Raw genomic sequence first — 288358 nt, 5'->3', positions numbered from 1 at the left:
CCCCCATGGTTGACAACATCATCTTGAATCCTATTGGTTCTTATAAAGTTTATTTTGGTTGTACATTTTTCTTAGGAGGCCCATTTTAGACCTCAAAATTCCCCTAATGCACCCCAACCATGTTTGTTGACTACCGCTATCAATATATGACAAAGAAATAGAAGAACAACTAGAGACACAGTCCACAACTTAGGAGGCCAAAAGTTCCAGAAAACACTTAAAACAAGTAAAACACCTATAACCATGCTTAGTCACCACAGGTAATAGAAGCAAGATTGTCCAGAGCAGTCTCTGGAGGAGGAGGAGGACGAAAGGAACACTAGGCATGCTCTCTGAAGTGACCACACCATACCACCATGACCCTCTCCTATACATGACACTGAATGTAATGCATCTTGTTCAACATAGCAATAACCTCTGCATGTTCTTCCTATCGAGCCCTCTCATAATTTTCCAAGCAATCCAATACAGACTGAATTAGATCTCGACAATTTTGCAAACAGCAATGGTTATCCGTAGTCTCCCCATGCCCAGGTTATCACGCTTCACCCCATTTTCCAGTGCCACCTCTATGTGTCACTCCACCTCTCTTCTATGTCTATGTGGTTCATCCCCCACAACTAGATAGTGAGCCGCCTCGACCACCACTAAAGCTGCTCAACTCGAGCTGTTAGCGGTTCAACCACCCTCGACCAGAACTTGGAGGCTCCTCAACTGCCATTGCCACCTGCAGATGTGAACTCCGCCCCCCTGGCTAGGCGAAATTCTCTTTGACGGGGGAAGAGAGGGAGCATTGTGGGGCACAGGGCACATTTTAACATAACAAAAGGCACCAATTAACTGCAAAGCGGGTCAACCATTAACAAAGCACACCAGTGAAATGAATGCAGAGAGACTCATCAAACACACTAGAGGGTCACCTACAAGCTTGAACAAGGGAGCTACAAGAAGTAGAGACACAAGCCCAGCGGCAAAACATTTAACCATCGGCTCACAAACCCTGAACCTCCGCGGATGAATCACTGACTAGAAGTCCTTAGGACAAGAAACCTTCCGCCAACCCAATTATCTAATTGTTCAGCAGTGTTTTGCAGACGACCACAGAAATCCCTTAAGAATACAAAACCTCAAAGGAAATCCACTTGATAGGGTAGATCGACTGCCCCGAAAACACAGAAGAAAACCAAGAGCAAAATTACCCAACCACCCACGACAAGGTTCGCGAGCCAACCCAATAACCATATATAGAGCACTGAGACCACTTAGAAAATCCAAAAACCGCACACGGGAAATGATACCTTCCATTTATGTGACCCTAATGTTGAGTGGGAGGGCGTTGACTGCGGAAACGCAACCATTCCCAGACAGGGAACCAACAAAAGAGGTCAAGAAGGCCACCAAAGCTTAATTGATGCCCATCAGACCACCACAAAACCACAGCTACATACCAAACCGGAAGAGCACCACCCTCCATATACCAATGTCGTTCGCCTGCTCCCACTCCCAACGAGGATGATGGGAATTTCGCATGCCAAACATTTACTCCCTTCATACTTAGAACGCAGTGAGAGGACAGGGAGGCCGACCCCTGCACCAACAGTTAGGTGTTCAACATCATCGACCACGCGTTCGGATACCCTCCGTATTTATCACCCCCATCAGGGAATGCATTTGTGTTACTTTTGAAAATATAAGTTAATATTAATATTTTAATGCTTTGAAAATCATACTTTTAGATTTGATATTTTAATGCTTTAAAATAAGGCGATATGTAATAATGTTTTTTAAGTTTGATGCAATGTGAATTTTAATTGAAAAAATAATATATAGATTAGTTTAAATTTTAAATATATATCAAAATTAATATATAAGATAATTAGATTTAATTTTGATACATTAATTTAAATTTTAATGCTTTCAAATAATGAATGTAGTAGTTTGTAATAATGTGTTTTTCTTTAATGTTTTAATTGTAATGCATTTTAACTCTAGAACATGTGAAAGTTGGCTCACCTCATTTATTATTATGGTTATCGCTATGTGATTAAGCTATCTTCATTTTTTATTATTAAGATTGTGCAAACTGCACAAGTCCACACAAAGAAAGCATGACATCTTCCTCTGCACAATGGACTTCCTCCACAGTTCAGCACGTGCATTTGTGTTAATTTTGAAAAATATATGTTAATATTAATATTTTAATGCTTTGAAATAGTGGCATATATAATAATTCTTTTTAATTTTGATGCAATGTGAATTTCAATTGAAAAAATAATATATAAATTAGTTTAAATTTTAAATATATATCAAAATTAATATATAAGATAATTATATTTAATTTTGATATGTTAATTTAAATTTTAATGCTTTCAAATAATGAATGTGGTAGTTTGTAATAATGTGTTTTCTTTGATGTTTTAATTGTAAAGCATTTTAACTAGTCTCAGTGATTATTATGGTATATTTGTGTAATTAGAATAGCTTCATTTTTTATTAATAATAGAGTGTGCAAAGTGCAGAGGTCCACACAATGGACTTCCTTGGAAATCCTGCACATATGCATTTGTGTTAATTTCGAAAATATATGTTAATATTAATATTTTAATGCTTTGAAAACCATGCTTTTAGTTTTGATATTTTAATGTTTTGAAATAATATCATACTATGTAATAATGCTTTTTAATTCTTATACAATGTGAATTTTAAATGAACATTAATATATAGATTAGTTTAAATTTTAAACATATATCGAAATTAATATATAAGATAATTAGAATTAATTTTGATAAGTTAATTTAAATTTTAATTCTTTCAAATAATGTTTATCTTTGTATCTTTTAATTGTAATTTGTTTTAGCTCTTTTGGAGTTAGTACACATGCAATTTCACTAACTTCATTTATTATTATGGTTATCTTTGTGTAATTAGGCATGCTTCATTTTTTATTATTAATAGATTGTGCAGAGTGCAAAGCTCTGCACAATGAAAACTTGAAAGTTTTGTTCATAGTCTTGCACAATACCAATGATTATTTTATTATTAATAGATTGTCTTGAGAGTGGAGGTTCACATAATGAAAAATTGAAAGCTTCCTCTGCAATCTCACACATAAACATTTGTATTAATTTTGAAAATATAGGTTAATATTAATATTTCAATGCTTTGAAAATCATACTTTTTAGATTTGATATTTAAGCTTTGAAATAATGTCATATATAATAATGTTTTTTAAATTTTGATGCAATATGAATTTTATTTGAAAATTAATATATAGAGGAGTTTAAATTTTAAATATATATTGAAATTAATATATAAAATAATTAGATTTGATTTACATTAATTTAAATCTTAATGTTTTGGTGTTTTTCTATGGGGTTTTAATTGTAATTCATTTTAACTATTTTGGGGTTAGAACATGTGCAATTTGACTCGCCTCATTTATTATTATGGTTATTTTTGTGTAATTAGACTAGCTTCATCTTTTATTATTAATATATTGGACAGAGTGTGGAGGTCCACACAATGAAAGTTTGAAAGCTTCCTCCGCATTTCCACACATATGAATTTGTTTTAATTTTGAAAATATATGTTAAAGAAATGAGAGAGATTTTTTATTCACTGTGGTTAAATTTTTTTTTAAGGAGGTTGGAATTTCTTGCATTTTATAATACTATGTTAAAATTTATAAAACTTTGCCCAGGAAAAGAATACTTAAATATGAAATACCTCTTGTGATTAGGACAATAGTTAAATATATGACCATGCATATTTTCAGGAAAAACATACAGGGATGTAGATACTTATTTCATATCGATATTAGGACATCAATTTTCAAATAGAGCATCCGATGGATATAATCTTTTGCAATAATGATTGAATGCCATAGGAAAACTCTTTAAGGAAGATATGTTGCCACGAGGTATTGTTCTGTACCAAATTCTAAAATCGTCTTCTAAAGAGCACATGAACAATTTCATTTAAGCACCTTCAAAAATAATACCTTGTTGTTCGATGCATTCATGAAAATCCTTAAGGTGTTGGTCCAACCTTCTATCTATGTTTCCACTGAATCTAGGCAAATAGGTCTTCCATTCATGAAATGAAGGGACATGATTGGGATAACCAGCAATAGAAGAAAAATCTAGTGGGGAAAATTCATTGGCCAAGAATGCAGGAAGGGCCATTTTGAAAACCTCCCTAAGTGAGTGATGCTGATTTCAAAAGTAGGGAAATTTTCAACTTCTTTAGCATCAAAGCGAGTATGAGGTTGCTTGAAATCCAAGATGATCAAATAGAGGTATAGACAGTGGAGTCGCCAGTATGTTTAACATAAAATTGAAATAGTGGAGTCGCCAAGGTGGCATGTCTTCAACCCACACTTGCCTTGCTCACCTGACAGAGGGAATGTAAAAATTTGTCGTACCCAGGGAAAAATATTCTGATTCGTTCCCCAGCAACAGCGTCAAAAAGATGTTCTCACTTTTTCTAGCACCTGTAGAACAAGTGCTTCAAAAGATATAGAAATATTCCTAGAGACAGCCCCTGGGTTCATTGTAGACCAGTGCCTAGGACATCTTAGATAGAGGAGTGCATGGAATATTATTAGTGAGGGGCTTTCTGCTACACTCCAATTGTCACGTAGTTTGAGAAGATAATAAAGGGGGCTTGGTTCAATAGGCCTTCATTAAGGTAAACTCAAGCCAATACATGGATCCAAATGCTCAGGGGGTAAAACAATCCAATCTCAAGAAGAAATGTTTGGTTCTGGTGGTCGACACACAACAATAGGCAACTTAATATTGGAGTTGTAGTAAAATTAAAAGGGCGAGGGAAAGAAAGGAATCAGATGCATAGGGCTGGGAATAATACAGAATCCTAAGCAACAATATTCCGGTAGAAGTATGGAAGACTGAAGAGGTGGAATGGCAGAAAAAATGGAACGCTAATTAAGGTCCCAAGATCTATACATCATGAATACATTTGTTACTAATTAGCATATGTAAATTTGTGCTCATACAGGTACTGTAGGCTATCGAATAACATAAGTAAATTTGTAATTACCACAGGTATTGTTACTACTTAGCAGCAAAATATACAACCATGAATAAGAGTGAAACCGGAAGCTTCATTACACTATTTCAGAGGGAGAAAAACATACATGAAGTGATAAACAAAGGGGAAACATACTGCACATTGCTCTGATTGGAATCACCAAAGAGTTTCATTCATCCTTAAAAATGAGTCCAATTCACCAATCCATTTACATTTAGCAATACATAGCTCAAGTCCCTCCTGAACAAGCAGATAGAACCAAAAGTGGAATCACAGAATTTGGACCCCTCAGGTGTAGAATTCTGGAACTTGTATTAAGTGTTTCTCCCCCCTATTTATAAGGAGAGGGGGAGATTTGAATCAATTACAAAATATCTCAGCCAAGGGTCAATTTTCTGATAGACTAGTTGACTCGATGTGAAATAACTCTACTGCCTAAAATGATTACCAAGGATTTGATTCCTTTCTTGAAAATACACAAAAATGACAAAATAAATAGAGATAAGCAAAACTGAAAGATGACTGAGGAAATTATCCTTATGTCATTCCTTTAAAGGTCGTTGATTAGACCACATCTCTGCCACAATGTTTCCCTATCGCTGCTTGGTCAGTTCCCATCGCTTTTGCCTTAACTACCTAACTTCACCACTCTCTGGAGTTGGTAACGATCAACTGTGGTGGCTTGTCACAAAGCAGAAGCAGAGATTGTTCTGACAGCCCTTCATTGTATGACTGGGTGGAGCTTCATGCTGAGCCATTAAGTCTTCCTGGGTCCTCATACCTACATTTACTCCATGAATACGTGTGCGCAAAGCAGTCTAATTCATTTATGTTGCCCATGTAGTCCTTGGTTTCTTGTCCCAAGGGCTTCCACAGGATTAGCCCATATCAATTTCCAACTTCTCCATACCTTCATTCAATACCACAGTTGCCAACCCATATGCCTTTAAAGTTATGTACTTCCTTATCGGAGTGATTCCTTAACGCAAACTTCACAGTGGTGTAGTATTCAAATTTGTCAATTGTCGACCTTCAATATGACAAGCCCCTTTTGCATAGCCCTTCCCACATTTCAAACCATAGGACTGAGGGTTGTGACATGGTGCTTAGCCTTAAGGCACTAAGGCCTTTTGCTCCTATCGAGGGCTATCGTTCCTTTGTAAACTGCTCTTTGCCCCTGGTCCTTTAAGTTCATCTTGACTGTCGGCCAGCCCTTATATCGAAGCCCCCTTATCGGTGGTTTCCAATCGAGGTTTTAACATAGGAGTTGCGACATTCAGGTTTTGCCAGTCGTTGATATGCCAGGACCCGGGATTTTACCCTAAGGCATTTTCTCCTTGACTTTTGGTTTTCAATGGTAACTTCAATCTGCTATAACTTTTGATTTTGGGGTCCAGTTGAAGAGTTCCATATACTATGGGAAAGCTAGTTCTGGGCATTATCCATTGGGGGAGGTCTAATGTAGCTTTGAGTGCTTATGTGGCTTGGGATATGGATGAAAATATTTCTTTTCTTGTGTACTTTGGTCAGTTGAAAACAAATTTTGTAGTGAGTGACAACATGTTTAATGAGTAAATATTAAGTACCACGCAATAAATTAATGATGGTTTCACTATCTATTGAATAGTAAACTATTCCCATCCAATGAACAAGATGAAGAGGTAATGAGCCAATTATTGACTTGTTGCATGGAACTTAATATTTAGAAGCTTAATGCATGTTCAACTTTAGATATTGTTGTGTAAGGTAAGAAATTCCATACTCTTACAATTAAAAGTGGATTTTACTCTTACCATTAAAATAGGATTTTAATGGATATTTCTATAAGTGATACCCTTTCCACCATGTATTACAATTGTAAGAGAGTAGAGGATGGGAACGAGGTGTTTAAAAAAATGCCTAAAAGATGTGGTCATGTTAAGTGCCATGATTGTAGGTCATCCATATAATGGACATGTCAAGAGACCTAAGCACTATTTCCTCAAATGCAAGTGGAATGTGGGAAATCTAAATGGGTCACACATGTAAGTGTTCTCCTAGAATTTGTGAGCTTAGTGGATTTGCATCAGGTAAAGATCATGCATGGCTGCATAATTAGAAATGGATTTGAATCTACATGTTTATGTGCAAAATGGTTTTATAGATGGGTATGTGAAATACAAGAGTGTCAATATAGCTTGCAAACTGTTTGACAAAATCCAAGAAATAGATTTAGTCTCATGGAGTTCGAAGATGGCGAAGTATGTACAAAATGGAAATGTTGGTGAAGCCTTAAAACTAATTCATCATATGCAACAGGTAAATGTGACTCTTAATTGAATTATTGTTTTCATTGTTCTGCAATTGTGTGTGAATTCATCATCTTTGCAATGAGGTAGGAATATCCATCCATATGCTATAAAATAATGGGATCGATTGAGAAATTTTTTATGGAAATACACTCTTTCAGGTATACATGCAAAGTGTGGGCATATAAATAATGCACACAAACTATTTTTCAAAGTGTACACATGGGATGTTGTTGCATGGAGTGGAATGAGTGTTGAATATAATGGATGTGCCAAATAAGCATTAAGACTCTTTGATAAAATAAAATTAAGGTTAAATTGAAACCAGTCACCATGGTGCATGTGCATGAGGCTTGTGCCCATTTAGGATATCAACAACAGAGTGAGGAGATACAAAACTATATAAGTAGAATTGGATTTGAATCATTTTTTTCTTGTTACTACACTCATTGATATGTATTCTAAATGTGGGGGTATTGACATTACACACCAACTATTAGACAACATTCCTATAAGAGATGCAAACTGCGATTAGATCGACTTAAATGATTTTTTGACATGGAATGCATTGTAATGTCATGTAGGCATGGTGTCATGGTGGATAAATGCTAGAAATACTTTGATTTCATGAGACAAGAGTATGGCATCACACTCGATGTACAACATTACGCATGCAAGAATGATCTTCTTGGTTGAGCTGGGCAATTGGATGAAGCACATGAATTTGTTAAAAATATACCAATACATCCATATATTATTTGTGGGGGAACTTTTCTGGCTATATGTAAATTTCCCTCTAATCTTGATCTTAGATTTTATGCAGCAAACAAATAAAAATAATAATAAATAATTTTTTTGAATTAGACACAAAAAAATCCTAAATATTATGTACCATTGGAAAAGATATATGCTAGAGCTAGAAAGTGGGACAATGCAACCTCTTTTAGGATATTAATGAAGGAAAGAGGGTAGAAAAGGGCATCAAGGTGTAGCTTGGTTGAGGTACATAGAATTGTCAATACATTTGTTGTAGGAAACAAATTGTACCCCAAACAAAAGAAATCTATGCAGCATTGGAGATCTTGGTTGGGAAAATGGAGGAGGTAAGGTAATTCCATAACACAGAGTTGGTCCTGCATGGTGTGGATGAAGAAGCAAATGAATTCATGCTAGGCACTCAGTGTGAAAAGATGGAAATTTCTTTTGTTCTTATCACCACACCAAGAGGGATTATGTAATGAATAAAGTTTGTTCTTTGCAATAATTTGCATAACACTTGTAATACGAAGACGTCCATTAAGGATATATATATATATATATGAATGAATATGATTTGGTTACAATTGAGGGTCTCAGATTGTTGGGTGTGGAGCCTGATTGTCTTCCTAATTCAAAGGTCTTGTTTCATCAGGGTGTATACACCAAGAGGACTATACACCCCTCCACGCAGGGGGGCGGGGTGTGTGAGGGGGAATTGCCCAACCCCCCCGGGAGGTCCAGGGGGGACCATCCTCCCCGGATGGGGGTCCGGGAGCTAGCGAGCCCCCAGCAGGGATTCGAGGGCAGCATCCCCGAAACTAAAAATAGATGTAAAATTTCCTTGTAAAATATTGTAATATCATAGTCAATATAGGTCGCTCATTAGGTGAATTATCTGATGGTAAAAGTTATGTTAATTTAAGGTTTTTTTTTTTCCCTAGAAGGCAACCCTCGATTTATATGAGGGAATTGTATTGCGACTTTGTATAATTATTCTAAGCGAGAGAGAGAGAGAGAGAGAAGAAGGTTGTGTGAGAGCAAAGAGGAAATTACAGTGGATTTTTTGTAGGTTGTATCTCTTCATTTTGCTAGATAATATAAAAGGAAGGACTTGTTGTTTCTTCATGAACGTAGCCCAAACTGGGTGAACCATGTATATTTGTGTCTCTCTTTTTTTATGTGTTTATGTATTTGTGTTTCCACAATATTGTATGTGTTTCATTGCTTCATTAATTAATTTCTAACACATATATATATACCTAGTTGGGTACCCCTTCATGAATAGTCATGTCTTTGAGACGTGTCTCCTCAGTATACTAATCATTGTTAATTATTTATGTTCATAACATTGTCTTCCCCTTTAGAAAAGCTTTGTCCTCAAATCTTATTATTGAAAAGATAGGATTAATATATGTTTATGTCTCGTAATGTCTCTTTGTTTCCTCAACATGTGTAACTATTATTTTTTATGATACAAGATTATATGAACTTTTGATTTTGGTACAATATTATCACACAGTAAAATGATCTAGCCATCCCAAATTAATCTTCTGTGGAATCGTGAGGTTACTGGAAACTTGGGATGAATTGTTATCATAGGACTAGATTATGGGACATCAATATTTTTCGAAACATAAGTTTTTTGTTTCTTTTCCAAGTGATACAAATATGTACACTGATTGAGATGTTTACTCTTGTGATTCAGATGTTGATAAGGAGTTCTTGTGATTTTATTTTCCCTTATCATGAGTGTGGAAATTTCACGATTTACTTCAGGTATTGATGTTGTTGACTTGGTTATATAACCTTCACTTGGAATTTTCATTGTTTGAACTGTAACATTTGAATATGTTTTTACTTCAACTAGTTTGTCATTTTCTTGAGTTGTGAATATTGGTTGGATCAATATTCATTCATTTTTTCAACTTGGACTATTACATCTGAAGACTTTGATACTTCTTTCATGATAAGTTCTTTTAATTTGTTTTTCAATGATTTCTTATCATTTTTAAGTTTCTTAATTTGAGTGAGTATACTTTGATTATGATTTTTAAAGCATAATAGTTCTTTAGTTTCTGATTCATCAACCTTATTTTCGATGTTTTGACATTCAAGATTTTCATCTTTTAAACCTTTGATTTGTTCTAGTAACTTTTGATTAAGGTTTTTTAAGCGCAAATTTTCTTCTTCCTATTCAGACAGATTCTTGTCAAATTTCTTCTCAATACATTCATTTTCTTCTTATCATTTTTTCTCTGTAGCTTTGGATTTCTTGACCTTCGCAAGTAATTTTTTAGTACGGTCCTTCAAATGATATTTTTCTTCGTTTTTATTAGATATGACTTCTTCAAGCTCCTTATGCTTCTTTGATATTTTTTTTTTATTCTCTTGAAGCATCAGTTTCAAAATATCCTTAAAGTCTTCTGATGAAAGAATTATCAATTCTAACGTCATTGTCATGTCCTGGAATGTGATCATCTTCTTATATGGAAACATCGGAAATTTGTTCTCCATATTTAAAAATAACGTACCCAATTCTTTAAACCAAGATAACCCGAAAATTATGTCAATCTCTTTGTTTAACATAGTCTCCACCCCAAATTGAGATACATACTCATATTCATCAATTATTACTTGCAAGTTTTCAATTTTGCATTTTGCTTCAAAATAAAAGGCTTATTTATTCTCAACAATGTCTCATTGCGGACTTAATAATTGATTTGCTAAATTAACATTAATGTAATTTTCCTCACGATTCTCATTGATAATGATATTAATATATTTTCCTTGAATATCCCATTTAATCTACATAATCCATAACATGAGATCATACCACCTTTACAAGAGAATTTTCCTTTCATTATTTTTTAGTTTTTCTTTTTTAACTTTATATTTATTTTTATTTTTTGTAAAATAACTATTTTTACCTTTATAAAAATATGTGGCACCTTTTTGTTTTTAATTTTAAAAAGTTAAATAATACTTTAAAACTCCCCACACATATATATATATATACACTATTTATTCTTATTTTTCTTTATTCGCTTTTATCCCTTATAAGATTTAATATATCTTTATTCTATAAGCCCTTTGCTAAAGTCACCCTTTTGAATATCTTTTTTTCCAAGCACAAATAGTTTACCTTTTAAATAAATGTTTGGTCAAACTTTCACTTTGATATGATTCGTTAAATAAAAGGTTATGTTAATGGGCACTCCAATTAATAGTGTATCCCTTTATTACCACATGTTTGTAATACATTTACGCTATACGAATGGTGTGATGGTTAATCTACATGAGTGATTGATATTTGTGTTGGGATCCACCTGTTCACGATTTACACTATTATTTTTTTTTGACTTCGAATCAATTTTAAAATGAAACGATGGTTGGAAAATGACTTCGAATCAATTTTAAAAATGAAACGATGGTTGGAAAATGACTTCGAATCAATTTTAAAAATGAAACGATGGTTGGAACTTTCCAATCAATATGGAAGCCGTGTTTAAAATTGAATACGTTACAACCTATGCAGTGGTTGGAACTTTCCAGTCGGTGTGAAGCCGTGTTTAAAATTGAATACGTTACAACCTATGCAGAGGCTTCTGGTACGTCAGAGAAGTGTTGAGAAAAATTGCCTTAGTATGTCAGCGAAGTGTTGAGAAAAATTTACGTCTTATCAAAAAAAAACTTTAATTTCCATTTTTTAAAATATATATATATATATATATATATATATATATTAAAAATGTTGTATGAAGGGTTGTTGGTTCATTGAATATTTTTTAAAATTTTGGTTATTTGTTACCCCGGACCTTGGTTGCAAGTTGCAATTTGCCTTATTCTCTGACTGGCACATGAACTCTAGAGTCTAGGGTACACAAGTAACAGGAGTTTGTTGCAACATTAAAGAAATCGTAATGGGTAATGGATCCTGGAGGTTGTTGTGCCACTCAGTGCTGTTGATGGTCACTAGTAGGTACATTTCTTTTTACCTGAGATGCACTTGGCACAGTTGATGGTCGGCCAATACAAAAATAAGCGTTCATACTTAAACAATTTTGATGAGCATTTATATATATATGTATCTTTGCATACAATCTGCATGTTTCACATTGCAATTCTGCACAATTTCTCCCTCGTTGCAACAACTCCTCCCTCGAAATCTCAGTATGAATCCAACTCATCCCTTGTCTGTTTCTATTTCTGATTGGGAATAGTTGCATCCTCTTCCGCCGCTACCTTCGCCTCCACATCCGATCATCCTAGCAACTCCAACAATTTCTCCACCTCCACTCATCCCAACAATTCCAGCAACTCCTCCTGTGATGTCTTTATAAATCATAGAGGTCTCGATGTCAAGAAAACATTCGCGAGTTTATTGTACTATCGGCTTATTTTATGTGGATTGAAGGTATTTCAGATCAGGAGTTGTTGGAATGAGGATACTATCTAACCTCTTAAATAGAAAGGGCTATTCAAATAACCACAGTCCATGTGGCCATTTTTCAAGCCATAAATGGGGTTTCGAAATGCACAAAAGAAGTGTTTGGTGAAATATGTTGAGAAATGTAACAAGAAAGTCTCAATTTGAATTCGTCATGGTCAAATTGAGAAAATTTGAATTTCCACATCACCAAACAACTTTGAGGTACTTAAATTGTGTGACATGGATCTTGTCACTCAGTAAGGTTAGTAAATTCAAGTTAGACGACTTGGAGTTCAGTTAAGTATGTGTGATTGTTAATTTGTAGCAATCAAGGTCAATTATTTCCATTGCTATTCAGTTAAACGGGTTCTAATTGTTGATAGAACTAGTGGAAGGTCAATTGTGCAGTGGGATAACAGTCTAACTCAATGACCATCCAGTGAATTGATCAATCAGCTCAAAATAGCTAGTGCATGCAAGGAATCTGAGTTCTTCAACTGTGGTGGAGATTCCAAGCCAATGTAACAAGTTGTTGTAAACTAGTTTGAGTGTACAAGTGTTGCATGCAAGGGCAGATGATCAATCCTTAGGAATTACGCAATCAATTGGAGGAAAATTCTTAAAAAATAGGGGTTAATTTCTCAATATTTGCGCAATGAAATAGGGGCTCAAGTAGAGGCAAAATTTGACTAAGTCTTAGTCATAGCTTCTCATTGAGCAAAGAAAAAGGTTATTCACTTTCAGGTTCAGCTTAGAGTGAGCTAGCAATTGTAATACATTCTCTATTCATCTGATTAATGCAAAAGAGGCTTGAGGGGGTTTTCCAAGTTGGGTTGCCCTAGAAAAATATTGTGCATGTGTGGTTTTTCTTGTTGCGTGTTTGTGAATGTTGTTCTAAATTCTGAATTAAATTTCGCAGTTCAGTAGAGTAGAATTGTGTCTTTTGATTTTAGATTAAACTTCTTGAGCAGTTGCAATTCTATCACCATATTTCTACAAAAGAGGTGGAAGAGCATGATTGGAGGAGGCCTTTTTTGTGTCATCCTCTCCAAGTTTTGAAGATACATATGCATGACCATCCGAGAGACTTGGGAAAATATATTACCTAGTCTTCGTCGACCTATTGCCTTTGGCGGTGGAACGAGAACGACCACATGGTTAGGAAGAAATTGTGTCATCTCGCCCGCTCGGTCGCTCGCCCAGCTCACTGTGTCAGCTCGCCCACCCGATTGACCGCCCAGCTCACCATGTCAACTCACCTACCCAGTGGCCCACCCAGCGCACTATGTCAGCACACCCATGGCCCGTGTAGACCTGCCCTGCACCTCCGTTCACCTGCACCCGACTGTCACCCTATCGTTGCACCCGCGGGCAGACCTACCCCTGCCTGTGACTCGACTCGGCCTGTGATCACCCAATTCTCTTGCGGTTCAATTCTTTGTTCTCCACCATGTTGCTTCGGTCCGCCTGCACCTTGGATTCAACTTATGTTCACCCTTCTCGTGGGTCATCTCTCCACCATGTGGTCATTCCATCCATCGTATAAGTCATCTTTTGTCGCATCTATTGTCGCACTCAACTCGTGCACTCGGCGCACACGACTCATTTCCCTCCAACTCGTCGTGTTTAACCGAGAGTGTGTCTCCCCAAATCGTCACACATCGTAACCGCAACTCATGGGCGTGACATACTCCCCCACTCTAAAAAGTTTTCATCCTCGACAACACCATCCCGACAACCACCATCGCCAAGACTATAAGTCCACATGAATGTGTGTATGGGTAATCCAGATGTGTCCACCTCTTAACCTGTCTCATGCCATAGATATGCCAAACTCTGCAAGAAATCATGTGTTGGTATCCCTCATGTTGGTGATTAGTTGGGTAGCTAATCCAACCATACATCGCCTCCATAAGAATGCATGCCCCTACATCATCATGACTCATCATTGCACATTGCTTGCCAACTGTGTCCATCTCACCCCAGATGTCTACTCAAAATGTTGGAGACTCACTGCCATGAGAAGCTAACAATGAGCCTCATCTCCATGATAATCTAAGAAGATGGGGAGGAAGTGGACCCTGAAGGCTCTCTCTCTTCCTCACATATCAACTCAATCAATAAATATCTAGGTTCAATTTTGTAGTTCTCCATTGTTTTGTTTTGCAAGAACAAACTTGTAATAACTATTATTTTTCGATAACGGACAGGTAATAACTATGTGAAATTAAATTGATTCTTAGTGAATATCATGATGATGATAAATTTGACAACATTCAAATGACGAGGTTACACCTTTTTTATAATAAGGTTCTCTCTTGGAACGCATTATGAATAGCACGAAGTTCCCAAGTAATATATGGCTCCACTAGAAAGAGTGTCCATACTCTTCTTTCCCTCCTCTGATTCCAACAAAGTTAAGATTTCTTCAAGTGTCTGGGGACACATTAAAAGCATTGTGGCAACAAGAATCCCAGGTAAATTGAAATTTGTTTTGTAAACAGGTGTCTAGTGGCTCTTATTATTAAGAGATTGTCTCGAAAGGATTCGAAACGTTAAGCAGATGAGAATCATGTTCCGCATATAAATATATTTTATGTAGTTGCTTGTATCATGTTTGGAGGAGTTGCAAATAGATGGATGTGTGCAGTTGAAGAACATATGGGGTTTCCCTAATTGACAAAACTTCAACAGTTAGATGTTAGTGGGTGCACTCAGTAGCAAACCACATATCCTCCATGTCCTTCCACGCATCTTTGTGTTGCAAAGAAAAAAAATTAAGTTCGTCATCCTCACTTTTGATTTTAATATGAAATTTTATAATATTTGTTTAATTATTTCAATAGGCTTGTCCCTTTTCTTTTTTTTAATTAAAGAGGTTAATATATTTTTCATGGAATTAAAAAAAAAGGTGATTGGATATTTGTTCTTTTGAATTTATTAATATATATATATATATATATATATATATATATATGGTTTATTAATATAATAGATCTTAATGGTCATCATGGATAACACAACCTTTTTTCCTAAACTCGGGTTACACATTTTCAAAAACTTTCATAAATTCATGAGCATATTATAAATATGATTACACCCATAAATGTTGTTCACCATTTTTAGTATAACAATGACCATATATTTTCTTCAGACTATTATAAATATTGAGATGACTTCGATGATATTCAGTCGCACAAATAATCCAGAGTTGCCTAGTTTCACTTAAATTGAATGAAAAATATCACCTAAACTGTAGAAAACAAATGTCAATTTTTTTATGCATCCAATTGAATCAATGCCTTATTAGTTGTTATTTACACTTGTGTTTTCTTAGTATATCTTAGTTAACTACATTTTAGAAATATCTTAGTATTTTCACAAGAATAGGGTTAGTCTTATTTTTAAATTTTCAAGATTTAGGACATTATTTCATTTTTGCATTTTTTTAAGAAGGGTTTATTGAAAATAAACTTGTCAATAGAAGTACAGTTTTTTCTTATAACATTTCATTTTGAAGGGTTAGGTGAACATATGCCCTTCCAAATGAAAATAGGACCAGCCCTTCAAATTTGATCATTGTGTGGAAGTTGTGACTCTTTATAACATTTGTATAATATTTTGATGGATAATCATATTTAGGTGACTAGTACAGAATGGTCACAAGGCTTTGACAATGGTTGTTTTCCATTGATATCTAGTTAAAGGTGTGATTTAATCGCACAATTAACTCTATGGTAAATTCTATGGACAACTAACATTTTAAAGGATGGTTTACAACTTTGCGAGTACATAATTTGGACTTCCACTATACAGTCAGATCTGTATGAAATTTGTCTACATGTGTTTGAATGAAATCATATGTATGGTTTCTCACATAGATTGTGCTATAGGTATGGTTGGTTGTTCTGCTATTCCCAGCAGATACAATGATTTTCCATTCAAACTTTCCTTGTAGTTTAACCTTTATCTCTTCTTTTTTCCACAGAATAACCTTGGCATGCCCACCCAAAGGGGCCTGACACCATCATACCCAAACTGCGTGGCATGATCCTAATGGACGCAAGGAGAATTGAACCCATGCCTCATGAAATTGGGCCAAAGACTTGGCAAGGGGGGATTCAACCAACTGGGCTACCCATCAAGGCTAGTTTAATATTTATCTTGACTAAACATTTTATGATATGTCGCACAACAATTGTAACTATAACATTCAGATATGGCTTCCTTGACACACGAGTCAAAGCATGTCGGGTCATCGAGGCGTGTGGCACTGGTGAGGTTCATTGTAATGGTTGTGACCGACTTATAACTAATTTCTCCCAGACCATGCATACACGCCACTATACTTCTTAACGTGTGGTAGCTACTTAGTTAGCAGAATTTAACTTTTATGCGAGAATACAAATTCTTCCTGTAAACATTATGTGTGTAGCAATTATAATAACAACATAATAAACCATGCAACAATGTGATAACAATAAACAACAAAGGCGTGCAACAAGATTTACACTTATAAACTTCTATTTATATTATATTAAAGAATTATATTAGAAAGGAAGGGTTGGGACGAGTTCCCTAGTAAACTCCTAGCTGCAGCCTTCAAATACTTCACAAAATAGTCAAATAGTTGAAATAGGGCACCCCAAGGCTTCGCTCTTCACAAGCTAACAAAAATCGATAACTTGCATGACTTATTTGCCTTACTCGCTTAGAGCAAGCACATCTCTGTTCTAGACCCTTTTCTTTTGTTCCTTACCTCTTTCGCTACCTCAGACTCTCACTTACTCTCTTATGTTCTATGATTTGCGATGGTTCTTCCCCACTTGCGCGATCCCTTGTTTATACTCATGTAGCATGACATCGGTTGGGGTGATCGCACCCTTAGCCAACGCCCATTCCATATTCTAAGCCGATATGTTTTGTGCTCTCGGTTTCCTTCCTATGCATGGCACGCCCATCGCATGGTCATGTCGCCTAGCAACCCACCTTCGTGCAGGCACGCCTTGGGCACACAACCACTCAGTTTTTCCTTTTGTTGCATGCAATCGCCCCAAGGTACTCTAGCTCAATTACTTGGAATTCACGCCTACACCCGCCCATCGTCTTGCATGACTTGGGCATGCGCAGTCATGTCTCCATCATGGGTGCTCTTGGGCACCTAGTTGGATGCTCAACTCACCATGGGGCTCAGGGTCCCAACATCCACACCCACCTCAATAAATTGCCAATATCGGAAATCCTACGCTTCTGGCAACCTTCGCATCAAACTACATGATTTCCTTCTTCCATCTCCATAGTGAATCGATTGTCTCCCAACTATCTTCCTCTAGTGGATCCTTCCAACGTATAAAGTACTCCCTCTTCATGCCACTTCCGAATACGTCCTGAAATCCAAAATATTCTCCAAATCCAATTCCAAATGGTCTATGATCAATGTTGGTCTAAATGGTGGTGCTCTCTCTCAAGATCACTCGTGTCTAACTAACTCTTCTTCAACTGACTCACGTGGAAAACAGGATACCTAGTGTGCATGTGGTTACGAATTTCCTTCTCGTAAGCAACCTCTCCAATCTTCTTCTTCACCCGATACAGACCCTCGAACTTCCTTGTAAAAGGATTTGATGTCTCCTTCAACGATGGAAACTAATCTCTCGACATCCTCAAAAAAACCATATCTCCAATCTCATATTGTGTGTCGTGTTTATCCTTATCTTCCCACTTCTTCATTTGTCTACAACATTCATCAAGTACACTCATGCTAAGTCCAAGGTCCCCTCCCATGTTTTCAAGAACTTTGTTGCATGAGGATTCTTCCCATATACCCTTGGTAACACCAAGTGTGGTGCAATAGGCATTTTCCCATTGACTAACTCGAATAAACTATACCCCATCAAAAAAATCTTATGTAGTATATAGTTGAATTGTGCTCTATCCAACAACTTCAGCCAATTCTTCTTATTATCCCTCACAAAGTGTCTCAAGTAGTCCTCCAACAAAGAGTTAATGCACTCAATCTATCCGTCTTTATGTGGATGGTAGCTCAAACTATTTTTAAACTATGTCATGGCTAACTTGAACAACATGGTCCAAAACTTCTATGTGAACCTCGTGTCTTTATCTGATAGTATACTCAACGGCATTCCCCAATACTTCACAACATGCTTGAAGAACATCTTTGATGTCCTCTCTACTCCACAAGGTATCTTCATTGGTATGAAGATAGAATATTTGGAAAAATGATCAACAACAACCATGATCCCATTACGCCCTTCCAATTGTGGTAACTAAGTGATTAATTGCATGGAAAGACTCGTCCACGATCTCTCTAGAATAGGTAAAGGATGCAACAAACCTCCATGTTGTCTAGTGCTTGTTTTGTCCTGCTAAAAAATGATGCAAGTCTACATGTTTTCCTCTACATCCTTTCTCATTCTCTCCTAGAAGTAGCCTCTCTCCAGTAACGCCAAAGTCCGATGTTGCCTTGGGTGGCCAGCCCAAGGAGAATCATGGCACTCCTTCAAGATTTGTCTCTTAAGTCATACTGACTTTAGAACATAGAGTCGTTCACCATATAACAAGATTCCATCTCACACAAAGAACTTTCTCATATTTCCTTCCTTTACCTGCTTCATTATGCTCTTCACCTGAATATCAGTCTTTACTCCTGCACAAAGTCTATTATGCATCTCTTTGAACTTGACTCTCACTTGGCTCAACATGGCCTTCTTCCTCTGCAATCATAGCCAATTGTGCCTTCCTGCTAAGGGAATTTTTTACAGCATTGATTCTACCCAGCCTATACTGAAATGCCATGTTGAATTCTGCAAAAAAATATTTCTAACAAACCTGCTTTGCTAACAACCCTGGTTGTGATGCTAAATAACTTGTTGCAATCAACATCTTGCCAATTAAGTAGTATCTCCACACATGAGGGAAATGGATGATCGCAATCATATCATTCTCATGAACCAGATAACATTTCTCTCTTTCCTATAACTTCCTACTTTCGTACGCCATCAGATGTCCATCTTGCATGAGCACACCCCCAAAAGAAAAATTAGAAGCATATGTGTGCACCTCAAATGGTCTCTCAAATTTAGGTAGCATAAGTATTGGTGTAGTCACCATCCTTCACTTCAATTCTTCAAATGGTTCACGACATCTCTCCACCCATATCCACAACGTGTCTTTATTCAACAAGTCTGTCATCGGTGCAGTGATCTTGGAATAGCCCTTGATAAAATTTCGTCAATAGTTCCCATCCACAAGAATACTCTCACATCATAGACACTCTTTGGTTCCTCCCAATCCTCTAGCACAAACCTTCTTTGGATCCATCTGAATGCACCCTTGGCCTACCCAATGTCCAAGGAACAAAATCTCTAATTAAGCAAGCATACACTTTGACCTCTTCAAGTATAGTTGATTCTTCATCAGCACCTCAAATACCATCGTTAAGTGCTTCTTATTGTCCTCCATGTTGTCATTGTACACCACAATATCGTCTAGGTATACCACCTCAAATGAATCTAAGAACAAATGCAATACATCATTCATCAAAGCGCAAAATGTAGCATGGGAATTTCATATCCCAAACAACATGACTCAAGAACTCATGGACTCAATACCTCTTCAGTATCATTATCTTCCTCTCATCACCCACCGCAATTTTCACTTCATAATATACATGCCTCAAATCTAGCTTCGAAAACAATCTAGCATTTGTCAACTTGTCGAAACAATTTGTCGCAAGTGGAAGTAGATATCAATTCTTTATTGTCTTCTTGTTCAAAGCTCGGTAGTCACAGCACATCCTCAACTCACTTGTATCCTTCTTTTTCTTAAATAGCACTGGGGCACCATATGGGGAACGTGAAGGACATATGATCTTGCATCCATCAATTCCTTTAATTGATGCTTCAACTCCTCCAACTCTGGTTGAGACAACTTATAAGGAATAATGTCTCATAATGTCTCTTTGTTTCCTCAACTTGTGCAACTATTATTTTTTATGATACAAGATTAAATGAACTTTTGATTTTGGTAAAATATTGTCACACAGTAAAATGATCTAGCCATCCCAAATTAATCTTCTGTGGAATCTTGTAGTTACTGGAAACTTGGGATGAATTGTTATCATAGGACTAGATTATGGGACATTAGTATTCTTCGAAACATAAGTTTGTTGTTTCTTTTCCAAGTGATACAGATATGTACACTGATTGAGATTTTTACTCTTGTGATTTAGATTTTGATAAGGAGTTCTTGTGATTTGATTTTCCCTTATCATGAGTATGGAAATTTCCTGATTTACTTCAAGTACTGGTGTTGTTCACTTGCTTATATAACCTTCACTCGGAATTTTCATCATTTGAATTGCAACATTTGAATATGTTTTTACTTCAACTAGTTTTCCATCTTCTTGAGTTGTTAATATTGGTTGGATCAATATTCATTCATTTTTCTTCAACTTGGACTATTACATTTGAAGACTTTGATACTTCTTTCATGATAAGTTCTTCTAATTTGTTTTTTAATGATTTATTTTCATTTTTAAGTTTCTTAATTTGAGTGAGCATACTGTCAGGCCAGGTTAACTCCAGAAATTAATGAGCGCAAGAAAGAATTGATAATTTTATTCATTAGCCAACTATTATTTATATACATACATAAAACGGATCAGTTCATCTTCTAGATGACTGTCCAGTTCACCCATCCGTTTCGGATTAGGTGTCAACATTCCCCCCCTTAATCTGAAGGGATGTTGGTGAGTCCAAGCATCGTTCTGAATCTTTCAAGCTTTTCTCTTCCAAGCGCTTTGGTGAAGATGTCTGCAATTTGCTCGTTTGTGGAACAATGACGGAGATGGATTGTTTTGGCCTCAACATGATGTCGGATCAGATGATATTTAGTATTGATGTGCTTAGTACGATCATGGAACTTTGGGTTCTTGGCCAACTTTATTGCAGAGGTGTTATCAATCATGAGTGGAGTTGATTGTATTTGTTTTACCTGCAAATCTTCAAGAATTTTCCTGAGCCACACAATTTCTTTCGTTGCTTCAGTTGCTGCCACATATTCTGCTTCTGTTGTGGAATCTGCTGGTACTGATTGTTTGCGTGATCTCCAGGAGACAGCTCTTGATCCAAGACTCATAGCATATCCTGAAGTAGATACCCCAGTTTCTTTGTCTCCATCGAAGTCTGAATCAGAGTATCCAATCAAGTTGAAGTCGTCCACCTGTGTATACTTGATTCCAAGGTCTTGAGTTCCCTTCAAGTACCTTAGAACTCTTTTTGCAGCAGACCAATGTCCCTCACAAGGCTTTTGCATAAACCTGGAGAGGATTCCAACAGCAAATGAAATGTCTGGTCTGGTAGTAGTGAGGTAGATGAGACTTCCTACAAGCTGTCTATACTTTGTTGCATCCTCAAATTCCTTTCCTTCAATAGATGTGAGCTTCAAGTTTTGTTCCATTGGAGTAGAAAGGGGATTGCACTCTGTCATGCCAAATATGTTTAACAAATCTCCAATGTATTTCTTTTGAGAAAGAAATATGGACTTTGGATGTTGGGTTACTTCAATGCCAAGATAGTAATGAACATAGCCCAAATCAGTCATTTCAAAAAATTTTCCTAATTCTTTCTTTATGGATGCAATATAGCTTTCATTGTTCCCTGTCATTAAAAGATCATCTACATATACCACAAGATATACAACTGTTTTGCCAACTTTCTTGACAAATAAAGTTGCATCATCAAGATCAAAATGTTTGAAGTTGAGTTTCAGAAGATGCTCAGTTAGTTTTTCATACCAGGCTCGTGGTGCTTGTTTGAGGCCATACAAGGACTTCACAAGTTTGCATACTTTGTGTTCATGTCCTTTCACAGCAAATCCTTCAGGCTGGGACATAAAAACATTCTCTTTTAGATCTCCATTCAAGAATGCAGTTTTTACATCCATTTGATGGACTTTCCAACCGTTCTGAGCAGCTAGTGCAAAGAGTGTCCGGATGGTGGCCCATTTTGCTGTGGGAGCAAAAGTTTCCTCATAATCGACCCCTTCCTTCTATGCAAAACCTTTTGCCACAAGCCTAGCTTTGTGCTTGTCAAGTGAGCCATCAGCTTTGTACTTGTTCTTGTAGACCCACTTGCAGCCAATTGGTTTGGTTCCAAATGGAGGATCAACCAGCTTCCAAGTGCCATTCTTTATGAGGGCATCATACTCTTTCTGCATCGCTTCTTTCCATTCATCATGAGAAGCAGCTTCTTTGAAGGAAGTTGGTTCAAAATCTGTAGACAAGTTCAATTCACAATCATAAGTAACATCCATATCAACAGGTGAATTAGAGTTATCTACATCACCTCCATCTTGCCGGTTTGTATTTCTGGTTCCTGTTTTTCCAATTTCATCAGGATGAACACTTTCAAGTGTCTTTGTCAGCCACTTTGGGGGACCTTTCTGAGATGGTCCAGGCTGTTCTGTTGATTGAGTTGGGACTGAATCAAGATTAAGTCTCCCAATTCTATCAATTACATCACTTAAAGCATCATTCGTTGTTGGAGTGTCATGCAGGGGAGATTGTTCTTCAGAAGGAGATTCCACATGTTGATCTAGTATAGGAATCCCCCCTTCAAGATGTGGAATCTGATTATCAAACTCTTGGAATGATTTCGGTTTTGTGAATCTATCCAAGCGATCAAGTTGCCGCTCAACAACACTGTCAGATTTGGATGATTCAAGAAAAATGACATCTCTAGATAAAACAAACTTTTTATTTACTTCATCATAAAGGCGGTATGCTTTAGATGTGTTTGAATACCCAAGGAAGATACACTTACGACTTCTAGCACCAAGTTTGTTTCTATGTACCTTTGGTATTAAAGCATAACAGGTGGAACCAAATATCCTGAGATGTTTTACCGAAGGAACATGTCCATACCACAATTCATAAGGAGTCTTGTTTCTTATAGCACTAGATGGACATCTATTCTTTATATATGCAGCACATAGAACAGCATCAGCCCAAAACATTGTCTTTACATTTTTGAAGAAAAGCATGGATCGTACCATATTCAAAATTGTTCTGTTCATTCTTTCAGCTACACCATTCTGTTGAGGATTATAAGGTACAGTTGTTTGATGTTTAATCCCATGTTGGCGAAGATAGTGTTCAAATTCATTTGATGTATATTCTTTTCCATTATCAGTGCGAATAGATCCAATATGAGATTGTGCATCATTTTCAATCCACTTATGAAAATTCTTGAATGTTTGAAAAGCATCAGATTTGTTCTTCAATAAGTAAACCCAACACATTCTGGTGTAATCATCAATAAATGTCATGATATATTTATTTCCATTTGCAGAAGGAATAGGCATTGGACCACATAAATCTGAATGAATAAGTTCAAGCTTCCTATGTGCTCTTGAATGTGAATCATGAAAAGACTGTTTGCTATGCTTTCCTAGAATGCAAGCATCACATTGTTTATGTTTTCTAGGAATTGTAGGCAAACCAGCAACACCATTTTTCTTCAACAAGCGGAGACTATCATAGTTTAAATGTCCAAATCTAGCATGCCATAATAAACTTGATGGAAGTGTACCTTCATCATGATGAGAAATATATGAAAAATGTTGTGCATGAGCAGAGGTTCCTTGCAGTTTAAGAAGTATTTCTTCTTCTATACCCCTCATGACAAGTGAATGGTCAGATGCCTTTCTTACCTCAAGCTTTCCATCAAACATATGAATGGAGTGACCTTGCTGGCGGATGTGAACTAGGGACGGCAAGTTTCTCTTGAGCTGTGGGAGATATAGAACATGATCCAGAAGAAAGTCTGGAAGACCAGGCAGTTTAAGCCTGATTGTGCCAAGCCCTGATGGCTTGATTTTTGACTGATCTACAAAGTATACTGCTCCATCAACATTGTCAGTGAAATCTTCAAAAAATTCTTTCCTATGAGTCATATGACAGGTTGCTCCTGAATCAAGCAACCAATCATTTTTCGAAGAAGCAAGTGAAGCATTAAACAAGTCTTCATTTACTCCAATGTTACATTGTGCCTCAATATAGTGAGCGGATTCAGGTGCTTTACCTTTGTCTGTGTCATCAGTTTTACCTTTCTGCTGGTTTCTTCTCTGCTCAACCTTGTCCCATGGTAGCTTGCATGTAGAAGCATCATGTGATCCATTTCGTTTGCAGCGAATGCAATGCAGATCTGCCTTTTCTGCTTGAGAATGTCTGCCCCCCCTGCCTCTGAAGTATCTTCCTCTTCCTCTTCGTCCACCTCTTCCTCTTGTAGAATCTTGAGCAGGATGCTTTTCTTTATGAGCAAGGCAAACAGTCTCTTCAGAAGATTCAGGGACTGTTTTCTTTCCAAAGGCTTTCTCTCTTTCAGCAAACTTTTTCACAAGAGAGTCAAAGGTTATATCTTTAAGATTTCCATTTGCTTGTAAAGACTCAAGATAATTGGAGTAGGTAGGATAGAGTGCTTTGAGAAAGGCAATAAGAGAGATATCCAGCTCAACCCTAGTGGATTTAATATCATGCATTATAGACTTTATTTCAGATGCAAGAGCAAGACGATCATTATTTTTCAGTTCAAGAGTGAAGAGTTTAATCATGAGCTGAACAACTTCAAGTGCAGAATGTGTATCATAGAGTTCTTTCAGCTTTTGTAAAGCTTCAAAGGCAGTGGAATAGGATGAAATATGACGAATTACTTCCTCATTTACAGATGCTGCGATCAATGCATAGGCTTTGCTGTTCTTGTTTTCCCAAATGGCGAGTTCTTTGTCTGATGTGGGCTGCACAGGGTCTTTGTCTTCTTCTCCAACACACACTCCTTTCCACAGCTCATTGTAGATGAGGGTGTGTTTTACCATCCGAGACCATTCAGAATAGTTCTCCTTGCCGGTGAGAACTATTCCGACCATAGAAATGATTGAATGCATTCTGTAAAAAAAATATCTCTGCCAAAAACTTCTGTTGGAAAAAAAAATCCTTGTGCCACAGCCTTATGCACTTTTTTTTTTTTTATAAAACACTCTGACTAATATAAACACTCTAACTGATTCAAACTATTTAACAATATAGTCAACCAAGAAGCTGCACATGTGCATGCTTACAGAGTCAATAAGTGAACATTCTTAGAGAAAATTGAACCTCGAAAGATAGCTCAATAACTAAATCAATCGACTCAAGTGTGGCCCCTTCGCTTTTAATACAAAGACAAAATAAAAGTCTGATTCCACACTGTGGACTGAATCCCAAAGCATACAATGAATGGAAAGAAACAAAACATATATCTCGTGGCGGTGAAAAGGGTAGTTACATGGCCACAAAGGTCAAAACAAGATTGCCCAGCTATTTCAGCTACGGGAAAGTATGTAAGAAATTCTTCTCTTCTTCATGAAGTTACTAGAAGACATGAATAACATAATACAAAGGTTTTGCAAAAATCTCCTCTCATTTCCATAGCTCCTCCATTGGAATACCACGGTACGCTGCGACTTCACTGAACTGCCTTATTTGCGAAACAGCATCAATAACTGCCCTAGCATTATTGAGCGGATTATCACTCCCTAGTTGTTTTCCCAAAATGACACCAGTACCAGCAGTAGCCGGTCTACGCATCACCTTAGCAGCACCATAATGTCCATCAGACTTCTGCACAGCAGTAATGAGTTACAAAAGCGCAGTCACCATTACAAAAACGCAGTCGCATTTTCACCATACCAAAAACGCAGTCATCATACCAGAAAACGCAGTCACCACAAGAAAACGCAGTCACCAATAGAACTCAGTCTTCAATACAACGCAGCCATGCTTCAATACAACGCAGGCTTCAATAGAACTCAGCCACCATAATAAAACGCAGTCACCATAATATCAAACGCACTGTAGGTGTGAAACTATAATAAATGCAGTCACCATATCATCAAACTTAATAAAACATAAGCAGCAGTTCAAATGCACCAGGTTCAAACACAAGCAGCGTTTCCAGCGAAAATGAGTTTCAACGCATTGATAATTCAAACATTCATGCAGAGAGAGGGACAGTAGAAACGTAGTAGGTATTCCTGGGCGGAGGCACCAGAAACGCAATCAATTACTTATGATCTGAGGGCGCAGTCTCCAGAGGCGCTCAGGACAGAGGGCGCAGTCTACAGCAGTGGCAGCGCTATATGCTCAGAGAATCGCTCAGGGAATCGCTCAGAATGATGCAGCGCTCAACAGGGGTTACACTATTTTGGGACCTGTGCTCTGATACCATGTCAGGCCAGGTTAACTCCAGAAATTAATGAGCGCAAGAAAGAATTGATAATTTTATTCATTAGCCAACTATTATTTATATACATACATAAAACGGATCAGTTCATCTTCTAGATGACTGTCCAGTTCACCCATCCGTTTCGGATTAGGTGTCAACACATACTTTGATTATGATTTTTAAGACATAATAGTTCTTTAGTTTTTGATTCATCAACCTTATTTTCAATGTTTTGACATTAAATATTTTCATCTTTTAAACCTTTGATTCGTTCTAGTAACTTTTGATTAAGGTTTTTTAAGCGCAAATTTTCTTCTTCCTTTCCGGACAGATTCTTGTTGAATTTCTTCTCGAGACATTCTTTTTCTTCTTATCAATTTTTCTTTGTAGCTTTGGACTTCTTGATCTTCGCAAGTAATTTTTTAGTACGATCCTTCAAATGATAATTTCCTTCGTTTTTATTGATATGACTTCTTCAAGCTCTTTATGATTCTTTGATATTGTTCTTTTATTCTCTTGAAACATTAGTTTCAAAATATCCTTAAAGTCTTATGGTGAAGAAATTATCAATTCTGACTTCATTGTCATGTCATGGAATGTGATCATCTTCTTATATGAAAACATCAGAATTTTTTTTTCCATATTTAAAAATAATGTACCCAATTCTTTGAACCAAGATAACCCAAAAATTATGTCAATCTCTTTGTTTAACATAGTTGCCACCCCAAATTGAGATACATATTCATATTCATCAATTATTACTTGCAGGTTTTTAATTTTGTATTTTGCTTCGAAATAAAAAGCTTATTTATTCTCAACAATATCTCATTACGGACTTATTAATTGATTTGCGAAATTAATGTAAATATAATTTTCCTCACAATTCTCATTGATAATAATATTAATATATTTTCTTTGAATATTCCCCTTTAATCTACATAATCCATAACATGAGATCATACCACCTTTACAAGAGAATTCTTTTTCGTTAATTTTTAATTTTTCTAACCATTTTTACCTTTATAAAAATATGTGGCAATTTTTTATTTTTAATTTTAAAAAGTTACTAATACTTTCAGACATATATATATATATATATATATATATATATATTATTTTTCTTTATTTGCTTTTATTCCTTACAAGATTTAATATATCTTTATTCTATAAGCCCTTTGGTAAAGTCACCCTTTTGAATATCTTTTTTCCAAAGCACAAATAGTTTACCTTTTAAATAAATATTTGGTCAAACCTTCACTTTGATATGATTCGTTAAATAAAAGATTATGTTAACGCCGCACTCCAATTAATAGTGTATCCCTTTATTACCACATGTTTGTAATACATTTATGCTATACGGATCGTGTGATGGTTAATCTACATGAGTGTTTGATATTTGTGTTGGTATTCACCTGTTCACGATTTACACTACTATTTTTTTTACTTCGAATCATTTTTTAAAATGAAACGATGGTTGGAACTTTCCAATCGGTGTGGTAGCCGTGTTTAAAATTGAATACCTTACAACCCATGCAGAGGCCTCCAGTACGTGAAAGAAGTGTTCAGGAAAAATTATTTTTCAAAATAAATTAACTTTGATTTTTACAAGTTTAAAAAAAAAAAATATATATATATATATATAATATAATGTCATTGTCGGTCTATTGGACATGCCCTTCCAATTGTGGTAACTAAGTGATGAATTGTATGGAAAGACTCGTTCACAATCTCTCTAGAATAGGTAAAGGATGCAACAAACTTCCATGTTGTCTAGTGCTTGTTTTGTCCTGCGAAAAAATGATGCAAATCTACATGTATTCCTCTACATCCTCTCTCATCCTCTCTTAGAAGTAGCTTCTCTCTGGTAACGCCAAAGTCCGATGTTTCCTTGGGTGGCCAATGCAAGGAGAATCATGGCACTCCTTCAAGAGTTGTCTCTTAAGTCCTGTTGACTTTAGATCATAGAGTCGTTCACCATATAACAAGATTCCATCTCACACAAAGAACTTTCTCATATTTCCTTCCTTTCCCTGCTTCATTATGCTCTTCGCCTGAGTATCAGTGTTTAACCCTGCACAAAATCTATTCTACATCTCCTCATCCATTTGAACTTGACTCTCACTTGGCTCAACATGGTCTTCTTCCTCTCCAATCATAGCCAATTGTGCCTTCCTGCTAAGGGAATTTTCTACAAGATTGATTCTACCTAGCCTACACTGAATCGCCATGTTGAATTCTACAAAAAAATATTTCCAACAAACTTGCTTCACTCACAACCTTGGTTGTGATGCTAAATAACTTGTTGCAATCAACATCTTGTCAATTAAGTAGTGTCTCCACACATGAAGGAAATGGATGATCGCAGTCATATCATTCTCATGAACCAAATACCATTGCTCTCTTTCCTATAACTTCCTACTTTCATACACCATCAGATGTCCATCTTGCATGAGCACACCCCCAAAAGAAAAATTAGAAGCATATGTGTGCACCTCAATTGGTCTCTCAAATTTAGGTAGCTTAAGTATTGGTGTAATCACCATCCTTCACTTCAATTCTTCAAATGCTTCACGACATCTCTCCACCCATATCGACAACTTGTCTTTATTCAACAAGTTTGTCATCGGTGCAGTGATCTTGGAATAGCCCTTGATAAACTTTCGTCGATAGTTCACCATCCACAAGAATACTCTCACATCATGGACACTCTTTGGTTCCTCCCAATCCTCTAGCACAGACCTTCTTTGGATCCATCTGAATGCACCCTTGGCCTATCCAATGTCCAAGGAACAAAATCTTTGATTAAGCAAACATACACTTCGACCTCTTCAAGTATAGTTGATTCTTCATCAACACCTCAAATACCATTGTTAAGTGCTTCTTATGGTCCTCCATGTTGTCATTGTACACCACAATATCGTCTAGGTATACCACCTCAAATGAATCTAAGAACATATGCAATACATCATTCATCAAAGTGCAAAATGTAGCATCGGAATTGCATATCCCAAATGACGTGACTCAAGAACTCATGGATTTCATACCTCATCAGTATCACTATCTTCCTCTCATCACCCACCGCAATTTGCACTTCATAACATCCATGCCTCAAATCTAGCTTCGAAAACACTCTAGCATTTGCCAACTTGTCGAAACAATCTGTTGCAAGTGGAAGTAGATATCAATTCTTTATTGTCTACTTGTTCAAAGCTTGGTAGTCACAGCGCATCCTCAACTCACTTGTATCCTTCTTTTTCTGAAATAGCACTGGGGCACCATAAGGGGACCGTGAAGGACATATGATCTTGCATCCATCAATTCCTTCAATTGATGCTTCAACTCCTCCAACTCTGGTTCAGACAACTTATAAGGAGGTCTCCCTAGTGGTTTCTTCCCTGGTTCCAACTCGATATGGTGGTCCATTGTACGTCTTGGTGGGAGCACTTTCGGCAATTCATATGGCATCAAATCTGCATACCTGTCCAAAACATCAGAAATCTTGGTTGGAATAGGCATCCCATTCCCATCATCTTCTCCAATCTCCCTGATGACAACCACATGTGCCTCAACATCCGATCTCTACATTTCCCTACTCATACTCAACGCATAAACAAGTTGTATCTTTGCCTCCTTCCTTCGCGGATGTGTAGGCAAGGTCCATGTTTTCTCATCTCCAACCACATATATCTTGTCCATACAAGGCACAACAACAACCTTGTTTCCTCGCTAGAAGTCTTTCCCCAAAATGGCATCAAAATCATTCATCTCCGTGAACATGAAGTCATACATCCCTTCCAATCTTTAATGTGAATTGGTATACTGTTAACAAGTCCCTTCACACTAGTCATAGAGTTCATTGCCTTTACCTCCACATGCTTGGAAGTTAACTGCAACCCAATCTCTTTGCTAGTCCAATCTTCATAAAGTTATGTGTAGCTCCCATGTCCACAATAGCTTGGACAATTCTTCCTTGAATTTCCAAGTCAACAAAACCAAATTTATGCAACCTTCCATCCTTCTTTCCAAGAACATCGATCTGCATAGAATCAAATTAAGAACATACCTCACATTTGTTGCACAACATCTCACCTACATCATCATGAGTACCAACTGCCATGCCCCCATGTTTGGTGTGTGACACCAACGAGGTTCATTGTAATGTTTGTGACCAACTTACAACTACTTTCTCTCAGACTACGCCTACAAGCCACTATACTTCTTAAGATGTGATAGCTACTTACTTAGTGGAATTTAACTTTTTATCTACTACACAAGTATACAACTTCTTCATGTAAACATTATGTGTGCAACAATTATAACAACAACAAGATAAACCATCCAACAATGCGATAACAATAAACGGACACCAATAACCAACAATGGCATGCAACAAGATTTACACTTGTAAACATTTGTTTATATTATATTACAAAGGGATGGTTGGGCCAAGTTCCCTAGCAAACTTCTGGCCACAACCTTCGAATACTTCACAAAATAGTCAAACAGCCAAAATAGGGTAGCCCAAGGATTCACCCTTTACAAGCCAACATAAATCCAAAACTCGCATGACATGTTTGTCGTGCTCACCCATAGCGAGCGCATATTTGATATGTGCCCTTTGCTTTTGCTCCTTGGCTCTTTCGTGTTGATTTTTGGTAGCATCGGATGAGCTATATCCATGAAAATTCGTGCAGAGGCTAAGGCACATGAGATCTCCAAGACCCAGAAATCGTTTGGGGAAATTCCACCCGAATGGAGAGATTAAAATAATTAATATTTTTAATGGAGCTTCTAATTCTAAACTTAGGAAAATTAAAATATTAATTTGTATTAATATAATATGGGTGAGAAAGTTCTAAATAACGAGGATCAAGCCAAATCTAATCTTAGTCATTGATTAGGGACTTAAACTCGACCGTTGAATCGTCAACAAGAAAAGTATAAGAGGAGGCTTGAGGGTCAGTTGGAGACACACCAAGTTGATCAAGAGTTCGATTTTCTGGGGCAGGGTTTGCTAAGAAATCGAGTTAGTGATTTGTTGCAGCGAGGGGCAATTCAGCAGAAGGTCGAGAATACATAGCAGAGAGGTAGACATAGTGTCAGAAAAGATAGCGCAAAGGCAACCTGGGCTGACGCAAAGACATCCAGAGTTGACGCAGAGGTTTGGAGGGCCAGCGCTGAGGACGCAAGAGGCCAAGAAGCTGATGCATGCAAACGCAGAGGCTTGAAGGGCCAGCACTGAGGATGCAGGAGGCCGAGACGCTGATGCAATAAAACGCAGAGGCTAGAAGAGCTAACATTGGGCAGAAAACGCTGTGTTGTGGTGTTTTCGTCGGGCAAACTGAGAGCTGAGAGGCAGACGCAGAGCCATAGAGGGTGACGCAGTCCCTGGAGGGTGATGCAGTTCCAGAAGGAATCTTCGAGCAACTTTTGTTGTCAAGCTAAGGAACAGTCTAAGTCACTGTGGGTCTCATCATCCGATTGCTGATCAGCTGGAATATTTGTCTCCGGAGCAAGGTATTTATGCCAAGGAAAATCTCTGAAGGATTAGCCCTTTCTAGCACCCTAGTTGTATTCAGAAAACTGCATAATAATAAAACCCTCATATTTGTTGCATCGGTTTTTCCGCATTGGGTTTTTCGGGGACATTCGTCCAAAAATAACAGTGTCCCATGTGTTGTCTTAGTTTATTTCAATTTTTTGTCTGTATATTTGTGAAGGTTGTTATTGTGTTTATTCGATGTTTATATGATTAAATAACTTGTTAATGTAAAGAACAAGTAGGAGATAATAAACCAGAAATAGCAGTAGGGATTTATGATGTGTTAGATTCAAAAAATTTCACATATCGTTGCCTTAGAATCACAATTTCTTTCTTATGTTCTACGATCTGCAATGGTTCTTTCCCACTCACACAATTGTTTATACTTGTCTAGCATGACTTTGGTTGGGGTATTCCACCCTTAGTTTATGCTTGTTCCATCTTTTAAGCTGACATGTTTTGTGCTCTTAGTTTGCTTCGTGTGCATGGTGTACCCGTCGCCTAGCGCCCGCATTCATGTGGGTGCGCCTTGGGCACACAACCACTCTGTTTTTCCTTTCGTCACATGCAATCGCCCCAAGGCACTCTAGCTCGGTTACTTGGTGTTCACGCCTTCATGTTTTGTCCATCGCACATGGCCCGTGCGTCTACCGTGCGACACACGTGCCCGCCCATCGCCTTGCACAACTTGGGCATGCATGGTCACCTCTTCGTCATGGGCACTTTTGGGCGCCTAGTTGGGTGCTCAACTCGCCATGGGGATCATAGTCTTAACACTTGGTGATTAAAATTTTGAGGAGAATTGAAAAAAAAAATTAGCAGTGGTTGGATAGCTATCAGTTTTGTAGTCCTGGCAAATCTGTGTGGATAGTGGTGGTGGCCCTAGCTGTGACGGTGGGGACAAATAGCAGTGAATAGCTTGTTGTTGGATGACTGCGGCGGTTGCAGATAGTTGCAAGGATAAATTTATTTATTATTTTTATTTATTTTTATAATTATTTATTTATTTATTTATTATTATTATTTATCCTTAAATTTTTTATACTTACTAATTACAAAGAAGGAAATAAATGTGATAGATAATACATTTTATACACACACACAAATGTATGATAATAATAATAATAGGCAAATACGGTAAGAAGAGTATTTGAAACTTTCGAAAAGTTGAGAGAGCGATGGCGAAGGATGTGGGTGAGAGACTGGTTTTCATTGCATGTTCCTCCAATTTCAATTCCCTTGAACTCTTGCATTGGTCACCTTATTGGGATTTTGCATATCGAGCCCCTAGCCATGTGGAAGGGAGGGTTTTTGCCTTACTCAAACCACTATCTATAGAATGGCAACTTTGACAAATATGTTTTTGGCCGCTATGTCCAAAGAAATTGAAATGTCACATGTGCTCAAATATTGACGGATGTGATGTTCTTATGTAAATTTCCACATGAATTTCCCTCGCTTCCTTTGCATCCTCATCCACTGCCTTTGGGCTAGGGGTGAAGATTTTGGGTGCAAAGGAGAAAACAACCAAATTCTACAATTCCATCCAGTCAGTGTAATCGGAGATAGATGCAGCTCGAGGAGACCATGTAGTAGATCATTATGGTTGGCCTTGATGAGGTATGTGGGGGGCTCTAGAGCTCACAGGAACATACTAGAATAGTGATAGTGAGGGTAGGCAGGGTACCGACAAAGTGTTTGTGGAAATATTTGAACGAGAGGTTTATTGTGGAAGTAAAGATAAAGCATGCAAAATGTTTGACAAAACCATCCAGTTGATTGAGGTATCTCTGCTACTTGGGGATTATGGTCAAGGCTCCCATTGTTGGCCTTTTGAATAGGAAACAAAGTCTTTTGATCTTAATTCAAACACAGTAATACAAGGATTTTTGGATATGGATCCTCAAAGTTTCCCAATCTTTGTTAGGTCCCTTTCTATAGAGTCATTATGCATCAAGCTTAAAGAAATAGATTCAAAATTCATGCTCGTTGACAGCGTTCAAAAGCTTATAAGAATCCCTTGGGGGTTGATGAGGCCCTTGTACTAGGGGAGGAAACTCAAGATGGAAAAAAGCATTAGAGAATATGGCATTAAGTGGGATGCCTCCATCTCTCTCGTTGAAACCCTGAAAGGTGGTGCCAAGGGTGGGGGGCATTTGCGACTTCTAAGCCTAAGTCTTTTAATGATGCCCTCAACCCTATCCCTAGCTCTCAGACTCCAAAATATCTATCAAGTCAAGCTTTTGTGGTATAGAAATCAAAGGATACCCCTAAGCTTGAGGTGAATGATGTAATGGCCAAGATAAAGGCGGAAAATTATAAACAACAAGCGATTATTTTCCGATTTAATGGATTTTGGTCCTCAGTCTTTTCCCTTTAGGATTGGGTTCATCAAAATTGGTCCTAGAATGTAGATCTGCTTTTGTGCTTGAGAGGATATATTTTGGTCTTTTTTAAAGATATGGAAAATTGAAATAAGGTTTTCGACCATGGTACCTAGTTCTAGGGCGAGATGGCCTTTTGTTTCAGCCATGGTTCCCAGATTTTTAATCTTTTAGCCATGAAATCTTTGGCTACTCCAGTATGGGTAAGACTCCCAAACTTACCTCTCCACTAGATCCAACCAGATATCCTTGAAGATATTGGAGATTCAATTGGTTTTTTCATTAAAATATATAGTGACGTATTTGTAAAAGGTATCATCACTTTCGTCTACATATGCTTTGAGGTGGACCTCACTGAAGGATTATCAGACAAACCCATTCTTATGTGCGATGGTAAGGAATATCTACAATCATTGGACTACGAAAATACAACTTTCAAGTGTAGAAGTTGTCGAGGTAGCCCAAAAATATTTAGAATTCATATCCCTCACCTAAAGGGACTTTCTCCACCCAAGAACCAAAGAAAACTAATCATCAATGGCAGGACACGAAGGCAACAAGAAGTCTCAAGACTTTTGCATATCAAAAGAAGGGAGACTCTCAGTAACAAAGGACATCTTCTGACAACTCAGTTTCTCCAGTTCCAGATCATCCCTCAGTGGCACAACCATATCTCTTAACAAAGGAGAACATTTCAGGAAAGGACAATGAAAGATCAGCACCTATGATTGTGCCCGCAATTAGAAGCCAAAAGCACACCCATGAGTCGGATCACTCAGACAGTGAAAAATATATAATGAACTAGACTAAACCGGTGGCTATGGAGCTCTCTCAAAGAGATGGGGATACAGTCCCAATTTTAGTTGTTACGGGTAGCTCTATAGGTTGGACAAATGTAAGAAAGAGAAAGGGGAAAAAAGAGAAACCTATGAAGATACCAGAAATGTAAATCTTGTATGATCATGATGTAATATGTTTTCTTGGAAATAATAGAATTTAGTTTATCAAAAAGAAAAAACAAATATATATGAAAAAAAGGATTAGTTATATTCATTATGGTCATACAGATATCCCTTCTCTTTGGCGATAACACATCGCTCAAAATTCAAGAGTGATAATTATGTACCACAATTCTAAAAGATCCTCTAGATTCCATTTACTTGCTTCTAAAGATTTGAGATTTTAAGGTGACCACATCATTGATGTAGTTTCTATAAGTTCATCAAAGAAAGGATGTACACAAGTTCCAACTAAAGTAAATCCGTTTAGCATGCCCACTATTGAAATTAAACTTAGCTTTAACCTTTTTATTAGTACTTACAAAATTCCTAAAAGGTTGGTTACATATGATAGTGCATGGAAGACTTGGTGAAAAATGAGGTTAGAGATGTGATCTCTAACCTTAGGTGGCATGTACTTGTTGAAAATTTTATGGAACAAGCCATATTAATTAGTATATTCAATTACTTAAAAACATATTGGTTCCATATACTAACATTGTGCCAAGATTGAACCTCTCAGTTATTGTTGGATCATTGTCTAACATAAGTGTCTATGTGTGGCTTTCCAACTAGGCTAGTGCATGACCTTCTAGTTTCAATTGAGCAAATATTTTTTTTTACTCTTCATCTATTTCATGGACACTAAAATGCACCTCTAACTATTGCAACCAAAGATTCAACTTAACAAGAACTAATTTGATCCACCTTCTGAGTTATAGCCACCAACTCCCTCAAAAGTCCAAACTTGTTCACTAAAGTCACTATAAGGAGGGTGGCCATGTTGCAAGAGATAAAAGCAACTTGCTCTTTCAACCTTGAAAATATTTCTTCCACTGCATTCATTGGGTTTTTATGAATAAACTCATCCATTATGGCTACAGTTCCATGACTTCTTTTTTAAGCAAACTCTTAGATCCTACAATTTTCCATAAATATCGTAAAGACAATTGCTCTAATGCCAATATTGTGTAAATTGTGGATATTCCATTGGAACATTTCACCACAAAATATCTTTTAGAATACGTTGAAATCTTATATTATGCAAATTATTTTTGTAAATCCTAGACTAACTATTACAAGTGTATTGCTCAAATTTATGAAAATAACTAAAATATGAAAATAAAAGAACGACCAATTGTACACGCAATCCACACAAATGAACACAATATGTATCCTAGGAAATATGCAATGGAAGAAAACCCAACAAGAAGGCGAGGTTTATGCTCTACTCTCTTTTTCTTCAATTATGATATGCACAAAGAAAGAGGCATTCACTATAGAGTTATTCATGACACTATTGTCTAAATGGTTGCTATAGAATCTACTTCCTCTATCATGCTCTTCAATCCCACTCCTAGATGCTTTTCTCAAATATGGAACAAGTACAATGCTAAAGAATGGAACCTCTTCTCCCCCTTGTGGCATAGTATTTAATATAGCTTGTTAGACATCTAGAGTTAAGATGGTTGCATCTCAATTAGTGGTAAAGTTTGCAACTTCTAGAATCTTCTTGAAGGTCCACATGAAGATAGCCTCACATGTGAGAGTAATGGGGGTTGACATAGCATCCACCCATCTCATGATGGTCAACAAGGTAGGTTAACTTTCAAGAGACATAACTCCTATATATGAACTCCAATTGAGGTGATTTCACATTGTTGGAAAGGTCTCAACGTATAGAAGAACATTGAAGGGTCAAGAGATATACTCCCAAAGTTTTGCCCCAAAAATGTTATTTGATGCTTTAAAATGACTCTAGAAGGTTCAAAACCCTAAATTTTCAAAAGTAGAACCTCCACTAAAATCGACCCTACTAATCAAATCCTTTGATTTTATCTGCCTAACAAGTACAAAAATAGATAATTAAAAAAATTATATATAATGATCAAATCACTTTTTGGGTTTAGTCATCACACGTTATCAAAGGCAGGGGAGGAAGATGCCAATTCTTTTATACCAAGTCTGATTTTTTACTTCAACAATTTATTAAAATCCAGAGAATATTTATCTAAAGTATTTTTGAAAGAATTAATAAAATAAACACACTGGTATATTAACTAAGAAAATAAAATTCAACAAAAGTAGACTAGGGAAATAAATCACACTACAATATAAAATTTGTTCCCAACACAATGTCCCTTCATATTAAATTTCTCAAGAAAATTTGGACCTAGACCTAAGGAGAATACATAGAAAAAGTACAATTGTTGGGAACCTAGAACTCGGCCCCCTAGGAAAAATCAACCTCAAAGAAACTGGCCCCTAGAAATCAGCACTAATGAAGAAACTCAACCTCTGGAAAACTTTGCCTCCCTCAGCAGTGATTCTGTTGGAAAAACTGAGAGGGGGGTGGGTGAATTAATATTCCTTAACAATTAGCACTTTTAAATCTTTTCAAGGCATTAGTTAATCTTAAATTATTATTAATGTTTATGCAGTGATAATAGTAAATAAAAAAACACAGTAGACACAAGAATTTTCGGTGAAAAACCCCCTCCGAGTCAAAAACCACCAAACTATTTTCTAATAAATTCTTTAATCTTCGGCCCCAACTGAAATGAAAGCAACAACTTCCTAGAATTCTAGAAAAGCATTCTTCTCCAACTCCCACTGGAAGGACGCCCCAACACCCTGGTTTCTTCAGTAGTCAACTAAATTCATGACCCCAACATCCTAGACCAAACTTGAAATGTTCACAGGCTCCAACCTGTAGGCGACTTCATGCACCAGCCTAGCACCTCCCTACCACCCTATAATGATTGAAATGAGAGACAAGAGTGTGGATTCTCGTACCAGGGACAACGATCCACGATACAATATGATTTACAATGATTTTGACCGAACACTCAATCACACTATGACCTGCAACCCAACCACGACATCATCCCAACAGAGACTCCTATACCTCTCAATAATGTCTTTTCGAATCTAGGCAAATTGACTCTTTTACAATAATGACTCTTCCAATGATGGCACTTTTACAAATGACTCTTTTACAACTTTACAATGATGACTCTTGGCCTTGACACTTCTTCACAATATACGGATGGTTGTCATGTTTTCAAAGGATGTCCTGCTGCAATGCTTCCTTTGATTTAATACTTCTACTCTTGAATTCTTGCTTGAAGTTGTACTTGAATCTTCTTCTCCCTGCATGCAAAAGTTGCCCAACGAAACCAATCCCAAAACAAAACAAAATACCCTTCAACTTACCTCTGCCTGCAAAACACATGTAAGTTCATAATAGTGAATAAATACAAATTAAAATTACAATGTGTACCTTAAGTGTGTTTGTCATTTTTGTTGTTGACTTGTTGCAGCAATACACAAAGACTCACACTCTTGATATAGGCCTGGACTCTATGCAAGACTATATCCAAAACTGACCTAAAGATATATATACAATAAAAATTGATGACAGACCCTAGACTTGTGATGGACCAAGTTCTAACTACAACAACAGGACCATTCTATCAACTATGACAAGACAAGTAACATGAACATACAACATCATATAGATTTAGCAGACTTGGTGTAGCATCAAGAATATGTAGCATCAAATGTGTAGTATCAAGAATAGGACATCTGAAATGTGGTATCAAAACTAACTGTGACATATAGAGACATAGAGATATAATCGAGACCCTCTATGTACTTATGTCAGAGATGATACTCATATTTCAAATGTAAACACTAATCATACATACCTTGTTGTAGGAGACTTACCCTTGACTGCAGTGATCCTTGAATGCATGTTTTTTCTTATTTTCTAGGAGCTCGATATTGAATCTATTATATCTATGTAATTTCAGATCTCCAAGGTCTGAAATTTCATCATGTGGTAGCCCTCTGAGTCCTCTTTCCAATCCCACAAGTCTGATCAAGATTGGATTCTTCAAGAAAGAGTTATGCCCAATCTCCCACGATGACCTAATTATAGACTGGTTCAGTAGAGCGAACTTGTACGAAGTGCCACGTGTCATTGTTGCAACCTCCGGCCCTGAAAACGCTACTCAACAAACTACAATCTGTCATCCTTCTGTGACTATTTATGAAATTTGAATCCAATGATCAGAGAGAAAGTTATGACGATTTTCCCAACGTCACCTGTTTGACATGGAATTCGGGAACCTGCAAAAACCTTAACTTCCTCAGATCATATCTCTAAAAATATAGCAAACCAAGATATGTCAGAGATGATACTCATATTTCAAATGTAAACACTAATCATACATACCTTGTTGTAGGAGACTTACCCTTGACTGCAATGATCCTTGAATGTATGCTTTTTCTTTCCTTCTAGGAGCTCGATATTGAATCTATTGTATCTATGTAATTTCGGATCTCCGGGGTCTGAAATTTCATCCTGCGATAGCCTCTGAATCCTCTTTCCAACCCCACATGTCTGATCAAGATTGGATTCTTCAAGAAATAGTTATGCCCAATCTCCCACGATGACCTGATTATAGACTAGTTCAGTAAAGCGAACTTGCACAAAGTTCCACATGTCATTGTTGCAACCTTTGGCCCTAAAAATGCTACTTAACAAACTACAGTCCATCCTCTTTCTGTGACTATTTACGAAATTTGAATCCAATGCTCACAAAGAAAGTTATGATGGTTTTCCCAAGGTCACTTGTTTGACATGGAATTCGGGAGCCTGCAAAAACCCTAACTTCCTCATAGCATATCTTTGAAAATATAGCAAACCAAGATCTGAAATTTGGTCACGAGGTTTATCAAAATTTCAGCTCAAATGGGTTTTAATTTCAACTTCTAAAGCTTCACCTAAAAAAAAATTATAGTGAAAATTCCACAATGACCTATTTGAAGCCACAAAATCCCTACTAGAGGAGGATATGAGGGTCACTATTTATATGAATGTTTTGAATTGAGAGGGTCCTCAACAAGTGAACAATGGAGGGATTTTACGAATAAAAAAAAAAACATTATTAATTATTTACTATTCAATGACCACAACCAATTATGAGTGACATGCCACAACCCCATAGGGTTTTAGCCCACTAATTGAGGTTACTAACTTCAAACACAAATAACTCTCAAACCGTGAAGAATTGGGAGGCGTACCATATATCAACGAAAACATATCGACAAGTAGAATCCATCAAGAAGATCTTTGACCCAAAATAATATGAGTTGTCAAGTCAAAATTCCCTTGCAAGATCGGGGTAGCCCCTGGTGCTGCTTGGGTTGACATCGTTGAAAAGTGTGCAACAAGAAATGCTTGTTGAGAATGCAACAAGATGATGGAGCTTAGTGGAAAGGAGTCGCCTTCACTAATTGGGCCCGCAGGCAAATTATGGCGCAAAGTCTATTTTTGGATCACAGCAGGAGTGATCAAAGCAGGGGTGATCACAGCAGGAGTGATCAGAGTCTATTTTTAGACTACTAGTCAAAAAATAGAAAAGTCAAATATTCTTGTCTCATAATAATATTTAGACTATAAACTTTATCTTATTCTCTTGGAGCACTTCAGTTTGAGCTACAGATGTGGCACATGCGACTGTCAGAAGGAAATACGCTTTCTTTATGAGTCAGTTGAGTTATTGCATGCAGGGCATCAGTTAGAACTCATGTGGTTGAGTTATGTGGAGTTGGATGAGCAGTTAATGGAGTTGTGTTTAGTTTGACTTAGTTTTATTTAGTCTAACTAATCAATAGACTAAGTGATGAGTTGTGTCAATTAGTTATTAATTCACTCACTAATTATTAACTCATAATGCAACTGAAGAATACATCAGTTAACTCAGTGCATGTACAGTTCAGTGGAGACAGGTGTTAGAGGTTGAGATTGCTATCAGTTGTGCATGAGATTTTGCACATGCATGGATTGAGTAATGCCAATGAAGACTGCGTAGTGTTGGGGCCAATACCAAGAAATATAGCTTGTGCTCACGTGATTCCCAGTGTGGGTGATTCTCTTGAGGTAAAAACGAGTTTGGTTCAGCCATTCTCATTCATTCTCAGCAGGTATTGTGCAGTGGAGGCAGGCAAGCAGCGAAGGAGATTTGGAGATCAGATCTGAGTTGTATTGTGTGCAACAGGTGGAGATAGTGCTGAATACTTGAGAGGAGTATTGTACTATGTTTGTTACATGTTCTCAATCAATATAATATACAGATAGTTGGGGTTTTTAGCGAGATGCTTTCCCCGGGAAAATACTGTGTTGATATGTGTGATTGATGCTTCTATGTGCGCATGATATTGTTTCTGCTTCTGTAAATTGATGATCAACGTAGAGGAGGTTATGTATTATGAATGTATTCCGCAATAGTGTATAATCGGGATAATCTCTGTTGAATATGTGTTTATTATTCAAAATTTCTACAGACATCAATGACAACCACTGATCAACAAATTCAACCCCTCTTTTCCCTCGTATAGCCCCTGCGCACTTCGGAAATTCAACCTCTCAATATCTCGAGAACTCTCCAATAATTCAGCCATCCTCTTTTGCTGACTCTACCTCTCTCTTTCCTAGCTTTAGGCTTCTGTTAAATTTGGAAACTAGAGCCAAACTCCACCTTGGACAACTCATATGATGAAATTGATATTTTTATTGGATTCCTCTCTCCGAGAGGTGTAGGATTGATCTAAAAATCATCTCATTCTGACATGTACAAATGGAATTATGAATTTATTTTGTTTATGGACGAATTGTCAAGGTCGACCAGCGAACTAATGTAGCCTCAGAAGCCCAACAGTCACGTCTATTCATCCTCAACTTCTGCATATAAATAGAAGGTGCCTTTGCCTCATTTGGATATCACTCATCTTCTTATACATCTCTCTCTACTCATCTGATTGGGTATAAATTTTTGGGCTCCTCTCTCTCTCCACACATGCGAAGAGGAAGACAGATTTTATGTTTCATCGTTGACCGAATTTTAGGGAAGTTTGACCAGCATTGGCGGTAGAAGGGTTTGACTGCAACATTAACCTACATTGACCAAGTTTCACTGAGTTTTTCAGGACTGTATTGGGTTGATTCAGATGACTATTGAAGGTCGAGTTAACTAGGTTTGATCGAGCTATTTTGGAGGTCTAATTCTACCCTGTTGACCAACGTTGACTTTATGGTTAGGACTTTTTGTGTTTGTTGTTTGTTTGGACAGATTTTACTTTGATTGGGCAAGTGAATATTGCATATTGTACTCTCTCTCTCTGTTGAACTTTTGAAGAATAATAAGAAGAATTGATCAAAGGGTTTCCCCACATTGGATTTTGTCCCTGGCTAGTGCCATATCTTGTGTCCTTTTGTCTTGGCTTGTCTTCCATTGTTTTATTTATGTTCTATCTAAATTTGTTGTCATGTTAATGTGATTGCTAATCTGGAAATTGATATTGGGCTAATGAGAAAATTGAAGTAAATTTCTCTTAAGCATAGAACATACCATTGTTATCTAAAATTAACATGGTATCAGAGCTGAGGTGAAGACACGGCCCAAGCAAGAGTGAGAAGAGCGATCACTGAGATTTGTTGGACAAGGACAAGAGTCAATGGCCTCCACATCCTACTTAAAATCTGATGACAAGCTTCATGATAAGTTTGATTATCATGATTGGAAAATGTCTCTTGATTTGACTTTAGAAGAGCAAGATGTTATGGACTATGTGCAGTGAAAGATTACCGAACCTCCTTCAAATGCACCGGATGCTGCCAAAACAAAGTACAAGAAGGGTGAAGTCAAATCAAAGAAGATCATCAGGGATTCTATTCATAAGCATTTAGTTGCTTACGTCTTCGATTTGAACACATCAAAGGAGATATATGACAGGTTGGTTGGCATGTTCAAAGGTAGCAATGCAAACCAAGTTCTTTTTCTCAAGAACAAATTGAAGGACGTAAAGAAGGGAAGAGGTGAAGATATTCAATCCTATTTCATGAGGATTACCGATATAAAAAATGATGTTCTTTCGATTGGAGAAGTTATTGCTGATAGGGAGCTCACTCTCATTTCCCTCGAAGGACTCCCAAGTCAATGGCATGTGTTCAACACTACTATTCTCAACAACGCCATGATTCCAAGTTTTGAAGAATTGTTGACCAAATGCTCTCAAGAAGAAACAAGGATGATGAAACTAGATGTGCCTTCCAATAGCAATGATTCTATTGCATTCTCCGCTCATGCTAAAAAGAATAACAATGCATGTTCAAAGAAGCAATGTCAAGGAAGACCGAGTTTCAAGAATGGAAGGGAGTGTCCTAATAGAAAGGATACACCTCATGATGATGACAACAACAACAATTTTAGGGGCAACAACAATCAAAGGAATGGCATGTTCAACAACAAAGGAAAAAGGAATGCTCCCGCTACTCAACATGGAAATGGTCACCCTCCCAAGAGATCAAGAAACACAAGGTATGATGAATCTAATGTTGTTGATAACAAGCAAAAATAATTTTATCTTATATCTGGCCTCTCTACTACCTCTCTTCTTGATACCTTGGGAAATTGGTTGATTGATAGTGGTGCCTCAAGGTACTTCACTGGGTATAAGGAATCTCTTTCAAATTTGATTGAAAATGATACAAATTTAAAAATTATCCTTGGAGACAATGCCACCTATCCCGTCAAGGGAGTTGAGAATGTTACTCTTCAATTGAATCAAGGTAACACCATTTATCTACAAGAAGTATTATATGTACCCGATCTAAAGAAGAACCTAGTATCTATCTCCGCGATGGAGGACAAAGGATTCAAGGTGGCATTCATCAAATGAAAGGTACGTGTGTGGAATAAAATTTTCAGAGATGCAATTACACTTGGATTCAGGGTTGATAGCCTATATCAAGTTGGAGGAAGTCCACTGGGAGCTATGTCTTGCAACACATCACTTCAATTCGAATTATGGCACCTGAGGTTTGCTCATCTACATTATAAGGCTCTACCCAATCTAAGGAAGAACATGAAGGTGTTTGTCAGGAGTGTGCCGAAGGAAAGCATGCAAGGGGACCATTCCCCTCCAGTGATAACGAGACTACCCACATATTGCAATTGGTTCATTATAATCTATCTGGTATGATGCATGTGAACTCTTTGGAAGGATATTTATATTATGTTATCTTTGTGGATGATTTCTCTCGCAAAACTTGAATATATTTTTTGAAGAAGAAGGACAAAGTATTCTCATGGTTCCGTTCTTTCAAAGCTTTGGTCGAAAATCAAACAGGGAAAAAGATCAAAATATTAAGGACCGATAATGGAACCAAATATGAATCAAACGAGTTCAATAACTATTGTAGAGAAGTCGGCATTAAGAGAGAGACTACTACCGCATATACTCCCGAGCAAAATGGTGTTGCTAAAAGGAAGAATCGTTTTATCATAGAAGCCACACGTGTCATTCTTCATGATCAAAGCCTTCTGAAGTTCTTATGGGTCGAAGCTGCCAACACTGTCGTGTACATTCAAAATAGGTGCCCTCATCAAGCATTGGACTCCAAAACTCCCAAAGAAGTTTTCACTAATAAGAAACCTGATGTTTCTCACTTTAGAATTTTTGGTAGTCTCGTATATTTTCATGTGCTGAAAGAAAAGAGAAGAAAATTGGATGCTTCTAGGAAGAAAAGAACATTTATGAGCTACAGTGAAACTTGTAAGGCATATAGAATCTATGTGCCTGATCAAAGAGAAGTGGATATAACTCATGAGACGAGGATGTTTCCCTTGGAAAGATTAGTAACCTTCCTATTCCAAGGAAGGACAAAGAAGCAAATTCAGAAAAACAAGGAGAACCACAAGATGAGCAGATGCACGATGTTGAAGAACCAATGGATCTCACTGATCCACTTCCTCATGAGCCCTCCTCCTCGAAAAGGAGAGCCTCATGGCTTAGGGAAATTCTCAAAGATGCCAAGAGACATGTTGCACCAAAGGGGACATTTCGTGAAAGTAAGACACTTAATAGTTACCAATGGTACTTAACTGCCATGAGCACCATTGTTCAATCTAAGCCTTGCACATTCGAAGAAGTTGTGAAGCACCAAGTTTGGAAGGATGTTATGAATGAAGAGTATGAGTCGATTATGAAGAATGATGTATGGGATGTGGTCCCTATACCCAAGGACAAATCTGTTTTCACCTTGAAATGGCTCTACAAGATCAAGCATGGAGCTTATGGAAGTGCTGAAAAGTTCAAGGCTAGATCTGTTGCTCAAGACTTCTCTCAAAAAGAAGGCGTGGAATATGATGAGATATTTGCACCTGTTGCTTGATATATCACCATCTGTTCGATTATAGCCCTTGCAGCCTCGCAAGATGTCAAGACTGCCTTCTTACATGGTTCAGTTAAGGAGGAAATCTATGTAGAACAACCTGAGGGGTTCGAAGTTCAAGATCGTCAGACATGTATGCAGGTTGAAGAAAACCCTCTATGGGTTGAAGCAAGCTCCCCGAGCTTGGATTGAGAGGATTGATAGCTATCTGATGTGTTGAAAATAATACTGAGAGGGGGGGTGAATCAGTATTATCAAATTCTTTTTCAATTTATACAAAGATTTGCAGATCTGACTAATGAAACTTGCGTATATCTTCCAGACTTATAATTTAATTTATTCTTCAGATGTCGATCATTAGTCTATGTGTCAAAACCATATAACAATAAGCAGGAACAAAAAAGTAGATCAGACAGTCACACAAAAGAACACAAGATATAAGGTGGAAACCCAATGTGGGTGAAAACCACCTGCTGCAATATGTCTCTATCTTCTTTCAATTAGAAACTTCTTACAATGATTCTGTACTGGTGTTGTCTTATACCAGCACGCGGGCTTCAACCTGCAGAGGGCTACAACCTTCTCTTGTTCTCCAGACTCTCCTAGAAGGGAGCTACACCCCCTTAGCTCTTGTACTAGCTGAGGTACTAGTACGTAGGTGCTGACCTACAGAAGACTTCTCTTTTCTTCCAGGAACCACGTTTCATAAATTTTCAGACTAGATCCATGAATATCAATCAAACATCAAATAGATCTACAATCAACCAACTTCCTTGTACAAACACTGAATCAATAACTTCTCAGAACACAATACCAGTAACCAAACACCAGTTCAGAACCCGAAACACTGCAGTAATAGACAAAAGCAGCTAAAACATATTTCAAGAAAAGTCCGCTACTTCACCAATAGAAACCTGCGTACATACGCAGATATGTCAAAGCGAACCTACGTGTATACGTAGTATTCACTTGCTTAACCTGCGGGTATCCGCACCTCCGCTGTGTCGAACCTGCGGGTATCCGTGCCTCTGCTCTGTCGAACCTGCGGAATACGCGCCTGCGCTGTGTCAAACCCGCGTATATCCGCGCCTTCACTGTATCAATCCTACGGGTATACGCGCCTCCACTATGTCGGACCTGCGGGTATAGATAAGTTATCCCTTTTCTTAATCAGACTTCAAGTATACCCGAGATTATCAGATTTACAGATCTGATCATGCGCCAAAGAGATCTTGACCCATCAGTAGATCCATCTTGTAATGCTCAGGTTCTTCCTTGATTTAGGTACAGCGATAACTCACCAACCGATCACCAGTATTTCAGATCTTTCTCTTCTCAAGATATTCAACACATTAGTCCGTCCCAAGCCAAATGATCTCCTTTCCTTTTTATCGTCTAGGCCTTACTCAAACCATGGTCCAAAACCATAGAGATCCAATACTAGAGACCCAATACCTGGGTTCAATACTTTAGATGCAAAACCACGGACCAAAACCATAGGTTCAAAAATGTCGGACTAAATACCATGGACCAACCATAAGATTTCCCACGTGCGCGCTTTTCTCTGCATGAAATCACGTGTATTGTACGTACGCACCTTTTGTTCGGTGCACCTTTTGTTCGTGCATGCGTATGTACGCGGCTTTGTGAAAAAGAACCTGCGGGTATCTCATTTTCTACCATTCTGAGAGCCTGAACTGTGATCTGCTATTTGAGTGAGTTTCCATCAAGGACAATACTTATGTCATCGAGCCAAACCTGTGTCATAATGCCAACAATCTCCCCCTTTGGACTTGATGGCAACCCAAAGTCACTCAAAGTCTTTTCTCCCCCTTTGACATCAAGGGCAAAGGGTTATGTTTCCCCTGAGTACATGCTGAAATCTCTGCTCTGTTGAACTGTCCATGCTCCCCCTGACATATAGGCAAGATCTGCAAGAAGATGTTCTACAAAAGAAATCTGACTTTATACATCATAACTGAACTTCCTATCACCAAAGACTCATACATAGAACTCCCAACCAAGTGGGGATACATGATATACTACGCATATTACATTATCCATCCTAGGCATAGTGGGGCAACCAAGATAGGTCGTTACATGACCTTGACAAAAGAAATATAGAGACAAAATATCAGCAACATCTGTCAATCATTATTCAGATCAGTATCCATGTTCTCCTTCTGCACTTGCTCCTCCTGAAATTAAAACAACTGAAGAATTGAACCAAGATCTTCTACGATAATGCCAACAATGCATTATTAGAAGAATATATGCTCCCCCTGAACCTGTGCCATATGGTCTCTGACAGACCCATATCGGACTCTTCTCATCCTTGCTTTTCTTCAAGTCAACATATACACGATTGTACCCACATAACCCAGTGTATGTACGCGTATACCCCATATGAAACTCACGTACAACCAACAATCTCTTAAACAGACAAGATTCAACAGCAAGATGATGCATCAACTACCCCCAGCTTTTGTCTAAGGTATTCAAAAGTCTCCCTGGGCAGTGGTTTGGTGAGAATATCAGCAACTTGTTCCTTAGAGGAAACATACTCCAATTTAACCTTTTGTTCAAGCACTTGTTCTCGAAGAAAATGATACTTGATTGGTATGTGCTTAGTCTTTGAATGCATGACATGATTCTTTGAAACACCGATTGCACTTGTATTATCACATAAAATGGAGATAGGTGGAGTACAAGTGATTTGCATATCATGCATTGTTTGCATCATCCAAAGGAGTTGAGTGCAGCAAGATGCAGCAGCTACATATTCTGCTTCAACTGTAGATAATGCAATAGAACTTTGTTTCTTGTTGAACCAAGATACTAATCTAGGACCCATGAAGAATGCACCACCACTAGTGTTTTTTCTATCATCCACACTTCTTGCCCAATCTGCATCTGTATATGCATGAAGTGTGAGATATGTACCTCTAGGATACCATAAGCCATAGTTTTGAGTTCCTTGAAGATACTTAAAAATTCTCTTAACTGCCTGAAGATGAGTTTCCTTTGGATTTGCTTGAAACCTTCCAACTATTCCCACTGCATGCATAATGTCTGGTCAGATACCTGTTAGATAGAGCAGACTACCAATCATGGATCTATAGGTTGGTTGATGTACTGCTGTCGATTCATCATTTGCGCTGAGGCTGCATCCTATCACCATAGGGGTACATACTGGTTTCGAATCCTCCATCCCATATTTCTTCAAGATCTGCTTGAGATTCTTGGTTTGTTATAGAAAAATGTCGTCTTTGTTTTGGACTTGTAAACCAAGAAAATATGTGAGTTCACCAAGCATGGACATTTCAAACTCTTTCTACATCACCAAGGAAAAATTTTGACTCATGTCTTCTTCATTGCTACCAAAGATGATATCATCATCATACACAACAAGTATTAGCAACCTTTCATTGTCAATTTTTATATATAGATTGCTATCAGTTGATCCTTTTATAAAACCTTGCTAATGGAGGTACTTATCCAACCAATAATACCACGCCCTTGGACCCTGTTTAAGGCCATAGAGAGCCTTTTTGAGTCTGCATACAAGTTTTGGATCATTTCCAAGAATAAACCCATCTGGTTGTTCAATATATACTTCTTCATCCAAGTCTCCATTCAGGAAAGCAGACTTCACGTCCATTTGAAATACTTTGAACTTCTGAAAGCTAGAAAGGGCAAGGAACATCCTTATGGCCTCTAGTCTGACAACTGGTGCAAAAGTTTCTTCAAAGTCTATGCCATCCTGTTGAGCATACCCTTTGCAAACAAGTCTGGCCTTGTTTCTAATCACATCTCCATTTTCATTAAACTTATTTTTGAATATCCATTTTATTCCTATGACATTCTTATCTTTTGGTCTAGGAACCAACTCCCAAGTGTTATTCTTTTCGATCTGCTCAAGTTCTTCCTCCATGGCTTTTACCCAGCATTCATCTTTGCATGCCTCTCTTACATTTTGTGGTTCAGTGGAGGAGAGAAATGCTAGATAGCTTGAAGCTTCTGAAATGGTTCTTCTTGTTTGTACACCTGCCTCTTTTTGCCCCAAAATTTGAGATTCTGGATGATTCTTCTGAACGTACCTAGATGGAGTCTTTTCTTCTATCCTTATCTGTTCTTCTGGTGCCTCATGGGTTTCTTCTTCATCATGAATCTGATTTGATGTTGATGGATAGTCCTCATCATCTTCGAAATCTTCAGATTTTACCTGCCTAGGAGTGTTTCCTTCTTCATCAACCACTACATCAATACTTTCAACAATTTTTCCAAGTCTTTTATTGTAACACTTGTATGCTTTGCTGTGGGGAGAGTAACCAAGGAGAATGCCTTCATCTGCTCTAGGTTCAAACTTGCCAAGATTTTCATCAGTCTTCTTGATGTAGCATTTGCTTCCAAAAATTTTGAAGTATTTTACCGTGGGAGTCTTACCATACCAAAGTTCATGAGGAGTCTGAGTGTTGTTTACCCGGACATTTGTCTTGTTGAGAATAGTGACTGCAGCGAATGCGGTTTCACCCCAAAAGGTTGCAGGATTTCCAGACTCATCAAGCATAGCACGAGCCATTTGTTGAACCGTTCTGTTCATCCTTTCCACTACTCCATTTTGTTGAGGAGTCCTAACAATAGAGAATTCCCCTCTTATTCCATGTTCTTCACAAAAATCGAAAAATTCATTCAAGGTAAATTCTCCTCCTCAATCAGACCTGAGGCATTTGATTCTGCGATCTGATTCGTTCTCCACCAAGGCTTTGAATGATTTGAATTTTTCGAAAGCTTCATCTTTATGCTTCATAAGTCCTATCCAACACATCCTTGAAAAGTCGTCAATGAATAATATAAAATATTCTTCTCCTCGAGGTGATCTTTTCCTAGATGGACCACATACATCAGTATGGACAAGTTCAAGTGGCCTGCTCGCTGATCCTTCCTTCTCAGGGAAATTAGTTCTGGTTTGCTTACCAAAGTGAAATGATTTGCATATTGTATTGTCTGGAATTCTGATGTCAAGTAGATCACGAACTGCCTGATATTTGCATGCTTTCTTTATCTGTGAGAAGCTTAGATGCCCCAATCTTTTGTGCCATAGCCAGTGTTCATAATTCTTGCTTAGATAGCATTGTTGTTGTCCTCCCTTGAGTATCTATAAATTATTTGGAGTTCTTATGCCTTTGATCATTGTTTCTCCTGTATCAAGCGCACGAACAATGCATCCATTTGATTGAAATATTGCTTCATTTCCTTGATCACACATTTGACTGACACTTAATAAATTATGCTTCAAGCCATCAACATACATAACATTTCCAGCCTTGACCTTTTCTTTACCTTTTATGAGTGCAGGGGTGTCATTTCCAAATGAGACTTTCTTTTCCTTTTCTAAGGCACTATATGACTGAAGTTTATCTTTATCACCTGTCATATGTTTTGAGCATCCACTATCGATGTACCACTGATTTTCCTGTCCTTCTGCATATAAGGCTATCCCACATCTTTCTGGTTGCAATTCATTCTTTTTCCATGTTTTGGGAACCAATGAAACTTGCTCCTTCTGAGTTGTTTGCCGAAACCTGCTCTTGCATTCAGAATCTTCATGACCGAAATTGTTACAAATAGAGCATTCTACTTCATTCTCAAGAGCAGCAAAGTTATTATAGGTCTTGTTCATGGTCCCAGTCATACTCCTTTGTTTTTTAGCTTCTCTAGTCATTATTGTCTTGTAGGCAACACATTGAGGCGCTTTGTGACCAAAGTTATGACAAGAGAAACATTGGCCAGTGAAGAAGCTCCTGCGATTATCAAATCTACCAACCAAATGATTGTAGTTTCTATCCATTCTTGAGGCAAATTGAGAATGATTTACCTGTGGTTGGTTGTAGCTTCTATTCATCCTTGAAGTAGATTGCCCCTGATTTACCTGGTAGTCTTTGTTCATTCTTGAGGTAAATTGTCCCTAACTTACGTGGTGATCAGCATTATGCTTTTGCTGAGGATTGTTAACCTCTTCACTTCTCCTTGCAGCTTTAAGATAACTTTTGGAAGTAGATGGCTTCTGTGCTTGAGATGTTTCTTTGATATACCCAAGACCTGTCTTGATTAAAGGAGAACGCTGCACTTTGGTAATCTCATCTAAAGTTTCAGAGCCTTTAGCAAATCTAAGATTAAGAGCTTTCATTTTATCAATGTCCTTTCTAAGCCTCACAATTTCACATTCTAACTTTTCATTGTGTTTCTCCATTTCAGCAAGTTGGGAAGTCAGAGTATCTATAATCATATTTTTCTCTTCTAAGCAAATTTTGAGTTTAGAAATTTCTTCATAAAGACTTTCTTCATCTATAGCATCCAAGAAATCATCATCTTCAAAAGCCATCAAAAGTCTATAATCATTACTTTGTTCATCTTCATCGGTATTTGAAACACCATCACTTTCTTCATGTGTGTAATAACTTTTCTTATTTACATTTTCTTTTCTGTTCCATCTAACTGGTTCCTTACCTTTGTCAAGCTTATCTTTATGAGGAAACTTGGCAGCATAATGACCGACTCTTCCACAAGCAAAACATTTGAAAGGGAGCTTACCTCTGAATCTTCCAGAACCCCATTGAAGGTTCTTGACAAAATTTGACTCTTCCTCTTCTTCCGACATATGTCCTGAGTCATTGTAATCTCCTTTTCCTGAGGCTTTGAATGCAGCTTCTCTCCTGTCTGATGGTCCACCTTTTCTCATTTCGTAAGCAGTTAGGATTCCGTGCAGCTGTGACATGGTAAGGCTCTGTAGATTCTGCTTTTCTTCTATGGCAGAAACTTTTGAATCAAACTTAGGAGACAAAGATCTTAGAACTTTTTCAACCAAAACAACTTCTTTTATTTCTTCACCCAAGTTTTTCATACAATTAACAATCTCATCTATGCGAAGGAAATAGTTAGCCACGCTTTCATCATTGTACATTCTGAGATTTTCATACTGAATTCTGAGAGTTTGAAGTTTTGCTCGTTTTACCTGATCATCTCCTTCATAGCTCAGAACAATCTTGTCCTATATTTCTTTTTCGGTTTTGAGTTGCATAACCTTGATGAATTCTGATTGAGATAGACTCCCTAATAGGGTATTGACAGCCTTTGCATTGTTTCATACTGCCTTTTACCAGCCGTATCTGTAGGGGTTGTTGAAGGAAATGTGTATCTTGTTTGCACAATATCCCAAACTTCTGTACCAAGAGATTGAAGATAGGCAGTGATTCTTACCTTCCAATAGACAAAGTTGCTCCCATCGAAAATTGGTGGCCTGATTGATGCTTCATTTCCGTAGTTGCTCATGATGATAGATCTTCCTTCAAGCGATCAAGCTTCTCCTGAAAGACCTGCTCTGATACCAATTGTTGAAAATAACACTGAGAGGGGTGGGTGAATCAGTGTTATCAAATTCTTTTTCAATTTATACAAAGATTTGAAGATCTAACTAATGAAACTTGCGTATATCTTCCAGACTTATAATTTAATTTATTCTTCAGATGTTGATCATTAGTCTATGTGTCAAAACCATATAACAGTAAGCAGGAACAGAAAAGTAGATCAGACAGTCACACAAAAGAACACAAGATATAAGGTGGAAACCCAATGTGGGTGAAAACCACCCGCTGCAATATGTCTCCATCTTCTTTCAATTATAAACTTCTTATTACAATGATTCTGTACTGGTGCAATCTTATACCAGCAAGCAGGCTTCAACCTGCAGAAGGCTACAACCTTCTCTCATTCTCCAGACTCTTCTGGAAGGGAGCTACACCCCCTTAGCTCTTGTACTAGCTGAGATACTAGTACGTAAGTGCTGACCTACAGAGGACTTCTCTTTTCTTCTAGGGACCACGTTTCATAAATTTTCAGACTAGATCCATGAATATCAATCAAACATCAAATAAATCTGCAATCAATCAACTTCCTTATACAAACACTGAATCAATAACTTCTCAGAACACAATACCAGTAACCAGACACCAATTCAGAACCCGGAACAGTGCAGTAATAGACAAAAGCAGCTAAAACATATTTCAAGAAAAGTCTGCTACTTCACCAATAAAAACCTGCGTACATACGCAGATATGTCAAAGTGAACCTGCGTGTATACGCAGTATTCACTTGCTTAACCTACGGGTATCCGCACCTCCGTTGTGTCGAACCTGCGGGTATCCGCGCCTCTGCTCTGTCGAACCTGCGGAATATGCGCCTGCGCTGTGTCAAACCCGCGTATATCCGCTGTGTCGATCCTGCGGGTATACGCGCCTCCACTATGTCGGACCTGCGGGTATAGATAATTTATCCCTTTTCTTAATCAGACTTCAATTATACCCCAGATTATCAGATTTACAGATCTGATCATGCGCCAAAGAGATCTCGACCCATCAGTAGATCCATCTTGTAATGCTCAGGTTCCTCCTTGATTTAGGTCCAGCTATAACTCACCAACCGATCACCAGTATTTCAAATCTTGCTCTTCTCAAGATATTCAACACATTAATCCGTCCCAAGCCAAATGATCTCCTTTTCTTTTTATAGTCTAGGCCTTACTCAAACCATGGTAAAAAAACCATAGAGATCCAATACTAGGGACCCAATACCTGGGTTCAATACTTTAGATGCAAAACCACGGACCAAAACCATAGGTTCAAAAATGTCGGACTAAATACCATGGACCAACCATAAGACTTCCCACGTGCGCGCTTTTCTATGCATGAAAGTGTGTGTACTGTACGTACGCACTTTTTGTTCGATACACCTGTGTATATGTATGCACCTTTTGTTCGGTGCACCTGCGTATGTACGCGACTTTGTGAAAAGGAACCGGCGGGTATCTCATTTTCTACCATTCTGAGACCCTGAACTATGATCTTCTATTTGAGTGAGTTGCCATCAAGGACAATACTTATGTCATCGATCCAAACCTGTGTTATAATGCCAACATGATGAAGCTGGGATTTACGAGAAGTGAAGCTGATCCGAACCTTTATTTTATGGTTGAGAATGATAGACCTCTCATCTTGGTACTTTATGTGGATGATCTATTTCTGACAAGTGCAGACCCTCTTATTCATCAATGTAAGAGGGAATTGGCTTCCGAATTCGAGATGAAGGACCTAGGATTGATGCATTACTTCCTAGGGTTAGAGGTCTAGCAAAAGCTAGGTGACATTTTCCTTTCTCCAAGAAAATACATTGTGAGGCTACTTGAAATATTTGGGATGGTGCACTGCAAGTCTGTGACTACTCCGATGGAACTTAACTTCAAGAAGTTACGCAGAAGTGCTGTTGGGCCTGATTTAGGGAATCCTTCTGAGTATCGTCAACTCGTGGGGGCCCTGATGTTCTTGGTGAACTCCCGTCCAGACATATGTTTTCCAATGAACACATTGAGTCAATTTATGGTCGAGCCTCATCACATACACTGGATTGCTGCCAAGAATTTCTTGAGATATCTCCGGGGCACACTCACCTATGGACTGAGATACACTTTCGGGAATGTAAGGCTCCATGGTTATCCTGATGCTCACTGGGTTGGCAGTGTGGTGGATCGTAAAAGCACATATGGATGTTGCTTCTCTCTAGGTTCTGCGTTGATATCCTAAATGAACAGGAAGCAAAAGTTGGTTGCTTTGATCACCACTGAGGCTAAATACGTTGTTGCTAGTATGGCCTCCTATGAAGTTTGGTTGAGGAAGCTCTTTAGTGAGCTGTTTGGACATGTTCTTGATACCACTGTGATCTATTGCGACAACCAAATTGGGATTCGTCTTTCTGCGAATCCCGTGTTTCATGACCACTCCAAGCATATTGATATCAAGTACCACTTTATCTGGGATATGGTACAACGGGGAGCAATAAGGCTCTGTCATATTGGGATTGATAATCAGGTCGCAGACATTCTTATGTAGCCCCTGGGGAACGACTTGGAGTCGTGGAGAGACCCTCTTATGAGGGTCCCGTATGAGATGGATAGTGAGCTCTAGGAGCTCCGGGGGGCTTGGGGTACTTCTTGGAGCGATGAGCGACCATAGGGTGAGTGGTTCAACTTCCCCTAGTGGTATCAGATGTACAGGGTGAGTGGTTCACCTTCCCCTATGATACCCCATGTTGAGATATGCATAAGATGACTGGTTCACCTTCTCCTATGGCATATGAGCAGGATGAGTGGTTCACCTTCTCCTGTCGGTACATCCTACCCATGAAGTCTAGGTACCTCTCATTTGGCCAATGAATAGGGAAATGATGATAGGTACCATAGTACTACCAATGGACGCATCGTGTACTACTCTACTCCCTATGCTAGGATGTCTGATATTAATCTGGGATCGATGGAGGCTAACTTCGAGTCAATGGATAGTATGATACACTCTCGATTATTGGAGACTGTCTTCAGGTCAGTGGAGAATGGTATGGTACATTCTCGATCATTTCTTTTTCATTATTTATTCATGGTTTAGCATAGCAGAGCAAGGATGACAAGGATGGTACAAATTGTCAGATGGTTTGGAAGGTGGAGTTATTCCTAGTTGAGAGGGAGTGTTAAATTTGGCAATTAGGGCCAAACTCCACCTTGGACAGCTCATATAATGCAGCTGATATTTTTATTGGATTCCTCTCTCCGAGAGGTGTAGGATTGATCTAGAGATCATTCTGACATGTACAAATGGAATTATGAATTTAATTTGTTTATGGTCAAATTGCCAAGGTCAACCAACAAACTAATGTAAGCTCAAAAGCCCAAGAGTCGCGTCTATTCATCCTCAATGTTTGCATATAAATAGACGGTGCCTTTGCCTCATTTGGATATCACTCATCTTCTCATACATCTCTCTCCTCATCTGATTGGGTACGGATTTCTAGGCTCCTCTATCTCTCCACACATGTGAAGAAGAAGACAGATTTTATGTTTCAACATTGACCGAATTTCAAGGAAGTTTGACCAACGTTGACGGTAGAAGGGTTTCAATGTATCATTGACAAGCGTTAAACAAGTTTGACTAAGTTTTTCGGGACTATTTTGGGCTGATTCGAATCACTGCTGGAGGCTGAGTTCACTGGGTTTGACCAAGCTGTTTTGGAGGTCAAATTCTACCCTATTGACCAGCGTTGACTTTCTGGTTAGGGCTTTTTGTCGCTATTGTTTGTTTGCACAAATTTCACTTTGATTGGGCAAGTGAATATTGCATATTGTACTCTCTCTGCTAAACTTTTGAATAATAATACGAAAAATTGATCAAAGGGTTTCCCCACATTGGGGTTTGTCCCTGGCTAGCACCATATCTTGTGTCCTTTTGTCTTGGCTTGTCTTCTACTGTTTTTATTTATGTTCTATCTACATTTACTGTCATGTTAATGTGGTTGCTAATCTAGAAATTGATATTGAGCTAATAAGAAAATTGAAGTAAATTGCTCCTAAGCATAGAATATACCATTGTTATCTAAAATTAACAGCTTTCCTAAAATTTCACCCAAAAATTCTTGTTGCAATTCTCCTCACTTCTCTACGATCTAATTGGGCCTCTCATTCCTGATAAAATCACTTCCTTAGGCTCAATAATGTGTTTTCACCTCTCCCTTAGGCTTATTATATAATTTCATTAGGCCAAAATCCCTAACCCTAGTATCCTAAGTGATCAATGGCTAGGATTAAATCCTAAGCCTCACTTGAACTTTGGCATTATAGTCCACAATATTTAGTTTGATTAATTATTGTATTTTTCCTAGTTTAACATTAACAAAAAAAAATCATAAAATTATTTACTCCACCGAACAAACACAAACACCTAAAGAGGCAATCAAATATCTTCTACATGTCAAAACACCAAGCCAATGTAGAAGACATTCCAAGACCACAAAATCAAATAAAAGAAACACCCATATTGAGATTGTTGTTGGAACTTCATCGATTGATCAAAATTAAGTTACCGGTGATTGAGATACAAACTACTTGCTCCCATAAACCATAAATCTCACATGAAAAAATTATTTCTATCTTCCCATGCTCATAAACCATAAATCTCCCATGAAATTTTATTTCTATCTGCCTGTGCTCTAAGAGAATTAATCAAAACACTTTCTTGGAATACAAATCGCTCATTAATCCTTGAATGATAGTTGGCCAGTGGTATTTGATCCATGCCATGAGAACTTTTGGACTAAAGGTAGGATCCATTAAACTCCCTTATTAGGATGTTTGAAATGAATGTCAATGTTTTAATGACTCGAAGTGCAGGTTTCATTATCATTCGAGTGGCCTCCAATCTTTTTAGAAATCTAACGGCTAAACTATTCTTCGCATGGTTTTCTTTTCCAGCAGCTGCACCCACAAGAGCCTCAAAGGTATTTGCTCCTTGGTTTGAAAGGGCGGGATGGGGCATTGGAGCTCCCTCCCATGAGGGAAACCATAGGAGAACAGAAGGGAGATGAAGTGCTTCAGATGAGGCTCAAAAATATACTAGTCTGACATGCCAACAGACTCTCAGGATATCCACAGTTCACAACATAAGAAAAAAATATTTTGAATAGTTTTCCCACCAAAAGGAACTGTCTAATAACTTGGTTTTCCTAACATGTAGTCTCTGTCTATATGTGGTGCCACAACGGCAAAGTACATGAAAAAGGCATATAGTTTGCTCTATAATGTCTATAAAACAAGCGTTGCAGAAGAGTACTGACCATTGTTATGAATAGCTCTTGAAACTCACTCCCTGAAGTGGCAATAAAACAGGGGTCTGCTACTGTATAGGTGTAGGACCAACCTCTGGAGGTGGTTGCTATAACCAAGTGCTTTGCTCTGATTATATTCATTTTAGACAAAGTATAAAATGATATAATTTCTGTTGTATAAGAAGCTACTGTTGAAAAGCATATGAATTATTACCTCCTGAATTTCATCAATGTAGTACTGTTCAGAAAATTTATTACCTTATCACCATTTGACAATCGAATGAAAAATTGACTTACAATGATGCTGGATACCTTCGAATCACGATTCACAAGAAACATCATACAGAACAGTTCATCTGTTTATATGTAACTACAGAATAATCTGAAGAATATGGAAACCACCACTTGCATGTGCAACTGCCAAGTTCATGCATTGAGTATAACAACTCTTACAAACAACGAGGCAGAACAATAAACAGAATTCTAGCATATTGCCAATAAGCTTTATTTAGGTTACAAATATCAATATGAAATTTTACGCATTACATTGGCCTGAAATTATTAAAAACAGAAAAAAAGCCAAAAAAAAAATCTCAAAGCCAGACCAGAGATCCAGCAACATGCTGCCGGAAAAGCAACTCTTCCTCTAAAATAATCACAAGCAATGATAATTGATACATGCAGCTGCAACTCCATGGGTGATTCCATGGGCTATCCCTTGCGATAAATAAAAGCATTACCATATATGGAGATGTTTTAGGAATGGTGCAACAAATTCCAATGATGTTCATGTGGCAAGTTCTTAATATTCTCCAGCTTGTTGAGAATTTCCAAAAAAGTAGGCCTGTTGTGCATATCATGATCCCAACACTGTTCAATCAACCTGCCGAGATCCATAAAAGAAGAAGTGTTAGTAATTTATCTACCATAATAATGATTAAACTGATGTCTCTCTTGCTAAAATTGCAGGATATTTTCCTTGTTTTCCCTATCAAACATTCCAATAAGCCTACATCATTTTGAAAAATAATCCTAGTATATTTAATTTCTCACTCTTTCATTTCAGCAGGATAAGTTTTAGCACGGAAGATAGGCCGATCCTTTTTTGACACATGTTTTGCAGCATCATGTGGTTCATAGTTTGCAAAAGGAGCAACTCCTTCAAACATCTGAGTAATCAAAACCAACGAATCATTTGACATATTAGATAAGATAGGATAAATTTATTACTATCCACCAGTGACCAAAATAGGTCAATGTAACTAGAGAGTACATATCATTATGTTGATGTAGGACTGCAAATGGCAGCTCCTAAGTGCCAAAGAAAATACAAATATAAAAAGGTGGGAAGTAAAATGGGGGTAAAGTTGAAAACCCTAACAAGAAAACCAGCATTAAGGACATCACATACAGTGTACGTTACGATGTACCCTAATCTCATTGACAATGTAAATCAAAAAGAAAACTAAAACTGGATCACATGAAAAGAGATGGGAAAATGAGTAAAGCAGGAATACCTGATATAAAATCATAGCAAATGAGAATACATCAACTTTTGCATCATAAGTTCTGTGTTCAAAAACCTCTGGAGCCATATAACGATCTGAGATTTTGAACAAAGCAATCATGAGCAATTTCCAGTAAGCAAAGCTCACCGATGTTCATCCAAGTAAAGATCAACTTCTTAATAAAGGCACTGAACGATTAATAAGAATTAAAGTGCAACTGCCATCCATTTCTTGGCTTCAAATCCTTGACTTACAACTTCCAGTTTCTCCAGTCAATCTGTACATATCATGTGCATGTTTAACTTTTAAGAGTTTGCTCAGACCAAAATCTCCAACCTTCAAATGGTTTGTGTTGACCATCAGTACATTTCTGCAAGCTCCACAAACAACATAATTAAAATACAAATCATCACAGATAAAAATCCCGCATGTCAATTCTTAATGTACACATTCATTTTGTTTCTTTAAATCTCATATATTGGCCAGAAAACTTAAAATATACATATTAAATTTGTTGAAAATTGGTGTAGCTTGGCAGGTACTCCCACAAGTTTTGGGTGCTTGACTTGTGAGGAGGAAACCCACAAAATGGTTGTTGTGGGCAAAGTACCCAAGCCTGGAGGTTTTGGACCCAAAGTTGTGGGCTTAGAACCCAAAGATATTGATATTTTATTCTAATTATTGTGGAGGACACATTTATTGGACTAAAGGAGCTCCTAAGGCAACATTAGAGAGCTATAAATATGAGAGACCAATGGAGAGGTCAATCAATCATAGCAGTCACACTTGTGAGCACAAGCAAGCCTAAGAGAGGGAGCCGCAGCTAGAAGAGGACGAGTTAAGAGGTCTGTTTCTGTGATTGTCAAGGAGATTTCTGTCTAATAGGAGGCCGGGCATCTGTCTTCTAGGAGAGGCCGACTATTCTGTCTGCTAAGGAGAGAGGCTGCCAAGTTTGAGTTTTGTCTGCTGTTTGTAAAAGTGTTCCTGGACGAGTTCTGTTTGTCATCAAGAGGACCAAAGCCCTAGATCAGGGCCGAAAGGCCTCACATCGGCAAGCAGGAGAGGCTGAAAAGGCCTTAGTGTGTGGAAAGACAAGGCCGCAGCCTGTCTGAGGCTAGGCCACAGGCAGTAAAAGGGACTGAGAGGCCTCAGACCCTTGGGAAGTAGGGGCAAGGCGCCTCAGGTTTGTGGAGGGGCCAATGAGGCAGTGATAAGGGTGTTGTTCTGTGAAAGAAGGATTGTTGAGGTGATGTAATGAAGTCTGGTTGGTGAAGGAGGACCAAAGAGCAAGATTATTGCTGATAAAATACAGAGGACTGAACGACAAGCCCCTCTGAGCAGCTGAGTGTGTAGGACAATCAAAGGAGCCATACCCTGTGAGTTAATGAGTCAAAGGGCAGCCAGTACAGACAACTAATGGAGATGATCTTCTGTGGACAGGCTGATTGAAAAGGGAGCTCAACCAGCAAGTAAGTTGTAAGTTTTGTCTTTGATTTGTTGGGCAGTTGAAGGTCTAAAGGAGTTGACCTCAAACCCTATTGTACCATAGTTTGTAATAAGGATTGTGAAGGGCCATGATCCCTGGTACAGGAGCCTATGATTGTTTATTGACAGACTAATAAAGCAAGTTTTGGGCCATATATATATTGTGTACTTTATTGGTTTCACTGCTGTTATATTTCCGTTGTGCAAAGTTGTTTTGGTTGAGCACTACTAGTGTGTTTTTGTGCTAGTCTAGCCATAGACCAGACCTAGGATATAAGGAAATTCAACATCTCACCAAAATGTAATTTCTTGAATCTACATCCTAGCCACAAGGGATACAGAACCTAAAGCAAAATTTTAGGAATGACTTCTCAGCTCTAAACAATTATGCATGCTATCAAAATCAACTAGACTACAGCCAGAAATGAAAATACAGCGTCCTCAAGTAGCAAACCTAGGCTTCAGATCCCGGTGAATAATAACATTTGGTCCATTGTGGAGATAAGCCATTCCCCTGCATACAAAAGAATTGAGCCTGCATTCAGTTGGCAGAATTTAAAGATGATATAATTCTGGCATGTCAACAAGAAGCAGACCTTCCTCAATCTAGAAAAAGCTGGTTTGACCATAAATACTACGCTATAAATGAATTCTAATCTCTGACCCAAAAGGAATTTCCTAAAATAATACATATGTAAACAAGTTAAAGAACGCCATGAGCCAAAGGAAGTGAAAAAAGAAATTAGAAAGGTACGGAAATCCCTCACTTTTGTGAACACTGATTTGTCACTTGTTGTTGTATAATATAAATGAGAAGGAATTAAGAACAGTGGAACATGTAACAATATAAATACAAATATAGATGAAAGGAATGGAAAATAATGGAAATGAAATAGTTAAATAAGATAGACATCCAAATATTAAGAACTTTGACAGAATTAGCACTTCCAAAATTTATGCCTAGGCAGCCACAATTTCAGTTAAATTACACAGTACATGGTGGGATTCCAATGACAGATTAATATGAGGTGCAAAATTTTTATAAATCTTCTTAAAATCCAGCCAAAAAGTATAATTAAGTTTTTTTCTAGATGGTACCATTTACCTTGCTATATCCAGAGCAAAGTTAACAGCTGTCGCTGTAGGCAGAGCTCCTTTGTCTTTAAGAAACTGATGCAGGTCCCCCTTTGAAATGCCATAATAAAGTACATTAGTAGCTCTCATTTAAACATTAAGAAAGATGACAGAGAATAAACTGATCGAAAAATGATACAACTAGTTGGAAAATTCTTTCAGAATTTAAATCCTAGGCATATCCTTATACAAACACACACCATTATTTTGCATCTGCATAAATACTTAAAGCACTTCTCTAAAGAAAACATGGAACTTATTTGATCACCAAGAAGAAAAAGTTGGTCACATACCCCACGAAGGAACTCAGTTATCAGCATCAGAGGTGGTTTCTTTGTGACTGCACCAAGAAACTGGACAATATTAGGATGCCGCAACTTCACTAGTAATTCAACCTCGTTTCTGAAGTCCTGTCTGTCTCAGAGAAAACACATAAATGTCTAAATAAAGATTTAACTGAGAAAGTCAGGTACAAGTAAAATAAACTAACAATCTATCTTCTCATCTTGGAAAACAGCCTGCTTAAAATATTGCTCTTTTGTCACTGCAATGAAAACTTATATTATCTCAGGAAACATTCCATTGTAAGTTTTTTATAGCTCTATGTAAAAATCACAAGGATTATATCTTTCAATCACTTTATATTTCTAGAAGCAAAATTTTGAAATGATTTAATGGTATCAAAATGACAAAGATAACATCTTATCTCTTGAGTATCTGCACGCGTTATCTCCAACAAGCATTAGTTTTTGATCCACCTATTTATAAGACAAACATTGCTGACATTCAATGTGTGTAGTGTCACTCTGAAGTCCTCTAGGGGAAAAGCCCCCATCTATGTTGTTAGGGGTAGCTGCCAGTAATGATAAGATCATCCACATAGACAACTACAAACAAGATATCATCACCAGTATGCTTGATATACAGGTTTGCATCAGATGGACTCCGCTGAAAACCCTGATCTGTCAGGTACTGATCAATTTTCATGTACCAAGCCCGAGGAGCTTGTTTCAATCCATAGATTGCTTTAACTAACCGACACACTTTCTGTTCTTGACCAGCAACCTTGAATCCTGGAGGCTGCGTCATGTAGACTTCTTCTTGGAGATCACCATTTAGGAAAGCACTTTTTACATCCATCTGATGAACTTTCCAATTGAACTGAGCTGCTAGGGCAAGAACAAGCCTTATGGTACTCATCTTGGCTGTAGGAGCAAAAGTCTCCTCATAGTCAATGCCTTCCTTCTGTGAAAATCCTCGAGCCACAAGCCGAGCTTTATACTTGTCTAAGGTTCCATCAGCTTTGTATTTTACTTTATACACCCATTTGCAGCCTATGGGTTTTTTGTCTGCAGGAAGATCAGAAAGTGTCCATGTGTGATTCTTCTGAAGACTCTGAAATTCTGCTTCCATAGCCTGTTCCCACTCAGATGTACCCTTAGCCTCTGAATATGTTTGAGGCTCAAAAGTACTGTGAAGGTTAGCCATAAGAGCAAAATTGACTGTAGACTGTTGTCTGTTCTTATGCCTAGAAGTTCTACCTTCAAGGAGCTCATCATCCCGGAGATCACCTATGGTTTTAGCCCACCATTTGGGCCGAAGAGAAGAAGAACCAATATCAGGATTAGAGGAACCAATATCAGGAGAAAGAGAAGCAGGCTCAAGAGCAATAGGAACAGCAAGAGGAGGATTAGCTTCTGGAGGAAGCTCAGATAGAGTAGTATCAAACCCTGATGCTACATCATCCCTCCCATCAGATGGACTGACTGGAAGAAGAACACTGTGAGGCGGATCCTCAGAGAGCTGCTCAGAAGAAGAAGACTGAAAGAATCCTCTGTCTTCATCAAATACTACATCTCTACTGAAGCTAAGTCGACCAGTGGCTATATCTATCAGCCTATAGGCCTTGTGATGATCACTGTAACCTGTCATCATGAGTTTCTGACTTTTGGAATCCAACTTAGATCGCTTAGCAGATGGAATCCAAACATATGCAACTGAGCCAAAAACTTTGAGATGACTGATCTTAGGCTTACGACCAGACCACACTTCTTCAGGAGTCTTCCCTTTAACAGCCTGAGTAGGAGATCTGTTAAGAAGGTAAACAGCAGTAAATACTGCTTCAGCCCAAATTTGTTTGGAACACTCCGGTGTTGTAACATGGAACGAGCCATTTCAACAACCGTGCGGTTGCGACGCTCGACAACACTGTTCTGCTGGGGAGTGTAAGGTGTGGTTAATTGTCGTTTGATGCCATGAATATCACAGAAGTTGGTAAAAGCTGAGGAACAAAATTCCCCCCCATTGTCGGTCCTAAGGGTCATGATATTACAACCAGATTCGTTTTCAACTAAAGTTTTAAACTTCTGAAAGGTACTAAGAGCATCAGATTTATTTTTTAAAAAATACACCCACATCTTTCTACTAAAGTCATCTACAATAAGTAAAAAGTATTTGCAAGCAGTGATAGAAGTTGTATTCATAGGACCACAAATATCAGCATGAAGTAACTGAAGTCCCTGGGATGCGCGCCAAGATTCTCCATTTTTGAATGACGACCGATGTTGCTTTCCCGCTTGACAGGCGCTGCATACCCCCAACTGCTGAGTCTGAATATCAGGTAATCCTGACACAAGTCCCTCCCGAGAGAGCTGAGAGAGATACTGCATATTGAGATGCCCATATCGCTGATGCCATAAAGTACTGATGGGAGAGACACGAGCTGCTAGAGCCACTTCTGGAAAGTCACCGGTGTCAAGTAGTCTGTATAGACCATGGTCCTCTAGGCCAGTAGCAACTGTCAGACTGGTCTCCCTATCAATGATGGAACACTTGTGTGCACTGAACACAACATCAAGCTGAGGAGAATTCCTCATAATCTGACTGACAGAGAGCAGATTAATCTCCATACCAGGAACATAGTATACATTTAGAAATATGAGCGTGCGTCCACCAGACTGAATTTGAACTGTACCCCTGCCAGCAACAGTGTATTTTTCACCTCCACCAAATACTACTGAATCACTGAAAGGTGAGAAGTCAATAAACCAGTCACGCCTGTGAGAGAAGTGGCGTGATGCACCAGAATCAATGTACCATGCAGAGGAAGGAACATGTTCTGAAGACCTTTTAGCCATAAAGGCGTAAAAGGCAGAATCTGTCTGTTCGGAATGTTCTGCAACATTCGCTGTCTGATGTGACCCTCCCTGTTTCTTTTGTTCAGAAGCAATCCTCTGCCTGCAATCTTTCTTCATGTGACCGAACTTGTGACAGTAATTACACTGTACACTTTTCTTCCTGTTAGGATCAAAAGACTGAGATGATCCTTTCTGCTGAAAAGACTGAGAGGACTGATATTTTGCAGCAAATGCATTTTCCGAGGGCACTGATGAGGCACTACTACCAAACTGTTGTTTCCACCGATCCTGCTGCAGAAGTTTGGTACATAAATCTGGAAACTTCAGATCAACATTTGTGGTGGTAATGTTGAGCGTTTCAATGAAGTGTTCATAAGATTTCGGTAGACTTTTCAAAGTAATGACTACCATATCTTCCTCCTCCATGGTCCGACCAATGGCTTCGAGCTGATCTCGAATGTCTTTAATTTTGTTGAGATGTTCCTGTAAAGACATATGTTCGTCCATCATGATGGAGAACAACTGATTTTTGAGAAAAAAAGCTCTGCTTTTATCAGATGTCTCATGCAGTTCTTTCAACTGTTGCCAGATTTCAGCAGTTGTCTTGCCAGAAGGGATCTGTGGTAACTGATCATCAGCGACAGAGAGCTTGAGAAGCATAACAGCCTCTCGATTTCGATCATCAAATTTATCTTGATCGGTCCCGGCTGTACCGGGACGAAGCTCTTTGCCCAAAATGAGTTGATCAAGACGCCTGTACTCAAAAATGGTCAACATTCTTTGTTTCCAAATGTTATAGTTGCTGCCATTAAAGCGTTGATTTCCTTCTAACATCAGATTGGTAAGTGTGGCCATTTTCCCAAAGAAAAATACAGAAGTCTGCCACACAAGAACAATGTTGCTGCCTGTTTATCCTGAAGTAAATTAAAAAACAGACTTTGTCCTGCTAAAAAAAATATAGTTCTGAGAATACAGTTTCCCACAAGAGAATGCAGGTCTACCACACGTGTATACTGATGCAATAAACAGGTGTCACAGGTCTGAGTTTGTAATGAAGACTATCAGGATCACAGAGAAAAAAAAATTCCGCTGATTGGTAACCCACTGCCGGCAACCAGAACCATACATACAGCAAATGCAAATATTGAAAGAGGGACCCACATATGCTGTCTCAGCTTCACTTTTAAACTGCCGGCAAACACCACGGATATATTGGCCCACAAAACAAATACGAAGATCTTAATAAATTGGCCCACGTGAGCTTCACGTCACGGCTCAGGTATATGCGTCTCAGGTATATACGTGTTTAAAAAATACACAGGTTTGAAATAAACACAGGTGCTGATAACGCGAAAGATCGCAGGTTCGAGATTTGTATCCACGGATTTTGGAATATATAACTGGTTTCAAATGTATCCACGGAAATATTTATCCACGGGTCTGCAGTATATATCCACGGGTTTCAAGAAATATATATTTAACCACGATTAACCACCTGCGAGATTTGTATCCACGGATTTTGAAATATATTTAACGGGTTTCAAATATATCCACGAAATGAACCACGATTTTCAAATATGTATCCACGGGTCTGCAGTATATATCCACGGGTTTCAAAAAAATATATATATTTAACCACGGGTTTCAAATATCTATCAACGGGATTGAAATTGCATGCGTATCCACAGATATCCACGTATTTTGACAGAGTTGCAATAAAAACCACGATTTTTGAAACCACGATTTTGCCTGCAGATCGAAGTTTCAAACCACGACTCCGACTTTCAAAAAAAACAAATGAGTTTTGAGGGAAAAACACCTGGATCACGATTGCTGAGGGATTCCACGTTGTGGTCGAGTAGCCGCCAGGCGAAGAAGAAGATAGCCGGATTTACAATTCCAAGCAAACTGGTCAGCCAAAAAAATTCCGCTCCCATGAAAACAGTCACCGCCCCAAAGTTATTTCCTTAATAAAAAGATCATGCAAGGGAAGAATCCATTTCTGTATCGAGATGGACGACTGTAAGCTTTTATCACAGCGAGCAAAGCCGAGGCTAAGACTCAGTGAAGGCTGCCTGGCTTACAGAGGGCTCGACCTTAGAAAGGACTCAAGAGATTACGATGCAGAGAGAATTACTGTTCAAGAAATCTCTTAACCTTGCTCTGATACCATAAAAGAATGATGAATGAATTAATTCACATGGAGCAAACAGCTCAATGATAATACAAAGATATTTACAATAATAGAAACATCAGGTTTCTATGTAGAATATAGAACAAACAGTTTCATCTAAGAAACTGCTAAAAGAATAAAAATAGAAACAGCTAAAATACTGAGCATTACTAAATAGAAATATATTCTAATACCAGAGAGGAAAGACCAAGTAGGATACCAATGTAAAAAGGTAAGCAAGTTGTTGAGCATGTTAACATTGCTTTAGTGACGGTTCTAAATTCATTTAAACCATGAAATTATGATGAGGCTAAAGGCAAGGATGGGTGGCAGAAGGCCATGAAAACTGAGTATAAAAATTCACGATCTATGCTGCAGGAAACATGTCTCCCAACCCCCCCCCCCAACGTACTAGCTGCGTTTCTGTATCGAAAAGCTGAAATGTGCTTGAAACATGTTTCAGTTCATCTGAAACGTGGTTCACGTGTGGGAAATGTGTTTCAGCATCTCTACAATGTGTTTCCAATTTTGTCCTGATATAATTGCTGGGACCCACATTTTTTGTTTTAATGCCTAACAAAGGTTAATTAAGAACTAATGAGACCTCTAAAAGGCTCTAAGACTGGAATTTTTTCTTTAAAAAAGGCTTTCACTCTCAGTTTGCACCAAAATGTTGGCAAATAAAGGTATGAGTAAAAAGGTGAAAAGGTTCATCCTTTTGCTTAAATTTCTAACATTACCATTAATTACTTCAGGATGTTTGAGAGTGGTTCTAAGTTCCAACTTCATTGTAATTCATATGGAGAAAGTAAATTTCATATGCATTGAAAATTCAGCATACTTAACAGTTTTCAGGATTTCAAGATTGGTAGGATTGTAGCATTTTCATTAGATTCTATCATGTATGAGGGTATGGGATTGGCAGCTAATTGAGAGCATCAAGCCCTTTATGTACCTCGAAGTTTGTAATATTGATTGTTGGAGTCCTCTATTGTGGCCTCAGCAAAACTGTACGCTCCACTCAGATATGTGTCTGTGTCATTTAAATAATCTTTGCTCATTTAATCGTAATGATTTCTTTCCAAGTTTCAATATAATGTGCTACAGGGGGGGGCATTTCCCCAGTGTGAGGGACACGACTCCCCGAAAAGGGTGCTTTGGGGCATCCCCCCTTAGAAAGGGCTAGACACACCCCCCTCAATTTTGATTGAAAACAATAATTTATGAGTGGGTAAGCTTAATATTCAACCCTAGGGCCCTAGTAATGCTATGTAATGTCATGTCTCTTCTCAAATACATTTGTAACAAGGTGTTGCTACACAACTTTGCACAATTTTCGCTAAGGAAGAGAACCCATCATTTTCCACTTAGTAGGAGGCAATTCGACTTTATTTGGCTGCTAGTGGAATGTGGGGGCCACCCACATGAGAATTCGGACTAGGGCATTGAAATGGCTTGGAGGGAAGTCAAATAGGTGGATGGAGGGGCCCACAAGAGGCAAGGGAGGCCCAAGGAGTTATAAGGAGGAGGCAGCTCTCATTTTGGATTCACTCTTACATCTTGCAAACAAAATTACTTGACTATTCGCTCTACTGTTTAGCTGAGTCAACCGGCTGTTTAGCCACGAATCTCTCAAGCGGGAGATTCAGCCTCTACTTCGGGGGAGCTTCCGTGCCCGCCCAAGAGAGGCAGTTCCATAAGTATTTCAGGAGTTTCGGGAGTGTTTTACAGCACTACCATTCAGCCATAACAGGGACTGCATATTTCTAGCTAGCTGAAGAATATGCAAGGGGAGTTTGGAGCTATCAGTGATCAAGCATTTGTCGGGAGGGTCAGAGGATTGGAAGAGAAGCAAAAGGCCAGCATTTCTAGTGAGTTTTGGAGCTAGCAGAGCCAGCATCCCAGCAGTTTGAATTGTTGGGTTTCGGGACAGTGTAGAGGGCTAGTCCAGCACTTTCGTGTAGCTAAGGAGCAGGTGCCATAGGCCGAGAGCCCATCCGAGAAGCTAGGGGATTGATAGCATAGGTCATCCCAGCACCTTGGGACCACTTCTAGGAGGATTTACAGGCAGATTCCAGCAGGTCGAGTTTTGCATTTGCAGCTAAAGTTGGGCTCCAAGGGGGTCGAATTTCAGAAGTCTACACCAACCAAATTCCTTCGTGGGCTTTTTTGGGTTTAGGACAAGGAGTCCGAGGTTAAAAGCTTATAATTTTTTGGGCACAGAAATTGGATTTTTCAGCCATTCGTGTTGAAATTTCTAAGTCTAACACATCAGAAATCCCTACTGCATTATCTGGTTTATTTTCTCCTACTTGTTCTTCTTATTAACAAGTTATTTATAAATAAAAATACTGAAAATAAACACAAATCCAGCCTCAATCCATATACAGATCAACAACTGAAATACAGAGACAAACACACAAGGGACATAGTTATTTTTGGACAATCGTCCCTGGGAAAACCCAATGCGAGAAAATCGGTGCAGTAGTTCTGGGGTTTTTATTATTATGCAGATTCTTGAGTACAACTAGGGTGCCAGAAATGGCTCACCCAACAGAAATTGTTACACGGCAGTAATACCTCTTCCCGGAGACAGATATTCATCCTCTCAGATCTAGTCTGCCCCACAAAAATCCTTTTGGGGCTTCCTCTTGGCCCTATGTCAGCCCTGCAAGCTTCAACATAGCTCCTAAAGCCTCTGCGTCAGCCTCTTGGCTCTCTATGTCAGCACTTGGCCCCTCTGTGTCACCCACGCAAGGCTCTCTACCTCTACGCATTCCCCAACTGCCTCTGCGTACCTCCTATTGTCTCTGCGTAGCTCTAGCTGCCTCTGCGTCAACCTCTTTGGTCTCTATGCTACCCTCTGGCACTATCCCCGCCTCTCTGCTATGTACTCACTGCCCCTCACTGCAACAGACCACTAGCTCGAATTTTCTCAGCAAGCCCCGCTCCAGAAAATCGAACTAATTGATCAGTTTTTGGTGTATCTCCAACTGACCCTCAAGCCTCCTCTTATACTTTTCCTGTTGAATCTTCAACGGCCGAGATTAAGTCTCTAATCAACAGCTAAGATTATATTTGAGATTAAGTCTCTAATCAACAGCTAAGATTAGATTTCCCTTGATCCATGTCATTTAGAACATTCTCACCCAATTTTATATTAATACCCATTAATATTTTAATTTTCCTAAGTTTAGACTTAGGAACCCCATTAAAAATATTATTTATTTTAATATCTCTACAACTAGGTGGAATTTCCCCAAACCATTTCTGGGTCTTAGAGATCTTATGTGCCTTAGCTCTCCACCAATTTTCATGGCTAGAGCACATCCAATGCTACCACAAATCAACAATTTGAACCTAGCAGAAAGACAGTTTTCTGGGCAGCGCAATGCAGATCAATGCAGTAGTTGGATAGCCTTCAGTTCAGCTTTCTCACTTGGGTTTGGTCATGCTTGCCCATTGAGACAAGCCTAGGTGCACCATCTTATTATCCATTGCATTTTTCCTTCAAAAAATTAATAAAATGGCTCAGCAGTTCCTTATTTGCAGCATCCATGGGTGTTTAATGTGTATTTCGTTTTTTATATTTTGTTGCACAGATTATTTTTTATATCACTTGTATTCCTATTTAGGATCATTACAGTGGTATCAAAGCCTAGTTCTTGGCTCAGTTGTGGGGATTGTCTCCTATGAGAGAAGGGGACCAGCAGAAGATCACCTACAAAAGGCAGAGGTCCCTGTTAAAACTGGCAACTAGGGCGAAACTCCACATGGGTCATCTTATTTATGACAGCTGATATTTTTTTGGATTCCTCTCTCTAAGAGGTGTAGGATTGATCTAATGATCATCCAATTCTAACATGTACAAATGAAATGAATTTATTTTGATTATGGCCAAATTATCAAGGTCGACCAGCAAACTTATGTAGGCTCAAAAACCCAACAATCACGTATATTCATCCTCAACGTCGCATATAAATAGAAGGTGACTTAGCCTAATTTACATGTTAGGATATTCCGACACATAGGAAATAGTGAAGCATAACTTGGTCTAGTTTAGAGTTAAGTAAAGTTTGTTTCTTTACTATGTACTTTTGTAACCTACAATCCGACGGTCACGATATGTAGTGATCCGACGGCTCATTCTCTCCTCGGTATTACCGACTCTTGATCCGTGGCTTAACACCCGATTGGTCCATGATCTCTATCTAAAGAGCATGGAGGGTCATTTGTAGGGAAACTGTTCATGAGAGAAACTTATGTAAAGTTTCATTCTCTTATTAATAAATTGCCTGAAGTGGCCACGTTGGCTCAAGTCGTGGATTGTTTCCCTCTTTGAGGATTTTAACCACGTCAAGAATACTAGTGTATTGATCTGTGATCTGTTTGTGAGCGGTGTCCTTTGGTGTTCTGTCTTAGGAACTTACCCTATAAATTCTTACATACTATCAGAGCTATTTGAGGGCCGCATCCGTTGGTGATCCAAATCTGAAGCCGGTACAACTGCATCTGACAGTCGTTTCCTAGGATCTATTGTTGGGCCGAGAGGACTACTCTATTGTGTTAGGAGGCATCTGTTCCAGTCAGTAACCCCTTTCGTTTCACGCGAAAAGGTTTTCGGTAGCCCTAGCTATGTCATTTTTAAGATCTGGAGGTATACAGTCTTTATTTGCAGTTCTAGCTATTCATCTCTCTGTTTATTTCGGTTTATTTAGCTCTTTGTTTTTTATTATTGGATCTATACCTTTTATTTCTGTGTATGCTCTTTGCCCCGCGACTCTGTGTGATCTGAGCAAATCAGAAACAGAAAGGAAGGATTTTTCTCATGTGTATGCTCTTTTCCGCCACGCCTTAGTGTGATCTCGGAAAATCAAAAACATTGAGAAAAATATTTAGTTTCTGGCTAAAGCTAACTTCAAGCCGTAAGGTTTGTTTTTTTTTGTATGTTCGTGTTGGGTTTTGTGGTTTTTGTTTTGTAGGCAAAAAAGAGTTTTTTCAAGTAAGCATGCACCCCAAAGCTTTAGTGACTAGGGAATAAACAACAACAACAAAAACCCTTCCTCTTTTCCAAAAATTACCAACCTTTTAAACTAGTTCACTTGGTCCAAAGTTACTTTATGAGAATAGAGGTCTTGAGTTCAAGTCTTTCTTTTTGTTCAGTTACTTTTTCAAAAAGCACATGTAACTTATGTTTTAAAGTTAATTTATGTAAAAATGTTCTCACCCATTATAAAAAGTGAATCACTTAAAATTCTAAAGTCTCTTTATCTTTTATTTAAGTTACAATTTAGTGGGTAGTTCATAAAGTACCATTGTAAAAGTGACTTTCACTTATTTATAAAAGTAAGTCACATAAAATCTTTTTTTTTAGGTGAGCTAATTAGATTAAGTTTGGAAAGGGGGGATTTTTTTTAAATATAACATTATCATTCATTTCCGCACATTCACGCACTTCATCGGCATCTTCAACAATTTTTCTTCAAAAAGCCATAACTTCTTCATCCAGAAGCCGTTTTCAAAGTCGTTTTTTTGAATCAGCCTAATTTTTTGAGATCTTTCCATTGGAACACTTAGTTTCAGCATTTACCGCTTCAGTTTTTGTTAAAATGAAAAGTCCATGCCAAGTTATTCTTGACAGCCCCAACTACTTCCAATGGTGGTCCTACATTATGGATTTACTTAGAAGTAAAGATCTTTACAGAATAGCCTCAGGCCAAGAAACCAAACCTCAAAGATGAAGATAAAGCAGCCAAATGGAAAATAGGCAAGATCAAGCACGTTGATTGATAGGGATGTCTATTTCTCCAGACCTTAGATTCCATATCACAGAACTTGATACTCCTAATGAAGCAATGAAACAACTCACTAAAGTTTTTGAAATTAAAAATGAAATTAAAGCCCATCAACTCGAAAATGAGTTGCTTACATTGGACCCCAATCATTTTTCTTCCATTGAAGATTTTTTGTCCAAGTTCAAGACCTTTAGACTTTTCTTGGAAGGTGTTAAGGTTAAGAAAGAAGATGGTAGCCTTATCTATTCCATTCTTACTAAGTTGGGCCCAGCCTACACTGTGTTTGTTTCCACCTTCCATTCTACTAGAGAAGCCTTTATTTCTCAAGGACAAGACTACAAGTCCCCCTATTTTGATGCCTTTTGTGATTCTTTAATAAGAGAACAAGAAAAGCTCTTATATCTTGTTCTTCTTAATCTTGGAAACTCTTTTAAGAAAGCCTTAGCCGCCCAGCAGCGACCAAATTCAAAGAATCCTAAGAAGCAGTATCCTAAAAAGAATGGTCCTAAACCAAACAAGGGTCCTAAGCAATTTCAGTCTCAAAATGAAAAATCATTTCAACAAAATGATAAGGCAAATAAAAACAAAGGGAAGAAGACTAATAGACATTGCCACTTTTGTGATCGAGATGACCACTTAGAATCTAAATGCTTTAAGAAGATGGAAGCCTTGGAAGCAGCAATGAAGAAGCATAACATCCATTCGGAGCACTCTTCAACTTCAACTTCATCTTCAGGAATAGCACTTTTTGCATGTGGTTGTCGAGCATCTCGGTCTGGTTATGCACTAAATGTATCTTCTTCTTCTCATCCTCATGAGTGGCTCATTGATTCTGGAGCTTCTTATCACATGGCCAAAAACAAAGCCATGTTTTCTTCTTTAAATGATTGTAACACCAAAAATATATATGTTGGTGATGATAGATCTCTTAGTGTTGTAGGAACTGGAACTGTTCATCTAGACAATGGTCAATTTAATGATGTATTATGTGTTCCAACCTTATGCTGCAACCTTCTATCTGTATATCAGATAACTCATTCAGGTGAAGGTAAAATCATTGAATTTTCACCTCACGATGTTGTAATTAAGGACTTAAGAGATCCTAGACAGATTTTAGTTACTGGCATTGTTGATGATTCTACAAGGTTGTAAAAGTTTAACAACTTTGGGTCATCAAATCTTCCCTCGGTATTTGTTGCTCATAATGATGAAGTGAGTAAACTTTGGCATGAGCGATTTGGTCACTTAAACTATCGCTCCCTTCAGAATCTATGTAAAGAAAATATGGTGACAGGTCTTCCAATGGTATCTTACAAAGATGGTGTTTGTTCCGGATGTGTACTCGGAAAAAATCATCAGGATAGTTTTGAAAAACATGCCTCTTGGCACGCCTCAGCCGCTTTACAGCTTGTGCATAGTGATTTACATGGTCCACTTCCAGTTGTTTCATTCTCTGGCTACAAGTATTTCTTAACTTTCATTGATGATTTCTCCAGACGCACTTGGGTATACTTCTTAAAACTCAAGAGTGAATTATTTAACATGTTCTTGGCCTTTAAGGCCTTTGTTGAAAAACAATCTGGACATCAAATTCTTAAGCTAAGATCTGATAATGGCGGAGAATATGTTAAAAACAAATTCATAAACTTTTGCACTGAGAATGGAATTCAAATGCAACAGATTGTTCCATATACTCCACAACAAAATGGTGTAGCTGAAAGGAAGAATCGCACCTTAAAGGAAATGGCTAATTGTATGCTTCAATCTAAAGGACTTAGTCTTAATTTTTTGGCAGAAGCAATTAACTGTGCAAATTACATAGTAAATCGCACTCCTACTAAGGTTTTAAAAAATATCACTCCAGAAGAAGCATGGAGCTCAATTAAACCATATGTAAGTCACTTTCGTGTTTTTGGAAGTGAAGCATAGGCCCATATTCCACATGAGAAACATAAAGCTTTAGACCCTAAGAGTGAAAAATGTATTTTTGTTGGATATTCTGAAGATGTCAAAGGATATAGACTTATTCCACTTAAGTCCAAAAATGTTATCATTAGAAGAGATGTAAAGTTTGCTGAAAATATATCAGCCTACAAGCCCAGTTCAACGGGTGTGCCACCTCTCTTTATCCCTTCTACTTCTGAAAATATTTCTTCTTCAAATGATGATAGCGAGGATGACAATCCTCCCCCACCTTCTCAGGATCCTCCTTTAGCTCCTCAGCTTCCAAAATGGGTCTGTGCTACTCGGAATGCAGCAGGTGCTCTTGTCAGTGATCCTACAGATGAGCGACGTACACGTTCTCAGTTCGATAGAGCCTCTTCTTTATTGGCTCAAGCTTCAACGAATTATGATCCTGACACCTTTGCAGAGGCTTCAGGCCATCTAGATTGGGACACAACTATGAATGAAGAATATCGTTCATTATTGCAAAATGATACATGGGATCTTGTTCCTCTTCCAAATGGACAAAAACTTGTTAGATGCAAATGGGTTTACAGAACCAAGTATGGATCAGATGGAAAAGTTGATAAACATAGAGCTCGTCTTGTTGCTAAGGGTTTTTCACAAGTTGAAGTCATTGACTATACTGAAACCTTCTCCCCTGTTGCCAAAATGAACTTTATCCGCCTTGTTCTTTCCCTCGCTGCCTCTTTCAAATGGGAAGTCCATCAGATGGATGTTAAATCTGCCTTCTTGCATGGGGACTTGCATGAACAAATCTATATGGAACAACCTACTGGCTTTATACAAACAGACTCCAACCTTGTACGTCGGCTTAAGGAATCCCTTTATGGTCTCAAGCAAGCCCCCCGGGCTTGGTATGCCAAAATGGATAGCATTCTTTTAGAAACTGCTATTCTAGGTGTCATTCTGCCAATATTGTCTACACCAAGAAAGTGGGCAAGTCTCTTATCATTCTTGTTCTTTATGTTGATGATCTTATCCTTACTGGTAGTGATCCCAACTTTATAAACCATGTGAAGTCCAGCCTTAAAAAGAAGTTTGAAATGACAGACTTAGGACACTTGCATTATTTTCTTGGTCTTCAAGTCTTGCAATCCAAGGAAGGTATTTCCCTTTCCCAGTCCAAGTATACCTATGATCTTCTACGCCATTTTCACATGGAAGACTGTAAGCCAGCCCCTTCTCCCTTTCAGTCTGGAGCCAAACTTTCAGTCACTTGTACTTCCCCTGAAGTTGATGCTACCTTATACCGTCAACTTGTAGGAAAACTTTTGTATCTGACCCATACTCATCCTGACCTTTCCTTTGTTGTTGGCCTTATTGCTCGGTTTATGCAAAACCCACATGAAAGTCATTGGAAAGTAGCTAAAAGAATACTTCGTTATGTTTGAGGTACAGTTCAGTTTGGGATTCATTACAGTGCAGAAGCATCTCCTCTATTTGTTGGTTTCACTGATTCCGATTAGGTTGGTGACCCTGATGATCGGAAGTCTACTGCATGTTATGTGTTCACTCTTGGTTCAGGACCTATTACATGGGCTTGCAAGAAACAAAGCGCCATTTCTCTTTCTTCAGTAGAAGCAGAGTATCGTGGTGCCATAGAAGCTAGTAAGGAAGCCCTATGGCTTCGTCAGATCCTGTCAAAGTTTGGCTTTCAGCAGCAACATCCAACTACACTTTGGTGTGATAATCAAAGTGCCATTTAACTATGCAAAGATCCAGTCCAACATCAGCGCAACAAACACATTGAACTGCACATGCACTTCACTAGAAAGCTCATTCATGACCATGTTCTTGAAGTGCAATATTGTTCAACAGATGATCAAGTTGCAGACATATTTACAAAGGCTCTCACAGAGGTAAAGTTTACTAAACTTCGATTTATGGTTGGAGTTCAGGAAGTTGTCACTAAGGGGGGATAGACTCTATTGCCTCCTTCCTTCTCCTATTGTGTCATATTTGTACATCCTTCAATCTTATCCCAAGTTGTTCTTAAGGGGGGATGTTAGGATATTCCGACACATAGGAAATAGTTAAATATAACTTGGTCTAGTGTAGAGTTAGGTAAAGTGTGTTTCTTTACTATGTACTTTTGTAACTTACAATCCGACGGTCACGATATGTAGTGATCCGACGATTCATTCTCTGCTCAGTATTACCGACACTTGATCCGTGGCTTAACACCCGATTGGTCCATGATCTCTATTTAAAGAGCATGGAGGGTCATTTGTAGGGTAACCGTTCACGAGAGAAGCTTATGTAAATTTTCATTCTTTTATTAATAAATTCCCTGAAGTGGCCGCATTGGCTCAGGCCATGGACTGTTTCCCTCTTTGAAGGTTTTAACCACGTCAAGAATACTAGTGTATTGATCTGTATTTGTTTGTCAGTGGTGTCCTTTGGTGTCCTGTCTGAGGAACTTACCCTGTAAATTCCTACATTACACACACTCGTCTTCACACTTCTCTCTCTCTCCTCATTGATTGGGTACGGATATCTAGGCCTCTCCACATGTCAGAAATTTCAGAAGGCCGAAATTTTAGGAAAGAGAAATTTCAGGAGAGCGAAATTTCAGGGTTGTTTGACCAAACTTTGACTGGGCTGAATTTGACTTTTTAACGGCTGTTTTATCTTGTTGTTTGGAGGCCGAAGTTGACTGAAGTTGACCTACTTGCTGAGGGTCAACTCTGCCCTATTAACCAACGTTGACTTTTCTGGTTAGGGCTCTTTTGCTGCTGTTATAAATTATCAGATTTGTAAATTGTACTATCTCTCTCTGTTGAACTATTGAAAGACTAAAAGAAGATTTGATCAAGAGTTTCCCAAAATTGGGGTTTGTCCCTAGCTAGTGCCACATCTTGTGTCCTCTTGTCTTGGCTTGTCTTCTATTGTTTATGTTTATGTTTATGTTTATGTTTATGTTCTATCTGCATTTTACTATCATGTTGATGTGATTGCTAATCTGAATATTGATACTCTGGGCTAATAAGAAATTGAAGTAAAATTGCTCTAAAGCATAGAACATACCATTGTTGTCGAAAAATTAACATGGTATCAGAGCTGAGGTAAAGACAAATCCCAAGCAAGAGTGAAAGAGCAATCTCCAAAGACAATTGGACAAGGAAAAAAGGTTCAATGGGTTCCTCATCCTACTTCCCGGCTAAAGACAAGTTCCATGATAAGTCTGACTATCATGGATGGAAGATGTCTCTTGATTTGACGTTGGAAGAAAAAGAAGTGATGGGCTATGTGCAGGGCAAAATCCCTGAACCTCCTTCAAATGCACCAACTGCTGCGAAAACCAAGTACAATAGGGCTGAAGTCAAAGCAAAGAATATTATCAACCATTCCAATGACAAGCATCTGGTGGCCTACATCTCTGAATTGAATACCTCCATGGAGATCTACGACAAGTTGGTCGGCATGTTCAAGGTTAGTAATGCAAATCAAATTCTATTTCTCAATAATAAGTTGAAGGATATTAAGAAGGGCAAGGATGAGGATATTCAATCCTATTTCTTGAAGATTACTGAGATCAAGAATGATCTACTCTCGATTGGAGAAGTCACTCTTAACAGGCAACTTACTCTCACCACGCTTGGAGGACTCCCACCTGAGTGGTATGTATTTAGAACCGCTTGGAGGACTCCCACCTGAGTGGTATGTATTTAGAACCGCTTGGAGGACTCCCACCTGAGTGGTATGTATTTAGAACCACCGTCCTCAACAATGATCGAATTCCAGGGTTTGAAGAATTGATGTCGAGATGCATTCAAGAAGAAACAAGAATGGTGGAGCAAGAAATGCCTTCTAATAGAAGCAACCCCACTGCATTCTCCGCTCATGCCAAAAGGAGAAATAATGCAAGGTCTAAAGGTCATTTCCATGGAAAGCCTAGATCTAAGGGAGGAAGGAAGGGCAGGTGCTTTGTTTGCAATAAGTTTGGCCACTATGCAAGGGAGTGTCCAAATAGAAGGGACACATCGCATGATGATGATCACAATCATTCCAGGGGCAACTTCAACAACAACGATCAAAGGAATGGCAGGTCCAATGGCAAAGGAAAAAGGAATGTGGGACATCAAGGAAATGGTCGACCCTCCAAGAAATCAAGGAACTCCAGGTATGAAGAATCAAATGTTGTTAACAATAAGCAAAAAGAGTATTATCTTATATCGGCCCTCTCCACTGCCTCTCCTCTGGACACTTTGGGAAATTGACTGATTGATAATGGTGCCGCAAGGCACTTCACCAGATATAAGGAAGCCCTCTCTAATCTGATAGAAAAGGAGACAAGCTTGGAGATCATCCTTGTAGACGATGCCACCTATCCTGTGAAGGGAGTAGGGAATGCTACCCTCCAATTGAATCAAGGTAACACTATTCATTTGCAAGAAGTACTATAGGTACCTGATCTCAAGAAGAACCTGGTGTCCATTTCAACCATGGAGGACAAAGGATTCAAGGTGGCATTCATCGATGGAAAGGTACGTGTTTGGAAAAGAAATTTTAAAAATGCTTTTACTCTTGGGTTCAGGGTTGACACTTTGAATCAAGTTGGAGGAAGTCCATTGGGAGCCATGTCTTGTGACACATCTCTACAATCTGAACTATGGCCCCAGAAGTTTGCTTGTCTTCATTATAATGCCCTATCCGATCTAAGACAGATGGTGACAGGTATGCCCGAGTTCAAAGTAGAGCATGAAGGTGTATGTCCGAGATGTGCCGAAGGAAAACTTACAAGGGGACCATTCCCCTCAAGTAATAGCAAGACCACAGATATATTGCAATTGATCCACTCCGACATATCTGGTATGATGCCCATAAACTCTTAGGGAGGATACTTATATTATCTCACCATTACGGATGATTATTCTCGCAAGACCTAGATCTACTTCTTGAAGAAGAAGGATGAAGTGTTCACTTGGTTCTGACACTTCAAAGCCTTGATCGAAAACCAATCCGAGAAGAAAATCAAGATATTGAGGACTGATAATGGGACCGAGTACGAATCCAATAAATTCCAAGATTATTGTAGAGAAGATGGCATTAAGAGGGAGACTACAACGCCATACACTCCTGAGCAGAATGGTGTAACTGAAAGGAAGAATCGCTCTATTGTAGAAGCAGTTTGTGCCATGCTTCATGATCAAGGCCTTCCGAAGTACCTATGGGCTGACGCTGCAAATACCGTCGTGTATGTTCCAAACCGATGCCCTCATCAAGCAGTGGACTCCAAGACTCCCGAAGAAATGTTCACTAGTAAGAAACCTGATGTCCCTCATTTTAGAATTTTTGGAAGTCTAGTATATTTTCATGTGCCGAAAGAGAAAAGAAGCAAATTGGGTGCATCTGGGAAGAAAGGAATCTTTGTGGGCTGTAGTGAAATTCTAAGGGATATAGAATTTATGTGGTTGGTCAAAAGGAAGTTGATATAAGTCATGATGTCACCTTCAAAGAAGATATGGCCCTCAGGAAGATCAACAACCTTCCTATCTTAAGGAAGGACAAAGAAGTTGACACCGGAAATCAGGGTGCAAAAGAAGATGAAACAATGCCTGCAGTTGATGAACCTATGGATCCTATTGATCCTCCTCGTGAGCCCTGCTCCTCCAAAAGGAGACCCTCATGGCTTAAGGAGACTCTCGAAGATGCCGAGAGACACATTGCACCAAGGATGACTTTCCGTGAAAGCAAGAAGTCGAACAGGGATCAAGGATATTTGACCGCCATGAGCACTATCATTCAAAATGAGCCTTCATCATTCGAAGAAGCCGTGAAGCATCAAATATGAAAGGATGCTATGAATGAAGAATACAAGTCAATTATGAAGAATATGTCTGGGATGTGGTCCCTAGACCCCAGGACAAATCGGTTGTCACCTCTAAGTGGCTCTACAAAATCAAGCAAGGAGTTGATGGAAGTGCAGAAAGGTTCATGGCTCGCTCTGTTGCTCGAGGCTTCTCTTAAAAAGAAGGTGTGGATTACGATGAGATATTTGCACCTGTTGCCCGATGCACCACCATCCGCTCGATCATAGCCCTTGCTGCCTCGCAAGGACGGAACCTACATCAGATGAATGTCAAGACTGCTTTCTTGCATGGTTCAATCAAAGAAGAAGTCTATGTGGAACAACCAGAGGGGTTTGAGATTCATGATCAGGAATCTCATGTATGTCGGTTGAAGAAAGCTCTTTATGGATTGAAGCAAGCACCTCGGGCTTGGTATGAGAGGATCGATAGCTATCTAGTGAAGCTGGGATTCACTAAAAGTGAAGCCGATCAAAACCTTTACTTTAAGATTGAAAATGATAAACCTCTCATTCTGGTACTTTATGTGGATGACCTCTTTCTGATAGATGCAGACCCTCTCATTAACAAATGTAAGAGGGAGTTGGCTTCTGAATATGAGATGAAGGACCTAGGACCAATGCACTATTTCCTAGGGTTCGAGGTCTGGCAAAAGCCAGGTGAAATTTTCCTCTCAAGGAAAATATGTTGTGAAGATATTGGAAAGATTTGGGATGGTGGACTGCAAGCCTGTGACTACTCCAATGGAACTTAACTTTAAGAAGTTATGTTGTAGTGTTGTTGGCCTGAATTGGGAAATGCTTCTGAGTATTGTCAACTCATAGGAGCACTGATATTCTTGGCGAATTCTCGTCCAGAAATATGTTTTGCAGTTAACATATTGAACCAATATATGGTTGAGCCTCATCATATACATTGGATTGGTGCCAAGAATCTTCAGAGATATCTTCAGGGCACAATCACTTATGGACTGAGATACATTGCCAAAGATGTGAGGCTACATGGTTATTTCAATATTGATTAGGCTAGCAGTGTAGTGGATCACAAGAGCACTTCTGGATGTTGTTTTTCTTTGGGTTCTGCTTCGATACCTTGGATGAAAAGGAAGCAGAAATCGGTTGCCTTGAGCACTGTCGAGGCCGAATACATAGCTACTAGTATGGCCTCCTATGAAGCTGTCTGGTTGAGGAAGCTCTTCAGTGAGTTGTTTGGACATGCGTTGGATACCACTGTGATCCTCTGCGACAACCAGAGTGCGATCTGATTATCAGAGAATCCTGTGTTTCATGATCGCTCCAAGCATATATATATCAAGTACCACTTTATCCGGGATATGGTACAACGAGGAGCAATAAGGCTCCATCACATTGGGACTGATGAGCAGGTCGTCGATATTGTGACAAAGCCCCTAGGAAGGTCAAGTTCTCGGCCTTCCGAGAACGACTTGGAGTCGTGGAGAGACCCTCTTATGAAGGTCCTATATGAGATGGACATTGAGCTTTAGAAGCTCCGGGGGGCTTGGGGTTCTTCTTGGAGCGATGAGCAACCATAGGGTGAGTCGTTTAGCGTTCCCCTAATGGTTTCATGTGTACAGGGTGAGTGGTTCAGCCTTCCCCTATGATACCCCTTGGCGACATGTAGGCAGGATGAGTGGTTCATCCTTCTCCTACTGAAACATCCTACCCATGCAGTTTGGGACTCATGGGAAGTACCTCTCATCTGGCCAATGAGTAGGGAAATGAGGATAGGGACCATAGTACTACCAATGGATGCATCGTGTACTACTGTACTACCTATTCTAGGATGACCGATATTGATCTAGGATCAATTGGAACTGACTTCAGGTCAGTAAGAGTGGTATGACACTCCCTTTTGATTGGAACTGACTTTAGCTCAGTAAGAGTGGTATGAGAAACTCTCTTTTATCTGGCACTGACTTCGGCTCTGTAGAGAATGGTATGATACATTCTCGACCACTCCTTCATAGTTCAGCACAGCAGAGCAGTGCATTGATGGCAGAGATAGTACCGACTGGTAGATGGATTAGCAAATGGAGTTCTCCCTAGTTGAGAGGGAGTGTTAAAATTGGCAACTAAGGCCAAACTCCACATGGGTCATCTTATTTATGACAGCTGATATTTTTCTTGGATTCCTCTCTCCGAGAGGTGTAGGATTGATCTAAAGATCATCTGATTCTGACATATATAAATGAAGTTATGAATTTATTTTGATTATGGTCAAATTGTCAAGGTCCGCTAGCAAACTTATGTAGGCTCAAAAGCCCAAGAGTCACGTCTATTCATCCTCAATGTTGCATATAAACAGAATGTGATTTAGCCTCATTTACACACACTCATCTTCACACTTCTCTCTCTCTCCCCTCATAGATTGGGTAGGGATTTCTAGGCCTCTCTCTCTGAACACGTCCAAAATTTCAAGAGGCCAAAATTTTAGGAAAGCGAAATTTCAAGAGGCCGAATTTTCACGAGAGCAAAATTTCAAGAGGGCGAAATTTCAAGAAAGCGAAATTTCGGCCTCTTGAAATTTTGCACTCCTGAAAATTCGGCCTCTTGAAATTTCGCTTTCCTGAAATTTTGGCCTCCTGAAATTTTGGACGTGTGGAGAGAGAGAGGCCCAGAAATCCATACCCAATCTATGAGGGGAGAGAGAGAGAGAAGTGTGAAGATGAGTGTGTGTAAATGAGGCTAAATCACGTTCTGTTTATATGCAACATTGAGGATGAATAGACGTGAACGAATTTCTGGGTTGTTTGACCAAACTTTGACTAGGTTGAATTTGATTGTTTTGGCAGCTGTTTTATCTTGCTGTTTGGAGGCCGAAGTTGACTGAGGTTGACCGATTTGTTGAGGGTCAAATCTGCCTTCTTGATTAGCGTTGACTTTTTGGTTAGGACTCTTTTGCTACTGTTATAAATTATCAGATTTGTAAATTGTACTCTCTCTCTACTGAACTATTGAAGACTAAAAGAAGATTGGATCAAGGGTTTCCCCACATTAGGGTGTCCCTGGCTGGTGCCACATCTTGTGTCCTCTTGTCTTGGCTTGTCTTCTACTGTTTATTTTATGTTTTGTCTGCATTTTACTATCATGTTAATGTGATTGCTAATCTAAATATTGATATTGGACTAATAAAGAAATTGAAATAAAATTGCCCTAAAGCATAGAACATACCATTGTTGACTAAAATTAACAGTACCGGAGCAGAGAAAGAGAGGTGGAGATTACGCCAGACACGGAGGATAGAGGGAAAGCAGTAGTAGAAGAGGAGGACATGGTGGAACCCAACAGCAGGGAAGAGATGGCTTTCGACAGCCTCCTGAGGGCCCTGAATGATGTAGCCAAGGGTCAGAAAGATATGTTGGAAGAGATCAAGTCGCAAAACAGAGAAAGGACCACTCCTAGAGGGTTTCTTTTTGGGGAAACTTCGGGGGCCTCTCAGCCATTCGATCATCCCTCACCAGCAAGCGCAACATCCATCATCCAGTGGGCCAACTCATGCTACACTGCCTTCTTTTGTACCAGTGGCACAAATCGAACTTGCAAGGGGTGAAGACCCCATTCAGATGGGAGACTCTCTCAAAGATTTCTGCAAGCTCAAGCAGAGTGAGAAGAACAAGGGTTATGGAGGACAGGGAACCCAGAACTACGAGCTGCAGAGGACCATAGGGAGGATGTACTTCCCTACTTTCGATGGCACTGCCAAGTGCATGGCTAGGGCTTGGGTTGAGAAGATGGACACCTACTTCCAACTCAACCGGATGACAAAACAGGAAGCCATCAAGATGGCCACACTGCACATGGAGGGGGAAGCCCATGACTGGTGGTTTCATGGCTTGGCCACCCTAGGGCATGCCAATGTGGCTTCTTATGAGGACTTCACCAGGAGGGTGGTGGAGCATTTTGACCAAAGAGATCCAGAGGCCCATTTCAGAGAGTTGACCCAACTGCGCCAAACAGGCAACCCGGAGCAGTACATCTCAGAGTTTCTGCAAGTATCAGTGATGGTTCTGGATCTATCAGAGGCTAGGAGGGTATACACCTTCATTGAGGGCTTACTTGAGCCCCTGTGTGGACTGGCGATGTCACGCAGACCCTCCACGTTGCAAGAAGCAGTTTTGTGCACCACAGATCTATAGGGGGCCATCCCCAAGACTAGAGCACCTTTTCCTGCACGGCCCCCTTTTCCACAAAAGGGGCATGAGACTCGACCTCCACCTCATAGGACCACACAAGGGAGGGGGCAACCAGATGATGAGACAAGAAAGGACCTCGTGAGGCGGAAGTTGTGCTTCATATGTAGGGAGCCCTAGGCACTAGGCCCTCGGTGCTCTGCCAGTAGAGCACACTATATTGAGGTTTTTTTTTACAATGACGAGGAGGATGAGGTGGAGTAGGATTGTGGTGTGGCAGATGTTGAGAGTCCGGCAAATAGAGGGCCACCACCACCACCTCCACAGGGTGGGGCATCCCTTGCCCCAACCGGGGGAGTCCTTGCTTCCTTATGTGGGATTCCCAAATTTTTGACATTGGGGATCATAGGCACTGTACACGGGCAGAGGGTGTCAGTCCTAGTTGACAGTGGAGCTACCCACAATTTCATAGATGCCCAGTTGGTTCAGAGGAGGGGCCTCACCACGACTAAGTTCGAGGGCTTTTCAATCCTAGTACCAGGTGACCATACCATACAGTGCACTCGATATGTGCCTTCCTTGACAGTAGTTATGGGGAACTACTCTATGACGGACCATTTCTTTGTGGTTGATGTGCCAGACACCAACTTGGTGATGGGTGTCCAGTGGTTGTATTTCCTTGGGGGAGTCACAACAGATTGGAGGAAGCCAGAGGTGGAGTTCATTGGGCCGGATGGCAAACTGGTAGTTTTGAGAGGCATGCAGTGTTATCCACCTCGGATAGTCTCGGCCCACAAGATGGAGGCAAATCTGCGACATGGGGACATTGCATGGGTAGTTGAGCTAAGGATTTTAGAGGCTGGGGGACAAGCTCAGCCACCACCACCAGACTTACAGGCTTTGTTGGACAGATACACAGTGGTGTTAGGGGACATTCCATTAGGGCAGCCACCAGACAGGGGATTTGAGCACACTATTGAGTTGGAGGCAGGTGTGTAGGTAGTGATCACCACCCCTTATAAGCATCCCAAGGCCTACAAGGACGAGATAGAGAAGGCCATTCAGGAGCTGTTAGCATTGGGCCATATCAGGCCAAGTTCCAGTCCCTTCGCTTTTGTACTAGTACTGGTGAAGAAGAAGGATGGAACCCTATGTATGTGCATTGACTACCGGGCCCTCAACCGGAAGACACTGAAAAGCTGGTACCCCATTCCCCACATAGATGAGTTGATGGATGAGTTGAGAGGAGCCAAGTCAAGGTTACTTGGGAGCGAGGAGCGAGAGCGACATTTTCATCGATAAAGGGAATTGGAAACTTGTTTTTAATTGTTATTTTGTTTAGTCCTCGATAATCGATGTATAACATGAACGATCTATCATTCTTTCGCACCAATACAGCTGGAGCAACATATGGACTTTTACTTTTTGAGATGATGCCACACTTTAAAAGATCTTGGATGAATCTCTCAATTTCTATTTTTTTGATGATGTCGGTATCGATACGGTTTGATGTTGACGGTGTTTGATCTTGCTTTGACATCTATCATATTCGATTTCTCTATTAGGAGGCATTTTCATGGGCAGGTCTTGGAATACTTTTTCCTGCTTCTGAATTAGCTCTTGTACTTCTGGTGCTTCTTCGCTGATCAACTTTTAAGTTAACATTTCTAATTGGTGACATTGTACTACATAGGTTGGTGCTCCTCTTCAAATCGTATCATCATAGGTGGAGCAGAATATATATATATTCATTAATAATGATTGAAGGATGATCTATTACATAATGAGAGGCCCTGGCTTAAATACAGCCTCGGGTGCCTCTTGGTGAATGGGCATGATCTTTGATCATGCCCTTTGCCTAATAAACTAATAATTACAAACAACTAACTAATTTTTATATAACAATGTACAAACAGAGTAGTTGATGAGGAAGGGCTTCATGCGAAATTCCTTAAGCATGGCATCTAGTCCCTTGCTTGCTATATTGTTGATTTATTTAACCATGAGGTGTGTTCAGGCTTCCCCCCATCCTAGGCCAAACACATTATTCATCTAATCCACAAATCAGGGAACAATTTCAATCCAAACAACTATTGGACAATTATGGTGGGTCGTACATCCTCCAAGCTTTATCAAAGTCTTGCACCAGTGGCTTTCTGAAAAGCTAGAGAGCCACCATCTTGGGGCTAGAGGACAAGCAGGTTTCTGCCCCAACTACCTAACAATTGATCACACCTTCACACTCCAAGCCATTATTCAGAAAGCCCATCATCACTTTTCAGAGGTTTACAGTTATTTTGCAAATTTTTGAAAAGCATTTGACATAGTGCCGAGTGAGGCTTTATTCCAGAGACAAGGAAAAAGATGTCCAGCACGAGAAACAAAAACCCCAAAAAAGGGGACACTGGAACATGTTTTTTTGGTCTGTAATTTAAATTACATAAATGAAATAGACATAATGATGTTAATTATTTGAACATTGGAAAATACAGCTACATCAAGCACATGTTGGGAAACATTTACTGACATTTCTACACATTTTTTGAGTTTTTTTAACATTTTTTGATGTCCCAAGTGTTAGACACATTGGAACAGAGGTTGTATGAGAGTCAAACATGTCATTCGCAACGACATGTGACCCATTAGTTGTCCAAGTGTCTGATACACCAGCAGCGCAATACACAAGTTTTGGAGGATGTGTCTTGTTTCATAGATGCTAATTAGTATCAAAAAGATCTGCTCGTACTCAAAGTCAAACCAGCTAACCTGCAAAAATACAAGTTTACTTAGAAGGGAAAGACACGATCCAATTTGGTCAATCATACCATTACTCAATTTTGACATTTTCTTACCAAATTTGATCAGCTTTGGCCCATTTGGACCTGTTTTGATCAACCTGACCAAGTTTGACTGAATTTGAGCTACATTTTCCTATTTAATTTTACAGCCTCAAGTTACTGCCAAGCTTCCAACAAGTTTTGGTGCGTTGTTATGTCAATTCTCCATTTCAGGTTTGTCAATTCATTATTTGGTTCGATTTGTGTGGCTTTTCTATCAACCAGAACATAGATTTATTTCTAAGCAAGATCTTGAAGTTCACAAACAATTGCATTTGAACATAGAATCTAATCCAAGTCTATTTCCATTGCCTTATCAACTTTACAAAAGCACCTTTACAACCACATTCTCATCAACTCTTCATGCTCCCTAACACTAGCTTAAATAACATAATTCTTAACACAGTGAGTTCCTGCCAACAACACACTCTTAAATGTAACTAAATATTATTGTTCATGCAAGAAGTGATCGTCCTTCTGTCATGATTTTAAACCCTCCCATTGATTGACCTCTTCCAACTTGAGATAGTGTTTGGTCTCGTCTCCCTTCTACACCATGTTGGGAACTTCGCAGATAAAGCGAAGCGCATGACGGTATTCGCAGTTGGCCTATTGATAATCAGATTCCATTACAGCAGCTAGTCTTTTGGCTCAATCTCAACGTTCATGCACAAGAATCTTGGATGTTAAAATCTGAAAGTTCTATGCAAAAATTTAAAAATTCTTTGCAGAAACTTGAAAGTTCTATGCAGAAAACTGAATGTACTTTGTAGTAAACTTAATGTACTTTGTAGAAAACTGAATGGAGTTGAATGTATTTTGCAGAAAGTTGAATGTACTTTGGAGAAAATTGAATGTTCTATGTTGTTGCAATTACTTAGAATACAGATTTCTTCTTCAAAAAAATTCTGATCAACATTTGTAGATAGGACATAAACTTAAGGATCATATGAAAACAGTGAAGCACAAATATGAGACACTGAGATTTTGGTCCAATGACCAGAGCAAAACCCCTCAAGGGGGGAAACCCAAATGATTCTCCTTCTATTAGATTTCTTCAATTGTTCAACAAAGTACACAGAGAGAGAGAGAGAGAGAGAATGAATAAAGTCACCAATGTCTGATCAACTTGCAGCTAAAATGCACTTGCTCTTTGCTTAAAGATCTTCTCCTTCTCTTAATCAAATCATGTCCTTCACACTTGCTCCAATTCTTCCCTTGCTCTTGCTCTTCACTAGTTCTCACACTTCTCTTGAACACACTCAACACTTGCTCTCTTTCTTCACAATGAGCATGCTACTCTCAACTCTCACTTGCTCTTGCTTAAATAGATGAGAAAGGAGAGGAGTAACAAAATGAATTCATGCCTTGAGCCAATAACAGAAAAATCGAATTCCATGAGGGAGGAATTAATTGAAAAGAAATGTAACTCATCCCAAAACAAGAGAGAGAGGTACACTTGTCTTGAGGAGTTCCAATTCAAATTAGTGAGAGAGAGAGTTACACTTAAACATGAGAGAATATTTGGTGAGAGTTACAAATCGAATTGAATGAGGGAGTTACAAGTGCATTTAATGAGTTACACTTTTTCCATACATTGAATTAGTGAGGGAGAATTACATTCTATTAAGTGCAAAGTAACTATTTTATTCCAAGAGAGAGGTTCGATTTGCTAAGTACGAGATTCTCAATTTAATTTACTTATTCCATGAGAGAATCAGTATTTATTAATCCATTAAAAGTGAATGACTAGACTATTTAATAAATAATAGTATCGTAACAATAATAATACTAGTAAGGATAAAAATATTAATTCTTGGCTAGTATAATCATGATTGATTTGATTTTAAAGTGGATTCCATATGTCGAGATCATCCATGATCATTTAGACATGACTTTCTATTTTTGGAAAGTCACTTCCAAATTGAGATGTGACTTACTATATTTGGAAAGTCATATTAAAATTGTCAGAAATGAAATTTCATTATAGGTGGTTCAAACATAATTGAAATATATGATTTCTTCTAGGAGAAATTCATCTCTAAGCTACCAAATTTTAACATTGGATATCCTTGCTTCAATTGGTATTATGATGCACAACCTTCTTCCATTTAAATATTCCCTGTGTGCACCCGACCACCTCTTACCACCCAAACAAGAGATGAATAAAATCATCCACGAGGATATCTGCAACAAACATGTATAGGTCACTTAGATAAATCCTCGAGGTGGGTTACATCAGAAGATGGCTTTCTCTGTTGAGCACTTCATGGTGATGAGGGATGGACTCGTCATTCAGCCCCATTACAGGTTTTTCCATTGGATGCACACCCTCTGAATCCCCTCTGGATAGTTTAAAGTTAGGTCTCATGACTATCGACTAAGACTAACCACCAAATTGACTGATAAGATAGGATCTACCAGCTATGACATATCCAAGAGATTACGACTAAAGAGCATTTCAACTTTCGTTGCCCCATTTATTATGAGAACCTTTGGATATTTCACTCCCTATTTGAGGGGGTCCCAACCCTCACCAATTTCTTTCGATACTTAAACTAGAGATGTCTATCCCTCTTTACATGGAGGAGGCCCCCCAACTTCATACCCACATTCTCCAACCTCTCCTAGACTAGATCATGTTCAATAGATTATGTACTTTCCAATGCTCTAATCAGCGAGGGGCACCAAGAGAAATACTAACAACAGCATTTCCTTAGACACCAAATCGGTGTGGACCCGAAGGACAATTCAACTTCCCTAGAGACCTTAGAGACATCGCCAAACCACATTTATTACCAGTAGGCAGTCGAAATCACCTAGACACTATTGATGGGCTACTTTTTCACAATAGCAGCGCAGCAGAGGGTCTAGATCTCCCCTAGCTCTCCCTCCAAGCACCATTCCAATTTGGGTTTTATTCATTTGATCTTAAGTGTTAGTAGAGATAGATCTAGTGGACCATTACATAGTCCTTGGCTCCTTTCTACAGCCACCCACACTTGGAATCAAGGGGTTTCCGTGTTTTAGCATATAGACATTGTGTTTCTACCTTATTTCTTGTGTGTTATATCAAGGTTGCAGGAACCACTCTTCCCCCCCTGCTTTTAACACTAGAACCGTGCTCTGAGCTGGATCACACTTGGGAGCATGCTCCCAAAATATGAAAGTGTCCCCTAGACCTTTTGGACATGTTCCCTGCCAGTTTCAGAGTGTGTTGCTCCCAAGGGCATTCCTAGAACCAAGGAGCACACTCCCAAGGTGCTCTTTGGATGCTCCTTAAGCACTCCCTAAACCCTTCATAACTATTCCCTAGAATCTCCCTAGACGTTCTCTAGTCACTCACTCAACACACCCAAATGTTAATGTTAAATTCTTGAAGTTAAAGTTTAGAGTTTATATTTCCTTTTATCTTTCCTTTCTATCCTAAAATTTTACAGTTTACACTTCCTTTATCTTTCCTTTTTATCCTTTTAATTAAGTTTTTAGCATTACCATTAATTGTTTCACAATGTTTGAGAGTGGTTCCAACCAATGTTTTAAAACTCCGACTCCGACTCGGCCGACTCCGACTCCGACTCAGTATCGACTCGGCCGACTCGATTTCAATGACTCGGTCGTTGTAAAACAAACATTAAATATTTATTTTTTTAATAAAAAAACATAATTTTAAGATTTTAAACATAATTTTAAAGATTTTCATTCATGTTTCCAAACACACAGCATTATAATATAGATGGAAGACAACATATGATCAAAGTAATCTCATGAACCAATCCTATATCAAAATGGCACCCAGTGCACTGTCCAATGGCAATACATAGTCAATTATCATACATGATCAAAGACTCAAAACAAAAAGCACATAACCAAGGAGGCTAGAAATGGCCTCTACAACAAAAGTAAACTGTGACTGGACTCCAGTACTAGTACTACTGGCTAGTAGCTACTGCCAGAGGAGCCAAGATCATGTCGATCAATCTCTGGATCATCATCAGAGTCAGACAGGGGGCCCCATGGCTCCTCCTCATCATCATCATCTCCAACTGCAACTGTAGAAGTGGTACCAGTAACACTAGCAGGTTGTGCAACTACAACAGATGCAAGCTGAGATAGAGTAGATATGCAGCTGCGCTTCTGTCGTGGCTGAGCAGAGGAAGCACCTGCAACTGGAGTCCTTGCTGGCTGTGAGACTGAGGCTGGTGGATCGGGATCTGCATTCAACTGAACAGCATGTTCAAGTTCAACTGATGCCTCGATATCTAAATCTAAATCAAGATCCTCATCAGGATCAAACTCTGCTGGACGACTCTCCACTACCCAATCTGATGTTGGATCAATGTCTTCCAACACAATGGGATCTGAATCAGGTCTTTTGTTCAGCAATTGGTTTCGTCTGAGCCGGAAGTTGTATTGGACATAAACTAGATCATTTAACCGTTTTTTATCCAAACAGTTTCTCCTCTTTGTGTGAATCCTCTCAAAGACAAACCAATTGCGCTCACACCCAGTTGCACTGCAAGTTTGACTCAAAATATGAATTGCAAACCTTTGCAATTCAGGACAATGGCCACCAAAAGCCTCCCACCATTGTGCTGCAAAAAACATAGGAGTGTAATGAGTTAGCTCAACAAAATTACAAATAATATCTAACTTTCAAATTATAAACGATTTAACAAACTTTAAAAAAAAAGTAAAACTATTAAGAATTTGAAAATTGAAATTTTTGTTTACCTGGCTCATCTGCTTCTCTTGCAATCTTTGCTAGGTTCTTCCAAAGGTACCCGAGGCATCGCTGAAGGTTGTGACTTGTCGGTGTATCTCTAGCTGATCAGACTCCAATGGGATCATGCGATCAATGCAATCAATCAGTCCATCTCTGACCTCCCCCCTCAAAGCTCCTGACTCCTTAGCTTTATAATGATACCATGGGTTCAAAAAATACCCAGCTGCATGTATAGGGTGATGGAGTTGATTGTTCCATCTTTCATCAATGATTGCCCAAATGGGCCCATACTTTGCCACTCGATCCTTGTATACCGTCTTTATTTGCTCCTTTGCTTGATCCATAGCCTCATAAATGAAGCCCATAGCCAACCTTTCCCCATCCACCAACCGCAACACCTTAACTAGTGGCTCAGCAAGCTTCACAATCTCTGCTGCCTTTCTCCAAAAAGTTTCTTCATAGACTTTCTTTTCCAATTCTTTGCCTTCCGATTTGTTAGAACAATTGCTTTGATTCCATTCATCACTGAAAAACATCTTTTGCAAGTTTCTATGTTGGGAAAGCATAGATTGCAATGTCAAAAAATGAGTAGCAAATCTAGTGATGGCAGGCCTAATAATATCCTTGCCCCCAGTGTGTTTCCTCATGAGGCTCAAAATCAATGAACGATTGTAGATAAATTTTGTTATGCTTTTGGCATGATCTATAGTGTTTTTGACCCAATCTATTTTTCCAATGTCCTCAAGCATGAGGTCTATGCAATGTGCAGCACATGGGGTCCAAAAGATGGTCCTGTGTTTTTCCTCTAACAGTTTACCAGCAAGAACATAGTTAGAGGCATTATTTGTCATGACTTGAACAACATTAGCCACCCCCACCTCCTCAAGAACCTGATCCAATAGCTGAAACAACAAGTGGCCATCTTTTACCTTATCATATGCATCAATTGATTTTAAAAACATGGTTCCCCGTGGGCAGAAGACAAGAAATTTTATGATGGTACGGTTTCTTTGATAAATCCATCCATCTGACATGATGGTACATCCTGTTCTTGCCCATGAGTCCTTGAACTCTTTCAAATACTCATTAATGGATTGAATTTCTTTCTGCAAATGATACCCCCTTAGCTCATGCATAATAGGGCCTTTGAAGCCTTTTCCAGTAGCATGTATGGCATCAAACATAGGCTCATAATATGGTGAACGGGAAGCATTGAAGGGGATATCAGCATCATACCACCATCTAGCTATGTACTCACAAGCAGTCTCCGTCAATTCTTTCTTCCAATGGTCATCTAAAGTGGGCTGCATTTGAATTTTACTAGCTTGAGGACCATGTGCATCTGATGGAGAGGAGGGAGTGAAATAACTTTTGATAGTCATATCACCTTTTTTCATTCTACCCTTTCCCTTATCTTGAACAGAACCAAAATATGGAGGAACATATCGGAAAGGGTTGGATGCATCAGTATGAGGGATAGAGGAAGAACCCTCAAAATCATAATGGGAGTTGGTAGCCATCATTTTTTGTATCTCCCTCTTCCTCCCAATTTCAGCCTCTAACTCTCTTTGCCTAGTCTTATCTTCTTTAAACTTCTCAAAGCTGGCTAACAATTGCTTCCTAATCTCCCCAATTTCTGGTGAGGCACATGGAGTAATTTGGCCTCTAATCCCCGCCAAGTGTTGTTTCAGTCTATTAATGCCCCCAAGACCTTCCTTAATTTTCCTATGGCAAAATTTGCAATGCATTTCACTATCAACCATTTCAGCATATGCCCAAGTAGGATCTCTCGCTCTAGGTGCCATTTTTTGACTAGGAAATGAAAGCAAACAATCTGAAAATGAAAAAAAAAAACATTGATTCAATGTTCATTTCTTTGACAAAAAACACTCTCTAGGCTTTCTAGATATGCACCTAAAATTTAATAAGCAAAAACAGATTTGTAGAGGTGAAAAAAATACCTCTAGGCACAAACTACCTCCTCAAGCTTGCTCCAAGAATCAGCTCCTCAATGCTGCTCCAAATGGCTGCCCAAGAAGCTCCTCACTCCAGCTACAATGCTTGCCCAAGACTCCTCACTGCTGCTCCAAAAACAAGCTCAAGAACTCCTCACTAACTCTCAAAGAAGTCCACTCAAATGCATGAGATGGCTCTGAGAGTGAGAGCATTTGAGTGTGTTAAATAGGGTTTGGGAGGGGGAAATGGACCCCAAATAACATTTAACTAATTCATAAAACACGTTAGAGTCCAAACCAATCAGCAAACACTTCAAAATTTCATTAAAAAAATGATAAATCGTTGTTTTGATGGGTTACGGGCCGCTGTTTATGACTCGGCCGAGTCAGCCATGACTAGGCCAACTGAACCGTTTCCTCCACCAAGTCACAAATCTGGGCAATGAAACGAATCAACTCGGTCGTTTCCGTTTCGAATCGGCCGAATTTTAAAACATTGGTTCCAACCTCATCGGATTTCATATGGAGAAAACCAAATTTTATATCCCATTCAAAATTCAGCAAACTTAACAATTTTTAGGATTTCAAAATAGATGGGATTATGGCATTATTAGACCCTATCACATATGAGGGTATGTGATTTGCATTTAAACAAGAGCACCAAGTCCTAAATGTACCCCAATGTTGGTGGTGTTGATTGTTGAACTCTTTTGTCATGCCCTTAACAAAAATGTACCATTCACTCGAACCAAAATCATTTATCGGGCATGTTAAGCTTTTTCTATCATATTTTAAAGTCCAAAAAGTGTGGTAGAGCACAAGAAACCTTGTTTAATTCCTATAGTACTTTGAATTCCCTCTATCACATGAAGACACACATATACCTTGTGAAAAATGCAATCATAAAAGTGTCATCACAAGTGAAACCACCAAGGGAGGAAGACTTAGAGTCTTCAGGCTTTCAAGTAGCAAGAGTTCAGGCACTATGTCAAATTCCTTATGGAAGTTCATAAATAAATAAGAAACTCTATATTTGTCTTTCTTAGCCTCCTCAATGATAGAATTCAAGGTGAGGATATGGTCACCATAAGTATAGTAGTTCCTCTTAAAACCTACTTATCTTTTGGCCCCCAAATGGTGGGTAAGAACACTTTTGTTGTCTCGATCAGGGCTTTAGGCAGCAGTCGTATAGAGATGAGGCACAGTTACAAGACTAAACAACAACAAGGTAGCATGCACCCTAGTGTGATAACTGGAACTATCGTATATAAATAAAATAAGGGTGGTATCAAAAGTCGGAGAAGACCATACAAGTATTGGTTCCAGTAGACTAAGACATAAGCCAATAAGCACCACTACACGTGCTCAGCTGAAGAATAAAGCAGCACCCCTACACGTTGCGTCGTCGATCATCCCTACCAGTGAAAAGCTCATACACGGTACCAAAACACCCTTACCGGTGCTAAGATCCTACCCTTATTGAAGGTCCGTTAGCTACACCAAAGGTATCATGGGCAGGTGCATGGAAAGCACCGGAGGCAGCAGCACAGTCCACATCTTAGTAAGCATAAGCAAAGATGACACCCAAAGTAGAAAAGGCAGTTTTGAACCTAATTTGATAGCGAGATTTAGATTCAGTAGATTCAGCCATATTTTAAGATTTGGATTAGACAATTTCATCAAAATTGGATGGTGTTGACTAATGTCTCTATAGGATTGAGGTAGAGCCAAAGGCTAGACAATAGAAAAAGAATACTGACGATGAGAATCCCAGTGATGGTGGAACATTGTTTGTCAAGGTGTGGTGGAACATGCATGGCAGTGCTACCCCACAGCTACAACATTTGGCAACAAGGGTGCTTTCACATTTGGTAAGCACTTCTTGTTGAGAAATCAATAGGGCTACAATTGAAGTGACTTCTCTTTGACTTGATAACTTCTTGTGATATTCTTTTACTTTTATTTATTATTAGCTTATTTTTCTCCTATTATTACGTTGTTCTTATCATCAAACAACTATCAAAACATGAAGATCAATAGTACACAAGGACACAAGATGTAGGCTGCTAGCCAGGGCCAAAACCTCTCCAAGAGAGGAAAACCCAGAAAAATTTTCTATCTTCTTATAAATTCTTCAAATGACAAATTCCAAGACCTTTAGACCAAGACCAAGACCCTTTCAAGACCAAGTCAAACCTTCTTGAGGATGTGCTTCTAACCAAGTCAAACCAAGTCAAATCAATTCCAAATGCATAACTTCGACTCCCAGCTACAAACTTCAGCCCTCACTCCAAATCTGCAATCTTCAACCCCCTACAACAAGATGCAACTTCGTATGTGTGGATGAATTAGGGCTTTTTAGGCTTCCTCCTTACTTCACTTGGGCTGCTACTTCTTTTTCAAAGGCTTGCAAGTGATCAAATTGACTTTCTTTCCTTGGATTTCATCCTTTCTTTGCTTCTTTAGAAACTTTGACCTTGTAGCTACAAAAACCCTAGCCTCTTTCGCATGTGTGAGAGATAAAGAGATATAGAAAAATCGAAAATTTTGTCTTCCTTCTTCCTTCTAGACCTTCACTTGCCTTCTTTCTTCTTGTTCTTGCTTCCTTGATCGAATGAATGAGTTAGTGTCCAATGAGGTCGAATGGTCTCTTATATATAAAGCTTCCAAGGAGGACAAATAGCCCTAATTATGCCGACTTCTTCACTGCCAGGCCGACTTGGTGTTGGCAAGGTATTTTAACACTTTTAACTCAAAATAAATTCTTTTGACTTGTTACAAAATGTCCAATAGGGTATAATACATGTGACAATGAATTTTGACTTGTTGACTCTATGACAAAACCTAAAAGCACTCAATGAGTTCTTTGACCTAAAACAAAAATAATCCTAAGCATGAAATCCATGCTAAAAATAATAATAATAATAATAATTTTCCATTTCCTTTTACAATATACAAGAACCAGGAGTACATTACATATTATGAAGACCAAACATAGTTACATATTTCAACACTCCCTCTTACCTAGGTTGTTATTTATAATGGTGCAAGGACATTCTCACACTGAAGAGATCTCATAAAAAGAGTCAGATTGGTAAGCCATCCCATAATCTATCTTTCCATTTTATATCAATGCATCTCATCATATCAACCAGCATTGTCATATAGCAAGGCCTTGACTAACAACTCTATCTCTCCACTAGATTAGAGCACAATGTTGGGGAGACAATGACTTATAGACACCTTTATCATTGTCTTTCAAGGCACATACCCCATCCAGATGTTCACAAGGTATGTCCTTTTAGGACTATTCATGTCTTCGATTTACACATCCTCAAGGAATCTCCTCTTCAACTACTCTTACCTATTAGATGCCCTACCTCATCCTCAAAGAGTATCGATTTTCAGATGCTTAGACAATCCTCCATTCTTTCTTTATAAAGTGAAGACAAGGATGATGTGTCTATCTCTCCCTCTCAACTAGGGAGGAAATATCAACCAATCCAAGCTTGCTTCTTAAATACACAAGCTTCTTATTAGGAAGAGATTTTGTCAAAATATCAACTACCTGCTCATTGGTGGAGATATACTGTAGTTGTACCACCTCATCTTGCACCAATTTTCATATGTAATGATACTTGTTGTTTATATGCTTTGATCTTGCATGGAATATGGGGTCTTCAGACAACCTTATGCAACTTGTGTTGTCACAATGTATAATTGTAGGGTCCATTGGTCCTTTAAACAAATCAGATAGCAGCTTCCTTAACCAAACAGTTTCTCTACCAACTTCACATGTTGCAATATATTCAACTTCAGCACTACTTAACGCAACTAATTGTTGTTTTCTACTCATCCATGAGATCATAGAGGATCCCAAACTAAAACATCCTCCATTTGTGCTTCTTCCACCAGTCTCACTACCTTCCCAATCTGAATCGGTATATCCCAATAAATGGATATTGTTATTTCCATCATACTTCATGCAATAATGTATTGTCCCTCGCACATATCTCAATATATGTTTGGTTGTTATCCAAAGGTCATGTCTAGGCTCCATCTGAAACTAACTGAGAATATTCACTACAAAACAAATGTTTGAACGTTTGTTTACAAGATACATCAGAGAGCCAACCAATTGTCTATAACTTGTGGGATCTACGAGGCTTGATTATGAACTTCTCAATCTCTTCAAATTGGTGATCATGGGAGTTGTCATTGATTTGTTATCCATCATGCCAAACTTTTGTAGCATCTTAATTACGTACTTCCCTTGACCTAGATATATTTCGCCAGGTTTCTGCCAAACTTCCAACCCAAGTAATAATGCATAAGCCCTAGATCCTTCATATCGAATTCTACTGCCAATTGTTTCTTACATTCTTGAATATGACTTTCCACACATGTTATGAGTAAGTCATCCACATATAGAAGAATGATCACTGGTTCATCCTTCACTACTTTGATATAAAGATTTGGATCTGCAGAACTCCTTGAAAAACCAATCCTTTGTAGATATGTATCCATCCTAGCATACCAAGCCCTTGGGGCTTGTTTAAGACCATAAAGTTCCCTCTTCATCCCGCATACATGAGTTTCTTTATTATTAGTTCGAGTCCTAAGGGTTGTTCAATATAGACTTCTTCATCAATGGTACCATTCAAAAAAGTTGTATTGACGTCCATTTGATGGATGTTCCATACCATAGTTGATGCCAAAGAGATTAATGATCTTATTGTTTTGTATCTTGTTGTAGGAGCAAATGTTTCTTCTCAGTCGATGTCGTCTTGTTGAGAGAAACCCCTAGCTACAAACCTTGCTTTGTAAGTGTCAATGCTTCCATTTGCTGCATGTTTGATCTTGTAGAACTATTTGAAGTTACAACAGATTTGTCATTCGGCCTAGGAACGATTTCCCAAACTCCATTTTTCATTATAGATTGATATTCTTCTTTCATAGCATCGATGATGTTTGACAACTTCTTCCAAAGAGGATGGCTCTACTTCAATCAATTTTGTCATATAGACTGCATACCCTGAATATCTTTTTGCCTTTTTACTTTCCCTGAATGTTCTTTTAGCTGCAGCATGTCCTTCTGCTTCTTAAAGAGTAGATGTTAACCAAGCAAGTCTCTTACGAGATTCAGGTATTATGACTTGCTGCACAGGTTCACTGGGACATTCTTCTTCATAATTCGGTATAGTATCTTCTTCTTCAAATATTGGTAGATCTTCGTCATCAAAATTAATAGGGAGATCTGTAGACTTCTTATAAGCAATGTTTTCATCAAAAATCACATCTCTACTTCAATTCAACGACCTTCCTTGATGTAGATTTTATATGCCTTTGACGAGGCACTATAACCAACAAATATGCCCTTCATGCTTGTAGGATCCAATTTCTTCCTTTTATCTTATGGAATGTGAATGTATACAAGGCAGCCAAATATTCGGAGATGATCTACACATGGTTTTCTTGCAGTAAACGCTTCCTTAGGAGTCATGTTGTCAAGTATTTTATGAAGACTTCGGTTTTGAATATAGACTATTGTTTTGGATGCTTCACCCCACATAAATTGAGGTAAGTCTTGATCATGCATCATAGCCATAATACATTCTTCAATTGTACGATTCTTTCTTTTTGCTACTCCATTTTGTTCAAGGTTGTGGAGAACTATCAGTTCCCTCTTAATTCCAACCTCCTTACAAAAAGCAATGACTTCTTTTGATGTGTATTCCCCTCTGTTGTCAGATCTTAGTACTTTTATCTTCCTTCCTGTAAGATTCTCTACTTTTGTCTTGAATTCTTGAAATTTACCAAATACTTTATCCTTGGACTTAAGAAGATAAATCCAAGTCTTTCTTGAGTGGTCATCAATGAAAGTTACATAGTACAAATGACCTCCTAGTGATTTTGTAGCCATAGGGCTCAGAGAGAATGAGATCCAGAATTTCCTTAGATCTTGTAGTATTGTTTCCAAAAGGTTTCTTCTCATTTTTGCCTAATGCACATCCCTTACAAATTCCTTCACGCTCTAACTTTAGTTTAGGGATGCCATTAACCATTGAGTTTAAAGATGCTAAGATTTTATAGTGAAGATACCCAAACCTTCTATGCCAAAGTTCACATGGACTGATTTCAAGATGAACCAAGGCTTGAGAGAGAGGTGTAAGTAATCTGTAGATTCTACCCTCACGAAGTCCAATGATTTTTGCATTGTTAATGCTAGGGGCCCTTACCCCATTCCATAACCTTTCCATCAACAAAAGCAATTCTATCTCCTTTATCTTGTAGACAAGAAATGGAAAGTAAATTTTTCTTCAAACATGGGACATCTAGGATGTTGTTGAGATGTATGTTTCCTCCATCTTCTAGCTCCAACGTGGTAGATCCAATTCCTCTTACTGCATAGCTCTTTTTATCTCCAAGTTCGACTGAATGAGAAGATGTTCCTTTTGATAGGGTCTTTAGTTGTCCATGTTCACCTGTCATATGTCTAGAAGTACCATTGCCAATTACCCATATGTTGTCACCTTCAAAATACTTGTAAGTGTTGAGAATAGCCCTTCATTCAAACCCCTTGTAGTGAAGGTCTTGATCATATAGTCCTTGATAGACAATAATAAATCCCAAAATGCTTTGATGCCTTGCTTGAGATGTTTTGTCATCATAGAAAATTTGCTTCAATGAGAACTTCAATGACTTTTTCAAGGATGTAGCGATCTTCATTATGCCCTTTGTCAACCTTAGCTTTGATTCCATGTTGAGAAATCAATTGGGCTACAATTGAAGTGATTTCTCTGTGACTTGATAACTGCTTGTGATATTCTTTTATTTTTCTTTATTATTAGCTTCTTCTTCTCTTATTATTATGTTGTTCTTATCATCAAACAGCGACCAAAACATGAATAGGAAAAGTATAAGAGAATACTTGAGAGTCATTTGGAGACACACCAGCAGATACTCAGTATCCCAAGGAAAATCGATTCTCAAAGAGAAAAGGATCAATTTCAGAGGGAGAGTTGTAGGGTGGAGGAAGAGGAGGGCATCAACAACAGTCAGTGACTGAGGAGGAGATGACGCAGGGGTATTGAGAGACAGCGCAGAGGGAAGACGCGGTCCTCACGCACGCTAACACAAAGGGACACAGAACCACGCAGAGTCACACAGAAGTGACACAGAAGTGGGAGACAGATCTCCAGGGTGTCAGAAAGTTTCCAAGAGAGGGATGAACCTTGCCTCAGGTGTTTTCTCTCAGTAGTGTCTCAGTTTCTCCGTAAAATCATTCCTTGTAAAGCGATTGTTGCTAAAGATTAATAAATCCACATCTGCTGCACTGGTTTTCCCACACTGGGTTTCTCCGGAGATAATTGTCCAAAAACAACTGTGTTGATGTGATTGGTTCTTGTGCTTGTTATTTTCTCTATGTAATTATGTGATAAATGCAGTAGAATTTATTTTAATGTTTGCTGAAGGGATTTCGTAAATAACTTATTGTGAGAAATAAGTAAGTGAAATAAATCAGTTACTGCAGTAGAATTTCGGGTTAGAAATTTTGACAATTTGAACTATAGAAGCCTACTTCACGCCCTAAGTCAAGAAGTTAAACGGGTCGATTTGTCTCAGTCAGTTTGGGGTTCTAAAGATTGATCTTTGGAAGAGATGTTTGAGCAGTGTCTTTATGAACAGTGTCGTATGGCATGTCAGCGATATATGGCAAATGTCCCTATAACAGTAACGTAAGGCAGTGAGCCTATAACAGTGATGTATGGCAATATAACAGAAATGTATGGTTGTGTCCTTATGAAAGTGATGAATGGCAGTGACTCTTGTGCTAATGAAAGTGATGTATGCAGTGACTCTTGTGCTTATGACAGTGATATGATAATAGTGACACATGCTCCTAAGGCAGTTGCATGTATACTATTCGAGACAGGGACATATGCGACTTGGGTGAGTGTTAAAATTGGAAAATAGGGCCAAACTCCATGTGGGTCATCTTATTAATGGAAGCTGATATTTTTCTTGGATCCCTCTCATCGAGAGGTGTAGGATTGATCTAAAGATCATCTGATTCCGATAAGTATTCATGGAGATATGAATTTATTTGTGTTATGGGACAATTCGTCAAGGTCGACAGCAACCAAATAAACCCCACTTGTGCTCAACGTTTTAGTATAAATAGAGGTGGTCTTCAAGTCATTTCAACACACTTGGGATCTCTTCCCCTCTACTTGTCTTTGGGTTTTAGTAGGAGGAGAGATCCTAAGCGATATCGCTACCCTAATCCAGAGTGCAGAGGCCGGAACTGCCGGAATAGCCGAGAAAGCTAAAGCAGAGGGCAGAAGCCGGAACTGCCGGGAACTGTGGGAACTGTCGGAACAACTGGAACTGCTGGAACAGCCAAAACAACTAGAACTACCGAAACTGTCGGAACTGCTAGAACTATCGGAACAGCTGGAACTGTCGGGAACAGCGGGAACAGCTAGGACTTCCGAAACTGCTGGAACTGTCGGAACTGTCGGGAATTGCCGGGAACTGTCGGGAACTGCCGGGAACTGTCGGAGCATCTGTCTCCGAAGGAGAGCAGCATGCAAGGGACAACTAACTAACATTGGGACAGTTGTACGGTACTTAGCAACATATACACCAAGCATGCAATGTTACAACTAGCATGCAAGGGACAGCTAGCATGCAACAGCAAGCATGGTAGGGACAACAAGCAAGCAAGGGACAACAAGTATGCTAGGGACAACAAGCAAGCAAGGGGCAACAAGCAAGCAAGGTGCAGCCAGAGCATAGGTCTGTACGGCAACATGGTGTAGCAATGGCACATAATGAAGTACAGTTATGGGTACAGTCATGATTAATGAAGCGTGATGAGATGCAACATAGTGATGATGGGTGCAGCATGGTGCGGCGCGGTGAGGAGCAGCATGATGATGAAATGCAGCACAACGATAGGTGAAGGAGTCACCTTGGAGAATCAATTGAAGCAGCATGTCTTCAACTGATCTCATGTATCATCTTCTTAGAGATGATCTATGCTCTTATCTAGATAAGTCAAAGTGTTGACTTCTGTTGTAAACGTACTATCTCTCTCTCTCTGCTGAACTATTGAAGAACATATAAGAAGAATTGATCAAGGGTTTCCCCACATTGGGGTTTGTCCCTGGCTAGCACCACATCTTGTGTCCTCTTGTCTTGGCTTGTCTTCTACGATTTATGTTTATGTTCTATCTGCAGTTTACTTTAATGTTGATGTGATTGCTAATCTGGAAAAGATATTGAGCTAACTATGAAAATTGAAATAAATTGCTCTAAGCATAGAACATACCTAAAATTAACATGGTATCAGAGCTGAGGTAAAGACAATGCCCAAGCAAGAGTGAAAGAGCAATCACCGAAGACAGTTGGGAAAGGACAAAAGGATCAGTGGATTCCTCATCCCTCTTCAAATTCACCAAGGGTGAAGTCGAAGCAGAGAATATTATCAGAATGGCGCAGCAGAAGTTTCTGATGGCCTACCTAAAGATCACTTCATTGGGAAGTCCGGATCTAAGGGTGGAAGGAAAGGCAGATGCCTTGGTTGCAATAAGTTCGGCCATTATGCGAAGGAGTGTCTGAGGTAGGGACACATCACTTGATGATGATAACAATCATTCCAGGGACATCTTCAATGATCAAAGGAATGACAGGTAATGCAGGTCATCAAGGAAACGACCGACTCTTCAGAGAAAGCAAGGAACCCCAGGTATGAAGAATCAAATGTTGTTTCTGATAAGATAAAGAAGCGTTATCTTGTATTGGCCCTCTCCTTCAGATTCTTTGGGAATCTGGCTTATTGATCGTAGTGCTTCAAGGCACCTCATCGGATAGAAGGGTGCTCTCTCGAATTTGGTAGAGACGGAAACAATCATGGGATTATACTTGGAGTCGATGCCACCTATCCCAGAAAGGGTGTAGGGAATCTTACCCCTCAATTGAATGAGGGTAACTCTATTCATTTACAAGAATCTGTTTTATGTACCTAATCGCAATAAGAACCTGGTGTCCATCTCGGAGATGGAAGTCAAAGGTTTCAGCGTGGCATTCATCGATGGAAAGGTACGTGTTAAAAAATAGAATTTTCAAAGATGCTTTTTCTCATGGGTTCAGGATTGGCAATTTGTATCAAGTTGCAGGATGGTCCATTGGGGATCATGTCAATTGACATATCGCATCTATAACACCAGAGGTCTACCTATGGTGCCCTACTTGATGTGAGTCAAATGGTGATAGGGATGCCTGAATTCAAGAAGAGCATGAAGGTACATGTTTGAGATGTATCGAAGGAAAATCTTATAAGGGGACCATTCTCCTCATGCAGCAAGTCCACAGGTTTGGAACAACCCGAGGAGTTTGAGATTCATGATCGGGAATCTCATGTATACAGGTGGAAGAAAGCCCTCTATGGCTTGAAGCAAAACACCCCGTGCGTAGTATGAGAGGATTAATAACTGTCTGATGAAGCTGAAATTCACTAGGAGTGAAACCAATCCAAACCATTACCCGAAGGTTGTGGATGATAGACCTCTCATACCGGCACCTTATGAGGATGACCTATTTCAAACAGGTGCAGACCCTCACTTGCAGAAGTAAGAGGGAGTTGGATTCTGGATGTGGAATGGTAAACTGCAAGCACATGACTACCTCGAGGATCTTAACTTTCAGAAGTTATATGATGATGATGCCGGACCAGATTTGGGAAATGCCTCTGAGTTTCATAAACTCATTTGCATTGATGTTCTTGGTGAACTTCTGTCTGGACATATGTTTTGCAGTTAGCATGGTGAGCTCATATTTGGTTGAGCCTCACTGGATTGGTGCCAAGAACCTTCTGAGATATCTTCGGGGCACAATCTCTCATGGATTGAGATATACTGCCGGAAATATGAAGCTGCATGATTATTTGAATGTTGACTGGGCATGCAGTGTGGAGGATCACTAGAGCACTTCTCAGCATTGGTTCTCTTTGGGTTCTGCTTCGATATCATGGATGAGTAGGAAGCAGAAGTCGGTTGCTATAAGCACTGCTGAGACTGGATACATAGCTACGAGTATGATCTCGTATGAAGCTGCCTAGTTGTGGAAGCTCTTCAGTGAGCTGTTTGTACACATGATGAATACCATTGTGATTCTCTGTGACAACCAGAGGGGGGATTCAATTATTGAGGAATCCTGTATTCAATGATTTCTCCAGCGGATAGACATCAGATACTGCCTTATTTGGGATATGGTAAGTCGATGAGTGAGGAGGCTCCATCGCATTGAAACTAATGTACAGGTCGCAGACATTTTGTCAAAGCCTCGGGAAAGGTCAAATCTGTGACTTTCCCGAATGACTTGGAGTTGTTGAGAGACCTTCTTATAAGGGTTGTGCATGTTGCATGCATTGAGCTTTGGGAGCTCTAGGGGTCTTGGGGTACTTACTGGAGCAACATACGACCATAGGGCGACTCACCCTCCACTGGTGGTGCGCTATGTACAGGATGATAGGTTCAACCTTCCCCTGTGATACCCCGTGGCGACTGTGGAACGGGATGATTAGTTCTCCCGTGGCAATTGTGGAACAGGATGATTAGTTCTCTTGTGGGACAGGATGATTAGTTCTCCCATGGCAACTGTGAAACAGGATGATTAGTTCTCCTATGGGCCTGGATGATTAGTTCTCCCGTGGCAACTGAAACAGGATGATTAGTTCTCCTGTGGGTTGGGATGATTAGTTCTCCCGTGGCAACTGTGGAACAGGATGATTAGTTCTCCCATGGAAATTGTGAAACAAGATGATTAGTTCTCCTATGGGCCGGGATGATTAGTTCTCCTGTGGCAACTATGAAACAGGATGATTAGTTCTCCTATGGGTCGGGATGATTAGTTCTCCCGTGGCAACTGTGAAACAGGATGATTAGTTCTCCTGTGGACCAGGATGATTAGTTCTCCCATGGCGACTGTGGGGCAGGATGATTTGTTCTCCTGTGGACAGGATGATTAGTTCTCTTATCGAGGCATCCTACCCATGCAGTCTAGGACTCATGGGAAGTACCTATCATATTATCAGTGAACAGGGAAATGGGGTTAGGGACCATAGTAGTACTATCGATGCCAGATGGACGCATCATTGTATCTACCGTACTCCCTATGCTAGGATGACTTCCATTGATCTGGGATCAATGACACTGATTTGGGATCAGTATGACTGGTTTGAGACACTCTCTTATGATATTGATCTGGGATCAATGAAACTGATCTGGGATCAGTATGAGTGGTTTGAGACACTCTCTTGTGATATTGATCTGGGATCAATAAAACTAACTTCGGGTTAGTAAGATTGATGTGACACACTCTCTTACATTCTCGGGTTAGTAAGAATATGAGACATTCTCGATCAATTCTTCTTCTTCATGGTTCAGAAGAGCAGAGCAGAGCAGTGCAAGGCACTGATGGCAGAGATAGTGCAGTCGTACATATGGATCAGCGAATGGAGTTCTCCCTAGTTAAAAGGGAGTGTTAAAATTGGCAACTAGGGCCAAACTCCATGTGGGTCATCTTATTAATGAAAGTTGATATTTTTCTTGGATCCCTCTCATCGAGAGGTGTAGGATTGATCTAAAGATCATCCGATTCTGATAAGTATTCATGGAAATATGAATTTATTTGTGTTATGGGACAATTCGTCAAGGTTGGCCAGCAACCAAATAAACCCCACTTGTGTTCAACGTTTTAGTATAAATAGAGGTGGCCTTCAAGTCATTTCAACGCACTTGGGATCTCTTCCTCTCTACTTGTCTTTGGGTTTTAGTAGGAGAGATCCTAAGCGATAACGCTGCCCTAATCCAGAGGGCAGAAGCCGGAACTGCCGGGAACTGCCGGAACTGCCGGGAAAGCTGGCGCAGAGGGCAGAAGCCTGAACTGCAGAGAACTGCGGGAACTGTCGGAACTGTCGGAACTGCCAGGAACTGTCAGAACTACCGGGAACTGCCGGAACAACCGGAACTACCGGAACAACCGGAATTGCCGAAGCTGCCGGGAACTGTCGGAACTGCCGGAACTATCAGGAACTGCCGGAAACAGCCGGGATTGCCGGAACTGTCGAAACTCCCGAGAACTGTCGGAAACTACCGGAACTGTCAGGGACTACCGGGAACTACCAGGAACAACTGGAACTACGGGAACTGCCGGGAACTATCAGAGCATCTGTCTCCGAAGGAGAGCAGCATGCAAGGGACAACTAACTAACATTGGGACAGTTGTATGGTACTTAGCAGCAAATACACCAAGCATGTAATGTTACAGCTAGCATGCAACAGCAAGAATGCTAAGGACAACAAGCATGCAAGGGACAACAAGCAAACAAGGTGCAGCCAGAGCATAGGTCAGTACAGCAACATGGTGTAGCAATGGCACATAATGCAGTACAGTGATGGGTACAGTCATGATTAATGAATCGTGATGAGATGCAACATAGTGATCATGGGTGCAGCATGGTGCAGCACAGTGAGATGCAGCATGATGACAAAATGCAGAACAACGATAGGTGAAGGAGTCACCTTGGAGAATCAGTTGAAGCAGCATGTCTTCAACTGATCTCATGTATCATCTTCTTAGAGATGATCTATGCTCTCATCTAGATAAGTCAAAGTGTTGACTTCTGTTGTAAACGTACTATCTCTCTCTGCTGAACTATTGAAGAACATATAAGAAGAATTGATCAAGGGTTTCCCCACATTGGGGTTTGTCCCTGGCTAGCGCCACATCTTGTGTCCTTTTGTCTTGGCTTGTCTTTTGCGATTTATGTTTATGTTCTATCTGCGGTTTACTTTAATGTTGATGTGATTGCTAATCTGGAAAAGATATTGAGCTAACTATGAAAATTGAAATAAATTGCTCTAAGCATAGAACATACCTAAAATTAACAGTGAGTGATATGGAGAGGCATGTCTGTTGCCATCTTATGATGATCCAGGGTTGGCCCTACGAGGCTTATTGTGATTGCTTTGTGTCTCAATATAGATGTAGTTTGTATCTCAGCTAAACATTGATTGACTAATAGAAGAAGAAGAATTGATTATGGGTTTTCCCCCTTGTGGGATTTTTCCCTGGTCTCCGACCAAAATCATGGTGTCTCTATTGTGTATGCTTTTCTTCTAATGTTCCTTATTGTTCCGCTGCATTGTTAATCATCTCTCTATATAATTGCTTATGATGATATAATGATATGGGTGAATGTATTACGAAAATTGTTTAAAAGTTCAAAAATGCAATTATCTACAGCAGAGAACATACTATCCCTAAAATTAACAGGTTACTCAGGCCAAAAAACGTGATATCAGTGTCTTTATGTAAATGTTTGCAGATGTTAAATCACAGGACAAGATACACTCTTTTACCTATTAGTATCTAAAGAATAAAAAGTAACATAGATCCCAATGCATCGCCTTTCAGGGGATGAGCATTCAGAATTTAATCCATTCTTTTTATTGATAAAAATCAAAAAAGTTTAGAGAAAAAGCAATGTCCCCTCAAATGAGGAGGCTTGATATCTACTCATTTTTATCATTTTTGTTTGTGACAAGTTAAGCATATCCAATCTATGGTTTTGTTTTCAGGGGCTCTGAAAACCAACTTACCTTTAACTATCCAGATAATTAGTCACTGGTATGGTAGCAACTAATTGATATTGCATACGATATTCAACCTTGAAATTTTTGGTTTTGCATCTGAAGAGAACTGACTTAAAAAAGTAGGAAATTCAAAATTTTCTCTACATATCATTATCTCCCTTTGAGACAAAGGAACCAAGGGTTTGACCAACTTGTCCGTAGACTAATGGCAGCTAAAGTAACTTCTTTCTTACCAGGGATATGGAAGCATGAAAGTGTAATATGTTTAATAATAACATCTCTCAAAAGTAAACTAATCAACAAGATTTCAGGTTTAACCTATTCCAATACCACCAGGTAGTATGATCCCCATTGTAAAATTAATGCTTTTGGAATACATAGATCATTCCAAAGTAACGCAACCACAGAGATTCTAACCACATGCTTATCAATTAAGACAAGCATCCAGACTGTAAACATCCTTTCTACCAAAATAAGAATTGAACTTGATGCTATTAGACAATATATATGTTATAACCTTATGAGCTACTATAAGTAGCCTCGTAGCACTCATCATAGGATCTCACTATAAGAACAGAATACAAACCACCATGCAAACCATATAGTCATCATGATTCATGTAAGATTATCCATGATCTATGATAGTTGTGTTTTGTGAAACAAGAAAGGTGGAAATGGGAAGCAATTCAAAAGGTCATGAACAACGCTAAAAAGTACTAAATAACTGGAAGAAGTTCTTCGATATCAGAAAGGTGAGCTGCTTACACCACCATTTTATCATCTGAAAGAGCAGGTAAAATTCTCTTCACTGCAACTGGCGTACCACGCCACTTTGCTTTTAGAATTTCTCCAAAAGAACCCTGGAAAATAATAGAGTATAAGATTATGATGAACACACTTACTGTGAATAGAGAAGATGATACATGTTTTTCTTTAATAAATTATTAACATTCTCTATTTGAAGACAATGACTTTACATAAATGCATACATATGAATTTCCACATGGACTTCTTGATAACAAGTCTTCATCTCTAATTCATCAAAAAAGAAAAATTCCAACCAAATATAGAACCAAGATGTAGTTCTGGTGGCTTGAATTTTCCCTGCGGTGTCCCAATTTTAAATTTTTTTTTGCTGATGCTGAAAGAGTTTGATCTCACAAAAGCAACCCCAGGATCAGCTTTAAGGTAATTGGAAAGCAAAAATTAAAAGAGAAGGTAGATGGCTATTTATAGCCATCTTCACCCTAGATGAAGACAAAGAAAGGACTTTTGATACAGGACCTTGGTTACTAAACAATGTTGACCTCTCTATGTCATATTAATCAATTGGGTTTGAACCCCAGAAAGAAATTTCAGCCACTAGATCAATTGTTTGGTTGGAAGAGAGTGGAACTTTCCATTTCAAATTTCTGTGATATATCATATTAAGATCTTAAAAGGTAGAACATTCTGATAAATTCTGCTAAAATGTGCAGAAGTCAATAATGGAGGAATAGCAGAGGAAAAAGAGATCAGTTTCCATTTACCTGAAATATGCCTTTTAAAAATTGAATATGACATAAATGCGGCAAATTTGCAAGGAAATGCAGAAAACAAACCAGGCTCAAGCTTGCAGCTCCAGCACACGTGAATGATGGTTTCCATATGGACATTGAATCAGTTTGTTGATCTGCAGGTTTAATGGTTTTTGGCCTTCACCAAATCAGCACTAGAAACTAGATACAGAAAATTATAAACCAAAGGTAGATGGGTATTTATAACAAGCTTCTCCCCATAGGAAGGACAAGGAAAAGACTTTTGATTGAGGACCTCAGTTACTAAACAAATTTGACCATTTAATACTGCAATAATGGATTGGGCTTGAACCCTAAAAAGAAGCAATGTTTGTTGGGTATGTGGTATATTCTTTGCCAGGGTTTCTAGGAAGCGGGAAGTGCGAGCGTGAGCTTCTGGGTCGGGAACGTGAGCTTCCGGGGCGGGAGCATTTTTTATATCATATATATTCTTATATATTTTTGATGAATTAGTTATTAAAAGCATAAAAACATGGATTAAACCATACAACATCAATTATCTAGTAGTTATAATCTTCATCAACCACAGGACCACAACTTACATCATCTCGATTATTATCAATCTTAAAGTTTCAAAGTTTCAGGATTCAATATATAACATTTGTCATCACTAAAGTCGTACTTGTAACCATTACCAAACTATAACAAAGAATATCAAACATGAAATGAAATGTTTAAACTTTCAGGAAGAATCATATTCATAATTCATTATCAATGAGTTATAATTGCCAACTTCAAACTTCAAACTTAAATTATCATATATTGTTTAAAAAAAGTACCATAGTAAATATGAAAGTGAATAGTTATAACAAGTACTAGAAACTAGGAAAGACAAGTAAATGTACTATCTCCTCAGATTTCTTCTTGCCACGAGAAACTTCTAATTCCTTTTCTCATGAGCTATGAACAATGGGAGTCTCCTCCTGCATAGTTAGACGACCAAATCCAGAACCAGAAGGCACATGACCTCCACGCAATACTGCAAATGGAGGTGGCGACAAAGCTGATGCAACTTGAGCACTACTAGTGGATGATAGGGGTGGCATGGCTGTTGACAATAATGTTGTTGCTTCATCCTCATCATCCAAAAGTTTTGCTTCCAATTGTTCTAAATATAAGGCTCCATCCTCCAAATTATCCTCCTTCAGATTGTCCCAAGTGATATATGCTCTATCAAATCGAGTCCGCTCACAATAATGTGTCAACAACCCTCAAGTTGTATTGTACATAAACCATGTTTTCTGCCTAGTCTTCATTGAGGTAGTTTCTTTTGACATTTTGGATGAAGCTATAGGTGCTCCAACACCTCTCTAGAAAAGAAGTATTAACCACTTGTGCAAGCACTTTAACTGCCAATTTTGCCAAAGGTCCCCCGGAGCTATACATGTTCATAGTTTTCAGAACCAGAACCAGTCACTGGATCGGCCCACCTGATAAATCGGGTTTCAAACCGGGATTGGTCAGGTCTAAAGAACCGGCTTTAAAAAAAAATACATTAAAAAATTGTTTTTTAATGAAAACAAACTATTTTTAAGATTTAAAACCATGATTCCAAGCAACAGAGACAAAATATGCAAAGTTTGCTCATTTATATACCATGTAAAGGTGAATATATCAAAATGGAACCAAGTGCAATACATATCATCAACAAAATACATAAGCAATGAGGCTCTAAATGGCCTATAAAGTCCAAAAACAATGCTACATAGTACAAGCTATGAGGCCACTGGCCTACTACAAGCCTATAAGTCTAAACTCTAGAGTCTACACATGATCAATCATCAAATTCATCACCACTAATAGACACATGATCATCATCATCAGCAGGAGCTACATAGAAATCATCTGGTTCAAACTCTGAGGATGCCTCAGCCTCATCTGCAACCTCAGTAGTACTGCCACCAATAACAATAGAAGTGGACCTAGTGGAAGCACAAGTTAGTCGAGTTGCACAACTAGTGCCTTCCATTGGTTGTTTGCCTTTCCTTGATGTGGCTACTGATCCTAGTTTTGATGGTGCCAACGAATATGCTTCATCCCCCGCTAATGCCATGTCAATATCAAAATCAGCATCATCACAGGATCTTCAGTCTCCTCCACCCATTCTAATGTTGGATCAATATCATCCAACACAATGGGATCTAGATCAGGTGTTTTGTTAATCATTTGGTTCTGCCTTAGTCGAAGGTTGTATTACCGTTTTTTTTCCAACCAATCTAGCTTTGATCTCCCCATCCTGCTGATCTCCTAGCCGAGCATTTTAATGATACTTTGGGTTCAAAAAATACCCAACTGCATGTGTAGGACGATGCAGTTGATTGTTCCATCTGTTATCAATGATCTCCCATATAAGGCCATATTTAGCTAACCTGTCCTTGTAAGTTGTCTGTATCTTCTCCTTTCCTTGATCCATAACCTCATAAATGTAGCCCATGGCCAATTTTTCCCCATCCACCATCCTTAGCACCTTAACAAGGGGCTCAATAATTTTCACAAGCTCTGCAGACCTTTTCCAAAAATAATTGTCAAACACTTTCTTTTTGGTGTTTTTGCCACCTTGTCTACAAGCCCACCGAGATTCAATCCAATCATCAAAAGAAAACATGTTCTACAGGTTTTTTTGTTGAGCATTGAGACATTGCAACGTGAGGAAGTGAGTTGTGCGTCTCATAATTGCAAGCCTAACAAGCTCTTTGCCCCCAATGTTTTTCCTCATTAGGCTCAATACCCATGAGTGGTTGTAAATGTATTTTGTAATGCACTTGGCATGCTCTACAGTGTTTTTTACCCACTCCACTTTGCCTATGTCCTCAAGCATGAGGTCTATGCAATGTGCAGCACATGGAGTCCAAACTATGGTCCTGTATTTGGACTCAGGCATCTTTCCAGCAAGAACATAGTTTGAGGCATTATCGATGATGACCTGCACAACATTCTGCTCCCCCACTTCCTGGATAATGTCATCCAAAAGCTCAAACAGAAGGGTTGCATCCTCCACCTTATCAGATGCATCAACTGATCTCAAAAACATGGTTCCTTGAGGGCAAGAAATAAGGAAATTAATGATAATGTAGTTCTTTCCATCGGTCCATCCATCTGACATGATGGAACCTGTTTTGAGCCATGAATCTCTATACTCAGCCAAATACTCATCAATGGAAAAAATCTCTTTTTGCAAAAGAGCTCCCCTCAAGTCATGCATAATAAGGCCTTTGAAGCCCTTTCCTGCAGCTATAACAGAGTCCCATATAGCTTGGTAATAGGGTGAGCGAGCAGCATTAAATGGGATATATGCATCATAACACCATCTAACAATGTATTGATAAGAAGTTTCTTTGCATTTTTTTTCCAACGTTGACCCAAAGTGGGTTGACGACTTGGCTCGGAGGAAGTCGGATTAGAAGAGGCAATGTTGGCAGAGGATGAGAAATAACTCTGGATGTTTGTTCTCTTTGTTCCTTTTGATTGTTGGCCAAAAGAAGGAGGAACATAGTGAAAGGGGTCATTGGCGTTAGGAATAGAAGAGGAGTCTTGAATCTCATAATCATCATACCCACTCTCTTTCATGGCTTCTAATAATTCCCTCTTCCTTGCAATGTCATCTTGGATGGCCTTCTCCCTAGCCTTATTCTCCTCAAACTTTTCAAACTTGGAAAGGTATTCTTCCCTAATAGGACCTAACACTTCATTTGGTGCTTCACATGGCTTTACTTGGCCTCTTATCCCAGCCAAGTGTTGTTTCAATCTAAGAATACCCCCACCTCCAATAGGTTTATGGCAAAATTTGCATATCATTTTTCCATCAATCAAATCACAATGAGCCCATGCATTGTCCTTGGCTTTTGGAGCCATGTTGGCTTGAAATAATTAAAATTTGCAAAGAAATCTACCATTTAAAAATAAATTGCAGCTAAAAAACATGGAAAACCAAAGCTAAATTTAGGGAAAAAATGCACATGTAGCCTACAAAATTTGATAGCATGGAACTACAGAATTCATAGCATAGATGATAGAACAAATAAAAAAATTTAATAGATGGACAACAGTCAAATGAGGAATTTTTCAAGTGAAAATCATTACCTGGAAATGCAAACTAGCTTTTTTAACCTCCTCTTGAAGATGCCAACTCCACTGACAGCTCCAAACTATCTCCAAAATAGCTCCAACTCCAACTCCAAGCCTCCAAGATGACTATTCCAGCAAAAACTCAACACTCTCCAAGCTCCCAATCAAACTCACAAAAACTCCAAATGAGATGTGTGAGACAAATGAAAGGGACAAGCTCCTTTTAAAGGCTTGGAGAGGGTGTGTTTGCAAGGAAACAACCAAAACACCCTAGAAGCTTCCTAAATTGCGCTATGTGGGTCCTTCGCGACCTTGGCAGCTAATTGACTGATTTAGGACGGAACCGACCGGTTTGACCATAAACCAACCGGTTCCACCCTAACCCAATCGATTAACACCGGCTTGTGTGGTTTCTAGGTGAAGGGAGGGGTCAAACTCGGTTTTTCTGCCGGTTTGACCCAGTTGTCTAGTGAACTGGACGGTTGATCGGTTACAGGTTCATACCGGCCGGTTTTTAAAACACTGTACATGTTCCACCATTCAACAGGGTCCAATCTATCTCTATCATCGATTACATACAAAGAACCAAACACTCTAGTTTGACTGAAATAATTTATTAATTCTCCACGCAATCTAGCACACTCCTCCATATCAAAGACCAGCTTGTCTAATGCTAGTTAATACCCATTTTATACCTCTGGATATATATGAGGTTTTCTCCTAACGCCACCCCCAGGTGCAGGTTTGGCCAACCAATATGGAGAGTAGTATTTTGGCATAAGGGCATACACCAAGGCATGGAGTGGAACATTAAGATTATCCCACCTTTTGACGACGTATTTGTGAATATGGTCATACAAGATAGGATCTTTCGATTGAACAACATCTTTGATTTGCCCTAGCATGCTATCCATCTGCTCATACAACTCCTCAGTCGTCGGCGCATATGTATCTGCAAAACAAATCATGTTATAAATGGGCTTGGTGAACTACAAAACATTCTTCACACTTGCCCAAAACTGACCATCAAGAATGGTATCCTCTAGAACAAAAGAAGTTCGTACTTAAGTTAAAAACTCCAAAAGACTTGGAATATGTAGATCTCCATTGAGCATACAAGAATATATATTAAATGTATGAATGAGAATATGATTACAATGAGGGTGAGGGCCTGCTTATAGACACCAGGCAGATACCTTTTCACCAACGGTTATGTCCTTAGGGATATACCTTTTCATTAACTAGTTACTAATTAATCATTACTTATTATTATTATTATAGTTTTACATCATTTATATTATTTTTTATATATTTTTATTCATAACATTGCCTTCCTCTTCAAAAAGCTTTGTCCTCAAAGTTTATTGATGAAAGGGCTTGATCTCTTTTCCTATTTTGATTGTCTTCTCGTCACGGAATTGTCATCCTCGTTGACACAAGACGATAGGATCCTTCGAGTGATAGATAAAATTGTCGGGCTGAGAATGGATCTGACCATCCTAGATTAAGTTAAACACTCCAGAAGGCTTGGAATATGAAGATCTCCATTGAGGATACAAGAATATATATTAAATATATGAATGAGAATATGATTACAATGAAGGTGAAGGTCTGCTTACATACACTAGGCCGGTACCTTTTCACCAATGGTTATGTCCTTAGGGACATACCTTTCATTAACTAGTTACTAATTAGTCATTATTTATTATTATTATAGTTTTACATCATTTATATTATTTTATATATATTTTTATTCATAACATCCTGCACCTCTTGAAAATTTTCATTGTTAGATGCGGTTGTAGCCCTATCCTTTAATACCTACCATGACTCATTTGATACCATGCTAGCCATTACCTCTCTTACTTTCAAAAGGCACCTAAAGGTGAGGTAACAGCTAGCAAATCTAGTCTTTGCAATCTTCAATAGCTCCAACCTTGAGCGAGTGCGGAAAAGGCCACGTACATTGCTATGATTGGTAATAAATCTTATCATGTACTTGCCTTTCTTGTACAATGAACCAATCCATTTGTATTGATGTTCCTTTATCTGAATAATGTCATGCATCAAAAGGTTCATTGTGTAAACCAAACACCCATACCACAATATGTTGGGGTATCCATCCTCAATGATTGCTCCTGCTACCTTACAATTAGAAGCATTATCAGTAATGACTTGGATGACATTGTATGGCCCAACACTTTCAATTGTTTGAATTGATGGTTCTATAATGTTGATGTCAGTCTTGAACTTATCTGAGCAGTCATGAGATAAATGGAAGATTGCATCAGTAGCAAATGTTATCACCCCAAGAAACTCTCCTAGGTTGTATCTCAGAGATGCTCGGGAACATTACAAACTCAACAAAAATGTTGGAAATAGGTGGATGAGTGGAAGGAATGATGCATATTCAAGCCAGATAACCACTTCTACTATGCTTAACCCCAGACATGGGTGAACACTCCCAGACTACAAAGCTTTAGACCACCAATTACTCACAGTTTGAGGATTAAGTGAACATGGAGAATACTGACCACAACAGCAAATGCACAAGACCATGTGATGGCCGGATACAACCAGTAAAGAGGTCTGCAAATCTATTTCCTAATACACAGACAGGATGACAGCTCTCTGGAATTAAGTAAACAGAAACTTGCATAGCCTATTCAATGATACATACTAGATTCTAACACAGAGGTGGGATGACAGCCCCTCTAATGCTAAACATCAAGAGCACATGAACAAATGCATAACAGGCACAACCTAGAACATAGCAGAAATGGAAAGTGAGCAATTAACAGCAAAAGAAGCTTGTATTAGCTAAAAATGAAGACCAGACGTTGCAGGTATCACAGTAGTTACAGTCTCCAGAAGTTGAACCTTACATCAAAACAACAACCATCAACCCTGATTACCTCTGTGTTCTGGGTATATATAGAGTTTGTTTCCAAAGACGTTTTGTTGTTCTATGCGTGGATGGGTCATAATGGACCACCAACCACCTTAATTCTCTGATGGAGTCTCTGCTACGATCTGCTGGCTTAAATGAACAAGATTTGATCTTTTTGCTGCTCGGTCGTCCTTCTTGGGCAGGTAGAGTGTAATATGTATAAAGCTCCATGACTGATTAATGCTTTGATCTGCTCAAGGCCGTCCTTCCCTTCTCGACCATGCTTTCTTGTTAAATGTAGTTGTTGAGGATTTATTACACCAAGAGCTGAAAAACTGGCCACCTTCTTCCTTCGGAAGCAGAGAACAGTCAAGGGTGGTACAGACAGTATGGCAGAGGCGTGAATATGACGGGAACAATTATTGGCCGTCGGATCGCGCGGATGAACGGCTGGGATTGAATCGGAGGGAGCTATCGGGAGGAAGCGTGGACGGACGAACGTGGGCCGTCAGATCACAGTCGGGCAGATCCGACGGTGATCGGAGGTCGAAAGTACGTGGGGGTTAACGAGCGGGAGACGGGCGGGACGGCGGTAAGCGGTATTCCCCGCACTGCCTTTGGAGCTGCGGCGGTTTCCGTATAAACCCGCGTGATCCCACTCAACGCGCGACACGTGGCTTCCGCGACGGGCGGGAAACCGCTTTCCCCGCGCGTTAACGAGTGGACAACTCGCGCAATCAGGAGGAGAGACTGTCGTCCGATCGCGCGACGGACGGTCGGATGGCGGGGAACGCGCACGAGGTTTAACGTGCAGGAAAAAGGGTTGTGGTGGCGGGGACCGTTGGATCAAGACGATCAACAGTGGGGATTAAGGCGGAGGGTTATATGGGCGTGGGTTCGTGTGTTAAGCGCCCGGGGCTAAAGAAATATGGGTTATGCAGAGTTTAGAAGAATAAAACAGAGGCAGCAGGGTAGAAGGAATTAAGCGGGGAAATAGGGAAAGGTGAGGAATGAAGAGGTTTTAGGAGAAAAACAAAGATACGGAGAGCTAAGGGAGTATGAGGAAGCTGAAGGAGAAGAAGGTAAATGACTGCTGCGAGCTCCCTTTTCTGCATAAACACATGACCGAGCTAATATTTGGTCCTCCAAATGCTGAAGTTTGTAGCAGAGCTAACACTGGCTCCTTCTGGGGATGAGATCCTCCCTATGAGGTCTCAAGAACTGCAGACCAATGCCTTCATACAAAACAAGCTTAAAAACAGTGCCTAGTATCCATTGGGCATGGAGTCAAACTAAGTCTACACTAAAACCTGTAAAAGAAAATGCTTACAATCCTTAAGGGTCAAAAACCTTAAACAACATAAATCTTCAAAAACTGGCCATCTGCTGGGCCATCAAAACTGTTTCCCCTCCTCTTGACCGTTTCATCAAAGAGCTGAAAAACTAGATTTATTTGATCATCTACCTCAAAAAGTTTAGGACATTTGAGCTTAATAGGTAGATATGGATCAAATTTCATCTCCCTTCTGTATATTCTCATCCTCGGATGTTCTTCATGGGAGCCTTTGTACACCTGCTGGATAACCATGAATGTTGTGTACTTCTCTGTGTCATCTGTGGCCTGCACAATTAGTATAAATGGTGTACCAATGTGTTCATATGTGGAGGACACAAAGGCATCATCTGCTCCTTGATTTTTCTTAGAACAGTATTCATCCAAGGAGGAGTCCCAACACTGTGCACCCTCTTCCTCTGTCATCTGGCAAGCTGCACTTTCAGTCTGTGTGGAGGCTACTTGAGCAAGTTTCAGAATATCAAGACTGAGGTGATCAGTATCAGCCTTGAGAATGGAGCTATTACCTGCCTCAGTGCCTAGTGGGCAACTGTGAGGGGTTGTCACTTGAGCAGACAAAGGGTCAAAAGATGATGGGGAGCTTTCCTCTCCCTTTTTGATCACTGTGCTGGGGATAATAGCAGGCTGGTCAATTTTCAAATCTGCGTAGCCATTAGAACTAGAAGATGAGCTGGCTTCGAGTCAGATTCTTGGAGGATGGTAGGACCTGCTGCTGACTGCTTCTGCTGATTAGCTTGTTGTTCTGCAACTACAACAAACTGGTGAGCAGTACCTATGGATAATGCCTTCTCATAAGTAGCCCTGGTTAAGAAAGGAGCACAGCCCTTATCTTCCAAACCATGAACCTCCTCCTCTTCTTCAAACAGCTCTTCCTCCATGACTATAGTTTGAAAAAGGGTCTTCACCCTTTTGTCTTCATTTATATCTCTGCCTCTTTGCAGAATCTGCAACTGCTCCTCTCCTGATTGCTACTCAACTCTTAACTTGGAAACTTCAAAGGCCAATGACTCAATCATTCTGGCCATTTTGTCGATCTTATGATCTGAGGACGATGAGAGCCCATCCCTCTGTAAGTTCCCAAATTCAGTATGATCATAGAGCAGATCTTCCTTATCCCCCCAGTGTTTTAGGAACACATCATCTAAGGCCTCGATGTCTGCTATGGACCTAGGGGCTAATTCGTTGAACCATTTTCTAGCTTCTCCCTCTAGGCTTTGGACAAAAACCCTCATCCACACATCCTCTTCATAGATATCCAAGTTATCAGCATAATAATAAAAAGACTCTAGATGTTCTTGAGTTGTTACTCCTTCTGTACCAGTAAACTTAGGCACATATTCTTGATAATTGCCTGCAGGCATGGCATTCAAAGGGACAGGCCAGACCAAAGGTCCATACCTAGCAGCAACGATTCTTTCTATCTTTGTGAGAGCTTGCTGAGCTGCCATGACTGAGGTATAATGAAAGGATACTGGTAGACAGAGTGGAATGGATCAATGAAAAGGATGACAGAGACAGAGGAATACGATGGACAGCATGGATGCTTCTTTGGACTGAGATTCAAAGGGGAACTAGATGGACAAGGAGCTTTATGAATCTCTGCAGGTGTTTGTTCACTAGCAACACTAGGCTCTAAGTCTTCAAATTGTGTATTCTCAACTAAAAACTCCTCATGCAGAGACAAATAAGATTTCTTGGGCTTACCTGATCCTGATGCTCCTTTCTGTGATGTTTTCTTCGACTTGACAATCTTCTCAAGGTCAGGCACTGATTCAGCTGGTGATTTCTGAGGATTTCTTCGAGTATGTCTCACAAACTGAGCCAAAACTTCAATGTGGAGTCGCCAAAAGTTGGTCTTCCTCCAGTGGAGTCGCCAGATAGATGATTACAACTAGAAATGTGTCCAGACCTTGTCTATCATCAAAATCTGGAAATGTGTCGTCTCCTAGGGACGCTGAGCTTCAATCTCCTCTCCCCGGCAACGGCGCCAATTAATGTTATCACCCCAAAAAACTCTCCTAGGTTGTATCTCAGAGATGCTCGATAACATTACAAACTCAACAAAAATGTTGGAAATAGGTGGATGAGTGGAAGGAATGATGCATATTCAAGCCAGATAACCACTTCTACTATGCTTAACCCCAAACATGGGTGAACACACCCAGACTACAAGGCTTTAGACTACCAATTACTCATAGTTTGAGGATTAAGTGAACATGGAGAATACTGACCACACCAGCAGATGCACAAGACCATGTGATGGTCGGCTGCAACCAGTAAAGAGGTCTGCAAATCTATTTCCTAATACACAGACAGGATGACAGAGCTCTGGCATTAAGTAAACAGAAACTTGCATAGCATATTCAATGATACATACTAGATTCTAACACAGAGGTGGGATGATAGCCCCTTTAATGCTAAACATCAAGAGCACATGACCAAATGCATAACAGGCACAGCCTAGAACATAGTAGAAATGGAAAGTGAGCAATTAACAGCAAAAGAAGCTTGTGTTAGCTAAAAATGAAGACCAGACGCTGCAGGTATCACAGTAGTTACAGTCTCCAGAAGTTGAACCTTACATCAAAACAACAACCATCAACCCTGATTACATCTGTGTTCTGGGTATATATAGAGTTTGTTTACAAAGATGTTCTGTTGTTCTATGCGTGGAGGGGTCATAATGGACCACCAACCACCTTAACTCTCTGATGGAGTCTCTGCAACGATCTGTTGGCTTAAATGAACAAGATTTGATCTTTCTGCTGCTCGGCCGTCCTTCTCGGGCAAGTAGAGTGTAATATGTATAAAACTCCATGACTGATTAATGCTTTGATATGCTCGAGGCCGTCCTTCCCTTCTCGGCCATGATTTCTTGTTAAATGTAGTTGTTGAGGATTTATTACACCGAGAGCTGAAAAACTGGCCACCTTCTTCCTTCGGAAGCAGAGAACAGTCGAGGGTGGTACAGACAGTATGGCGGAGGCGTGAATATGACAGGAACAATTATTGGCCGTCAAATCGTGCAGATGAACGGTTGGCATTGAATCGAAGGAAGTGTGGACGGACGAACGTGGGTCGTCGGATCGCAGTCGGGCAGATCCGACGGTGATCGGAGGTCGAAAGTACGTGGGGGTTAACGAACGGGAGACGGGCGGGACGACGGTAAGCGGTATTCCCCGCACCGCCTTTGGAGTTGCGGCAGTTTCCGTATAAACCCGCGCGATCCCACTCAACGCGCGACACGTGGCTTCCGCGACGGGAGAGAAACTGTTGTCCCCGCGCGTTAACAAGTGGACAACTCGCGCGATCGGGAGGAGCGACTGCCGTCCGATCACGCGATGGACAGTCAGATGGCGGGGAACGCGCACGAGGTTTAACGTGTTGGAAAAAGGGCTGTGGTGGCGGGGAATGCGCATGAGGTTCGTTGGATCAGGACGATCAACGGTGGGGATTAAGGCGGAGGGTTATATGGGTGCGGGTTTGTGTGTTAAGCGCCCGGGGCTAAAGAAATATGGGTTATGCAGAGTTTAGAAGAATAAAACAGAGGCAGCGGGGTAAAAGGAATTAAGCGGGGAAATAGGGAAAGGTGAGGAATGAAGAGGTTTTAGGAGAAAAACAGAAATACGAAGGGCTAAGGGAGTATGAGGAAGCTGAAGGAGAAGAAGGTAAATGACTACTACGAGCTCCCTTTTCTGCATAAACACATGGCCGAACTGATATTTGGTCCTCCAAACGCTGAAGTTTGTAGCAGAGCTAACAGCAGACACACCAAGAATACTTATCAACGACTTTCCTTTACATTTGTCCAACCATCAGATACAATGGATACCCCATATTCATTCCAAGCATTTGTGAATTTACCTAAAGCATTTTTTTTTCTTTTTCCAATCAAGTCTCATGGTTCTAGCTTTGTCATACCCCGGGCTCTCGTATCCTTTAGGGCATCATTGATGGCGGCAACCATTTCATGCCAATAAGGTGAGCGAAGAACATTGAATGGTATCCCACATGCAAAGAGAAACCGAAAAATTTATGTATCCACGTCATCCCTACAACCTTGTTCAAGGAGTTTTGATATTGTTCTACGCCTTAAAGGGATGTTTGTGCCTGTGGCTATGAATCAACCGCCATGGGTGGATGTTGATGGAGTTATTAATCTATGTGTGCAACTGGTGTCATGTTCACCCTTTGATCTTTTTTATTTGTATTGAGCTTCCTCCTCATCCCTTATATATTTGGCTCTCTGTTGTGTTGGCACATTTGCACAGGTTTTGATTCCTATTTGCTTATCTCCATCCCATGGCCTTTTCCCGCATAAATGCTTTCAGGCACAGGTATATGAACATGTGTAAGCAGATTTGAAATGGGTGCATACAAATTTAGTGGTTCCACTGCCCTTCCCTCCTCCAATCCTTGTAACATATTTCCACAAGGGTGTTTGGTGTACCCTGGTTTTCTTTCATCACTACCCACTTCTTCTTCTATTTCCCAACACCATCATCATAGCAAAAAATGCAACCAACAAGATAAAGATAAGCCATATACCCATCATGTTTGTTGAAGCTTGAGATTTTTGACTACAATAAAATGAGGGAGGAATGGGAAAGAGTAGGAGAAAAGAAAATCTAGATTCTGTATTCATTCAACATATAAAAAACATAAAAGTTACATGGAAAAAAAAAGAATGGAATTAGACCCAACCTCTTTGATTCTCCAATGGTGGTGGCAGCCTTCAATCTCCCAAGCATTATCCAATGTTTTGGGGCAGCATTAGGTAAATTTGGGGTAATTGGGCAAATCTTGTAGAGTAAGCCAAAATTGGGGTCAAATGGAGGGAAACTTGTAACCCCTCAAACTAAAATAGGGAGAAGAGACCCCATAAGAAATCTATAAATAAGAAAGAGATGAAATTATTTCATTATCATTGATTCGTTGAATATATTTGTTTTCTAAGCTAAGGCTCTAAGGGTTTTAAGACTTCTTTAGTTCGTTTCAGTGGTGATGATCTCCCACCCTAGCTAGTCTTCTCCCTTTCTCTATCTTGTTGAAGCCTAATATTATGAGGCATTTCGGTTCCCAAATATTGGCAAAGGAAGGGTGATATTCTATGTGGTTGTTGGACTAGAGCTTTTGTGGCACTGAGTCTCATTTCCTAAAGCAGCGAAGGCTATTTCTGTGGTTCACTTGGCCACCGAAATTTTGATCTAAGCAGCTAGGGCTATTTTTGTGGTTATCTTGAGGCAACGAAGGTTATCCCTGAGGCTAACGTCAAGGTTCTGGAGAATAGTAACTCGTATCAGTGACAGCGAAGACATGTTGATTTGTGTAGCTTGGGAGGTACTACAAGCCCTAGAGTCCAGGGTTTGGAGGGAAAAGCGACACAAGGGTCACTTGAGGGCTTGGAACCCAAGTATGGGGTTTTGCACCCAATCGTGTTTGGGGAAATTCCGGAGGCACATTTCTACATGTGATGGCATGAGATGATAGAGGGCGGAAAGGAGAATCCAATGCTTCAAGAATCATCGAATTCCGAGTTGTAGAAGTGGAGAAATGAATTTTTGAAGTTGACAATTAATTATTGGTTTTCAAGTCATGTAGGCTTGATCTAAAAATTAGCCAATAGATGTGTCTCTTCATCTATTCGTTGGAGCCTCTTTATTGGCTATAAATAAAGGGTGATGAGATGTGTTTTAAGCAATGTTTTACAACTCGGACTCGGACTCGGACTCGGCCGAGGACCAACTCGGACTCGGACTCGGACTCGGTAATGACTCGGCCGGCTCGATTTCAATGCTCGGTCGTTGTAAAAAATACATTAAATATTTATTTTTTTTATAAAAAAACATAATTTTAAATATTTTAAACATAATTTTAAAGATTTTCATTCAAGTTTCCAAACACACAACATTATAATATACATGGAAGACAACATATGATCAAAGTAGGCTCATGAACCAATCCATTATATCAAAATGGTACGGTGTACCCAATGGCAATAGTAAATACATAGTCAACTGTAGTCTGTCATACATGATCAAAGACTCAAGAGTCAAAACAAAATACAAATAACCAAGGAGGCTAGTCGCTAGTAGCTACTGCCAGAGGAGCCAAGATCATCTCGACCAATCTCTGGATCATCATCATCAGAGTCAGACAAGGGGCCCCATGGCTCCTCCTCATCATCATCGTCTCCAACTGCAACTGTAGAAGTGGTGCCAGTACCACTAGGCTGTGCAGCAGATGCAAGCTGAGATAGAGTACAAATGCGGCTGCGCTTCTGTCGTGGCTGAGCAGAGGAAGCACCTACAACTGGAGTCCTACTAGCTGGCTGTGAGACTGAGGCTGGTGGATTGGGATCTGCATTCAACTGAACACGCTGCAGTGGATCTCCAACATCAATTTCATCAAGATCCTCATCAGGATCAAACTCTGGTAGACGACTCTCCACTACCCAATCTGATGTTGGATCAATGTCTTCCAACACAATGGGATCTGAATCAGGTCTTTTGTTCAGCAATTGGTTCCGTCTGAGCCGAAGGTTGTATTGGACAAAAACTAGATCATTCAACCGTTTTTGCTCCAAACGGTTTCTCTTCTTTGTGTGAATCCTCTCAAAGACAGACCAATTGCGCTCACACCCAGATGCACTGCAAGTTTGACTCAAACTACGAATTGCAAACCTTTGCAATTCAGGGCACTGGCCACCAAAGGCCTCCCACCATTGTGCTGCAAAAAACATAGGAGTGTAATGAATTATGAGTTAGATGAAGGCTGAAGCTCAACAAAATTACAAATTATATCTAACTTTCAAATTATAAATGATTTAACAAACTTTAATAAAAAAAGTAAAACCATTAAGAAATTGAAAATTGAAATTTTTGTTTACCTGGCTCATCTGCTTCTCTTGCAATCTTTGCTAGGTTCTTCCCAAAGGTACCTGTTGCATTGCTGAAGGATGTGACCTGCTGATGTATCAGCAGCTGATCAGACTCCGATGGGACCATGCGCTCAATGCAATCAACCAGTCCATCTCTGACCTCCCCCCTCAAAGCTCCTGACTCCTTAGCTTTATAATGATACCGTGGGTTCAAAAAATACCCAGCTGCATGTATAGGGCGATGGAGTTGATTGTTCCATCTTTCATCAATGATTGCCCAAATGGGCCCATACTTTGCCACTCTATCCTTGTATGTTGTCTTTATTTGCTCCTTTGCTTGATCCATAGCCTCATAAATGAAGCCCATAGCCAACCTTTCCCCATCCACCAACCGCAACACCTTAACTAGTGGCTCAGCAAGCTTCACAATCTCTGCTGCCTTTCTCCAAAAAGTTTCATCATGGACTTTCCTTTTCAATTCTCTGCCTTCTGGTTTGTTAGACCAACTGCTTTGATTCCAATCATCACTGGAAAACATCTTTTGCAAGTTTCTATGTTGGGAAAGCATAGATTGCAATGTCAAAAAATGTGTAGCAAATCTAGTGATGGCAGGCCTAATAATATCCTTGCCTCCAGTGTGTTTCCTCATGAGACTCAAAACCAGTGTATGATTGTAGATAAATTTTGTTATGCTTTTGGCATTATCTACAGTGTTTCTGACCCAATCTAATTTTCCAATATCCTCAAGCATGAGGTCTATGCAATGTGCAGCGCATGGGGTCCAAAAGATGGTCTTGTGTTTTTCCTCTAACAGTCTACCAGCAAGAACATAGTTAGAGGCATTGTCTGTGATGATTTGAACAACATTAGCCACCCCCACATCCTGAATAACCTCATCCAATAGCTGAAACAACAAGTGGCCATCTTTTACCTTATCAGATGCATCAACTGATTTTAAAAACATGGTTCCCTGTGGGCAGAAGACAAGAAAGTTTATGATGGTACGGTTTCTTTGATCAGTCCATCCATCTGACATGATGGTACACCCTGTTCTTGCCCATGATTCCTTGAAATCTTGCAAATACTCATTAATTGATTTAATTTCTTTCTGCAAACGAAACCCCCTTAGCTCTTGCATAGTAGGGCCTTTGAAGCCTTTTCCAGCAGCATGTATGGCCTCAAACATAGGCTCATAATATGGTGAACGAGCAGCATTAAAGGGGATATCAGCATCATACCACCATCTAGCTATGTAGTCACAAGCAGTCTCCCTCAATTCTTTCTTCCAATGGTCATCTAAAGTGGGCTGAGCAAGACCTTTACTAACTTCAGGACCATGTGCATCTGATGGAGAGGAGCCTGAGTGAGTGAAAAAACTTTTGATAGTCCCATCACCCTTCATTCTACCCTTTCCCTTATCTTGAACAGAAGCAAAAGAGGGAGGAACATAACGGAAAGGGTTTGATGCATCAGTTTGAGGGATAGAGGAAGAACCCTCAAACTCATAGTGGGGGTTGGCAGCCATCATTCTTTGTATCTCCCTCTTCCTCCCAATTTCAGCCTGTATCTCTTTTTGCCTAGTCTTTTCTGCATTAAATTTTTCAAAGCTTTCCAACAAATTCTTTCTAATCTCCCCAATTTCCTCAGATTTACATGCAGTAATATTGCCTTTAATCCCTGCCAAGTGTTGTTTCAGCCTATTAATCCCCCAGGACCTGACTTAATTTTCCTATGGCAAAACTTGCAACACATCTCATCATCAACCATTTCAACATATGCCCAAGCAGGATCTTTTGCTCTAGGTGCCATTTTTTGACTAGGAAAACAATCTGAAAATGAAAAAAAAAAAAAAAATTGATTCAATGTTCATTTATTTGACTAAAAACACTCTCTAAGCTATCTTGATATGCACCTAAAATTTACTAAGTAAAAACAGATTTATAGAGGTGGAAAAAAATACCTCCAGGCACAAACTGCCTCCTCAAGCTTGCTCCAAAAATCAGCTCCTCAATGCTGCTCCAAATGGCTGCCCAAGAAGCTCCTCACTCCAGCTACAATGCTCCTCCAAGACTCCTCACTGCTGCTCCAAAACAAGCTCAAGAACTGCTCACTAACTCTCAAAGAAGACTCTCACTCAAATGCATAAGACTGTTGTGAGTGAAATGAGAGCATTTGGCTGTCTTAAATAGAGTTTGGGAGGGGGAAATGGACCCCAAAAGCATTAAACAAATCACAATAACCCTTTCAGCTCCACAAACCCTAACTAACTTTATCAAAAATCAGCAAAAAATTCATTTTTTTTTGGTAAATACGCTGCCCAGCCGGACTTTATTGAAACGGCCGAGTCATTACGGGACCCGGCCGGGTTGACCGGGTCAGCTATGACTCGGCCGAGTCATTGGCTGACTCGGCCGAGTCATAGCCGACTCGGCCAGCCGAACCGGGTCATGGGCCGGGTCATAAAATTTGGCATTGAAACGGTCAGAAACGGCCGTTTCCGTTTCGGTACGGCCGTTTCGTAAAACACTGGTTTTAAGGCATCCAAGTGTTCAACATTTCTCCAAGAAAGAGGACTCGGTTGAGAGGGATAGCTCTACCCTAGCCATAGGACACAGGAAGGGTCTTGGACAACATGGAAGAAAGGGTTTGAAGTCTGCTACAAGATGTCGAGGAGATGAGGTAAGTGCGGACTATTTAAGGGTCTATTTTAGGCTGAAATCTTCTTGTTTCAAGTGCGGAAGGGCAGGCAGCTAGGCCAAGTATAGGAGGATCATAACATTGTTGTTTGGGACTATTTGGGCACCAATCTTGGAGGTCGAGGCTACATGAGGATTGTTGTGCTAGGCCGTAGGCCATAGCACATAGTCAAGAGTTGTGTAAGGGCTGTCAAGGGTGGATAGTGCCCTAAGAAGGCAGCATGGCATGGGAGGAAGCTCTCCAAGGTGGACCGCGGCCCTTAAAGGGCTTGTTTGTTGACTGTAAGGTGGATTGAGTACTGCAGTACGTGCCCCAACCAGGGTTGTCACAAACAGCAAGGACAAACATATTACAATAGTGTTTTGTGAGGAATGTTGGGTCAAAGGAGTTGACTAGTTTGGATCATGATCATCGTAGAATGTTGGTGTCATGTGGAAGGTCTTCCGAGGAGGTGAAGAGTCTTCCTAGGAGCAGAATCCACAGTGTAGTATTGGGAGCCATTGATCTGATTGGAGGGCAGTGTGTTGGCTACCCAAAGTAACCCTAGAGTAGCATACAAAAAGGACTTTGTTTGGTGAGAGATTGAGCGAAGTTTTGCAGCCTTATGAGTAGCACTTTGATGGGCAAAAGAGGCTACTAGAAGGCAAATTGGAGTTCGGGAATTAGGCCTACCCAGAGAGCATGAGCTCGTGTACATGCAGCAGAAGTGACATTCAACATTGTTAGGTGGCAACCCTCCTGGAGCCTCAATGTGTAGTGGCCTTGATGAACTAAGTACTAGTGAGCAGTACAGAAGCGAAGGACCAGCAGGACAAGAGACGACATTGAAGTTGCAGCGAATATTGTCATCGTATCTTGTATACCATAGACTGTTGTATTATTCATATTTGGTTTAATATAACGAAGATTGGGGTTGTGCATATTGTACAATTTGTTAAAAACTGTGTATATTTGTGCATATGTGATTTACTACTTTATATTTAAGTTGTGCAAAGTAGTTTAAGGTTGAGATTCTTGGTTTGATAGCGTCAGTGATTTTAAGACTCTAACCTAGACCCAAAGTCATGGAAATTCAACATGGTATCAGAGCATGTCTAAGCTACTTTGGAAGTAAGTAAATCAGAGTTGTGCGCAATGAAGTAGAGCGTGAAAGGAGTTCGTCACATTCTAAGTGAAGGGCTCACTTCAATGTCAAAATTGAAGGCAAGTCTCCAGTAGGAGGACAGGTTGGAGGGGTTGTCCAACTATAGTCCTTGGAAGGAAAGGATCAAGTTGGTCTTGCAGGTCAACGGGCTCTAGGATTTTGCCAAGAAAGAGATCAAGAAGCCAACTAACCCTAAGGAGTTGGAAATATATGAAGATTTGGATGTGAGGGCGAGATTGATCATCCTAGATGGTGTGAAGGTTGCCCTAATACCTCATTTGTCCGGAAAGAACTATGCACATGAAATGTGGATGGCTCTTTGGAATTTGTTCTAGAATAAGAATGAGAACCAGGAACTGGTATTGGAGGATAAGTTGAAGTCCACGAAGATAATAAAGGGTGAAAGCGTGACCTCGTATCTGACGAGATTGTCTCAGGTCAAAGATGAGCTTGTTGCCATTGGTGTGTCTACCTCAAATAGAGATATGGTAAGGATTACCTTGAAAGGGTTCACCGAGGATTGGAAGCCCTTCATCAAAGGATCGTTGCCAGGGAGACGCTGCCAGACTGGGATAGGCTGTGGGATGACTTCATTCAGGAAGAGTTGCGAGACGAGAATCTTCATCCAAAGAAGAGGGCTTCGGATGATGACATGGCACCTGCAACGTGAATGAAGGGTAAGCAAAAGAAGCACTTGAGTAAAGTCGAGTGTTTCAACTGTGGTGAGATGGGTCATTATTCGTCGAGATTTCCAATGAAGAATAAGGGAGATGATGGGAAGAGAAAGGAAAGCGGGCTGCCGATGTTGCCACTTCAGCTGAGATAGATGATCTCACCAGGAGATTGGAAGAGGAGGCCTTTGATATGATTTCTCATTTCTCACGAGGTACTGTTAATGAGGATGGATGGTACGTGGACAGTGGTGCGACAAAGCATATGACAAGGTCACGGGAGGTTTTCGAGGCGCTAGCTAAATGGGACTCGAAGTTGCACATGGTGTTGGGCGACAAAAGTCAGTTGGAGATCCGAGGATCGGGTGTTGTGCCATTCAGGATGGAGACAAGACGTGTGATGTGGGTCCAGGATGTACAATTTGTACCAAGACTCAGATATAGCGTGATTTTTGTCTCGATGATCGAGAGGAAAGTGCTCGAGGTCTTATTCCAAGATGGGAAGGCAAGACTCAGGCCTAGAGGCTCTAAGTCTGATGGGATTGTACTCGGAGTTAGAGAGCATGGTCTCTACGAGTTGACGAGCAAACCTGTAGATCACGGAAAGAAGCAGGTGCAGGTTCTAGAGAAGCAGGAGCAGGTGCAGGCTTCAAAGAAGCAGGTACAGGTTCCCGAGAAGAAGGTACACTTTCCCAAGAAGAAAGTCCAGGTTCTAGAGACTCAGAGGAAGTCTAGTTCAAGAGGGAGCTTGCATATTCAAAGGGAGACTTTGCAGTCCAAGAAGAGCGTATGGTCAGTGGGGAGCAAGGGTGCTCTTACAATTGCCAAGAAGGAATCATGGAGAGATTGGAAAGTGATACAAGAGAAGAAGAAGAAGCAAAACACTTCCAGTGACAACGACACTTCCGAGAAGGGTGTAGTTCACCATACAAGGATTGCTGCGATTGTGAGCGGCAAGAGTTGGGCAAGTGTTGGTAGCAGTGATGACGATGACGAGTTACATCCTAGTCTTGGAAGTACCTCCCTCACTAAGAGGGAGTGTTGATTTGTGTAACTTGGGAGGTACTCCAAGCCCTAGGGTTCAGGGTTTGGAGGACAAAGCACCACAAGGGTCACTTGTGGGCTTGGAACCCAAGTATGGGGTTTTGCACCCAATTGTGTTTGGGGCAATTCCAGAGGCACATTTCTACATGTGATGGCATGAGACAATAGAGGGCAGAAAGGAGAATCCAATGCTTCGAGAATTGTCGAATTCCGAGTTGTAGAAGTGGAGAAATGAATTTTTGAAGTTGACAATTAATTATTGGTTTTCAAGTCATGTAGGCTTGATGTAAAAATTAGCCAATAGATGTGTCTCTTCATCTATTCGTTGGAGCCCCTTTATTGGCTATAAATAAAGGGTGATGTGATTTGTTTTAAGGCATCCAAGTGTGTAACATTTCTCCAAGAAAGAGGACTTGGTTGAGAGGGATAGCTCTAGCCTCGCCGCAGCACACAGGAAGGGTCTTGGACAACATGGAAGAAAGGGTGCAAAGTCTGCTATAGGAGGCCGAGGAACTGAGGTAAGTGCGAACTATTTAAGGGTCTGTTTTGGGCTGAAATCTTGTTGCTTCAAGTGCGGAGGAGGCAGGCAGCTAGGCCAAGTACAGGAGGAGCAGAACGTTGTTGTTTAGGACTGTTTGGGCACCAATCTTGGAGGTTGGGGCTACATGACGACTGTTGTGTTAGGTCGCGGACCATAGCACACTGTCAAGAGCTGCGTAAGGGCTGTCAAGGGTGGACAGTGCCCTAAGAAGGCAGCATGGCATGGGAGGAAGCTCTCCAAGGTGGACCACAGCCCTTAAAGGGCTTGTTTGTTAACTATAAGGTGGATTGAGGGCTGTAGTATGTGCCCTAACCAGTGTTACTTGGGAGCGGGAGCGAAAGCGGGGAGCAAGAGCGAAAACGAGAGCGGGAGCGACATTTTCAGAAGCTCCCGGTTTGGGAGCGAATCCCAGAGCGTTTTTTATATATAATATATATATATATATATATAGATATTATATTTTGATACATATATGTCAAAAAAAACATGTAGGATAATGAATTAGATATAAAAAACATAAAAAAACATAGATTGAACCATATAACAACAATCATCTAGAACTTATAATCTTCATCAACCACGTCCACAAGTTAGTAACATAGCAACATACAACATATTGAGTCTCATGATTCATCAATCTTAAAGTTTCAAGCTTTCAAAATTCAATATATGACATTTATCATCATTGATCACCAAAGTTGTACTTGTAAGCTAAGTGTAACCATTACAACAAATAATATCTAACATGAAATGAAATGATATGAAACAACTTTCAACTTTCATGAAGCATCATATTCATAATTCATTACTAATGAGTTATAATTGCCAACTTCAAACTTAAATTATCATATATTGTTTATAAAAATATCATAATAAATATGAAAAAGTCAATAGTTATAAAAACTACTAGAAACTAGAAAAGAGAAGTAAATCTATTATCTATTTCTCATGCTTGGGCCTCTTGCCACCACGAGAAATGTCTAATTTTTTAGTCTTGTTGGAAAATCAGGATCTTTGTCATTAATATCACCCTCTATATATTAATATCCAGAGGTATCTTTGTCATTACCTCTGTATCTGTATAGAGATCTTTGTCATTAATATCACCCTCTAAGCATTAACATAAGATAGAATAAGCATAGCATGTCAAGTCAAGATTTTGTTTGAGTGATGCATACATTTTTAGGAGGGTCATGATAGAGGAGTTCGACAACCAATGCCACTAACATCAAGGTACATAGAGGGATTGGGGCTCTTGATTAAATACGAGTTCCATACCCTAATACATGACAAAATTCAATGGAAACATTGCAATCCCCTAATCCTGAAATCCTGAAACACTGATAGTCTGTTAGATTTTGAATGAAATCTAAAATTCTACTTTCTCCATATGAAATCCAATGAGGTCGGAACCACTCTCAAACATCTTGAGTCATTTCATGGTAATGTTAAAAATTTAGATAAAAGGATGAAAATGAAGATTCAGGAGAATGTCACTTTTACTTTAAGAATTTAACATTACCATGAATAGCATATCAATACTAGGGCCATAGACTTAATCATTAAGCTGCCCCACTCAAAAAATATTTGTTTCTTTCAAAAAAACTGCATTTCAAACATTACTACAAAAAAAAAATTGCAAAAAAGGCAAAACGCTCCCAAAAAGGTAGGGAGTGAAAAAAAATTTAGGGAGCGATTTCGGGAGTGCGCTCCCGAGTCGCTCCCGCTCGGAGCGCGGATTGGGAGCGGGATTGGGGGGGGGGGGGGGGGGCGCTCCCCCGCAACACTCGCCCTAACCAAGGTTGTCACAAACAGCAAGGACAAACATATTACAGCAGTGTTTTGGGAGGAATATTGGGTCAAAGGAGTTGACCAGTTTGGATCGTGATCATTGTAGCCTGTTGGTGCCATGTGGAGGGTCTTCCGAGGAGGTGAAGAGTCTTCCTAGGAGCATAATCGACAAGTAGTATTGGGAGCCATTGATCTGATTGGAGGGAAATGTGTTGGCTACCCAAAGTAAACCTAGAGCAGCATACAAAAAGGACGTTGTTTGATGCGAGATTGGGTGAAGTTTTGCAGCCTTATGAGTAGCTCTTTGATGGACGAAAGAGGCTACTAGAGGAAGATTGGAGCTTGGGAATTAGGCCTACCCAAAGAGCAAATTTATGAGCCCGTGTACATGCAGCAGAAGTGACATGCAGCATTGTTAGGTGGCAGCCCTCCTAGAGTCTCGATGTGTAGTGGCCTTGATGTACTAAGGCACTACCAGTGAGCAATACAGAAGCGAAGGACCAACAGGACAAGATACGACATAGAAGCTGCAGCGAATATTGTCATTGTATCTTGTATACCATAGACTGTTGTATTATTCAGATTTGGTTTAATATAACGAAGATTGGGGTTGTACATATTGTACAATTTGTTAAATACTGTGTATATTTGTGCATATGTGACTTACTGCTTTATATTTCCGATGTGGAAAATAGTTTATGGTTGAGATTCTTGGTTTGGTAGCGTCAGTGATTTTAAGACTCTAACTTAGACCCAAGGTCGTGTAAATTCAAAACTTTAGGGCACAGTCTGAGGCTGGTCTCCCTTCCTAATGCTGTTTCATAGCTGCGGTCCAGAAATGAATCCTTCCTTGAGGCAGAGGATACCTACCTCTGGGTACATGCAAGGCTTGAACATCAATTGGTGACCTGTACAGGCTCGGATTGAACAACAGAACGTCTCAATAGCCCTCCAAGACAGTTGCTTCCCCCTGTGACAGCAATAATGCCAGCACAGTAGTAGGGTGAAGATACTGCTCCACGGAAAGGGTAATTTGAGTACAGAAGGGTCTGTCACAAACCCTCCTTGACAGTATAGTAAGAATTGGAAGCAGCATAGTTAGCATCAAGGATCTTGTAAGGATTACAAGTAAACAGTGAGTTGCTGAAGTAGTAATAGCATATGAATATAGCTAGTTGTTGTTAGATCATTTCATATAACTATGTTATTAAATTATTAAGGGTTGTCCTACTCCTGCGATAGCCCTAGGATGGATCTTGAAATCTGATTTGTACTATTGAACATTGTTTACGTACTTCATTGCATTTCCATTTTCAAATTGTTGGGAAGTTATTGTGATTTTGGATCAAAACTTATCATATGTTATCAACCTTAAGGGCAAAAATTCCCTAGGGACATTACAGTGGTATTAGGGTTGTGCATCCTGCCAGCCTGAGGGATTAACAATGAGATCTAGTTTGTTTGGGTGAGAACCAGGCACTCTTTCAAATCAAAGCAGTCATGAAGAATTGGAAGGAGTTTTGGTTTAGCCTTATCATTGATCTTCATAAATATCCAACCATAAAACAAGTGTTTGAGGAATAGAAGGCACACCCAAGTAAGCTTACATAGCTATAACCTCCTAAAGGCTAAAAACAATAAAAAGGCCTCAATCTCTTGAATCTAGTTGTATGGGCAACTCAAAATCTTCGCCTTATGATAGCAACAAGGTTCAAAATAAGTCTGGTAATGATGAGAAGTCTGAACAGTGTTCATCAAATGGACAGAATCTAGCCAGTGATACTGAGCTCCCATGTTTAATTGATGAGAACTGTGAGTTTGAATCTCAAGGTATCTCAATGGAGGAACAGAAGTTTGAATTATCACCCTTAGTTGATGTGACCTGCAAGCTCAATAGATGGTGAAGTGGGTGAAAAGAACAAGCTGGAGGAGAATTGTGAATGTCAATCCAAGGACTTGGAAATTGAGGACAATGCCTGTGGCCATGTAATATATGGGGGGAGGCAATATGAACCTTGGTTTGTGTAACCTGCAGACAAAGGGGCCTGCAATGGAATATGTGGTAGAGAAATCTGCCAAGCTTGAATCACATGTTGTTACAGAGAATGATGAAATTGAAATGGAGTGTTTGCTTGTATCCAAGAATGCTTATGTTTCAGAAAACCCGAGAACAAGGTTGGAGGATGAAACAGGTAATTCAAACTCTCTTAACACAGAGATTGCAGAAGAAAATGGCATTTGATAGTGGCAAAATTCCTCATCAAGGATCAAGGGGAGGAACCTTGTTTGTTATAATTGATCATTGAGACAGAAAGCACAAAAGTAATAAGGAAAGATGGTTTGTTGGTTGTAACTGATGCCTGTAATGATCAGGCCGAGGCAATTTCATCAGAAGAGGTTGAAATGGACTTTGTTGATAAAAAGAGTGATTGTAGAATATGTAAAGCAGATGACAGAGATTGTCAAGCATACATCAGTATTCAAGAGGTCCCACCTGATGGAGGAGGGGTAGGTGATGCAAGTATGGATAATCTCCTATTTGATGTTGCTACTGACTTCACAAATGACACTTCTTACCAGGGTACGATAGATCACTAGATAAAGTCATTACTAACAAATTATCTTACTGTCGAAACAGTCAGTCAAATTAGTGGTGACATAGCTCAAAATACCCCCGTCAAATCTGGCAATGAATTCACTTATGAATGGTTAAATGAGATTTACCTCATTCGACCCAAAACACAGAGGTCCATACACACAGGAAACATAGAATGATTTATCAATGAAGGAACGTGTTAGTGTCATGGTAAGTGAAGGCATTGGTGATAAAGGAACTTCCAATAGCTTGGCCAGCATAAATGATAAGTTTGAAATGAAGAGAACTCTCACTGTTAATAGAGATTTAGTTTCCTCTAATAATGAGCTTATCAACACGTCTCATGAAGATTCTTCTCGGTACTCTGTTGAGTGTGATAATGGGATTAAATTATATGCTGACTTGAAAACTAGATCGTTTATTGAATTCAGGAAGGCTAAGAATTATGAATTCTGCTCAACTAAAGAACAAAACAAACAAACAAAAAAACAGGAGGAAACGAATGATAGGTCTGTGAAGGCTTCAGCGCAGAGACATGATGTTACGAAAAAACACGTAAATCTGTAATCACATTTTTCCTTTTTTCCACTGAATGTTGCACTCCTGAATTTAAAAAGAGTTATCATCATCTAGAGGACCAGCCAATAAATGGTAGGACTCGAGAGCCTTTGAAGCAGAGTAGTAAGAAACTCAATGGATGTGGCACTGAGGATGTTAACACTGGAATCAGTCCCCTAGCATCTACTACTGCAGATGAAAACATGAGACTTTGAAGCAGATGCGGCTTTAGCAATATTGGACAAAAAGAACTCTAAAAGCATTGAAATTAAACACCAGAATACAAAGACCAATTGCTTGACAGATTCTGAAAATTCGCCAATAAATGATATTACTGAAACCCAAAGGAGAATGGAAGTAATTCAAAATCTAGGTGCCAAAGGTGTCCTGGAAAATTATGAGTATATCATAGCCAGCTCTGATGGAGTGCTTGATTAGAAAATGATTGCAGCACCGAAAGTTTTATCTTGGTCATGTTACCCACCACCAGTGGGTGACCTGGAAGAATTTTCTCTTCTAGATTTGTCTTCAGTTGACAGCTAGCAGCCCCTTGCAGCCACCAGATAGCTCGATGTGCCACCATTCTCCGCCACCTGAGCCAGCGATTGTGTGCCCTCGCCCATTTGTTATGATCGTATGTTTGAAGGTGGGCCTTCCAACCCCGAAGGTATGACTTTTCATTATGTAATTGGGTGTTTATGATTGCTTTTCTTGGACACATTTGGACATGGATTAGTGGGGGGATTCGGCGAAAAGAATGGGCTTGGACTGTACTCTTGTTCCCTTGTCCCAACCTAGTCGTTAATCTTGAATCCTTGTCCCGTGGGATCTCCTTTATTGGCTACTAGCTTTAGGGGTGTCACTACATGAGAAACCCTAATTTTGGTTGCATGGTTCCGCTTCCCGACACCATATATCTCACTCCCTTGTGCTCATTATAACCCCTTTTCACACTTTTCCCATCTGGGTCTACATTTGTTCATTAGGTCCACAACGTGTTAGCCTCCCCCTCCCCTTGTCCACACTTTGAGTTGGGCCTGGAACGATGCCTCGAAGGTTGATGCAACTAAAAAGAAAGTTAAAAGCACAATTTGGCCACTTACAACATGAAATGTACCACAAAATGCAAAAGATGGTCGAGACATAAAAATTGAATGCGTGAGAAAAAACCAAACATGACCTCTACACCCTATCATTATGGCCATCACCCTGGTTCCTAGGGCCCCTATGAGTGCCCCCTGCATCATTAAGGAACCCATGATTGTTCCAATCCCTGGTGAGCGATAAACTGCCCTACCTTAAAGGGGGTAATCATTGTTACATCATATACATCATGCTCTCATCCCCTACAGCCCCAAGCAGTAGAAGGAAGAAAAATCAATAAAGGGCAAAAGGCACATGAAGAAGGGTGGAAAAACAAAGGTCAGGGTAACTAATGTACATGATTGCTCCCTCCTACATTCATCTACCCAAGGTGTGGGCTTCCCTCATTCTAGCTTCCCTTGTACAGTGGCATGGAGCCTTCCCTATTACCCTACTCCATTCCCTCAATACTTCACATGACACCTGCCATTTGATGGATGTACCATGGACTTGTCACTCCCTTAGAGGTTGAAACCGCCTAATAGAGTCCTTTATTAACCTCTCTTGTTGAGCAAGGTAACACTTGTACATTCTAAAGCCCATTTGGAAGGGCATGCCACTATGAAATGTCCACTTTTGCCCCTGATTAGCAAGCTTATTTACTCAATTGCGCTAATGATTAGTTGTACTAGAAAGTGAGGATACACATTGGATCTTATACAGGATTGCAAGTGGGTCTTCATCTTGGACTTGGCCTCCCTATATAGGATCCAAGCCCTCTAGAGGGTCATAATGGCACTTGTAGGGTGAGCGTTGAGAGCCATGGGCCTCCACCACAGCAGAGCATTGATTGCCACATCATGGGCTTCTTCAACACCACACATTGCTTGTTCGTGCCCCAGCCATACAGAGATGATGATGCACTTGGACCACATTGCCCAACCAGCCACACACTTGCACCCAACACTTGGCAGTTGATCCAGGGCCTGGATGGGGTTTTGTCTCATCCGAAGAGACATGGGAGGGTATGCATCATCCTCTAGCCCTCACTGATGGAGCATCGATTTTTTATTGAGCCACTGGAGACCCATGAGACCATTGATTGTGCCCCAAAGCCACTTGGGAGCACCACAGGATGTTTTGCTTGGAAATCAAGCCCCCCGCCCCCCCACCGCCTCCTTGATCATCATTTTGGAGCCCTCCTCTTCATCACGACACTTTGAGGACTCATTCAGGCCTTCCAACAGCCCTCTTGACCATTATTCTATCATTTCTGCTAGCTTCAGATGGCTTATTTTTCACTTATTGAGCTATTATGTGGGCTTGTCACCAAAGGAGATGTTATTTGCACATTAAATTATTATTAGGGGCATAATTAAACTAATTAGGCTTATTCAAACTTGTAAAGACTCATATATAAAAAGGAGAGACTCATTTGTATCTCATCATCACTAGGATTTCAATCTCTCTTGTAAAAGAATTTGGACTTGCAATTGTTGGAAGAGATTGGATGTTTGGATGCATTTTGATGTATGGAAAATGTCGCCATCTTGTCTTGGAGCTTCTCTTTGTAATGTTGATGGATGGATATACTCTAATTGTCTTGTAAGTGCTTTTGATGCTATATTTTACAACGTTACATGTCTAATGTATGGAATATCATGTCATGGTCTTGAATGTGCCCTAATTTAATGTGAATTTGTGATAACATTGGGATTACTGAATGTATTGCATGCATTACTCATAGACAATGGTGAATGAATGTTCCTAGAGGCTTGTTTTGCATATTGCAACCTTGAAACTCCATCAATCTTTGTCGATGAAGTATAAATATTTATTGTAGTTGTGTAGTTGCCTCCTTTAGGGCTAGTGAAGTTGCATAGGCCTCCTTGATAGAGCGAAGTTCTTAAATCAAAGAAACTCTTAACTCCATTTCTCCCAATTGATGGGCACTGGTCTAGAATCCTTGGTGATCACCCTCTCATTGACAAATCAATCTTCTTTCACCTCCTTCTCACTCTTTTTCGCCCCTTTAAGGCCAAGGAAGCCTCTCTAGGGCTTGGTGTGAAATTCATTAGGAGGAAGCTCTTGCAAAACCGTTTGGGTAGGTTTCTGCGTTGGTGTTTCCTCTAGCTCTCCTCTTAATTTGAGGCAAATCTCATCGTTGAATCTCCAGATAATTGATGCCCTAGCCATCGTACCAAGTGCAAACCCTTGAAGTAGCTTTGACTTGGATATTTCTTGAAGGTTTGTAACTTAGAAACATATCTTTCACAAAATCAATTAAAAAAAAAAAATCGAAAATTCCTCAAAAAATAAATATTTCGATGATGGAGATTAAAAAATAACTAAATCTTTATCAACGGTCGAGATTACTTTGACTGGGATCAAGCCAACTAGCCGTTTGAAGAATTTATATATAAATTAGAGGTCATTTGTCACACAAAGGATCCGATCATTGAATCGTGTACTAGCTCTTGAAGCTCCCTTATAATTTTTTCTGAAATAAAAATAACGCAAAGTCTTTGGAGTTTTCATTGATGGTGGTGTTACTCTCCTATTTCTTATGATAATATTGTTCTTAATGTTCTGTTAAATTATATTTTAAGTTGTTGATTATTAGCCTTCATGGAATAACTTATTGCACAGGTATCTTGCATAGGTTATTGGATTTAAGATAGCATTTTAATTTAATTGAATTAGCAGGTATCTCTAATTTTTTAAGATTATATTGTTATTTTATATCTCTATTGATCTGACAGCTTGATCTTGAGTGTGCAGAAATCATTTGTATTCGAAAAATTTGGGCATTAGGGGAAGTCCGACCAACCAACTCCCAGAGCATAAGATTTGAAGAACCTTCCTAATTCAAACCCCGGGATCTATCTAACGAAGTTTCTCTTGCGGGGTTTCTTGGCTAGTGCCTCATTTAAAATTATTTATCTTTCATATATTGAGTTTAATTGATAGATCTAGCTAGGAAAAGCTTGATTCTACAGATCTGGGAGCAGAGTCAGACTCATACTCCTCAGATCTAGTAGATTTGTATTTTATTTGTATAGATCTGAAGTCTTTGTAGAATAATTTTGAATTTCTAACATCTGGGTTTTGGGTTTTAGTTTTATCTTATATATATATATATAGGGTCTTGAGTATTTTATTTTTCACTTGTGCAAGTGTAGGTCTGAAATCATTCAAGGAGATTTTGGAATTTGGGACAGATCTCAAATCTTTGTTTGTAGGGATAAACGACAAGATCATTCAGTGAAAATTCGAAATCCAGGTTTTGATAAATTTATGAGATCAATTTTGCGGCAAAATACACAAATCTGGAAGTGAAGTTTAAATATTGGGCAAGGGTTTATGTTTAAAAAAAAAAAATAGGGCCACAAACAGCCCTCAAACCCTCCTCGACAGCCGCCTTTTCTTGTTGCGACAGCCCTGTCCAAGCTCCCTTTCCAGCTCCTCTTAGCCCTTTCTTTCCTCTGCTCAATCGCCTTCTTTTGTCTGCAGCCTTCCTTATCCCTCCTCCTCCGCGGCCTTGCTTCTCCGTAGCAACCTTCCCTTCTCCTCTCGACACCCCTGTCCAGTTCGCTTCCCTCTTGACCTTCACTTTTATCCCTCCTTCCAAACCCGCGCATCCCATTGCTCCTTTTCTTCTCCGCTCCCTCCTCTTCTTCCCTGTCTGCTCTCACTTCTCCATTTTTCCCTTCGCTGCTCATACCCTCCTCTTTGGTGGCCTCAATGCCTTCCTCCATACTCCGTTGCCCTGCCTGTCTCACTGTCACCTTACAGCGGTTGTTCCTCTCCTTTAAAGTGGCCTTTAGGGCTGGAAACCATACATTTTTCTTCACCCTAATCGTTGTCACAAAAAAAAAATCCTCACTGCGATACAAAATTTCGAAAATATTTTCTAAGTTTGGATAAGGATTTTTCCCATTCAGATCTGAACTGAAGGGAGAAGTTAAAATTCTTAGTTGATACATTTTTGGAAAGAAGAGTGGATAGAGATTGGTGTTTTCATATTTTCTCATCGCTGGAAGATTTTGGCAAAGACTTCTAGGCCTTGGGCCTCAGGTTTTGTTTCTAAACCTTTCATTTTCTCACTGTCTATGCTTTAAATTATTTCAAAACAGTGACATTAATTAAACATATTGGTAAGATATCTCCGGTATAAATGTATAATTCAAGTGACTGTCATACATTGCCTAGGGTCTGATCATCACAGGAATTTTCATCTTTGTTTTGAAGAGATAATTGATTGGGGATTGTTTGACATATTTTTGCACTAATTTAAGTATTTGAAACTTACTGCTTGCATAAGAAAGTTCACTGTTGTCCTCAAAACAATCTCTGAATTTTTTATGCTTTCAGTTCATTTCAGCAAGATTTTTATTGGCATTGAATTTAAGTTTGAATACTTGCTATCACACACATAAGCTCACTGCCTAAAGAAAATTTGTCTCACATATTTAGTCAAGTAGATAGCTGTAAGGAGTTATTGGCATTTAACTTTCTATTTGCTCATAAGTTCTTGTTACATTTAATTGTGAATGGTAATTGTGCTTAAATCTAATTCTCTTTGAGCTAAGGAAATTACTCTAAGTTGCATTTTGATTTGGATCTAATCGAATACTTGGGCTATTTGAACATCTCTTGTGTAATTATTTTTTTTTTTTGGAGTTTCAAGTAACTATCATTGGCATTGAAATTTCTATTGTGGATTAGTGGCAAATTGTGCATTTCAGTCATCTATTTTACTTTGTTGGCACTTTACAAGATTGGCATTTATTTGTGATTGGGGTTATCCATTGAATCTTTGCTTAAGTACTTAGCGTATAACTCAGATTAAATCGTAATCTAAGTACTCCAGGGCTTTAACAATCTTGCTTCAACAATCACCTGTTAATCTCACCTTGCATTTGCATTCTAAGTTAAGTCTTGCATTTAATAATTTACCTCCAAGCATAAGCTTGGTTGATAGAAAGATAGGAACACCTTTACTTCTTCTCTTGAGAAGTCTACCCTTTTTCAGTATCTAAAACAGTGACCTTGCACTCGTCAGAGCTACAGCCTCTGCAGCACTAAAAACACCGAGTATGCTAGATTTCAAGAAGAGGGATCCTTAATCACACCCTCGTGTGCTTCACCTTGACTTCTCTCTGCCATTTGCTACAACGTTTAGGCTCAATACAAACAAAGATCAAAGGACATACTTAAATTAGGCATTTAAGTAAAATCAACCAAGATTCCTGCATTTCACATAAGTCCTAAGAATCGCATTTCAAATCAACGCAGCAATTTTCCATCTAGTACTTAGTCTTAAATTCGTAAAGCAAGAGTATTGACTCCATAAGGCACTGGTTTCAAATCTTATAAATCTAATTGAATCCTTAAAATTTTGCTAGATCTAAACAAGTACTTGGTCACTCAACTGTGTCTCCCATATTAATTGGTTCTCAACTAGTCCTTCTTCATTTTATTTCCCTAGGGTCTACCCCCCAAAATCTGTTGTTGGGAGGCAGCTTAAACGGAGCGGTTGGGAATCAGGGTGACAGCCCCCAACCTGAGTCGTTGCCGCGGTGCCTATACATTTTGAGCAACAACAGGGCCACCTATAGAAGTTGGTGGCTTGCCAACTAAAGCAATTATTCATTTGTAAAATAACCACGTAATTGTTGTTTATTCATAGATAATAAACTAAACATGATGTCAGATACCTGTAAATTTTAAACTTGTGATCAATATCTAACATAAATAGAAGATCTGCAAATCATTGTAGCTCATTATTCATTATCACAAATCAATATAATCTCTTATATTTTTTAGGTTTTCAAGTCTAAGGTGGAGAATACATATTCTGTTTAGTAGGGGCCCCAAGTTACTTTTGTAGGACAAGTAGAGTGTAGCCCATCTCTTTTGTAATTGATGCTTCCCTCTGTTTTATGTAATTCCTCATTATTTGTAGCCCTTTGCACAATTCCTTTGAATAGTGATATGATATTTTCGAGTATTTCATGATATTTTTATTATTCCTCTTAGAAAAGTATAACTAGGACAAGTGTTCTTAATACTTGATGTCTAACCCAATGTTGCACGAAGCGGGAGCGAAGCGGGAGCGAAGCGGGAGCGAAGCGGGAGCGAAGCGAAGCGTTTTTTGGAAGCAGGGACGCCGAAGCGTCATTTTCCAAAAACCTAGGAAGCGAAGCGTCCACGGAAGCGTCTGCTATATATATATTTTTTTTTTTATTTTTTTGCGTTTATACTCAAAACAAACATCCCAAATACCAAATTAATTGTAGAAGACATGAAAACATGCATATTTTTTCATAAATCAAGATAGATATGGCATCCATGATTCCATTGTAGTTACTAGTATGTACAATAATCATCTATATTCTAGCTATTACAAACATACATCAAATTTTTAAGCATATTATAAAACATAAAACATTTAAGCATATTATAAAACATAAAACATAGAGCATATTATGATTTATCTAGCAAGTGAGCAACTGTCAACATTTGTCATGTCCAAAATTCAAATAATAATGTTTACAAAATGTCACTTGGTCACCGCCAAGCCAAAAAGGTTCAAAATTCAAATTCACAAGTCTACAAGTCTAATGAGTAATCTATGACAAAAAGTAGTAGATTGTGAATATATCTACTAATCTCTCCTCCTTCCACCACGAATAGAACGTGGTGGCGGACCTCCACATGGTGGCAATGAAGAAGATGGTGCCTGTGGAAGTCGTGTCACTGAAACTGATGAAGAAGAACCCCCTGCTGTTGGTGTTGAACCATGGAACCTAGGAACCAAGGGACCAGATGGGGGTGGGGGTGGCATATCAACACGGTCATCATCATCCTAGAATCGCTCAAAAAATTCATGCAAAATAAAACACTAGTTAACAAAAAAATTAAAAACATGAATTAGAGAAATGCTTTATAAGGGAAAATTGGAAAATTCATACCACAATGGACATACCTGGATAAGAGCATCCTCTAATTGCTCTAATCGCAACACTCCATCCTCCAAATTGGGCTCCTCTGGATTCTTGTCCCAAATCAACAAGTCTTTATTAGACTTTGCATCTTCACAGTAATGGGACAACAATCGCAAGTTGTAATGAACATAAACCAAGCTCTCTGCCCGGTCTAAATTCAACCTGTTCCTTTTAACACTGTGGATGAAAGAATAAGAGCTCCAACACCTCTCTGCAGAAGAAGTGTTTACCACCTGTGATAGCACCCGCAATGCCAAACTCTGTAGAAGTGGATACCCCCTCCATGCATGTTCCACCACTCAAGAGCAGAAAAAGTCTCTCGATCTTTAATTGCATGCATGCTCCCAAATGGACCAGTGTTGAGCGTATAGTTGTTCACCTGTCTCCGTACCAATGCAGCCTCCTCCTCATCAGGGATTAATTTACTCAATGTAGCCATATATTTTTTGTGAACCTCTTGATCTTGGTGTGGTTTTCTCCTGCTTCCCCCCTAGGTGCTGCTGTTGAAAGCCATGATGGATGATAGTATTTAGGTGTCAAAACATATGCTAATGCATGCAATGGAACATTTAGCATTTCCCATCGGTTTTCCACCTCTACACGAATATAATTGTACAAGGTGGTATCTCTAGGCTCAACAATGTCTTTAATCTGCCCCAACATGCTATCCATTTGCTCATACACCTCCCCAATTATTGGTCGATCTGAATCTGCAAACTTGATCATGTAATAAATTGGTTTGGTGAATTGCAAAACATATTTAACTGTCAGGCCAGGCAGTAACTCCAGTTTGGCAGAAAACTCAGAAAAACTGATTCGTGTGTTTATTCCATAGGTATGTTATTGTTTTATACATTAGGAGTGATTGTTCAGTTCATCTTCCGATGACTGTTCACATTCCTGATTTATCTATTTTACAAATTCCCCAATCATGAAGATTAGGTGTCAACATTTCCCCCCTTAATCTGAAGGGATGTTGGTGAGTCCAAGCATCATTCTGAATCGTTCAAGCTTTTCCTTTCCAAGTGCTTTGGTGAAGATGTCTGCAATTTGCTCATTTGTGGAACAATGACGGAGATGGATTGTTTTGGCCTTAACATGATGTCGAATCAGATGATATTTAGTATTGATATGCTTTGTTCGATCATGGAACTTTGGATTCTTGGCCAACTTTATTGCAAAGGTGTTATCAATCATGAGTGGAGTTGATTGTACTTGTTTTACCTGCAATCTTCAAGAATTTTCCTGAGCCACACAATTTCTTTCGTTGCTTCAGCTGCTGCCACATATTCTGCTTCAGTTGTGGAATCTGTTGGAACTGATTGTTTGCGTGATCTCCAGGAGACAGTTCCTGATCCAAGACTCATAGCATATCCTGAAGTAGATACCCCAGTTTCTTTGTCTCCATCGAAGTCTGAATCAGAGTATCCAATCAAGCTGAAGTCGTCCACCTGTGCAAGGTCTTGAGTTCCCTTCAAGTACCTTAGAACTCTTTTTGCAGCAGACCAATGTCCCTCACAAGGCTTTTGCATGAACCTGGAGAGGATTCCAACAGTAAATGAAATGTTTGGTCTGGTAGTAGTGAGGTAGATGAGACTTCCTACAAGTTGTCTATACTTTGTTGCATCCTCAAATTCCTTTCCTTCAATAGATGTGAGCTTTAAGTTTTGTTCCATTGGAATAGAAAGAGGATTGCACTCTGTCATGCCAAATCTGTTTAACAAATCTCCAATGTATTTCTTTTAAGAAAGAAATATGGATTTTGGATGTTGGGTTACTTCAATGCCAAGATAGTAATGAGCATAGCCCAAATCAGTTATTTCAAAACTTTTCCCTAATTCCTTCTTTATGGATGCAATGTAGCTTTCAGTGTTCCCTGTCATTAAAAGATCATCTACATATACCACAAGATACACAACTGTTTTGCCAACTTTCTTGACAAATAAAGTTGCATCATCAAGATCAAAATGATTGAAGTTGAGTTTCAGAAGATGCTCAGTTAGTTTTTCATACCAGGCTCGCGGTGCTTGTTTGAGGCCATACAAGGACTTCACAAGTTTGCATACTTTATGTTCATGTCCTTTCACAGCAAATCCTTCAGGCTGGGACATAAAAACATTCTCTTTTAGATCTCCATTCAAGAATGCAGTTTTTACATCCATTTGATGGACTTTCCAACCGTTCTGAGCAGCTAGTGCAAAGAGTGTCCGAATGGTGGCCCATTTTGCTGTGGGGGCAAAAGTTTCCTCATAATCGACCCCTTCCTTCTGTGCAAAGCCTTTTGCCACAAGCCTAGCTTTGTGCTTGTCAAGTGAGCCATCAGCTTTGTACTTGTTCTTGTAGACCCACTTGCAGCCAATTGGTTTGGTTCCAAATGGAGGAACAACCAGCTTCCAAGTGCCATTCTTTATGAGAGCATCATACTCCTTTTGCATCGCTTCTTTCCATTCATCATGAGAAGCAGCTTCTTTGAAGGAAGTTGGTTCAAAATCTGTAGACAAGTTCAATTCACAATCATAAGTAACATCCATATCAACAGGTGAATTAGAGTCATCTACATCACCTCCATTTTGTCGGTTTGAATTTCTGGTTCCTGTTTTTCCAATTTCATCAGGATGAACACTTTCAAGTGTCTTTGTCAGCCACTTTGGGGGACCTTTCTAAGATGGTCCAGGCTGCTCTGTTGATTGAGTTGAGACTGAATCAAGATTGAGTCTCCCAATTCTATCAATTACATCACTTAAAGCATCATCCGTTGTTGGAGTTTCATGCAGGGGAGATTGTTCTTCAGAAGAAGATTCCACATGTTGATCTAGTATAGGAATCCCCCCTTCAAGATGTGGAATCTGATTATCAAATTCTTGAAATGATTTCGTTTTTGCGAATCTATCCAAGCGATCAAGTTGTCGCTCAACAACATTGTCAGATTTGGATGATTCAAGAAAAATGACATCTCTAGATACAACAAACTTTTTATTTACTTCATCATAGAGGCGGTATGCTTTAGAGGTGTTTGAATACCCCAGGAAGATACACTTACGACTTCTAGCACCAAGTTTGTTTCTATGTACCTTTGGTATCAAAGCATAACAGGTGGAACCAAAGATCCTGAGATGTTTTACCGAAGGAACATGTCCATACCACAATTCATAAGGAGTCTTGTTTCTTATAACATTAGATGGACATCTATTCTTTATATATGCAGCACATAGAACAGCATCAGCCCAAAACATTATCTTTACATTTTTGAAGAAAAGCATGGATCGTACCATATTCAAGATTGTTCTATTCATTCTTTCAGCTACACCATTCTATTGGGGATTATAAGGTACAGCTGTTTGATGTTTGATCCCATGTTGGCGAAGATAGTTTTCAAATTCATTTGATGTATATTCTTTTCCATTATCAATGCGAATAGACCCAATATGAGATTGTGCATCATTTTCAATCCATTTATGAAAATTCTTGAATGTTTGAAAAGCATCAGATTTGTTCTTCAATAAATAAACCCAACACATTCTGGTGTAATCATCAATAAATGTCATGATATATTTATTTCCATTTGCAGAAGGAACAGGCATTGGACCACATAAATTTGAATGAATGAGTTCAAGCTTCCTATGTGCTCTTGAATGTGAATCATGAAAAGACTGTTTGCTATGCTTTCCTAGAATGCAAGCATCACATTGCTTATGTTTCCTAGGAATTGTAGGCAAACCAGCAACACCATTTTTCTTCAATAAGCGGAGACTGTCATAGTTTAAATGTCCAAATCTAGCATGCCATAATAAACTTGATGGAAGTGTACCTTCTTCATGATGAGAAATATATGAGAAATGTTGTGCATGAGCAGAGGTTCCTTGCAGTTTGAGAAGTATTTCTTATTCTATTCCCCTCATGACAAGTGAGTGGTCAGATGCTTTTCTTACCTCAAGCTTGCCATCAAACATATGAATGGAGTGACCTTGCTGGCGGATGTGGACCAAGGACAGCAAGTTTCTCTTGAGCTGTGGGAGATATAGAACATGATCCAAAAGAAAGTCTGGAAGACCAGGCAATTTAAGCCTGATTGTGCCAAGCCCTGATGGCTTGATTTTTGACTGATCTGCAAAGTATACTGCTCCATCAACATTGTTAGTGAAATCTTCAAAAAAATCTTTCCTATGAGTCATATGACAGGTTGCTCTTGAATCAAGCAACCAATCATTTTTCGAAGAAGCAAGTGAAGCATTAAACAAATCTTCATTTACTCCAATGTTACATTGTGCCTCAATATAGTGAGCGGATTCAGGTGCTTTACCTTTGTCTGTATCATCAGTTTTACCTTTTTGCTGGTTTCTTTTCTGCTCAATTTTGTCCCATGGTAGCTTGCATGTAGAAGCATCATGTGATCCATTTCGTTTGCAGCGAATGCAATGCAGATCTGCTTTTTCTCCTTGAGAATGTCTGCCCCCCCTGCCTCTGAAGTATCTTCCTCTTCCTCTTCGTCCACCTCTTCCTCTTGTAGAATCTTGAGCAGGATGCTTTTCTTTATGAGCAAGGCAAACAGTCTCTTCAGAAGATTCAAGGACTGTCTTCTTTCCAAAGGCTTTCTCTCTTTCAGCAAACTTTTTCACAAGAGAGTCAAAGGTTATATCTTTAAGATTTCCATTTGCTTGTAAAGACTCAAGATAATTGGAGTAGGTAGGATAGAGTGCCTTGAGAAAAGCAATAAGAGGGATATCCAGCTCAACCTTAGTGGATTTGATATCATGCATTATGGATTTTACTTCAGATGCAAGAGCAAGAAGATCATTATTTTTCAGTTCAAGAGTGAAGAGTTTAATCATGAGCTGAACAACTTCAAGTGCAGAATGTGAGTCATAGAGTTCTTTGAGCTTTTGTAAAGCTTCAAAGGCAGTTGAATATGATGAAATATGGCGACTTACTTCTTCATTTACAAATGCTGCGATTAATGCATATGCTTTGTTGTTCTTGTTATCCCAAATGACGAGCTCTTTGTCTGATGTAGGCTGTACTGGGTCATTGTCTCCTTCTCCGACACACACTCCCTTCCACAACTCATTGAAGATGAGGGTGTGTTTTATCATCCGGGACCATTCAGGATAGTTCTCCTTGCCAGTGAGAACTATTCCTACCATAGAGATGATTGAATGCATTCTGTAAAAAAAAACTTCTGCTGATAGAAAAAAATACTTCTGCTGATATACAGTGAAATTGTACTCAAAAGGGCAAAAAGATTTCAAATACTTTTATGTACTGTTTCTTCAAATCCCTCCAAAGATCCTCATATAATATATCCACCATATTACATATGTACAGACTATTCAAACAGCGTCCAAAACGCATCCAAAACTTATTCAAACAACGTCCAAAACGCATTCAAAACTCAACGTTGGTCAATATATATATATGTTGTTCAATATATATATATAGTTTAATGGGACAGCGCATTCAAAACATATGCTGGTCAATATACATATACTGAGAGCAGAGAGGAACGATACTTTTAAAACACTATGCTGGGCACTTTAATTTCTGCTGATTTTTCTGTTCAAAATTTTGCCAGAAAATAAGCCATTTTAATTTTTCAACAAATTTTACCCTAATTGCGAACTAATCCGTTGAACGCTTGCTGCCTTCAAAGCAAAGGGAAATCACAATCTAGAACTCATTTTCTTAGTAGATCCAAGACAGTTCAAAACGCATTCAAAGTTCAAAACGATAATACCACTGCGCATTCAACATTCAAGTGTTAATACGACTGCGCATTCAAACGTTGTGACCTTGCCGTCAGCCCGGAGCGCCCAGACATGGATCTCGGAAACTTCGGAGTGTTGAAAAAGGCTCCAACCAAGGGTACAAGTTGACAGGTATTCACCCTCGACACAGACTTTCAGGAAGTTGATGCGAAGCAACCGCCCGTCGACTTACGCTCTTGGTTTGGTGAGCGAGCTTTCTACACGAGACTGCTACAGAATCGTGTTTGACAATACTCAGAATCTGGAATGCTGGAAGCAATCGTCTCTTGACATGGTTCGGCTCTAGATTTCCGTCGATAATGCAGGATGGAATCCCTGAGAACGGCGATGGCTCGCCTTCGAGCTCGAGATCAGTTACCAACACTGTCAACGGGTCGCACAATTTCGTAATACAGGGTTATTCCTTGGCCAAGGGCATGGGCGTTGGGTGTATGAGAGAATTCGCAACTCGGTCACGTGAGAGCGAAATGAGCTTGGACAGTCCTGCGTGGAGGCACCAACGCATCTCTGGGCATGTCAGGCCATCGACAGAGGCAGAGCAGCGCTCAGGACTGAGGCAGTGGCAGACTATTTCAGGACTGAGGCAGTGGCAGACTATTTCAGGCACCAACGCATCTCTGGGCATGTCAGGCCATCGACAGAGGCAGAGCAGCGCTCAGGACTGAGGCAGTGGCAGACTATTTCAGGACTGAGGCAGTGGCAGACTATTTCAGGACAGAGGCAGTGGCAGCGCTCAGGACAGAGGCAGTGGCAGAGATGAAGGGAGTTACAACTATTTTTAGAACTGGCTCTGATACCATGTCAGGCCAGGCAGTAACTCCAGTTTGGCAGAAAACTCAGAAAAACTGATTCGTTTGTTTATTCCATAGGTATGTTATTGTTTTATACATTAGGAGTGATTGTTCAGTTCATCTTCCGATGACTGTTCACATTCCTGATTTATCTATTTTACAAATTCCCCAATCATGAAGATTAGGTGTCAAGAACAGTGTCCTTGACTGGATTAGCACCATCTATGTCAGTGTTAATTTCATCCCATGTTTCAGCACACACCAGATTAGTTAAAGCTTGTCTCACCTTCACTAGCCGCCTAAAGGTGAGGTAATAACTAGCAAATCTTGTCTTTGCAATTTTAAGCAATTGCAACTTGGAGTAAGTGCCATAGAAGTAGTTTACCCTTGTATGCCCTATGATGAATTTAATGAGCTGCTTCCCTCTCCTGTAAACCTCCACCCACATTCTTTGTGTTTCACAATATCATGCATCAAAAGGTTCAATGTGTGAACCAGGCACCCAAACCAAAAGATGTGTGGATGAGTACGCTCAATAATTTTTCCTACTGCCTTACAATTTGTTGCATTATCTGTGATCACTTGAACCACATTATTCGAACCAACATCTTTGATTGATTTCAATAGGATATCTGCAATGTTTTGTGCAGATGCAGTGATGGAGGAGGAGTCATGACATGCAATAAATACTGCACCACTAGAAGAAACACCAAGAACATTTATCAAATGTTGGTTTCTAATATTTGTCCACCCATCTGATACAATGGATACCCCAAAATCTACCCACTCATTTGTAAAACGTGTCAAAGCTCTTTGAACCTTAGCTTTTTCTCTTTCTAATAACATTGTTCTAGCTTTCTCATAGTTGGGGGCCTTGTATCCTTTTGGGGCTTCATTGATGGCCTTTACCATTTCATGCCAATAGGGAGAGCGAAGCACATTGAATGGTACACCGCAAGCACAAAGAAAACGGACTATCTTTCCATCCACATCATCCCTCCTAGCAACGTTAAGGAAATCCCCTATTGTTCTTCTACCTCCAGAGCTTGCAGAAGTACCATGAAGAGATGAGCAACTACCAAATTTAGAGGTTGCACTTGATTCAAAATGAGTTTTTTGTTTCTTGTTTTTTTGTTGTGCAGCCATCTCTATTTGGATGTATTTTCTTCTTTCTTCAGTTGAAATGTTTGGGCAAATTTGTACCCCCACAGGACCCTTTTTTTCATCACTGTCCAGCACCCCACAAAGATGCCTCCTCAGACGAGTATATGAACCACAATATGGTTTTCCTCCATGACAACCATGAGGGCACACAAATTTGTAAGATCCACCACCCTTTCCCCCATCAAGTTTGGTCACATAGTTCCGCAAGGGTGTTGATGTAGCTTTCCCATCTTGTGTTTCAGTGTCCCCTTCAAGTTCATCCCCTTCCTCTTCAAACCCTTCCTCCTCATCATACATTGGGTCACTCATATTGGGACCATCACCACTGTCCTCTTCTGTTTCTTCCCTTCTATTGCTATTCACCTTTGCCATCATTAAAACCAAGAGTGGAATGATACATAGAAGCCAAAAGAACACCATCTTGGAATATGGATATAGGTGGTGGACAACCTGTAAATAAAGGAGCAAGTAGAAACAATGGGAAAGAGTAGGAGAGGGAGGAGAAAAATACAAAAAAATTGTCAAAAAAATAAGGGAGTTTGGGGTTTGAACTTACCTCTTTAGCTCTTGTAAATGAAGTCCTCCAAGCTCTTGCTCCAAGCTCCTCCTCCTTCTCCTAGCTCCTCCTTCTTCACTCCTCCAAGCTCTCCTCTCTTCTCCTCTCCTTTCCTCTCTTCTCTTCTCCTCTCCTCTCTTCTCTTCTCCAACTCTCATAAACTCAAAGTGAGAAAATGAGGAATGAATGGGGGCTTTATTCTTTTCATTCCTCACCTTAACCTCACTCTAACCTCACCCTAACCCACCCCCTTAATGCTAAGTTAACATAACTTAAAAAAAAAAAAAAAGAGTGCCTTTTTCCCTTGCGCGTGCCCTGTTTGGCCGAAGCGTGTGTGAAGCGTGCTCCGAAGCGCCGCGCTTCTGAGGCCCGAAGCACCGTACGAAGCGCGCTTCGGAGGCACGGGGTTTTAGATCTATTTTGTATATATTTGGGGTTTGGGTGTTTCTATTTTTATTTTTGCAAGTTAGATCAAGCAGTTAAGTGGAAGAAGAGCTAGATCTAGGCCCTTGAGGGTAAGATCTAGTCTCTTGGAATTTTTTGCAGGTTTCCCACGTCAAAATTTTCATAAAATCAAAGAGTTGAAGCATAAAAAAAGAAATCAAAGCAAGGGTTTTCAGTTTTTGGCCTTCCCGAGACTTGATTTGACCCCTCAACCTCTGCATCATCCCTTCCTCCTCCTGCGTCACCCTTTTTGACCTCTATGAGGCCAGTCGTGAGGCCTCCGCCTCCTCTCCAGCCCCCAACACTTAAGATTTTAGGCCTTTTAGGGCCTAGTCGTGGCCTCCTTTAGCCTCGACCTCCCTCTAGTGGGCTAGACGGTTGCCCTTTGAGGGTTTCCCTGCCCTTTTCAGCCTTCAAACCATCCAACTCCTCCTCTTGGAGCCCTTTTTGCCCAACATCGAGACTTAGAGGCTTCTCCTCCCCCAGCATTCTCTTTGTGGTCTTTACCGGCCTTATTGACCTTCGATGTATCATCTTGCTCCTTTTATCCCCGCAAATTCCACTCCCGTGACCTTGATCTCCATTTCTTGACCTCTTTTTCTCCCAAATTTGGCCTGAAACCCTAATCTGAAGTTTTAAAGCTAAACACTTGGCGAATTTGCAGGATTAAGGTCTCAAAATTCATATCTAACAAGTGGAGAATTATGCCAAAGTTTCAACATTTTCAGCAGTGGGATCTTCGAGGCCTTAGGCCTAGGGTTTGATCTCTAAACCCTTATTTTTCTGCAATTTTATTACAGCAAGCAAAACACAAATAATTGGGTCCTAAAATCAAATTCTATATGGTCAAAATTGTTTAGAATTGCAAAATCTGCATTTTCACAATTTTTTGCCACTTGAGCATCTCTAATTTGACCTAGATCTGACATTTTAAGTCGCTGGAAATTTCTGCATAACTGTGAAAAATCAAATTTGAGCATTTCTGAATCATATCCTTAAAAAAGTCTAAAAAATCTGAATTTCAATTTTTTTCGGCAAACTTACTATTTTTACACATTGGGGGGATTATCTGTAGTATTTTCAGTGTGTTGATCTGTCTTTAATATATTGTTGTCATAAACTTATCAGTTCTTAAAATTGTTGAATCAAACTCTCCTAAAGCCCTCAAATTGGAAATTTTCAAGTTTTAGTGTATTTTGTCATTTCTGAAAACCAAAATACTGGTTATCTATTTCTGGCAATTTTAGCTTACTGATCTATCACTGCCTCACTACTGAAATAAGTGTATCAGATCTGAAATTTTCTTAGTCAAGCCCTAAAAAATCTTAAAAATTGATTTTCCTCATGTTTGGCAATTTTTACTATTTTTGGGCATTGGTGTTGACATCACTATTTGTTGATATGTGGGTTAACTTACTGCTGCAATTCATATTTCAGATCTAAAATTTTGCTGAAAGATACATCTTGAGAAGGCATACATAATTTTCTAAGTTGGCATATTTTTTTGATCTTGGGCAAGCATAATCATTGTTGGTTTAGCATTTTCTTGCTGCTGTTATAACATTGATCAAGTCTGAATTTTCTGAATATTTATTGTTGAGATACATCTGAAATTGGCTAATCTTATTAATCTCATAGCTTGGCATAACATCTTGTGTTAATTGGTGAATTGGTTACTTGAAGTTTACACGTGTACCTCTTGAAGCTTATCTTGTTTAAGATTGCATCATAACATTGTTAAGTACTCTTAAGATAAATCTCACATAAGTAATTAAGTAATCTAACCAATCTTAATCCAAGATAGCAGTCACTCATAATCTCTTGCATAAGCATCTCACATAGGTTAGTCAATCATTCGAGCAGCGGGTGTCCATCTGGTTATTTGGTTCCAATTCATAAGAAGCAAGAATTTGTGACTCCATTAAAGGCACTGGTCTCATAATAGAAAATCTAATTTAATCATAATCTTGCTTGATTTCAACCAAGTGGCTAGGCCACTCATCTGTGTCTCCCAAGTAAGTTGATTCTCAACTTGCTTTCCTTCACTTCATTCCATAGCGACTACCCCCCATAGCCTGTTGTTGGGAGACAGCTAGAAAGGAGTGGGCGGGGATCAGAGTGACAACCGTCGCCCTGAGTGTTGTCGCGGTGCCTGTACAATCCGGGCGACAACAAGGTCCACAGCTGACCTAGCAATAAACCGGTTGGTTTATGATGAAACCAGCGGGTTTGTGAGAAAATTAGCTAGTTTATGACCGGCTAGGCCTAGTAACCCTAGCCCACAAGGTTCAAAACCATTTTTTCTACCGATTGGATGGCCCTGCCTAATGAACCGGCCAGTTTTACCAATTTACTGTTTGAACTGTCCAGTTTTGAATATTATGGCCACAACAACAACAAAAGTTAAATGCAAAAGATGGTCGGGACATTAATTAGCGTGTGGGTAAAACATTGGCATGAGCTTTACCCCCCTGATTAGACATCACCTAGTTCCTAAGCACTCAATGCTCCATCACATACTAAAGGAACCCTTTCATGTCCCAATCCCAATGAGTGAGAAACTAATTCATCATTAAGGGGTAAATAAATGCAAGATTATTAAAAGCAAGCTTGGACACCTAACCTACACTCCCTGTAAAAGCATTATCAAAAAGAAGTAAAATGCGCACTAGAGGGATGGAAAAAGAAGGCCAAGGAAAGGGGTAACTCATGGCTCCATGATTGCTCCCTCCTTATATCTATACACCTAGGATGATGGACCTCTATCAGTTGCTTCCATGACTATGGCACCTTGCATTGAAGTCATTCCCCTCCATTGTGAATATCATCGCAAGCACCTATGGATTGAAGGGTTAACCTAGGACATGTCACCTCCCCTTAAGGGTTGGAAGTATCTAATAGGGTTGACCATCTAACCATCCCTAAAACAGGTAAGAAACAGTTTTACAAGACTAGGTCCAGTATGATGCATCTATGGTTATTGTCCCTAATGACTGGTGACTTTCACTTGATTTTGAGATGGTTTTGATAGATGGTTCTTCACATAACAATAGTGGCCTTTGAAGGCACATTGTATGTCTCCACAACACACCATGCCCAAGCCATTTTACATTTCTAGAGTGCAGTGATGACCTTGCAGATAAAGTGTTGCCCCATCACACTTTGATGACTCAAGCAAATGATTGGCACCTTAGAGCACACCCAAATGCTAAAACATTGAGTTGCTCTTACTTGGCATTGGATTTTCTTGATGTTGTATCCAATGGACCCAGCACGCCCCCGAGCTAGCCTTGACACTGTTTGATTGGCATGACTTGATTCGAAGTCCACATGATGATGGTAATCCCCAAGATGACAAGGGAGGGCTTGTACCTGCACTTGGAGACCTAATGTTGGAGAGAGAGGATGCCACATCACCCATCTAACCCTTGAGAGGGTGATATAGGGCATCTAGAGCATCGTTTTGACACATGGAGGTTTTTTGAGGCACTTCTTAAGGTCTTCCCCTCAATCATTTGCGTTGATTATGATGATGGGACATCCCACTAGCCCATCCATACACATTCATAGCATTTATGGCCCAAAAGGGCATGACGTCATGCTTTGGAGGATATCAACCCACACGTTGGGCTTTTATGGCATTATTTTGTTATTTTGATCTATGGAGTTTGCCTTGTAACCCCTTGTCTTGGAAAACACTTGAAATAAAACCTGTGGAGGGGCTTGTAGGCTAATGTTATGTTGTAAAATGAAGGGATAGACCTCTTATAAACAGAGGATCTCTTCCCTTCTTTCTTTTCACCATCACATTAGAGATTTCAGCTCTCTTATGGGGCACAATTTAGCCTTTGTCTATTTCACTACTTGTGCAGATGTGATATTTATGGAGCATTTGCTATTGGAGATTGGCCTTTTTATTGGAGATTGGCTTTTGTATTGGAAATGTCTTTTTGGGATTGAAAGAAGGCCTTTTCATGGAAGAAATTGTAAGTTAATTGCTGATTTTTATAGTTCTGCATGTAAATGAATTAATGCTAAGATTTTTCTATAGTCCATGAACTTAAACAATTTTTTCCTTGAAACCCATTGGAGAACTCTTAGTGTGCATCTCTAATTTAATTTATCCCCTCACAAAGCAGATAGTTAGGGTTTTATAAAGTGGAAAACAGATTCCCCCTGCCCCCCTTACTCCAATCATTTGTCATATATCTCTAAAATTTGTTCTAAGACTCCATCACCCAAGTAGGATTAGGCACTGGTAAATTTTGTGTTGATCAAAAACCTCCAAAACTAAAATATTTTCTCCTTCTATAGTTTCCTAGGCTTCTTAAGGCAAGCTGCTATGGCTTTTCCTAGGGCCGAATTGTTCCTAGGGCATTGTGGATGCATGTTGATGGATTAAAAACCTAAGATTTATCTCCCTACTCCTATTTAAAGCAAAATCTAGCTTTGTGATGGTGAATCTTACCTTAATAGGACTGATGTCATCTTCTATTCAATTTTGTGCCTTGGAAACCCTAACCCTAACCTAGCTTCAACTTGAAGCCTACTTTGAGGGTTTGTTCTATTTCTTTGCTTATCTAATTTTCTAGAAAACCCTTTTCTTGACTTTTATATGACTAGGTATTCCCTTATCGTTGCATATCAATAAATCCTAGTGCATAGAAGTCTTTATCGAGCCTAAGTGTATATAATACATCGCCCCCTCATTGAAAGGAATTTAGCCTTGTCCAGCATAGGGTATCTTCACCTTGTCTATTCTCATCACCTTGAGCCCTACACTTAGAGCATCCTTATAGGTGAATACTGGGAAGCCTCCCTTGTGGTGAAATTCCACTAAATTGCAGGAAGAGAATTGCTGAGTGAAAGTAGCAATATCTCCTCATTGTTACAAGGTCTAGCCCTCGCCTTGTGAATTCCATCACAAGGCCTGCCAGATTTTGCGGCAAGAGCCAAAGGCACATCATTATATTAAGTACCATGTCAGCCTGCAGAGTAGCTCCCCATTGAAGGGCCTAAAACAGTAAGTCAACTTAAAATTGGCATAGCGTATGATCGGTATAACCAAAATAATGGGATTCAAAAGTCATTTAAAAGAGGAAAGGGTGTAGAATTATGTGTAAGTTTGGGACAACTTTGGCTAACCTTGATAGATATATTGGGCATGGAAGTTAGGATATATTAAAAGGACCCCAACTGTTTGAGGTAAGAACTGATGGTAATACCATATTTTAGTGGAGATAAAGATGGAATTGATCCTAGATACTTGTGGAATATTACAAGGGAAACTGGGAAAATTAATATGATAAAGGTCTATGTTTTGCGTTGATAAAGGTAACCACTGGCAGTGCTTCCCTCTCTTTTATGTAAATTCTTCATTATTTATAACAGTTCGTGCTATTCCTTTGAACAGTGCCATCAAATTTGTGAGTATTTCATGATATTTCTGCCATCACAGGTTTATAATGTCGTAATATTCAATCTATGCTAAGGCAAAACCAATTTTTCAAAATAGCCTGCGGGTTTAGCTCAACCAGTTGACAACCAACTGGTTGTCACCAATGTTGCTAGGCATTTGGCTAGTTCCATGACACCAAGTGCCCAGATAAAAATCCCCTGGGTTAGGTGCAGGGGCTCTAATCCACATCAACAGGTTTACTAGGAATGGCATCCACAATTGTGGCTATGCATCCCTTGGGTTTCCATGGGAGGTTTTCCTTGGAAAATAAACAGATATGTTTGCAAGGAAGTATTTTTAGTAATTAGACCTCAATTGAGGAAGCCTTGATAAAAAACCACTGGAGCCACAAGCAAAAATTCCTTAAATTAAATTTACAGTATCTGCAATACAAGAGGGAAATGCCTCTTCAATGTTACTGGTCATTTGTCTGAGCTTAAGGGTTAAAAATTTGCCAAAGCTTGACTTCAAAACCTCCAACTGAAATCACCAAATTTTCTATGTTTTCAAACTATTATCACGTAGATCATTTCTAAAACTCTAATGCTTTGATTCAAGATAACCTGATTCAAGAGATCATTTGTTGCTGTTCCTAGCTTCAACTTTATAATTGGTTTTAAGTGCTGGTTGTTAGTTCAACACATCACAGGTTAGTGTTTTTGTATGAGGACATTTCTGTAAAATACCAACCTATTAGTTCCAAGAAGACAAAATCGTTTTTCATTGCATTCAGAACTGCCATACAAACTAAAGAAACTTAATCAAGGACGGTAAGCATTTAACATCCCTAAAATGTTCCCAGTCACCAAAAACAATATCCATGTAACAGTTGGGTGTGAAAATCAAACCTTTCCAATGGGAGTAGAATTTGAGAAGTCCAGCTCATTGGGATCGATTTCCCAATCACGTTTCTGTGGCAGGGGTGGTGCAACTTGCCTGGCCTCCAAACGACTACCATGATTTCCCTTACGCATCATAATATTCAAAGATTTAGCCAACAACATAAGAACCAAGGATATAAAATTAAATTCGATAATGATGATACATTCAAAGCATTGTGAGGTTAACAAATTAGTTTTGTGCAAATTTAATAAATATGGTAATCTGGAAAGTTTCACTGTGCCTTTTTTATCACAAACCTAAAAATTGAAACAGAGATCTCTGTAATTATTAGATGACGAACTCAGATTATTGTTTTAGAAAAAAGAAAAGCATTTTTCCAATCACTAAATCTTTTTGAGCACTCATTTCATTGAAACTGAAGTGTGATATAAGTAATATCCCATTGGGATGAGACAATGTGCAAAAATTGTAATAAATAGTGCTGCAAAGCAACAAGTGACTGAATTTTAAAAATTGAAATGGAAGACACCTTAAATGTTTACAGTATTAATTGCTCAGGCATCAATGTTTAATTTAATAACAAGATAAAATAATAATGCAATGGCTAAAGCCCATATATCCAATATTCAACAGATATAATTTTAAGTTTTACAAAGGTGTCCCAGCATAATTTATGTTGTAGTTTGACACTTGATCAATTCCAAATATTGCTTTTTAGCCAAGGGTCAAAGTCCAAAAAGAGGTTCATGTTGGTTGGATTTATCAATATCCGATTAGTACTAATGCTACACTCCTTTCAGAATTTCAAACTAATCTTGGGCAAGTTTGCCTTCAGATGTCAAATAGAATAAATTGATGCTGATGATAAACAACAGAGAGAAAGAGAGAGGATGGAAGACCTTAACTGAGAATCATAATACATATCAAGGGTCAAGTTGTCAAAATTAAATATGTACTTGAACAGATTGCACTGCATCAGCAAACTTACCAAAGATTCTGCACCATGCTTTTTTAGAAGTTCAATCATAGCCTGCTGATTAGCACCCTCTGCATCTGCAAGTGGCTGCAAAACAAATTGTCTCACTTAAGTCCTCGAACTAAAAATGCACACAGTGGATTCAGAACCAGTGATGTTCGAAAATTGATAAACAAAAACAAATTAACAAATACTCCAAACAACGCATATATTTACAGCAACAAAAGATTCGGAAGGCAGAAATTGCACTCCTTGCTCCCGATTTATAAAACAAGCTTTCAATTGGCAATGAGCAGTGATACCAGATATGAGAACTACGGGGAGGCTCAGGTGGAACTAGCGAATGAGAAAGAAGAGGCATTGAATGCAAAAATGATCATTTGGAAGACTTCTATCTGGGAATGGATGGAGGTAGCCATCAAAACTCTTATCTCACCTCCTTCAAAGGATCCCTGATGGTGAATCAAGACCAAGAAGGAAGCTGCTCATTGATAGTAAAGTTCTTGAATGGGAGCATGCAATATACTGAAGATTCTGAAAATAGTGATTTGGTGGCAAGAGTTTGATCATATTGCCTAAAGGGAGCTTAGTCTATGTCAAGAAGAAATTGAAATTGTGACCCGAATGCCAATATAACTACAAGGCCATTGATGATGTCATTTGATACACAGCCAGAAGACTGCTTTGATAAATCATATGAAGCAAAACCTGGTGAATGTGATTGTGGAGACCATTCCTCCATTGAGCCTGCCAGTTGCACTAGGGATAAACTCTATGTTGCCAGGAAATGTGGGTTTGGGAATGGGTACGGGGATGGGTGCAGGGATGGGTGCGTCACTTTTTGAAACAGGGTATGTGGGTTAGTCAGGGGTATATTATAATTTATATATATTATAATTATATGTTTTATAAATTATAATATATATGAATTTTGAAATCGTCCAACTTACAACAACAAAAAATAAATCATTTAAGACTTAAACATGAACATTCACTTTGAAATTTCAAATTTGATATCAAGTGGAAATTGCAATTTACATATTGATGTGAATCATGATAATAGATATTAGAATCATAAGTATATGTCCATTTTCATACTACATTCAAAATTTGCCCTAAGGCATTTCCAAACATGAAATAGAAATTTCAAGTTTTCAAAATTCCAAAAAAAGTGAAATTGAACAATGAACAATGTTGGAATTTCTAAGTTTAACTCGTTAGAAATTCTTCTTGTACTATCTGGTTTATTTCTTCCTACTTGTTTAATTACTTAACAAGTTATTTACCATGTAAATACTAAAAATAAACACAAGTACAGTATCAACATCTACAAATCATCAACTGAAAAAAAACAAGCACATGAGTGACACCGTTATTTTTGGACCATTGTCCCCGAAAAAACCCAATGCGGGAAAACCGGTGCAGCTATTCAGAGGGTTTTATTATTATGCAGTTTTCAAAATACAACACGGTGCCAGAAATGGCTCACCAACAGAGAATGCCCTCAGCAGTAGTACCTCTCCTCGGAGACAGATATTCCGACTGAATAATCACCAGATGAACGATCCTACAGCAACAATTGTAGTTCCCACTGCTTTGCGTCACCCTATCCGGCTCACCAACACCCAGTCTGTCCCACGAAATTCTTCTAGCGCAGCCTCTTGGCCCTGCATCAACTCTACTAGCCTTTGCGTCAACTTCTGGAGCCTCTGCGTCAACCCCTAGACCCTCTACGTCTCACACACTGGCCTCTCCTGATTTTGCGCAGCTCTTGGCTGCCTCTGCTTAGCACCCAGTTGCCTCTGCGTCAACCTCTCTAGGCTCTGTGTTGTCTCTCTAGTACCAACTATGCCTCTCTACTATGTATTCACTGCCCCTCGCAACTGATCACTGATTCTATCTCTCTTAACAAACCCCGCTCTAGAGAATAGAATGACTGATCACTCTGGTGTGTTCTCCAACTGACCCTCAAGCCTCCTCTTATACTTTTCTCGTTGGTCCATCAACGGCCGAGATTAAATCTCTAATCAATAACTAAGATTAGAATTGGCTTGATCCATGATTTTTGGAACATTCTGACCCAGTTTTATATTAATACCCATTAATATTTTATTTTTCCTAAGTTTAGACTTAGGAACTCCATTAAAAATATTAATTATTTTAATATCTCCCAAACCTGTTAGAATCTGCCCAAACCATTTCTGGGTCTTGGAGATCTCATGTGCTTAAGTCTCTCCACCAATTTTCATGGCTAGAGCATATCCGGTGCTACCCCAAATCAACAAACAAGATTAGGCTTCCTTCAGCAATGTCATCAATATCCATGTCATCAACATCATTAAGATGTTGGAAACTTGGATCAAGCTACTGACGCTCTAATGATATCGTCGTAGCGAAACGAAACACAAATAGGAAAAACTAAAAGCTATTCCTTTAACTCGAAATCAAGTGTACTCTTAAAAATTATATAGATTTTATTAACTAAATTTATTAATTATTTGTTAGAGATATGAGATGGAATCAACTTGGACTCATATTTCGAAGTGAGTATTTTAAAATTTAAAATTTAAATGGATTTAAAACTCCTCTCCTCATAACTCAATAGACTCCTTCCTCGCTAGGATTCAGGAGGTCCGAGATCAGCTTGCAACTGTTGGGGAGGAACCTCAACCAACAAAGCTTGTACGTTTGACACTGAACAATGTCTCAGAGGAGTGGTAGGTATTTGTCCAAAGTGTCTTCGGCAGAGACACATTACCTAGATGGGAAAGGATGTGGTCAGACTTGCAGCAGGAGGAGTTGAAGCAAGCTTTGTTTAAGAGCACCATCAGCGGGAGTAGCAACAAGGGCGTGAAGGGTGAGAAGGAAGGGGAGAATGTGACCCTAGCATCTAAGGGTCCCAGCTAGGGATAGGGGGGAAAGAAGAAGAAAAAAGACCTATCCAAGGTTCAGTGCTTCAGGTGTGGCGAGCTTGGCCACTACAGTACGCAGTGTCCTCTCAAAAAGAAGGACAAGCAGTAGAAGCAAGACTAGGTTGCAACGTTAGTAGAAATAGATAAGTTGTCCTTCAGGCGAGAGGAAGTTTCGCTATGTTTGCAGCTATACCTCCAAGAGAGAGGTGGGGCGATATGGAGACATAGTCCTAGCAGGATCCATTGAGGTGTGTCCTCCTTATGGACCTTGCTACAGGAGCCCACAATATTCAGTAGCAGGATGAATCAGTGTCAGTGATATAGTTAGATTCTGGGGTGAAGTTGTAGACTAGTAGCAATCAGTTGTTGGGGAGTCGCAGTGCAACATTGACAACAGAGCAGGAGGCTCAGTACAAAGTCAACAACAACGCAAATTCTTCAGTGGACAATGCAATGGCTAGTAGCAGACAGATGCTCAGGAGACATATGCAACATGAAGACACAGTTGATTCAATATTTAGGATGCTTCTCAGTTGCAATAGTTGCAGTTGCAGCAGCACCAGATGAGAGAGAGTTGCAGTGCAGATGCAGGGTTGGCAACAATATAGCAGTGTTAGCAGCAACAAAGATGCATCATCAGAGTTGCGCACTAGTTGGTGGGCAGTGGCAGGTAGTCATAGTGGCCAGACATCAACAGTGTGACAGAGGATGATATAGAGACAGGGTGTTGTAGCAGTGATGCAACACTAGAACACTTCCTCACTAAGAGGGAGTGTTAGTTTTTGTAGCATCAAACGTGTTCTGGTCTCGAAACTTTGTGGAGAGGCTAAAACACAAGAGTTCTCATAACCCAGAAATCATTTCTGGAAATTCCACCTAGAAGTGTCTCAATTAGATTACTAACCTATTTTTAAATATTTCCTAAGTCTAAATTTAGGAAAAGGGGTTAATTAATTTGAATTAATTGAGAAATGTGTGAATTATCTAGAAACTCACACAGATCGACTGGGAAATAATCTTAGCCCTTGATTAAGTTTTAATCTTAGCAGTTGGAGGTCCAACATAAGATTATAAGAAGTCGATGGGTAGATGGAGAACACACATTTGAGATCGATTTCCTTCGACAGTTCGACTTTCTAGAGAGCAGTTGTCGGAAGAATTCGAGCTAGAGAAGGGAAGTAGAGATAGAGAGGGGCAAAGAGAGTGAGTCTGGAGGAAGTCTTCTAGATCCGAAGAGTCAGCAGCAGAAGGGTCGTATTTCCCAAAAAAGTTGCGCAAAGGCAACACAAACAGCATCAGAGGGAGATTGGTTATGCTGAAGGGAAGAGAAAATTAGTTGTTGTTGGTCCGAAAATTCTCCAGGGGGCCAAGCGAATTTCTCCCGGAGGCAAAGTCAACCAAGACGTCATTTCTCCAGCAGTTTCGGGCTTAGTGAGTTAGGGTCTGCGCAAGCACTGCGCGAAGGCTCATGCAGAGGCTTGACAACTAGTTAGTTTGGTCAGTTGTCGGAGTAGGATTAGGCATTGTGTTGAGGTATTTGCCTCACAAATATCTTGGCTATTGTTGATTGGATTACCAATTTCTCAAAAAATTTCACTGTTGCTTAATAATAAAACCCTCAATTGTTGCACCAGTTTTACCGAGTTGGGTTTTTCCGAAGACTCTTGTCCGAAAAAAATTGTGTCAATTTTTGTGTGTGCGCCAGTATATTTCTCAGTTTCCAGCACTATTATTTTCCGCAATATTTTTGTGAAGATTGAAGTGTGTTGATTTCATTGTTGTCGTAGCAATAAACTGCTAATTTAATTAACAATTAGAAGAAATAATACCAATTGTTGCAATAGGATTTTAGTAGTGAAATTATCACATAGGGCAGCGGTAAAACATAAAATTGTAGGGGCCTCAGGAGTGGGGGGAAGTGAGAGTGGTTCTTCAGCATCACATTCCACACCTACATGGCCCAACCCCTTAGCTCTCTCTTCTTTTTTTGTTCCTAGAACCACACCTGGTGCACAACCTGTCATCAAATAGACACTTAAAAAAAGGAAAAGGAGGAAGCTAACAGGTTGGTCAGTAAGTGTCTTTGATGGAGTGATGTTCCTTTCAACATTGCCAAGACCAACCCATCCTACCAACCTATGTTTAATGTTGTTGTTGTTGCTGGCGCAGGGTACAAAGCCCCTACCCTTGCCGAGTTGAGAGGGCCTCTTCTTCAAAATGAAAAGGATGATTGCACTGCTAGACTGGAGGAGTTTAGGGCATCATGGGAACACACTGGATGCACAGTCATGTCAGATGGTTGGACTGACGAGAAGGGTAGGACCCTTCTTAACTACTTGGTTAGTTGTCCCAAGGGAACAATGTTTATGAAATCTACTGATGCATCTACGCAAATTAAAGACGCACATTTATTATGTGAGATGTTGGACACCTTAATTCAAGAAGTAGGTTCACAAAATGCTGTCCAAGTCATAATGGACAATGCTACAAATTATGTTGTTGTCGGTAGGTTGTTTATGGAGAGGTATCCTAACTTGTTTTGGACACCTTGTGCTGCACATTGTATTGACTTGATGTTGGAGGATATAGGTAAGATTCCTTTCGTGAGGGATATTGTTGAATCATCCAAGAGCATAACAAAATTTATATATAATCATGTATATGTGCTTAGCTTGATGAGAAGATTCACCAACAACAAAGAGTTGGTGTGTCCTGCCATTACGCGAATTGCCACTAGTTTCATATCTCTTAAGTCTCTGTTGAATACTATGTGGGATGTGAAGAGCATGTTTCTTTCACAAGATTGGTGTGCTTTATCTATTAGCCGCAAACCAAAGGGAGAGGGCATATGCAGACTAGTTTCATATGATCAAAGCTTTTGGGCAGGAGTGGATCAAGTGTGTGCCATTTTGGAACCTTTGGTAACGGTTCTTCGGTTGGTTGATGGAGACAAGCTCGCAATGGGCTACTTGTATAAGGCCATGGATAGGCCAAAGAAGTAATCCGTGCCTATAATGAAGATAAGAGGGACAGGGGTTTGAGAAACAATAGTTAGCATGGAGAGTGATTAATGAGCGATGGAAAAATATCCTCCATCGCCCCATTCATGCTGCAGGTATCTACATCAACCCCGCATTTTCTTACTCCTGTGGTTTCAAATTTGATGTCGAGGTGATGGATGGATTCCTCACTTGTGTTGAGAGGATGGTGGCATTTGAGCAAGAACGTGAAGAAATTTCTAAAGAAATGGAGATATATAGGATGGCAAGTGGCACATTGGGTTTTACCATGGCTCTTAAGAATAGGATGACCAAAATGATAGGTAAGCTTCAGTTTGTTTCAACTTTCAAATTTCATAATTCATTGTCTCTTCATAATTTGCTTCAAGTTTAGAATTTCAATGTTTTAACTTCTTTGTTTTTATGTTTCTCATTTTTCTTTTAACTTGTAGAAGCTTGGTGGACAAGCTATGGTAGCAGAGTACCCCATCTCCAAAAGCTTGCCATTCGAGTGCTTAGCCAAACATACAGTTCCTCTGGGTGTGAGCACAATTGGAGTGAATTTGACAAAATACACAACAAAAAGCACAACAGGTAAAAAAAAATCGAATTAAATTTTTGAATTCATTATAAATTATAATTTATTATTTTTAATATTTAAATTTTCTAAGTACTAATTTACAGTCTATGACCCTAATACAGGTTGGAGTCCCAACGCCTCAATGACATGGTCTACGTCTACTACAATCTCCGATTATGGGTGAGACAACTTCAAAAAACCCCTAATATGGAAGCCATCTCATTGGACAATATTGACACCACTGTTGCATGGAGGGTTGAGGCTGAGAGGCTTGTCCTTGACTCAATCCCTAATTGGTTAGACATGGATCTAGAGGCACTAGAGGTAGAGGAGGTAGCATCCGCAAGGGAGGGAGAGTTAGAGGAGGAGGAGGAGTAGGAGAAGGAGGTGGCACCAGTGTTGCAGGAACCGTCCACCCTGCCCAAAGGATTTGGAGGCAGAACTGTGTCCCATACAGATCCGCCATCAATCCTTCGGCCAAACCACAGATGTGAAAATCGGATCCGCGGTTCTGCCTTTTTTTGGCGATTCCTGGAAAATTGGATCAATGGGGGCCCAAACCGCAGTTGCTGTTGCCCGATCTATAGATCCGAAAAGGATCGGATGTGGATCTATGGAGGTTTGGACATGTATCCACCGCAGATCTGAGAGAAGGTGGACGGTTCACACAGTTCTGCGAGGCTTTTTTTGTCTTTGTTTTGGAAATTTCAAATTGTTATGTGAGGAACTACACTTTCCGAATACTCCCAAGGTGCCCCTTGATGCTCCCTAGACACTTCCTAAATGCTCCCTAATGGTAGTGTTAAATTCTTAAAGTAAAAGGATTACTTAAATTTTTAACATTACCATGAAATGACTCGGGATGTTTGAGAGTAGTTTCAACCTCATCAGACTTCATATGGAAAGAAGAGAATTTCATATCCCATTCAAAATTCAGCAGTCATAACAGTTTTCAGGATCAATGGGATTGTGGCGTTTCATTGGATTATATCATGTATGAGGGGATGTGATTGGCATTTAATCAAAAGCACCAAGCCCTATATGTACCCCAGTGTTGGTGTTGTTGATTGTTGAACTCCTTTGTCATGGCCTTAGCAATTATGTACCCTTCACTCAAGTCAAAATCATTGATCGGGCATGTTAAGCTTTCTCTACCATATTATAAGGCTTGGATTAAGTTGTTTGATCAAAATTAGGCAATGTTGACTAATATCCCTATAGAATTGAAGTAGAGGCAAAGGCTAGACAAGAGAAGAGGAATCTAGATTCTAGATGGTTGACGATGGAATAATTAATCATTGATGTACAATGGATGCCATATCTATCTTGATTTATGTAAAAATATGCATGTTTTCATGTCTTCTACAACTAATTTGGTATTTTGGATGTTTTTTTTAATATAAATGCAGATATATATATATATAGTAGGCGCTTCCGAGACGCTTCGCTTCCTAGATTTTTGAGAAATGACGCTTCCGCGTCCTCGTTTTGTCCCCGCTTCGTGCAATGTTGGGTGGCACCATCTAGGATGGGCAACAGCAGAGGACAGAGGCCACCTCCTTTTTTTGCTTCTAGAAGATGATGGAGTCTGTTTGTAGCCCCAGGGGCAGGGCCTTCTTCCTCTAAAGGAAAAGGCAAAGCCATTCCCTATTCCCGTAAAAGGGGTAGAGGATCTTAGTGACTGATTACTTTATGACATGTAGATGACTCATGATGATGAATCATGATATACATTTATTATATTTTTTGTTGATATTTTGACCCTTGAGAGTTGAGACTGAGTTAAGACTCACTTGATTCACTATTTTGATATGTGATGTAGCACTAGACTTCTTATACATATTATATATTAGCTTTATTTTCATATTTATGTAGAAATGCATTTATTTGATGTTGTGGATCCTTTAGATGCTAATTTTTTTTAAATGAATATTTTTGTATTTTTTTAATTTTACTGAGGTTTTGCAGATTTATTCAAAAATCTCCCGACTTTAATGACTTATTTAATTTCCAGAACCTCGCCGATATATTCCCAAGGTCAACTTTTTCCACATTGACACAAAGTAGAACAAGGGGAGAACTTCTCAATCCCCAAAATCCCAACCATTACAATGGAGAGAGAGCTCCTCTTTTATAGAGTGAGTCTCTTTCTCAACCAATAAAATATTATTATCTTTATCTTTTAACTAACTCCATGACAAATCAAACAAATATTATAATGATGGAATTATTAGATCTCTCCTAACTCCATGGTTGACCATGTTAAAACATGTGGCAAATAGGCTCCCTAAGACAATTCACCCCCATCCAACAATAGTAGTAGTATGTAGCAAACAATGCTATGAAGGGGACACACCACCAAAAATAGGCATCAAACCAAGTCAAATGCCAAGTGTCCACATGAAATGCACCCTCCAAAAATGTGCATGCATGCAACCACTCCACATGTGTGAATTCCAAGGTAACCAACTCCATGGATGAATGTACAAGATGCCAAGTGGATGGAGCACTACACAATAAAAGATGTAGTCAAACACCCCAAAATAGCAAATAGACCATCTCCACAAAGCAAGTCCAATAAGATAAGGAAAAATTAGGATTTGACCATGCCAAACTAAATGAAATAATAAAATACACGTATCCAAGAACTGCAAGAAATGTCTCCACAAGTACACCCTCCAAGAATATCCAAAAGTAGTAAAAAATAACCTTCCGCATGTGCACCCTCCAAGAATAATCTCCAAAAATAGAAAGGAGACCAAGTATAAGAGCATGTTAGGTTACACATGTGACCCTCCTCGTGTGCCACATGCCTCCCAATAATAACCTACATAACCACCTCAAATAAAATAATATATAATGCCAAGGCAAAGAGATGAGGGCACTCTCTAATGAAGGTCAAAAAATGTCAAGTGTGATTGAAAAATCCATGCAATAAAGATCAGAGAACATCTCAGAGAGGTGTTCCCTAGAAAAATGTGCCATATAACTACCTCAACCACCCAAAAAATACTGATAAATATTCTTCGGGTGGTGTACCCTAGGAGAATCTGCTAAGGTGGATAGAACTCATCAATGAAATAATCCTCCATATGCCATGTCATGTAAGTGTCCAACCAACCCAAGAGAGGACACACTAGAGAAGTATTCCAACCTCTTTAAAAAGGAAATAATATATTGAATGCCTTGAAAATTATGCTTAAGAAGGGGGGCAAAACCACTAGAAAGCTTCAACCAAGTCCAAATCACCACTCCAAGTGTGAAAAGGAAGCATATAAAAAATAGGTTAATGAAGCTATTGACCTTTATTTAAATAAATTAGATTAATTTAACCATTGAATAGTTAAATCAACCTCAACATTTGTGCACAAAGGTTAATGCTCAAATATAACCATAGTCTTCCTCCCAAATTAGTCACCAACAAATTAAATCACCATGAACATGTGTGCCAATGAGGGGTGCAATTTAATAAAGTGTTGTTCCATGTAAATAGAAGATGTTCTCCCTAGGCAAACTCTTCCATGATAGCAATAAAACAATCACTCCACCCTAAACACCGCCACCACCAAGGCATTATTGCACAATTTCCATCTAACCTTAGGAAAAACTTAGATCACCATCAAATCATAATGTAATACACCCACTCTAACTCAAACTTAGGAAATACCATATCAATGATGGTACTAACTCCACCCTAAACAGAACCACCACCAAGGCATTATTGCACAATTTCCATCTAACCTTAGGAAAAACTTAGATCACCATCAAATCATAATGTAGTACACCCACTCTAACTCAAACTTAGGAAATACCATATCAATGATGGTACTAACATCATGAAACACAGTCCCCTTGATGTGATGTAACTTAGGAAATACCATATCAATGATGGTACTAACATCATGAAACAGTAAAAAACGCGCGCGTAGGGAATGCGTTCTGCTAGGTTTGCGACCAGCTGCCGCCGCCATGGCTGCTCCAGGGGGTGCGGAGCCCTCTCCCACCCCTCCGATTTCGCCTGTAGAAGCCTTCAAGAAGATCCTTACGCAGAGAGGGAAAAAACGAATGCAGCCTGAAGCTCCGAAGTTTATCAAAAAATTAGAAGAAATTCCAGAAATTGCTCTGCCAGAAGACCAGACAATCAAAATCGCCCTTGCCCTGGCTGACAGAGGTTTAGTAGGGCAGTTTATGGGACGATGGCCAACAACCAAATCGACTGATGAATGGGTGCAAAGAAACTGGAGACCCCTGCTCCCAAACAATGTGATCAGCTACCCGATTGGAAGGGGCTACTTCATCTTTGAATTCACTACCAAGGAAGACCGAGATTTGGTGTTCAGAAATGGCCCATATTTCATGGGAAACCAAGGTCTCTTTCTGAATAAATGGACACCCGACTTTGACCCCTCAGTCGATGTCCCAAAGGAGGTCCCTGTTTGGGTTCGGCTCCCCAATCTTCCAATACACTGTTGGAGCTATCAAGCACTGCAAAAGATAGGAAATGGACTGGGAAGATTCATCGACAAAGCTGATAACAAGGGCCAATACACCTGCGCCAGAATATGCGTGGAAGTGGATCTCGAAGCTGGGCTACCGGAAGCTATCAAGCTGACAGTGGGAGATTGGCATCACTACCAGAAGCTGGACTACGAGCAACTCCCATTTAAATGCAGGATCTGCCATGAACATGGCCATTTTCAACGAAACTGCCCTAAAGCACCATCAGGGGACAAAGAGGAAGAAGAAGGATGGAAGGAAATAAAAAAAGGAAAGGTAGTCTCAAAGCCAAACGAGAAGAAGCAGACAGAATCAAAGGGAAATCCCCAGCCCAACGACAAAACCAAACCAGTCTCAAATGAAGGCCCATCCACAGCTGAGAAGGGGGAGGCCTCAGAGAAACATGAAGAAACTGAAGGTCAGCCGAAGGAAAGGAAAGAATCCGAAGAAGAATCAAATCCCCAATTAACCAAGGCAGATCAAGGGGGAAAAGCAGGCGATGACGAGCACATTAGTCTTGCCTCTGAATCAGGAGAAGAATCAGAAGAAAGAGAATCTGAATCAGACAGTTCTCAAATCTCTCCTATCAAAACATCCAGGGGCCGAAAATCCAAGAAGAAACAAAGAGAGGAGAAAACCTACATGGATGTTCTCCAAGGTTCCCAGAAAACCCTCAAGGGAATGATGAATACCAGATCCGGGCGCAAGAATAACAAGGCTCCAAAAGGAGCCACTCCCCCCCTCTCCAGTAAATAATGAAATACGTCTCTTGGAATTGCAGAGGATTAGGTAGCAGGCTGAAAGAAGAGGCCCTGAAAGACATTGTAAGGTTGCATATGCCTGAAATCCTTCTCATCCAGGAGACAAAGATGGAGGACTCTCTTCTCCTCCATTCCAGCAAAACATTCTGGCGCAAAGGCCCTGGAAGAGCTGTCAGTGCTAGAGGTGCCTCTGGTGGGATCGCCTCCTTCTGGGACAGCTCCAAATACGACTTGATTCAAGAAGAAAGTGGCCAGCACTGGATTTTCACTCAACTCCTTCACAAAGATTCTGGTCAACAAGTAAGTTTATTTAACCTTTATGCTCCAGTCTTGCCATCGGAGAAAAAAATTTGCTGGGACTCGCTCCAGTCCTTTCTTGTTTTGCACAATCCAGGAAATATCATTATTGCAGGGGATCTGAACGTTACTCTAGCTGCTGAAGAGAAAAAAGGTGGTTCACCTGTAAGGGACCCTGCCAGAGAATGGGTAGAAGACATCATGAACGATTGGGATTTGGAGGACATCAAACCTTCAGTTGGGAAATATACTTGGTCTAATAAAAGACTAGGTCCCAGCCATATAGCAGCTCGCTTGGACAGATTCCTTGTCCAAACCTCCTTCCTCACTAGTGGTCTAATGACCTCATCCAAAATTCTGCCCAACTGCACCTCTGACCACAAACCCATAAGTCTGGAGCTTTCCGTGGATAGATTTCTCGGACCCATTCCATTTAGATTTAGCCCATTATGGATTCAGCAAGAGGGGTTCAATGAGGTGGTTGCTGAAGTCTGGAACCGGAAAATTCAGGGTTCCCCTTTCTTCGTGTGGGAAGAAAAGTTGCGGGCTCTTAAGAGAAAGCTCAAGGAATGGGCAAAAGCTTTGAAAACTCCTGCTGCCAATCGAAAAGAGTCTATAGAAAATCTTGCTGCCCTCCAATCCTCAATGGAGAATTCAGATATTACCCAAAGTCTGCTCCAAAAAGAAGTTGAGTTACAAAAAGCCTTTCATAAAGCCAGTAGGGACGAAGAGGAGTATTGGAGACAGAAATCTAGAAACTTATGGTTACAAGCCGGCGACAAAAATACTAGTTTCTTCCACAAGCATGCCGAAGCCCGAAAGCAATACAAAAATGTTTCAGAAATCCGATTCCAAGATACAGTGGTTAATGATTTTGAGGGCATAAAGAGAGCAGCATTCTCCTTTTTTAAAGACCTCTATTCAGCTCCTGATTACCAGCCTATAGATCCCCAAGCATATCCGTACAATCTGATCCCCTTCTGTGTGCAAGACCCCATCAATAATATGCTGACTGCCCCGATCAGCATGGATGAGCTCAAGAAAGCTTTGGATTGCATGGATCCGGATAAAGCGCCAGGGCCTGATGGGTTCACTGCCAGGTTCTTTCAGTCTTGCTGGTCAATTATCAACAAAGACCTTCTGAGAATGGTAAGGAAATCCCAATTTTGTACTAAGATAGGAGGCAGCACCAATTCAGCCTTCCTGGCTTTGCTTCCGAAAGAAAAAGGAGCTTCTGAGTTCAGTAGATTTCGCCCCATTTCGTTGTGTAACACTAGCTATAAACTTATTACCAAAATAATATCCATGCGCCTCAAGAATATATTGCCGGACATCATACCGGAGAACCAAGGAGGCTTCATCAAAGGGAGAAAGATACTGGATAATATTGTACTGGTTCAAGAGGCAGTACATTCAAGTGTCCAGAGAAAAGAGAAAGGAATGGTAATAAAACTAGATCTGGCTAATGCCTTTGACAGGGTGAGGCATGACTTCCTGTTTGCAGTTATGACAAAAATGGGCTTTTCAACAAAATTCACAAATTGGGTGAAAGCCTGCATAGCCTCTCCTTGGATTGCTCCGTTGGTAAATGGAAGATCAACTGAATTTTTTACAGCTTCAAGGGGATTAAGGCAAGGCTGTCCGCTGTCCCCGCTTCTCTATGCCATACAAGCCTCAGTGTTGAGTTTCCAGCTCGACTACTGTCAGCAAATCCAAATTCTGCCAGGTCTCAGAATGGTGCAAAATGTCAAAGAAATAAACCATGCTCAATTTGCCGACGATACTCTGCTACTAGGTGGAGCGAGTATTATTTCGGCCAATTCTTTCAAAAAGGAACTGGACATCTATAAGGAAGCATCCGGCAGCAAGATTAACTACTCAAAAAGTACAATCTATGGCTGGAATTGCTCAGCTAAAAACCTTGCTGATATAGCTAGGCTTCTTGAAATGAAAATCTGTCAAGACTGGGATTCTTTCAAATATCTTGGGATCCCAATTTTCAGATCCATCCCCAAAGTCTCCCATTGGATGCCCCTTTTGGACAAGCTCAAACTCAGAATTAATGCCTGGGGAGCCTCCTGGCTGAACACTGCTGGGAAAATTATCCTTATAAAATCTGTCTTAACAAGCATGCCTCTGTTTCAGCATTCTATTCTCCTCGCCCCCAAAACCTTTCTCAGTAAAATGGATGGTATGCTGAGAAGATTTCTGTGGGAAGGGGGAAAAAACAATGAAAGAAGGCTTCATTTAGTAAATTGGGATACCATTAAGAAACCTTTCATAGAAGGAGGTCTGCAAATTAGAGACTTGGCTGCCCAAAATCTCGCTCTTGGCTCAAAAATACTGTGGAATATTGTGGCAGGGAAAATAAGCTGGAGCAAGAAAGTGTTGTGGAAGAAATACTTTCAAGGTCAACGATTGAGATGTCTTGATCTTCCTCCAAAAAATTCCAGAGGCTCCCCAATATCCAAACTTTGTATCGCTGCTCTGGACAACTTCAGCCCCAACCTCTATTGGATCCCAGGTAATGGGAAAAAAATAAGAATTTGGAATGATCAGATTCTTGGAGACCAGCCTCTTCATCATATAAAAGGCCTGGCAAATATTAAGCTATGGCTGCATTCCAACAACAAGGAAACTCTGTGGGACATAACCAACTGGACGGAGGATGCTGAAAGAAGATGGGACAGCTGGAATCTCGGGGAGGTACCACACCATTTGCAATCTGAAGCTTCTTTACTGTTAGACAATCTGCAAGGGAAATCACCATTATCAGCAACAGCCAAGGATAAAAGAGGATGGGGCTCCCATACTGGCTCCTACTCGGTAGCTGAAGGATACAAAAGTTTAATTGCTGTCCCGAATGTCCCTCCAGACCCAACGCAATGGAAATTCATATGGAACTTTCCTTCTCTCCCTAAAATAGACTTTTTCTGCTGGACTCTTGCTCATAATAGTATTCTCACAGGAGACAACCTGAGAAAACGGGGAATGGAAGGGCCTTCCAGATGTCCATTATGTATATCAGAGGAAGAAACAGCTGATCACCTGTTGCTGCTGTGCCCCTTTGCCAAGGCAGTCTGGAAAGGGGTCCTGAGTTCAAGGGCGAACAATATTGAGCTACCAAGAAGTGTGCCATCCCTGTTCTACGAGTGGGCCAAGCTACCTCCAATCTGCACCAACAATAAAAACCTCCTTAGGACTGCTTGGATGTGGACCCCTAAATACATATGTTGGAAATTATGGCTGGAAAGGAACAACAGAATCTTCAGAGGAGAAATCTGCACTGTAAACAATGTTATATCCAAAATTAAAGCTTTATTGGGAGAGACTTTGGAAGCTAAGCCAACCCTAAGGAATGAAGTAAAGCTGGACAATGAGGAGGAGCTGTGGCTAAAAGAAATCGTTCCAAATAATCAACCCATCCCTACTATTCCAACCACCTGCCATGCTAAGTGGGAAATCCGTCTGGAAGAACAGGAATTTCTAAAGTGGAGATCGGCACTAGATGACCATTGTCTTTTCTTCGACGGGGCCTCTAAAGGCAATCCAGGAGCTGCGGGTGGAGGTGGAGTGCTGCTGAAACCCGATGGGTCTACTTTACTCCAGTACCATTGGGGTCTGGGAATCGAATCAAATAATAGAGCTGAGGCTCTAGCTTTGTGGCAGGGGCTGACTCTGGCTCTAAAACGGAACATTCAAACATTGACGGTCTTCGGAGACTCTCGGCTCATCATTCAAGCAATGAATTCTCCTTCGAATCAGTTGCAGATCCATTTAGGCCGAATTCTAAAGAAAATAAGACCCATGCTGGCTAAGTTTCGGAAAATCTCCTTCTTCCACATTATGAGGCAGCTTAATACTCAAGCTGATTCTGAAGCCAACCTTGGAGCTGCCAGAAGCCAAAGAACCCTATCAGTCAACTTGGAAGATTCTCTCTGCATCATCCCATAATCGGATTAACCAGTAATTCTGATTTAACACAGAAAACCCAGAAATTCGCTTGCTGGAAATGGTGTTTCAGCAACACAGTTATTTTATCAGTTGCTGAAACTGGTGTTTCAGCAACGCCGCTCGTGGTGTTTCAGCAACGCAAAATTTTGACGCCAGGCTCTGTACATTCAATCGGACAGCTGCCCATTTCGCACGGCTCTCTCTGCTCCAGGGGAAATTGTTTTGGCAAAAAGCAAGGCGCTGGAAGGTTAGAATGAAGACTAGAGATGGAAAACGATATTCATACTCCCAAGTGGAAATTGCTCATATCCGATTCGCTCCTCTGGCAACAGAGTTAGAGGAAGGCTCCAGAAAGGCATACTCAGGTTGTCAGAGACAGCTGGTAACATCAAGGTAAAGAACCCTCCGGCAGAGACACAGCGTTGCTTCTCCAAAAGGCGATCCTGAATCAAAGATTGATCATGGAATCGTGGACTTCATGAACTCAGAGAGAAATGAAATTGAGAAACTCAATCCAATGTAAAAGCAAGCGGCAGCTGTTTTGCCGCCTTTTAAATAAAAATCTAACCGTTAAAGTCAAAAAAAAAACATCATGAAACACAGTCCCCTTGATGTGATGTCTAGCAAATGCAACATTATAAAGTTAAATCACCTAGGGAAATCCCACAAAGACGACATGAATCATCCCACCATAGTAAAATCATAAAAGAAAGGGACGTGATAAAAAAGCTAACCCATCCAACTATCAAGTGTGTCCCCCATCACAAATCCAACATAAAAGGACAATGTAAAACACCCCTCTTAGTGCCATCAAATAAAACATCAACACACCAAGTCACTAGGAAATGTCAACAACATGAAACATGTCTCCTAAACATTTCCACCTACCCCCTTAGGGAGCTAGAACCATCATCCATATCCAAAATAAGCAAATACACGAAACCACCATAATGAGATAGTATGCCCCATATCCATCATAAGTGCAATCAAGGGTGATCAACAAGGCAAGTACATGTGAAAAGACTACCAAGCAAACAACACAATCACCACCCAACCAAGGACAAGTGAGATTCCCCCAACCAAAGATTTCCATCAAGTGATCAAATGCAATGTAGAGAATGGGCTCCTTAAATATGTAACCCCCCAAGTCAGTCCAATTCTCCAAAAGTACCAAATGACCATCAATGTGATGAAAATCACAAGATGGATCATGGAACCCCATAAAATATAAGTTGTAATAGGGGCTATAGCTATGAGCCACCCACTTAAGTATTCGCGAGCAAGGTTCTTGTACTGTTATCGGAACAAACAAATGAGCCAATGCCCATATGAATAGTTACCATCCCCTCTAGGGCACATAGAAGTGAGTTCATTGGCTTTTACAATTTACCCTCTTTCTTGAGAAGCCCTGAACAGATTTTTAGGGGGGTGATTTGGAGAATACTATGGGTCACCTGATCTGTAATGAGCAAGTTCATGTAAGCAGCAAGTTCAGACCTTCTGAGACATGGCGACTGTGATGTATAATATCAAAGGGGTACATTTGAGCACTGAGCTCACCAGCTGAAAATCAAACACTTGCTGGGCACTAGGGTTGTTTTATTTGAGTATTGAGTCAATTAAGTAAAGGCCAATGACCACATGAGATCATGCTATGATGAATTAGGTTGTTTCATGACGAATCAGGATTATACTTAGCCAATTGTCTCTGATCCCAACCTAAAGAAACAAGTAGAATTTATTTATGACAGGAAAGAAAATTTTAAGCAGGCACTAACTAGATTGAATCAAGCTTCAACTCGCTGTAATAGGGGGCATTTTCGTTGGCATGAATACCCACATCATGTAACAGAAAACGGCAACTGGTTCAGTGGGGATTTGGCCTAGGAAAAACAAAATATTTTGGCTGCCATTTTTGTCAAGGAAAATCTAGCGATGAAACCCAAGGGATGCTTCCCCAGATTCGTGGATGGCATCCCTATTAAGCCTGTTAACCCCTTGGTCTATTTTTTCACTGCATTCACTAGAGAATGAGTCTCATTCTTACAGAAATGGTAGCATGGAACTCTACTAGAGCAATCTGGAAACTGTCCTTTGACCTTTTAAATTGATAAAAACATGTTTCTGTTTTCTCTTTTGGTAAACACCAGTTCAAAAAAATTGCAGTTAATCAGAGGCAACCACAATCTGTCCAACAGCTTACCGTGAATAACCATGACTTTTCCTTTTCTGTTTTTGGATTTTGGAAAAGAAAGCAGCCAATTTTGTCCGGAGCAGGATTGAAACTTCTGGGACATTTCACTTTCTGCATTCATAGGTGAACGTCTTGGGAATCAAACAAGAATCAAAAGCAGTCTAGCTGTTGTAAGCTCCTATAGATCTACCAGTAGACCACGGCAACCAAATTTTCCCTGAGCAGGATTGAAGCTTCTGGGACATTCCACTTTCTGTATTCATAGTGAATGTGTAGAGAATCAAACAAGAATCAAAAGCAGTCTAGTTGTGGTAAACTCCTACCGATCTACGAGTAGACAACAGCCCAACCAACTTGCCTTAAATAAGGATGCATTACCGATTGTAGCAAAACAACCGATTCTCTGATGGGTTAATACTGTGTCATCCCTGTACATTAAAATGGTTTGTTTTTTCACATAGGAATCCATCTTTCGACAGACAGAAAATCCAGCTCATCTCAACCTCCCACACTTCAGCGAAGAATCACACATTATGTAATTTCAGTAAGTACCTGAAAGCTACATCAAATTAATAGCCGTGTCTGGCCAACCTCAAACATGGAGGGAGCGTGCCTATTAAAGTTTTGAACCTAGGCCATTGTCACAACAACCAGTCGCAGACCACAGCTGCAATCCAAACATAGTTAGAGATTACAACAACTAATATATAAATAACCAGATACGAGAAAATTATGCAATTGAATAGTTCGAAGTAGAAAATATATTGTAGGCGCACTATGAGCGTCAGGCGAATCGGCAAAGACAAACATGATGTGTATTGGTCCCCCGAGTTAAAGTTCAGCCCATTTCTTTCTTCGGAAAGTCTAATTTAAGCGCTTAAAACAAGCCAAAATTATGGAAATAATTTTTCTAATTAAGATATAAATAGTAGGTGCATCATGAGCATCAGGGAAACGGCAAAAAGAAGCATGACGTGAACAGGTTCCCACAGAGTTAAAGATCTACCCATTCCTTTGGACAAATGAGTCTTAAAAACCTAATTTAAGTGCTGAAAACGAACGATGATAGGATTTGAATCTGACCGAGTTCTTCCAGCGGTCTTGAACATTAACATTGGCGTTATGGTGAAGAAGGCACTGGGCCGCTTCGAAGCACCCGTAGAGAGCCGCCGCATGAAGAGGAGTCCTGTTATCATAATCCTGGGCGTTTACGAGGCTCGGATCTTGCTCTAACAGCTTCTCCAACGCCTTGTGATCGTTGTTACGGGCGTGCCATAGGACTAAGGAAGTCTGCGAGGCTCTTTCCCTGTCTCTCTCCTTGCTGTCAATGTGGGAAGAGTGCTCACTACTCGTACTGGTAAAATAATTGCTCTTGTCAGAGCCTTCTCCCAGGTTTAGAAACTCGTCTTCTTTATCGTCCATTCGAACGAAACTGTGGGAAGCCCCGGATCCCGATGTGCGACCCCTGCAAGAGCAGAATCGCGAATAAAGATCCGAAATTCGAGATTTCACTCCATTGAATATCGCTTCTGGCAGATGTAATCCCTTTCTAACGATGTTGGTGGTACTGCTGCCAGTGCTGCCTTCGCCCAACTTCTCCAGGGCTTCGACCCTTTCTTTCACAGGGTTCTCAGCTATTTTTCGCCAATTGTCCACCAAATCTGGTGGGATTGGACTCGTCTCGGACCGTCTGTATATTCTGGGGTGCAGGAGACGGGCTGCAATGAGAATTCAGGATTGATCCTGTGACGTCTGCTGACTTCTCCAACGGTTTGTCTGTGTTGTCTATCTCTAATTGGATTCGAACGTACGACTGGTTCAGTAGAAAGACCTGGGTTTTGAGCATTTAAATATTGTTTCTAAGGCTCTTGTTCTTTTTTCCCTTCTCGTGTTATCATTAAGAATTTCTTTTTTTTTAAGGATATGCTGTTATGCTTAATATAGTAATATAGTAATGTGCAGGGGTAAACTTTGTCATTTTAAAATTAAATTGTGATTTTGTGATTATTATAAATTTGAATACATTGAACTTTGTGATTTTAATAAATTTAAGTCTAAGATAAATTATAAATTTATTTTTAAAAATAGATCGAATAGAATAAGAATTTATTATTTATTTTATTTTTATTTTTTTTGGGGTATAAATTTGATTTTTTTTGTTTGTGATTGTTAAAATTTAATTAAGGATTGTTTTTGTTAAAATTGTAATTTTGGATTTTAATGAAATGGTTATTTTTAATATTCATATAGATTTAATATGTAGACTATTTTGTGTATGTGAAGTTTAATTCCTATTAGGTTTTAAGTTCAAATCTTATAGGGAGGAGTTGAGGTGAGAGTGCATTTCACAGAATAAAAGTTATCCTAAGGAGCTTTTCACAATCCTAGTGGCAGCACTCCATAGTAGGGCATATCACTTTGCACAATCATAGTGGCATCACTCCATAGTTGGGCATATCATTATGCACAATCCATCATAGTGGCATCACTCAATAGTTAGGCATATCATTATGCACAATCCTAGTGGCAACGTTCCATAGTTGGGCATATCATTCTTCCACCCAACATGTGGGCTATAAAAGAAAGAAAGATCCAACATCCTCTAATGGAATTAGATTGTACAAAACTAATATATTGCAATTCCATTAATTCAAAATGACTCTTACCAAATTCCAAACAAAAATATTACCTTCTTTCCATTATTTTGAGGGGTCGGAAAAAGAACCAATTCATAATATGTTTAGGCTATGGCCTTACATGTGCATGAGGTTATGGAGATCTTTAACCAAAACATTAAAATATGAAAGGATGGAGTTTTAGAAGGTATGCACTTTGGAGATATATTAAGTAGACTCGTTGAGAGTGGAGCTTGAAACATTGTACCTTCTAATATGAATCCTTAATGACGTGGTCTACTAGATGAGATAGCAGTAAATCTCCTCTAAAATCTTTGTGATTCCAAGAATTCGTAAGTACAAATCCATCAACTTGCTTCATATGTTGCTTTTATGTACAAATCCATGTGCTTGCTTCCATTGCTTCTATGTTGTGGGTGATAGATAAAGAGGATACTCATGTAGTTACCCGAGTTTTGAGCCCTTATTGCAAAGTCTAAGCATGTGACTCTTTTCACTTTGTTGGCCCACATCGGTCTGATGCCTTAAGGTTTTTTTTTTTAGGCAATGAATTTATCCATGCATTCAAAAATGCAATTTGAGTAATGGAAAAGTGCATTTTCATCAACACTTACATAGCCAAATTACAATAATAATTACCAAATAAAAATAAAACAAATTACATGTTTAAATTACACCTAAACCCTATAACAAAATTAAAGGTGGTTTCTAAATTCCCTTTATCATTAAATGTGATGTAAACATTATTAAAACATAAACAATAAATCATATGGTAAAGTTAATCGTGTAACCTTCTCCACCCATTCAACCTTTACTTTTTCTTATTTCAAAGACTATTTTTTTGTTATTTCAAAGACTATTAAACCTATTGACAATAATTGAAATTATGAAGAGTTTTTTTTCCACTTGACTTAAGTTAAAGCCTTATATTAATATTTCATAGGATTATATTGCTTAAAATTTTATATATTAGCCCCCCGATCGGGGTGATAATGACGGCGATCAGGGCAATTAATACAGATCAGGTAAGAGAGGATGACAAGGCAAAAGACAGTCAGGTAATGATGAAGGAGGACAGAGGGATTATCAGCAAAGGTATCATATCGAGAAGGGACGGCGACGAGGCAATGAAGGAAGAAGCCGGTGGAGGTAATGCGGCAGAGCTCGGACATGGGAATGACCGCACAGAAGAAGGATGAAAGGAGGTGGGTGGTGATGAAATCGGCAGGTGGCAGGTGAAGCGAGCGATGAGAGACGAGGAGAATCGGCGGAGGAGACATCATAAAGGAAGGCGAGATAAACAGAGGAGAACGTTAAACAATTGTGCCGAGGATTTGCGAAGAGATAGAGCAATGAAAGCTCTGGGCAGGTTAATAGTAAGGCAGAGAAGGCGGAGAAGACAAGCAAACAACGTCGGAAGGAAGTATCGAATGGCGACAAGGAGGAGAATGAGGAACGATGAGGATGAAGACAACAGAGGACGGAGAAGCCAGGGAAAGAAGGGGAAAGGAATCGAAGACGGAGAAACGGCAGAGGAGTATCAAACGATCCAAGATGACACGGAAGAAGAAGTAGAAATGTTTGGCTCGGACCAGGATAGAGAGGAACAACCGCGCAAGAAGATACGGAAGGAGGCGGGGTCAGCAAAGGATAAAATACAAGAGGACAGGGAGCAGGTAGACAGGAGTAACAAATGGCAAGAGGAGAGAGGTGACTTTGGAAGCACTTCAGGCATGAAGAGTCAGGGAGGTAGGGGAAATTACAGGAACAGAGGAAGAGTAGGACGGGGACGAGGACAACGAAACAGAGGAAGAGGAGGATCGGAAGGGAGACGGGTAGAGAATGAACCAGCACCAGCAAGAAAATACAGGAAAACATTAAAGAAGAGGATTCAGTTTGCGGAGGAAGCCTACTGTGAGAACACCAATAAAGACATCAGAAGGATAATCCAGCATCTAGAGGAAGAAGCGACCCAGGGGCAATCAGGGTCAGAAATGGAAGACTGGGAATACCTCCTCCCGGATCCAGGGAACACGAGAGGCCGCATGACTCTGTATAAACAGGCCTTGCATGTTTACTGGGTCATGAAAAGGCTGTTGGCAAAGGCGATGGAGCAAGTGGCCATGGAGATGGCAGAACTGTCACAGGGAATCCCAAACTTGAAGAAAGAATTGCAAAACATTCAGGTCACTCTGATAATGCAGGATAAAAAACTGGAGGAGATTCAGCAGCTGATAAAGGAAACCAACCCGGGCATAAAGAAAGAAGAGGAGCAGCAGGAAGTCATGGCGGACTAATACTGAAGGATATGTATATACTGTCTGTAGTTTTTTGTGAAAATGGTTGAATAGTTTAGTTTCTATTTTCAGTTAAGAATGCAAACAAGAAGCAGTAGTAATCTTTTAGAATGTATAGTTTACATAGCATGGACAAGAAGAATCAGTATTTTTGTTTTTGGATGGCTGTCAAAAACTTAAGGTGGCCAACAAACCCGGTTTCCCCTCGGGGCGGGTTGAGGCCACCATGAAAATGTAATGGTTTCAATTCGAAGTAATGGAAAAAGAATGGTCCCTCCTTAGTTTACAAAAAGAAAAAAAAATTATATATTAGCATGGGCAGTGGGAGTAAGAGGGGTATAAAGAAACCTAGATGGATCAAAGGAATTTGATTTCTCATGGGGATTAGGACACAAATTAACACTTTGCTTTATTCATATGCCTTCCATTAGCAAGCTCAAGACAAATCACCAAATTGGTGGTCTTATGAGACTCAAAGATTATTGTCAAAGACATGCTAGTTTATAAAGCAAACACTTATTTGGCAATAAATAAAAACTTTGTGAGAGTTCAACAAGAAGCTCTAAACTTCAAGGAGATAAAAAAAATTCACATCCTCCATAAACACAATGACAAAAAATGATTTTTTTGTCTAAAGAGGCAACTTCACTACAAAAATGAGTCCTCCTCAACTTCACTACAACAATGAGTCCTCTCACCTCTTCTAGAATTCACAAAATCCATCTGTTCTAATCGTCTATAATTTCCATGATTTTATTTCTTCAAAATTGGATTTCCCCTTAATTGATTTCCACTCACCTAAATTATTTACTCCTCATATTAACATTATGCCATATGTCAAGTCCATCCTCAAAATTCTTCCATGACATCGAGTGGGAGTACTATGTGATGACTAGTTATCAACACTTCATGATGGCTAGTTATCAACACTTCATTTATCTCCTACATAGTTGACATGATTATCTCAAGTGGGATAATCTCTTCACTACTTATAATGGGCATATTTCTCTAGCTTTTTTCTCTGTATTCACAATTGGTTATATGACTTTGTTTATCTTTCTTTGTTGATCCTTTGGGTTATTTTTGTTGCTTTTAACAATTTTAAATGGGCTAAGTCCTCCTCTTAGCAACCTCCCTCAAATCTAGGAACATTGGTTCTGAGTAATTTTACAATTATCTTCCTTGAAGTTCCTAGCTATTGCCTTTTCCTCATTTTTTTGTGTTTTGTCTCCTACATCTTTGGATTTTCCGTCACTCATTTATTATTGTGGCTTTCTCAATTATGCATTATCCCTAGCTTCACATGCCTCTGTTGACTCTCTCAATCCCTTCCTTTCGTTCAACCATAATGTGATGTAAAACCTACCCTCCTTTCAATTCTGAAGATCTTGAAGTTTTCTTCATCTTAAATAAGAAGTCAAAGGCATAACATTGTCAAAAGTTCCAAGTAATGGATGAAGAGGACACAATTAATCAAGAATAGAGGAACCAAGGGCAGGATCGGTTGACTCGAAATCAATACCAAGGAGAACAATATCTAGTCAACCTTCATTTAAAATTGTAAAGTCTAAATGGATCGAGGTCCACGAGGTCTTGGATAGATGGTGGTCGAGTGCTCTATTAAGGCACTCCATGATGTGCAACCATTGGTTTAATTCCCCGCCCCAATCGGGGTGATATATTGGACATGATGATGATGTAGTCCCACCCAAACTTACAAAAAAAATTGTAAAATCTAAAACATTTTTAATGTTTTGTAAAGCAATTTTCATAAAGAATATTTATGTTAAGCTCTTTAAGAATTGTTTCTTTAACACATTGGATGTGTTCTAACTTCCTTTTTATATAAGGAGGGTGTCAAATTTTTATAATGAAATACTTTACTTTTATATAATTATTTGTTGAAATTTTAAATAATTTTTTAATATAAAATTTACTCATAAAACATTAATATAATAGCATTTCATATTATTTTTTTAATAATTAAATATATATATTTTACTAATATTAATAAAGAAATATGGCAATTAGGGTTATCTTAGGAAGTTGGAAGAAAGGAATGGAATCCTCCCCACTTAAGTTTAATTCTAGCACATGACATGATGGATGATGACAGTTTAAATATGTTCCTCATATGGAATATATAGTGTTGTATATGTGAAAAAAAGACATAATTTTATGCCCATGGGGCGTAGAGTAGACGATAAGATGTTATTCTATTAAGGGACTCTATAGTATAAAGGTCATTGGTTAGAAACTCTGTGAGCAAAAATCTAGCCATGCTAAAGGTTGGCGTGGCTCAAGCTGGGTACAATCCCCAAGTGATTTTGACAGCTTAGATGCCCTTGGATTGTAGTTACTCAAGCCACATGTTAGACATGCCAATCATCTTAAGACTCACATTACCTAGCAAAGAAAAATAATAATAATAATAATGTGTGTGTGTGTCCTAGAAGAATGAAGGAAATGGGATGTAAATGCAAAGTTAAATTGACAATAAAAAGTCGTGAAAGTTTAGTATACTATCTAAATATTATCTATATTGTTTGTATGATTTGAATAAGTGAATTAGGATGGTATAATTATTTTAAAATTATATATAGAGAGAGAGATTTGTTTATTCTTATTAAAATATTAAGTTATATATAATTGATTATGCCTAGAGGCCCTCTCCAACTCAATATGATAGAGATGTTGTAATGTAATGTAATGTCTTGTAAACATTTTGACTCGATCAAAAAAAAATAAAATTAATAACTAATAACTAATAATTGCCCTGGAGACACTCTACAACTCAGTATGGAGGAGATGTTGTCACATAAAGTTACATTTAAAAATAATAAAATAATACTTACATTAACAAATTAAAAACAATAATAACAAAAAGGCTAATGTCATCCATAAATAAAATATTTCAATTTCACCTTAATTTTAAGTCAATTTTTTATAGAGAGATAAAGTAATTGAAAAAAAAAATACTTTTAGTATGAGGCATATATATGATTTCCAATATGGTATGGATACTGTAACGTAATGTTATGACTAACTCAAATTACATAAAAATAAACAATTAAATTAAATAAAAAAGATTAATGTAATGTAATGAAAACTTTTTAAATCGGGGAAAATAAAAATAAAAATAACAAAATAATCATATAAGAATTAAATTAAATTAAAAATGATCCATGTATTGAGAACCCGTGGTATTGACACATGGTATTCATGTGCAATGTAGCCTATTTAAAGGGGGGAATTAAACCAACCTAGATCCATCTTAACTAGATCAAATCTCTTGAGATGCAAACCTCATTTAGAGTGAAAAGATATTTGATTCCTTTTGTCACTTGGTAGATCGAGAGTCAAGATAGATCTAGGCTGGTATTATTGATATTGCATTATGTGTATTTCGTTCTATCTTCAATTTACATGTAATATTTAAAATAAAAATATATTAATAATGAGTCACAAGTAAAACATTTCAATGTCCATATTAAAAGTGTTGCGGGGAAGCTTAGTCCCTGCCACTTAAGTTAGAAATTATGTTTCGCTAAAAATTACATAAAAAAATTTAACCTATATTGGTCAATGCTAAATCAAAAGAAGTCAATAAGAAAGCCGAATCCTAAGACTTGCTTTGGCACGAACTAATAAATTGAGAGGTGAATTGGTTAAATTAATTGCTTAATTGATAAATTTTGGTGGGTAGTAACCATTAGTAAATCTACACACTTATAGTTTTACTCCTACATAAGTGTCAATGAAAACATAAATAATGGTGGAAAGCAACTCTTGGGAGGTGTATTTATTTACATCTTATTCCTATCCATTTTTTATAAAAATTATTGTTTAAATTATGGTGGGAAGCAAATGATAGTAAATATATTATTTACCTGAGAGTGAGTTATTTTCAAGGATTTTAGTTTTTGATGGTTTCTTGCAAAGCTTAAGAATAAAAAAATCATGTCAACTACATATATCTTATATAAAACAATTGAAAAAAAAATAAAAATTCTTATAGTTAAAATATTTTATTAGAGTGTTGTTCAAAATCAACATAGGATAGATGCATCTAACTCCACTACCAAACACATAGAGGAATCAAATCTCTTCACGTGTAAGTCTTGCTTCAAGTTTTGCACTCAAAAAGAGATTTGCATCTTGAGAGATTTGATCCCTCGGGCTCTTGGTAGATCTGAAGTTAGATGGGTCCACGTTGGTAGAGGGTCAGGTTTGTTGTTAAGGCACTCCTAGATTTTAAGTCATCGGTTCAATTCCTCCCCCAATTGGATGTTGTTCTTGGACATGACCATGAATGAATGATTGATTGATATTTTAACATCCACAAGACTAAAAATAGTCTATGGGACTACCGGCCTCCCCGTTTTTTTCCTTTTGCAATTCAAGCCTTTTCTTGCTCAAATTTATGATGAGCTCACCCAACCTTCTAACAGTCCCCTCACTGAAAAGACAATGCCAATAAATTGATGCTAACATACTGCCATAACTGTCCCTGATGTCTCTGAAAGCATCAATGAATGATTGATATTTTAATGTCCACGGGACTAAAAATAGTCTATGGGACTAGCGGCCTCCCTGTTTTTTTCCTTTTGCAATTCAAGCCTTTTCTTACTCAAATTTATGATGAGCTCACCCAACCTTCTAACAGTCCCCTCACTGAAAAGACAATGCCAATAAATTGATGCTAACATACTGCCATAGCTGTCCCTGATGTCTCTGAAAGCATCACATTCCAAAATGAAATGTTTTTCCAATTCCACTACCTCAGAAGTAGAAAAAGTACCCACCCATTCTTCCCAAGCTTCTTTAGGTCTCTTCCACCATCCATTTCACACCGAAGTTGATGTGAGTTAGTTCTTAATTGAGCAATAAGAATCTTTTCTCTCCACGGAATGCTAGCTCCAATGTACTATTTTTGTTGGAGATCACAAGTGGGGTTGAATTCCTGAACATAATACTTCTTCTTTCTACCCAACTCTTTTCCCCATATATGCTTACATAACATCTCCATAAAAAATTTCATTAACTCCTTGTTATTTGTGGGACATGCATTGAGGTAAATATTCCATTTTTGCATCCATTTGTTGTTTTGTCTCATCCATGATTTCTTTCTTTTAATCATGCCTTCGTTGAAGATAACTTTCGACCATCTACCTACTCCCATTTGCTCAATTCTTTTTAGATACCTTATAAGATGCACCATAGCAATTGCTTAGATGGGAGTTGCTCATGTTTCACTCAACATTATCTCATAAGGAACTGAAATTTTTATTTTGAACTTGCTCATGATCAAGCGTTTTTGGATTTTCTCAATTTGTTTCCATTTTGAAACAAGGATGCTACTAGCCCACAATTCATGCCCATATAATGTCATTGGACAAACCAGGAGTCCAAAAAGCACTTTAATCGTTTTCCAATCCCATAACTCTGCCTATCTACATCTGTTTTGAAGTGTATATAATGCTTTCCACCCTCCTAAAATTCTCTTCTCTTTGCAGCCCTCCAATTAAGCTTGCTGTTGAAATCGATCTAGAGGTACTTGTATTCATTTACTTCTTCAAGAGTGTTTCCTTCAAAGAAGAACGTATGTTGGCTTTGCTTCCTTTTATTCGAGAAAAACATTATTTTGCTCTTACTGGTATTGACTTGCATCCCTGCAACTTTACAAAAATGCTCAAGGGAATATAGGTGCATCTACAATCCATGGGTCGATTTAGCAATCAATACAAGATCATCAACATATAAAAGAAGCTTTATCACAAACTCCCCCAACTAAACACCATCCCCACCTTGCAGATTTAGCCACTCTTCCAATTTGTCAATATATAAACCAAAAAGGGTAGGGGATAAAGGGCAGCCTTGCTTGACTCCGATGTCACTTCTAAAACTTTCTGAAATGCCTGCTGAAGTTCTAATTTTGACTTTCACCTCTTCATAAAGCCTATGGACAACAACTCTATATTGCAAAGGAATTTCAAGTTCTTCCATTCTACACCACAACTTATCTCTAGGGACCATGTCAAATGCCTTTTTGAAGTCAACAAAGCAGCAAAATACTTCTTCTTTGTCCCCCCAAACCTTTTCAATAATGTGTCTTAGCATGATACCATGATCTACTGTAGAATGCTTCGGCCTAAAACCCGCTTGCCCTTTTTCCCTCTTTTCTTTTACTTCCGCCCACTTATTGATTCTATTTTCTACCATGTCACTAAAATTTTTTGCAAACAAAGGATTGATCATAGTGGTTCTATAGTTGGAAGGATTATTAATGTCTCCACTTTTAAAAAGGGGTATTGCTAAACTAGTTATCCAATCTCTTGGGAATCCTTGTCGAATGACGTTGTTGAATATTTCCATGAACCAAAATGTTCATTCCTCACTTTATATATTCTACTTGAAGTTCAACCAAGTCATTTGCCTTCCCTACTTTCAACTTTTTAATTCTTGCCTCCACCTCATGTAATGTGAAAATCTTTGTATTTGTGTTGATCCTGGGAGGAGGCTCAACCTCTAATTGTTTTTCATAGAGTTGTCTTGCATAGTCAAAATACTGATTGACTATAATATAATTTCAATTTTCTTCTTCCTTGGTTGAAGTTCTAGCCATAAAAGCTTTGTGTTATTCTTGCCTTGATCCAGATTTAAATAGAGATAACCATAAATACAGAGATGCAACAGAAATAATACTTCATTTCATTAATGTAAAATATTGAAATATGCTTACAAACAGAAATGGAAATAAACTAGCTCGAGCGATGGTAGCTTATCTCTGAGGAGAGATGTGGCGGCTACATGCCTCTGAACTATCTTACAATGAGGCTCAAAGGCCTATTTATTGTTGGGAAACAATGGAAAACTCTAAACATCTAAAAACTTAACCCTAGGAGATGAAGCGCCAAACTATGGGCCCCGTTTTGGGTAAATTGGTACATCAACTTCCCAGGGTCGTAACTTTGGCATACGATCTATGTTTGATGGGCACAATACCTCGTTAGAAAGATCTATCCGAGGACTACAACTTTGGGATGGGAAATATCAATCCAGGGACCGATGTTGCTCCCGGTTTTCCCAAAAACTGTCGTTTAGGGCCTCAAAACGACTCCGTAAGTTCATGACCTGAAAAACTACTAAAAATAGTAAACTATGCTACAATTAAGGAAACTGAAAAACTGAAAGAGACAGTTGTGGGGGTCCAAGTGGGATAGATGGGTGGCCACCAACATCCACCTGGATCATGCCTAGATATATTAAATCTTCTCACCTTGTTTGCATGAACTCGTCTTTTTTCCTTTTTAAAATCTGCGTATATAACTTTACATTCATCTTCTCCTCGCCTGCCTTTTTCAAGGTTCGCCTTGCCATTTTTCATTCCTCATTGAACCAGGTATTCACATGAAAAAAATTGATTTTGATTTCTTATCTTTTGCTCTTTTGCACTTCTCAAGTGCACCCTGAATTATATTTGTTAACTCATGACTGTTGAGGCTTTGGGGACTAGTTTTCTCCTTCTGAATTAATCTCTCCAACATTGTCTTGAAGATAGTGCAACTTTCTTGTGTTAGAAGAATTTTTCCCCTTGATGCCGATTGTAGAGAACATTGGGTTTTCCTCATATGTTGTCTTTCTTCTAACCAAGATAGATTTACATAAATTGGGTTATGATATGATTTTACGTCCCAAATATGCTCTCCAATCTTCACTTCATTTATCCTTTTTATTAAGCTTTGTGAACAAATAAAATAGTCAATGACACTTGCCCCATTGTATGTGTTGCAAGTGAAGTTCCCAAACTTTTTCCATCTATCTAGACCATTGCAGATAATTAAGTTGAAAGCACCACAGGATGTAAGCAACTCCTCTACAAAATTATTACTAACATTGTCATCTTTTGAACATCTCAACCATTAAGGATTCTCCTCTTCAACGAACCATATAGGATTGTAATCCTCTTTGAAACAAAAAATACTAGCTTGTTGATTTGTTGTTCTAGCATTGACATATCCCACTAAAAGAACTTCTCCTTGCTAATATGCGGCAATATATTGCTTTAAAGATGCATATAGATCTTTGTTGTCCAACCCCTTATTTTTGTAGGTTTTTGATACTTGAGGCGCATAATAACATGATGCAATTCTTATGCGGTTCTCATTCTCTGTTATTTTGAATCATAAATATTGTTTATTTGTATCTTCTTTCACTAACTGAATGTGACGACCTTCTTTTTCTTTCACTAAAACTAGTATTCCTTTGTACCCTTTTCCATTTTCTATTGCCTCGTTCCAAATTGCTAACTTCAAATAACCGTCAAACATAGGAGTTTTGCAACCATCATGTTCATGAGTTTTGTGAGACAAATTATGTCTCTACCTTTTGCAATAGGTCCTATCCCGGGTCCCCTCCTCCAAGGGTAACCTCTACAGTTCCAACAAACTAGACTAAGGTAGACCTGTGTAGGATTTGATTGCTATGTGGTTTGGCACACAAGACTGAAATTTGGGTCTTCACCCCTTTTCATCAATGTTGATCATGTTATTTTCCTCCCTATTATAGAATTACCTATTTTTTCTTTACTGCCAATTTGCTGCCCTGTTTTGCCATGAGGCCTAAACACTACAATAACTGCTTCACCGTTGTACAACCATGCTCTTTCCCCTTCATTTCTTGCTTCTCTAACTTTCTCTAGTTCTTCTCTTATCTCTTCTTGTTGTTTGCTAGTTAAATCTTCTTCTAGGAAGAAGTGTGAGCCTTTCAAGAGTTTCTTTTTGCTTAAGAGATGGTGTTTGTCTTGCACACTTTCCATGATGACTTTTATGGGTCGAGGCCTCTCTTCACATATCTTTCCCACCCTCCTTGCTTGGAAAATTCTCCCCCTCCACTGTAATTTATCTTTCAAAAAGTCCCTTGTCAAATTGAAAGTGCTTTCATTATTTCCATAGTCTCTTATTCCCCTAATAATAAAGTTTGTTTCCCTATCTTTTCTTTCTTTGTGTTCTCTTTCATGTGCTCTACGAGAACTTACATCTTCTTTTTCCTCTATCTTGTAACCATTAGTGTCCTCAGCTAGTTTTGATTTCTTTTGGAATGTATGTCCTCTTGTTCTCTTTTGCCTTCTTTTCGGAAATGACTGCTTGTTGAACTATTTGTGTATCTACCTGAGTTGTTTTAGAGATTATCACATCCTTGTTTGCTGCCATTGATTCATTCCTGGTTTTCCATGTTGCCTTCATGTTTTCCCATTCTCGTTTTCCTGCCTCTAAAGCATCTTGTAACATTGTTACCTACTCTTTTAAAATTATATTACCTTCCATTAAACATCGATTTGCAAGTGTGATCTCTGAAAGTTTGTGGTCCCTTTCTTGTTCTTTGGCTTCCAAAATTTCCAGCCTTGCCTTCACCTTCATCAGTTCTTGGACATATATTTTTGACAACCAAGTAAGAGGTGTAGATGTGGCACTATAAATGGTTGACTCTTCTTTATTTTTGCTGCTCTTATTTGTTTTCTTTCTCTGGGACTATTTTCTCATTCTTTGTTCCCATTTAAAGCGAGCAAGGTTGCACTTTGAAATGCCCCGATATTGTTTTGCCTTCACCCCAAATCCACTTTCCCGTTTTGTCAGCTGAAGCAATTTTGACTTGGCCCAAATGATTTGTTTCCACAAAATATGAGATTTCCTTGCCATTTTTAACATTTACTATTGATTTGTTTTCCATTTTGGGATTTCAAAATCCACTGTTTAAAGTTGAAGCCAAAAAGTAGCTTCAAAATTGGCCCACCACCGATACACCAGTGGACAAATTTTCTCTGAAAATGGTAGAGTGAACCAGGGATTCCACTTCTTTCTTTAATCTTTTTCTTCTCTTCTGGTGTGACTTTTCCCTCTTTTGTGTGGGGTTGTGTATAACAAAATAATTCTTGTTGGTGGATTATATCATGGACAATCTAAATCCCCTAGATTACCAGCAACTGTCAAGCACCACTGCTAGACTCCTATCACTGTCGCTCTCAACCAAAACATTGTCCGACACATTCTTTGTCTTCTGTGGAGGTCTTCACAATTGATTCGAGTCACTATTAAGCACACTCACCTCTTCCTGCGGGTTGATCAAACCCCCACAACACACAATATGCAGAAAATTTGTGTATTGCAACAGATCTGTATTGTGGAGCCCACTCGTCCTCTTCTCCAACCTAGGTCCAATCCTACCGAGAGCACCTGGTTGTTTTCAGTGATTGTTGATCACATAGCTAACTTGTGGCTTTGTCAGCTCGGATTCTGACATCATCCATCGACTCGCATTGTGGCTTCATTGGCTCAGAGTTGATATATGTTAGGGCTATTAACCTCCGTGATCGTAAAGGGATAACCTAGTTGGGAATTGTTGTTGGTCACAGGTTGTGTCTTGAACGCTCAACCTCTATCTTCAGGTTGCCTTCTAGAGTGTAACCTAGTTGGGAACTATTGTTGGTTTTGTTGTGTTGTACAAAAAAAAAAATCAATATTTATAATTATAATTAATGATTAAACCAGCTTAGATTCATCTTAACTCAGGATCTACCCCAACAGTTGAGAGAGATCAAATCTCTTGATATGCAAACTTCTTTTAGAATAAACAAAAATCGATCCAAATACTTGGTAAATCCCGAGTCTAAATAAATCGAGACTGGTTTAATTATTTAAATCTATTTAAGAAAAAATATATGTGTGTTTATTTTAAAATTTAAACATATAATTTTAAGAGATTTAAAATTTAATAAAAAGAATCCTAACAGTTTTAATAATTAATTTTAAAAAAATCGTCATAATTAAAATTTTCTAAAATATTAAATATTAATAATTCTATTAAAATATTAAATATTAATGAAAATAAATAAATATATTAATAATTAAAACATTTAGTAAATATTTTTTTATTAAACATTATATTTTTTTATTTTTTTAAATAAGTATATAAACATTTAGATTAATTATCGTTATCACTTTCATTTTAAATAAGTCAAACTCAAAATTTGTTTATATAATTAAGAATGGAGATTAATTATCACACACTCTCCAATTAACTTATGTGACAAAAATTAAGTCAAACTCAAAATTTGTTTATATAATTAAGAATGGAGATTAATTATCACACACTCTCCAATTAACTTATGTGACAAAAATGTTTAACTATATATATATATATTTTAACTTATTATAAAATATAATAAAATTGTTATTAGATATCTACAAATATTTCTATTAGGAATCTTCTTTGTAAAAACCAAAAATATTTTGTCATTTTTATTAAAAGATTTACTGAGTTGCATAGAAAATGATTACATACTTTGAAATTTAACTTTATTTTAGAACATATTATTTTCACATTTTTAAACAAATAACAATATTGTTTTACTAATTTACTCATATTCAAATAAACACGAATAAAGGCACATTCCTCTTGACGTTCTAATGTCGAATCTCTTTTATAATTCAAAATTAAAGTTCCAAACTAAATACAAGTTCAATGTAATGTAATAGTAATATTCATTATTTATTTTTCTCAAAATAATATTATGAAGGGTCACTTTTCCAATCTTTCAAACTTTATCTCTTGGATTTTTATAGTTAAAAAACAAATTATAAATATTAATATTAAACTTTATCTCCTTGATTTTTATGGTTAAAAAACAAATTATAAATATTAATATTAAATTTTTAGTAGGATTGTTAAAATCTTAAAATAATAATTTTTAATTAAAAAGTTTGGAGGGTTACTTCAATTAATTGAGTTTTTTGTTAAAATATTTTTGATATTGAGAAGTTATGGGCTTAATTTTTACGACATTTTCGGAATCAGGTTTTATGGTTGAGTCGACAAGAAGTGATTCCTTGGGGTGGATCTACTTGGTACAAATATTTTGTGGGCATAGTGGTCACCGATCTTTGGTGTCTGTGAACCGCATAAAAGAAAGCCTTGAGGGTTAGCTCAATTGGTCGAGTCCCCATTGTTAAAGCACCTTTGTTATTGCGAAGTCACGAGTTCAATTCTCTTGACACTCTCGGGGTCAAGCTCTATGGTTGAGCCAACAAGAAGTGATCCCTTTATGTAGATCTGCCTAGTAAAAATATTCTGTAAACACAATCACCAATTTCCAAAATTCATAAACTACATAGAAGAGAAGTCATAATATTTCGTAAACATAGCAATCATCAATTTCCAAAATTCATAAACTACATCGAAGAGAGGTCATAAGTTCAATTCTCTCAACACTCTCTCTTGAGGTCAAACTCTGTGATTGAGCCAACAAAAAATAAACCCTTTATATAAATGTGACTAATAAAAATAATACATAAACATAACAATCATCCATTTCCAAAATTTATAAACCACATTAAAAATAATGAATTTTATTCCACTAACTTTCAAAACCCAATTTTTAAATAAAATCACTACAAATATGGCGAAGTTGTCTTTGTCATCTTATCTCTGAATTTATTCCGGAAGATATTGATTCTATTAAAAACTTTTTAAAATTAACACATATAAAATTGAAAATATAAGCAAAATAATAAACCGAGTCATACTAAGTTCAAGTTTCTATAAAAACGCGTACAAGTAAGATGGAAACGCGTCCCTTCTTCAATTATAATCACACATATATTGGCATTTTATAAAGGTGTTGCTTAATTAAGTTTTGGGATTTTAGTTGAAAGTTGGTAAAACAATTTTTAGTTAAATATTGATTTTTTTGTGGTTCAAAATGTATTTTTGATGGGTGGTATACCTATTTTCAAAAATATTTGGGGTATAAAAAAACTCTAAAACATGTATAAAATATTTGGGGTATAAAGTGTTTTTTCACCTAAGTTTTATTTATATAAGTAATTTGATAGGTTTATAATGAGTATATTATTATTATGATTTTGAATTTTTTTGTTAAGATAATTTTTTGCATGGAAGAATATAGGGTTTACTTTGGGTATCATCTTTGGAATAAGGAGAAGTATATGGAGGTTTTCTCCATAATATAATTTTTTTAATAATTTGAAAGTGGAAAAAGCTAACATAAATTTGTTGTAAACTAGTAGTGAGGACAATCATCATTGGTTGTAATCCATGAATTTGGGCTAACTCAGTTGTTCTTATTAAACCAAAACCACACAAGAAATAATATGTTGGTGGTTCGTAAGGCATAAGACTTTTTCTCCTACGAGATGCCTCTTATCTTGGATCATTATCTTGTTTCCTTACATTTGAGGAATATGATTTTTAAGCCAATCAAAAACATCTTTAGGTCTTGCTCTAAGACCAAGGTCATTTCAACTTAAATAATATATGCAAGAAAATTAGTATCTCTTGTGGTCATTGTTGAGACTACCCCAAGTAGGGTTGTGTGCTTTCTAGTAATATCTAGCTTTAATCCCATGCATTAGACTAGATACAACCTAATCACAAAATAACCTCTTCCCCAAAACATGCTAACTATGCGATTTAACTTCTTCCCCAAAATATGTTGCCTACGGAATGGATATATAGATAGATTGATAGATAAAGGGGTTGGATCTAATGGTGAAAAGCAAGGAATTGTTCATAATTAACAAGGTTCAATTTCCATGATGACTTTTCTTGAAGCTATGCAATCACCTTGAGGTAGTGGTTGAACATGTGGTTGTGCATAAGTAGATTATAGATATGGTCTCGTGACCTATGCATACATAAGTGAATTAATGTGTACCATAATGTCCTTCAAATCTTAAGAAAAGGATCTTAGTTTAGTTTTATATGAAAGAACATTTTGAAATTGCAAGTGGCAATCCTTTGAATGAAGCTACATGCATGTAAATGCAATTTTTGAATGATCTCTTAGCATCCAACACTATAATTTTGGTTTTATAAATAGATTATTAGATTTTTCTCAGTTGCAATATACATAATAATGGAATAAACCAATGTCTAAGTATTGTAATAACATATGGATTAAATTGTAACAACTATCTCATAATAATAAATTATAATCCTTAATGGTAGTAGGTGTCGAGGTGGATGGGGGGGGGGGTTGGGTGTTCTCTTTGGCCACAAAGGAGAAATAGGACTAAAATACTCATGAAGCCTAGGCATAGCCTCTAACAGCCAAGCTGAAATTTATGTTCTTGGTCTTTACCTATTAGATCTCTAATTATAATAGGTGACTCTAATAACTCCATATGTCATCTTGATTTGAGAATCTTTCTTTTGGACTTCCCACTTCGTCATCTTTACATAATAATTTTGAGATCACTTGCTTGGATTCCTCGTATTCAAGTCAAACGTGTTTTAAGAGACCTAACAAGGCAACAAATAAGTTGGAAAATCAACCCTTATCACTCTCTCTTGGAACTTTGAGGGTCAACAAAATCCTATAGGAAGCAATGCTACCTTAAAAATATGACAATGAATTTCATTTTTTTTTTTTTTAATTTATTATAAGATGGTTTGCTTGGCATGAACAAGGCACAAATGGTGTGTGTGGAGGTCATTTAACAAACATCATATGTACACAATGTTTGCAAATGTAAAACATGAGTATTAACATGTAGCGTTGTCAGTCTCAGGTGCAACAACCCCAGTCGATGCAATAGGGAGACACTCAAGGTAGTGAACACAAAATATCTTTTGAAAAGTCAACCCAATCTACCCCAGTCAAATGTCTAATCCTAATCAGGTAGATGTTGAATAAAATTTGATCATTATAGATGACTAGGAGTTGGTTCTTGCTATATTTTGATGTTAGCTAAATGCTAATGTGTTAATGGAATTTTGTATAGATTGCATCTATATGGATTTTTTTGGAACTTAGTATTGGGATTGAGGCATAACCAATCTAGCCATGCTAATGTAGTCTTAAAACCCTTTGCAAAATTTTCTCTCAGGAACTTATAGATGGATCTTATATGTACTTCTGCACATTTTTTGCTAGTATAATCTACCACGTTATTGCTATATATATATATATATATTAGGTAAACACAACAGTCAAATACATCATTCTTGTTATTTCTACCAAGAGTGCTACTATATAAATAAGAGTAAAAATATAACTAATTAGATGAAAAACCTCAAAAACTTTGTGATTAAATGACAACTAACCATAATGTCGTGCTCGCAATTTAGATAAACATTTAAGGAAAAGTAGAACTAGATTTAGAAAAAGAGATGATGATGTTAGAGAGTCAACTTGGTTGTATGGACACAACTATTAAGAGGCGGCTTTAAACATGTGTAATATGCCCCTTTTCTAATCCCTCGAGTTTTGTAATGTAATTAAGAGATGATGATGTTAGAGAGTAAGCATGGTTGTATGGACAAAATGATTTGATGTAAACATATTTCCTATTTAAATTATAAAATACTAAAGTTGAAGAGGAGGATAATCCTATATGGATCTTAATGTTTGAAAGGGTAGATTACTTAAGGAAGCCTATAAGGGAGATAGGGAAGTTTCCTATGTTTATTGAAATTAGTGTTTCTAAACTTTGTTGTTTTAGTTGATTTACCTAACTGCTAAATAATTATGAGAGAGATGGGGGACCACACTACTTCTATTCTCTATGTACCATATGGAAGAGTGTTGGTTGACTCTGCAACTTGTGAAGGGGACTCCAGACCTCTCATACATAAAGTAGTGCTCATGAGGAGTGGAAGAGAGCTTTTTTATTTTTAGTGATGGGAGACTAGATACAAAGGAGGAGAATTCAATTATGAGTGTGAACCCAGAGCCATTGTTAACTAACAACCAGTAACCCTTTGTTTGGAAGTTGAACCACAAATTCCATGCTACAGTTGACTTTAGTTAAGGGAACGAATGATAAATCCCTTAATTTGAGTTTGGTAGATTGAGAGAAACTTGGGTGTTTGGTTATTTTATGTGTGTGGAGAATTCAACGAAGGAGAATTGTTGAGGGATGTGTCATGCAATCCCCCAGTGACCATATAATTGTTGTGTGATATGTCCAAACTTAATGCTTGAGAGGTATTGTTCTTGTTTCATGCTAATGAAGGAGAATATCCTTCATACTCCATACCCTGAGTTAAATCCCTGTTGTATTTCCCTGAGGAAATAATCCATCAAACATTGGATCTGACTCGGGGTGGCTAGTTGCAAGAAATTGCAATGTAGTTGGGCCTACAATTGGGTGGATAACAAATGTCCCTTGTTTAGTTTCCAACAAGCTATTGCAAAACAAATAAGTGTGGAATTTTATTTCTGTAAATGAAATGATATTGTGGTGTAATATTTTAAAACTTATGTTAAGTTGGACATTTGTAACCTTGATGTAAAATTAATTTGGGACCTTTAGAGTCAATTAAATAAATGTTTATGAGTAATTGTTGGCACAAATATGGAGCATAACGCATGTTCCAACTGAAAAGATTAAAGAGCCTATAAGTTATCATAATTTTAAGAGCCATTTGAACTATCATGAATATGGGAATGATTATCTGTGTTTAATTCCATTGAAATGTCTTAAAGTAGTGACAAAATATTGGGAAAAGAGAGAGATAAAGTTACTTTCATGCATGCAATATGGGAATGATCATTTGTTTTTAATTCCATTGAAATGCCTTAAGTCCCAACAAAATATTGGGAGAACAGAGATAAAGTTACTTTGATGCATGCAAGACAAATCTAGAGCCTAAAGTAGATAATTAGGCTTAAATTCACATCAAATATCTAACTCGAAGGCTTTATTAAATTTGATGTATTCTACATGGAAAGATTTTAAATAGTGTTTTTATCAAATTTAAGCATAAAGGTAAACACAATTTCTACCATTTGGTGGAAAACCCTTCCTTTCTTCCCCTATATTTTTGGCGGGCTAGAGTTATTCACGATGTGAAAGAAGGTAATATATCCAAATGCAAATTTTCATGTTTTTACTTGGTAGGAATTGGTGAGGAGTTTCTACTTAATTTCTGTTTTCCCAAAAATGATATTTATTAATTCCATCAATAAATATATGTGTGTGTGTGTGTAAGTATGTGTGATAAGCCTTCTTAGTTTTGAAAATATCACTAAATCTAAAGATTATGGGAGTAAATCTCAGTGGGAGAATGGATTTGATAAAAATAGCAACAAGAAATCCCAATTTAATTTGTCCTTGAATTAAATTGTGAATTAAATCAAAATTCTATTCTCATAGCAACTTGTAATAGTTAACTAAGTTAAATTGACTTAGTTGGCTTAGGAAATTCGAGTTGTAAGTGTATCTAGATTCATGTAGAATGATCCCTAAATTTTAGAGGCCCAGGTTGAGTTCTTTTGAGTCGTAATTAATTAACTCAGTCTGACTGAGTTATAGTCAGTTAAACTAGTTCTAACTATTGGAGGAACTAGTAGGAGGTCTAGTAGTGGGGACGGGCACCAGTGCATCCTCAATGCCACACCAGTTAATTGAAGATTCACTCATAAATAACTCATGCATGTCAGTTCAGAGGAAGACCCAGTTGAGATTAGAGTTCAGGGACAATGTACTATCAATTGTATAATTTTCCGAGTTGTACAAATGGTGCATGCAATCAGTTGAGGGCTTATGGATGGATTGCGCAGTCATGGGTGGAGAATTTCCCAATTAAATATGGGCTAATTCTATGATGAATTGCGCAAGGAAGTAGGGGCTTAGCAGGTAGTAGAATTGGCTAAGTGTTGGCTTGAGCTAACTTGTGAGGCAAAGGGATAGATTGTACTAGTGTAGGAATTGTTCGGGTTGAACAAGCATTGTATTTTCTTCTCAGGTCTTCTAGTTAATGCAATATAGAAAGTGGGGGTTTTTAGCAATTGCTTTCCCCGGAGAAATATTGTGTTATGTGCGATTGATATTCTTCCTTTTTTGCTTATTTTTCTCATCGATCAATTTTGGTTTCCGTTGAAGAGTAGAGTAGATTCTTGTATTGTGTTTTAGCATATCACATAAGTTGTTGAATCTACAAGTAAAAATCTACAGGATTGTGTGGAGAATGGGTTAGAAAAACTTCAACGAAAAATAATAAGTAAAGGAGGAGCATGGAAGAGTATGGTGTGCATAACACATGTACAAAGGGTTGTTTTAGAAGAAGGGATTTCAACAAAAGTCTTGAAATAGACTAAGTAAGGTTAGTGTTATTTGGAGGGTGTGAAACTTCAATTACAACTTAAATGATGTGGAAGTGTGGAGGTAAATAATGGGCAAAGGAAAATCCTATGCTCCTATTGTCGTTGTGAAAAAGACCCTCCAAAATTTATGCCTATGTCAATTTTGGAGCCTACATCAACTATCATTTCAAGCTCGTTTGTGTCATCATGTTGTTTGATTTTTTATTCTTATGTTTTCTCCCAGTGACACGTCCTCCTAAGTCATTGTTTCCTAAGAGTCGTCACTTAACCATTAGAAGCACTTGAGTTATTCATTCCATGGTTGGGTGAAATCATCACTTATATTGACTTAGAAACTTGCCTTCTCACCATGCACATGTTGGAAAAACACTTAAAAGCACAAAAATAAAAATAAAAGCAAGAAAATCACTCGAAAAGTTAAAAGTGCACTCCAATTTGGTGAAGACATGTGCTCAACTTGAGCACACTCCTCCGGGCTGAAGAAGTGTGCCCTCCTTGAGCGCACTCCTCTAGGTTGAAGAAGTGTGCCCTCCTTGAGCGCACTCCTTCATGCTGAGCAAGTGCACCCTACCTAAGTGAACTCCTTTGTGCCAAAGAAAATCTTCCTGGGTACATGCATGAGCCATCTTGTTTCATGTGGGTGCACTCCTAGAAAATAGGATCCCACTTAACTTCCCATAACTAATCCTTCACTCGTCGATAAGGGGCAATCATGCATGAATCAGATTTGCATGTAAACTTCTTTAAATCAACCCATTAATCATTATTTTGCATAACCATTCTGATATGAATTGAGCACACAATTGGAGATTAAGAAAATCAACCAGCGCTACAAGTAAATTTTGCATGTCGAATATTTTCATTCTCTTTCATGATTTCACTGTTGTTATTGCTTTTCTTGCTGTCGTTTCTTGGGTTTTAGTTCAATTGTTGGATTTTATGTTCAATCTTCATGATGTAAGTCTTAATTTATTGTTGCATGCAAAAAATCTTCACATTCTTCAACACCTAGCAGATATTTTTGACCTTCCAACAGGCAAAGTGCCCTTCTATACCTTGAAGTTGGACCAGGCTTAAAAAATGCACCCATAATGACCAAGTTTTTCTCTTGAGCATACTTCTTCACCATGAAGAATTGTGCCCTCCCTTGAGAGAATGAGCGCACCACAAAGACTCGAAGCATCTTCCTTTGTCCATTCAGAGTGCACCAGTGCACCCTCCTTTCCTTTGAGCACATGAGCACATTGTGAAGGCTTGAAGGTTGGTCAACCCATTCCTTCATCCCTTTGAAGTGCAACAATTCACCCTCTTTCTCTTCTTGAGCACATTGTGAAGACATGAAGGCCCAACATCTCACCTCTTCGACCCTTTGGAGTGTGCCAGTGTGCCCTTGAGGTTTCCTTTCACTTGCTTGAGTGCTTGAGCGCATTGCAAAGCCTTGAATGACCCCTTGACACTCCTTTGTGCTTTGAAATTGCACACTTCTAGTTTGCATGCCTATTTTCTCATGCATGCAAATGGTTTTGTGTTGTCGTTCATAGATTTTCATAACCAATTACGTATGATGGCTCTTTGTACATGATTTACAAGTATTGTTGCCTAAGTAGGTCATTTTAAGTTAATATTTTCATTATGAGTGTGCTACCACATACAGGTGTTCGTTCTACAAATATTGTCACCATGTCTTCATCTGTTCGATCCATGCCGCCTTGTAAAGTGGCCTCTAAAGAACTCTCATAATCAAGCACTAAGGACCCTGTCGAAGTTACAAAGCCAAACATTCCCATATGCAAACACACTATGATTCATTGATATAACTATTGAGGTCACATGGGGCAAGATCAAGGACGCATTCATGCAGGACAGGTTTACCGAGAACTTAAAAGATGTGCATGGATACATTAATATCAATAAGTTCATGATGAATAGGATCACATAAATATTCCCGGTCATGCCATGTGTGGAGGTGATTGAATGGATCAATACACATATGAATGATGCTCACCTTGTACTTCGCAGTAAGATTGGTAATCAACTTGTCACCTATTATCGTGAAGATATGCAAACATATTATAAGATGATCAAGCCCGTAGAATATGAAAATTATAACTTTTACATGAGATGGGCCGACCTCGACACAAGTGACACTATCAAATCATGGTGTCGAGAGCCTGTCAAGTTTCCCCATTGCCCATCCGCAGTCTATCCGACAAATATTATTAGAGACGTATTCCAATATTTGATAGTCATGTGTGGTCAGTTGCATGGGTGCAAAATGTTGAGGTGTTTGAGGGGAATTGGATATATATACTCAACATGGTGGTAACCCGCGATTTTTTTTTCAATTGGGCAAATATATTGTCATTCAAGTTGCAAGGTCATGCATCCTTGAGGGAAAACCATGCACCGAAATTCTACATGTCTACATTTATCCAAGATGGAATTTGTGCACAATGTTAGCACTCTGTAAATTCCCTAGGCTGAAGAGAGAAATTGTAGAGGTAACCACAAACCACTTCTAGGTTAAAATCTAGCCCTTCTGGCCTTGGAGAGGGCTCTCTCACTTAGATTACTCAATTGATCTGATATTAGGCTAGGTATAATGTTAAATAAAGGTCTGTTTTCAAAGGTTTGTTGATGAGAAAAGAGATAGATCCATTAGGCATGGAGTCATGTCAAATCTATTTTGTCTAGTGAGATGATGGAAAGAGAAAGGGTTTCTCCACTAGGGCAAGGTAGGAAGCCTTGGTGGTGGAATTTAGGTTAAATAGTTGTAGAGGTTTAGTGTAGAAAGGTGAAAGTCAACACATAGAGCATCAATACCATAGATGAATTCTAAATTGTTGCTTTAAGATGAAAACATTGATAACTTGGAAAACTAAATCAGAGCACCATGAAGATGAATTCTGAATTAAACATCTGGTTTTTCCAAGCGAGAAGATATACATTTAAGAAATGTAAACACATGAGACAACTTACAAGATCAAAGGAGCACAAACCACCAATATTCTGACACAAGAATCCCTTCAAATCACCTTCTAACTTTCATTCATTCACTGGAAAAGTTTTCAGGAATACAATGCACAAAAAGTTTGTTCTTCTCTAATCTAACCAACAAAACCCATTACCATGTTTTTCATCTCTATATACATCATGAGGTTTGATCTCCCACTCTAGGTGGTCAAAATCATTGACCAAAACAAACTTTTAACTAAATACATCAAAGTTTTAGTGCATATACTGAAAAATAGGAGTGGTTTTCCTTACAACCAATACAAGCCTAAAACATCACCAACTTGGAATATTTGAAAATAAACATTAACTACACCTCTTAATACAATATTCCATTTATCCACATGATCCAAACTACTTCTAGAAGCCAAAAATTCGAAATTTGAAATGAAATGGTGTTGACTGTCTAGACTTGCAGCGCATTAGCCAGTTTTGCAGCAAATTGAAGTAGCCTCCATGTTATGTATGGTTGCAGCCTTCCTCTGTCAAAATGGAGCAAATGGGTATGCTTCAAATATCCCTGTGATGGTATTGAACCTCTTAGATAAGATTCAAAGTGCTTGCAGACCTCCCTTTGGACTATCCCCCACTTTTGCAGCAACATTGTCTCCTTTCGCAATGCCTTCAAAAATCTGAACATATGGTGACTTTTTCTTGATATAAAGTGTTGGAAGCATCAATGTGAATGTTGTAACCTTCATATAACTCCCCTTATGACAATAAAAACTTCAAAAATTCACTATCCCACCAGTACCAAAGATTATACAAAAGTGCAGCAAGTCCTTGCTGTGTTTTACAAACTTCACCAAAACTAACTTATTTCTGAGCAAAAGACAAAAATTTAGAGCTGAGTGGTACCCTCCTGCTGAAGATTTACCTTTGTACTAGCCTCTGCTAGTATGTCCAACTTGCCTCTCTTCCTTTTCCTTCCAAATTCCTTGACCTCAGTGAGCTTCTTCTTCACCAATCTGAGTCTTCTTTTTAACGCCAAATTCTGAACATACAAACTTTTGACTTGCCTATGTAGAGGCAAGGTCCACTTCAAATTGTATTTAGCTTTGTCAAGGATAGGTTAAATAGCTTCTAACTGCCTAAACAAATATAACTTATCCCTGTGATCCTTTTCTGCAAGCTGGTCCACTTACTATTGAACTCCTTCAAGTTGTTCCAGTAGTTTCTCAAATTCTTTCTGCTCATCAAAAACCATCTTTTGTTCAGGCTGAAAATTTTCCTTTACTTGCATTTGCACCTTGGTAGCAGACCTAGTTCTAGGTCTCCTTGACTGCTCAACTGCCTCCTTTAACTCTTCAACATCAATGACCAATTTTCCTTTGCCTTTGTCAGCATGTGCTAATGTTTTCTTTGATGGCTCTCCTTCACTAGGTTGAATAGTTTCTTGTGATACTTTATGCCTAAGTTCCCTATTCTCTTGCTGCAAATATGCTATTGTTAGATGGGCCTTGTCTAATTGATCTTGTAAATTTCCAATTTTCTGGTCCCTTTCATCAATTTATGCTTCCTTTTGTGTACTTTCTGATTCCACAACTTGAGCAAGTGTAAATGGAGGATCTACAAGAAACATCTTGGCTGCAGCTCTTGTTCTGGGTACCTGTTGTGCTCTACAACAACCCCCCATTTCATACATATTTTTATTTTTCAAAACTATAATATGAAATGGGTCCCTTTTCATTTAAATTGGTATCAACTTGTCATTATTCAAAAAGGTCCGAAAAGAAATAAAACATTATAAAACCTTTTTGATAAATCACTTAATCGGTCTTATAATAAAGAATGAGTAATCTTTTATTATTGCGATAAAGCGATCGCAAGATCACATATCGCAATGACAAAGGATGCATGACTTAAAAGACCCATTGATTTTCCCCGACGCGACAATGCACAAATGGCTATCGGATATCAGGAAGGCAAGCGATCATAACAAAAGGCCCCTCTTCGCTTCGATGCGATATCACTATCGGCGATTGGGGATGTACCATGCATGCATCTAAAGCCCTCATTTAAAACTTCCGATGTGAATGGGCGATATCGCTATCGGCGATCGGGGATTCCGAAAGGACACCAATATAACAACTTAAGCTTTCCCCCGATCGTCGATTGCGATAAAGCTAAAGCGCAGATTTCAAAAAAGATTGATAAAGCCGGGATATATTATGGTTATTTAGTATTAAAGGCCTTTCTCTTCCCGATAGCGATTCACTTACGCTCAACCGCCAAAACATCAAAGCCACGCTTAAATGAATCATTCGGCCAATAAACGATATGATGAGCATTTAAAGGATTGACAGGTTTAAACGGCCATTTAATGAAACAGTAAGGCTAAAATCTATTCAGAGATTGTATCCGCGACCACCTTAAGTTAAATCCTCCATTATTCGTTGATTAATATATCTCGTTCATCTTTGGTTTTTGCTACCAATTCTCCGCATTACGTTCATTTTCTCTCCTGTGCAGAGCTGTTCCGAAGTAGCAAATTCAAGCCAAATGGGGAAGAAATCTAAGAAGACTGCAACAACTTCCGCTTCGGCAGTTACAGGACAACACATTGCCAATCCAGGAGTAAGCAAAAAGGGACTGATATCCGACACCACATGTCTAGGACTCGGTAAAACTACTTGGCTGAGCATCTACAATCTGATTGAGGCCGAAGAGCCTGAGGTAACAACAGTGCAAGCCATAGCAGACACGACTCGGAAGTCTGATGCTACTCTAAAGGATTTAGCCGACTCTTACCTTCATCAGATAGCAACCCGAGAACAAATTCTCCCATATACAGATGTGGTGAGATGGGCAATTGAAGAAATCCCAATCACAAACAGGACATTTTGCACCATGGACGGGAGAGTCTTCAGCTCGTTTCAACCTGATGATTTGAGGCAAATGTACCATTTGCCTGCACCGGAGAAGAAGTACAACAAGGCATTCTTGGAGAAATTCAAAAATGAAAATGACATTGAATCAGAACCCATTCGGGATTGGAGGCAAAACCCAGCAAAACACAAGCATGAGTCTTCGGGTAAGTACTCTGTCAATTCCTTGTGTTCTCTTTATTGTTATGCCGGGGTAATGATGTGTAGGTTGTGGGGATTACATGATTCTGCAAACTTCACTATAGAGATGGTGCCTTTGATGGAGGCAGCATGCAATAGTGAAATAATGGATTGGGGAAATATACTGTCTGATAAGTTAGCAACCGCAGTCCTTGAATTTAGAAACAAATCCCGCATTACTGAAAGGTTCATTCCTCCATTTTACTATAGTGCCTACATCTTGGACACTCTGTGTTTTAATTCCGAATTTCCTGTGCTTGGGTGGAGATGGACTCCACAAGACCCCATGCCCATTCATATATACCACCAGAAGTTATGGAAAGCCCACTATAAACACCATTTATATCAAGTTTGCAATGGTTTTATGTTACCCATTCACTATGCCATTTTTGACAAACCTGCTCCTAAGATTTCCTACCAAGCGGAGATTGACTTGACAGCCATAGGGAGATGGTTCGGAGAAGAAAAATTCACCTATGTAAGAGTTTTCGGCAGCCAGGCCAAGCCTCATGTCCTCCCTTTGTATATACCCGATAAACTGTTAGCCCGAGAGGTAGCATATTAGATTACATCCGAAGGAGTTACACAGACTCTAAGGAATAAAAAGAAGCAGGTTTGGCCTTCTTTTCCTCTAAGATGTGGTGTCTACGCTCTGCATGACTTTAAACATGCAGAGAAAGAAGCAGATAAGATTAAGGCACTGAATCTCGCCACTCTTCCTAATAGGCGATTTGATCCAAACAAAGTCGCCTACAATGCACTTGAACAGGCAAAACTAACTAAATTTGACCATAAAGATGATGATTTTGATGACCTGTTCTCCTCAGCCGAGTCGTTATTCCAGGTTAAATCACTAGCCAGAATGAGATATAATGATGACGGGTTAGTTGAATTTAACAGACTTAGAGAACAGAGGTTGCAAACTCTGCCTCTAGATCTGTTAGCAACGACCCCGATGACACAATCAAGCGAGCCTGAGCAGCGACTCACTAATGAACCTCCTGCTACATCAGAAATTGCTGGAGAAATCCAAACAAAAGAGCAGGAGGAAGTGTAGAGAAGAGAGCAGGAGGAAGTGCAGAGGAAAGAGCAAGAGGAAACACAGAGGAAAGAGCAGGAGCAGAGCAGCACGGACGTGAATGTAGATGCCCAGATTGACCCGAAATTGCTCCAGGAATGGCAGCAATTTGACTCAATCATAAGCAATCTTGAGAGCTCAAAGGAAGCCGATACATCAAAAGCGGCTGACACACAGGATACAACATCTAAAGAGGTTCCAAGTGGAACCAGCAGCCTACCCATTTCTACAGGAATAGAGATAATTCCTAAGGATCCTTCGGATCAGATTGTTTTGCAAGTGGAGGAGATACCTCCATTGGATGTCTTTTACAGCCCAAAGCACAGGGCTGTAGTAAAACGACAGCGGAAAAGGAGAAGGACTGATCAACCTTCCTTATTCCCTGAACAAACAGTGACAACCAATGTGGTCTGGAAAGAGGAACTTGACCCTTCTGATGACCTTACTATTGTCCCAATATGCTGGAGCCTATTCGGCGGCCACCATGGACAAGGCATCAGAAGTGACTAATCTGTTAAGAGAAAAGGACCAAGCAATCGCCTCGCTACAAGTACAGTTATCGGAGGCACAATAGAAGGCAGAGCAACTTGAACAGCAGTTGTCTACACAACAACAAATAAACAATCAACTGAATAAACAATTGCAGGAAGAAAAACAAAGAATTGATTCAAGTGCCATTCAAAAGCAGAAGGAGCTGTTGGAAGCGCTGGAAAAATTGAAAGCAGTGCATGAACAGATGGGGAAATCTAAAGATGAGCAAATTGCTCAATTATCAGCCCAAATAGAAAAGTCCAAGAATCTTCCACAGCTTGCTAAGTTCAGAGCCGAAGCATTATAGATTAACAAAGCATTGGTAACACAAATAAGCATGTTATGTCAACAAATCGCTCAAGCAGAACCCTTATGTGACTTAACAGCATCAATAAGTGATAAATCGGTTGATGCTAGAACAGACTTGGAGCAGGCCGATGAGACCTTGACCAATTTTCTTGAGTGGCAAGACACTGATGAGGGACAGGCAACTAATTTGCCAAAAATATTATAATCACATAAAGAGATCCTATTTATGGAATGGCAGTCCCAGTTAATGAAGACAGAGAGAGCAATTTCCAGATGCAAGTTAACCACAAGTAATTTGGTTGAATTGATTAATGATACTCTCTACTTATCTAACATGATCTCTCAATGTACCCCAGGTAAATTGCTATCGGCTAAAACATTGGAGCAGTCATGTTATCAAGAGCTGGAGAAGAATGGGAGATTGATCGCAGGTATTAACAGTTTGACTTGGGACACCTATTGGTTGTTCCTAGTCAAACCATACAGCCAGAGAGCCACCCTCAAGTGCCTGACAGATGCAATCGGGTGTATCATTCCCGATATACAAGATGCCACCTATGCTGCCCAACTCAATTCTCGTCTCAACCGACCACCAGAAGTGGAACCAATGCTTGCAATATGCCAACTCAGGTCGAAAGGCAAACAGCCTAAGTGATGAATCATGTTGTCGACTGCCAGATTGCCGTGAGGAAGATACTCCAAATCAAGTTGTACCAATTAAGTAGGATTTTAATTTCATAGTTAGTTAGTTTTAGTCAAGTATTTATAGACCCTTTCAATGCATTGGAAAGGGTCGTAAGTTTTTGTATATGACTTAAACCTGGAGTTGCACTACTGTACTTCAGGCATATTTTTTTATAAAGACTGGGCCAATTATTCCAATTTTGATAACGAAGCTTTTATGTGAATGTGCACTACTGCCTTTATTTAAAAGTATTTCTGCGTCGGAAGAAGGAATTCAAATAGCGATTGATGTTGGGAATGATTTGCAGCTCATATGGTACTACTATCTATGTCTGAGTTCATTCTGTTTATGTGAATTGTTGTTTGATCGCTCTTGCTATTATCGGATATATGCGTGTGTTTTTAACAACATTCTTTACAATTTCCACTATTGGATGTTTACAACATGCTTTTCTTTTATCATACATGTATCGGTAATATAAAAGGATAAGTGTAACAATGTTTTGTTAATCACTTTGTTCAACTACTTGAACAAAGCAATCATTAAGTAAATGAATGTCTATGTTTATTGTGTAGAGTCATCTATACGCCTATCAATGAATAGAGATCATCAAACGTTGCACTTAAAATAATAGAAGCCTCCCGGGATAGAATAATCATTTATGTTTTTGCTGTTAGATTAAGTCATCCATTCATTATCATTTATTAGAAACCAATCACTCATCCATCCCCTTTTATTCATTACTGGGAAACTGGTCCCATTATATCCAGTCGGAGCCACTGTCCCAAACGGAAAAGGAGCTGTATTAAGGTCCGGACCGGGTGGTTATCCCCCAATGTTGATACAACGATTTTCGGGGCATCAACAGTACCCTTGCCACTTTTTATACTTCAAGTGATAAATGAAGCTTCTTAGCACTTCTCTTATCCACTGATTTGATTTTAGTCAAAAGATTTTTGACTGAGCTTGTTGTTGTAGGTGAAGCTTCTTTAATCAAAATTGATGGGGTGTCTTTCTTGGTCTTCTGGCTGTTTGAAGATTGTGCTACCCATCCTGAAGAAACCAAAAACTCCTGCCATGACTGCTCCTTCCTCTCAAGCTCCTTTATCACCAATAATTAGTTAATGAAAAATGAAACAAACTAGCTTCAATGTGATTTCCTTTTGCTTGAACTCTGTCAGCCATCTTACATAGACTCCTAAACAAATAATAAGGAAGATTCAAAGTTTTCTTGCTAGTAAAATGCATTAAGAACCTAATGTGATAGTGATACACTTTACTAAACTTCTCTTCACATGTGAAATACCTTTGAGGCACTTCCAACAGTTTACTATGATGGTATTGTAGATGGCTTCTTGGAACAACAAAACCATATCATTTTTGGTGTTTTGGTTTGAGAAAGTCTTTGAAATCAACCAAAACAAAATCCATACCCTTGAACCATTCTTCTTCATTTAAAGGGATCTCAATGGCCTCGATTATTGATTGAGTTGTGACTGGAAAAGTTAGAGTTCCCACCTTTGCTTGCAAACCATCAAAACTCCTAGAAAACTCCTTTGTCAATTGTAGATGATACCCCCAAAATATTTTCACAGAACCTCATACACCCTACTTGTTCAAAAGCCATTCTGATGGTTGGATCTGCATTGATGGTTGTGATATCTTGTGGCTCAAATCGCACAATGGCACCTCCCTTGTGCTTCTTGTCTTCTAGAGTTGACATGATCTTTCTTTTGCAACAATGAATAGTTTTGGGTTATGAGCAATTGGGTTTTTTTTTATAATGGAGGTGTTATGATATTAAAAAATTTTGATGATGCCTTAAGAGACAACAAGAAATTACACAAAAAAATTAAACAATGCAGACATCCTTGGGAAAAACCCTACAGAATTTGCATTTCATAATTTTTGACAGAGAATTTAAAAGGGACAGTTGCAGCGCAAAAGCCAAAAACGCAACGCTAAAGGTATTTGATCTTTTGAACACTTTCAAGCATAAGCACTTAAGAGAAGCAACTTTGATTTGGTTTTAAACCCAAGGCACCTATTGCATGTAAAGGTTTACACAAAGAAAAATATGAATTGGCAGCGACAAACGGGGAATATAACATATTCTGTGGAATCGCAATGAATTAGGATAAAACACAATGTAAAGGAAAAAACACAGTGATTTAAGAAAAGTCACAACAGTGAATTTCTCATTCTTACAGGCTTTTTATGGGTTTTCCTAGCTTCTATGTGCAATTTGAGAGTTCATTCAAAATTGAGGAATAAAGATAGACCTATATTTGCACCTGTGAAGAAATTTTGATCTCCAAAATACAAGAATTGTAGCACTGTGTGAATTCGCAGCACTCTTGCATCCCTTTCGCAATGAATAAAATGAACAAACCAGAACCTCTGATGAAAATGGTGAAGATATGAGCATTGTGAAATGTAGATAAAAATTCAAATAGACATGTAGAATGGCCTGGAGTGGAAATGAGAGAATTGATCGTGATATGAAAAGGAAATCATGAATGCGCAACACCTTCTGAAAATGTAGCGCTTTGGGAAAAGGGAAGGATTGTCCTTCTGACCATTATTTCCTGCTAAGATCATGAGTTTTCCTTGAAATGACATTCAAACTGACTCCAAAGAGCCTTCAAATCTGTGCCTAAATCATCTAATGATTGTGTTGATGTAGACATAACCTCTAGACTTAGATGACCCAGTTATAATGACTAAGGATCATGACTAACTCATAATAACTAAGGATTTGTATAGCATGATTTTTGTACTCTTTCCAAGGTGAACAAAGACTTCCCATGATTACCCTTTTAGTAAGGAAAACATAGGACTTTAGACATTGGACTCTTAAGAAAAATAGACACCTTTACATGACACTCAATCTAAACCTGTACCTTTTTAAACAATAATAGCTAGGTCATCATGACTAATATTTACAAATTTCACCTTAAATAGATAACAAGACTAACATGAGCAATATTCCTAGACATAGGACCCTAACACACAGTATGCATTCCCGGGAATGAAATGGAACTGGATCCTTAAGGAGATTTTCTTGATTTACTTCCACTGCAAAGTTTTATCAGAATCAAGCTTCAGAGGCATATATGAAAAATTGGTTGAGCACTTCTTTGCATTTGTCTTTTAGATGATGTTCGAAATCGATCCTCCTTGCATGACCGATCGGGTGAAGGAGTCACTCTGAGATATCGTGGGCTGGTTTGTAGCTCCCGAGGGTACACACATCAAATGTTTTGGTTGTCAGATATCCCCTCATATCATGCCGAGATATGTGACCGATAAGGTGGTCATGCAAGAAGTAGCAAATCACCTAGACAAGGGATTGTCAAGAATTCTTCATAGGAGGAAGAAAGCCATTTCGCCCACATTCTCGTTGAGGATTAGATTATATGAGTTAAAGATCCACAAAGAAACAACAACAAAGATACAAGAGTTGGATCACCTACACTTCGGCACTAAGGAAATCCATGGATATGATCCCATGCAACATTATGCAAGGATCATCACAATACTGGGAAGTCATCAATGTCCACAATAGAATATGAGAAGATAAATAATTGGTACAATGTAAACATGAAGGCACATCCAGGGATGGAAACCAGTTCACCCCAAGATCCACCATCTCATGACTTGTAGGCGTAGGAGGATGAAGAGATAACCCCTCAAGAAAAGAAAGTAGCTCCTAAGAAAAGGATTAGGTATGAATCTACAAGAGAGAGCAAGAAAAAATGGAAATTCGATCCTTTAAAAACAAGAGTTGTTCAAGCAGAGTAGGAGAGGAGAGAAGAAAAAGAAGAAGAGGAGAAGAGGAAGCATGATGAGTTGCTCCAGAAGAAACAACAGGAAGAAGAAGAGATTAGAAGAATAGAAAAAAAACAACAAAGGCAGTCCCAGGAGGAGGAAGAAATGCAGATAAATGAAGAATAACAACTAACTCAAGAGATTTAAAAGGAAGAGTTGGAGGAATAAGATACCATCCAACCCATGGATGATGAACCAGGAACTCTAGAGGAACCTCCCTTTACAGGTTGTCATCTTCCATTCGAGGAAATGGGGATCATACCTCCACCGATCGATAGAGTCATGGATGTATGTAATGTAATATTTGATCGGATTAATAAGAGGATTGTGCAGCAGAGGCATAGATACTTTCGTAAGGATCCTCACAATCCAATCTTAGTTTCTACATAGAAGGTAATAGCTTCCAACACCAGAAGGAATCCAAGAGCTATTATGGAAGAAAATGTTATGTTTGCTACAACAACACGGGATAATTCTGAGTACTTGTTTAATGAGAATGCTAGGCCGAGAAGAGAACTTGTTGTGGTGAAGCAAAAGGTGGAACATCTTGCGATGGAGAATCAACAGTTGTGATAAAAAATCCTCAACATCGTAGAATGGTATTCATCCATGCTAGAATAATTAGGGCCAATGGAGAACACCATGGCGCGATTATACGAAGAGATGATTCTTCTACAACAAGTGGTGGCTTCTCTCATTGGCATTTAGAAGAAAGCACATGAAGTGGTGAAACTCCTAAAAGTGACAAATAGAGCAGTTAACTAGCTTTAGGAGTGGGATTCCAAGTATTCAGATGCTCAACAACATTTGGAAAAGAAAGACAAGATTGCAACAGAGATAGACAGGGTTTAGTTGAGAGTTCACCATCAGAACTACATGTGCCTTGGAGAACAATCGATTAGTACTATTGCTCATACAATCAAGTGCATAATGGTTTTGAGTATCTAACACACAAGAATGATATTCCTTCGATAGGTACACTTGAAGAAATCAGAGGCAGGAAGATCATCTTCCTAGAGATCAGGCAATCCATTAGGCAGATCAAGCAGACAACATAATAAGAAGGCTTGGAGGTAACCAAAGACATTAGTCTGCAATACGCCATTGCACCAGTCAAATATCATATGACAATTTCATGGTTGTGGAATAATTTACAATCAAAATCCAAGAACATATCAATTGAGGCACTGGAGGTAAGGATGTGCTACATTTGGGACTTCAATTTGGGTCAAAGCCATCTCCATAGAGTTCAGAGCTTGGCACACTTACATTACAACTGAGCTCCATAAGGAAGCAAATGACTTATCAATTTGAAGAGTCTTTGTCCCATTATCAATTTTGTATTATATAGTCATCGTCTCATTTGTAATTTGTCTTATGTAATAAATTAAATGTAATGAAGTCCAGGGGACGCATGTGGAATGTGAATATGAACACATTAGAATGTAATGAGTCATGTATAGAATATGAACAGTCATAGAAATCAAAGATTCATGAGGAGCTCAAAGGTCATTGTTAGGCATTATAAATAGATCCTCATAACTCAAGCAAAGGGATTTTTGGTGGGGCTTTGATTCTAGAGGTCTTGCCTTGGCTTCTCTTGTAATACATAAGAGATAAATCATTCTTTGGAGAAGAAAGTTGTGGCTTCATGTTCCACTATTGGATACAATGTTTCATTTATGTAACAATGTACTTGGGATCTTGCACTCTTAATTAGAAGCTCAATGAGCCGACACTTCTTCATACATGTATTGTAGATATAGTTGGACTATTCTGGTTATGTTTATGGTATTTGTTGCTTTAATTACATACTAAGTTATTGAACTAATTTGTTGCTTAGCTATGACTATTATTGGATGAGTTTTGTTATGATTTAACGATTGTTGTTTATTATGTGGACTAATTTGTAGGTATGCAACAAGCCTTTCTCTTCCTTCCCAGTCCCCCTTTAGGATAGTATTATTACTTTTCTAACCGGTGTCTCATTTTCACGAGCACTCATGGAAGTCTCCCTCGTAAACCTTACATTGGGTGTCTCACAAAGCTCACATTCTTGTTGCCCCAAAGAGGTGTTGTGATCGTAACCAAGGCATATCTTTAAATCCTTTAAAATGGTGGCCAGACCGTATGACCGGATGGAACTCATAAACCAAACGATGTGAGGTCTAATTGATACTTCACATCGGGGAGATCCCCTTACAATGTTAGCAACATCCAACAACATCAACATTTTTGGCACTAGAAGGATGGCCATATGACAACATGAGCCTAAGAAGTTTGTTTGAATCTCTTACCTTCAATGGCTTCATCCAAGATCATAATCCTGAGGTGTTTTTCTGAAGCTTTAGATATTTCAATCCCCGCAGACCTTTTACATAACTTGTCACGTTTTAAATTTGATGTCAAGGGTACAACAATCATCCTTGATTATGTGATTGAGTTCATTCAATTTTATTTTTCTAGTGGCATTAATACAGAAGAGATCCTTGCACGGTTGTTTACCCTCACATTGGATGGTCGTGCGAAGCAATGGTGCTATGCTTTACCCAATACTTCTATCTCATATTTTAAGAATTTGGTTAATTAGCTTCATTGTTGATCTGATAATGAGATCTTAGACAATTATTAAGGTATTACAGACTCTTGTGCATGGATTTTCCTATGTTACTTTGTGAAATGGATTGATAAGATTGCGAAATACATAGACAATGAAGCAGTTAAAGAACATAATAGACAAACACACATAAACACAACAAGTTTAATAAGGAGTTCACCCAACACTTCTGGGCTACGTCTCCTGGTCCAGCCTTCAGTGGTGACCTCTCTATTATGTCCTCAGAAGCAGAGTTCTTACAAAAGTGAGCTTAATTTGAGTCTCACACAACAGATACAAAACAATAAGGCTTTACTTGGATCCCCCAAGTCTTTCTAAGTACACTGACTCTCTGTCTCTGTTTTCTCTTTGTCTCAACACTGCTTGCCTCTGTTTCTTTTAGTTGTGGCTTTAAAGCCAATTAGCACTGTCTGTTCGTTTCTCCTTCTTGGGCTCTCTAGCTTCCCGGCCTCTGTCCGCTCAGATCCCCCTATGAGCGTTAGCAATCATTACTGAACGCCTTCAGGGATGGTGGCCACCTGTTCTGTAACGGAATGGGTCATCGGGCCTTTGAAATCCCCAAAAATAACGTTCTTTGTTTTCACAGAGAAATACACTAAAAACACAGGAAATTTGCCAAACTGTTGTTTATTGGATTTGAAATACTATAGATTCTGCCTTATAACTCCTATCGGTTCCGCTTTTATGTCGCTTATCGCATCTCCACCGTTGATCTAGGAGATCTGGATCCAATGGTTGAGATCCATTTCGGGCGACTCATTCGTACGGGGGTTAACCGCCCGAAAAGGGTGGTTTTCTCTCTCCAGGGCCTGGACACATGGCAGCCAATGTATGGGCTCGGGCAGAGTCTGGCCAAAACCACTTACCGCCGACGGCCTGCACAAAATCCTGCTTGTTTTGTGATTTCCCTTTGTATTTAAAAATACATTAAAACATGAAAATCACGCTCATATCGGACTTGAAATAATATATAATAGCATTAATAAACCCTTTGGGGTCCGATTTCATCGCATTGACGCTTTATCCTTTGTATTTCGTTTATTTAACGAAAATGCGAAATACAAAGGAAAATGTTGTTTTCCGGATCTCAAAATATATTAAATATCATTCATAGTTTTATCGGATTTACCTATCGCAGTCATAGTTATTATCGGCCCCACTCTTTTTCATAGCTTTGATGCGATGTTGCGATGCAATTGATCGCAATCGCATATCGCACATACCCCCGGGCCATTTGTAAGCGCTCCTCTGTGGTTTGCCGACGCGATATTGCGATTCAACTTGGGCCGTCGATCTGCACGCTTGATCGACGGTCCTCGTTGACCCCGTTGATCGCTGTCGCATATTCCATGTGGTCTCCGCCGATAGCCTCCGCTTGCCACTGTCGATTGCGATTTGCCGATCGGATCTGGACCGTTGATCGGCCAGATCCGACGGCTCCTGTGCATTGCTCCGTTGACCTCTGATAGGCTTCATTTCACTGTTTTCTTTATGTTTTTGCCTCCCGATAGTGTAATCCGACTTTTTAAAAGGTTCTTCTTTTGCGATAGTCTTGAATGTTTGAAGACTTAGAGGGTGTTTTGGATCCATTTTGGATCACGCCTTCCCACTGAAAAGACTTTTGGACCACCAAAAGTTGGTTTTTTTAAGCATCAATCAAGTGAGGATACAACTTCCTCACTTGCCCAATCTCTATCCTTCTTGCACTACTTGGTTTTGAAGCTTTGAGTCTGATTCTGAGGTACTCAACATCCCCTCTACGCGTAGTTCTCACCTTCCTGTCCAGAACTGTATCTTCCTGTAACTCATTGAGATATTCAGGCAACAGATCATCAATAGAAGGCAATTGAATTTTCTCTTCGGGATCTTCAATCAATGAAGGTTCAAATAGTCTCAAGTTCTCTGCATTAACTACTAAATAGATGTGCATGTAAGCTGGAAAATCAAGGCGAAAATAATTCTCACCAATCTTCTCATGTATCTTGAAAGGACCATACCTTATTGGATTCAGCTTCTTACCTTCACCTTGCATTCTATCTTTGCTGATGTACAGCCAGAGTTGATCACCAACATGGAAGCTATGCTCAATTCGACACTTATCATGCCTTGCCTTGGCTCTTTTCTAGTTGCTCCTGCACTGCCTGGTGAATTTCTTGGATCTGTTCAATGAACTTGGTTGCTTTGTCCACATCACTATGTCCATCAAATACTATGTCTTTACTAAAGACAAAATCCAAGGGAGACCTTGGTGTAAAACCAAAACAAGTCTCAAAAGGAGATCTCTATGTAGAAGAATGTTTAGCATGGTTGTAAGCATGTTGCACATAACACAAATGTTCATCCCAAAGCTTGGGATGCTTGCTGCAATAGCCCCTGAGCAACTGGATCACTGTCTTGTTGACAACCTCTGTTTGACCATCTGTTTGTGGATGAAATGTTGTGCTCTTCTTCAATCTAGTGTCCATCAACTCCCACAGACTAGACCAAAACTTCCCAACAAATCGAGAATCTCAATCAGATACAATAGAAGTGGGTAACCCAAAATGAACCCATACATGTTGAAAGAACAACTTTGCTGTTTGTTCAGCTGTAATTTTCTTGTTACAAGGTATTCAAATACACATTTTGCTGAACCTATCCACAATAACATATAAATAGTCATGACCTTTTCTAGATTTTGGCAATCCCCCTGTAAAGTCCATGGAAACCTTTCCCAAGGATGAGAAGGCACTGGAAGTGGAGTGTACAAGCCTATTTGGTACACCCTTTAATATATCTAGAAACGATTTCATGCATTCTTGGCCAATAACAGAATCTTTGCAGCTGTGCAACTGTTTTACTTACACCAAAATGACCTGATATTAGAGAAGTATGTGCTTCTCGGATTATGTTAACTCTTTCAGTTTGAGGAATGCATAACTTTCCCAAATGATACAAGAGTTGGTCCTTAACATGATAATCCAATTCTTCTACTTGTTTTCCATGACTTAAAGTTGCATATACATCTTTAAAATCTACATCTTGAGCATATTGTTCAATGTAGCTTTCATGCAATACTGAGTTATGCTTAAGTATAGTAGATGCATTTATGATTGATCTAGATAACATATTTGCAACCTTATTGTGTATGCCTTTCTTATATCTGATGACAAGATGAAATTGTTGTAGAAAACCCATCCACCGATAGTGTCTTGATTGCTGCAATTTAGTTTGTGAGTGCAAATACTAAAGTGGTTGATGATCAGTATGTATAATTGTTTCTTTGCCCATTAGGTAATGTTTCCACTTTTTCACACTCTGTACTAATGCATACAATTCTTTATCGTATGTGGGATAATTAAATAATGTAGAATTAAATGTCTCATAATGATAACATATGGGTTTACCATGTTGCATCAACACTGCTCCCATGGCATAGTCACTGGCATCTGTTTCAATCTCAAATGGTCTTTGAAGATCTGGAAATGCTAGAACTGATGCTGTACTAATCTTTTCTTTCAAGGTGTTGAAGGCTTTATGCTATTTTCATCCCCACTGAAACACCTTGTTCAATCTTGTTAAAACATGTAAGGGAGCTACAATCAAGGAAAAGTTAGCAATAAACTTTCTCCAATATTGTGTTGCTCCTAGGAAGCTCCTAACTTCTGTAGCAGATTTGGGTTTAGACCAGTTCACAATGACTTCAACCTTAGAGGGATCTATCTTCAATTCACCACCCCTACAATATGACCCAAATAATTCAAAAATGTTTTTCCAAATTCACATTTTGATAACTTAACATAAAGATTTTCTCTTTTCAAAACATCTAGAGTCTGCTTTACATGCTTTAAATGTTCTTCCCACGTTTTACTGAAAACAAGAATGTCATCTAAATATACAATTACAAAATCATCAATAAAAGGCCTGAGTACATCTTTCATAACTCTCATGAAAGTGGCAGGAGCATTGGTTAAGCCAAAAGGCATAACTAGCCATTCATACAACCCTTGTTTTGTTTTGAAAGTAGTCTTCCATGCATCTTGTTCTGCTACTTTGACCTGATGGTAGCCACTACGCAAGTCCAACTTGGAAAAGTAAACAACTTCTTTCAGCTGATCTAATAGATCATCTATGCGAGGAAGAGGATAACGATTCTTGATCGTTATTTTATTCAGTGCTCTGTAATCAATGCACATCCTCCACGAGCCATCTTTCTTTCTCACCAACACAATTGGAGATCCACATGGTGATGTGCTTGGCCTTATGAACCCTTTATCGAGCAGCTCCTGTACCTGCTTCTTGATCTCTGCATTCTCTAAAGCGGATAACCTGTACATTCTGATGTTAGGAAATGGAGCATCTTGCTGTAAATGAATATCATGTACTATTTCCCTTTTGGGTGGCAGACCTTTAGGTTCTTGAAATAGGATATCATATTTTGAAACAACTTTTTCTAAATCAGCTTTCTATTTAGCATCACAACCTTCAAATGCTTTGGTTTTATTAGGGGTCTTTTCCTTTACAACCATTAGTAAAAATTGCTTGCATGAGTTTACAATTCTTTTCATCTACCGTGAGTTTATGAGAGTGTAGTTATTTTTGAGTTGATGAGCTCTTACAATATATTTTATTCCATCTTTTGTGAGTTGATACTTATTTTCAGTTCTATAGAAAATGGCTTATCTATCATACAAGTAAGGACTTCCTAAAACAATACCACATATATCCAAGGGAACTATATCTAACTCAACCTCATCTACAAAATTTGACCCAATAACAAACCTAAGTTTACATTGTCTAGTCACTTGTAGCTTTGCTTTATCACATACCCAACCTAATGGATATGGCTTCTTGTGATGTGTTGTTAGTAAGCCCAACTTCTTTACAATTGTTTCAGAAATCAAGTTTACTTGTGAACCACTATCAAATAAAGTATCAATCTTTTGATGCTTGGAAATAAATCTAATATGAAAAAGCTCATGCCTTTTCCTCTCATTGTCTTCATTATCAATAGATTGTGCAGAATTGCTAGTAGATGCCTCAGAATTCTTACCTTTTATACCTGTGGCTGTGACTGTTGTCTCATCACCTGAGTTTGACCCCAAATATTTCTGAATAGTAGCAGTAGTCTTCTTCTTCTTACCAACGAACTTCTTGGGTTTCAGCTCCGAATGCAAAGACCAACAATGTTCATCATCATGCCCATCCTTCTTGCAGTAAGTGCATGAAGGTTTGTCTTTATGTACAATGTTTGTCTTCCTCTCCTTCCATTTTTGCTTCTTCTTTTCCTTGTTCTTGCTTGCAGTGGGTTTTGATGATCCCCCAATCTCTGGGTTCACATTCTTGCCTCTAGCCTCTAGATGTGTAGCCTAAACAGATACCTCATCTATGCTAGTGGGGTTAAACATGAGAATGGTGTGCCTCAAATAGCTGTGTAGACCACCTATATACTTCAACAAAGTTTCAGGTGAGTCTAGAGAAATACCTAGAATTAAAACTCTTTTTCTAAATTCCTGGGTATAGCTTTGTACACTTTGGCCCTTTAATTGGCGAAGAGTTTGCCAACTCATCATTGCTTGCTGCATATAAGCTAGTGGATAGAATTGTTTTTTAATGGCAGAAACAAATTCATTCCAGGTAGAAAGAATTTTACCATGCTTCTTCAAATCAGCTTGTGTCTTGCCTTCCCACCACACTAGGGCAGTTCCTCCAAGGCGAAGGCTAGCCAGCTGAATCTTTCTCCTTTCTGAATTGATGTTCTGCACCCTGCAATATACATCAATCTATCTAATCTAGTTATCTAGCTTTTCTGCATTTAATTCACCATCATAAATTGGTAAATCAAATTTCACATCTAATTTAATCACAACAGTTTTCTTCTTTTTCTTTTCAGGGCTAGTTTTATGTGAAGAAGATGATGAGGATGGTGATGATGGAGTAGATGGTGGAGAGGGCCTCTCTTCTTTCCCTTTGCCTTCTGGATGGCCATCTAGAAGAGGTTCCTCTGCTCCTTTTTCTGTTTGAGGTGCTGAAGTGCTTTCACCTCGGCCTTTCTTAAATTCTCTATACATCTCTTCCACCATGGCTCTCATGGTCATGAAACTGTCCATGAATTGAGAGTCTGATTCTGATGAGGTTTGTTCTACCATCCTCCTCCTAGGATAGACTCTTCCAATTTCTGGATTAGCCTCAACAAGTTCTCCTTCTCCTAGTTTGAGCTTTGACCTAGTTAGCATTCAACAATCCAGCACAAGCTTGTCTAACCTTAGCAAACCTAAAGCTCTGATACCACTTGATTTGATAATGAGATCTTAGACAATTATTAAGGTATTACAGACGCTTGTGAATGGATTTGCATATGTTACTTTGTGCAATGGATCGATAAGATTGCGAAATACATAGACAATGAAGCGGTTAAAGAACATAATAGACAAACACACATAAACATAGCAAGTTTAATAAGGAGTTCACCCAACACTCCTAGGCTACGTCTCCTGGTCCAGCCTTCAGTGGTGACCTCTCTATTATGTCTTCAGAAGCAGATTTTTTACAAAAGTGAGCTCAATTTGAGTCTCACACAACAGATACAAAACAATAAGGCTTTACTTGGATCCCCCAAGTCTTTCTGAGTACACAGACTCTCCTCACTGACTCTTTGTCTTTGTTTTCTCTCTGTCTCAGTATTGCTTGCATCTATTTGTGTCAGTATGTGGCTTTAAAGCCAATCAGCGATGTCTGTTGGTTTCTCCTTCTTGGGCTCTCTGGCTTCCTGGCCTCTGTCCACTCAGATCCCCCTCTAAGTGTTAGCAATCATTGTGAATGCCTTCAGGGATGGTGGCCACCTGTCCTGTAACAAAATGGGTCATCGGGCCTTTGAAATCCCCAAAAACATGGTTCTCTATTTTCATAGAGAAATACACTAAAAACACAGGAAATTTGCCAAACTGTCGTTTATCGGATTTGAAATACTATAGATTCTGCCTTATAACTCCTATTGGGTCCGCTTTTATGTTGCTTATTGCATCTCCACCGTTGATCTGGGAGATCTGGATCCAACGGTTGAGATCCATTTCGGGTGGCTCATTCATACGCGGGTTAACCCCCTGAAAAGGGTGGTTTTCTCTCTCCAGGGCCTGGACACGTGGCAACCAATGTATGGGCTTGGGTGGAGCCTAGCCAAAACCACTTACCGTCGATGACCCGCCCAAAATCCCGCTTATTTCGTGATTTCCCTTTGTATTTAAAAATACATTAAAACATGAAAATCCCACTCATATCGGAGTTGAAATAATATACAATAGCATTAATAAACCCTTTCGGGTCCGGTTTCATCGCATCAACACTTTATCCTTTTTATTTCGTTTATTTAACGAAAACGCGAAATACAAAGGAAAACGTTGTTTTCCGGATCTCAAAATATATTAAATATCATTCATAGTTTTATCGGGTTTACCTATCGCAGTCATAGTTATTATCGGCCCCGCTCTTTTTCATAGCTCCGATACGATGTTGTGATGCGATTGTTCGGAATCACATATCGCACATACCCCCGGGCCATTTGTAAGCGCTCCTTTGTGGTTTGCCGATGCGATATTGCGATTCAACTTGGGCCATAGATCTGCGCTCTTGATCGACAGTCCTCGTTGAACCTGCTAATCGTTGTTGCATTTTCCATGTGGTCTCAGCCGATAGCCTCTGCTTGCCACCACTGATTGCGATTTGCCGATCGGATTTGGACTGTTGATCGGCCAGATCCAACGGCTCCTGTGCATTGCTCTGTTGACCTCCTATAGGCTTCATTTCACTGTTTTCTTTATGTTTTTGCCTCCCGATAGTGTAATCCGACTTTTTAAAAGGTTCTTCTTTTGCGATAGTCTTGAATGTTTGAAGACTTAGAGGGTGTTTTGGATCCATTTTGGATCAATTGCATCTTCAACAAATATGATTATCAAGATGTTATTGATGAAATTGACCAACTTAGAATGGAATTGAATGAATCTCTTGAACATTTTGCTGATCAATTCCTTCATCTTTGTTATCAATTTTGCAGATGAGGATGTGGACTGACAATTCTTGGATGGGAATTTTCAATTCTTAGTTAGGATTTTAAGGAAATCCTTTGAATCAGACACTTCATGTCTTCCTGATTAGGAAGAATTTCAACATCCTAAGGAAGAACCGAACCTGTCTTTTGTTCCATGTCCTCCTCCTTTTTATGTTCCTTGTGTTAGACGTGAACCAATCACTAAATAGGAGGATCAATTCACTGATGAAGAATTTAATTTTATCTCACATATTTCCCCTGATGGTGATTTATCTGACCTTATCAATCAACCATCTTCCAATCTTGATATTCCACCAATCGACCTTTCACCCATTGATAAAATTGAACTTTTGGATGATCATGACCGTGATGATTTCCTTTGCTTTGAATTATATGGTGATGATTGTTCAAATAATATGGATGAATATTTGTTATTACATGAAGATTTGGATTTGCAGCAATTTCAAATGGATTCTCATGCGATTATAAAATATTTTCTTTCAGGTATACCTCCTTTTGGTCAAGAATACGACATGCTTATCATTGAAGATTTTTTGTAGTAATATTGAAAATCTACATTCTGTTGAATCTCATTATTTAAATAATGAATCTTGTTTTGATAAGTGACTGACTGCGTTTTCTTAGAATTCAAAGTTGATTAAGGTGACTAGGACACTCCAACCTACGTTGATGGTTATGTCAGGTTCCTGTCACCATGATGGAATTTGTGATTTTAGTTAGTTCATGATTCTTTTGCATAATTTTATCATCCATGTCATCACATGGGATGTTGACTTTCTCCCGAGGGATGCTTATTTTCTTCACGTAAAATTTTTCAACCCCCATGGGAGGAAATTTAATTTGACTATTGAACTTCCACTGCTACATCCCATTTCAAGCAAATCTTGAATTTGTAATGTAGAAACAGGGAAGAATCTTAACGAATATTTTCCATCATCAATCAAAGAATCTCACACACACGACAACATGGATTGTGGTCAACCTGTTAATATTTCTCACGACAGGGATTTTCCTTTGTTAAGTCTTCCTAAAGGTTGTTTCCGTGATCCTATTATGGACTCATTAGAAGATTCTTTTCAGCCCGGACCCATGTCTCGTGGCCTTTACTTGCATGCACTCTATCAAGTCTTCTATGGTCATAGACCAAGTAATTTTTGTTGTTGTGGAGTTTATTATTTTAAAGATTAGTTGAGTATAATACACCATTGTGGTTGCACTTCTTGTTTCCATTGGTCAGGGCAAATGTTTGCACAGTTCCTCTTGTTCAATGCACTGCTTTTTGTTTTGGTTCTACACAATCATATCTTTTGGTCCAAAGGTTGGGAGCAACTTCTATGGTTGCATTAGAAATTCCACTTCATGATCCAAACCTATACTATTTAGGTTATGATAGGATAGGCTGCATGTATTTAGATGCACTGCATTCTTGTTATGTGTTTTCATCTTTCACACGCCGATTCTTTTGATTTTATTTGTCTTCGAATAAAGTCGTTTTTAAGATTTGGGATGATGTGGCTAATCTTTTGTGAATGGAAATTTGTAGCAACATGCAACCTTGGATTATTTGTTACCCTCTTCTTTGTTTTGGTTTACATCACTTTCAAGTCAATGATTTTCCGATGGAAAATATGATCCTTTAGCTGGGAATTTGTACACAAACCATGATGCTAGTATCTATTTAGGATTCTCTCTCCTACAACCAGTCTTGTTTATGAATGGTGTTCTATTTCTTATCTATCTATGTAGAGTAAGATAAGGGGAAATATTTTAGCGAACAAAGCATGAGAGGTCTAAAACCTGTCTATGAAGGAACAATCTCTTCTCCTCTCAATACATTGGGATCCCTCTTCCTCCTATTGAAAAATAGTAAGTGCCTATGCATAGACCTATGAAAATAAAAAGAAAAATAAAGGGTGAAAGAAGAGAAAGGGTTCCTACGTAGGGAGGTGAAGCAAGCGACTTCGTCGAGGTATTGTCCAGGCTCGCTGGCAACGAAACAACGTTTGTGTTCCTGAAACAAATCTGTCGGGGTACTTTTTAGGCCTGCGGGCAACAGAGCAACGCTATATATCTAAAACTCATACTCTGATTATTTTTAATTATCCATACTCTATTACCCTTACATACATTGACAAGATAATGACATGGCTTGTTTTATGATGTGTTATGCAGAGTAATGGATTAAGGAAGATTATATCTCTTATCAAGTAAGAATGGGGAGTTGAGGTAGCTGACTAACTAAATCAATACTTCCTGGAGAAATGAGACTTTGTGCTTAATCAAAACCATTTAAGAGAAGTTAGAGTTTTTCCAGTGTGTTGTTGTCGCTGTGACAACGACCCTCCAAAATTTTTGCCTAGGTCAATTTTGGAGCCTACACTAACTTTCATTTCAAGCTCCTTTGTGTCGTTGTGTTGTTTGATTTGTTATTCATATGTTCTCTCATAGTGTCGAATCCTCCTAATTCAATGTTTCCTAAGTGTTGTCTCTCAACCATTATAAGCACTTGAGTTAGTTAGTCCATGGTTGGGTGAACTCATCACTTAGATTGAGTTAGAAACTTTCCTTCTCACCATGCATGCACTTGCAAAAACACACAAAAGAATAGAAAAAGAAAACAAAAGCAATAAAATCACTTAGATTAGCAAAAGTGCACTCCAAGTTGGTGAAGGCATGCGTTTAACTTGATCGCACTCTTTCGGGTTGAAGAAGTGAACCCTCCTTAAGCACACTCCTTCACATTGAGCAAGTGCAACCTACTTGAGTGTACTCCTTCGTGCTGAAGGCATGTGCTCTTCCTGGGCACATGCATGAGCCATCTTGTTGCACGTGGGCGTACTCCTAGAAAATAGTATCCCACTTAACTTCCCATAACCAATCCTTTCACTCATTGACAAGTGGCGATCATGCATGAATTAGTTTTGCATGTAAACTTCTTTAAATCAAACTAGTTAATAATTATTTTGCATAATCATTCTCATATGAGTTGAGTGCACAACTGGAGATCAAGAAATGCTTCATCAACCAACGCTACAAGTAAATTTTCCATGTTGAATCTTTTCATTTTCTTTCATGATTTCACTATTGTTCTTGCTTTTATTGTTTTCGTTTCTTGCTTTTTCAGTTCGATTGTTGGAATTTATGTTCAATCTTCATGTTGTAAGTGTTAATATGTTGTCGCATGCAGAAACTCTTCACATTCTTCAACCTTTCATATTCCACCATGAATGTGACAACATCTATATAACCTTACATATCTTTCTTCTCCTCATCTTATCATCAAATATTGTTGTTAAAACTTGTTTCTGAGCTTCCAACAGGCAGAGCGCACTTATGGATCTTGAAGCCTGATCAACCTTTAAAATTGTGACCAGAATGACCAAGTTTTTCTCTTGAGCGTACCATAAAGACTCGAAGCATATTCCTTCGCCCATTCTATGTGCGCCAGTGCACCCTCCTTGCCTTTGAGTGCATGAGCACATTGTGAAGGCCTGAAGGTAGGGCAATCCATTCCTTCGTCCCTTTAGAGTGTGACAGTGCATCCTCTTTCTCTCCTTGAGCTCATGAGCACATTATGAAGACTTAAAGGCCCAACATCTCATCCCTTCGACCCTTTGGAGTGCGCGAGTGTGCCCTTGAGGTTTCCTTTCACTTGGTTGAGCACATGAGTGCACTGCAAAGCCTTGAATGACCCATTGACACTCCTTCGTGCTTTGAAAGTGTGCCCTCCTAGTTTTCATGCCTATTTTCTCATGCATGCAAGTGGTTTTGTGCTTCCGTTCATAGATTTTGATAGCTAGTTACATATGATGGTTCTTTGTACATGATTTAAAAGTATTGTTGCATAAGTAGGTCATTTTAAGCTAATATTTCCATTATGAGTGTGTTGACACAAACATGTGTTCGTACTACAAGTATTGTCACGCTATCTTCATTTGTTAGAGTCATACAGCCTCGTAAAGTGGCCTCCAAAGAACTATCAGAAGCAAGCACCGAGGAACTTTTCAAAGTTACAAAGCCAAACATTCCCATTTATGTAGACCCACGATGCTTCATTCATAAAACTACTGAGGTCACATGGGGTAAGATCAAGGATACATTTATGCAGGACATGTTTTCCGAGAACTTAGAAGATGTGCACGCATACATTAATATCAAGAAGTCGAGGATGCATATGATCACATGCAGATTCCCGGTCATGCCATGTGCAGAGGTGATTGAATGGATCATTACACATATGGAGGAATCTCACCTTGTAATTCATAATAAGAGTGGTAGTCAACTTGCCAACTATTATGGTGAAGATATGTAGACATATTATAAGATGCTCAAGCCCACAGAATATGCAAATGATAGCTTTTACATGAGATGGGCCAACCTCAACACAAGTGACGTTATAAAATCATGGTATTGAGGGCCTACTAAGTTTTTCCATTTCCCATCCGCACTCTATGTGGTAAAGATTCTCAGAGACGTATACTAGTATTTGATAGCCATGTATTGTTGGTTGCATGGGTGCAAGACCTCTAAGGTGTTTGAGGAGAATTGGATATATATGTTCAACCTAGTAACCTGCTGTAAAATTTTCAATTGGGTAGATATATTGTCATTCGAGTTGCAACATCATGTGGGGTAGGAAAAATCATCTTTGGGGTTAACCAGGCACCATAATTCTACATGTATGCATTTATCCTAGATGGAATCTGTGCACAATATGCGTTCCTGGGAATGAACTGGAACAGGACCCCTGAGGAGAACTTCTCGGTTTACTTTCGTTGCAGGGTGTTATCAAAATTAAGCTTTAGAGGCGTATATGAAAATTGGCTATGAGAACTTATTTGCAATTGTCTTTCAGATGATATTCGAGATCGATCCTCCTTGCATGACCGATCAGGTGAAAGAGTCACTCCAAGATATAACTGAATGGTTTGCAGCTCTCGAGGGTACATATGTTAGATGTTTTGGTTGTTAGATATCCCCTTATCTCATGCTGTGATATGTGACCAATAAGGTGGTCATGCAAGAAGTAGCAAATGAGATAGACAAGGAATTGTCAGGAATTATTCACATGAGGAAGAAAGCCCCTTGGCCCACATTCCCGTTGAGGATTGGATTATATGAGTTAAAGAGCCACAAAGAGACAACAACAGAGATATAGGAACTTGATCGCGTACACTTTTCCACTAAGGAATTCCATGGATATGATCCCAAGAGAGTGATCAGGCAACATTGTGAAAGGATCAGTCACAATACGGGGTATTCGAAACCAGTTCACCCCAAGATCCACCAACTCAAGACTTGTAGGTGCAGGAGGAGGAAGAGATAAACCCTCAAGCAAGGAAAGTAGATCCTAAGAAAAGGATCAGGTATGACTCGACAGGTGAGAGTAGCAAGAAATGGAAAGTCGATCCTTTAAACACAAGAGTTGTTCAAGCAAAGAAGGATATGATAGAAGCAAAAGAAGAATAGGAAGTAGGATGAGTTTCTATAGAAGCAAGAAGAAGAAGAAGAATAAAGGATAAGAATCGAGGAAGAACAACAAAGGCAGTCCTAGGAGGAAGCAATGCAGAGACTGGAATGAGAACAATTGACTTAGGAGATTGAAGTAGAAGAGTTGGAGGAAGAATATACCATCCAACCCATGGATGATGAACCAAAGACTCTAGAGGAACCTACCATTATTGGTGGTCATCTTCCAGTCGGGGAAATGGGGATCACACCTCCACTAACTGACATAGTCATTGTATGAAGTGTAACGTTCGATCAACTTAAGAAAAGGATCGTGCAGTAGAGGCATAGATACTTCCCAAAAGATCCTTAGAATCCAGTCTCAATTTCTATAAAGAAGGTGATAACCTCAAACATTAGAAGGAATCCCAGAGCTATTATGGCGACAAATGTTGTGTTTGTTACAACAACATAGGATAATTTTGAGTACGTGTTGTATGAGAATGTTAGGATGAGAAGAGAACTTGTTGCGGTGAAGAAACAAGTAGAACATCTTGCGACAAAGAATCTTTGGTTGTCATCACAAAGCCTTAACACCGTAAAATGACAGTCAATCATGCAGGAAGAATTGGGGCCAATGGAGGACACCATGACGCGATTATACTATGAGATTATTCTTCTACAAAAATTAGTGGCTCCTCTCATTGGCATTTAGAAGAAAGCACAGGAAGTGGTGAAACTCCTGAAAGTGACAAATAGAGTAGTTGACCAACTTTAGGAGTGGGCTTCCAAGTATCCAGATTCTCTACAAAATTTGGAAAATAAATACAGGATAGTCACAAAGATAGACAAAGTTCAATTGAGACATCACCATCAGAACTAGATGCACCTTTGAGAACAATCGATTAGTACTATTGCTGCATAATGGTTTTGAATCTTTAAGGCATAAGCATGGGATGCCTTCGGTAGGTACACTTGAAGCAATCAAAGGTAGGGAGATCATCTTCCCGGAGATCAATCAATACATTGAGCAGATCAAGTAGGAAACATAACAGGAAGGCTTGGACGTAACCAAAGACATTATTTTGCAATACGCCATTGCACTTGTCAAAGCTCATAGGAAAATTTCATGGTTGTGGAATAATGTACAATCAAACTCCAAGAACATATTGACTGAGGAACTAGAGGTAAATATGCGCTACATTGGGGACTTGCTAATTAAGGTCAAAGCCATCTCCACAGAGTTCAGAGCTTGGTACACTTACATTACAACTGAGCTCCATGAGGAAGCAAATGACTTATCAATTTGATGAGTCTTTGTCCCATTATCAATTTTGTCTTGTATAACTATCGTCTCATTTGTAATTTGTCTTATGTAATAAATGATATGTAATGAAGTCCAAGGGGGCACATGTGGAATGTGACCACACATTGGAATGTAATGAGTCATGTACATAATATGAAAAATCATAGAATTCAAAGAGTCACGAGGAAGCTCAAAGTTCATTGTTACTTGTTATAAATAGCTCCTCATAACTTAATCAAAGGGATTTTTTATGGTGCTTGGATTATATAGGTATTTCCTTGGCTTCTCTTGCAATACATAGGATATAGATCATTCTTTAGAGAAGCAAGTTGTGGCTTCGTGTTCCACTATTATATACAATGTTTCATCTATGTAACAATGTACTTGGGATATTGCACTCTTAATCAGAAGCTCAATGAATTGACACTTCTTCATACATGTATTGTAGATATAGTTAGACTATTCTGGTTATGTTTGTGGTATATGTTGCTTTAATTACATGCTAAGTTAATGAACTAATTTGTTGCTTAGCTATGGTTATTATTGAATGAGTGTTGTTATGCTTTAATGATTGTTGTTTATTATGTGGACTAATCTGCAGGTACCCAACAAGCCTTTCTCTTTCTTCCCAAGCCCCCCTTTAGGATAATACTATTACTTTTCTAACCGGTGGCTCGTTTTCCCTACTAGCCATGGAAGTCTCCCTCATACACCTTACATTGGGTGTCTCACAAAGCTCACATTTTTGTTGTCCCAAAGAGGTGATGTGTTTGATCGTAATAAAGGCATATCTTTAAAACCTTTCAAATGATGGCCAGATCGTATGAACGAATGGGACTCCTACACCAAACGGTGTGAGGTATAACTGAGACTTAACATCAGGGAGATTCCCTTACAACATTGGCGGCATCCAACACTGTCAACAACTCCACAATTTTTCACTACACACGACTGAAAAGAAATATTAAAATAATATTTGTTTTGGAAAATTGGTCCAAATTATTTTGAATTGGACATAAATAGTAAATAATAAAATTTAGGGTGAATGAAGTCAAGAAGTGGGTAATTACGAGGGTTAGGCATGTCTATTTTGAGATAGGGCTTCTAGAATATTAATTTAGTTATCAATAATTATTAAGTGGATGGTAGGTATAATATTCTAAAATATTCTTAGTAGTCACATATCAAAGATTGAGATTTGTCTCAAAAGTAATTATGCTTGTTTTGCCTTTTAATTAAATTTATTAATTAAAAAAATTGTCATATGAATATGAGTTACGATTTTTTTGGGCATGTGATGTTAGTAAGGCATGGTATTGGTCCATGGTATTGTAAAAAAGGAAGTTGTCTATTTAGTGAGACTTTTTGGAGTTTCTGACGGATTTATGGCCAGAATCTGATGAAAAAAATTGTGCTCAAATCTTGATTTGTGTTTGTTTAAACTGGTTTTTTCACTGCATATATGGATCAACACCCTGAAAAACCCTTAGGGCACTTAGATTGTGAAGAGTTCACCCATCAAAATTGTGATTTGAATGAATCCCCATCGGATTCTAAGCAAATTAGATTGGAAAATAACCCTGAAAACTTTTCAAAAAGTCTCACTTATAAACAATCTTGTATAAAAAAGGCCATAATCTAATTGTTTATGTTTTAAAGTTTTATCAGTTATGAATTTTATTGGAATCACAAGTTTTATGTGTGAAATCTGCACAATCTAAGTGCCCCAAGGGTTTTTCAGGGTGTTGAATCCATTTTTGTATTCAAAAATAGATTTAAACAACAAAAAAAACATGATATGACGATATTTTTTTCACTAGATTCAGACCAAAAACTTCAAAATGTAGAATAGCTAAACAACATCCTAAACAGGTTAAGAATCTCTATGGTAAAGTGAGGGTTAATCTCCATGGTTAAAAATCTTGTTACATGTTTTCTTAAATGTATATATGTTAAACTCATGTATTAATTTTTTTATAACTAATAATAATAATTTAAAGCAAATTTATTATTTAGTTATTTTTTATGATTTTTTTTTTTAATGTTAGCAATGTGAGATGTACCATGAAGTAAGTGTTTTGATGCCTATAGGCATTCACCAACCATTTAATCTATATGTTTGTGCTAGTTTATCTTCATTAGAGTTTGAATTGATTATTTAAAGTGGACATGATGTAATAAATGAATTAGAATTTATGGGAAGAAATGCGATGCAAAGAGTAAAAGATTCATGTAATAAATAATATAATTCATAACCCCTATTAATAAGCGTAAAAGTAATTTATGTGGGCACTGGGAAATAACATGGCATGGTTAGGTGACCCTATTGCCAAAAAGGCGTATGCTTGAGGTGACAAGTGGCATTGGTTGCCATGTGATTTGCCATGTGTTAGATGTATGAACATGTTAATGTGGCGTTGGTAATAAAAAAGAAAAAAGAAAAAAAAAACTTCTAAGGATTGTATCTTGGTGGTTCGAACTTGGGATGAGACAAATATTATATCGTTGGAAATCTCTTAACGAAATCATGGATGCCTTAGAAGTGTGGTTTGAAGTGATTAAAGCCAATATTTGGTACCATGTTTCCTTAATAGGGCATTAGGGACTAGGCATGTTACAACATGAGGTAATGCATTTTGTTAATTCCTTTGATGATAAATAATCATTTTCCTCATAATTTGAATTGGATTTTTATTGTTAGATTCAAGTACACCATTACCTTGTAGGTAGTAGTTAACTAAGTAGTGAAAAACAATTTTGTTCTCTAAAGTGAACTCAATTAATCCTAAGCAAGAAGACTTGTTTCACTCTTTCATTCTACCATGATGGTGGAAACGAGATGAGTTCCTATCATGATAGGCCTCTTTTTTAGAATATTGTGGCCCCTCTCATTTGGTCAAAAAAGTTGTCAATATGAGGAAATGGGTACTTATTGTCACTATGAATTTTGTTAGCTACTGGTACTTGGCATAAGGGTTATGTCATTTTTTGCACACATAGTACAAGTGCTCCCATTAGAGATAAACTTGGTCGAACGTATACCTTTTTTAACAATTCTTTTAATTGCTCTTTCAACTCCAATAATTATTGAGTACTCACTCTTTAAGGATTCATATAAATTGGTGTAGCTTTAGGAACAACATCAACTAAGAAGTCAATATCCCTGTTTAGAGGAAGTGCTGACACCTCATATGGAAATGCATCACCAAAATATTAGAATACAAGATGCTCTTCAAGGTTTGGATCTTTTTCTTATGTTGATTCCAATATGTGGGCTACATACAATTGTCACTTTTTACTAAAACATTTATTTAGCTACAAGAATAAACTATGTTTGATAGAGATTTCCATTGGATGCATCTTAGTTCCTTGAGTTTCTAGCTTCATCAATGCAACAAAAAGTCTTGTTGTAGCAATCAATTTTAACTTGACATGCTTCCAGATAATCCATACCAACTATTTGGGATAATTGTGTTGCTAAGGTTAGAAAAAAGATCTACTTTAAGTAATGGAGAGTTTGAACATCACTAACAACATAATACGAGAGATGTTAATCTGTAAGCAACTTGCATCATGAAAGAAAAAATAAAGACTCAAGAAGAAATCTATAAAAACAAAATAAATATAAAGATGAAGCAAGCATACCTTTATAACCAATGGCAAGGCTAATAGACCTTTATGAGACACCAAGAAGAAGTGGCTAGCAGTGAGATCATTCTCCTTCTCCTCATGAGAGTCTTTCTTAATCCTTTAGGGTTTCTCTCTCTCTCTCTCTCTTAAATAAGGGCAAATCACTTTCAAGATAATGGCTATCAAGAATGAATTTACCAACATAACATTACTTATGAAATCCAATTGTATCTTTGAATGCATACCCATGGCCTCATTATATAGTGGAGATTCAATACCAAGAATGGTACAGGTTTGACGAATGGTATAGGTCTAAGAATAGTACAAGTTCATTCACCAAAGACCTATGATTTTTATCACAAAAGATTGAGTTTGCTTAAGAAATCTCATGTTTTTATTGTGATTTTTGGTCTCCAAAGGCGCAATGAACATAATATTTTTCAAACTTCCACTTGAAATATCATGGATGGATTTTTCCAAGATTAGAAGAGAGTCACATTTGTGTACTTTTTCTAACTTGCATGACTATCAAGGGATATGTGCACAAATTGCATGGGATCTTTGAAAAAACCCACATAAGTGTACAAAATCTATTATTCCATGGTTTTTAAGTCATTAGATAAATATATTAATGTCATGGTGTGTTTCCTTAGTGACGATGATATTAGTGATCATTTGTATGGTTGTCAACAATTTTTAAGTGATAACAATTTGCCCTTGATGTTTGAGGTTAGGAACAAACATATAGCTGAAATGTATGATTGTTTGCATGACAATTTGTTAGCTAATATTGTGAAGAGAGAGAGAGCATGAAGAATCCCTAGGATGACCTGAAGAAAAGGATAGGAACCCACCTACAAACCCACAAACATCAAGTAATATCTAAATTATTTGACACAAATGACCTAGGCATGTCTCATGCTTGTGATATTTCCAAAAAATGACTTACCATGGAAAGAAATAGGCCAGAGAATATGATCTTAGAATATGATTGATGTGAATTGTAGCTAGAAAGTCGATGAGGGAGATATATACATCACCCTTAGGGGCACTAATAGTAGGAAAACTCTCTTCGGAGAGGAATAATACGATGGACCTAATGTGAACACTATTGAAAAATTGTTCAAAGAGGTTGACATTGATAGACTAATCAAGTTATGGGGTCTTTAACTAAAAACATGGTTTCACTTGTCACAAGGCACTACTTAATTTGATGTGGAGATTGTGTTGGAATCAAACATTGGGTAGTTAATGGAAGTAGAGAGCAATGATGACTCACTTTATCCCATTTGATGTTCACCATTATGATGGTAGTGGTAACTAAGATGCCACCACATTCTTGAAATGTATGAGATAATGTAAACAAGATTTAAGGTGTGACTATAAATAATAGAGATGTTATTTGAAATCCATTGTAGAGTAATCACAGAAAACAATGTTTTGAGATATGTTTTTTTTTAAATGGTCTACAAGGGTGTAAAATCAACTTCCAATAGTTAGAGCAATTTTGATGGCTGACATGGGCGATAGTCAATAAACCAAATGGACAAGATATTATTGGTCTTATTAAGAGGACAATAATGTATGGAAGTGGTAAGTCAGGTTGTTACTAAGGTTTTGGTGGTTGTAAAAGGTATAAGTAACTGATGGTAGAATTTCTAGGGATCACAAAGTAGAATAATAGATACTAGGGTTTCCTTAGAATAATAATGATCATGAAGGCATGGGTTACTTAGTGTAGATGATATAAACCAAGTTCAACTGAGACTGGAGCTAGAGGTTATCAACGAATTCAAGGTTAGACTCAAAACAATTGTTATGGGAAAGTTCTTAAATACTTTACCAAGAGTAGAGTTAGGTAAAAGAGTTTTAGTTGCTTGCAGTAGCCTGCTAACTCTTAAACATGAATTTAATTTTTAGAGAGGAAACGTTATATTTCAAACTCTCGGACAGCTACATGTCAATAATAGAAAAATGGCAGAGGCTTGATGGAAGAGGGTTCTAGTCAAAAGGGATTTTCATTGGCCTTAGAATGTTAGAGCATTATGAGTAGAAATCAGTCCTTTGAATCAGTTGAAATGAAATTTATGATATTCATTATATATAATCTTGACCAAATTACACCATGTGTGCAAAGAGACATATTAATAAGTTATTATTATACTTTAAAGGTTGCAATCTACCCACATTATGTTTACAGGTTCTAGTATAACTACAAAACAACAAAGGTCACAAAATATTTAGTAGTACTAAAGAATACTCCACATTCATTGCAGTCTTAATTCCTTTGTGTGTTCTTTCACTCTAGCTCATGTCATTATTCCATGCGTGTATATGACTTTTTGGGAACCTATGCATGTATAGAAGTGAAATTGAGGGTCTGAGTTTACTAACATTTCAAGTCATTGAGATAAAACAATGAAATTTAAGGTTTGGGTATAAATTATATTGACCCTCTGATTCAAGCAAGATATTGAATTAAGGCTTGGTATTGAATTTTGAGGGATTGACAAATCTAATATAGAATCACATCTATAAAGGAGCACCATATATCTTACTAACATAATGTAGAATCACATCTTACATACATACTATAAATCTTATTGAATGACACAATTGCATACTTACAGAAATGTAGCTTTTGCCCCTTGATCAATTCCCTCTACGCGACAGTATTCTTTCTCCCGAACTTTTGCATTGGGTTCCTCATGCTACAACATTGACATTTTTCATGTCAATGTAGTTTATGATACCAATAATGATTTGCTAAACCCTCAAAATAACCTATGATTTGGTTGAAGCAGTAATAAGTTGGGACATCATTCACATTTTACATGTCACTGTATTTTACGTTGCCACTACTGATTCAAGAAAACCCCAAAATAACCTAATATATAGCTAAAGAGTATAAGTTGGGACATTTATACAGGATTTAACGTTATCATTTGGCTAAAGAAATAATAAATTGGGACATGTATATAGGCTTTAACATTATTTACAGTTCACAATCTCACACATACAAGTGATTAGTCTTCGGTCCTTTCTTCTTAAACTACTTGCAAAAAAAAACACATTATAACTATTTAAGAGATATGACTAGAATACGCTCTTGACTAAAAAAATCATCAAACCCCAGAATGTTGTATCCCTAGTTTAAATCACTATAACACAACCCTTGATCTGTAAACTGTCATGGCTATTCCACTAGATAGTTCGTCACAACAAATCTGATAATATTATATTAAAAACTTGAGAATATGCACTATTATAGTTTTATTAAAATTCTAGATTTGTAGATTTAATTGTAATTAGTGCATGCATATGAATGGAAATTATGGAGAAAAGTAGAGAATGATAAAATAATCACACACACACACATGAGACACAAGATATGCTCTATGGGAAACCCTTTCAAGAGAAAAACTTAGCTGGAAGGTGAGGTCACTTCACTCTCTTTCTTTGCCTGGAAATATGGTTGCAGGTACAAAAAATTAATGTTTGTGGCCCGTGGGCTGCTACAATGCACAAATCCTCCCTGTGTGCTATACCTCCTATCTCTCCTGGATATATTTGCTTAACTATGGTACAAAATTCTTTCGAAAGAATGTAATGCCTCTTCCTCCTAGTGGCTTGGTTATAACACAACTCGATAGCCTACTAGTGGTTAATTTTGACTACATAAACTCTTAACTAGAGTTACAATATAGACTCTTATAGAATCTTTTACATCAAAAACATGTGGCTAGCAAATTTTCCATGAATAATGGGGTTCGATACGGCATCCTCCAGAATTATGGGTGTGAAAATAGGAAGGTCAACTTCTGAGTGGCATAACTTTTGCATACAGACTCTGATTGATGCACTTCTTGTGTCATTGGAAAGATTTTTGTGTGTAGAATAACATGAAATGATGTTGTGCTAAAGTGACAAATTTTTACCCCCAAAGAACGTTGTTTGATGCCTCAAAATTCTCTTAGAAGGTTTCAGACCTTGTTTTGCCAAACTGGGTCTTGCCGATAAAAACGGTCCTGTGAGATGATTCCTTTACTTCTCCCACTCCAAATACATCGAGATGAATATAATTAACCAATCCAAATCAACCTTATACTATGTAAATCCAATAGTAAAACACTTATTATATGAGGGTATCAACCATGGTCCGCGGGATTATGCGACTGTTCTTGTCCATTAGTTTATGTTTTTGTTTACTAATGGGGTACTGAAGGCACCCAAGGGGCGGATAGATAATTTTTGGACTCATCTTGTATGAGATTTCCAGTAGTAGGATGTGTACCAAAACATTCATTTGTTGAGCACTACCCTATATAACATTGTATGTTATAGGTTAGTAAACTAAGAAGGTGTCCCTCCTGCATGACAATATCAAGCTCAAGTTGGGACTGGTCTCCAACCTACACATTTCATCATATATCACAATAGAAATCATGCACAATATCATGTGAACTAATGTAACTACATACATGATATTATGAACCTCTACACAATGCTATGTAAACATCACATTACATGAACCAGTACCATATTTTCAGATAGGTATGAACAAACATGACACCCCACATGCACATATATTTTCAACAACCACAAATTACTTATGAATGGCCATCCATGACATACAAAACATGACCAACTCATTATCCGTATCAATTCATTGTGATCATATTTTGTGAGAAATTTACTATACACATTATTCTTCTTTAAACTAATGGAAAATGGTGTTTGGGAGAGTACTCACCTTCTAACCATTAACTTGTTGCAATCCAGCCCCTCGTGCAACTGGCACCCTCGAGCTTGATTCCAGGGCTTGAGAAGACTATTCCAGGATTAAGCTTCCATATGTACCATGGATTCTATAGGTTTATTCTACCTCCACTTTTCAACCAAAGAGTACTTAATTATAGGCTAATCCAAGGACTCCAAAGGCATGCAACCTCCACCCACTAGCCAATTTACTACCACAGTAACTCCAACCAATGAAGGGAATCTAGAGTTATAGGCTAGTCCAAGGACTCTAGAGGTATGTAACCACCATTGACTAACCAATTTATTTCTACAAGAACTCCACCCAATGAAGGGAATCTAGAGTGTCCTGCCAGGTTGATTGAAATGAGCAAGGGAAGCTATGATTTACTTACTTTCCAAGAATCCATGCTGGTAACTCCACCTAGCTCTATAGGGAGTCCAGAGAGCATTATCTCCACCTTGCACTCCCATGAATCGAAAGGTTTACATCATCACCCAGAAGAGAGTATACCCATTCTCCTCTACTTAGTCATCATTTTCCCTATCTCTTATGAGTACAGTTGTGATGGAAGCCTCCTTTGCTTTATTCCACAAATGAAACTCCTACCAGTGTCCATGAACTATTTTCATTGAACTCGCCTAACCACAAGTCGACTAAACCATATACTATGATAGGCTTATTGTGTTTTCCCTTATGGACAACATACATCTATTCTACTTATCCCACCCACAAACCATAATTGTGTTCTTTTATTTCAACCGAAAGAGGGCTTGAAAACATAGCCAACCCGAACAGGAGGTCGTAAGGCATGTCAATGAGAGACCATGAAAGAGGAAATGCATCATGACATCATTTCTTTAGATACAGAGAGCCTCGATCATACATTCACATTTTTTATTGTTTCACCAGAGTTTGATGTTCAAAAGTATGAGGAGAATAAATCTCATACTCCAACACATTCAGCTGGCAAGTTCGACCAACTTCTCCATGTGAATTCAACCTATATGGCCACATAAATTAGGCCTTGTCAGCTTTGGTTTGGGGATGGTCGAAAGATATGAGTAGGGGAAGATCCCTGGCTAGGAGTTGTTGGCTGAGCTCGATCAATCCACCCAATTGAGCAATTGAGTTAGGTTATTTTCCATGGCATACTCAGAATTGTGTTCTTTTCTTTGCGTATTTTCTAAATATCTCAACTCTAGTTTTCTTTTTCTCTTCATATCTCTCCCTCCAATTTCTCATGTTGAATCCTACTCACTGGTAGTCAGTATCTAGTTTTTCCCAAACCTTCTAGACCAACGAAAAATGTCCCACCTATCCTCTATCTCCATATTTTTTTGTGTTGATTGGCCATGTCATCACTGTTTGGTTTTTTGTCTGCTAGTCTAGTCCTGCAAGCTACTCAACCCAATGCCACCTAGCCTTTCCCCCCATTGCTAGTCATTTGTCAACAAATAAAATGTGTCTATGCAGGAAAAAAAATCTTCTTGGCCTTGGAATCAATTGTCCCTTTTTTCCCTTTTCCCATGTGTCTAAATCCATATATATATATATATATATATATATATATATTAAAAATGTTTACACCATTTATGCCAATGCAAAACGACTAGAGTAACATTCACCATATCTACAAGAGTTCAAAATGACCAAGGCAACATTTACAATGCCCTTACAAGTACCAAGCAGAGTTACATACATACATACATTTAAGTCATATATATATATATATATATATATATATATATATATATATATATATATACTTAAAAGTGTTTACACTATTTATGCTAGTACAAAATGATGAGGGAAATATTTACAATGTCTACACAAGTGTGAAATGATCGGGGTCATTAGACAATAATAGTAATGGATACTTGCATAAAAATATTAATATTAATATTAATATATATATATATATATATATATATATTTTTTTTTTTTTTTAATTTCGAAAAGAAAATAAGATGGTTATTTAAGTATTCGAGGGCTTTAATAATTGACTTATCACAAAAAAATTATTCTTAGATAATGTTTTGATCCCTCTTGGTGCTTGATAGATCTAGAGTTATGATGGAACTAGGTTGGTAGTATATAAATTTCACATCTCTATATAAAATTAATCTCATTTTTTATTTTATTACAATGTTGATCTACGTGGATCTCTAAAAAGTACCAGTGGCATGGTAAGAAGGCTCAAAACTCGAAGTGGCAAAATTTGGATAAAATTAGGATCAGATTGAAGTGCTCATCATCCTGATTCCAACGATGCAAACGACACTCGAATCCGAGCTCATATGAAGAAGTTAGAGCAAGTCAAAGTTCAGGTTTGACTTGGACAGGTGGCAGGACTCTTTAGTGAATGAGGAAATACCAAGTGGCGGGCTGTAGTTTGCTGATCGTAATTGTAGAAGCTCGCGGGTAAAGAATCGGCCACCACACTACTGGGTTGCGATTTGCGATATCACAATCGCAGATTGGAGGTGGGTCGGTGGTAAAGAATTGGCCCCGAAGAAAGCCAAAGTGCGATGTGATATATCGCAATCGCAGATCACAAGGAAGGCGGTTAAGGAATCAGCTCCCGACAGAGTCAGATTTCGATTTGCGATATCACAATTAAAGATCACAAAGGGAAGCGGTCGTATGGAGAATTACCCCCGGGTCTGTCGATTTTCGATTTGCAAAGTTCTTCTGGACCCGATATATTATATATTGTAGTTTAATATTTCATTGGGTCCGCCTTTATCGTAGGCTGCTTGTCGTAAAGGCCAGGTTTGTCTGCTAATTGAAAGTGCCGATTCTCTGTGATTAAATGTGCGGTTAAGAAGTTAAGAGGTTTCACTATGTCTGGTGGGTTGTTACCTGCGTGCTATCAGGGTCTGAGATTCTTAGTGAAGAAACTGCCCGCCTGCTATAATTCTCCTTTGCTAGGAACTGCCCGGGATTGAGGAGTTAGCCACCATCATATATATAATAGACTGTTCGCATAGGAAAAAGGCAGGGAGACTGGCATGATAGTTCAGAACACATTGCGTGCAGTAGTAACCCGACCTGGCAGCAGGTTGAAACCTCACCTTGAGAAGCAGGGAGGTTCCAAGAGGGTGTAGAAACTTCATTTCTCCGAATTGGGTGTTCGGATAGGCAATTCTACATGATTTTTCACCAGGATTTCAGTGGTACTGTCTGTTTCTAAAGTCGGGCTCTCCATTCTTCATCCATATTCCGTCTTGGAGGTATAAGGATTGTAAATGAATGTTGCTTGTACTTTATCTCTTTTTATGCCACTTAATGAAAGAAGGCGTTCCCATTATTGAGTAGGGCTCGAAGACATAGTCCAAATTGGATGAACTCCATAATCAAATATTTGTGTCATGGTTTCATGCTTATCTTGTTATTTCCGTATTGTTTTATGTGATTTTAAGTTCCATGGTTAATAAGATTTGTTTCATGTAATTCTGATGCATCTATAATTAAAATATATTGGATAAAGTTTGGTATCAGAGCAGGTCTTTGTTGATGCGAATTGCATGATTATATGCTAACTCGGAACAAGCTGCAAAAAGGCAAAGGGAACCTTGAGTCCTTTGATCCTGAAGCAGGACATGCACAATGAAGAAGAAACATGGCAAATGAAGAAGCTCGTTGGGAAGAGGAACAAAATTTCCGCAAGGTATTCTACAATATGGCAGAGAAAGTGGACAAGTTGTTTTCAGAGTATCAGAAGGCACTTGGGCACGAGAAGAAAGATGTCGATGAAAATAGATCAACAAATCATGAATGTGGTGGAGAAGAGCCCCTCCCTCTCCTTCTTCAAGTGATAGTTCTCATCACTTTAATCGTGATTCCAAACATACATCTAAGAAACCATTATTCAAGCTAGATGTAAAGTTTGACATGCCCATGTACAATGGAGAGTGTAGTGCAGAAAAACTTAATAATTGGATAATACAGATAGAGGTCTACCACTGGATTCAATAGATCGAAGAAGATGAGGAAAAGGTCCAGTTAGTATCTCTTCGGCTGAGTGGCACTGCTCTCGTTTTGTGGGAGAGAAAGTTGCAGAAGGGAAACAAAAAGCCGGGTAACCTTCTTTCCTCTTGGTCCAGTGTTATTTCTGCATTGAAAGACCAATTTTACCCCTTGGGTTATAAAAAAAAGGCACTAATGGAATGGAAATATCTAAGGAAAGGTAAAGGCCAAAATGTACAAAGCTTCACTGAAGAATTTCGGAAACAAGCATTGAATTTGGGCATCTCATTAAATTGGCCTGAGACTATAACTAAGTATGTTGGTGCGCTACATAGTTACATAAGACACTCAATGTTGTTGTTCGAGCCTACTACGATTGATGCGGCCAGCGTAAAGGCCATTCATCTTGAAAGCGAGGAAAGAATGACAGAGATGATCAAGCCAAGAAAACACCGTTCAAACCTCAACATGGAAAATTCCAGAAGAAAGGCAAGGGGAAGGATAAGAAGACCGTCACAACCAAGAAAGAGGACAAAGCAACGCCATCTTGCACGCATTGCAAGAGAGAAGGTCATGACGAGGACCACTATTGGAAGCTACATCCGAAGCTGAGGCCAAAGAGATTCAGCAGAAAGGGCAAGCAGAAGACAGTGGCAACGATGCAGTAGGACCTTGGATCAGATTCCGGTGATGAGACATTGATCATAGTCATGGGTGCAAGAGGTACTCTTTCTGTTAATAATAATTCTGATTTGATTGCAAGTACTAGTTCTTTGAATGAGCCTGTAAGTAATGAGCGAAAGAGAATTGAATTATTCCACATTAGGGTTATTATAAAACACACAAAGGTGGAAACTTTGTTTGATTCAGGTTCCCAAGAAAATTTAATCTCAGAGTCCTTAGTGAAAAATTTAGGCCTCGAAACTAAGCCTCATCTGAGTCCATACCTGCTTGGTTGGGTAAGCAATAAAGAAAAATTACAAGTAACCAAGCAATGTAGGGCCAGATTTGTTATTGCTTCCAAATTAGTTGATGAGGTAGAGTTAGATGTTGTGCCTTTGGATATTTGTGGAATTATCTTGGGAAGTCCGTATCTATATGATAGAAAGGTAGTTTTCTTTTGGCATGAAAATAAATACCACCTCACGAAGGATGGGGTAGAATATATAGTTAGAGCTCATCATACGAAATTGAGTGATAGCCTTGTAAGTGCAGGACAAATTAAATGATTGGTTAATTCTAGTAAAGGGTGCATGCTCATGGTGGTGAGAGCGAAAGAGGGCGAGACAACTAATGCTTTCAAATGTTGTGATCCTGTGATCTTGATCATAAGAAAGAATTGTTAGAAATTATTTCTGACTATGATGGATTGTTTCAGGAACCAAGAGGATTACCCCCAAAATGGGAAATCCAACATAAGATCCATTTACAACAGGATGCTCCTTTATCGAATATTGGCATGTACAGTATGACTTCTATCGAGATGGAGGAGATCAAGAAACAGGTGCAGGAATTGCTAAGTCAAGGGGTCATCAGACCGATTTCTTCTTCGTGCGGCTCACCGATTGTGTTGGTGCCAAAGAAAGATGGCACATGGAGAATGTGCATAGACTACAGGGCGCTAAACAAAATTATGGTGAAGAGTCAATACCCTCTCCCTCGCATTGATGAATTATTAGATCAATTGAAAAATGTTGTCTACTTTACAAAATTGGATTTTCGTAATGGATATCACCAGGTTAGAATTGTAGAATAAGACATTTGGAAGACTGCATTCAAAACCAAGCAGGGGTTCTCCGTATGGATGGTGATTCCATTCGGATTGTGCAATACTCTAGCCACATTTATGAGGGTAATGAATGATCTGTTTAGGATTTTTCTTGATAATTTTGTGCTTGTATATCTAGATGATATTCTTGTTTATAGTGGGAAATGGGATGAACATGTATGTCATTTGAAGAAAGTGCTTGATGTTCTGAAAAATAAAAAAAACTGTATGTAAAGTTGTCAAAGTGTGAGTTTGGGAAGACCTCTCTGGTTGATTTAGGTCACATAGTTGGTAATGGGAATTGAAAATAGATCCCTCTAAAGTAGATGCAATTATGAAGTGGCCTGAGCCCACAAATTTTATAGAGGTCTGAAGCTTTTTGGGTGTGGTACAGTATTGGAGAAGGTTCATTGCGAACTTATCTGTTATCGTAGCCCCCTTGCACGCATTGACAAGTGTGAAGCAGGCCTCAGTGGGGAGGAAAGCAACATAAATCCTTCAACACGCTGAAAGAGAAGATCATCACAACACCAGTGCTAGCCTTACTAGACCTTAAACAACATTTTGAGATTGAAATAAATGCCAGTGGATATGCCATGGGCGTTGTATTGATGTAGCAAAGGAAGCCTCTATGTTACCATTTAGAGACTTTCTCCCAAGCTGTTTTGAATTATCCCACATATGATAGGGAGTTTTACGCTTTGGTTTAGAGTGTAAAGAAGTGGAAACACTACCTGATTAGCAAGGAGACCATCATCCATACGGATCATCAGCCCTTGCAGTACCTTCAATCACAAACCAAGCTTCAACAAGCCCATCATTTCAGTTAGATGGGATTCCTCCAGTAGTTTCATTTAGTAATAAAATACAAGAAGGGCGCCAACAACAAAGTAGCAGATATGCTTTCTTGCCCTCCTATTTTTGCATCTATAGTTTTTAAAATGCTTCTTTATCATTAGAAAGTTATGCTGAACAAATGCTAATGATGATGATTTTAAAGAGATTTATGCAAAACTGAATCTTGGATCGCAAGTGGACAATTATTATTTGCAGTGAAAACTCTTATATCACCTTGGAAAATTGTGTATACCAATTGATGCAAGGGTACATGTAATTCGAAAGGCTCATACCTCTCTTATGTTTGGCCATTTTGGGGTTGAAAAAACATTTTGTCATTTACAGAGGTTTTTGTTTTTGGCCTCTTATGAAAAACATTGTGATTCATTTTGTAAAGGGTTGTGTGTTGTGTTCTGTTTCAAAGCCCTCTAATAGAAAACTTGGGCTCTACACACCACTCCCTATTCCGAGTCGACCATGGGAAAGTGTGTCCATGGATTTTGTAGGTGGTTTTCCTATGTCTAGGAAAGGTCACGACTATTTGTATGTTGTGATGGATCGTTTTAGTAAAATGTGTATTTTAATGCCTTGTAAAAAGCAGGTCACTATTGAGTAGACTGCTTATCTTTTCTTTCAACATGTTTGGGTCCATTTTGGGTTGCCCACATATATTGTGTCAGATCGAGACTCTCGCTTTCTTGGAGAGTTCTGGACCAACTAGTGGAGAATGATGGAGACCAAGATGAAAAGAAGTACGACATTTCATCCACAGATAGAGGTCATCAACCACACTGTGGTACACTTATTACGAGGCTATTTTTGAAAACATCCCAAGTTGTGGGATGAACAACTTACTTATGTGCAACATGCATATAATCGAGCAACACATTCATCCACATAGAGCTCACCATTCGAGACATGTTTTGGTTATCTACCAAGGGATCCCTTAGACATGGTCTTTGGAAAATATGAGGATGGCAATGGATGAGATGATAGGGACAAAGCACGAAAGTTTATTCAGCATATACAAGTGATTCATCAAGCAGTATAAGAGCAGTTGGAGAAGAGTAAGGCTCAGTATAAAGCTAGACATGATAAGCACCGAGTTGACCATCAGTTTCAAGTTGGGGACAAGATATGGTTCCACATCAGCAAGGACAGAATGAAGGGAGAAGGGAAGAAATTGAGACCCATTCGATATGGTCCCTTCACCATATTGGCAAAAGATTGGAGACAATGCTTTTCATCTTGACTTGCCCGCTTATATGCAAATATACTCAGTAGTAAATGTTGAAAACCTGAAGCTTTATGAACCTCCATTGATTATGGATACTAAAGAGGTTGCACATGTTACTACAATGGAAGATTTTGCACCAGAGTATCTTGAAAAGTTGCCCGAAGATATTATTCTCAACAAGAAAAATAGAACTTCACGATAAGGAGATGTGGAGTACATTCGTGTGGGCTTCAAAGGAATGCATCCGAGTAAAGCTCAATGGATGGAGAAAGAAAAAGTGAAGGAGAAATTTCCTCACTTGCCATCCAAAAGCTCTTAGTGGGGAGGATTAATCGACATGGATCTCTAAAAAGTACTAGCGATATGGTAAGAAGGGTCAAAACTCAAAGTGGCAGAATCTGGATAAATTTAGCATCAGATCGAAGTGCTCATCATCTTGATTCCAACGATGTGAACAACACTTGAATCTGAGCTCATATGAAGAAGTTAGAGCAAGTCAAAGTTCAGGTTTGACTTGGACAGGTGGCAGGAGAAGATGGCGTGGCAAGATTCTTCGGTGAATGAGGAAACACCAAGTGGTAGGCTATAATTCGTTGATTGCAATCGCAGAAGCCAGCGGGTAAAGAATCATCCCCTAGCACTACCAGGTTGCGATTTGCAATATCGCAATCGCAGATCAAAGGCAAGTCTACAGTAAAGAATCAGCCTCGAAGCAAGCCAGAGTGCGATGTGATATATCACAATCACAGATCACAAGGAAAGCGGTTAAGGAACCGGCCCTCAACAGAGTCAGGTTGCGATTTGCGATATCACAATCACAAATCACAAAGGGAAGTGGTCGTATGGAGAATCACCCCCGAGTTTGCCGATTTGCGATTTGTGAAGTTCTTCCGGACCTGATATATTATATATTGTAGTTTAATAGTCTGTCAGGTCCACCTTTATTGCAGGCCACTTGTCGCAAAGGCCAGGTATGTCCGCTGATTGAAAGCGCCGATTCTCTGTGATTAAATGTGTGGTTAAGAAGTTAAGAGGTTTCACTATGTTTGGTGGTTTGTTACCTGCGTGCTATCAGGTTTTGAGATTCTTGGTGAAGAAACCGCCCGCTTGCTATACTTGTCCTTTGCTAGGAACTGCCCTAGATTGAGGAGGTAGCCACCAACATATATATAATGGACTGTCTACATAAGAAAATGGCAGGGATATTGGCACAATAGTTTAGAACACATTGCGTTTAGTAGTAACCCGACTGGCAGTAGGACAAAACCTCATCTTGAGCAACAGGGAGGTTCTGAGAGGGTGCAAAAGCTTAATTTTTCTGAATTGGGTGTTCGAATAGGCGATTCTGCACAATTTTTTGCCAGGATTTTAGTGGTATTGTTTGTTTCTGAAGCTGGGATCCCCATTCTTCATCCATCTTCCATCTTGGAGGTATAAGGATTGTAAATGAATGTTGCTTGTACTTTATCTCTTTTTATGCCACTTAATAAAATAAGGCCTCCCCACTATTGAGCAGGGCCCAGAGATGTAGTCCAAATTGGATAAACTTCGTATTCAAATCTTTATGTCATGGTTTTATGCTTATATTGTTATTTCTACATTGTTTTATGTGCTTTTAAGTTCCATGGTTAATAAGCTCCGTTTCATGTAATTCTGATGCATCTATAAGCAAAACATCTTGGATCAAACATTAATTTGATTTTTATCCCCTGATGGGGGTGTTAATGTGGAGGAAGCAGAGGCCTTGGTGATAGTGCCCACCACTCCATCGAGCCTGATGGGAAATTAAGTCTTTGGAGACGTGACATAATCACACATGCATTGACATGCAAGGTTTACAATTTGCATTTATTATTAATTTAATTTGTATTGAGGTTTATGGTTTCATTGCTGAGGGTTTGCATGGAGGCGAGGGTAAACCCTCGACCTCATGTTGTATGCACTATTTCTTTCCTAGGTTAGAGAATTTCCTAGCATCAAGTTTAAAGTCTAGAGTTACATTCGTAAGAGGTAGAGTTGAAGGTTTGTGGAGGTCATGGAAGATTTGGCCTTTTTCCCTAGGAGACTAGTTATGCGTATCACGATAGAAATCTTATAAGGTTGATGGGTTAGTTTCTACTGTTGTGGCATACCATGTCAATTTCTTTCACTGCTCAGTTATTCTAGTCTTTGCGCTTTTAAGTTGTGTTGAATTAGGTTCTTGGGTCTTAGAGTATTTGCCTCTAGGCCAGAAAGACTAATGATAGGTAGTGTTTTAAGGCAATGGTGTTTTTTTTTATGCACGTGGTTTCCAGTCTTGAGTTCCTAGCTTGAGTCTGGTCCTGGGGTATATGCATCTTTGTCTTTGGGTTAGCCAGACTGCCCACAAGATTTGTTGCAAGGAGAGGGTGTTTTAATACTATGCATGTCATTTTGGGCTTTGAGCTTCCAGATTTTTCCCAATTCTGAACAAAGGTCCATTATATGGTTGGTGAAATCTAGAGGTTGGTTTGCAAAGTGTGCAAAAAGATAGTGTTTGTGTTAAGGGGTTGTTCTTTCCATTTTAGGTTTTGGGGCTTGTAGGTATTCGTGGGTCTCTCTTTGTTTTTAATGGTGTCATGGTTTTATTCTCATTTAGAGGCTGACGTGTCTTCATTTTCTCTTGACGAAGTTTATGTCGAGTCTAGCGTTTGTGTCTTAATTTATATGGATGACTGTGTAGGGTGACGTCCTAGTCCTGTCGCTGGTGGGTTTGGTCTTTTTTTCTTGTTTCTTTGTAGGAAGGGGAATTCACAACAACAAATCGAAGTGTTCCCCTAGGGTTTTAGCCATGCCACCAAGGATGAGAATGAGATGCAAACAGGGGGGGGGGAGATGGCAAGGCTCCTCCGTCTTAGCGAGGATTCAGGCTCTTTGGTCATGACTCGACTGCCACCTATTTTAATGTGGTTCCACCAGAGACTAGGAAAGAAATTCAAAAGTTGGAGACTCAAGTAGGGATTGAATGTCAATCTCATTCAAATTCAGAGATCATTGAGGAAATGTCAATATGGGTTCCTAACCTTGGTCATACCAGGGGCAGGAGGAAGTAATACTTGAACTCGGTGGATTTGCATTGGTAGATGAAGACCCTCTTGGGTCTAGTTTTGAAGGACAAGCAAGTAGAAAGATATAATGTCTTCGCTTCCTTGGAGGAAATTAAAAGGATGCTGAAGAACCAAATATTTTTCCTGGACAAGATTGATTCCTGCTTAGCGCTTGTAGAAGGTCACATTGCTCACAAATCAGGTAGCAAAGTCTTGATGGATCCTCCAGGTTCCAATTCAATGGTCTCTGCAAGAATCTCCTCCTCAGATAATGACCAATGATTGTGCAGGCTAGTTTATCAGTGGCAAACTTTTTGGTTTGTGATTCTAGGTGTGATCGCATGGTCTCTAGTGATTTGCTTCTAGTTTGTCAGGGCATGTTTCTGGCTTGAGACTATGAATATTGTAGTCATGGCCTATGTCTGTGGGTTAGTTTATTGTGGGGTATTTTTTTTGTTTTATCATGTCGCCCTCCATGGTGTATTCACGGTGTGCTGAAAATAATATCTTCGTATGGAGGCTAAGTGCCTATGCTGCCATCTTAGATGTTTGTATTTTTTGTAATAATATGACGTCGACTCTAATATCTGATGAGTATTCTATGTGTCTAGCTTGGATGGGTATGCGTTCCAATGGGGAAAATTTCTGCAGTTGGCTTGGGCACCTAGTGTTGTCGAGTCTCTGCTACAGTGGGGTTTGATGATGACTTTACAGTTTGGTCCCTAGTCTGTAGATATTGGAGAAGAAGAAACGAACTCCTATGGAAGCTACCTGGAAAATCATTGTACCCATGTTTTACTCAATAATATAAAAGCTTCAATTTACAAAAATAAAATATCATTGTACTCATGTTTTACTCAATAATATAAAAGCTTCAATTTACAAAAATAAAATAAAATTATGGAATATCCATGGAATATTTTTAGTAGTAGTGAGGATAAAGGGTTTAGATATATCTCAAAATTAATGATAACCTTTTAGCTTTTAGATTTAATTAAAAAGATGTTATAAAATTACATTAAAATAAAATACTTATAAAATATTTTGATTGTGAAATGAGTTATGGTTTTTGGGCATGTGTTATTGATAAGCCATGGTATTGTATGAAAGCCTATTTACAAGTAACTAATATTTATGGTAAAGTGGGGATGAATATCCGTGGTTAAGAATCTTGTTATATTTAAAGTTTATTCTAAGGATTAAGTTTTTATTTGTTCATTACTTAAATTTAAATATGGTTACGAAATCATTATTTTGATTGTCAACTAAATTATGGTTTTTTGGCATGTGGTATTGATAAGCCATGATATTTGCCCATGGTATTGTAACAAAACCTTTTTACAAGTTAATAATATCCATGGTAAAGTGGAGGTGAATATCCATGATTAAGAACCTTGTTATATTGTAAGTATTAAATTTTTATGTACTTATTAACTAAATTTAATTATAGTTACACAACCACTATTTGAATTTATAAGGTAAAATGAATTTTAATTTATAACTACTATTTATATGTTATATAATTTAATGCGATATGTATATTATGATTGTCTTTTATCTATAAAAGTTTATAATTAACAAAAACAAAATTACAATATAACAAATTGAATTTTGTTATTTTTATTACTTTTAGTTTTTTATTATTAATTAAGCCAACATTTAAAATTTTACACTCATTTATGGACACTACAACATTTCCCCCATATTGGGCTCTATATTACTTTTAACCTTTTTATTATTATTTAATTGAGCTAAGATGTAAGTGTTTACAAACCTTTACACCACTCCACATCAACTCTTGATGTAATAATTCAAACTTATACAATATTCTTGTTGCTTTGCATACAATGCAATTACATAATTCAAATTTCCACTTATTAATATGAACTTGTACTTTTTTAATAAAGATATTTTAGGCACAAACTAATATATAATAATGATAAAATATTAGAATATATTTTAAACTAGCCTAGACCCATATTAACTCCATATCTACCAAATGCAGAGAGGGATAAAATGTATTTTCATTCTAAAAGATGTTTACAGAAAAAACTTGTAACTTGACCAAGTCAAGTTTACCTTATTATTTTAGTTTAAAGTTATTTTTATTTAAAACTAGGGTTATTTTATTTTATTTTCACCTAGTAAAAATGTTTAACATAAGGTTATTTTATTTTATTTTTGACCGAGTAAAAATATTTACTAGACATTACATTACATTATGTTACAACATCTCTACCATGGAGAGCGCCTCTCGACCAAAACACATTATAAAAGGGAGAATATAGATCATTTATTTATAGTAGGATTATGGAAAAATCCAAATATCTTATGATCAATATTTATATATAGTTTTTGTTATTTTTTTAAATTTAAGAATTTTGATTGATTCATCAACAAGTCATACATCAGACTATTCTTCACCATGGTCTGCCACTCAAAACCAGGCCATCGATGGAATAGTAAATGTTTTCTCCAAAAATAAATATTGAGGATACAAAAGCTGTTACTATGGAGAGTGTTTCCATGAGTACTTATATTTGCAAAAAAATAGAACATGCTAGCAAAACCAAAATCACAAAGATGCTTCTAGTGAAGATGTTGTCCTACAGTTGTGCCAACCATGGTGTAGAGTCGTTGTCCTCTAAAGAGAGGTAGAAAGGTCAATAGGTGTTGCTTTAGGTGACAACGGGTCGCAGGGTTCCTCTTGCCTCATGATTTTAAGGCATTTACCATCCAGAGCAGGGAGAGATACTTTTGATTGGTTATAGATTTGAGAGGATTTCTCCTTGTCTTTGAGAATCAAAGGTTGACAATTTGAAACTAGGGAAGAAGATTAGATGGAATCCCATGATGCAACGAGAGAAAGAACTAACTCAGAGCAACCTTGCTTTTCTAGACTATCCACTATTTTATTACCAAATCAGTTGACATGAGTCAGGATGACAACTTGGATGTGGTCAAGAAGTGTATCAATTATTGTGATATAGTTTTCTAGACGTCAGGATGGTGACAATTTATTTAGATTGGAACCTTTCTGAAGGAATTTGAGGATGTTAGCGATAATGGAGTAATCCTCTTCCACCACTAATTTATTAAATCCTTGAGATTTTGCTTTAGATAGCCCTTTTTCCAAAGAAAATATCTTGACAATGTTATTACTGCTAATCTCTATTGGACCTTCTATGATAAATATAGGATTACCATTGTGATCCCTAAAGAATCCTTCGTATATTGCAGTGTTAGGGTTGCCTTTAGATGCCCCATCAAAGTTATATTTAAGGAAATTCTAAGGGGGGAAGAGACTAGAGAGAAGTGGATGAAGGACCAACAGGGAGATCTTGAGGAGGGGGAGGGAAGTGGGGTGGAAAAAGAGATAGGGATGATAAAATGATGGATTCCACTAGAGTGGAGGACCAATCTTCACTAGTCCATTTCTCAATGAGGACAATTTCTCTTCCTTTTTTAAGATCATTGCCCAAACTTTCTTTGGTTCCCTACAAATTCCTTTAAATATTTTCTTGTCTAGGGTCCATACGTGATTGAGAACTGGGATATTAAAAGCCTAAGGTTTCCAAGAGGCTATTGTCTCAATGATATTGTCATTGTTATGATGATTTTTTTATCGAGATATTATGGCCATATTGTTCCATTTTTCTTCCAGAAGTAGACATCCTCGAAGTAGGTGCTTGACAGTTTCTTGATGAGCTCTACAAAGAAAACAATAGCATGGCCCTTCAAATCCATGCTTCTGTATACAATCCCAAGTTAATGTTCCTTTTCGGCCAACATCCATAAAAATGAGCCACTTTTGGCCATAGTTTGTCTTTCCAAATACATGACTAGAGAATTTCTTACTAGGGTTGGTTGTAGATAGTGAGCAATGAGTAAGCTTTCTTAACCGTGAAGGTTTCAATAGTCTTATAAACCCAACATGACTTATTTGTTCTGTTAATAATAGGAATTTGTCTTTTCTAAAGATCTTTTTCCAGGGCTACCTAGTCTTTTGAAGGAAAATGTAAATCCCAATCTTCTCTTGTTTTCCAGGTCCTCCACCTAGAGTTACATTCCCAAGGTGTCTAATATTAGGTCACTTGTGTCAGTCATTTGCCTTTCAAAATTTCCACAAGATGGGAGTGATCATTTTCTTTGTTTATCTTAAGCACTTGTTGCCAGGAGTCAGGTAGGTTGAGTGATTTTATTTTTCTCTGAAATATTCTAGATGGAGGAACCAGGATGTTAAGATTGCTATGAAGATTTGTGACTATAGTTGCTCCCAGAATATACTTGTTATTCCATATAATTTTCTAATGATTGCCACCATCCTGTAGCCATCTCCACACTTGTCGCCCATTACTTTGTTGAGTGTTTATGGGTCCCTCAACTCCGATCTGCCTCTCATTTTGGGGGGTAGGCCTTTTCCCAAGCCACTAATCCCCATTTCTTTTCACAAGTGGATCCTACGCATAAAAAAAACTTGTAGAGATTTCTGATGGAGTGAAGGACCCCTTTAGGGGCAATAAGAATAGATATTCAATATATAAGAAGAGCTCGTTGAACAGATTTAAGGAGAACTAGACATCCTGCAATTTTCATAGATCTAAAGGTATAGTTTTTTAATTTTGTAGACATTTTGTCAATAAGATCTTGCCAGTGAACATTTTTTAGGGAATTATCAACAAGGGGTGCTCCCAGATTAATAATGGGAAGTGTAAAGCACTATAAGCTAGTAAATCTAGTAAGATGAGCTTGAATACTAGGGTGGGTGTTGAAGAAAAAGACTTGAGACTTAGAGGGATTGATGGTCATACCAGAGGCAAGCATAAAGTCGTTCATGAGAGCTTTTAAGGCACAAGATTCTCATATTGTGGGCACCCCAAGTGATGGTGTCCAAGAGCTTATTCAACCAAATCCCTTTAACATCCCCTCTGATTCTAGTTGCCGTTAGGTATCTTCCCAATCCTTTAACAACTAAGGCAAAGGTAAAGTGGGAGAGGGGATACCCTTACCTATTACCCTAGGAGGAATTAAAAGTGGATGAGGGTGAATCATTGAGTCGAATGAGAAAGAAGGGAGGGGGCAACAAGGATGAAACCTAGGCAATCCATTGATCAGAGAAGCCAAAAGCTCTCAACAAATGAAACAAATAAGCCCATAATAATTCTGGAAGTTTCTCAACCCAGTCCCTTCAACGACTTGCCACATTCTTCATGAGGATAGCTTAAAGCGACTCGGTGATGAATCATGTACTTTTTAATAAGGTCCTATATTAGCCAAGAAGTAAATTGTGCTCCTCCATCTATAAATATCTCCTTGGGCACTCCATATTGGGAAAAAAATCCCTCAAATAAAAAGTCTAAAACAACACGTTTAGTTGCCATAGTGAGTGCTCTTGCCTCCACCCACTTGGTGAACTGGTACGTACATATTAAAATATAGGTCTTTTATTGAGATGGGGGATTAATTGGTCCCACAAAATCTAAAGCCCATCTATCGAATGGTCCCATAACTAGTTGATGCTCTAACGATACTTCATCTGATTAAGTAGGCTAATCCATCCTTTGACAATTGTCACATTGTTGCACATATTTCCTTGCATATCGAAACACAGTAGGAAAAAAATAACACATTTTAAGCACCTTATGACCCATTCTCCTATTTGCAAAATGTACTCCACATGGTCCATCATGACAAGCCTTAATAATGTCATGAATTTCATCCTCCCTGACACACCTTCTAATCTGTTGATCAAAACCAATGTGGAAGAGGTAACCATCTAACAAAAGATATTGGTCACTTTGCTGAACAATTTCTATTTTTTCCCTAAGAGAAATATGATGAGGAAGCTTTTGTGCAATAAGGTAATTGGCAATGTTAACCTACCAAGTTGAATAGGTGGATACTGCAAAAAGATACTCATATGGGAAAGTGTCTTCAATAGGTAGTTCATCAATAACATTAGTTAATCTAGAAAGAAAATCTGCAACAACATTATCCTTCCTAAGTTTATCTACAATAGTAATATCAAATACTTGGAGTAACAAAAACCACCTAGTAACTCTCGCATTAGTCACTTGCTTATTGATTAAAAACCGGTTAGCAGAATGGTCATTATGAAAAAATGTATGATAACCGGTAATGTAATGCCTAAATTTGTTGATAACATGAATAATAGCAAGAAACTCTTTTTCTGTCACCGTATAATTTACCTCTACAGGGGCCAAGTTCTTGATGATATAGTAGATGGCATAGGGTTTATTCTCCTCATATTAACCCAACACAACTCCAATGGTTGTATCAAAATCATCAATGGAGACGTGAAAAGACAAACTCCAATTATGTCATTGTAAAATGGGAGCTATTATTACACATCTGTTTAGTTCCACAAAAGTGTTGTTACACTTGTCAGTCTATTCAAAATATTTATCATTTGTTAACAGGGTAAACGGTAGGAATGCAATCTTCGCAAAATTTTCTATAAATCGTCTATAATAACCTGCCTACCCTAAAAAGCTATGTACCTCATTCTAAGTCTTAGGAGTGGGAATGCTCAAATTACCTCAACTTTTGCTGGATCAAATTGTATACTTGAAACAAAGATATAGTGACGTAAAACAATACCTTCAATCATCATCATTAGCACTTTTCAGTACTGAGACAAAGGTGGGTTTGTATGCAACGACTCAAGCACCTTTTCAAGGTCGTGGAAGGCTTCATAAAACTCATTCCCATAAGGTGTAAATTCATCTATAAATATTTCCAGAGAGTCATTAACCATATCAACAAAAATTCCCAACACTAACTATTGGAAGGTTGCGTATGTGTTACAAAGTCCAAAAGGTAGGACCTTATAGGAAAATGTACCCCAGGGGAAAGAAAGTAGTTTTTTATTGGTCCTCAGGAGCAATATGAATCTAGTTATAGCCACTAAATCCATTCAGAAAAGAGGAATAATTTTTACCATACAAAGTTTATTGGACTTGATAAATAAAGGGTAGTGGAAAATGATCCTTTTGAGTGGATTTATTTAGCTCCCTATAATCTACATAGACTATCCACTTTCCATATTTCTTAGGGACAATAAAAAGTGGAAAAACCCATTGACTGTCAGAAATCAGATAGATGAAATTTGCATTTAAGAGCTTTTGAAGTTCCTCCTTGACAACACTTTTCAATGTCACATTCATTCTATGTTGAGGTTGTCGCATATATCGAGATGCTTCCTTTAGATAGATGTGATAAGTGCACAAAGTAGGATGGATACCGCTCATGTCCTTATAGTCCCATGCAAAGGCTTCTTTATTCTTTCCCAGTTCTGTGCTAACCTCTCTTTTTGTACACAAGATAAACTGTGATTAATATTTAAGGTCTTCTGAAGCTCTATTTCCATTGGAAGACCCTTAAGACTAGGGGACATAGGTATTTTTCTATACCAAAATCATCAGGGGTCTCTTCCTCATTGGATTTTTCTACCATAGAATTTAACAATAGAGATATTGATGATGTAGCAGAAAAAGGGTCATTAATAAAGTTGTTAATAATATCATCCTTAGTCTCATTTTTAAAGTGCAAGGATTTCCTACAATGAGTAGGGGGGTGTATTGACTTCTTCTAATTCAAAATCATACCATAAACGATTCTCATATTCCAAACTGGGTTTAGTTGGAGGGTAAAGAAAAAGATACTTGGTAGTGTTACCATTAATGATGGTCATACACCCATATCTACATCCAATAAAAGCATCTGTAGTGGTCAACCATGGCCTGAATAGAATCAGAGGATGTCCCCCTAGGCATGTCTTAGGTTGCAACACCACAAAATCTACTAGGTACTGCCAGAAATATATTGAAATAACAACATCTTCCAATATTCGTTCAAGTCAGAACTTAGACCTATCTACTAATTCTAAAACAATGGGAGCTTCTCTCATATTATTAAGGCCAATTAGTTCAACAATTTCCCTGGTTATTATATTAATTATTTCTCTTAAGTCAATCAGGGTATTTGGAAGAGTTGTTCCTCCAATATGAACAACTATTGTTGGGTTCTCCGGATCTTCATATTTAGTAGGTGTGTTATCCTCTATCATTAATTCTGATAATTTTCCAATCACATGTACATTAGGGGGATCTCGAGGTTTCTACCTTGCTTTTTAACACATAAATCCTGAATTGTTTTAGCATAAATTGGAACATCTCGAATTACTTGAAGTAAAGGAATCCAAACATGCAAGTTTTTTAACTCTTTAAGAAATCAATTTTAGACTAAGGAGTATTATTGACTTCAGTTAATCTTTCATGGAAAAGGGCGTGCAAAGAAGTCTCATTACCAACAACTATTATAGGTCTCACAACTGGAGTAGCATCAACTTGTATAGTGACATCAAAAGTGTTACCAGATATTACAGTGGTGTTAGAAACAACACCAATTGTTATAGCAATGTGGGTATTACCAGCTGATACAATGGCATTGATAACAATGCCAACTATTACAACTTCATGAGTATTATCAACCGTTTCAGCACTAGTGGTAACATTGGCTCCTACAACCTACTGTTTTTCTATAGAACCTTGAATTAAGTTTTCTTATCCTAATAAATTTTCTTCCTCATTTTCTATGATAACGGGAGAAACAATGGTGTTTACTATCCTTCATGATCACAATTGTATTTCATTTCATTCCATAGGTGAGATGCAATAAGTAGGCAGAATTGGCATTTCAACTTGTTGCGCTACATTATTATTGGGATTAGGGTTAGGTTGTATAGGTTTCTGAGGGCATAATGGACATATGCTCATAGGTACATTGGAGGGAAGTTATAACCAATCATTATAATATCACTCTCAACATTCAAAGAACCCTTGTTGTCACACCTCAAACCTTGCTCACACTTGCAGAAAGAAAATACACACAATTGCATAATAAATCACACTCTGTCACACAATCACTCTTATTCAAAAGAAACAACACTCCTGAAGACCACTCAGCACTCAAAAAATTGTTGAAACACTCATTCAATTAAATAAACAACCCAAATAACTACAACAATAATCAAGTAACTATCAATTAATGAAGGGGCCGGTCCAAAACCTATGTTGTTACACAATAATAGAGGTTATAATTATGCAACTACTCAATGCATGAACAAGATCTATAACAGTGATAGTAAATCACAAATAAATCGTAATTGAGAGAAAGTAAATACAAATCTATAATACCTCTCTAACCAGTGATCCTTGCTAAGAATGAGGGCCCTTCCTCCTTAGTAGGGGCTGGTATTTTACTCAACATGTAAGCTAATCAAGAGAAATATATGGAGCCAAGAATGGTAAAGATTTGTATTAATGGAAAGTTACAGTAAAGGATTACAATGTTGGTACTGCCCCTTCTGATCCTATCTATGCATACCTCGCGAGCAAGGAGTACATTCTTTTATAATTCTAAAGTACAAGTCTAATTTCAAAAAGCAAGATCATCTTGAGAATATCTCGATTATCATGTTATCTAAATCACTAATATACAATAAATGTTTGATAACAAATTACCCATAGTTGAAACAAAGTTGTAACAACTTTTCTAAATGACAATGATTTATCCATTGGAAATATTAACTATTTCAACTGAGTCAACTGCGTTGTTAATAATTTCCTCCTTTCAATGGTCAAGCTAGCTCTGACCAAGTATTTGTCCAAATAAATTTCCATTACTGAACATAGAGTAACAAAATATCCAAAATAAGCTCAATGTCTATCAACAACGACAATAGGGTCTTTATTCCATCCTTGGCGAGTCTAAACTGGGGAAAATGTTGCATTCTTAACAAGGCACACAACTTGAAACAACCTTTCGCCAATTGTTAATAAAATAGTCTAAAGTAGTTAGCTTTTATGTCAAATTACAAGCAAAACTAGATAATAAGGATGACATATAAAAAGGAAGCATACTTTAGTCAATGATGGTTGTCAGAGTGACAAGGCATGGATTTGAGAGTCAAAATAATAAGAAATGGAAGGGAAAATAGGTACAAAAAGGTGCCAATTCTATTCTACATCCAATTCTACAAAAAGGTGCCAATTCTATGCATACCTCGCGAGCAAGGAGTACATTCTTTTATAATTCTAAAGTACAAGTCTAATTTCAATAAGCAAGATCATCTTGAGAATATCTCGATTATCATGTTATCTAAATCACTAGTATACAATAAATGTTTGATAACAAATCACCCATAGTTGAAACAAAGTTGTAACAACTTTTCTAAATTACAATGATTTATCCTTTGGAAATATTAACTATTTCAACTGAGTCAACTGCGTTGTTCATAATTTCCTCCTTTCAATGGTCAAGCTAGCTTTGACCAAGTATTTGTCCAAATAAATTTCCATTACTGAACATAGAGTAACAAAATATCCAAAATAAGCTCAATAGGGCCTTTGTTCCATCCTTGGCGAGTCTAAACCGGGGAAAATTTTGCATTCTTAACAAGGCACACAACTTGAAACAACCTTTCACTAATTGTTAATAAAATAGTCTAAAGTAGTTAGCTTTTATGTCAAATTACAAGCAAAACTAGATAATAAGGATGACATATAAAAACGAAGCATACTTTAGTCAATGATGGTTGTCAAAGTGACAAGGCATGGCTTTGAGAGTCAAAATAATAAGAAATGGAAGGGAAAATAGGTACAAAAAGGTGCCAATTCTACATCCCAACATTGCCCAACAAGAATTATTAGTGCAACCATCCAATCAAAGAAAATTATTTCCCGAGGATTCGATATGACTATTAGGCTACCTACAATTCTAGAGGTGTCCAATATTGAACTTGGCATCCCTTCCATAACTTAAGCATTTCGTTTCTTGAAGAATGAGAACACTCGGCTTTTCTTTTTTGATATGGTATCTAAGGAGCCTTTGCTTTGCATACTAGTTGAGGTCCCTAACATTCCAAGATATGAGCTTCATTTAAAAGGGTAGGGGATAGGAGTTAAAACCTCTAAGAGCAATTGGACATCCTCAGAATTGGATGAAAAATTTCCTACTCATTGGAGAAGTTCATGCTTAGTCTTTCTCCCCCTCCTTTTCTCTTCCTAGCCCTCTTTAGGGGCCATTTTATCTCCTGAAGAGTGGGGCTTCGAGCCACTTCATTGGGGATTGGAAATTTGGGCCTTATTCAGGTCTTGGACCTTGAGAAAGGACTGGTATAGAAAATATAATTAGGACTTTGGGATGACATGAGGGTTTTGATGATAGAGTTATTCTAGCATGGCAGATAGCCTTTGTACTTCCTCATCCATATCTTTTTCTGCTACCTGAGACTTAATTTCCAACCACATTTCCTGGGTACCTTGAGCCACCTCTCGTATTTCGATTTTTGGATCTTCAATAATGTTGTGATGATTGTTGTTGGTATCTTCTAGATTCTTCCTAATTTTTATTATAATATCATTTTTGGTATTTTGTAAGTTTCCTTTTGCCACTTGTGGGTTCTTGGGATTGTCCTGGGAGATTTCCATATCTATAAGGACATCAAAATTACTATTGGATTGAAGGGGATCCTTATTATTGACTGTTGGGATCCTTTGATTTCTTCATCCAGTATTGGGCTTCCTAAACCCTCCTTGATAAAAAATTTAGGATTTCATTGTGGGAGGGGTAGGGTCCACCAATTGGCAATGTTTAAAAAGATGGTTGTATTCATGGTAGTGCCGACATTGAAACAATACATGCTCGTAATCAATCAATTTCACTATATCTTCATCATGTAGAGAAATTTTGTATGATTCTAGTAGGGGCTATGAAATATTCATGTAAACACAACTCCTTGCATATGTTGTATACTGTTTGCTCTTATAACTCTAAGTATTTGATAAATCTGCCAATAATATTTCTAATTCCTTCTAGGATATATTTTTGCCAATATTCTATTGGAAAGGCATATAATCAAATCCATACTAGGGTTTCTATTAATTTTTTATTATCTAGGTTGCATCTGGGAGTCAAAAAATGGAGGAAAATCCCTGCATTGCTCAGGAAATATGCTACATTTTCGAAAAATGTCGAGAAATCTTACTGATTAGAGAATACTATAGTAAAAAAACCTTTGAAACCTATCTAAATCTTGAGATGGCCCTTTAGCCGCCATTTACTTCAAGAGATAAGATCCTTTTCCGTGTGCCAAATTCCACTGAATTTACAGATCAGTGCATGATCTTGCATATACTGTATGCAATCCATAACCAACTATGATTTAACCTCATACCGCAAATTTTGAACTACTTTTGGTAAATATCTATTTTGTCACTTATTCTACTAGGCCGCACCCAAGATTGGGAGATTTGGCCTTTGTGGAACTCCACCTGGGACGATTGACGTGATGTTGCAACGGGCTCCATGCATTTGGTATTGGAATCTCCCATCACAACATTACGATATGAGGTGTGAGAGACAGGAGGAGGCCATTTTGAAGTCAATAGCATATTACCATGTAGGTGGCTAAGGCACATCTTGAGGAACAAACTTTGTGCTAGTGAAAATTGCAGCTAGAGCATGTTTGCAGAACCCTAATCAGAGCATTTTAGACTTTGGACAAGAAATCTTAATCACAGAACACATTTTTTTTGGTACTTATATATAGTTTAAGTTATTGTTATTGATCAATTCAAATGCATATAAATATTAAATTTATAATATTAATGTTTGTTTCGACTATTCATACAGATATTTAAAATAGTTAAATAATATATTTGTCAAATAATAATATTTATTATACAAATATATAGGTGACAATTCCATAGTAACAAATAATAGTGATGATGAATAACTTTGATCACAATACTTGTCAAAAATAGGTGTGTGTATGTGTTCCATGTAATGCATTTCTTAGGGGAATATATCATGTACATCTCCTCATTTCAAGGATTGTATCTAGGTTAAACTTGATTCTTCAAGGCTCAAAGCCAAGTTAAAAGAGAACAATTGATTGACATAGAGAGCAAGCATGTTAGAAAGTGGGATTTGAACAAGGGAAAGGGATGATGTGAAAACTTCCCTCTGACCCAACTGAGTTACAACCAATTGATAAGAGTGTAATACATACATAAATGCATACATACATAAATATATGTATGTATGTGTATACATCCACACACACATGTGGTTGTGTGTGTAGACATACACAAGTAGATATATGTGTATATAAAAGCATACACGTGTGTGTACATGCATGCATGTATACACATATGTCTATATATGTGTGTGTACTTATAGATATATGTGTATATGTGTGTTTGATGTGTACTTACACACATACAAACATATATCTATATGCATATATCTCTATGTGTATATACACAAATATCTATATATCTATATGTATGTACATATGCACTTATACATATATATGTATGTAGTCAATTGTTGACTTGGCTTTGAGCCCTAAAGAGTTTGGATTATCCTAAATTCCATCCTTAAAATGGAGAAAAGTATATGATGGGTTGCTCCATAAAATTTATTGCATGGATACACATGCATGTTATATAGATATTATTATATAAACATTTAGTGTTTGTGTGTGTACAATAATATGTGTATATTATAAATATATGTGTGTGCATACACATATACATACTGTGTGTGTACACACACACATATTACATTACATGAAATGAAATATTGTTTTGAGCTAGATAGGAAGATGGAGAAAGTAGGGTTTCTGCATTATAATCATGGTTATGGAGTAGGTGCAAAGGTCAGCAATGTGAAGATAAGTATACCAAATCCTAGAAACTTTTATATGTGTGTGGTAGATACCATCAATATCTATCACACATCCTTAGTACCTCCTCAAACTTGAAGCCATGATGCTTTGAACTCTTGGAAGGAAGTGGTGGTTAAAACAAATAATGAGGATAGTGGTAATGATGATGAGGATTGGAGTCTAATTTTAAATAGTAGGTAATATGAGGTGAAAGGGTTGGATAGCCATGCTAAAGGAAGGCAACATCAAAACTATATTTCTCTCACATAAAATAGTAATACCTCCATCCCATTAAAGTAGGTGGTGGACAATGATTTTGGAATAGGTGAATAAGGGATGCAATCTTTTGTAGATGTTATCCCTAAATCACAAAGGGTAGGACATGATTTTGTTAATGGAGCATGTAATATTGTAATTAGATATAAATTTGGCACATAAATTTCATGGAAGAAGGATATTCAAGTATGTGGATTGATAGCGTCTACAAGAAATAACTATGTCATTCCTTGATTGATGGGCCTCCTGGATTTCGTTTGGACAATATTCATTTTTTAGTCTACTAAGGACAAGGAAACTATTTTTATGGGTAAGTCGTTTGAGATAACTCAATCCTTTTTCTCAAGGAATGGCCCCTATTATTTGATCATATGGGAGAAAGGTCAAACATTCCACTGATGTGATAAATCTTCAATTATTTCGTATATAGCTTTTTCCAAAAAGGGATATCACTGTTATTACTAATAAGATTGGGAGAACGTTGGAAAATGATGTGAAGATAAGGAATTTAGACAAAACATCTAAGGAAAAAGATATGCAAGGAAATGACTCTAGGAGATAGGCTATCAATTGAATTATATTTAGATAGGGGCATAGTCATATAGGGAAGATATTGATTATGAAAAAATACCCTTTAGGTGCTCCATTTGTAATCTATTTGAGATAATATAAAACCTTATCCCAAGAAGGTTATTCTAGATGATGAGGACATAGAAGAGGCAAGGATGGACTAAGAAGAGCAAGAGAGTTAGAATTTGTAGTATGCCATTCTAACATCCATAGATCATGGAGTTTTAACAAGTAATCCAAGAGGTAAGTCTCTAGAACATAGAAATTAACATATATGAATATACAACAACCATTATTGGTAAAATTTTGGGGGGTATATCTAGGGCAATGGAGATGAATCTACAACAACCATGATTGATAGAATTTTTGGGGATATATCTAGGGCAATGGTGTCTAACCCTAGCCCTAGGATAAGACATAACCTTGATGGTACTCAAGTGGAGAAGATGATGAATGTGCATTGTGACAAAGAGTAAAAATATAAACCTAATTCTAGGGCCTTAACCTTTGTATATGTACTATGGAGTATGAATAAACCTTAGAAATTTTTTAGGAAGACTAAATAAATACCTACCCTAGTGAATCTAGAGGGACTAAGTGGTTAGGAAAAGGGTTATAGTGAGGATTGTTTCTAGGAAGGCCACCATAATATCCCTAAGGGGAGATTTAATAGAGAAGTGGCAAAGAAGTCCAAGCATGGGCACTAGGCAGAAGAAGAAGGAAACTCAAAAAAAGGCAACTGAAAACACAGATAACATCAAAACTACTTATTCATATGATGATGAATTCATGCTAACATAGAGTAGAAAATATTAGTGCAGATTGGGAAGGAATAAAGGTTTATAATTTGATGAGATAATTGACATGGAGGGAGTGTTTGGATAAGACTACCTTAGATGCTATATGGGTCCTACTAGTAAATGCTTTCTCAACTAGGCAAAGGAACAAGCTAGTAGGGAAATTGATGTAGGTAAGAAAATGACCATTCAAGCAACCTTTAGACTAAGGAAAGTCCATTCTAAGGATTCTAAATGTTTATACTTTCCTATATCATAAGGGGTGAGTGGAGATTTTAGGTTATTAGTGCCAAAGGGGGGATGGGAGGCTTAGTTCTAGGATGGTACAAGATTCTACAATCTAGGAACATCACTATCCTCCCTTCGAAAATCTGTGTAGAACTTTATTCCATTGAGGTACCTAAAGTATTTAATTTCAACCAAAATAATGGGCCTTTTCATACGAGGAAATAATTTTCATAATCTTTTTTTGATGAACTTGGACTAAGGATATATAATATCATTGTGAGAGGGAATTGTATTTTGAAAAAGGGTGAAGTGTGGGGAGTGTGGAAGAATGCATCACTTGGGTGAATGTTTTCTCAACAAGATAAAGGAAGCAACCTTGTGTGACCTAGAACCTCTAAACTTTAAATCAAACTAGAGAAATAATATCATAGGAGGATACATTTATTTTGGTTGAGAAGATTTTAGCTCATGTATGAATTGTGAAGGAGAAGAAGAACATATTTCTATTGAGACATTCAAGTCAAATAAAAAGAGTCAATGGAGTGGGAGGAATCTAATTGGTGCAACAAATGTGGAGTTATATGGTTGACTGAAGGAGATGAGAACACAAGATTCTTCCACAACTTTGTGAAAATGAGAAAGAACACAAACACTATTTCAAGCATAAGAAATGAAGAGGGTGAGAAAGTGCCTATGTTTAAGGATAATGTTGTGGAAAGAACCAATACCTTTTTAAAGTTATTCAAAGTACCACCTAGATATGATATAATAGATGTCATGAATATTTTTGCCTTCTTTCTTAGACTAATGAAAAAATAGAAAAATTAGAGTTAATGGGAGAAATGTTTATTGTTGAAACATAGGGGGCTATTGACTCATCCTAGAAGGATAAAAGCCTTGGCTTGGATGGATGGTACATTGGATTCTATAATGGGTTCTTTTAATTATTTGGGGATGATACACTAAAGGTGGAAAAGGAATTAAGGAAGGATGGGAAATTTTTTGGTGCCATAAACACCACCTTATAGCCATGATTCATAAAAAATATGATCTTAATACCTTTGATGATTTCAAACCAATATATTCATTGCTAAGGTTATAGTTCGAGGGATTAAGCATGTGTTATCTCTTGCCATGTCATTTGAACTATTTGGTATTTTGGATGATAAGTAGATCCACAAAGTAATAGGAATTTCTTAAGAAAGGCTCAACTAAATAAAAATAAGTAAGATGCATTCATTCATCATAAAACTAGGCTTCTCCGAAGCATGTGACAAAGTTGGCCATACATTATATAGATGATGTTGCATATTGGATTCAATTTTGACTTTATTAGATGGGAGAAGGGTTGTTTCACATATGTTCCATTTCATTTCTCATTATTTTCTTTACTACTTCTTTTTTCCATTCCTAGAGAGGACTAAGGCAAAGTTGTCTCCTCTCACCTCTTATGTTCCTACTCATAATGAAAGGGCTAAGAAGATAATGTAAACCATGAGAGGGCCACCAACAACCTTAAAGTTATAAAGCTAAGTAAAATGAGCCTATCTTGTTTGTTGTTCATTGATGTTGTTCTATTCCTTAAATACGGATCTAATGGAGATGCACAATTATAGTATCAAGGTATTGAGATGCACTCTAAAGAAAATTCAATGAAGGTAAATGAAAGGAAGTCTTCCATTTAGTTTCATAAGATTGTATAGGAGCAAGATAGTGTTAGTAAGGATTTAATTTCAATAGGTGGAGTTCCAATAGGGATTAAATATCTAGGATTCCATTTGAATGCTAATGAGTATGGGTTTCATGACTAGTTATGACTCTACAATAAAAATTAAAGAAGATTTTCTTCATGGTATACTAGATGGCACTCCCTAGGGGGAAGATTAACTTTAGTGAAGATAGTATTAGAGGCTATAGCAATGTATTATCACTCTCTTTCATACATCCCAAAATTGATTCTAACTAAAATAAATAATTGTTAAAAGCTTCCTTTGCACTAGGAAAAAGAAGAAAAGCATGGCCTTGGTGAGGTGGAATAGAGTAACAATGCTAAAGAGGCTTTGGAGGTTGGGGGCTTAAAAGTAAAAAAATTCCACTTCAATATTTCATATATCCATAAGATAAAAAAGGTAAAACGATACATCCAAGGTAACACATTAAGAGGAAAACACATAGATAATGATGATCTTCTCATAAAGCTTTAAAAGGGTTTTTCAATAAAAATTATAGGGGTGCAAAGGAACACATGCTCAATACTTTCAATTTATTACATAGTTTAAAATAATAAAAGTTGGGTGTCCCTTGACAACTTTCTCTAGAGCTTAAAAAATAATAACACTTCAATTATCAAAGCAAATTTATTCAAATTCAGAAATAATGTTTGCATTGAGGGGTTACATGACTCCCATGACTTAAAATGAATAACACATGTGAGTGTATTTTCCTTTTATAGGCTAATAAGGGGCTCCCATAGATTAGATATATAAAGACATAGAATAACAAAAGAAAAAAAAGTTAGAGGTTAGCATCAATGACACAATTTGGATGTATGTAGCTCAAGTACGAGATCAAAAGTTCAAGGTTTAGAATCAAGCACATTGAAGGTAGCCACATGGGCCTCAACTAGCCTTTGAATGTAATATAGATAATTTTGCATGATTCATGTCATAAAACCACACCCATGTTGCTATTCGTCTTGTTACCCTTTCAACGAGATGTTGTTTTCTCAATTTTGATGTCAGAAGCTCAAGTTATGACCTCTTGAAGGTGGAGACTTAGTGAAATTTGATTTTCCTTTAAGTGTGTTGGCCTCTGATTTAAGATTCTATCCTATTTATACCACATGATTATGAGAGTGTATGTTGAATGATTTATAAAAAAAGGGCTTTCTTATCAAGCTCGAGTATGGAAGACGAAAGAGACAAGGAGCTTTTTCCTCATAGTGACATATGATTATTTTGGTCGCGTAACCCTTGGCTAGTCATTTCCATGTCATTTCCTAACAAACACTTTTTAACCATGCTTGCTAAATGTCATGTTGTAATAGATCCAATTGTGACTCATCACTTGGTTAACTAGTTGATGTTCTATTTATTTTGGTTGCATAACCCTTTTCTAGTCATTTCCCAACCATAATTATCCAACCATGCTTTCCAAGTGTCATGTTGTAATAGGTACACCTTTCTCCCATCACTTGGATCATTAATTGGTGTATTCTGTGTTATGTTCTTTCCACGACTAGTCGCATGCGTGGGGGGGTTACAGGGGGGGCGATAGTTCCCCTTGTTCATTGCGTTGGGCGCAACTCCCCAATTTTTTTTTAGGACCCTATAATAGGTGGGCGGACCTACCTATGGTTTTTTGCATGGGTTTTGCACATGGTTTTGGGCATGATGGTTTTCTACCCAAGGTATTTTGTAGATCTGGTCAAGGGAACTACGATTATGTTCTAATCCAAGGTTAATGGATTGGGGTTTATGAATGCTTTGACATGTATATATATGTATTGTAACAATGAAAGGAATACATGAAGAATCAATCTGGAAGTCTCGATTTTAGGATCCATGGGAAAATGTCTGTGTATATTTGTTTTATGTTCTCGCCATTGTATATTTTCCGTTTTAAGAATTCATTTGCAGGTAACTTTTGTACAGAGTTAACACCTACATTATGATGTTTGCCAAAGAAAAGGGGGTTGATGGCTAAATGAGATTTCATGCAAAAACTTCACGAGTAATTTGATTTCAATGATAAGGAAATTCACATGTTATTCCATAACATCATGGAAATAACCAAGTAGGGGTGGAAGTAATGGGAATATGCACGTTAGTTCACATTTGCATGGAAATAGACAAGAAAAGGTGGTGGTAATGGAGCATGAGGGGAACCATTGCATTTGCATGGTAAATTCCATGCAAGAGGAGAGGAGGAGAGGTTATGTGGAGGTATAAGGAGGACATTATGGCTTAAGGGAGGGTTATTTCCTAGCCACCACTAGCCAACCATGCTTTTGAAGTGTCATGCTATAATAGGTTGGGAGAAGGGAATTCTTATGAGTTGCCTAATAGGAATGTGCTTTGCATATTTTCTCATCCAGATACATTTCCAATGGTATTGACATTGTTGGAGCTAACACCGCCAAATATTTGCTCCTAGAAATGTAGCTAGAGTTGAAGGATATCTTAGCCTCAGACCTCCCTTTAGTTTGGATATGAAAATATTATCCCAAGCTACAAGTGCCCATTTTCTTTCCAACTTTGATCCCTCTGACAGGAAAGGTTGCTATAGGTTCTTGATTGAGTTACGAATGGAGGAGGGATCCATCAAAGTAGAGCATAAATATATGGGCAAAGCTTGCAGAACTAACTTGAGGAGGACTAGTCTTCCTGCCAAGTTTAGTGATCAAAAGGTCCAGGGGCCTTGTTTTAGGGCATATATTTTACCACCTCTTCCACTTATTTGATAGAAAACTCTCTTAAGAAAGCCTCGTTCTGCTCTTTGCTAACTAGAGGTAGAATGTGTTGAACTATTTTGTATGATAGCCTCCAAGTGGTTCGACTTTTGGGTCAAATATAACTCTTTATAATATTGAAGCAAGACATTCTTTATAATATTGAAACAACACATTATCCATATCCTCATGATGTTGAACCTTCACACCTTCCCGGTTCTTTAAGGAAGAAATATGATTGTTGTGCCGATGTTGAAGCATTGCATTATGGAAGAAAGTAGTATTCCATTATCCTTCCTTCAACGATCTAATTCTAGATTTTTGTGCCAAATTATTTTTTCCTGTGTCCTTCTTTCTTCAAGCAGAGTGAGAGTAGACACTTCCTCCATTATGAGGTCCTTTGATCTTCCTTAGTGAATGGCTTCTTGTTGGATGTAATCCATTTGGGATTCCAGGTTCTATTTGTCTTGAGTGACATTCCTAAAATTTTCCTTATTCCAAGTTTTGAGATAATATTTAATGTGCTTCAACTTCCTTTGTAGGCGAAACATGGCCTATGCTTCCAAGTTGGCTAGTTCAACCCACCAATCCTTAATGATGGATTGGAAGTCGGGATGTTGGAGCCATAAATGCTCTAGGTGAAAAGGCCCATTTTTGGGGTGAGACTTGATTTCGATGTCTAATTTGATCGACCAATGATCTAAGCCATGGCTTGGGAGGATTGAAGCCTCCATAAAAATGTCTCTAGACAAGATATTTTTTGAGATGAGATGCTTGTCCAACTTTGAAGCTATTTGCTGAGATCCACCTCTATGGTTGGTCCAAGTAAGTGTCGTTAATGATGTTGAGGTTCACTGAATGAGAAGAAATTGTGACATTTTGGAAGAGGTTGTATTCTACTTCTAACTTTCTAACACCACCTTTTTTTTCTTCTAAATTTTTTATAAAATTAAAATCGCCCAAATATCAAGATGCCCGGGAGATGAGAAAACTTAATTGTTTAATGGAGTTAAGTAAATGCGAGTTATCTATTGGTAACAAAAAACCGTAGACGTTTGAAAAAAAACAAATTTCTTATAATCCTAAATATAGTACATTATTATGATTAAAAGTCAATTATTATTTATTATTATGAACAATTTAATTATTATAAATGTTTAAAACGCAAAGTTGATACGTAACGAATGACATGTTTTATTTTGACTTACAATGGAATTCATAATATTAAATCACAATCTAATACTTAGTTTATAATAGGTTTCATATCATATTGTTAATTAATGTTATTGTAATGGTTTAGTATTACATTGTTGAATCACAGTATAATACGTAATGTAAGACACGTTTTATGTTTTTTTTCCGAAGAAAAGAGCGCGTAATTTCCATTAATTTCAGAAAATTACATGTTGTAGATGCTGATACGCATATGCTGTAGTGTGGGTATACCACTTACAATAACCAATACTTCAGGGAAGTATGCAGATAAAGCCCTCAGACAGGGCATCCAGAAACAGGGTATGTAAACCCCAACAGGAGTATACGCCTACCCTTTACAAGCTAAAAAATAACAGTAAATAAACGATGGCTCCAGTGGAGTGTACAGAAATATTTCAAAATGGCAGCCAAAAAAATCATAGGGGAGAGGCACGAAATGGTAGAGGTAGCCACACCTCCCCCATCCCCTCAACTCTCCACCTAAATCCTCAGAAGCCAGTGGAAGAAAACCTCCCATATATCCAGAGAAGCCAGATAAGAAACTAACCAGCAACAGCCATAGAAAAGCGGCACGAATCGATGCAGAGACAGACTCCACACCTCAGATCCCTCAACACTCGCCATAGCTGCATTGGTTACTAGAAAAGGACCAAAAAAGAACCCAGCATCAGCAAGGGAGCACAAAACGGTCCCAAAACGAGCTGAGGCGGGTCGGTTCCGGGGGCAGAGGCGGCTAGGGCAGCCACCTCGCCCCCATGTAAAAAGTCAGGAAGTCTAAACCCCTTGACCCCGCTCTGCGGCGCAGCACAAAACAAAGGCCAAGACCCCTTGCTTAAACCGCCAAGTCGAAGGGTCGGACGGTGAACAGAAAAACGCCGAGGAACCAGAGGAGAAAACGCCGCCGCCGCGAAGCTCAATGCACTGTGTAAAACTCCGGACGACAGCCAATGATGTGCTGATGGAAGGCTGCCGACCCGGATACACCAGTCGAGGCCGATAAGAAAGTCTCGCTGAGGAAAGATGAAGGAGGGCACTGCGCGAGGGTCGCAGAACCACTAGATGCAGCAAGCATCGGAACTGGAAGAAACTGGCTGCACGATAACCAGACGAAGGCAGCCGGAAGGGCGACCAGTACCCCCACCAGCGATAAGCCCTGCCGCCGCAGGCTCAGGCTGCGACCAGAGCCGAGTAAACCCTAGGTTCCGCCGCTCCCAAAACCTTGTAGCCAGCAAAACTCAAGACACGTTTTATGTTATATTGTTAAGTTAATGTTTATTATATAGTTTTATATAGTATAATGTTTATTATAATATAATTTCTATTACGTAAAATGTTGGTGAAGATAGTGTTAATTATGATAGTGTATATAGTTTTGTATTATAATGTGAAATCACATTATAATATTGCGATATTAAATTTAATATTAAACTGGATATTAGATTTAATCTATTATATTATGAGTGTTAAAATTTAATTATTTTATTAGTTTAGATTGTTTTAACACTGGATCTATTATACATCGTGGGACTAAATCTCTCGATGTGCAATTTTTTTTTTTGGAGTGTTGAACTGGAGGAAAGGTTTGTAGCTCGAGGGAATTTATCCCTCTTGCCGTGTGATAGATTTGGTGTTAGACGGATCTAAGTTGGTTTCAGTCGTGTGCTACTATAGAAAATAGAAAACACGTGGAACATCTAATTCTTCTGATCATTTTAAATATGTGAAATATGTCTAAAAATAATCTGGTCATTTTAATTTTAAAATTTCCCAATTACCTCAGTTTGTTGAGATGGTAGAGATTATTAATAACTTGAATGATGAATATTAATGAAATATATTTTTTTAATACAAAGTGACAATGTAATAGTGCTAAATGATAGAAAATGTGAATAATAAGAATTTAGTCAATTACAAATAGTCTTCATCGTGATTGATCTCAAACTATTTCCTTCTACTATTCTTATTATCACACTTAGTTTTGCCATATTTTCATATCAATCATATGAAAAGGGAGATTGAAATCGTAGACCATTCAAATATTTAACTCATGATATTGTAGTAAATGTCATACCTTGTCCAACGAATTTTAGGAGGAGCGAGCAGGAGGGAAAATGCACAGAACTAGGGTTTGGAGCAGAATTTCAGAGTTGGGTACCATGGAGGGGCGAGAAGGGGGAGTTCTACTCCCTCATACAGTCATGTAGTCTCTAATCGTTTCAAGAAGCCCATGGAAGTGGAAACCGGGTATACAGAAAGAGGAAAACAGGAAAACGGCAGAGCACAAAGGATGGCAGAAATGCAAGAGGAAGTCAGAAGGGAGAAACGTACAAAAGTAGACAGTCAGAAAGTTGACCCCAGAATTCGGATAGGACCATGTAAAACCAGGGCTTCCATCACACCCCGAGTGGTGTTAAGTGACCCAGCGCTACAGGCGCACAGGGAGCACATGGCGAGTTATGCAGTGATTTGCAAATTCATGGGGTTATGGCCAATGGAGAAGACCCTACACGCGTGGATAAAGAACCATTGGAAACCTAAGGGAGATATAGATCTGCACCTTGGATCCAAAGGTTTCTTCACAGTTGTGTTTACAAACCTCGAGGATAAGGACATGATATTTGAAGGAGGACCCTACTTGTATGCGGCTACAGGTCTCTATATGTGACCTTGGGTGATGAACTTCGTTTCAAAGCGAGAAACATTTACTTCGGTGCCGGTATGGATAAGACTTTACTCCCTACCTCTAGATTATTGGCTGCCGGAATCACTAAGAGCCATAGGTGATAAACTAGGGCATTTAATAAAAATACCAGAGGCCACACTGCGTAGAAAATATACCTCCTTTGCTAGAATATGCGTGGAAATGGACCTTTCTGGGGCTTTGTCGGATGAAATAATTCCAGTAGTTTATGATGAAGATTGGGTGCAGGCGGTGGGCTACGAGCATATACCCTTCAGATGCAACAAATGCCATGAACACAGGCACCTCTTCAGAGACTGTCCTTTAAATAAAATGGAGAGCAATTTCAAAGCAACCTCAGGTAAAGAGATTGAAAGCTTTACCAAAGTGGGAGGCAAAGGAAAAGGAGGAAGAAAGAACCAAAAAAAATCTATGAGGAGAAACAACCTAGTCATAATAGGTTCAAGATATTAGAAGAAGAAGAAGGGGAGGAGAGAGCGAAGCAAGTTTTGAAGGACAATCCAGTAGAGAAGGAAAAGGATGACAGCATGGAGGATAGACCTGACAAAAGTCAACAAAAGGAGGATTAGCCTAGCACAATGGAACTTGATAGGGACCAAGAAATGACCTCAAGTGAAGTGGGAACGGAGGAGCATGAACTGCAGGACATACTGGAAAGGGAACATCTCGATCTAGAAAAGTTCCTGGAGGAAGGAACTACCAGAGGAGTGGACTCACTACCTCAAGAGGAATTTAACAGAGTACAACAGCTCTTCCTCTGGAGAACTCAGGCAAAGGGTTCTGGGGTAAAAAGAAACCATGATAGTCAGGATAATGGAGGGGTCAAAACTATGGAGGCAACAGAGGGACAAGCTCCCAAGAACCCAGGAAGAAAAAGAGGAAGAAAAAGACAAAATGAGCTGCTGATTGAATGTGGAAAACTCATGATCAACTCAGGTAAGATGAAAGACCTAACTAGTTACTCATTTACAAATCTTTCTTAATGAAGCTTACAACATGGAATATTAGGGGTCTAGGAAGTAAAAGGAAACAATGAAATCTCAGCAATAGAATGAAGGAAGAAAAACCAGATTTGGTTTTTATCCAGGAAACAAAATGTTCTGTAGAAAAAATAAGAGAGATACACAACAAGTGGCTTATTAAGTATGAATATCTAGAAGTTAAAGCAGACAACGCAGCAGGGGGAATTCTTACACTGTGGAACCCTCAGAAACTTGGAATCCTAGATGCTGAAGCATCCAGGAACTACCTTTCAGTGGTCATCCAACCTTTGGTGGACAAGGAAGTTTATTTGATCACGAATGTCTATGGTCCACAAAAGCTTGAGGATAAATTCAAGCTTCTAACCTCTCTGGAGGAGCTAAGAGAAAGACATATGGGCATCCCATGGATTCTGGGAGGGGATTTTAATATGATCAAATCTCTTTTGGAAAAAAAAGGTGGGACTAGATCTCTAGGTAGAGATTCCATAGCTTTTCAGAACTTCATTACCAACATGAGGCTAGTAGATATAGAAACCTACAATGGTATCTTCACCTGGAACAATAAAAGGGGAGGGGCTGCTCAAGTGGCCTCTAAACTTGATAGATTCATTATCTATGAGGACCTTATCCTCTCAGGCCTTAACTTGTCAACTATGATCCTCCCTTTTGGAGGCTTGGACCACTGGCCCATTCAATTAGAAGCATCCTTTATAGGAACACCAAGAAATAGACCTTTCAGATGTGAAAACATTTGGCTTACCCATCCGGACTTCAACAAAAATATTGAAAAATGGTGGATAGAAGATTTGAATGTTCAAGGTACTAAAATGTTCCTTCTGTAGCGGAGGCTGAAACACATCAAACTCAGGCTTAAAGATTGGAATAAGAATGAGTTTGGCAATATCTTCAAAGCCAAAAAAATAGTTGAGGGAAAGCTACAAGAAATTAACCAGGAGCTCATCACAAAGGGATTCACCAAGGAGGGTAAGAAGCAAGCTGATTCGCTTCATCAGGACTGGGAAGGCTTATGTAAGTAAGGGGAAATCTTCTGGAAACAGAAATCAAGAGTTCAATGGTCAAAGGAAGGAGACATGAATATAAGGTTTTTTCACAAGTCCACTATGGATCATCGATCTCATAACAGGATTCTGAAACTGAAAGATACGCAAGGAAAAGAGCTCAATACCCACAAAGAAATAGAATCTGCTCTGGTTCAACACTTCCAAGGCATAGCAGAGGAGCCCCTCATAGACAGATCACATTTCATCAATGACTTCACTAAACACATTCCTAGGCTTGTGACAAGAGAAGATAATTATAATCTTAACAGGCTAGTGAATGAACAGGAGATCAGTGAAGTCAACAAAGAAATGTAAAATGGGAAAGCTCCTGGCCCGGATGGTTTCAATGTTGACTTTTTCAAAGCATGCTGGAACATAGTCAAGCAAGACATTTTGGAGGTCGTAGAGGACTCAAGGAAAACAAAACTGTTTTGAAGGTGCTCAACACCTCTTTCATAGCCTTGATCTCAAAGCAGGAAAATGCTATGACACCACATAGATTCAGAACCATAGCATTATGCAATGTGGTGTACAAAATTATTTCCAAAATAATCGCAAATAGGCTTAAGCCCCTTCTTCCAACTCTAGTGTTTGAGGAGAAAATGGGATATGTGGAAGGTAGACAAATTCTAAATAATATCATTCAAGCTCATGAAGTGATCCACTATTTGAAGAGCAACAAGCAGCCAGGCATGATCATACAACTTGATCTTGAAAAGGCTTATGACAATCTTAGTTGGGCATACATTAGGGAAGTTATAAAAGCATTTGGTTTTGACCATAACTGGATAAGATGGGTAATGGTCCTCATTACCACCTCAAGCTTTTCAATTCTGCTGAATGACTCACCATCCAAAACCTTCAAGCCTACAAGAGGTCTTAGACAAGGAGATCCGCTCTCACCCTTCCTCTTTATTCTCATGATGGAAGGGCTGGGAAATGTGATCAAAGCTGCCAGAGTAGAAGGCAAAATTTAGGGGCTCAAACTCACCATGAATGGGGATGCTTTGACTCACCAACAATTTGTGGACGACACCATGCTGCAGGGTACACCTACGGTCAAAGAAGCTCTTGCCTTCAAACAAATTCTGAAAGACTTTGCTTTGGCTGCAGGTACTGAGGTAAGCCTTACCAAATCAAAGATTTTCTTTTTTAATACTGATAATGCTATACAAAGAAACCTCACCAGAATTCTAGGTTTTTAAAGAGAAATGTTACCCTCCAAATATTTGGGAGTTCCTCTAACAGACAAACCTCTACGCAAGACGGTTTGGGAGCCTGTTATTAATAAACTTCATGACAGAATCTGGAAATGGACAAATAGGGCTTTGAATTTGGCAGGAAGACTAGTGCTTACAAAAGCCATCCTACAGACTATTCCTATTTTCATGTTTTCAGCACTTCCAGCTCCTAAAGAAGTGATGCAACGCATTAGAAATATTCAAAGAGATTTTCTTTGGGGCAAAGGGGAAGAGAAAAAGAAATGGGCTCTGGTAGCCTGGGAAAAGATCTATAAACCTAAGACACATGGAGGTTTGGGACTTGATGACCTTGAAATCCTAAACAAAGTTTTGGGGGCAAAACTTTGGTGGAGATGGCTAAAGGAATCAGATGCTCCTTGGGCCAAGGTTTGGAAACATAAATATGCAAACAATTGGCAAGAAAGGGAGCACATCAGAATGTCTAGAATAATCAAAGGCTCCCACATCTGGAACAAAGCTTGGGAGAACAGAGCTATTGTTCAAAAACATAGCTTCTGGGAAATCAGAGATGGAAACCTTGCTTGGTTTTGGGAAGATAATTGGCAATAGGAACCAAAACTGCTGAGAGACGAGTTTGACAATCTTAAGAAGGATACTGATGACAAAGGGTTACATAGGGTAAATGACTTCTGGGAGCATAACATAAATGAAGGAAAATGGAGAGTATGGAAGAATCTGTTTTACAGTGAGGACTCTCCATTGAAGGCCCAGGCAGAAGCTCTCATAGCTATCTTGGAACAGAGAAAGATTCTGATTTCAACATCTTCAGACCAACTGAGATGGGGTAGAAACAATGAAGGGAACTTTAACCTTAAAGAGGCCAAGCGAATAGCCCTTGGGATTGACTTTCCAAACCCTGATATGGTTTGGAAGGACCTATGGAAGAATCAAATTTGGATGAAAATCAAACTGTTCATGTGGTTGGTGCAACATAAAAAGATTCTAACTTGGGAAAACTTGCGGAAAAGAGGTGTAATTGGGCCATCAAGATGCCAACTTTGCAAATTACAAGAAGAAACTATGGAACACCTTCTCAACCTATGCCCATTCACCTCTACCTTATGGAATTGGGTAGCTTCAATCTTCAGACATTCTGATAGGGACATTGGCAGCATCAAAAGCACATTGAGGAATTGGAGGAGTAATTTCTCTGCTAATGAAATTCTCAACAAAGCTTGGGAACTGGTTCCTGTCTTTCTAATTTGGGATGTATGGAAAGAACACAACAATTGAATCTTCAAGAATAGGAGTGGTTTTGCCCAGAGCATTATGGATCAGATCATAGGGCAGCTCAAAGAGACTGTTTGTAGCCTTATAAAAACCCCCCCTGAGAACCAACCTCATGAACAGGATAGGTAGATTCTGATCCAGTTGGGCCTTCAAGGGCTCTTCCCCCAGGGAACAACCAAGAATGTAAGTCATATATCAGCTGATAAGGATCTCTGGCAACCCCCCCCCCCCGGGTATATGAAGTGCAATATAGATGGGGCCTCAAAAGGAAACCCTGGCATTGCTGGGTATGGAGGAGTAATAAGAGATGACCAGGGGTTGATAAAAACCATCTTTCACAGTCATCTGGGTAAAGCCACTAATAATATGGCAAAGCTCATGGCCCTGGAGCAATGCCTAGGAATCTTAAAGGACTCAAACTTACATAATACCATAATTGAAGTTGATTCTGAATTGATAATCAACTCAGTCAAGAAAATATGTAATGGCTCAGTGCCAGACAAAGTTTCAAAACATTGGAGATTACTGCAAGTCTATCATCTTATTCAATCCCACCTGCGCACCATGAGAACCCTTAGTTTCACTCATGTGCGAAGAACAACCAACAGGTTAGCGGATATTATGGCTAATGAGGGCGTTCTATGTGCCAAAAGCAATAAAATATATGAATGGTCAGAGACTCCTCAAGGTCGTTTGAGGGATGAATGCCACAAACAGGCATAAGTAGACAAGGAGACCTGCCAGAACAAAGGAAATAAATAGGATGATGTATAAGCAGGGTGTTCTTCATGTTTAGAGGACTTTTAGTCGACATGAGGAAAAATTTGAGTGGGAGGTCGAGAGTGAAACTAGGGGTTTACTCTAGTTATCAGACGAGAATTTGGTAGAGGAATTCTACAGTTATCAGTTTAACAGGCGAGAAACTATTAACAGAACAAGTCTTCAGTTTAACAACTGGGAAACTATTAACAGAACAAGTCTTCAGTTTAACAGGCGGGAAACTATTAACAGAACAAGTCTTCAAAGCCTTTTAATGTTCGGTGCCGAGAACTTCACTAAAGGTGGTAGGTCAGCATAATCGTGGAAATACAATGCATTTTGTGCGGAAAATTGCTCGTTGGTTAGCCTTCCATTCAGATCCGAACTGTATTTCAGATTTGACTCTATAAGGCTTCGGGTCCAAAGGCGTAGTTAAGTTCCGCGCTAGTTGGAGAGGCTTTTTGTGTCCGCTTGCATCTGTTGCATTTCCGGTGGCCAAATTGCCTGAAGTTTATCATCCCATTCGGACCCGATATGGAGTTTAAAGATGATTTATTATATTTTCGGGTCTGTTTTTGTCGTTAAACTGTGAGCATGTTGCTCACCCGATATTCACCTGGTCCGCTAGATCTGTGGGGCGTGATTGAACGGCCTTGTTTGGGCCCAAGGCTTGGTTTGTGGGCCTGAGGCATGGTTTGTGGGCTCGAAGCTTGGGCTTGGCTTTAGCTTGGGAAATTGCGCCCTTTTTGTATATTTTGTATCTTTTCTTTTAATTGGAATAGAAGGACCTACGCTTGCTTTAGCAAAAAAAATGTCATACTTTGTCTCTTTTCTATACAATATTAATAGTAGCTTTCTCCAAAGTCAATCATTGTGACTTATGGAGTGTTAAACCCCAAGTACGTTTCAATGGTAGTTGTTTTAAATATCACATTTGAATGCAATGTGACTAACAATGTTGAATGATGGAAAATGAGAATAATAAAAATGTAGCCAATTACTAATAGTTTACAGTTTCAAGAAGAAAACATTTCAGTTAAGTGAATATTTTATTTAAGATGAAACTTCAAGTATTTTATTTATGGTTGAATTATTGTAACATATAAATCAATACACGTTGTCAATAATTTTTTTGTGATTACACTGAAATCAATGCACACTATTAATCTAATTACCTTGAAATTTATGTACACCATACATCTAGTTACACCAAATCAGAAATCAACATCTACTTGAAAGCAAGCATTTAATGCAAACAATAAATAGGACAAGCAATCAACATGTACACCGAAATCAATGCATCTGATCCAAGCAATCAAATAGGATTAGAAATCAACATCTACAATGAAATCAATGCATCTAGTGCTGGCAACCATATATACCTAGAAATCAACATCTACATTGAAATCAATGCATTTAGTGCAAGCAACCAAATAAGATTAGAAATCAACATCTACATTGAAATCAATGCATCTAATATAAGTAATCAAATATAATTAGAAATTAGCATCTTCACTGAAATCAATGCATCTAGTGCAAGCAATCAAATAGGATTAAAAATCAACATCTACACTAAAATCAATGCATCTAGTGCAAGCATTCAAATAGGATTAGAAATCAGCATCTACATTGAAATCAATGCATCTAGTGCAAGCAATGAAATAGGATTAGAAATCGACATCTACACTGAAATCAATACATCTAGTGCAAACAATCTCCTTCCCTTTCTCTCCCCCCTTCATATATAGCTATACCTCCCTCCATCCCTCTTTCTTTGTCTCTCTATCTCACCCCCAAAACACACACACACTCTCTCTCCATATCTATCTATCTCTCCCTCCCTCCTTCTTTCCCCCTTCCATCTATATCTCTATCTCCCTCTATCTTTCTTTCTTTGTCTCTCTATATCACCCCACAAACATGCACACTCTTTCTCCATATCTATCTATATCTCCCCCCTCTTCCTCTCCCTCTCACTCTCTCTTCCCCTTCTCTCCCTCTCTCTCCATCTCTCTTGTCACTCTTTCTCTCTCTCTCCACCTTTCTCTCTCTGTGTATTTCTTCTTACCTCCCTTTCTCCCCCCCTCTCTCCTTCTCTCTCTCAAGTCCTCTCTCTCTTCCTCCCTCTCTGTCCCTCTCTCTCTCTTTCTCAACCACCTCGCTTTGTCTCTCCCCCTCATATATCTATATATATATATATATATATATATATATATATATATATATCCCTTTCTCAACCACCTCCCTTTGTCTCTCCCCCTCATCTCTCTCTTTCTCTCTCTTCCAACTCTGTCACTATCTCCCTCCCGCTCTCATTCTCTCTCTCCCTTCTCTTTATCTCTCCTTCTATGTCTCTCTATCTCACCCCAAAACATACACACTCTCTTTCCATCTCTCCCTCATTACTGTCTGTCTTTGTCCACCTTTCTATTTCTATGTCTTTATTCCTCCCTCCCTATCTTTCCCTCCAACTACATCTCTCTCTCCCTCCCTCTCTCCTCCTCTCTTGTCCTTCCTCTCTCTCCCTTTCTTTCCTACCTCTCTCTCTCTCTCTCTCCTCCAACCCTATAAGTATCTCCCTCCCTCTCTCCCTCTCTCGCTTGTTGCTCAATCTTTATGTCTCCCTCTATCTCTCTTACCCTTCTCTCCCTCTCCCTCTCCTCTCCTTCTCTATCTCTTCACTCCTCTCCTCTCTCTGTCACTTTATCTTCATCTCTCCCTTGTCACTCCCTTTATGTCTCGACCTCTATCACTATGTGTCTTTGTTCTTCCCTCCCATATATATCTGGAGTTAATAGATATCTTAATATTTTAATATATATTATAATATAACAAATTTTATATTATATTAAAGTTAGCATTACATTAATCCAAAATGATTAAATTTAATAATATTTATATTAAATTTTTAATATATAATAACAACAATAATAATGATAATAATAGAGCCGAGAGGCTCATTGAACTAAGAGGCTCATTCTACAAACTAATATGAGGGTGATGTGTAAGGATGTCCGTCCTCAACGTGGAGTTGACACGTGTCCCTCTTAAAATAAAAATAAAATATTCTCTAAATAGAAAAGCAATGTCTGTTGTAATAATAATAATAAAAAAACAATAATGAATACGCTGTGCATGCTTAGTTAGTTTCCTGTATGATATAATATAATTTCATGTAAAGTAATTAGAAGTAAAAATATGTTAAAAATAAAATATTTTAATATTGCATATAATAAAAATATTTAATGTGGGTAATCACTAAAATATTTTAAAATGAATTAATATTGATGTATACTTAAAAGTATATTAATAACAAAAAAAAAACATTTTCCCCTGCGGATAAAATGCCTAGGCACATGTTATGTAAAATATTTTAATGTCATGTTTATGTACTCTCTATGGCATTGAAAAATACAACTTAAACAACGAAATATTACACATTGTATTTTGCACCCTCAAACAAGTTTGCATGTGAAGAAATTTGATCCTTGTCGGCTCATGTTAGATTTGTGCTTAACATGGATCTATGTTGGTTGAGCCGAGAGGCTCATTCTACAACCTGGTATGATGGTGACGTGTAAGTATGTCCGTCCTCAACGTGGAGTTGACACATGTTGCTCTTAAAATAAAAATAAAATGTTCTCTAAATAGAAAAGTAATGTTCACTATAATAAAAAAAAAATGAATATGCTATGCATGTTTAGTTATTTTTCCATATGATATAATATAATTTCATGTAAAGTAATTAGAAGTAAAAAAAATGTTAAAGGAAAATATTTTAATGTTGTGTATAATAAAAATATACAATGTGGGTGATCAATAAAATATTTTAATATGGATTAATATTGATGTATACTTCAAAATATATTAATAACAAAAAATGTCTAGAAACATGTTATGTAATATATATATATATATATATACTAGAATGAGTATAGATTATATTAAAAAAGTTGTGCCCGTTCGCAACAAAATTGGGTCTTTACATCAATTTATCCATGCTTCAACAAGCTGATAAAAATTTCTTGGCCCATCTAGACTATTGCAGTAGATATGGCTATCCTGCTTACAAAAATTTCCCATTCTGGGATATCTACAACTATAACTTCGACATAATTGAAATAAGAGGTATATACATTTACAGTTCATCATTTTGATAAAACAAAAACAAAACCAATACAAAGGTGGTCAGATATCCATAGGAGCTGGGCTATTTAGATCCAAGCCAGGGGAGGCATCTTCTGAGTCTTTGGAATTCTCTTGGTCTGTCACGCCCTCCGCATTTGCCTCCATGCTATCCTCCATGGCTTCCACCTTGATCTTCAAGTTTTCCAGTTGATGTCGTAGTGCATCCACTTCATCCTCCAATTGCCTGATGCGTTCCTGATTCTCAATCTCCCTTTCCTACATGGTCATGTTCTCATGCATTTGCTGGTGCATGCCGTGTTGGAGTTTTGACAGTGCTTCCCTCAGGTACTAATGGTCTTAAACACAAGTGAGACAAGAGGGTCTATATCTACCAACCTGCACCGAGGAACCGACCCTCATCCCACCAGACCTCAGCCTGTGGCTTCCCCACGTGCCCGACCAAGAACAATCTTCAGTACCCTGCATGTTGGCTTCAAAAACCTTGCTTTTTATCAGGCTCCAGAAATTGACACTATTTTCCACGATCTCCCATAACCAGACACCCTCTCTCACCCACAAAAGACTACCCTGATCCTCGGCAAGTATGCACCTCCCAACCTCACGCCGACTCCAATTCTCCTCCCTCTTTCAGAGAGAATTACGAACCCACCCAGTGTCCCAAATCCAATCTAACTGCAAACACTCAGAACAACCCAAGCCCAACACCCTTGACCTTCCAATTATACATAATTTCTTTATTTTCCTTGAAAACCTCAGACAAATAGACCTTCCTACTCTCATTTCTACTCTTCACAACATAATTTCATCCGTGACACTGAAACTGATATATAGCAGCCTCGACTCTAGCGATCAGGCTTTTGCAGAGGCCACCGTCCCACTCTCAAATCTTAAAACATAAAAAATCCACATAATGGTTTTCACTTTATAACTGTTGCTTAACCGAGAGGTGATGCAGATATGAGCGAGGAGATTGCTGCAATCAAGATTCCATGAGTACTCCATCATAATTATACCATCCTCCATTAATTTCCCTCCAAGCTCCTGATCTCTATTAATCATCCCCACAATTCTCCCACGAGCGAGCCCAACTTCATCGAGGACTTGAATTAAATTCTGCTAAGTAAATCTCAAATCCCTGTAGACGCCCTAGGTGTTGTGCTGCCCAATTCTCCAAGAACCAGGGCAAAAATAGTGAGGTCGCACGCTGTGACTTAATCTTGAAACATGTGTGGTACAAAATTTCCATAAGATGCCAAATTTCAAGCTAGTCTAGATGTATAGCTTGCCACGAGTCTACATGGCTAGCATGAGCTTACAGAGGGTGATGCGAAAAGGGAAGGAGGAACCCAGGGTGGTGGTTATAACGTAGAGGAACAAAGGTTAAAGGGGAGGGGCCACAGGGAAGGGGGAAGGGGAGGGTAATGAGGAAGGGGAGGGGGAATGGGAGAAAGGTGAAAGGACGCAGGAGGGATGGGGGGAGGGATAGGAAGGGGGGGGGGGGACGAAGTTGCTGAGAGAGATCTAGGGGGAGGAGGGGGGGAGGGGCTCCATATATTTATGGTATGTTAGATGAAACTTTTCCACTTCTTTAGCTATCCTTTGAGACTTTACTTCCTGCCTACATATATCTCTCTTCATTTTACTCACGACATCGTTTATTACACATTTTTCCTCCTCCAAATGGCTTACCTTATTAGCTTGTCTATCAGCATCTTGATTATTTCCCCTCAAGACATGATAAAAGGTCACCGAGTTGAAAATATGGAGCAAGTGCCAGGCTCTTATAATGATTTGATTCAAGTTAGAGATCTTAGCCTTTGAAGTGTTAATCATATGCCTTATAACCATCATGGAGTCTCCTAACACCTGAATTTTTTTTATCCCATTTCTTTGAGCCAAGATTAGTCCCAAGAGCATTCCATAAGTTTCAGCTTGGTTATTGGTCTTCTGGCCTAGCCCCCAAGCATAACTAAATTCGATGATTCCTTCAGGATTAATGAGAATCCCTCCCCCTCCTGCCACCCCAAGTTATGTAAAATATTTTAATGTCAACTATATTTATGTATTCTATATAGCATTCAAAAATATAACTCAAACAATGAAAAATTACACATTGTATTTTGCACCCTCAAAGAAGTTTGCACATGAAGAAATCCCTCTCTGCTCATGTTAAATCTTAACACGAATCTATGCTAGTAATAATAGATTTAATGATGTTCTTACATGACATAATAACAAAAATTATAATAAAATTAATATTTTGAAATATTACAACTTTCACCTATTTGTTAAAAGTTTTAATAGATTCATAAGATATGGTTTTTCCTTTTAAACATTCATCTTACAAATATTTAATTAAAATAAATATTAAAAGATTTTGGAGTTATTTGTATTATTTTTTATTCTTTTTGTTGAATTAGCCTTTTATCTTTGATTTAAGAAAAAATATTGGTTTTAGTAAAAAGTAAAGATGTTTAAACTGTTACTTAATTTGGAATTTTAATGTGGTAAATTTTTTTTGGAAGGTAAATTTATAATCCATTCAAATTCAACCTATA

General features: G+C 38.5%; 1 protein-coding gene across 1 annotated transcript; it reads right to left on the bottom strand.

The window, feature by feature from the left end:
- Positions 1 to 59148: 59148 nt before the first annotated feature.
- Positions 59149 to 182003, bottom strand: LOC149249479 (serine/threonine-protein kinase VIK-like). Its single transcript, XM_089458707.1, has 11 exons — positions 181190 to 182003; positions 161925 to 161999; positions 160942 to 161058; positions 110783 to 110877; positions 63097 to 63217; positions 62775 to 62854; positions 62124 to 62183; positions 60439 to 60554; positions 60194 to 60279; positions 59730 to 59845; positions 59149 to 59559 (listed from the first exon to the last, which is right to left on the bottom strand). The coding sequence occupies exons 1-11, from the start codon at positions 181526 to 181528 to the stop codon at positions 59433 to 59435; spliced, it is 1332 nt and encodes a 443-aa protein (XP_089314833.1). The 5' UTR covers positions 181529 to 182003; the 3' UTR covers positions 59149 to 59432.
- Between the last annotated feature and the right edge of the window lie 106355 nt (positions 182004 to 288358).

The sequence above is a fragment of the Pinus tabuliformis genome, chromosome 7 (genome assembly GCF_031772625.1).
Source record: "Pinus tabuliformis cultivar Carrire ecotype Pingquan chromosome 7, CPIR1, whole genome shotgun sequence".
NCBI lineage: Eukaryota > Viridiplantae > Streptophyta > Pinopsida > Pinales > Pinaceae > Pinus > Pinus tabuliformis.
Note: the sequence above shows the minus strand (reverse complement) of the source record. Positions and strands in the feature narration are given on the sequence as shown.

Bases quoted from the DNA above. Each gene is read 5' to 3' on its own strand.
- LOC149249479 (XM_089458707.1), bottom strand. From the start codon at position 181,528: ATGGACGATAAAGAAGACGAGTTTCTAAACCTGGGAGAAGGCTCTGAC. The intron at 110,878-160,941 runs GTTTGATTTTCA...ATTATTTTCCAG, and splicing joins ATTCTACTCCCATTGGAAAG to GGTTCTTTTGGAGAAATTCT. The intron at 59,846-60,193 runs GTATTCCTGCTT...TTGATTACTCAG, and splicing joins TTGCTATGATTTTATATCAG to ATGTTTGAAGGAGTTGCTCC.